The sequence below is a fragment of the Staurois parvus genome, unplaced genomic scaffold (genome assembly GCF_062004578.1).
Source record: "Staurois parvus isolate SC_StPar_1 unplaced genomic scaffold, SC_StPar_1.0 ptg001760l, whole genome shotgun sequence".
Lineage (NCBI taxonomy): Eukaryota > Metazoa > Chordata > Amphibia > Anura > Ranidae > Staurois > Staurois parvus.
In genome coordinates, this window is record NW_028319556.1 from 40,470 (window position 1) to 299,175 (window position 258,706).

General features: G+C 45.6%; 1 protein-coding gene across 1 annotated transcript; it reads left to right on the plus strand.

The window, feature by feature from the left end:
• The first annotated feature begins 73,623 nt into the window (after positions 1 to 73,623).
• On the plus strand, positions 73,624 to 236,603 carry LOC149434376 (alpha-2-macroglobulin-like protein 1). The gene is made up of 34 exons (XM_089663749.1): positions 73,624 to 73,736; positions 79,690 to 79,879; positions 84,433 to 84,592; positions 87,559 to 87,611; positions 94,898 to 94,918; positions 98,120 to 98,276; positions 100,597 to 100,681; positions 105,902 to 105,995; positions 118,605 to 118,739; positions 121,361 to 121,469; positions 127,074 to 127,183; positions 131,758 to 131,922; positions 137,210 to 137,416; positions 142,141 to 142,204; positions 155,304 to 155,449; positions 158,504 to 158,653; positions 159,717 to 159,842; positions 166,920 to 167,004; positions 171,919 to 172,006; positions 180,998 to 181,223; positions 186,113 to 186,239; positions 188,761 to 188,882; positions 191,567 to 191,618; positions 194,481 to 194,570; positions 199,195 to 199,371; positions 202,283 to 202,364; positions 205,873 to 206,029; positions 209,053 to 209,127; positions 218,035 to 218,197; positions 222,748 to 222,950; positions 226,181 to 226,396; positions 230,248 to 230,357; positions 234,110 to 234,200; positions 236,475 to 236,603. Exons 1-34 carry the CDS (start codon positions 73,624 to 73,626, stop codon positions 236,601 to 236,603), a joined length of 4,278 nt encoding a protein of 1,425 aa, XP_089519875.1.
• Positions 236,604 to 258,706: the final 22,103 nt, after the last annotated feature.

Below are 258,706 nucleotides of genomic sequence, written 5' to 3' on the forward strand. Positions count from 1 at the left end.
AAAGCTGTTATAACTGTAAAAGGATGCTGTACTAAGTACTAAGATTGAATGTCACTTGGGGGTTGAATAAAACTGATAATGCTGTGAGCACAGAAAAGACATTTGTGGTTATTTCATTATAACTGTTATGTTATATTTGTCTGACCTACAAGTGCCTCTTTAATGTAAATGTAAGCAAGATGACTGAATGATCAAAAGCAATGTCAAACTGGCCAAAACACTCAATTTCAGTGGGGGTTGAATAATTTTGGTCACAACTGTATATCCATAAGCCGCAGTGCCCATGCCAAGGGTCCTCTGTATATACTGCAGTCCTAACTCTACATTTCCAGAGCATCCATAGTAGGAGCACATATAGGAATGGATAGATTAAGGGCAGGTATGCCTGGAGGGAGCCCCAGAGCCTAAAGGCAAAGGGGCGCATGTGACACACAGCAAGAGTATAATAGCAACATCCCTGCACCCAGTTCATGCACCATTGTAATTCCATACTTGGACCTTGCTGGACTGGGCGCTGTTAGGCTAGCATGGAAGTGACCTTCAGCCAGAGATTGTGTACTGGTAAAAGGTAGCCATGAAGCACTGTCCAGGGCCATGGCATTGCCTCACTGCTTGCTCTCTTTTTTGAAGTCTCCATAGGCTGATCAGGCTGCCACACTTTTTGCACCATTGTGTGGAGTGAAGTGTTCGTACTCCTTGCTCTCTTTCCTACCGTTCTTCATAGAGGAAGTATTATCCCACTGCTTTGTGAGGTACCACGTGGAACCTAAATCTCTGCTTACATGGGTGAAAACAGCCCATACTCTCCAAACGTTTCTGAGGGGGGGAGGGAGTTGTTCTGCACCCTCAGAGCTCCCACACCTGCACTCTGGAATCCAAAGATCATAGCAAAACAAAAATGGCAACCGCCCCAAATAAATAACTAGCTTGGAAGGGCTTTCCACTGAACAAGCAAAACAATATTTTTCCCAGCACACCTACCAGCTAGCCCGCAGACAAAGTTACACTGTCCAACAATTTGTTTAAAAAAAAAAAAATGTTTTTAGTTGCACAGCATTTGCAAATATACAGATCTCAGCATAAATGAGTACACCCTTTTTTGAAAAGTAAGATTTTAATCAATATCTCAATGGACACAAGGACAATTTCCAAAATTTGGACAAAACTGAGTTTTATAGAACATTTGTTTAGAAAGTAAGGTTAATAATATAACTTACCGTATTTTTTGCTCCATAAGATGCACTTTTTTCCCCCAAAAAAAGGGGGGAAAATGTCAGTGTGTCTTATGGAGCGAATGTAAAGTGGCCGGTCCGGTATTTCTGCCGCCACCATGTCAGAATATCGGGCCAGCCGCTCAGCTCTTCTCTCCTGCAGGACCTTACCTGTTCCTCGCTCCAGAGCTGCAGTCTTCCCGCAGCGGCTTCTGTGACAGCCGGGTGCCCACTGTGCATGCGCGAGAAGCGCTGCGCTTTGTGAATGGTCCGGTGTCTTCTGGGACACATGACAGGTCCCAGAAGGCTCCCGGCCATTCACAAAGCGCAGCACTCCTCGCGCATGCACAGTGGGCACCCGGCTGTCACAGAAGCCACCGCAGGAAGAAGACGGAAGGACAACTCCTGTCAAATTCAGGTACCCGTTCCCTCTCCCTCCCCAAAGGTCTGCATTCTCTGGTCATTCCCTGCACTATGTCTGCAGTCTCTGGTCATCTGTACTATGTCCGCAGTCTCTGGTCATCCCCTGTACTATGTTCGCAGTCTCTGGTCATCTCCTGTACTGTCCGCAGTCTCTGGTCATCTCCTGTACTGTCTGCAGTCTCTGGTCATCTCCTGTACTGTGTCCACAGTCTCTGGTCATCCCCTGTACTGTCCGCAGTCTCTGGTCATCTCCTGTACTATGTCCGCAGTCTCTGGTCATCCCCTGTACCGTGTCCGCAGTCTCTGGTCATCCCCTGTACTGTGTCCGCAGTCTCTGGTCATCTCCTGTACTGTCTGCAGTCTCTGGTCATCTCCTGTACTATGTCCGCAGTCTCTGGTCATCCCCTGTACTGTCCGCAGTCTCTGGTCATCTCCTGTACTATGTCCGCAGTCTCTGGTCATCCCCTGTACTGTCCGCAGTCTCTGGTCATCTCCTGTACTATGTCCGCAGTCTCTGGTCATCCCCTGTACTGTCCGCAGTCTCTGGTCATCTCCTGTACTATGTCCGCAGTCTCTGGTCATCCCCTGTACTGTCCGCAGTCTCTGGTCATCTCCTGTACTATGTCCGCAGTCTCTGGTCATCCCCTGTACTGTCCGCAGTCTCTGGTCATCTCCTGTACTATGTCCGCAGTCTCTGGTCATCCCCTGTACCGTGTCCGCAGTCTCTGGTCATCCCCTGTACTGTGTCCGCAGTCTCTGGTCATCTCCTGTACTGTCTGCAGTCTCTGGTCATCTCCTGTACTATGTCCGCAGTCTCTGGTCATCCCCTGTACTGTCCGCAGTCTCTGGTCATCCCCTGTACTGTCCGCAGTCTCTGGTCATCTCCTGTACTATGTCCGCAGTCTCTGGTCATCCCCTGTACTGTCCGCAGTCTCTGGTCATCTCCTGTACTATGTCCGCAGTCTCTGGTCATCCCCTGTACTGTCCGCAGTCTCTGGTCATCTCCTGTACTATGTCCGCAGTCTCTGGTCATCCCCTGTACTGTCCTCAGTCTCTGGTCATCTCCTGTACTATGTCCGCAGTCTCTGGTCATCCCCTGTACCGTGTCCGCAGTCTCTGGTCATCCCCTGTACTGTGTCCGCAGTCTCTGGTCATCTCCTGTACTATGTCCGCAGTCTCTGGTCATCTCCTGTACTATGTCCGCAGTCTCTGGTCATCCCCTGTACTGTGTCTGCAATCTATTGGTTCAGAATATTTTTTTTCTTGTTTTTCTCCTCTAAAACCTAGGCGCGTCTTATGGTCAGGTGCGTCTTATGGAGCGAAAAATAATAGTAGATTACAAAATCTTCAGTTTTCTCAAATTAGTTGATGCAAAAATGAATCCACCCCACAACAAAAACTCGTACATCTAGTATTGTGTATGACCTCCATGATTTGTAAGGACAGCACCAAGTCTCCAAGGCATGGAATGAACAAGCTGGTGACATATTGCAACATCGATCTTTTTCCATTCCACAGGAACGACCTCTTTTAGAGCCTGGGTGCTGGATGAAGAGTGATGCTCAGCTTGTCTCTTCAGAATTCCCCATAGATGTTGGATTGGGTTCAGATCAGGAGACATACTTTGCCACTTTCACCCTGTTCTTCAGAAATGCAATAGTGGCCTTAGATGTGTGTTTTGGATCATTGTCATGTTAGAAAAGTGCACGACGGCCGAGAGCACGGAGTGATGGAAGCATCTTCCCTATCAATATAGAGCAGCAAATCTGTGAATTCATGATACCATCAATGAAATGCAGCTCCCCAATACCAGCAGCACTCATGAAGGACACTGCCACCACCATGTTTCACAGTAGGCACCATGCATTTTCTTTGTACTCCTCACCTTTGCGTCACCATACAGTTTTGAAACCACCAGTTCCAAAAACATTTATCTTGGTCTCATCACTCCAGAGTACAGAGTCCGAGTACTCTTCTTTTTCAGCATGGGCCCTGGCAAATTCTAGGCAGGCTGTTTTGTGCACGAGCTTTAGAAGAGGCTTCCTTCATGGACGACACCCATGCATGCCATTCCTCTGCAGTGTACGCCGTATTGCGTCACGGGAACCAATCACCCCAGTTTAGCTTTCTACTTCTTTAGCTAACTGCAGTGAACTTGCATGGCGATTTTCTTCAACCCTTCTCATCAGAAGACGCTCCTGTTGAGATGTTACTTCCGTGGACGGCCTGGACGTGTCTGTGAGATGTTTGCAGTTCCATCTTTGTAAAAATTTTGTATCACTTTTGCTACAATATTCTGACTGATAAGTAAAGCTTTGCTGTTCTTGTAGCCTTCACCTTTCTTGTGTAAATAAATGATTATCTTTCTCAGACCTTGTGACATTTCTCTTCCATGTGGTGCCATTGCTGACAGCATGAAATAGGAGGGGTTTTGTTAAGTAACGCCCTTTTATAATCACCTGTGTGCTGGACATCTGTTTAATGAATAATTAGACTCACCTGGAGTTGAATTCTTGTTAATTAGGATTTTGTTGTCTAAAAATGAGCTTTGCCCCTAAGACTTTCATTGGGGTGTATTCATTTTTGCAACATGGTCTTGAATTAATTTGTTAGGAAAAATACTTTTTTCTGCGTGCAAATGATCAAATCTTGTTTGCAATCAATGGCCGGCATTTGCGGGAGGATTTTGTAGTATAGTGTCCCATAGAAAATGTTGATTCTGAAAGGAAAGGAAAGGTTTTCTGGGGTGTACTCATGTATGCTGAGCGTATGGAAGCCACACGGCCTCGTCAAGGCTCCTCTGTATAGTGTGGTCCTAACACCAATTATTCAGAGCCCCCATGTTGGAGCATACAGTATACAGCAATGGATAAATAAAGCAAGAGCAAAATTGTGGGTGCTGCTCAGGCTCTGACGGAACCTAATCTGTGAACTTATCCCAGCTCCAAACATCAATGTGTGGGGAAGAAAATGTCCTGTAAGCAGCACATCTTTGCCTCAGTCCGGCTCCAATCAGGACATGCCCCCCCCCCCCCAATGCGTTTCATTCTCCCAGAGCTTAGTCGTGGGGATCTAAGCTCCGGCGGTAATATGACTAAGCCCTGAGGTTGGAGTGAAATGCATTGGAAGACGTGGCCTGGTTGGAGCCCGGGCTGAGGCTGTTACACTCTTGCACTGGGCTTGCAACAATGTGCGGCTTCCAGGACATCTTCTTTTCAACACAATGGATAAATAAAGGTCAGGTATGCCTCAAGGCAGCCCATGCCTCCTTAAAGGTGCAGGGAGGCACCAAAAACCCAGCAAAGCACAATGGCAGCTGAAGGTGTCCAATGTGTCCTTGTGTCTATTGCAACAAGCTTAAATTCCGCCCCTATTTATAACGAGCTGTTAGAGTAAGGTGCACCTGGAAAGGCTTTGTGCAAATTGGCATAGGGATCCATTGGATGACTTCAGCTGCCCTTGTGCTTTGCTGGCATCTTGTGTGTGCCCCTGCACTTTCCCCTGCAGAGTTCACCTCTGATTTGCCTAAGACCAAAGCCACCGCAATCTATCTCTGTATAGACTGGAGGCACTGCCATCTCCTGCCATCGCCTTTGGAATGACCAGAGGCTGTTTTGGGCCTTGTTGATGCGTTACGCATTACCCTGCATTTGGAGGATCAGTCTGCTGTCTCCAGCTTTGGGTTATTCACCTATAGCTGCGAAGACCTTTCCTTTCCATTACACCCGCTTTTCGAGGTCTTCCTCTATGCAAATTGGATGCACCCTGAAGATTCCTGGGCCCCACCTGAGAGTGTGCTGCTTGTAAAATGGTGGTCTCTACCCACTGTATATCTTCCAGTGACCAGTCCTTACAGGGAATCCACTAGACACGTAGAAGATGTGCATACCTTTAGGGCTATGTGATGGTCAGACTCGAGGGAACCTAGAAAGTGACCAACAATTTAAAACCTTTTGCCAATCCCAGTTTGATCCACCATGCTCTACACTCCGACCTGTGTTGGTAGTGAACTTTACCTTCCAAACGGTGACAGAATAGGTAGATGCCTTCTTAATTGAGCAGGTAGAGCAAATGTCTGGAGCCTCGTGTTTTAGTTGTTACGGCTTATTAGACCTCGTGCACATGGGCAGTTTGAGGCATCTTACGTAAATTGTGGACGTTTCCGTGTCGTGGAGCTACAACTGCAGTACACCGTCACCGGAAGAAATGAATGGCTATACACTGGCTGTGCTCAGGTGTATGCCATGCTTGGTTAAACTCCCACACGGGTGTAAATCCTAAAAAGTGGCTTTTGTGAGTTCTGGAATATATGTCCATGCACAAGTTTACACAAGCATGGTGTATACACGTGTACAGCCATTCAATATTAAGGGCTGCTGTATGCTGCAGCTGTCCCTCCCGGATGTGGGATAGCCAAAAAGTGTCTGATGCCCATGGCCTTCGATGGAAATCTTTTTGGAACCAAACGTGGTACCACCAGCAAGGATTTCATGGGAAACCGCAGCGTATTCCTACCTAAACGTCCAAGGAGAGGTCAGATGAATCCTGTACTTCTTCAGCTATTTCTGCAGTAGGTTCCCTCAAAGCCTGACCATCAGATAGCCCACAGGGCTAAAAATTCAGAAACCAAAGTCCATTGGAAAAAAACCTGCATGAAGTTGCATGCCCCTTTCTGGCTATCCCACATCCGGGACACTTTTTGGCTATCCCACATCCGGGAGGGGATAGCTGGAGGGCTGTTTGAGCATTCTTGTGGGTCCATGGGTGGTTTGCTCTTCAGGTATTAAACTGCAGAAAGTTTCCCTTTAAGTTCACAGCCCAACACCTGTCCCTTGAAGCTCATCTTGGCTGCACCCTCTTTTCTTCACTGTGTAGATTAATGCACCTTTCCTGGCCCCCATGGGTTTTCTAAAAGTGGAAAAGGACCATGCCTGTGCAATGGTATGACCGCTTGTGGTCTCCATGAGGAGCTTATGTGACAGGCAGGAGTGGACTGACCATTTGGAAACTCGGGCATTGCCCGAGGGCCCGGGGTCAGTAGGGGGCCCCATGAGATGCCCCTGGTACCTTTTTCATAGGCTTTTTTGAGTTTGGTCAAGGACACAGGGGCCCCATGATCCCCTATTGCCCGGGGGCCCCATGAGTTGTCAGTCCGCCCCTGGTGACAGGATGACAATGGAGGAGCACAATTGGGAGATAGAGCGTTGGTACCCTGTAACAGGAAGTGCCTGAACCAAAATCCTAATGGCAGGATCACCAGAGATTATTTTAATGAAATCTGCAGATTTACAAAAAAAATTTAAAAAACAACTTTTGAAAAGTATTACCATGCTAAATCTTCCATAGGATTTCACTGATTGGGTTTAGAAGTCCTGTACACTTGCCAGGCACTGTGTCCGCAGAATTCCAGCCAAAACAAGAACAAGAATCCCCACCCCAAAAAAAAAACAGCTTTTGCTGCAATATTCAACTTCCTCTGAGCCCAGCCTGTGACTGAACAGTGAAAGGAGAAGCAGCACAGTGATGAGCTCATCTCTCTGTCACTCTGCTCTTTTTTTTATATTTTGTAATTTACCTCCAAAACAAACACTGACTGTACATTGCTGATATTTATGTTCTTATGAAGAAGGGCGCTGACATTCCCCTTGAAATGCATGAGCTTGATCTGTGTATATGTGACTCTCAATAAATGACAACTTCCTGTCAAGTGTAATATCATCACTTTGGACATCGAGTGCTCCTTTCTCCTCATCTACATACCCCTTCACCTATCGGCATGCTTCTTGTCAGCTCACGAACTGATTGGCATCTTGTGCTGCTTCTTCCTCTCACACTCCAGCCCTGCTGTACATAGATCAGGTCTGATTTAGAGGTACCTTCACTACTACTTGATTTTAACTGCTTCCCATCCACCCTAAAGCAGAAGTTCTGCTACAGGGTGGCACATGTGTGCAAAATCACATATATATACGTGATTTAGCATTTCCGGGTAGGGGCATGCGCATGGGCGGCCACAGCTGTCAATCACTAGGTCCTGACTTGTAATTACTCGCCTGTGCCCGGTGATTGCTGAGCATCTCCAACGGGGGGAGAACAAAACAGTTCTCTCCCGTCAGCTCCTGCACACTGCTTTGCATGGCTCTGCAGAGCACAGCCATGCAAATCAGTTTGCTTTCAGTGAAGCACAAACAGCCCAGTATGCAAAACAGCACACAGTTAACCCTTTGATCGCCCCAGATGTTAACCCTTTCCTGCCCAGCACCATTAGTACAGTGTCAGTGCTTTTTATTAGCACCGATCACTGTATTGGTGTCACCTGAGATGTCAGTGACACCAAGTCAGTTCCCCCCCAGTGTCAGAATGCCCGCCGCAGTCCTGCTACAAGTCACTGATCACTGTATTGGTGTCACCTGAGATGTCAGTGACACCAAGTCAGTTCCCCCCAGTGTCAGAATGCCCGCCACAGTCCTGCAGTTCCACTATAAGTCGCTGATCCCTGCCATTACTAGTAAAAAAAATTAAAAAATCCCAGTATATATACCACCATTTGCAAGCGCTATAGTAAATTTCACGTAAACCAGCTAATTTATACATATTGGGATTTTGTTTAGCAAAGACACTAAATTAAAGCAGAGCTCCACCCAAAAGGGGAAGTTCCGCTTTAAGCCTTTGTCCCCGGCTCCCCATTAAGGATTGGCACCTTGGGGGAGGGGTTACCTGAATTTGACAGGTACCCAATCCCACTTCCACTGCGATTGCCCAGGCAATCGGAAATGGAAGGTGTCCTCCCTCCCCGTAGTCTTGTGGGAAACGTGACAGGTTCCAGAAGACTACGGAGCCATTCACAAAGAGCAGCGCTTCTGACGCATGCGCAGTGGGCACCCATCTGTGAAGCCGCAAGCTGTCACAGCCGGGTGCCCACACTGAAGATGCCGGTGGTGGCCTATAGCCGTTTGGCGGCTGCAAAAATGCATTACCTTTCCGGGGTGTACGCCATTTGGCGTCCTCCCGCACATGCGCGGTTGCAGAGCCGCGCAGCGGTGCGATCTGTCACCGGCCGTACACCTCGGACACGGCCGATGACAGATCTGAGTATCGGCCCCGTTGCCGGTACCATGTGACCTGCTGTGACCAATCACAGCAGGTCACATGACAGTTGTATACAATGGATCGCTTCATTCATGCAATCCATTGTATACTACTGCCTAGCTGTGAATGGTCACAGCGATCACATGCACATGTCATGTGATTAGCTGTGGCCAAATCACAGCTAAGCACAAAAAAAAAAAAAAAACCCTGAATGAATCGATGTCATTCAGGTAAATGCTTGCTTATAGCAAAGTAATTCTTTGCTATGAGCAAATTGTGTAAAAAAAAAAAAAAATACTGATCACTTCCCCAAAGTAGTACAATGTCACTATGGTAACATTGTACTACTTTGGTCATAGTAAAATATGAAAAAAAATAAAAATAAATGTAATAAAAAATAATAAAAAAATAAAAAGAAATAAAAATATATATATATATTTTTTTTTTTTCATACTGTCACCAGTCAGTGTCGCTGATCACCGCCATGCCAGTTATATGATGACGCTGTACTGCACTGGTGACAGTATGTAATTAATTTTTTAATTTTCCGAAAAATTATGACAAAAAATACAACTTCAAAAAACTTGCCATGCCTCTTATGAAGTACGTCGGACTGTCTACTTTGCAAAAAGGGGTCATTTGGGGGATATCTGTACTGTTCTGACATTCTTGGACCTCCAGAAATTAGATTGGCCGTCAGTACTTCAGGATTGATCAATATTCAGATCTATCCCATAGTTTGTGAACTCTATAACTTTCCTACAAACTAAATAATACATCCTAATTTGGGTTATTTTCACCAAAGACATGTAGCAGAATACATCTCGGCCTAAATTTATGAAGAACAATTATTTATTTGTAAACTTTTATAACAGAAACAAAGAAAAACCTGTTTTTTTTTCAAACTTTTTGGTCTTTTTTTGTAATTTAGCAAAAAATAAAAACCCCAGCGATGATTAAATACCACCAAAAGAAAGCTCTAGTTGTGTGAAGAAAAAGATAACATTTTAGTTTGGGTACAATGTTGTATGACCGCGCAATTGTCATTCAAAGTGTGAGAGCGCTGAAACCTGAAAACTGGCCTGGGCAGGAAGGGGGTAAAATCACACGGTATTGAATTGGTTAACCTCCCTGGCGGTATGATTATTTCAGATTTTTGGTGCTGAAAGCGGTACCATTATTTTGCATGGAAATATGTAGTTTTTTTATTGTAGGCTGTAATTTTTAGGAATAACTCACTGAAATCTGTCTGAACAAGAGTCTAGTAAACATCCCGGGTAGGATAAAATTTGAAACACGAAATCATAAATTATAATTTAATAAATAATCATAAAAAATAATAATATAATAATAATACATTTAATTCAATAATATAATCAAACCAAAAACACTGAAATGTGAAATATAGCGCCAAGTTCGCACATCGCTGAGCAAAGTCGCAAAATCGTTTTCAGTGTCTGATGAGGAATTTCCCCCACGAATCATTATCAGTCAATTCTGCAAGTGGTTCTGATTTACTATCGCTGTTCTCTAGCCGGTCTAAAACCGCTTTTGACCTAAAGGGACATTTTTTGGACGCCATGGACGTTTCTAAGTTTCCCGGCAGAAAGACAGACAAAATGTAGGCAGGGCGCCGGACAAAGCACTAGGGACAATATGTATGTGAAATGGGTTGAAACACCAATGTTTTACTGTGAAAAATGTGTTTTGAAAAAAATGAAATTTTTTTAAATTTTCAAATTTCCCGCCGCCGCCGCCCGTACGTCCCGACGTCACGGGGACCGGAACACAGAAGCCGGATGCCGGCATCGGCCGGAGGAGATGGCCGGGGACGCTTCAGGGGACACATCGTGGGAGCGAAGGACAAGGTAAGTGCTGCAGGGACTCCCTATGCAGCGCCGCATGGTAAGCCCGAGTGTAGCTCGGGGGGGTTACCGCTTTTGGTACTAAAACTCTACCCCGAGCTACACTCGGGAATACCGCCAGGGAGGTTAATAGCAAAAAGTCAAAAATATTTTTTTTTTCTCAAACTTGTTGGTCTTTTTTTGTTTATAGCACAAAAAGTAAAAAACGCACAGGCGATCAATTACCACCTAAAGAAAGCTCTATTTGTGAGAAATAAAGGACGTAAATTTCATTAGAGTGCAGCGTTGCATGATTACGCAATTGTCAGTTAAAGTAACGCAGCGCCGTAACGCAAAAAAATGGCCCGGCCAGGAAGGGGGGTAAATCCTCTGGAGGGCGAGGGGTTAATCTGCACATGCGATGATGTATTAGTGAATACAGAGCTGCATCAAGTTGGGTATTTATATCTGCCTGGAGTTCACATTTAATTGCTGGAGGAAAAAAAAAACCCCGTGTCTCCTTGGCCGCTGAAGATCTTCTCCGACTGGCTGGAATTTGCCACATTGGACGTTCGTGGTGTCTGTGTGGTAAAGGGCTTTACGTCCCGCTGACAGAGGAACTGGGGAATGAGTTACAGAAGCATTTTTGTGAAGGTCATGGGATCTCTTCTGAAAATATGATTAGAAGTGCAGTAAAAACACAGCAGGAGGATGCAGAGAGGAGACCCGGGGGCGCAGAGAGACACAGCAATGGGGGGGGGGGGGGAATCACAGGAGAGGGGGGGGGGAATGGTAGAAGAGAACGGCGTATGGCAAAGAGACTGGCCTATTCATTGTGAGAACGCGCCAAAGGAAAACGCAGACATCTGTACAGGAAGCCAAATATTGTCCTGAGAGGTCCAGAACAGGCGCTGAATATCCAGAACGACTTCGCTGCCGCCGGCCAATGAGAAGGATGGAGCCGATTCCACCAATAACATTTTAATATCGCGTGAAACCCACCTTTCTATAGTCACCAATGCCGGAGTTCTCTTGGATTCCTTTCCATTTGGAAATTCGGAGGGCCCGGGGTCAGTAGGGGGCCCCATGAGATGCCCCTGGTACGTTTTCATAGGCTTTTTTGCGTTTGGGCAAGGACACAGGGGCCCCATGATCCCCTGTTGGCTGGGGGCCCCATGAGTTGTCAGTCTTCCCATGATCCCTACATAACTACAATACCTATATAATATTTATAATTAATAATTCTACATTTTTTAACCCCTCGCCCTCCTGATGATTTACCCCCCCCCTTCCTGACCAGACCATTTTATGCGTTACTTTGACAATTGCGCGGTCATGCAGAAATACGGCTACAGGGTGGCACGGGTGCGCAAAATCAAATATCTATCTCAGGGGCGAACTGACAACTCATGGGGCCCCCGGGCAATAGGGGATCATGGGGCCCCTGTGTCCTTGCCCACACTCAAAAAAGACTGAAAAAGGTAGCGGGGGCATCTCATGGGGCCCCCTACTGACCCCGGGCCCTCGGGCAGTGCCCAAGTTTCCCAATGGTCAGTCCGCCCCTGATCTATCTATCCATTCAGTCCTATCTGACCCTCCAAGGTAGGAACACTGGAGGAAGAAGGGATCTCCCTTCGAAACGCATCGGTTTCACTCTCGGGGGAATTCGCTCGTGTCTCACACTCCAGTGTTCCTTTCTTGGATTTTTTATGTCTCATATACTGCCACGTTTGTGACTATACTTCTTATTTCAATAAATTTACACCTTTTTACTGAGGTAATGCGCAAGGCTGGTGCGCTTTTTGTTTTTGTTCTCTATCTTCTATGCAGAGCCATACAAAGCAGTGTGCAGGAGCTGACAGGGGAGAGTTCTGTGTTGTTTATACACAGGTCTCTCTTCCATTGGAGATACTCGGGGTGGGGGTGGGGGGGGGATGGTGAGGAATCACAGGCTGGGACCCGGTGAATGACTGCCGAGGCCGTACCCGGAAATGCGAAATCACATATATATATACATAATTTTGCGCACCTGTGCCGCCTTGTAGCAGTGTTTCTGCTATAGGGGGGAGCAGGGGCGGACTGACAACTCATTGGGCCCCCGGGCAATAGGGGATCATGGGGCCCCTGTGTCCTTGCCCAAACACAAAAAAGCCTATGAAAAAGATACCAGGGGCATCTCATGGGGCCCCCTACAGACCCCGGGCCCTCGGGTAGTGCCCGAGTTTCCAAATGGTCAGTCCGCCCCTGGGGGGGAGGGGAAGTGATCAAACAAGACCAGTTATCAGGATTAGGCAGAAATCAAAAACCCGGGAAGCGGAGTAAGTCTCTCTCCCATACCGGGATGTTTCCGGTACGTCAAAGCAAAAGTGAGCATGTGCAGCTGCTTAGGACGTAAGTTCTCACGCACACGGGACATTCTTACAGCGGCTGTTCTTGGCTTTTGACATTTTTTTCTACACCCAGTAACCCCCCCCAACATGTTCTCCCATGTGTCCATGCACAACGCTTTTTGGCTGAAAAAAAAACGAGGACTAGTGGGTTTCTAGAGGAGTGTTGTAGCTGTAAAAACGCTTTAATGCTGAAAAACGCGTCAAAACGCGGTAGAACACTGCAAACTGGCATTTTTGGAAGTTTTTTTTAACCCCCCCAAATGTTTTTTGTTATTAAAAACAACGCTAAAAAACGCAAACGCGGGTGTTTTTGTTGTGTTATTGTTTGGGGGGGTGTTTTTTTGGGTGATTTTGTTGTTTTTTTTTGGGGGGGGTGTTTGGTTTTTTTGGGGTGTTTTTGTTGTTTGGTTTTTTTTGCGGGGGTTGTGTTTTTTATGGGTGTTTTTATTGTGTTTGCTATTTTTTTGGGGGGGGGTTGTTTTTTTATGGGTGTTTTTGTTGTGTTTTTTTTTTGGGGGGGGTGTGTTTGGGTTTTTTTTGGTGTTTTTGTTGTGGTTTTTTTGCGGGGGGTGTATTTGGTTTTTTTGGGGTTTTTTTGTTGTGGTTTTTTTGGGAGGGGTGTTTTTTTTGTATGGGTGTTTTTGTTGTGTTTTTTTTTGGGGGGTGGTGTTTGTTTTTTTTTTTGGGTGTTTTGTGTTTTTTTTTGGGGGGGGTGTTTGTTTTTTATGGGTGTTTTTGATGTGTGTTTTTTAGGGGGCTGTGTTTGGTATTTTTTGGGTGTTTTTGTTGTGGTTTTTTTTGTGTTTTTGGGGGGGGGGTGTTTGTTTTGTATGGGTGTTTTTGTTGTTTTTTTTTTTTGGGGGGGGGGGTTGGTTTTTTTTGGGTGTTTTTGTTGTGTTTTTTTTTTGTTTTTTTTGGGGGGGGTGTTTGTTTTTTATGGGTGTTTTTATTGTGTTTGCTATTTTTTTGGGGGGGGGTTGTTTTTTTATGGGTGTTTTTGTTGTGTTTTTTTTTTGGGGGGGGTGTGTTTGGGTTTTTTTTGGTGTTTTTGTTGTGGTTTTTTTGCGGGGGGTGTATTTGGTTTTTTTGGGGTTTTTTTGTTGTGGTTTTTTTGGGAGGGGTGTTTTTTTTGTATGGGTGTTTTTGTTGTGTTTTTTTTTGGGGGGTGGTGTTTGTTTTTTTTTTTGGGTGTTTTGTGTTTTTTTTTGGGGGGGGTGTTTGTTTTTTATGGGTGTTTTTGATGTGTGTTTTTTAGGGGGCTGTGTTTGGTATTTTTTGGGTGTTTTTGTTGTGGTTTTTTTTGTGTTTTTGGGGGGGGGGTGTTTGTTTTGTATGGGTGTTTTTGTTGTTTTTTTTTTTTGGGGGGGGGGGTTGGTTTTTTTTGGGTGTTTTTGTTGTGTTTTTTTTTTGTTTTTTTTGGGGGGGGTGTTTGTTTTGTATGGGTGTTTTTGTTGTGTTTTTTTTTTTTGGGGGGGGGGGTTTGGTTTTTTTTGGGTGTTTTTGTTGTGTTTTTTTTTTGTTTGTTTGGGTTTTTTTTGGGGGGGGTGTTTGTTTTGTATGGGTGTTTTGGTTGTGTTTTTTTTTTTTGTCTGAGTATAGATCTATGCTTTTCCCAAGCATGTTTGAAGCTACATGCTCTCTCCCAGCTACTGAGTGTGCATCAATGTACCGTACAGCAGAGAGCCCTTGTTCTTCAGGTTCCTATCATTAGATAAAGGCATGTCAGCCATTCAGGGTGACCCCGGGGTGGCTGGAACGGGTCACATTGGATGTTAGTGGTGTCTATGTGATAAAGGGACTTTGCATCGTGCAGAGAGAGGAACTGGGGAATGGGTTACAGAAGCATTTCTCTGCATGCAGGGAAGTCACGGCATCCATGATACCACGATGAAACCTGACCAGACGTGGTTTATAATAATGTTATCAGGAGCAGACTGACAACTCATGGGGCCCCCGGGCAATAGGGGATCATGGGGCCCCTGTGTCCTCTCCCAAATCCAAAAAAGCCTATGAAAAAGCCAGTGAAAGGTACCAGGGGCATCTCATGGGGCCCCCTACTGAGCCAGGGCCCTCGGGCAGTGCCCAAGTGCTCAAATGGTCATTCCGCCCCTGAATGTTATGCTCCCTCAGGAGCTGGGAGACAGCAAGGGGTCAGGCAGCAGACAGGATAGCAAATGTCAGGCCTTAGAACATCCTACTATATATATTTAGACTATGGATATACAGTATATACACTCACCGGCCTCTTTATTAGTGTAGCACTACCCTGGTGAGGGCCGTGTGTTGTGGGTGTCCCTAAGCCCCCCCTTGAGGTGCAATAGACACCAGAGCAGGGGGTTTACATGAAGAAGCATATACAGTCAGGTCCATAAATATTGGGACATCGACACAATTCTAACATTTTTGGCTCTATACACCACCACAATGGATTTGAAATGAAACAAACAAGATGTGCTTTAACTGCAGACTGTCAGCTTTAATTTGAGGGTATTTACATCCAAATCAGGTGAACGGTGTAGGAATTACAACAGTTTGCATATGTGCCTCCCACTTGTTAAGGGACCAAAAGTAATGGGACAGAATAATAATCATAAATCAAACTTTCACTTTTTAATTCTTGGTTGCAAATCCTTTGCAGTCAATTACAGCCTGAAGTGTGGAACGCATAGACATCACCAGACGCTGGGTTTCATCCCTGGTGATGCTCTGCCAGGCCTCTACTGCAACTGTCTTCAGTTCCTGCTTGTTCTTGGGGCATTTTCCCTTCAGTTTTGTCTTCAGCAAGTGAAATGCTCAATCGGATTCAGGTCAGGTGACTGACTTGGCCATTGCAGAACATTCCACTTCTTTCCCTTAAAAAACTCTTTGGTTGCTTTTGCAGTCTGCTTTGGGTCATTGTCCATCTGCACTGTGAAGCGTCCAATGAGTTGTGAAGCATTTGGCTGAATATGAGCAGATAATATTACCCGAAACACTTCACAATTCATCCTGCTGCTTCTGTCAGCAGTCACATCATCAATAAATACAAGAGAACCAGCTCCATTGGCAGCCATACATGCCCACGCCATGACACTACCACCACCATGCTTCACTGATGAGGTGGTATGCTTAGGATCATGAGCAGTTCCTTTCCTTCTCCATACTCTTCTCTTCCCATCACTCTGGTACAAGTTGATGTCGGTCTCATCTCTCCATAGGATGTTGTTCCAGAACTGTGAAGGATTTTTTAGATGTCGTTTGGCAAACTCTAATCTGGCCTTCCTGTTTTTGAGGCTCACCAATGGTTTCCATCTTGTGGTGAACCCTCTGTATTCACTCTGGTGAAGTCTTCTCTTGATTGTTGACTTTGACACACATACACCTACCTCCTGGAGAGTGTTCTTGATCTGGCCAACTGTTGTGAAGGGTGTTTTCTTCACCAGGGAAAGAATTCTTCGCTCATCCACCACAGTTGTTTTCCGTGGTCTTCCGGGTCTTTTGGTGTTGCTGAGCTCACCGGTGCGTTCCTTCTTTTTAAAAATGTTCAAAACAGTTCTTTTGGCCACGCCTAATGTTTTTGCTATCTCTCTGATGGGTTTGTTTTGTTTTTTCAGCCTAATGATGGCTTCACTGATAGTGACAGCTCTTTGGATCTCATCTTGAGAGTTGACAGCAACAGATTCCAAATGCAAATAGCACACTTGAAATGAACTCTGGACCTTTTATCTGCTCATTGTAATTGGGATAATGGGGGAATAACACACACCTGGCCATGGAACAGCTGAGAAGCCAATTGTCCCATTACTTTTGGTCCCTTAACAAGTGGGAGGCACATATGCAAACTGTTGTAATTCCTACACTGTTCACCTGATTTGGATGTAAATACCCTCAAATTAAAGCTGACAGTCTGCAGTTAAAGCACATCTTGTTCTTTTCATTTCAAATCCATTGTGTTGGTGTATAGAGCCAAAAATGTTAGAATTGTGTCGATGTCCCAATATTTATGGACCTGACTGTAGATAACATATAAAGCCATATATAACTCCGCCCCCAAATTACATCACCGATCTTGTCTCCAAATATCACCCAAACCGTCCTCTCCGCTCCTCGCTCGACCTCCTACTCTCTAGCTCCCTTGTCTCCTCCTCCCAGGCTCATTTCCAGGACTTCTCCAGAGCTTCCCCCATTCTCTGGAACTCTCTACCCCAATTTATCAGACTATCACCTACTCTGCCCACATTTAGGCGATCTCTGAAAACCTCTCTCTTCAGGGAAGCCTATCCTGCCCTCAGCTAATAATGGAATCTTCTATTCCTTCTACCAGTCCATCCCCCACAGTTATTACCTTTTGTACCACCAGCCCCTCCCTCCTAGATTGTAAGCTCCCAGGATCAGGGCCCTCCTAACCCTCTTGTATTGAACTGTATTGTTGCTGTATTGTCTCCCTTTATAATGTAAAGCGCTGAGCAAACTGTTGGTGCCATATAAAACCTGTATAATAATAATAATAATGAAGCAAAGCTTTGCAACTGTGGCAAAGTTTACCCGATGTAGCAATCAACGGGCTTGCGTCTGCCTTTGTGTTCGTTCAGACGTGCGGCAGTCCCTGCCACGCCTCTGAAAAGTGATTTAGACATGCTCTCCCTGTCCTCTGAAGCCCGATCCATGTTCAGAACGCACTTCAGAGGCTACCGACAGGCGATGAGGAAGCGATGCAACTGCTCACTGCCTGTTTTAACCCAATGCGCTGAAATCACATGCACTGCGCACAGTTGTGGGGTGTTTGCGCCTCTTCCCCATTCGCTTGAATGTGTAGCAATTTGTGGTGTGTTTGTCAAAAAGGTTGCGGCACATGTTTTGCAAAAATGAGGTTAACCGCATCCTGACTGCCTTATAGCAGAAGTACTGCTACAGGACATCAGGGGTGCGCAAAATCACATATAGATACGTGATTTTGTATTTCCGGGTAGGGGGCATGCACTCGTGTACATATACGTGGCCGCGGCTGTCAATCAGACGGTGATTCCCCGCTGGCACCCTATGATTACTGAGCATCTCCGACGGGGAGGAGGGTTGCTTTGTTTACTAACAGTCCTCCCTGTTGGCTCGGGCACACTGCTCTGGATGGCTGTGCACAGAACAGCCATCCCGAGCAGTGTGCTTACAGTGAAGCACACAGACACCACCCCCTAGTAAAACACAACCAGCACACAGGCCCATAAAGGCTGTAAAAGCAATCATTTCTCCTTCTCTCTGGCTGCATTCTTGCAGCCATTGAGAAGTACTGTGTGAGCTGTGATTGGTCACAGCTTGTCACACGGTACAAGACTGTTGTGAATGGCCCTGTACCATGTGACCTCTGTGATCATTCACAGATTTCACACGTAGTAAGCAATGATGCCAGGAAGTGACATTTTGCTTTCTACTATTCATGTGATCACTGATTGGCCAATCCGGGATCACATGATCGGGACCTCACACAGAGGTCCCGTACAGCGATCGGTGCGCGCATCGGCAGTGAATGCGGGGGCCATTTATAAACAGCCACTTCGGCACTGCTCCAGTACGGCCGTTTATGTACATGGGGAAGTGGTTAATGGCATTAACACTCCGTAAACGCCTGGCAAACGCCTGCCAGGCGTTTGAGGAGCGTCACCATAGACTTGAATGGGAGGCTTCAACTCCTCCTGACATGAGGCGTCAATTTTGCCGCAATGCTAACGCTTCAGTGTGAACAGCACTGTGGTGCTGCCATGTGCAGAATTTTCACAGGCATTTGAGGAGCGTTAAAAACGCTTCCCAAACGCCTGTTCATTGCCTGCCTACAAAGCTAGTGTGAACGTAGTCTAAGAGTGCATCTTCGGGCCAGGGGCGGACTGACAACTCCTGGGGCTCCCCAGTAATAGGGGATCATGGGGCCCCTGTGTCCTTGCCCATACTCAAAAAAGCCTATGAAAAAGGTACCAGGGGCATCTCATGGGGCCCCCTACTGACCCTGGGCCCTCAGGCAGTGCCTGAGTTTCCAAATGGTCAGTCTGCCCCTGCTTTGGGCTATACATATAGGACAGCCCATTCACTTCAACGGGCACCCTACATGTGGCAAATGCGCCAAAGTACCTCACGTCCCTTTTTTTGCGATGCGATTTGGTGCGTCTGTCCTGTTTTGAAATGCCCAGAAATCTGCTTGTTGAATTTCAGGTGCCATGAACCATCAATGGTACCGTCGTCGTGACACGCCTTTTCTGGGCGTTTCGTGAATGGACGCGAAATCGCATGCTTTTGCGTGCGTTTGCGAAATGATGAAATACAGCTCAAAGGAGATTCTACAATCAGATTTTAACGTGCGTGGTCCAAGGGTGGACTGACAACTCATGGGGCCCCCTGGCAATAAGGAATCACGGGGCCCCGTGTCCTTGCCAGGGGCGGACTTACAACTCATGGGGCCCCCGGGCAATAGGGGATCATAGGGCCCCATGTCCTTGCCAGGGGCGGACTGACAACTCATGGGGCCCCCGGGCAATAACGAATCATGGGGCCCCGTGTCCTTGCCAGGGGCGGACTGACAACTCATGGGGCCCCGGGCGATAACGAATCATGGGGCCCCGTGTCCTTGCCAGGGGCGGACTGACAACTCTTGGGGTCCCGGGCAATAGGGGATCATAGGGCCCCTGTGTACTTGCCCAAACTCAAAAAAGCCTATGATAAAGGTACCAGGGGCATCTCATGGGGCCCCCTACTGACCCTGGGCCCTCGGGCAGTGCCCGAGTTTCCAAATGGTCAGTCCGCCCCTGGTCCTTGTCCACACTCAAAGCACACCCAAAAAATCCTAAAAAGGTACCAGGGGCATTACATGGGGCCCCCTACTGACCCCGGGCCCTCGGGCAGTGCCCGAGTTTCCAAATGGTCAGTCCGCCCCTGGTCCTTGTCCACACTCAAAGCACACCCAAAAAATCCTAAAAAAGGTACCAGGGGCATTACATGGGGCCCCCTACTGACCCCGGGCCCTCAGGCAGTGCCCGAGTGCTTGAATGGTCAGTCCGCCCCTGGCGTGGTCCAATCCCATGAGCGAGTTAACCCCTACCTTGCTGCATACTTACAGCCTCCTATCCCAGGGCCGGAATGAACTGATTCAGGATTCTCCGACCTCCCGGGGCTCATCCGACCCAACTGTCCTCCTGAGTTCCCAGCTCCGCCCCCCTGCTGCAGCCACCAGCTCCGTTGCCTTTGTCATTGGCCTATAAAACACGCGGCGCTCTCGTCTGCCCTAAAGCTAACCTCAGATTCTTTATCTAGACACACATAGGAAGTGATTTGCAGCTGCCGGCCGGTTATCTCAGCGCAGTAATCTCCTCTGATCTAATCGGATCACAGCAAATCTGCTTCCAGCCAGACGCCTCCTTCCCCGACACCAAACATGAAGGATCAGGCGCAGCGCGACCGGCCAGCTTCCCTTTCTGTGAAGTCACTCGCAGCTTTCCGCCCGTCACCGGAGAAGCGTCCTCAGGCGTTACATTCTTCACGCGGCTACACCAGACCTTCCAAGAAAGAGAAAAAAAACGAATTTCTACATAATAATATTACCGGGGGAGCAATGTATTTACATGCGCCTAATGCAGGCCATACATGGCTCGAATGTCCGAACAAATTTTTCCGAAATTTTGTGCATTTTGTAACCCGATGGTGCCAGCGCTGATTTAGAAATTCGACCAACCAAGCCTTCGATTTCCCCTTTGTGTTGTTACCGAAAAGAATTTTTGTGGCCAAGAATTTTCTTTTCTTTTCAGGTCGCAGCTCACGCTCGTTTCTTTTTTGTCTGTATTTCTCGCACGATTTTCCCATCATTGATTCAAACTGGGCAGCACTTCTTCCTGGCAGCACTTCTTCCTGGCAGTACTCGGGTCATCGGTTTGATTCCCAGCCACGGCACCACCTGCCTGGAGTTTGCATGTTCTCCCTGTGTCTGCATGGGCAGGGGCGGAGTGACCATTTGGAGACTCGGGCACTGCCCGAGGGCCCAGGGTCAGTAAGGGGCCCCATGAGATGCCCCTAATACCTTTTTCTTAGGCTTTTTTTGAGTTTGGGCAAGGACATAGGGGCCCCTTGATCCCCTATTGCCCGGGGGCCCCATGAGTTGTCAGTCCGCCCCGTGCATGTGTTTCCCCTGGGCATTGGTGTCTTGATCATTGATTCAAATTGGGCAGCACAGTGGCTAAATGGTTAGCATTTTCACCTGGCAGTACTCGGGTCGTTGATTCAAATCCCAACCACAGCACCACCTGCCTGGAGTTTGCATGTTCTCCCTGTGTCTGCGTGGGTTTCCTCTGGGCAGTGGCATCCTGAGGCAGGTGTGTGGGGTGTGCTCCGCACCGTGTGACACCTACCGCACGGGGTGACCCTGGACCCACTCCACGAAAAGGTAAGTTGTAAAGCAAGCTGACGATCCCCGCAGGATGGATCGGATCTGCGGATTGGGGAGGATAATGGATCAGACTCCGATCCTTTATGCTCAATCTGCAGATCCGAACCATCCTGTGGGGATCATCAGCATGCAACCTATACGGGGTGACACCGGACCCGCTCCACGAAAAGGTAAGTTGTAAAGAAAGCCAACGATCCCCGCAGGATGGACCGGATCTGCGGATTGGGGAGGATAATGGATCGGAGTCCAATCCATTATGCTCAATCTGCAGATCCGATCCATCCTGCGGGGATCGTCGGAGGGGGTGTCACCAAGTGTTATCGCACCGGGTGACACCAACCCTAGGGACGCCCCTGCCTCCAGGTACTCTGGTTTCCTCCCACACTCCAAAGACATCCTGGTAGATTAATTGGCTCCTGTCTAAATTGTCCCTAGTATGTGTATGTATGAATGTGAGTTAGGGACCTTAGATTGTACGCTCCTCGGGGGCGGGGACTGATGTGAATGTACAATATATATATAAAGTGCGGCGTAAATTGACGGCGCTATATAATTACCTGAAATAAATAAATTCATTCATTTTACAAAAAAATTCTATTATAGTGCCTCTAATATACTGATCCCTATTATACTCTGTACACTGCCCTACATACTACTGACCCCTGTACACTGCTCTACATACAACTGACCCCTGTACACTGCTCTACATACTACTGACCCCTGTACACTGCCCTACATACTACTGACCCCTGTACACTGCCCTACATACTACTGACCCCTGTACACTGCCCTACATACTACTGACCCCTGTACACTGCTCTACATACAACTGACCCCTGTACACTACCCTACATACTACTGACCCCTGTACACTGCTCTACATCCTACTGACCTCTGTACACTGCCCTACATACTACTGACCCCTGTACACTGCCCTACATACTACTGACCCCTGTACACTGCCCTACATACTACTGACCTCTGTACACTGCCCTACATACTACTGACCCCTGTACACTGCCCTACATACTACTGACCTCTGTACACTGCCCTACATACTACTGACCCCTGTACACTGCTCTACATACTACTGACCTCTGTACACTGCTCTACATACTACTGACCCCTGTACACTGCTCTACATACTACTGACCCCTGTACACTGCCCTACATACTACTGACCTCTGTACACTGCTCTACATACTACTGACCCCTGTACACTGCTCTACATACTACTGACCTCTGTACACTGCTCTACATACTACTGACCCCTGTACACTGCTCTACATACTACTGATCTCTGTACACTGCCCTACATACTACTGACCTCTGTACACTGCCCTACATACTACTGACCTCTGTACACTGCCCTACATACTACTCACCCCTGTACACTGCCCTACATACTACTGACCCCTGTACACTGCCCTACATACTACTGACCCCTGTACACTGCTCTACATACAACTGACCCCTGTACACTGCCCTACATACTACTGACCCCTGTACACTGCCCTACATACTACTGACCCCTGTACACTGCTCTACATACAACTGACCCCTGTACACTACCCTACATACTACTGACCCCTGTACACTGCTCTACATCCTACTGACCTCTGTACACTGCCCTACATACTACTGACCCCTGTACACTGCCCTACATACTACTGACCTCTGTACACTGCTCTACATCCTACTGACCCCTGTACACTGCTCTACATCCTACTGACCCCTGTACACTGCCCTACATACTACTGACCCCTGTACACTGCTCTACATCCTACTGACCCCTGTACACTGCTCTACATGCTACTGACCCCTGTACACTGCTCTACATGCTACTGACCTCTGTACACTGCTCTACATACTACTGACCCCTGTACACTGCCCTACATACTACTGACCTCTGTACACTGTCCTACATACTACTGACCCCTGTACACTGCCCTACATACTACTGACCTCTGTACACTGTCCTACATACTACTGACCCCTGTACACTGCCCTACATACTACTGACCCCTGTACACTGCCCTACATACTACTGACCTCTGTACACTGCCCTACATACTACTGACCCCTGTACACTGCCCTACATACTACTGACCTCTGTACACTGCCCTACATACTACTGACCCCTGTACACTGCTCTACATACTACTGACCTCTGTACACTGCTCTACATACTACTGACCCCTGTACACTGCTCTACATACTACTGACCCCTGTACACTGCCCTACATACTACTGACCTCTGTACACTGCTCTACATACTACTGACCCCTGTACACTGCTCTACATACTACTGACCTCTGTACACTGCTCTACATACTACTGACCCCTGTACACTGCTCTACATACTACTGACCTCTGTACACTGCCCTACATACTACTGACCTCTGTACACTGCCCTACATACTACTGACCTCTGTACACTGCCCTACATACTACTCACCCCTGTACACTGCCCTACATACTACTGACCCCTGTACACTGCCCTACATACTACTGACCCCTGTACACTGCTCTACATACTACTGACCCCCGTACACTGCCCTACATACTGCTGACCCCCGTACACTGCCCTACATACTACTGACCCCCGTACACTGCCCTACATACTACTGACCCCTGTACACTGCTCTACATACTACTCACCCCTGTACACTGCTCTACATACTACTCACCCCTGTACACTGCCCTACATACTACTGACCCCTGTACACTGCCCTACATACTACTGACCCCTGTACACTGCTCTACATACTACTGACCTCTGTACACTGCCCTACATACTACTGACCCCTGTACACTGCTCTACATACTACTGACCCCTGTACACTGCCCTACATACTACTGACCCCTGTACACTGCCCTACATACTACTGACCCCTGTACACTGCTCTACATGCTACTGACCTCTGTACACTGCCCTACATACTACTGACCCCTGTACACTGCCCTACATACTACTTACCCCTGTACACTGCCCTACATACTACTGACCCCTGTACACTGCCCTACATACTACTGACCCCTGTACACTGCTCTACATACTACTGACCCCTGTACAATGCTCTACATACTAGTGACCCCTGTACACTGCTCTACATACTACTGAGCCCTGTACACTGCCCTACATACTACTGACCCCTGTACACTGCCCTACATACTACTGACCTCTGTACACTGCTCTACATACTACTGACCTCTGTACACTGCTCTACATACTACTCACCCCTGTACACTGCTCTACATACTACTGACCTCTGTACACTGCCCTACATACTACTGACCTCTGTACACTGCCCTACATACTACTGATCCCTGTACACTGCTCTACATACTACTGACCCCTGTACACTGCCCTACATACTACTGACCCCTGTACACTGCCCTACATACTACTGACCCCTGTACACTGCCCTACATACTACTGACCCCTGTACACTGCCCTACATACTACTGACCCCCGTACACTGCCCTACATACTACTGACCCCCGTACACTGCTCTACATACTACTCACCCCCGTACACTGCTCTACATACTACTCACCTCTGTACACTGCTCTACATACTACTCACCCCTGTACACTGCCCTACATACTACTGACCCCTGTACACTGCCCTACATACTACTGACCCCTGTACACTGCTCTACATACTACTGACCTCTGTACACTGCCCTACATACTACTGACCTCTGTACACTGCCCTACATACTACTGATCCCTGTACACTGCCCTACATACTACTGACCCCTGTACACTGCCCTACATACTACTGACCCCCGTACACTGCCCTACATCCTACTGACCCCTGTACACTGCCCTACATACTACTGACCCCTGTACACTGCCCTACATACTACTGATCCCCGTACACTGCCCTACATACTACTGACTCCTGTACACTGCCCTACATACTACTGACCCCTGTACACTGCCCTACATACTACTGACCCCCGTACACTGCCCTACATATTACTGACTCCTGTACACTGCCCTACATACTACTGACTCCTGTACACTGCCCTACATACTACTGACCCCTGTACACTGCCCTACATACTACTGACCCCCGTACACTGCCCTACATACTACTGACTCCTGTACACTGCCCTACATACTACTGACTCCTGTACACTGCCCTACATACTACTGACCCCCGTACACTGCCCTACATACTACTGACCCCTGTACACTGCCCTACATACTACTGACCCCTGTACACTGCCCTACATACTACTGACCCCTGTACACTGCCCTACATACTACTGACCCCCGTACACTGCCCTACATACTACTGACCCCTGTGCTCTGAACAGGCGAGGGGTTTTCAGTATGTTAGTGCAGAGCAGTGCATTTCTCTATAGTTGGACCCCAGCACACACTACTATGCAGTAGGGGGTTGTCTGCTCCGTGTTATACACAGGGTCATGTTAGATTTGGGGAGTGGTGGGGTTCATTGGCAGACAATTCAATGTCATTGGCTGACCTAACACAATGCATGTTGAACCATGAGCTGCAACGCAGTGCGCAAATGTCAGTGCGTCCCGCGTCCTCATAGGAAGGTATCGGCGTCCGCTCAGCATGGGTTCCACATCAGCAGAGAGCGGTCTGTGGGGACGGACGTTGTCAGGGGATTGGCCTTGCCTTATGTTGCCGGTGTGTTCATTGGATGATGCCGGAGCTCTGAGGACAGGGAGGAGCCAGGCAGAGACGGTACAACCCCACCTCACCCAGAGGAGCTCCTCCTGGGAGTCCTCCAGAGGGGGGGAGGGACTCTGACATGAGGTTAAAGGGAACCTCCAGATAGAAAGATGGGACCTGCCATGGCTGAGAAAATCTTCATATGGCTAAGCCAGGGACAGTAACAGAGTCTCTAGATAGGGGGTCTCCTAAATACATCAGAGTCCTTATCAGTGCCCCCTCATCAGAGTTCCCCTTTACATCGGATACCTTATCAGAGCCCCCCCCCCTTCAAAGTTCCCCCTTACAGTAGGGTCCCCATCAGAGTCGCTCTGCCATCAGAGTCCCCCTTACATCAAGTCCCCATGAGAGATCCCTCTTGCATTAACATCCCCATCAAAGCCCCTCCTTATATCAGGATCCTCCTCAGAGTGCCCCCTTACATCAGAGACCTTATCAGAGCCCCCCCTCCAAAGTCCCCCCTTACAGTCGGGTCCACATCAGAGTCATTCTGCCATCAGGGTCCCCCTTACATCAAGTGCCCATGAGAGATCCCTCTTGCATTAATGTCCCCATCAAAGCCCCTCCTTACATCAGGATCCTCATCAGAGTTCCCCCTTACATCAGAGACCTTATCAGAGCCCCCCTTCAAAGTCCCCCCTTACAGTCGGGTCCCTATCAGAGTCATTCTGCCATCAGGGTCCCCCTTACATCAAGTCCCCATAACAGATTCCTCTTGCATTAACGTCCCCATCAAAGCCCCTCCTTACATCAGGATCCTCCTCAGAGTTCCCCCTTACATCAGAGACTTTATCAGAGCCCCACCCCCTTTCAAAGTCCCCCCTTACAGTAGGGTCCCCATCAGAGTCGCTCTGCCATCAGGGTCCCCCTTACATCAAGTTCCCATAAGAGATCCCTCTTGCATTAATGTCCCCATCAAAGCCCCTCCTTACATCAGGATCCTCATCAGAGTTCCCCCTTACATCAGAGACCTTATCAAAGCCCCCCCTTCAAAGTCCCCCCTTACAGTCGGGTCCCCATCAGAGTCGTTCTGCCATCAGGGTCCCCCTTACATCAAGTCCCCATGAGAGATCCCTCTTGCATTAATGTCCCCATCAAAGCCCCTCCTTACATCAGGATTCTCATCAGAGTTCCCCTTTACATTTAGTCCCCATCTGGGTTCCCCACTTGCATTAGGTCATCTGCATCCGCTTCACATCAGGGTCCCTATCAAAATCCCCTCTTAAATCAAAGTCCACTCTTACATCAGGGTCCCTCTTACACCAGGGTCCCCACTGAAGTCCCCCTAACACAAGAGTCTCCATTAAACTCATCGGAGCCCCTGCCTTACATCAGACGCCCCAAAGAATCCTCTTTACATCAGGTTCCCCATCAGAGTTTTACGGTCCCTATCAGACTCCCCATTGTAGCCTCCCCTTACATCAAAGTCCACTTTTACATCAGAATACTCTTTAAATCAGGTCCCCCATCAGAGTCATCCCCTGGGACCACCAATGTAAGAGGCATGGTGGAACATGATGGCACTGGAGAGACATAATAGGGACATGGGGGGGGCTATTGGTAGCATTGGGGTGACAGGATGGCTCTGGGGGGACATATGGAGGCATTTGGGAGGTACTTACTAATGCTATAATGATGAGCAGCACTGTAATAGGGATCAGTATAATGGAGGCGCTGTAATAGGGATCAGTATAATAGAGGCACTATAATAGGGATCAGTATAATGGAGGCACTATAATAGGGATCAGTATAACGGTGGCACTATAATAGGGATCAGTATAATGGAGGCACTGTAATAGGGATCAGTATAACGCAGGCAATATAATAGGGATCAGTATAATAGAGGCACTATAATAGGGATCAGTATAATAGAGGCGCTATAATAGGGATCAGTATAATAGAGGCACTATAATAGGGATCAGTATAATAGAGGCGCTATAATAGGGATCAGTATAATAGAGCCGCTATAATAGGGATCAGTATAATGGAAGAGCTATAATAGGGATCAGTATAATGGAGGCACTATAATAGGGATCAGTATAATAGAGGCACTATAATAGGGATCAGTATAATGGAGGCACTATAATAGGGATCAGTATAATAGAGGCGCTATAATAGGGATCGGTATAATGGAAGAGCTATAATAGGGATCAGTATAATGAAGGCGCTATAATAGGGATCAGTATAATGAAGGTGCTATAATAGGGATCAGTATAATAGAGGAGCTATAATAGGGATCAGTATAATAGAGGCACTATAATAGGGATCAGTATAAAAGAGGCACTATAATAGGGATCAGTATAATAGAGGTGCTATAATAGGGATCAGTATAATGAAGGTGCTATAATAGGGATCAGTATAATGGAGGCGCTATAATAGGGATCAGTATAATAGAGGCACTATAATAGGGATCAGTATAATAGAGGCACTATAATAGGGATTAGTATAATGGAGGCACTATAATAGGGATCAGTATAATAGAGGCACTATAATAGGGATTAGTATAATGGAGGCACTATAATAGGGATCAGTATAATGGAGGCACTATAATAGGGATCAGTATAACGGTGGCACTATAATAGGGATCAGTATAATGGAGGCACTATAATAGGGATCAGTATAATGGAGGCACTATAATAGGGATCGGTATAATGGAGGCACTATAATAGGGATCAGTATATTAGAGGCACTATAATAGGGATCAGTATAATAGAGGCGCTAGAATAGAAATTTTCTGTAAAATGAATGAATTTATTTATTTCAGGTACTTATATATCTCCATCATTGTACTCCGCACTTTACATATATATTGTACATTCACATCAGTCCCCGCCCCCGAGGGGCGTACAATCTAAGGTCCCTAACTCACATTCATACATACACATACTAGGGACAATTTAGACAGGAGCCAATTAACATACCAGCATGTCTTTGGAGGGTGGGAGGAAACTGGAGTACCCGGAGGAAACCCACACAGGCACAGGGAGAACATGCAAACTCCAGGCAGGTGGTGCCATGGTTGAGATTTGAACCAATGACCCGAGTCCTCCTGAACTGTGTATGGACAGCGAGCTGCAATGTGTTGGCTTTGTCAGGCACACAAGTCATCTTCGGATACAAATGGAGAAGCAGAAAAAGGGCGCACCGACCTAGTGCATGATCGTTTAGAATAATTTATTGAAGAAACAAAATAGGTCTCATACTCACAATGGACATAATAACACAGGCATGTCAAACTGAACAAGATGTATGATCCAAACAACATCTGAGTCCATACGATGGAACCCTGGATGACCAACTGGCTAATGTGGTTCGAGGACACAACCTCTTCCTCATCACATGATGCGGTTTCCTGTTCAGTATTTTCACACTCTGCAGCCGTCTTTAATTAAAGGCCCCCCCCCCACAGCGGACACCAATGAACCCTGAACCCGTCACAGGTGTCATAGCAACAGGAAGTGAGGGAAAAAAATCTCCCCAGTGGGGGTCACAGACAGGATTATAACTGGAGAATATCTTCATTCTGCCTCCTGAACGCCTGCTTTCATTTTTTCTTTCTGAATGGAACTAACTCGCCGCACCCAGGAGCTTACGTGATTGGCTTGCAGTTGCGGCACGGCCCCATTGACTTGCATGGTGGAGTGTGACACCTGTCAACCTCACGAGCTGCAGTAAAGTTGGCATGGTCGCATTGCAAAGCATCATCCCATCCAGATATATGTTAGGATTGTTGCTGGGCGATTTTGAGCACTAAAACCATGGCTCATCCACCTGTTATTAACACCCCCCCCTTTAGGACTTTAGGAGGGCCAGAGTGGCCAGTGGGAGTAGAAATTGTCCCAGAGAAAATGGGAGTAGTCAGTGGAAGGAGGAATGGTGTCCAGTCATTGGTGTCAGTGGGAGGAATAGTGCCCCATCATTGGTGTCAGTGGGAGGAATAGTGCCCCATCATTGGTGTCAGTGGGGGGAGGAATAGTGCCCCATCATTGGCATTAGTGTGAGCAATAGTGCCCCATCATTGGTGTCAGTGGGAGGAATAGTGCCCCATCATTGGTGTCAGTGGGAGGAATAGTGCCCCATCATTGGTGTCAGTGGGAGGAATAGTGTCCCATCATTGGTGTCACTGGGAGGAATAGTGCCCCATCATTGGTGTCAGTGGGAGGAATAGTGCCCCATCATTGGTGTCAGTGGGAGGAATAGTGCCCCATCATTGGCATTAGTGTGAGCAATAGTGCCCCATCATTGGTGTCAGTGGGAGGAATAGTGCCCCATCATTGGTATTAATGGGAGGAATAGTGCCCCATCATTGGTGTCAGTGGGAGGAATAGTGCCCCATCATTGGTATCAGTGGGAGGAATAGTGCCCCATCATTGGTGTCAGTGGGAGGAATAGTGCCCCATCATTGGTATTAGGGGGAGGAATAGTGCCCCATCATTGGTGTCAGTGGGAGGAATAGTGCCCCATCATTGGTGTCAGTGGGAGGAATAGTGCCCCATCATTGGTATCAGTGGGAGGAATAGTGCCCCATCATTGGTATCAGTGGGAGGAATAGTGCCCCATCATTGGTATTAATGGGAGGAATAGTGCCCCATCATTGGTATCAGTGGGGGGAGGAATAGTGCCCCATCATTGGTGTCAGTGGGAGGAATAGTGCCCCATCATTGGTGTCAGTGGGGGGAGGAATAGTGCCCCATTATTGGTGTCACTGGGGGAAATAGTGCCCCATCATTGGTGTCAGTGGGAGGAATAGTGCCCCATCATTGGTATCAGTGGGAGGAATAGTGCCCCATCATTGGTGTCAGTGGGGGAAGGAATAGTGCCCCATCATTGGTGTCACTGGGAGGAATAGTGCCCCATCATTGGTGTGGTGTCAGTGGGAGAAATAGTGCCCCATCATTGGTGTCACTGGGAGAATAGTGCCCCATCATTGGTGTGGTGTCAGTGGGAGAAATAGTGCCCCATCATTGGTATCAGTGGGAGGAATAGTGCCCCATCATTGGTGTCAGTGGGAGGAATAGTGCCCCATCATTGGTGTCAGTGGGGGGAGGAATAGTGCCCCATCATTGGCATTAGTGTGAGCAATAGTGCCCCATCATTGGTGTCAGTGGGAGGAATAGTGCCCCATCATTGGTATCAGTGGGAGGAATAGTGCCCCATCATTGGTGTCAGTGGGAGGAATAGTGCCCCATCATTGGTGTCAGTGGGAGGAATAGTGTCCCATCATTGGTGTCACTGGGAGGAATAGTGCCCCATCATTGGTGTCAGTGGGAGGAATAGTGCCCCATCATTGGTGTCAGTGGGAGGAATAGTGCCCCATCATTGGCATTAGTGTGAGCAATAGTGCCCCATCATTGGTGTCAGTGGGAGGAATAGTGCCCCATCATTGGTGTCAGTGGGAGGAATAGTGTCCCATCATTGGTGTCACTGGGAGGAATAGTGCCCCATCATTGGTGTCAGTGGGAGGAATAGTGCCCCATCATTGGTGTCAGTGGGAGGAATAGTGCCCCATCATTGGCATTAGTGGGAGGAATAGTGCCCCATCATTGGTATTAATGGGAGGAATAGTGCCCCATCATTGGTGTCAGTGGGAGGAATAGTGCCCCATCATTGGTATCAGAGGGAGGAATAGTGCCCCATCATTGGTATCAGTGGGAGGAATAGTGCTCCATCATTGGTGTCAGTGGGAGGAATAGTGTCCCATCATTGGTATCAGAGGGAGGAATAGTGCCCCATCATTGGTGTCAGTGGGAGGAATAGTGCCCCATCATTGGTATCAGAGGGAGGAATAGTGCCCCATCATTGGTGTCAGTGGGAGGAATAGTGCCCCATCATTGGTGTCAGTGGGAGGAATAGTGCCCCATCATTGGTATTAGTGGGAGGAATAGTGCCCCATCATTGGTATCAGTGGGAGGAATAGTGCCCCATCATTGGTATTAGGGGGAGGAATAGTGCCCCATCATTGGTGTCAGTGGGAGGAATAGTGCCCCATCATTGGTATTAGGGGGAGGAATAGTGCCCCATCATTGGTGTCAGTGGGAGGAATAGTGCCCCATCATTGGTATTAGGGGGAGGAATAGTGCCCCATCATTGGTATCAGTGGGGGGAGGAATAGTGCCCCATCATTGGTGTCAGTGGGAGGAATAGTGCCCCATCATTGGTATCAGTAGGAGGAATAGTGCCCCATCATTGGTGTCAGTGGGGGGAGGAATAGTGCCCCATTATTGGTGTCACTGGGGGAAATAGTGCCCCATCATTGGTGTCAGTGGGAGGAATAGTGCCCCATCATTGGTATCAGTGGGAGGAATAGTGCCCCATCATTGGTGTCAGTGGGGGAAGGAATAGTGCCCCATCATTGGTGTCACTGGGAGGAATAGTGCCCCATCATTGGTGTGGTGTCAGTGGGAGAAATAGTGCCCCATCATTGGTGTCACTGGGAGGAATAGTGCCCCATCATTGGTGTGGTGTCAGTGGGAGAAATAGTGCCCCATCATTGGTATCAGTGGGAGGAATAGTGCCCCGTCATTGGTGTCAGTGGGAGGAATAGTGCCCCATCATTGGTGTCAGTGGGGGGAGGAATAGTGCCCCATCATTGGCATTAGTGTGAGCAATAGTGCCCCATCATTGGTGTCAGTGGGAGGAATAGTGCCCCATCATTGGTATCAGTGGGAGGAATAGTGCCCCATCATTGGTGTCAGTGGGAGGAATAGTTCCCCATCATTGGTGTCAGTGGGAGGAATAGTGTCCCATCATTGGTGTCACTGGGAGGAATAGTGCCCCATCATTGGTGTCAGTGGGAGGAATAGTGCCCCATCATTGGTATTAATGGGAGGAATAGTGCCCCATCATTGGTGTCAGTGGGAGGAATAGTGCCCCATCATTGGTATCAGAGGGAGGAATAGTGCCCCATCATTGGTATCAGTGGGAGGAATAGTGCTCCATCATTGGTGTCAGTGGGAGGAATAGTGTCCCATCATTGGTATTAATGGGAGGAATAGTGCCCCATCATTGGTGTCAGTGGGAGGAATAGTGCCCCATCATTGGTGTCAGTGGGAGGAATAGTGCCCCATCATTGGTGTCAGTGGGAGGAATAGTGCCCCATCATTGGTATAAGTGGGAGGAATAGTGCCCCATCATTGGTATTAGTGGGAGGAATAGCGCCCCATCATTGGTGTCAGTGGGAGGAATAGTGCCCCATCATTGGTGTCAGTGGGAGGAATAGTGCCCCATCATTGGTGTCCGTGGGAGGAATAGTGCCCCATCATTGGTATTAGTGGGAGGAATAGCGCCCCATCATTGGTGTCAGTGGGAGGAATAGTGCCCCATCATTGGTGTCCGTGGGAGGAATAGTGCCCCATCATTGGTATTAGTGGGAGGAATAGTGCCCCATCATTGGTGTCAGTGGGAGGAATAGTGCCCCATCATTGGTGTCAGTGGGAGGAATAGTGTCCCATCATTGGTGTCAGTGGGAGGAATAGTGCCCCATCATTGGTATTAGTGGGAGGAATAGTGCCCCATCATTGGTGTCAGTGGGAGGAATAGTGTCCCATCATTGGTATCAGTGGGAGGAATAGTGCCCCATCATTGGTGTCAGTGGGAGGAATAGTGCCCCATCATTGGTGTCAGTGGGAGGAATAGTGCCCCATCATTGGTATTAATGGGAGGAATAGTGCCCCATCATTGGTGTCAGTGGGAGGAATAGTGCCCCATCATTGGTATCAGTGGGAGGAATAGTGCCCCATCATTGGTGTCAGTGGGAGGAATAGTGTCCCATCATTGGTATTAGGGGGAGGAATAGTGCCCCATCATTGGTGTCAGTGGGAGGAATAGTGCCCCATCATTGGTGTCAGTGGGAGGAATAGTGCCCCATCATTGGTATCAGTGGGAGGAATAGTGCCCCATCATTGGTATTAATGGGAGGAATAGTGCCCCATCATTGGTATCAGTGGGGGGAGGAATAGTGCCCCATCATTGGTGTCAGTGGGAGGAATAGTGCCCCATCATTGGTGTCAGTGGGGGGAGGAATAGTGCCCCATTATTGGTGTCACTGGGGGAAATAGTGCCCCATCATTGGTGTCAGTGGGAGGAATAGTGCCCCATCATTGGTATCAGTGGGAGGAATAGTGCCCCATCATTGGTGTCAGTGGGGGAAGGAATAGTGCCCCATCATTGGTGTCACTGGGAGGAATAGTGCCCCATCATTGGTGTGGTGTCAGTGGGAGAAATAGTGCCCCATCATTGGTGTCACTGGGAGAATAGTGCCCCATCATTGGTGTGGTGTCAGTGGGAGAAATAGTGCCCCATCATTGGTATCAGTGGGAGGAATAGTGCCCCATCATTGGTGTCAGTGGGAGGAATAGTGCCCCATCATTGGTGTCAGTGGGGGGAGGAATAGTGCCCCATCATTGGCATTAGTGTGAGCAATAGTGCCCCATCATTGGTGTCAGTGGGAGGAATAGTGCCCCATCATTGGTATCAGTGGGAGGAATAGTGCCCCATCATTGGTGTCAGTGGGAGGAATAGTGCCCCATCATTGGTGTCAGTGGGAGGAATAGTGTCCCATCATTGGTGTCACTGGGAGGAATAGTGCCCCATCATTGGTGTCAGTGGGAGGAATAGTGCCCCATCATTGGTGTCAGTGGGAGGAATAGTGCCCCATCATTGGCATTAGTGTGAGCAATAGTGCCCCATCATTGGTGTCAGTGGGAGGAATAGTGCCCCATCATTGGTATTAATGGGAGGAATAGTGCCCCATCATTGGTGTCAGTGGGAGGAATAGTGCCCCATCATTGGTATCAGAGGGAGGAATAGTGCCCCATCATTGGTATTAATGGGAGGAATAGTGCCCCATCATTGGTATCAGAGGGAGGAATAGTGCTCCATCATTGGTGTCAGTGGGAGGAATAGTGCCCCATCATTGGTATCAGTGGGAGGAATAGTGCCCCATCATTGGTATTAGGGGGAGGAATAGTGCCCCATCATTGGTGTCAGTGGGAGGAATAGTGCCCCATCATTGGTATTAGGGGGAGGAATAGTGCCCCATCATTGGTGTCAGTGGGAGGAATAGTGCCCCATCATTGGTATTAGGGGGAGGAATAGTGCCCCATCATTGGTATCAGTGGGGGGAGGAATAGTGCCCCATCATTGGTGTCAGTGGGAGGAATAGTGCCCCATCATTGGTATCAGTAGGAGGAATAGTGCCCCATCATTGGTGTCAGTGGGGGGAGGAATAGTGCCCCATTATTGGTGTCACTGGGGGAAATAGTGCCCCATCATTGGTGTCAGTGGGAGGAATAGTGCCCCATCATTGGTATCAGTGGGAGGAATAGTGCCCCATCATTGGTGTCAGTGGGGGAAGGAATAGTGCCCCATCATTGGTGTCACTGGGAGGAATAGTGCCCCATCATTGGTGTGGTGTCAGTGGGAGAAATAGTGCCCCATCATTGGTGTCACTGGGAGGAATAGTGCCCCATCATTGGTGTGGTGTCAGTGGGAGAAATAGTGCCCCATCATTGGTATCAGTGGGAGGAATAGTGCCCCATCATTGGTGTCAGTGGGAGGAATAGTGCCCCATCATTGGTGTCAGTGGGGGGAGGAATAGTGCCCCATCATTGGCATTAGTGTGAGCAATAGTGCCCCATCATTGGTGTCAGTGGGAGGAATAGTGCCCCATCATTGGTATCAGTGGGAGGAATAGTGCCCCATCATTGGTGTCAGTGGGAGGAATAGTTCCCCATCATTGGTGTCAGTGGGAGGAATAGTGTCCCATCATTGGTGTCACTGGGAGGAATAGTGCCCCATCATTGGTGTCAGTGGGAGGAATAGTGCCCCATCATTGGTATTAATGGGAGGAATAGTGCCCCATCATTGGTGTCAGTGGGAGGAATAGTGCCCCATCATTGGTATCAGAGGGAGGAATAGTGCCCCATCATTGGTATCAGTGGGAGGAATAGTGCTCCATCATTGGTGTCAGTGGGAGGAATAGTGTCCCATCATTGGTATTAATGGGAGGAATAGTGCCCCATCATTGGTGTCAGTGGGAGGAATAGTGCCCCATCATTGGTGTCAGTGGGAGGAATAGTGCCCCATCATTGGTGTCAGTGGGAGGAATAGTGCCCCATCATTGGTATAAGTGGGAGGAATAGTGCCCCATCATTGGTATTAGTGGGAGGAATAGCGCCCCATCATTGGTGTCCGTGGGAGGAATAGTGCCCCATCATTGGTATTAGTGGGAGGAATAGTGCCCCATCATTGGTGTCAGTGGGAGGAATAGTGCCCCATCATTGGTGTCAGTGGGAGGAATAGTGTCCCATCATTGGTGTCAGTGGGAGGAATAGTGCCCCATCATTGGTATTAGTGGGAGGAATAGTGCCCCATCATTGGTGTCAGTGGGAGGAATAGTGTCCCATCATTGGTATCAGTGGGAGGAATAGTGCCCCATCATTGGTGTCAGTGGGAGGAATAGTGCCCCATCATTGGTGTCAGTGGGAGGAATAGTGTCCCATCATTGGTATCATTGGGAGGAATAGCGCCCCATCATTGGTGTCAGTGGGAGGAATAGTGTCCCATCATTGGTGTCAGTGGGAGGAATAGTGCCCCATCATTGGTATCAGTGGGAGGAATAGTGTCCCATCATTGGTATTAGTGGGAGCAATAGCGCCCCATCATTGGTGTCAGTGGGAGGAATAGTGCCCCATCATTGGTGTCAGTGGGAGGAATAGTGCCCCATCATTGGTATCAGTGGGAGGAATAGCGTCCCATCATTGGTGTCAGTGGGAGGAATAGTGCCCCATCATTGGTGTCAGTGGGAGGAATAGTGCCCCATCATTGGTGTCAGTGGGAGGAATAGTGCCCATCATTGGTGTCAGTGGGAGGAATAGTGCCCCATCATTGGTATCAGTGGGAGGAATAGTGCCCCATCTATGGTGTCAGTGGGAGGAATAGTGTCCCATCATTGGTGTTAGTGGGAGGAATAGTGTCCCATCATTGGTGTTAGTGGGAGGAATAGTGCCCCATCATTGGTGTCAGTGGGAGGAATAGTGCCTGGATGCCATGATGGACGTTCAAGTTCCTCCACACCAAAATCACCAAACCTATACTTTATGGGGCTGGCTTTGTGAACAAAGGAAAGGTCAAGCTGGAACAGAACAGGGCCTTCACCAAACTGTTACCACAAGGTTGGAAGAACATATTTATCTACAATAAATTGTCAAATGATGTGGTCACCTGACTATCACACCTTGTCCAATATCCCATTCCAAAGCCACAGACATTAATATGAAGTGTATGCTTTCCCTCACTCCTTGCCCTCTTTCAGGGGTGGACTGACCATTTGGAAACTCGGTCACTGCCCGAGGGCCCGGGGTCAGTAGGGGGCCCCATGAGATGCCCCTGGTACCTTTTTCTTAGGCTTTTTTGAGTTTGGGCAAGGACACAAGGGCCCCATGATCCCCTATTGCGTGGGGGCCCCATGAATTGTCAGTCCGCCCCTGCCCTCTTTTTATCTATAACAGCCCCCTCTCTTCTAGGAAGGCTTTCCACAAGAGTGTGTTTGTGGGAATGTGTATCCATTCAGCAAAAAGAACACTTTTGAGATCAGGTAGCAATGTTCACCCCAAAGGTGTTCAGTAGGTTTGAGGTCAAGGCTCCATGAAGGACGCTCAAGTTCCTCCACACCAAAATCACCAAACCTATACTTTATGGGGCTGGCTTTGTGAACAAAGGAAAGGTCAAGCTGGAACAGAACAGGGCCTTCACCAAACTGTTACCACAAGGTTGGAAGAACATATTTATCTACACTAAATTGTCAAATGATGTGGTCACCTGACTGTCACACCTTGTCCAATATCCCATTCCAAGGCCATAGACATTAATATGAAGTGTATGCTTTCCCTCACTCCTTGCCTTCTTCGTATCTATAACAGCCCCCTCTCTTCTAGGAAGGCTTCCCACAAGAGTGTGTTTGTGGACCCATTCAGCCAAAAGAACACCTTTGAGGTCAGGTACTGATGTTGTATCAGAAGATCTGGCTCAGAATGAGCACTGCAATTCATCCCAAAGGTGTTCAGTAAGGTTGGGGTCAGGACTCTATGTAGGCCACTTGTGTTCCTCCCCACCAACCAAACTCATCAAACCATGTCTTTATGAACCTGGTTTTGCACACAGGGGTGCAGTCATGCTGGAACAGAAAAGGACCTTCACCAAACTGTCCCCACAAGGTTGGAAGAACGCAAATATTTACACTAAATTGTCATTTATGGTCACCTGGCCATCACACCTTGCTCAATATCCCATTCCAAAGCCATGGGGGTCCCACAAGATCTTGGAGTGTGTTTGTGGCAATGTTTACCCATTCAGCCAAAAGAAGACTTGTGAGGTCAGGTTAGTAATGTTGGAGCAGAAGACCTGGCTTACGATTGGCATTGAAATTCATCCCAAAGGTGTTCAGTAGGGTTGAGGTCAGGGCTTCATGAAGGACGCTCAAGTTCCTCCTCACCAAACCATGTCTTTATGGAGCTGTTTTTGGGATCAGGGACACAGTCCCGTTGGAACAGTAAAAGATCTTCACCAAACTGTCCCCACAAGGCTGGAAATTGCCAAAAATGTCTTTGTATGCTGCAGTATTCACAGTACCCTTCACTGGAAACACCTGAACTCATCATTTTCAAGGTTTTCTGTATACAGTTTGTTTTTGCATTTAGGAACACATCCAGGACTTTTAATGAAGAGAACCTGTTCCAGTGGAGGACTGTTTCACATTTTATAGCTCTTACTGTAAGGAATCCTTTTCTATATGTGGAGGGAGGTGAAACTTCTTTTCTTACAGGTGCAAGGAGTACCGACTCGCTAGCTGATGTGGACATTGATGTACAAATTGATTACTGAACAGATGTGGAGTCAAGGAAGGTGGTTGGGTCCAGAACCTTGCATGCTGGAAGATGGTTGGGTCCAGAACCTTGCATGCTGGAAGGTGGTTGGGTCCAGAACCTTGCATGCTGGAAGATGATTGGGTCCAGAACCTTGCATGCTGGAAGGTGGTTGGGTCAAGAACCTTGCATGCTGGAAGTTCGTTGGGTCCAGAACCTTGCATGCTGGAAGGTGGTTGGGTCCAGAACCTTGCATGCTGGAAGGTGGTCGGGTCAAAAACTTTGCACGCTGGAAGGTGGTCGGGTCCAGAACCTTGCACGCTGGAAGGTGGTCGGGTCCGGAACCTTGCACGCTGGAAGGTGGTCGGGTCCGGAACCTTGCACGCTGGAAGGTGGTCGGGTCCGGAACCTTGCACGCTGGAAGGTGGTCAGGTCCGGAACCTTGCACGCTGGAAGGTGGTCGGGTCCGGAACCTTGCACGCTGGAAGGTGGTCGGGTCCGGAACCTTGCACGCTGGAAGGTGGTCGGGTCCGGAACCTTTCACGCTGGAAGGTGGTCGGCTCCGGAACATTGCACGCTGGAAGGTGGTCGGGCCCAGAACCTTGCACGCTGGAAGGTGGTCGGGTCCGGAACCTTGCACGCTGGAAGGTGGTCGGGTCCAGAACCTTGCACGCTGGAAGGTGGTCGGGTCCGGAACCTTGCACGCTGGAAGGTGGTCGGCTCCAGAACATTGCACGCTGGAAGGTGGTCGGGTCCGGAACCTTGCACGCTGGAAGGTGGTCGGCTCCAGAACATTGCACGCTGGAAGGTGGTCGGCTCCAGAACCTTGCACGCTGGAAGGTGGTCGGGTCCGGAACCTTGCACGCTGGAAGGTGGTCGGCTCCAGAACATTGCACGCTGGAAGGTGGTCGGGTCCAGAACCTTGCACGCTGGAAGGTGGTCGGGTCCAGAACCTTGCACGCTGGAAGGTGGTCGGGTCCAGAACCTTGCACGCTGGAAGGTGGACGGGCCCAGAACCTTGCACGCTGGAAGGTGGTCGGGTCCAGAACATTGCACGCTGGAAGGTGGTCGGGTCCGGAACCTGGCACGCTGGAAGGTGGTCGGGTCCGGAACCTGGCATGCTGGAGGTGGTTGGGTCTGGAACCTTGCACGCTGGAAGGTGGTCGGGTCCAGAACCTGGCATGCTGGAAGGTGGTCGGGTCCAGAACCTTGCATGCTGCTCCTTGTCCTATTAAACCAGCTTGTGGGAACTAGCTGCTATCTAATAATTACCGCCCCCCACGCAATGTGTACTCTGTGGAAGGACAGACCTTGTTTGTTCCTCAGTCCTCAATGCTGCAGACAGTCCTCTTCCTGTGATATCCCACCACATAGCTGAGCTATCTCATCGTCTGCAGATTACAGTTCCAGCGGAATGTCCCGCATTCTTCACTGAGCCCCTCCAAGGCTGAAGATGTGTGTGTTCTGATCCGGAACATTGCCGGGTATTAAAGAGTACCTGTCACTAGTCAACAGTCCCTGTTAGGGAATACTAGTCCGTTTCTTTGTTATGGTGCCTCGCATACACTCAGTGTTGATGTTTAACCTGCTTATATATTTGCCTTCCCTGGTTCCTCCCCTCACTCTCATCACCATCATAATGATTTTTTTAAAAAAAATAAAACCTTTTAATTATACACCTTATTTTAAACCCAAAGATGTCATCATTGGGTCTCTGTGCTTCTCTATGCAGTGCAGGCAGATTATGGCTGGTGAGAGGGTTTGGCAGTGTGCTGTACATAACTTCCTTCAAGTCCAAAGATGTCATCACTTGGTCTGTGTGTTTCTCTATGCAGTGCAGGCAGATCATCGCTGGTGAAAGGGGCCGGCAGTATGCTGTAGATAACTTCCTTTAAACCTAATGATGTCATCACTGGGTCTGTGTGCTTCTCAATGCAGTGCGGGCAGATGATGTCTGGTGGGAGGGGCCGGCAGTATGCTGTAGATAACCTCCTTTAAACCTTATGATGTCATCACTTGGTCTGTGTGCTTCTCTATGCAGTGCAGGAAGATTATGGCTGGTGAAAGGGGCCAGCAGTGTGCTGTAGATAACTTCCTTTAAACCTAATGATGTCATCACTGGGTCTGTGTGCTTCTCAATGCAGTGCAGGCAGATGATGGCTGGTGGGAGGGGCTGGCGGTGTGCTGTAGATAACTTCCTTTAAACCTTATGATGTCATCACTGGGTCTGTGTGCTTCTCAATGCAGTGCAGGCAGATGATGGCTGGTGGGAGGGGCTGGCGGTGTGCTGTAGATAACTTCCTTTAAACCTTATGATGTCGTCACTGGGTCTCTCTGCTTTTCTACGCAGTGCAGGCAGATGATGGCTGGTGGGAGGGGTCGGCAGTGTGCTGTACATAACTTCCTTTCAGTCCAAAGATGTCATCACTGGGTCTGTGTGCTTCTCTATGCAATGCAGGCAGATGGCTGGGGGGAGGGGCCAGCAATGTGCTGTACATAACTTTCTTTAAGTCCAAAGATGTCATCACTGGGTCTTTGTGCTTCTCTATGCAATGCAGGCAGATCATGGCTGGTGGGAGGGGCAGGCAGGGTGCTGTACATAGCTTTCTGAAAACATCACAGCCCCCTGCCTCAATACTGCTCTCAAGAGCCCTCAGTCCTGATACAGCAGTGGACAGACACTTGGGAGGAGTTATGCAAATATCTAAATGCCTTGGTGGGCGGGTGTGGGTGAGTGGGCGTTCCTATGCAGAGTCCATACAATGCGGGCCGATGCGGTATCCAGCAATGTGGAGGAGATACGGGGTTTCCCAGTCGCAGTGCGGCTCCTGCAGCTGATAGGCTACACTAGTCTAACTGCTGTGACATTGACTGATGCTCTGGGGCGGGGTTTGAACCCCCCTGACTCCCCCCTTCCTTATCTACGCCCCTGCAGAGCCTCCATCATTGAAAGAACTGAAGTCCAATGAATGAAAGGGGCAGACTAGGGACAGTCAGGCTGGGGAGAAAACTGCTAGATGATGCTGGATGTCTTCCAGACAGGAGATGAGGCGGAGCTCTATCTGACTACTGCAGCTTCTGATGCACATTGTGAGAAGCTCACAGTGTGCAGTGATATCAAAGGAAGCCGTGCAGTCCAGGGGAGGAGCCGCTACAACTGTGTGAGACTAGAGGGGAGGAGTTAAAGGACATGTACAGCCAAATGTTTTATTTTAGCATTGGATAGAGTATAAAAGGGTGGAAATATCTGGGGTGTGATGGTGATCCGGGAGATTTCCCTTCACTTCCTGTCCCAGAGACACAACAGGAAGTGAGAGGAAATCTCTCCTCTGCTGGGACTTGTAGTTCTGCATTGGCAGTGTGCATCAGGACTGCTGGGAGTTATAGTTCCATGTGTGCTGCTTTCTGGACTGCTGGGCCTTGTAGTTCTAAACTGGCTACATGCTGCTATTTGAACACTGGGACTGCTGGGTTTCGTAGTTCTACATTCACTGTGTGCTGCCATCCGGATTCTGGCGTTGCTGGGACTTGTAGTTTCCTATTGGCCGTGTGGTGCCATCCGGACTCTGGCGTTGCTGGGACTTGTAGTTTCCTATTGGCCGTGTGCTTTCATCTGGACTCTGGCGTTGCTGGGACTTGTAGTTTCCTATTGGCCGTGTGCTTTCATCTGGACTCTGGCGTTGCTGGGACTTGTAGTTTCCTATTGGCCGTGTGCTTTCATCTGGACTCTAGGATTGCTGAGACTTGTAGTTCCATATTTGCTGTGTGCTGCTAGTTGGACACTGGGACTGCTGGGATTTGTAGTTCCATATTAGCTTTGAACAGTAGGACTGCCAGAATTAGTAGTTCCAGATTAGCTCTGTGCCTTGGGACTGCTGGGACTTGTAGTTCCATATTGGCTGTGAACTGTAGGACCGCTGGGACTTGTAGTTCCATAATGGCTGCAAACTGTGGGATTGCTGGGACTTGTAGTTCCATATTGCCTGCGAACTGTGGGATTGCTGGGACTTGTAGTTCTGTATTGGCTGTGAACTGTGGGATTGCTGGGACTTGTAGTTCTGTATTGGCTGTGAACTGTGGGAATGCTGGGACTTGTAGTTCCATATAATGGATGCCATGTCCGGTGTGCTCAGTCTCTGTGCTCTCAGTTCATCACAATGGCAGATAATATACCCAATGTGGCCCCACACCCCGGGGCCCTCGTCCTTTCACTCTACATCCCGGGGGCCCCCATTTAGGTCTCTGAGGTCGTTCTAGATACCAAACCTGTTCTCCTGGATTGGATCCCTCCTCTGATGACTCGAGATCACCGCCCCGACCTCGGAGCAGGGGCCGACTGACAACTCATGGGGCCCCCGGGCAATAGGGGATCATGGGGCCCCTGTGTCCTTGCCCAAACTCAGAAAAGCCTATGAAAAAGGTACCAGGGGCATCTCATGGGGCCCCCTACTGACCCCGGGCCCTCGGGCAGTGCCCGAGTTTCCAAATAGTCAATCTGCCCCTGCCTCGGAGCAAGAAAAACCTGAACGGGTCACCAGCTCTTCCCAGATCTGTACACTGTCCCCCCCCCCCAGGGGCCACCACAGCTGCTTCTAAACCAGGACTTTAAAAAACCCGATCCCCCAATCCCGGCTTCTACAGTGTGAGACGACTGTCAGCTCTCCAGTGGAAGCGATTCGGTTCGCTGTAAAGACACCCGGTCACTTCCATATCCCCCCCAATGTCAGGCCTGGGAAGGACATGGCGGGGGTTGAGCAGAGGGAGATCAATGAACATCTATTCGATGATCTCCCCTCCAATGAATGAACCTGGAAGCCACCAGCAGGGCTGCTGTTAGAAACCACGGGGCCCCATACAGCCAACCTGACAGGGCCCTTCCAAAAAGAAACAGTTTACTAGGCTTTGGTTTATGAATGAACACAGTGAGAGATCGGTACTGATCACACTTTGTGTTCATTCGAGAAAGGAAGGGCCTGGTAAATGCGACATATTTACGGGACCCTTCCCCCACTCTCCATCCTCAGGGGTCCTAATCTGGGGTATATATAGCACAAGCTCTCTTTTGGGAGTTAAGTTGGTTTCTTTATTTATTTCAGGTACTTATATAGCGCCGTCAGTTTACTCCGCGCTTTACATATATATTGTACATTCACATCAGTCCCCGCCCCCGAGGGGCGTACAATCTAAGGTCCCTAACTCACATTCATACATACACATACTAGGGACAATTTAGACAGGAGACAATTCACCTACCAGCATGTCTTTGGAGTGTGGGAGGAAACCGGAGTACCCGGAGGAAACCCACGCAGGCACAGGGAGAACATGCAAACTCCAGGCAGGTGGTGCCATGGTTGGGATTCAAATCAATTATATATACATAAGGTATTATGTAATATATATTATATTATTGATTATATAAATTACGTTATAATACAATTGTTATAAAATATTATTATAATGTGATGTTAATGAGGATAATATTTTTATATACTATTTTATTTTACTATATATTATATGTCATGTAAAATACATTCTAAAACAATTATTGTATGATTATTACTATTATTAAGATTATTATAGTAAATTATTAAATATAAATTAGAATAATATAATATAGTAATACAATTGTGATCTTTAACATACATAATATACTATATATTCTTATAATGATATTAGCAATGCACCGATACCAGGATCAATGTCTATGCCGGTGCCAATACTGAGCATCTTTCTCGCCTTGACTATTGTAACTCCCTCCTCATTGGCCGTCCTCATCGCAGGCTATCCCCTCTTCAGTCTTTCATGAATGCTGCTGCCAGACTCATCCACCTTACTAACCGTTCCGTATCTGCCACCCCTCTCTGCCAATCCCTCCACTGACCTCCACTCAGTGTCCTCCACCCCTCTCTGCCAATCCCTCCACTGGCCTCCACTCAGTGTCCTCCACCCCTCTCTGCCAATCCCTCCACTGGCCTCCACTCAGTGTCCTCCACCTCTCTGCCAATCCCTCCACTGGCCTCCACTCAGTGTCCTCCGCCGCTCTCTGCCAATCCCTCCACTGACCTCCACTCAGTGTCCTCCATCCCTCTCTGCCAATCCCTCCACTGACCTCCACTCAGTGTCCTCCACCCCTCTCTGCCAATCCCTCCACTGACCTCCACTCAGTGTCCTCCACCCCTCTCTGCCAATCCCTTCACTGACCTCCACTCAGTGTCCTCCACCCCTCTCTGCCAATCCCTCCACTGACCTCCACTGACCTCCATTCAGTGTCCTCCACCCCTCTCTGCCAATCCCTCCACTGACCTCCACTCAGTGTCCTCCACCCCTCTCTGCCAATCCCTTCACTGACCTCCACTCAGTGTCCTCCACCCCTCTCTGACAATCCCTCCACTGACCTCCACTCAGTGTCCTCCACCCTTCTCTGCCAATCCCTCCACTGGCCTCCACTCAGTGTCCTCCACCCCTCTCTGCCAATCCCTCCACTGGCCTCCACTCAGTGTCCTCCACCTCTCTGCCAATCCCTCCACTGGCCTCCACTCAGTGTCCTCCGCCGCTCTCTGCCAATCCCTCCACTGGCCTCCACTCAGTGTCCTCCACCCCTCTCTGCCAATCCCTCCAGTGGCCTCCAGTCAGTGTCCTCCACCCCTCTCTGCCAATCCCTCCACTGGCCTCCACTCAGTGTCCTCCACCTCTCTGCCAATCCCTCCACTGGCCTCCACTCAGTGTCCTCCGCCGCTCTCTGCCAATCCCTCCACTGGCCTCCACTCAGTGTCCTCCACCCCTCTCTGCCAATCCCTCCAGTGGCCTCCAGTCAGTGTCCTCCACCCCTCTCTGCTAATCCCTCCACTGGCCTCCACTCAGTGTCCTCCACCCCTCTCTGCCAATCCCTCCACTGGCCTCCACTCAGTGTCCTCCACCAATCCCTCCACTGGCCTCCACTCAGTGCCCTCCATCCCTCTCTGCCAATCCCTCCACTGGCCTCCACTCAGTGCCCTCCATCCCTCTCTGCCAATCCCTCCACTGGCCTCCACTCAGTGTCCTCCACCCCTCTCTGCCAATCCCTCCACTGGCTTCCCATTGCCCAACGGATAAAATTCAAAACATTAACAATAACATATAAAGCCATTTATAACTCCGCCCCAAATTACATCACCGATCTTGTCTCTAAATATCACCCAAACCGTACTCTCCGCTCCTCGCAAGACCTCCTACTCTCTATCTCCCTCATCTTCTCCTCCCATGCTCGTCTCCAGGACGTCTCCAGAGCTTCCCCCATCCTCTGGAACTCTCTACCCCAATCTATCAGACTATCGCCTACTCTGCCCACATTTAGGCGATCTCTGAAAACCTATCTCTTCAGGGAAGCCTATCCTGCCCTCAGCTAATACTGGAATCTTCTACTCCTCCTACCAGTCCATCCCCCACAGTTACTACCTTTTGTACCACTAGCCCCTCCCTCCTAGATTGTAAGCTCCCAGGATCAGGGCCCTCCTATCCCTCTTGTATTGAACTGTATTGTTGCTGTATTGTCTCCCGTTATATTGTAAAGCGCTGAGCAAACTGTTGGCGCCATAAATCCTGTATAATAATAATAATAATGAAGCAAAGCCTTGCAACTGTGGCAAAGTTTACCCGATGTAGCAATCAACGGGCTTGCATCTGTCTTTGTGTTCGTTCAGACGTGCAGCAGACCCTGCCACCCCTCTGAAAAGTGATTTAGACATGCTCTCCCTGTCCTCTGAAGCCCGATCCACGTTCAGAACGCACTTCAGAGGCTACCGACAGGCGATGAGGAAGCGATGCAACTGCTCACTGCCTGTTTTAACCCAATGTGCTGAAATCACATGCACTGCGCACAGTTGTGGGGTGTTTGCGCCTCTTCCCCATTCGCTTGAATGTGTAGCAATTTGTCGAAAAAGGTTGCGGCACATGTTTTGCAAAAATGAGGTTAACCGCATCCTGACTGCCTTATAGAAGAAGTACTGCTACAGGGCGTCAGGGGTGCGCAAAATCACGTATAGATACGTGATTTTGTATTTCCGGGTAGGGGGCGTGCACGCGCGTACATATACGTGGCCGCGGCTGTCAATCAGTGTGATTCCCCGCTGGCACCCTATGATTACTGAGCATCTCCGACGGGGAGGAGGGTTGCTTTGTTTACTAACAGTCCTCCCTGTCGGCTCGGGCACACTGCTCTGGATGGCTGCGCACAGAACAGCCATCCCGAGCAGTGTGCTTACAGTGAAGCACACAGACACCGCCCCCTAGTAAAACACAACCAGCACACAGTTAACCCTTTGATTGCCCCACATGTTAACCCCTTCCTGCCCAGTGCCATTAGTACAGTGTCAGTGCTTTTTTTTTTTAGCACTGATCACTGTATTGGTGTCACTGGGGATGTCAGTGGCAGTTAGTCAGTCCCCCCCCCCCCCCAGTGTCAGAATGCCCGCCGCAGTCCCGCTAAAAGTCATTGATCGCCACCATTATTAATAAAAAAAAAAATTTCAGTATCTATGCCGCCATTTGTAGACGCACTTTTAGGCGATCTCTGAAAACCTATCTCTTCAGGGAAGCTTATCCTGCCCTCAGCTAATACTGGAATCTTCCACTCTTCCAACCAGTCCATCCCCCACAGTTTCTACCTTTTGTACCACTAGCCCCTCCCTCCTAGATTGTAAGCTCCCAGGATCAGGACCCTCCTATCCCTCTTGTATTGAACTGTATTGATGCTGTATTGTCTCCTATTATATTGTAAAGCGCTGAGCAAACTGTTGGTGCAATAAATCCTGTATAATAATATAAATCCTGTATAATAATAATAATAATAATAATAATAAATCCTGTATAATAATAATATAAATCCTGTATAATATAAATCCTGTATAATAATATAAATCCTGTATAATAATATAAATTCCGTATAATATAAATCCTGTATAATATTTTTTATTAGTACTGGTACTCCAGAAAATACTCCTGATACCTTAACCAATACTTTTTGGTGTGATTTGCGTTAATAGGCACAAATTGCACCGCAAAGATTAGCATGTGATTTGAACAGGAATGCGATTACGGTCCAAATCACATGCGGTTCCCCCCTCACTCCTGTGTGATCCCCCCCCATAGCCTGCGTTCACATAGGAAACCTCCTGCAGGCACCCCATGCAGAGCCGCAGTGGCAGGAGCGATGCATCAACGACAGTTCTGGGTCAGAGGACTTTTGATTGGACGGTATTCTAACAAGTAAAACAATACAATCCCGGTGATATTGTGCCAATATATGACATGTAATAAACATGCGTGGCTACAAATCCCCCCCCCCCCCCATTGATCACACTACAGACGATCAATTAAAAAAAATGGCCTGTCGCCTCTTCTTGATTTAAAGTGTTCTTCCAGAAATCTGATATTTCGGATTATAGCGAACGACTGCCGGAGGAAAGGAAATTTGTCAGAAATATACAGAAAGCCTGTGTGAGAGACCTCAGACAGAAGCTGCCGCTCAGGAATTCTACAATCTGCTGGGACTGTGCTGTAGATTTGGCAGTTGTGCATTTTTTGCATCCGGCAGTCATCTGTGCACACCGCCCTGTGTGAAGCACACATAGAGGATTGTCTGTGGGGGGTGGGGGTGGGGGTGGATGTTTGTCCAATGTGCACACTCATAGTACAATGTGCCCAAATACCTCCCTAACCAGATGCAGACAAAAGAATGGAGCTGACTCGGCGCCACCTACTGGACATGAGTGGTCCTGCCGCCTATGCTGTGCAGCAAATTTTCCTACAGGAATTTCAGACTTCTACCTCCCCCTCAAAAATGCCACCTCACCCCTGACAGCTGAAAACGGCCATTTCCACTTCCATCCTAACAGCTGACAACACGTTCACATTTAAAGCGAACATTTCGATAGCTTTAAACAAATTCCTGATGTAACAATATAAATCGACAGTAGGATTATTCTGGAACACTCCACCCTTTTATCATTGTAAAGCCATCATGGATCTTCAGTCTATCTAGGCTGAGATGATGTCATCGGTCTGCTGCAGGCAAGAGGAAGCATTTCCTCAGTCTCCCCTCTTCCAGACTGCAACATTGTAAATTTGTTGCACAGTGGGAGAGGCTGCAGCAGGGGCTGATCTGTGTCAGACGTTTGTGAACACAGCCAAGAGCTGCACAGGCACCAGGACCTTGTCTGCGTCATCTCTTAGCTGCCATCTCAGTCCGGGAAGTAGATCCACGTAAAACACATGAGGTTCGGATTCCCCGCTACCACAAGTTCAAGGTGATTCCTAAGGGTGTGAGATTTGAAATTTGGCCCTTACCTATACAATCCGATTGTACGATCTCATTTACACCTGCTGCTATTTTTTTAATTATTTTTATTGGGAGCTTACTTGTCTTTCATTTATTTGATGTATTATTTATTTGGTTAATTTATTATTTACCTATTTTATTATTTACATGTTTTATTCATTATTTATTTGATTTATTTTTTTATTTTAATGTATGTATTATCTATTTTAAAGTCGCTTACGAATGACGGGCCATTGGTCTACTTCATCCTCAGCAGGCGTGTTCCGGCATCCTTAGAAGTCTACTTCATCCTCTGCAGGCGTGTTCCGGCATCCTTAGAAGTCTACTTCATCCTCTGCAGGTGTGTTCCAGCATCCCTAGAAGTGTACTTCATCCTCTGCAGGTGTGTTCCAGCATCCCTAGAAGTGTACTTCATCCTCTGCAGGTGTGTTCCAGCATCCCTAGAAGTGTACTTCATCCTCTGCAGGCGTGTTCCAGCATCCTTAGAAGTCTACTTCATCCTCTGCAGGTGTGTTCCAGCATCCCTAGAAGTCTACTTCATCCTCTGCAGGCGTGTTCCAGCATCCTTAGAAGTCTACTTCATCCTCTGCAGGCGTGTTCCAGCATCCTTAGAAGTCTACTTCATCCTCAGCAGGCGTGTTCCAGCATCCCCAGAAGTCTACTTCATCCTCAGCAGGCGTGTTCCAGCATCCTTAGAAGTCTACTTCATCCTCAGCAGGCGTGTTCCAGCATCCCTAGAAGTCTACTTCATCCTCAGCAGGCGTGTTCCAGCATCCTTAGAAGTCTACTTCATCCTCAGCAGGCGTGTTCCAGCATCCTTAGAAGTCTACTTCAGCCTAGGCGGGAGTGTTCCGGCATCCTTAGAAGTCTACTTCATCTTCAGCGGGCGTGTTCCAGCATCCCTAGCAGTCTACTTCATCCTCAGCAGGCGTGTTCCGGGCATCCTTAGAAGTCTACTTCATCCTCAGCAGGTGTGTTCCAGCATCCTTAGAAGTCTACTTCATCCTCAGCAGGCGTGTTCCGGCATCCCTAGAAGTCTACTTCATCCTCAGCAGGCGTGTTCCAGCATCCTTAGAAGTCTACTTCATCCTCAGCAGGCGTGTTCCAGCATCCTTAGAAGTCTACTTCAGCCTAGGCGGGAGTGTTCCGGCATCCTTAGAAGTCTACTTCATCTTCAGCGGGCGTGTTCCAGCATCCCTAGCAGTCTACTTCATCCTCAGCAGGCGTGTTCCGGGCATCCTTAGAAGTCTACTTCATCCTCAGCAGGTGTGTTCCAGCATCCCTAGAAGTCTACTTCATCCTCAGCAGGCGTGTTCCAGCATCCCTAGAAGTCTACTTCATCCTCAGCAGGCGTGTTCCAGCATCCCTAGAAGTCTATTTCATCCTCAGCAGATGTGTTCCAGCATCCCTAGAAGTCTATTTCATCCTCAGCAGATGTGTTCCAGCATCCCTAGAAGTCTACTTCCTCCTCAGTGGGCAAGTTCCAGCATCCCTAGAAGTCTACTTCCTCCTCAGTGGGCGTGTCCCAGCATCCCTAGAAGTCTACTTCATCCTCAGTGGGCGTGTCCCAGCATCCACAGCAGGCACAGTATGTTCCTTTATCCCCAGTGGGTGTGTTCCAGCATCCTCAGCTGGCGGTTTCCTTTATCTATGGATGTACACCAGGATCCCCAGAAGATGTGTTTTTCAGCATTTTTAGGAGGTGTTTTGCCTTTTCCCTAGAAGTCGAGTTCTAGTATTTTTTACAGGTGTGTTCCAGCATTCTCATCGGATGTGTTCCATTATCTACAGCAGGCGTGTTCCTGCATCACCAAGTGCATTTCTGTATCATCAGCAGGTGTGTCCCAGCATCCCCAGCAGGTGTGTCCCAGCATCCCCAGCAGGTGTGTCCCAGCATCCCCAGCAGGTATGTTCTAATATCCTTAGAAGTTTACTTCATCCTAAGCAGGTGTGTTCCAACATCTCCAGTGGGTGTGTCCCTGCATTCTCAGCAAGTGTGTTCCTGCATCACCAGTGTTCCTGCATCACCAGCAGGTGTGTTACACATCCCTAGCAGGTTACTTCATCCTCAGCAGGTGTATTCCAGCATTTTCAGAAGGTGTGTTCCAGCAGCCACAGCAGGTGTGTTTCTCTATCCCCCACCGGTGTGTTCCAGTACTTCATCAGGTATGTCTCTGCTTCACCAGTCAGGATATTTCAGCATTCACAGCAGATGTGTTCCAGCATCACCAGCATATCCCCAGAAGATGTGTTCCAGCAAGATGTGTTTCAGCATTTCCAGCGGATCCCCAGAATATGTGTTTCAGCATTTTCAGCAGGTGTATTCCAGCATCTACAGCAGGTGTGTTTCAGCATCACCAACAAGGGTATTTCTGCATCCCCAGCAGGTGTGTTTCATAATTCCTAGGAGGCGTGTTCCAGCTTGGCTAGTAGGTGTGTTCTATCATCAATAATAGGTTACTTCATCCTCAGCAGGTGTGTTCAAGCATTCCCATTGGAACTGTTCCAGCATCTACAGCAGCTGTGTTCCAGCATCACCAGCAAATGTATTTCTGCATCCCACGCAGGTGTGTTCAAGCATCCTCAGCAGGTGTGTTCCAGCTTCCCCAGCAGGTGTGTTCCAGCTTCCCCAGCAGGTGTGTTGCAGCTTCCCCAGCAGGTGTCTTCCAGCTTCCCCAGCAGGTGTCTTCCAGCTTCCCCAGCAGGTGTGTTGCAGCTTCCCCAGCAGGTGTCTTCCAGCTTCCCCAGCAGGTGTCTTCCAGCTTCCCCAGGAGGTGTGTTCTTCCATTCCTAAAAAGCCACTTAATCCCCAGCAGGTGTATTCCAGCATCTTCAGCTGGTGTGTTCCAGCATTCTCGGCAAGCGTGTTTTTGCTGTAGCACTACCCCCTTAGAATTCGCTAGAGATTTGGGTCCCCTATAGTTCTGCACAGCCAGGAACCACGCATTTCCTTCCAGACTTGTGCTCCAGAGACAGTAAACAGTCATTGAACTTGTTTTTGGGGGTGGGATTTTATTAGAGGATTTGAACTTGGATGCGGATGAGGGATACATAGGGTGCTCGAGGAACTGTTTAACTGAGGAAAACTTCCTGAAGCTATTTACAAGTGCTCAGAAGGGTTCTCTTCTCTTCTTGGAGCCTCGCCTTGTGTAGGAGTCCCTGGACAAGGGGATCTAGAGTCTAATACTTTAAAAGCACAGTCTAGCTGGGGCTAGTGAGGTTTCCCACCCAAATGCCATCTCCCCTACTCCAGTCCATAGGGTGCAGAGGTACAAGCTGCAGGTTGGTAGCCGCCTTCAGGCCTTCTGCTGGGCTGGCTCCTTCCCTAGCTCCTCAGGTGGTCCTCTCTCAGGGGGCCGGTGAGGTCCAGCTTTCCTCCTGTCTCGATCTTTCCTGGAGGACAGGCACCTTCCCTGAGCCTCCTCCCAGGCTCCACACTCCAGCTTCTGCTCTCACATCTTCCACCCGAACTCTCCTGCTGCTGAGCAGGCTCGGTCACACTTAAAGGCTGCCCTGGCCCCATGCCAAGCCTCCTGCTTGGTTATTGGCCAAAGTGTGCAGGCTAGCTCCTCCTCACCCCCCACCCACTGCTTCTAGAATCTTCTCCAAGATTCTAGAGCAGCAGGAGGTATCAAGGAACTGACCTGCAGAGCATCTCAGCCCTGACCAGAATTTGACCCTGATAACTATGTCCCCAAGCTGATACTCAGCCTCTATATAAAAATTAGTAACTAGCTCCCCTTGGCTATCTAGAGGTGCGCTACACTGCATAACCAGCTGGTGTAATTCAGCATTACCAGCAGGAAAGTTTCTTCATCTCCAGAAGGTGTGTTTCAGTATATCCAGTAACATGCAGTTTCTTCAGCAGTTACTTCCTCAGCTGGTGTGTTCCAGCATCTCCAGTAGGTGTGTTCCAACATTATCAGCTGGTGTGTTCCAGCATTTTCAGAAAGTGTATTCCTGCACCACCAGCTAGTGTGATTCAGCATTCATAGCAGGAGTGTTCCAGCATCTCCAATAGGTGTGTTCAAGCATCATCAGTAGGTGTGTTCCGGAATTATCAGTAGGTGTGTTCCAGCATCTCCAGTAGGTGTGTTACAGCATCTCCAGTAGGTGTGATTCAGCATTCATAGCAGGAGTGTTCCTTAATCCCCAGCAGGTGTGTTTTAATATGCAGTTACTTCCTCAGCAGGTGTGTTCCAGCATCTCCAATAGGTGTGTTCCAGCATCTTCGGTAGGTATGCTCCAGCATCTCCGGTAGGTGTGTTCCAGCATCTCAGGTAGGTGTATTCCAGCATCTCCAATAGGTGTATTCCAGCATCTCCAGTAGGTAACATCTCCAGTAGGTGTGTTACAGCATCTGCAGTAGGTGTATTCTAGCATTCTCAGAAAGTGTGTTCCTGCACCACCAGCTTGTGTGATTCAGCATTCATAGCAGGAGTGTTCCTTAATCCCCACAGGTGTGTTCTAATATGCAGTTACTTCCTCAGCAGGTGTGTTCCAGCATCTCCAATAGGTGTGTTAAAGCATCTCCAGTAGGTGTGTTCCAGCATCTCCAGTAGGTGTGTTCCAGCATCTCCAATAGGTGTGTTCCAGCATCTCCAGTAGGTGTGTTCCAGCATCTCCAGTAGGTAACATCTCCAGTAGGTGTGTTCCAACATCTGCAGTAGGTGTATTCTAGCATTCTCAGAAAGTGTGTTCCTGCACCACCAGCATTCACAGCAGGTGTGTTCCTTCATCCCCAGCAGGTGTGTTCCAGCATCCTTAGTGGGTGTGTTCCTTCATCCCCAGCAGGTGTGTTCCAGCATCTTCAGTAGGTGTGTGCCAGCATCTTCAGTAGGTGTGTGCCAGCATCTCCAGTAGGTGTGCTCCAGCATCTTCAGTAGGTGTGTGCCAGCATCTTCAGTAGGTGTATGCCAGCATCTTCAGTAGGTGTGTTCCAGCATCTTCAGTAGGTGTGTTCCAGCATCTTCAGTAGGTGTGTTCCACCATCTGCAGTAGGTGTGTTCCAGCATTCTCAGAAAGTGTGTTCCTGCACCACCAGCTTGTGTGATTCAGCATTCACAGCAGGAGTGTTCCTTAATCCCCAGCAGGTGTGTTCTAATATGCAGTTACTTCCTCAGCAGGTGTGTTCCAGCATCTCCAATAGGTGTGTTCCAGCATCTCCAATAGGTGTGTTCCAGCATCTTCGGTAGGTGTGCTCCAGCATCTTCGGTAGGTGTGTTCCAGCATCTTTGGTAGGTGTGCTCCAGCATCTTCAGTAGGTGTGTTCCAGCATCTCCGGTAGGTGTGTTCCAGCATCTCCGGTAGGTGTGTTCCAGCATTCTCAGAAAGTGTGTTCCTGCACCACCAGCTGGTGTAATTCAGCATTCAAAGCAGGAGTGTTCCTTCATCCCCAGCAGGCGTATTTCAGCATTTTTAGCAAGTGCGTTTTCAGCATCCCCAGCAGGTGTTGTCACATCCCCAGCGGTTGTGTTCCAGGATCTCCAGATTAAAGACAAAAGGGAGGGGTGGGGGTGTTTGGGAGGGAGAGGCTGATATGCAACATTATCTGGATGGAAAACCAAACTAAACCAGTGAGCTGAGCTCCATGTATGCATCTCAGTGTTTAATTCTGAACCTTGACTGGTTTAATTCAGAGTAATTTCTGACGGGGGGAACCTCTAGTATCATGAACGATCCAATCCATGTCAATGTTTCCACATCCTTTACAACACAGAGTTACATGTAAATATTGGAAAGAAATCGAGTTTTCCTCTCCCGTCCTGACAGCGCAGAGCCCAGTGACGCCAGAAGCCTCTGCAGAAGATGATACGGCTAATGTGCACAGGTCGATCTTCACATTTTAAAAGGTTCCTGTTTTATCGAGGAGACTAATGCAATCCTTTTATCATTGCTATTTTCAGCCGGAGATTTCAGGAAATGCGGCTATAAAGAATCTGCTCTGAATGAGGCAAAGCCACTCAATTCCCTCCATGAAGAAGGAGGCATTTAAAGGCCAACTCTATCCAATCTAATATTCCAGATGGGATCGGTAGGGTAAACTTACTGCAAATTTTTTTTTCCAAATGTTAAATGTATTGCAAAACAAATGATGGTGTCACCCTCCCGTAATGGATTATTGAAAAGGCAAAATGAGTAAATAATTGAGCGGAAAAAAGCCAGGTGACTTCATTATGGCCTTGTGGGCAGGGGCGGACTGATCATTCAAGCACTTGGGCACTGCCCGAGGGCCCATGATCAGTAGGGGGCCCCATGAGATGCCCCTGGTACCTTTTTATAGGCTTTTTTGGGTGTGCTTTGAGTGTGGGCAAGGGCACAGGGGCCCCATGATCCCCTATTGCCCGGGGGCCCCATGAATTGTCAGTCCGCCCCTGCTTGTGGGAGTGGCAGAGACCCAACTAACACAGTCATCACAAATAATCCCTGTAATCTGTGATCGTCAGCTCCATCTAGTGGCCATAATGCAATATTTTGCTGAAATACTGCAATCAGGAAAATACCACATTATGGCCACTAGATGGAGCTGACAATCAAGGGAAATACACATATAGACACATTACATGAATTATTTGTGATGGCAGCGAGAATGCTAAGGGATTCACCCAGCACATTTTTAAAAAATAAACCCCCAAATGATATCTCCTCCTACTTCCAGTGTGACAACAGCAAGAGGGCAGAAGCGCCTACCTTGTAAGTTTGTCAAAAGCTGGTGACGTAAACCCCTCCCACTTCCTGTTTGATAATAGTCACAGGCACCTCCTGTGTTTAATAGGCACTGGTGATGTATGCACTGGGCTCACAGGTGCACCCTGGGAAGGCTATTTCATCAGAGCCTTGTAGTCTGATCCCACGCATGCGCTGTTGTTCAATATCAAGCCTGCTTTAGATCTCGTGTGGCGCATGCGCAAGATAAAGTATGACGCATGCGCAGGTACATGATCTGGAATGGCTTTTTATTGTTTAGTAACCAACCACCCCAGATCTTGTATGACACATCTGCCAGATCTGGCTTGATGTCTGAACGGGAAAGAAAAAGCTTGGCACTGCTGATGTTATTTTTTTAAAAAAGCAAAAACATTCCCTAAAAATATTTATTTACCATGGGCAGTTAATAACTGAAGGAAAGGTGGTGGAGGTGGTGATGGTGGTGGTGGTGGGGGGGGGGGTCCCACTTTAATCTCATAGGACCTATCTCACTAAAAGTTCTGACAGCAACTAAAAGACCTCTGTGTCCCCATTGGGGAGATTTTCCTTCACTTCCTGTCCCATAGTCAGAAGAGGAAGTGAGAGGAAATCCCTAGTTGTCATTGGGGTCACCAGAACTAGTGTCCCCATTGAAAGATTTATGTTCCTGTGACAACCAGGGGCGGACTGACCATTTGGAAACTCGGGCACTGCCCGAGGGCCCGGGGTCAGTAGGGGGCCCCATGAGATGCCCCTGGTACCTTTTTCATAGGCTTTTTTGAGTTTGGGCAAGGACACAGGGGCCCCATGATCCCCTATTGCCCGGGGGCCCCATGAGTTGTCAGTCTGCCCCTGGTGAGAACCCAACATTTTGGATTATATCTCACATTCACTCTCAGTGATAACAGCAAAGAGAACAAATAAGACAGGATGAATATTCCTAACAGGGAAACAGACAGCAATAAAAACCTGACAGGGGGTCTAATCCATCTCCAATCTATCTAAAAAAAAAAAAAAAGAAATCCTTTCGTTATTCTTTAATAATGCAACCATTTTTTGCACAAAATGATGCTCATCCTAAATGCATCTTTCAGCATTTTGAAGCCGGAAACATAAATGTGCATGGAAAGAAGCCTATCCAAGAACACATTGGTGTGAACAGGGCTGAGCTGAGTGGAGTTTGCTGACAATGGCTCACTGACCGGGTGAATATTCGCAAAGTATAGGCCCCATCTGTAGTCACTCATCAGAGCGCCCCCCCTCCAATCATCCCATTAGAGCTGCAGGAAGGCAACTTGCCAGAAGCAAAAATGGAATTAAATGTCATTTGACTCCTACTGCATGAGTCTGGTGCTGCTGCTCCCCCTGCTGGGCTCTTCATCTTTTGCTTTAGTTCGGTGGAACATGAACAAAAATCAACTAATCAATATTGAAAAAATCTATCTATCTATCTATCTATCTATCTATCTATCTATCTATCTATCTATCTATCTATTATCTATCTATCTATCTATCTATCTATCTATCTGTTTATCATCTATCTATCTATCTATCTATCTATCTATCTATCTATCATCTATCTATCTATCTATCTATCTATCTATCTATCTATCTATCTATCTATCTGTTTATCATCTCTCTATCTATCTATCTATCTATCTATTATCTATCTATCTATCTATCTATTTATCATCTATCTATCTATTATCTATCTATCTATCTATCTATCTATCTATCTATCTATCCATCCAATTTTATCTATCCAATAATTTTTTACATCTTTCTATAAATTCTATTCTATTGGATTTGATTCTTTTGTTTGATCTATCAAACAATGTTTATAATCTATTCAATAATCTATCTAATTATTCAGTTTTATCTATCCAATAACCCTTTTATTCTGTCTGTCTATCTATCTACACTATATTGTCAAAAGTATTGGCCCCGCCCTCCAAATCATGTGATTCAGGTGCTCCAATCCCCTCCATTGACACAGGTGTATACAATCCAGCCCCTAGGCATGCAGACTGCTTCTACAAACATTGGTGAAAGAATGGGTCGCTCTCAGGAGCTCAGTGACTCCAAGCTTGGTCCTGTGATAGGTGGTCACCTGTGCAATAAGTCCATCCGTGACATTTCCTGGCTACTAAATATTCCACGCTCAACTGTTAGTGGGATTATAACAAAGTGGAAGCAACTGGGAACAACAGCCACCAAGTGGTAGGCCACGTCACATGACAGGGCGGGGTCAGCGCATGCTGAAGCGCACAGTGCGCAGACGTCACCAACTGTCTGCAGTGTCAATAGCTAAAGACCTCCAAACTTGGTGTGGCCTTCAGATGAGCCCAACAACAGTGTGTAGAGAGCTTCATTGAATGGGTTTCCATGGCCGAGCAGCTGCATCCAAGCCTTACATCACCAAGTGCAATGCAAAGCATCAGATGCCGTGGCGTAAAGCCAGAAGATGTCAGTAGCTGGGCAAGGAGTTTGGGGACTCCATATCGCTAGAGCTGACGTGAGTATAGTTCTGCTTTAGTGCTAAGAACCACTTTAAGTACATTTATGAATATATAAAAACGTTGTATTTTTGTACATTTACTTTGTTTATTACAATTTATTTATTAACTTTATTAGTTACACCTGTTCAATTCCTTGATAACATTGATTATCAGCCAATCACATGGCAGCAACTCAATGCATTTAGGCATCTAGATGTGGTGAAGACGACTTGCTGAAGTACAAACCGAGCATCAGAATGGGGAAGAAAGGGGATTTAAGTGACTTTGAACATAGCATGGTTGTTGGTGCCAGACGGGCTGCTCTGAGTATTTCAAAAATTACTGATCTACTGGGATTTTCACACACAACCATCTCTAGGGTTTACAGAGAATGGTCCGAAAAAGAGAAAATATCCAGTGAGCGGAAGGTGTGTGGGGGAAAATGCCTTGCTGAAGTCAGAGGAGAATGGGCAGACTGGTTACTGTGACATTCAGATGGCAGGGTCAGAATTTGGTGCAAACAACATGAAAGCATGGATCCATCCTGCCTTGTATCAACGGTTCAGGCTGCTGGTGGTGTCATGGTGTGGGGGAGATTTTCCTGACACTAGCAAGGTGTACCTAATAAAGTTGCTGGTGAGTGTATATATGTGTGTGTGTATATATATACAGTCAGGTCCATAAATATTGGGACATCGACACAATTCTAACATTTATGGCTCTATACACCACCACAATGGATTTGAAATGAAACAAACAAGATGTGCTTTAACTGCAGACTGTCAGCTTTAAGTTGAGGGTATTTACATCCAAATCAGGTGAACGGTGTAGGAATTACAACAGTTTGCATATGTGCCTCCCACTTATTAAGGGACCAAAAGTAATGGGACAATTGGCTTCTCAGCCGTTTCATGGCCAGGTGTGTGTTATTTCCTCATTATCCCAATTACAATGAGCAGATTAAAGGTCCAGAGTTCATTTCAAGTGTCCTATTTGCATTTGGAATCTGTTGCTGTCAACTCTCAAGATGAGATCCAAAGAGCTGTCACTATCAGTGAAGCAAGCCATCATTAGGCTGAAAAAACAAAACAAACCCATCAGAGAGATAGCAAAAACATTAGGCGTGGCCAAAACAACTGTTTGGAACATTCTTAAAAAGAAGGAACGCACCGGTGAGCTCAGCAACACCAAAAGACCCGGAAGACCACAGAAAAACAACTGTGGTGGATGACCGTAGAATTCTTTCCCTGGTGAAGAAAACACCCTTCACAACAGTTGGCCAGATCAAGAACACTCTCCAGGAGGTAGGTGTATGTGTGTCAAAGTCAACAATCAAGAGAAGACTTCACCAGAGTGAATACAGAGGGTTCACCACAAGATGGAAACCATTGGTGAGCCTCAAAAACAGGAAGGCCAGATTAGAGTTTGCCAAACGACATGTAAAAAAGCCTTCACAGTTCTGGAACAACATCCTATGGACAGATGAGACCGAGATCAACTTGTACCAGAGTGATGGGAAGAGAAGAGTATGGAGAAGGAAAGGAACTGCTCATGATCCTAAGCATACCACCTCATCAGTGAAGCATGGTGGTGGTAGTGTCATGGCGTGGGCATGTATGGCTGCCAATGGAACTGCTTCTCTTGTATTTATTGATGATGTGACTGCTGACAACAGCAGCCGGATGAATTGTGAAGTGTTTCGGGCAATATTATCTGCTCATATTCAGCCAAATGCTTCACAACTCATTGGACGCTTCACAGTGCAGATGGACAATGACCCAAAGCAGACTGCAAAAGCAAACAAAGAGGTTTTTAAGGGAAAAAAGTGGAATGTTCTGCAATGGCCAAGTCCATCACCTGACCTGAATCCGATGGAGCATGCATCTCACTTTCTGAAGACAAAACTGAAGGGAAAATGCCCCAAGAACAAGCAGGAACTGAAGACAGTTGCAGTGGAGGCCTGGCAGAGCATCACCAGGGATGACACCCAGCGTCTGGTGATGTCTATGCGTTCCACACTTCAGGCTGTAATTGACTGCAAAGGATTTGTAACCAAGTATTAAAAAGTGAAAGTTTGATTTATGATTATTATTCTGTCCCATTACTTTTGGCTCCTTAATAAGTGGGAGGCACATATGCAAACTGTTGTAATTCCTACACCGTTCACCTGATTTGGATGTAAATACCCTCAAATTAAAGCTGCCAGTCTGCAGTTAAAGCACATCTTGTTTGTTTCATTTCAAATCCATTGTGGTGGTGTATAGAGCCAAAAATGTTAGAATTGTGTCGATGTCCCAATATTTATGGACCTGACTGTATATATATATATATATATATATATATATATATATATTTATACATATATATATATATATATACAGTTAGGTCCATATACAGTCATGGCCGAAATTGTTGGCACCCTTGATATTTCTCCAGGAAATCATGTATTTCTCACGAAACGTATTGCATTAACACATGTTTTGCTATACACATGTTTATTCCCTTTGTGTGTATTGGGACAAAACAAAAAAAGGGAGGAAAGAAAGCAAATTCGACATAATGTCACACAAACCTCCAAAAATGGGCTGGACAAAAGTATTGGCACCCTTTCACAACTGCGGATAAATAAGAATGTTACAAGCATGTGATGCTCCTGTAAACTCACCTGGGGCAAGTAACAGGTGTGGGCAATATAGAAATCACACCTGAAAGCAGATAAAAAGGAGAGACGTTCACTTAACCTTTGCATTGTGTGTCTGTCTGTGCCACACTAAGCATGGACAACAGAAAGAGGAGACGAGAACTGTCTGAGGACCTGAGAACCAAAATTGTGGCAAAATATCAACAATCTCAAGGTTACAAGTCCATCTCCAGAGAACTAGATTTGCCTTTGTCCACAGTGCGCAACATTATCAAGAAGTTTGCAACCCATGGCACTGTAGCTAATCTCCCTGGTCGTGGACGGATGAGGAAAATTGATGAAAGATTGCAACGCAGAATAGTCCGGATGGTGGATAAGCAGCCCCAAACATGTTCCAAAGACATTCAAGCTGTCCTGCAGGCTCAGGGAGCATCAGTGTCAGCGCGAACTATCCGTCGACATTTAAATGAAATGAAACGCTATGGCAGGAGACCCAGGAGGACCCCACTGCTGACACAGAGACATAAAAAAGCAAGACTACAGTTTGCCAAAATGTACTTGAGTAAGCCAAAAGCCTTCTGGGAAAACGTCTTGTGGACAGATGAGACCAAGATAGAGCTTTTCGGTAAAGCACATCATTCTACTGTTTACCGAAAACGGAATGAGGCCTACAAAGAACAAAACACAGTACCTACGGTAAAATATGGTGGAGGTTCAATGATGTTTTGGGGTTGTTTTGCTGCCTCTGGCACTGGGTGCCTTGACTGTGTGCAAGGCATCATGAAATCTGAGGATTACCAAAGGATTTTGGGTCGCACTGTAGGGCCCAGTGTCAGAAAGCTGGGTTTGCGTCCAAGATCCTGGGTCTTCCAGCAGGACAATGACCCCAAACATACGTCAAAAAGCACTCAGAAATGGATGGCAAAGAAGCGCTGGAGAGTTCTGAAGTGGCCAGCAATGAGCCCAGATCTAAATCCCATTGAACACCTGTGGAGAGATCTTAAAATTGCTGTTGGGAAAAGGTGTCCTTCCAATAAGAGAGACCTGGAGCTGTTTGCAAAGGAAGAGTGGTCCAAAATTCCGGGTGAGAGGTGTCAGAAGCTTATTGATGGTTATAGGAAGCGACTGATTTCAGTTATGTTTTCCAAAGGGTGTGCAACCAAATATTAAGTTAAGGGTGCCAATACTTTTGTCCAGCCCATTTTTGGGGTTTTGTGTGACATTATGTCATATTTGCTTTTCTGCCTCTGTTTTATATTTGTTCCAATACATACAAAGGGAATAAACATGTGTATAGCAAAACATGTGTTAATGCAATACCTTTTTTGTGTGAAATACTTGATTTTCAGGAAAAATATCAAGGGTGCCAACAATTTCGGCCATGACTGTATATTTGGACACAGGCACAATTATCATACGTTTGGCTCTGTATGCCACCAGAATAAATTCAAACGAAGCAATCCAAATGAATTTGAAGTGCAGACATTCAGCTTTAATTCAAGGGGTTGAACATAAATATCAAGTACAAATTTTAGGAGCTGCAACCATTTTTATGCACAGTCCCTCCATCTTCAGGGGCTCAAATGTAATTGGACAAATGAATATAATCACAAATAAAATGTTCATTTTTAATATTTTGTTGAGAATCCTTTACTGGCAATGACTGCCTGAAGTCTGAAACCCATGGACATGACCAAAGACTGGGTTTCCTCCTTCCTGATGCTTTGCCTGAAGTCTGGAACCCATGGACATGACCAAAGGTTGGGTTTCCTCCTTTCTGATGCTTTTGCCTGAAGTGTGGAACCCATGGACATGACCAAAGACTGGGTTTCCTCCTTCCCAGGGGCGGACTGACCATTTGGAAACTCGGGCACTTCCCGAGGGCCCGGGGTCAGTAGGGGGCTCCATGAGATGCCCCTGGTACCTTTTTCATAGGCTTTTTTGAGTTTGAGCAAGAACACTGGGGCCCCATGATCCCCTATTGCCCTGGGCCCCATGAGTTGTCAATCCGCACCTGCTCCTTCCTGATGCTTTGCCTGAAGTCTGGAACCCATGGACATGACCAAAGGCTGGGTTTCCTCCTTTCTGATGCTTTGCCTGAAGTCTGGAACTCATGGACATGACCAAAGACTGGGTTTCCTCCTTCCTGATGCTTTGCCAGGCTCTAACTGCAGCTGTCTTCAGTTGTTCTTTGTTTGTGGGTCTTTCTGCCTTTAGTTTTGCCTTCAGCAAGTGAAATGTCCAATTGGGTTGAGATCAGGTGACTGACTCGGCCATTGCAGAATATTCCACTTCTTTTCCTTCAAAAGCTCCTGGGTTGCTTTTGCAGTGTGTTTTGGATCATTGTCCATCTGTACTGCGAAGCGCCGGCCAATCAACGTTGCTGCATTTGGCTGATTCTGGGCTGACAGTATATCTGTAAACACGACAGAATTCATCCGGCTGCTTCTGTCTTCTGTCACATCATCAATAAACACCAATGACCCAATGCCACTGGAAGCCATGCATGCCCATGCCATCACACTGCCTCCACCATGTTTTACAGATGATGTTGTGTGCTTTGGATCATGAGCTGTTTCAAGCCTTCTCCACACTTTTTTCTTCCCATCATTCTGGTACAGATTAATCTTCGTTTCATCCGCCAAAGAATGCTTTTCCAGAACTTGTCTGGCTTTTTTAGATGTTTTTTGGCTAATCTAATCTGGCTTCTCTACTCTTCAGGCTTATGAATGGTTTGCACCTTGTGGTGAACCCTCTGTATTTGCTCTCGTGAAGTCTTCTCTTGATTGTAGACTTTGACAATGATACGCCCACCTCTTGGAGAGTGTCCTTCACTTGTCTGGATGTTGTGAATGGGTTATTCTTTAAAAGGGGCGGACTGTCCATTTGGAAACTCGGGTCAGTAGGGGGCCCCATGAGATGCCTCTGGTACCTTTTTCATAGGCTTTTTTGAGTTTGGGCAAGGACACAGGGGCCCCATGATTCCCTATTGCCCGGGGGCCCCATGAGTTGTCAGTCCGCCTCTGTTCTTTACCATAGAGAGGATCCTGCGATCGTCCACCACTGTTGTCTTCCATGGACGTCCATGCCTTTTTATGTTGCTGAGCTCACCAGTGCGTTCTTCTTTCCTCAGAATGTACCAAACTGCTGATCTGGCCACTCCTAATGCTCCTGCTATCTCTCTGATGGATTTGTTTTGTTTTTGAAGCCTTACAATGTCCTGTTGCATGGACCGCTCCTTTGAATGCATGATATAAGTTCACAGCAATAGATTCCAAATACAAATCCCACACTTAGAACCAACTCCAGACCTTTTACCTGCTTAATTGGTGAAGAAATAACGAAGAAGTAGCCCACACCTGGCCATGAAACAGCTTTTGATTCTATTGTCCAATTACTACTTGTGGTCCCTTGAAAAAGGGGGGTGGCTACTCTTAAGAGCTGTAATTCCTAAACCCTTCCTCCAATTTGGATGTACATACCCTCAAATTATACCTGAGAGTGCGCACTTTCAGCACATATCCATTATATAACTATAGCTGGAATATGTTTTGGTAAATACCTGAAAAAAACTAAAATTGTGCCTGTGTCCAAATATATATTATATATTCACATCAGTCCCTAACCCTCAAGGGGTGTACAATCTAAGGTCCCTAACTCACATTCATACATACACATACTAGGGACAATTTATACAGGATCCAATAAACCTTCCAGCATGTCTTTGGTGTGTGGAAGGAAACCGGAGCACCAGGAGGGAACCCACGCAGGCACAGGGAGAACATGCAAACTCCAGGCAGGTGGTGCCGGTTGGGATTTGAACCAATGACCCGAGTACTGCCAGGTGGAAGTGCTAACCATTTAGTTGTATAATGTGTACCTGTATGTTGTATCCTTGCACAATACAGAAGGCCTGCAGGGTTCCCGTTGAAGGGGTTTGGTCACAGGACTGCGGTTATGTACAGGTAAGCTCCATCTTTTCCTCGGTCTGAAGTGCCGTCCCCTATGAAGGATACACTATAGAAGGGTGAGGAATGACCGTGTGTTCTATTGAGAGCAGATGGATTTCATAACGTTTCCTGCAGAGGACAAATATTTACCAACACATTAAATACTAAATAAATAAAGTCAGCATCCAGTCTCAACTGCAAGTGGCGGACCGAGGAGGATCCCATTCAGCAGAGCATTTACAAAGCAGATTTCTGCAGCTTCTCGAAGTCCTCAAAGTATATGTCAGCTCACTGGACAATAATCTCAGCACCAGGTTATACCCCCTACACGACCAGGCCATTTTTTGCTCTTTAGCACTGCGCTACTTTAACTGGCGATTGCGGTCATGTGACGCTGTACCCAAACAAAATTTGCTTCAATTGTTTCTCACAAATAGAACTTTCTTTTGGTGGTATTTGACCACTACTGGTTTTTTTAGCTTTTTGCTTAACAAATGGAAAAAGATCGAACACTTAAAAAAATATATATTTTTTTTACTTTCTGCTATAAAACATATGCAATAAAAAAAATCAAACATAAATTTAGGCCAAAATGTATTCTGTGACATGTCTTTGTTTAAACAAAAAAATCCCAATAAGTGTATATTGATACACTTTGTGTAGGCAAAGTCAGCCTTGTGGGGGAGGAGAGTGTTACCCCTGGTTCACACCAATGCGTTTTTTAGTGCTTTTTGCAGAAACGCACTACAGTCCATTTAACATGGTTTCCCTGTGGGACATGTTCACATCTATGCAGGGGCGGACTGACAACTCATGGGGCCCCGGGGCAATAGGGGATCATGGGGCCCCTGTGTCCTTGCCCAAACTCAAAAAAGTCTATGAAAAAGGTACCAGGGGCATCTCATGGGGCCCCCTACTGACCCCGGGCCCTCGGGCAGTGCCCGAGTTTCCAAATGGTCAGTTTGCCCCTGTATCTATGCTTTTTTGAGCTGCTGTGTTTTTAGTAAGGGTCAGGGACTTTTTTAAATGCAAAAAAAATAAACCAGCGTTTTTGCTACAATAGAGTTTAATGGAGAAGCTACAGAAATGTATGTAGTGTGTTTTTGCTGCATTTTTTTTTCTGCCCAGCTACAAAAAAAGTCCACTTTACAAAAAAAAAGCAAAAAGCGCAGAAACGCAATGTATTTTTTTTAGTGTGTTTTTGCTGCATTTTTTTTTCTGCCCAGCAACAAAAAAAGTCCACTTTACAAAAAAAAAAGCGAAAAGCGCAGAAACGCACTTGTAAAAATGCAAAGCACAATGCAAAAAAACATAATAAAACGGATCAAAATCCAAAAGCATAGGTGTGAAGAAAGCTTTATATGTATATTGATAGGTTTGTGTGAAATCTATAAAACGATGGTATATGTACTGGGATTTTTTTTATACTACTAATGGCGGTGATCAGTGACTTTTAGTGGGACTGTGCTAGTACGGATGGCAATCTGACACTAACTGACACTGGGGAGAACTGAATAACTGATATCACCAGTGAAACTAATACAGTGATAATACACTGTCACTGTACTAATGACACTGGCTAGGAAGGGGTTAACATCTCAGGTAATTAAGGGGTAAATGTGTGCCTAATTAATGTGTAATGTGTGTATTATTCCACATGGGAGAAAAATATATTTGAAATGTATTTGAAAAATATTCTTCCCAAATATATTGCCATATATTTGAAATACTACAATTTTGGCCATAATCAATATATTTCAATATATATATATATATATATATATATATATATATATATATACTGCATGTTGAAATGTATTTTTATTACAAAATATATGAAAAATATTTTTAAAAATACATTTCAAATATACTGTATGTCTGTAAAAGTACAAATCTACATTTTTGGAATGAATTTACAAATATATGTAAAAATATATGTTAAAATTACTTTTTTATATGTTAAAAAAATCTGTAGAATATATTTAAAAAAATATATTTTTTAAAAATATATTCTTCAGAGCTTGTTCTGCTGAAAAGCAACATCACATCTAAGGATTGTTGAGCTGCAATATAATAAACGTTTGCTTTTGGGTTTAATACTGCTTTAAATACACAGCTCAAAAAAATGAAAGGAACACCTAATGATGAATTCAATGAAACTCCTGGGATATTGATCTGGTCAGGTAAGTAGCAGTGGGGGTTGTTAATCAGCTTCAGTTACTTTGGAGTTAATGAAATTAACAATAGGCGCACTAGATGGGCAACAATGACATGACCCCCAAAACAGGAATGGTTTTACAGGTGGAGGTCACTGACATTTTTTTCCCTACTCATCTTTTCTGACTGTTTTTCACTAGTTTTGCATTTGGCTAGGGTCAGTGTCATTACTGGTAGCATGAGGAGATACCTGGACCCTACAAAGGTTGCAGAGGCAGACCAACTCCTCCAGGATGGCACATCAATACGTGTCATTGCCAGAAGGTTTGCTGTGTCTCCCAGCACAGTCTCAAGAGCATGGAGGAGATTCCAGAAGACAGGCAGTTCCTCTAGGAGAGCTGGACAGGGCCATAGAAGGTCTTTAACCCATCAGCAGGACCGGTATCTGCTCCTTTGTGCAAGGAGGAACAGGATGAGCCCTGCCAGAGCCCTACAAAATGACCTCCAGCAGGCCACTGGTGTGAATGTCTCTGACCAATCAGAAACAGACTTCATGAGGGTAGCCTGAGGGCCCGACGTCCTCTAGTGGGCCCTGTGCCCAGCACCATAGAGCTGGATTGGCATTTGCCATTGAACACCAGAATTGGCAGGTCCACCACTGGTGCCCTGTGCTTTTCACAGATGAGAACAGGTTCACCCTGAGCACATGTGACAGACGTGAAAGGGTCTGGAGAAGCCGTGGAGAATGTTATCCTGCCTGTAACATGGTTCAGCATGACCTTTTTGGTGGTGGGTCAGTGATGATCTGGGGAGGAATATCCATGGAGGGACGCACAGACCTCTACAGGCTAGACAATGGCACCCTGACTGCCATTAGGTATCAGGATTATATCCTTGGACCCATTGTCAGACCCTACGCTGGTGTAGTGGGTCCTGGGTTCCTCCTGGTGCACGATAATGCCCGGCCTCATGTGGCGAGAGTATGCAGGCAGTTCCTGGAGGATGAAGGAATTGATACCATTGAATGGCCCCCACGCTCACCTGACCTAAATCCAATAGAACACCTCTGGGATATCATGTTTCGGTCCATCCGACGCCGCCAGGTTGCACCTCAGACTGTCCAGGAGCTCAGTGACGCCCTGGTCCAGATCTGAGAGGAAATCCCCCAGGACACCATCCGTGGTTTCATTAGGAGCCTCCCCCGACGTTGTCAGGCATGCATACAAGCACATGGGGGCCATACAAACTACTGAGGACCATTCTGAGTTGCTGCAATGAAATTTCAGCACAATGGACTCGCCTGCTGCATCATTTTTTCACTTTGATTTTCGGGGTCTCTTTGAATTCAGTCCTCTGTAGGTCGATCATTTTCATTTCCATTGAACGATAGGGCGTCCTTACATTCCTAACATGTTACCCCGTCCATGTCAGTATAGAGATCTAGCAGGAGATTCTTCCCCATTGAGATCTGATGGGTTTTCAAAGTGTTCTTTTCATTTTTTTGGGCCGTGTATTTTGCTTCCTCAGACTTTCATCTGCTGTGTGTGGATTCCCCCATACCTATGTGGGGTGCTTACTGTCCTGTTACCCGGTCCCTATGGTGCTGGCAATACTTAGCTGTGCTATTTGCTCAGTTGATTTGATGCAGGCTGCAGGCGCTCAGTGTGACCCGGGGACACCATGACATTGAGTAATAATGGGAGCCATTGTTTAACAATTTAACTAGTCCTTGTAATAAATTAGATAATAATGACGGTATTAATGTCAATGACACGTCCAGCTTCTGCAGAAAAGATTGAAGGAAATGTTCTAACTGGAACTTCTCTTTAGGTGTAAATCCAAATTCCATTACATTTAGTTTGCTAAAGCATTGCATATCATTGACAACTGCCTTTTTTTCCTTTAGAAAATACTGTTTTCCATTTGTATCACTTTTTTTTTTTTTTTTTTTTAATAATCATTGCTGCTGATCTCCTGCAGCCTCTTTGCAGCTACTTTATGTTTAAATGCTCTACAGCTAGGGTTTTCAAACTTTCTAAGAAAAGGGTCAGAATAGTGCCCCATCATTGGTACCAGTGGGAGGAATAGTGCCCCATCATTGGTATCAGTGGGAGGAATAGTGCCCCATCATTGGTACCAGTGGGAGGAATAGTGCCCCATCATTGGTACCAGTGGGAGGAATAGTGCCCCATCATTGGTACCAGTGGGAGGAATAGTGCCCCATCATTGGTGTCAGTGGGAGGAATAGTGCCCCTTCATTGGTATCAGTGGGAGGAATAGTGCCCCATCATTGGTATTAGTGGGGGGAATAGTGCCCCATCATTGGTATCAGTGGGAGGAATAGTGCCTCATCATTGGTATCAGTGGGAGGAATAGTGCCCTATCATTGGTGTCAGTGGGAGGAATAGTGCCCCATCATTGGTGTCAGTGGGAGGAATAGTGCCCCATCATTGGTGTCAGTGGGAGGAATAGTGCCCCATCATTGGTATCAGTGGGAGGAATAGTGCCCCATCATTGGTGTCAGTGGGAGGAATAGTGCCCCATCATTGGTGTCAGTGGGAGGAATAGTGTCCCATCATTGGTATCAGTGGGAGGAATAGTGCCCCATCATTGGTATCAGTGGGAGAAATAGTGTCCCATCATTGGTATCAATGGGAGGAATAGTGTCCCATCATTGGTATCAGTGGGAGGAATAGTGTCCCATCATTGGTGTCAGTGGGGGGAATATTGCCCCATCATTGGTATCAGTGAGAGGAATTATTATTATTATTATACAGGATTTATATAGCGCCAACAGTTTGCGCAGAATTGTGCCCCATCATAGGTGTCAGTGGGAAGAATGGTTCCTCATAAAGGCAAGCAAAGGGGTGCATCTGGCCCACAGGCCGCAGTTTGAAGACCGCTGCTCTACACCAATGTCTGCCTGGCATTTTTCAGCGCAGATTTCCTGATGGTGACAACATTGGACTATGACTGCGTAAAGTTTGTTGAAACAGCCACTTACATTCTCCCTTGACAGCTCAAGTAACAGTGTAGCGCTAATAATACTAACAATTACGTGTTAAAATGCACAAACTCTATATACATCCCCTACATATATATATCCAAGGTGATAAATCAATACATAAATAATAAAATAGTTGTGTTATACGTGAATTCCCTCACGGGGAATATTTAGCGAAAAAAGTGACAAACACACTCCTATTTGCACATTGTGAAAAAATATGTATACTGGTGCACAAAATTAGTGAACAAATAATCAATTCAAAAACTCCAAAATGATATAATAATAGTAATACGATAATTTGTGGTGATCCTCACACTTCACTCTTCATGCAAGAATATATAATGTGCCGTATACCTGGTACACACGTGCCAATCCTTTACCAGCCAAAATACCCCCTCACCTCCTTCATTAGACCCCACAGGGTCAACACGCTTTGAGGATCAAGTGATCCTATCAGAATGGGTCCCTCTCAGGCCTTCCCCTCATGTCTCCAGCCTCCAACAGACTAACAGCCAGCTCCTCACAGGATCATGATAAGACACAAACAGAGACCCTCCATAGTGCAACCGGTTTTTATCGCATCAAATTTAAAACGACAATCAGTATTACACTCACATTTGCCCACGAGTTTTCCAGCTTTTTACCACATGCTATGGGTGTACTGCATGGGTGTACTCAACAGGGTGATCCAATATGGCCCCCACGCCGGAAATGACGTCACCGGAAGCTCCTCCCCACTTACCGATGCGTTGCGCCATGCCCACCTCACCCTGTTGAGTGTTGACCCTGTGGGGTCTAATGAAGGAGGTGAGGGGGTATTTTGGCTGGTAAAGGATTGGCACGTGTGTACCAGGTATACGGCACATTATATATTCTTGCATGAAGAGTGAAGTGTGAGGATCACCACAAATTATCGTATTACTATTATTATATCATTTTGGACTTTTTGAATTGATTATTTGTTCACTAATTTTGTGCACCAGTATACATATTGTTTCACAATGTGCAAATAGGAGTGTGTTTGTCACTTTTTTCACTAAATATTCCCCGTGAGGGAATTCACGTATAACACAACTATTTTATTATTTATGTATTGATTTATCACCTTGGATATATATATGTAGGGGATGTATATAGAGTTTGTGCATTTTAACACGTAATTGTTAGTATTATTAGCGCTACGCTATTTATTTTGAATTGATCATCCACTTACTTGGTGTCGGCAGCTTTTGAAGGATAGGATTCCATTTAAGCGCAGGAGGTTGTTTTTGGAATTTCAGGTAACAGGGTGACAACGCAGGAGAGCAACTGAGGGGCAAGGAAAGAGCGTTGTCACCTTTATAACAGGAAATTCCTAAACAAGACCTTTTATAGAAGGATCACCAGGCATGGTTTCAAATGAAAGCTGCAGGTTTAAAAATATTTAAAATGACTTTTGATTTTAGAGTAACACAGCAAAGCTTATATAAGATTTTCGTTATGAGATTAAATCTACATTAGGGTTGCCACCTCATCCCTTTAAATCTGAACGCATATTAATTGCACAGGTTCTGGGGCTGATTAATTGCAGATACGGTACCACCTTACTCAGCCCCAGAACCTGTGTAATGAATATGTGTTCGGATTTAAAGGGATGAGGTGGCAACCCTAATCTACATCATCTAAATAATTCTACCCTTTTCCTGCTGGCCCTTTAAGAACTTTCATGGGAGAGGCGGTCACAGTGATCACATGATCAGGAGCCCATCCTACCAGTTCCAAACCATTGCTGAATGACTGGGAGCTGTCAGTGACAGCAAGAGCACAGTTCTAGGGGCGCACGACTGTGCGTGCTCCTGGCACAAAACAGTGCAGGAAGGGGTTAACGTAGATGTAAATCCAGTCACTACAATAGATCATCTTTAACATATTAATGCGATTTCAAAATTATTTTCAATAGTTTGAAATCTGCAGCTTTTGATTAAAATATTACCTGGAGATCCTGCCATTAGGATCCTTGTTGAGGCCCTTCCTGTTATAAGGTGACAACGTCCTGTCCCTATCTTTCAAACATGCTCCTGTGTTGTCACCTGGACAATGGAAACTACAAATTGCTCTTTCAACAAACATTAAGCAGGCACAGCCCTAACAAAAAATGCCACGCAGCTATCACTTGTACTTGTAAGTGGCTACAAAGAGGCTACAGGAGATCAGCAGCATTACAATATAACAAAGGGCAGCACAGTGGCTAAATGGTTAGCACTTCCCCCTGGCAGCACTAGGGTCGTTGGTTCGAATCACAACCACGGCACCAACTGCCTGGAGTATGGGTGGGTTTCCTCCGGGTACTCCAGTTTCCTCCAAAGACATGCTGGTAGTTAATTGGATCCTGTCTAAATTGTCCCTAGTATGTGTATATATAAATATGAGTAGAGACTTCAGATTGTACGCCCCTTGAGGGTTAGGGACTGATGTGAATATATAATATATATACATTTAGGTCCATACTGTATATATTTGGACACAGGCACAATTTGTGTTTTTTCAGGTATTGACCAAAACATATTCAAGCTATAGTTATATAATGGATATGGGCTGAAAGTGCGCACTCTCAGGTTAAATTTGAGGGTATGTACATCCAAATTGGAGGAAGGGTTTAGGAATTACAGCTTTTAAGAGTAGCCATCCCCCCTTTTTCAAGGGACCAAAAGTAGTAATTGGACAATTGAATCACCTGCCTGGAGTTTGCATGTTCTCCCTGTGCCTGTGTGGGTTTCCTCCGGGTGCTCCAGTTTCCTACAACACACTCCAAAGACTTGCTGGTAGGTTAATTAGCTCCTGTCTAAATTGTCCCTAGTATGTGTATGAATGTGAGTTAGGGACCTTAGATTGTACGCCCCTTGAGGGTTAGGGACCTTAGATTGAACACCCCTTGAGGGTGAGGGACCTTAGATTGTACGTCCCTTGAGGGTTAGGGACCTTAGATTGAACACCCCTTGAGGGTTAGGGACCTTAGATTGTACGCCCCTTGAGGGTTAGGGACTGATGTTAATGTACAATATATATGTAAAGCGCTGCGTACATTGAAAGCTCTATATAAGTACCTGAAATAATAACAACAGATAGAAAAAACGGTGAAACTGTATTTTTTTCAAGTAAAAAAGTGCCATTTGATTATGACACACGGTGCTTTAGCCAAATAAATCTTTCATTTAGGGTATAAATCATGCAGTCAGTGGTGTGTTTTGATCACCTGCCCAACAGATGACAGCCAATTGTTCTTCCGGTAACAATAGAAGCGAAGTGTGCAAAATATTATTGGTTCCCAAATTATAATGGAACGGACGGATGGTGAGGAGAGCAGGGGGAGGACATAAATTGGACCGCGGGCAGAGTGGCGTCAGAAAATCCGGCCAGGAACATCGATGGAAGGAGAGAGAAGGACTCGGTGGAGAATGACGGGAAAGTCAATGAAGGTGATGGTGGAGCACTACCTACCCGCTTGGTACCCTTTGTGCCTGTTCTACCTGTCTATATTCCCTGGAGTGTCATCCACAAAACCAACAATGTAAGTGAATACCGACCTGATTCCTCTTCTAGTGTGAGTATTTCATATTAAAAGTTGACATGTTATAAGACTTCTAGCAGAGTTCTAAACAAGCTGTAATCTATTTTAATAATTATTGAGGGTTCTAAACACATCCTGGCCTTGTGTTTTTATTAACTGCCAAAACAAAAGATTTATTCATAATCCATAAATCCTGATAATCTACAATGACATTAATAACAAGTGATTTCCCAATTGTATTAGAAAAGAACTTGCAGGACCCGGGACTGAACCTGCAACCTCTGCTGTGTCTTGTCTTGCTGAGGCACCTGGGATGCTGGACAATTCTTTGAAAAATCTTTCTTTGAAACTTGTTTCTCCTGAACCTTGAACTCTTTGCTCCTCCCACAAACTTCCGATTTTAGCCATGGTTTTGCACTTCATTTTTGCCAGATTATTGTGCTCTCTCCCCAGCCAATATCTAGCTCTTGTCACTCCCGCTGCTGTCCATGTCTTCACTACCACTCGTTATGACCTTTGGCTTGTTCCTCAACTACGCTTCTGCTGGATCCCAACCTGCAACCACCTATTACTGACCTTTGGCTTGTTTATTGACAATGCTTCTGCTTGATCCCTACCTTCTTTATCTGCTACTGGACCCTGGCTTGCTCACCTCCTGGTGGGGCAATCCTGAGAAACACGACCTGGTACTAACATGCAGCAAAACCCATCTCCACCATCAGGAGCTCTGGTCAATACGGGTTAGTACTTAGACCCCGCACCTCAGGTGAGCACGTGTCATCTGCCAGGGTGACCTGCTTCTGTACATATCCAGCTGGTCGGTTGGAACCTCTCTACTGCTATAGCTACTGATCTCCAAGCCTAATCCTGGACCGTGACAATAACAATAAACATTTTGTCACTGAAGCTGAGTCTCTAAGAGTTCCGATAAAAAAAATCCTTCCCTCTTTTAAGAAACCAACCATAGCAATCTCTGTACAATCCAGTCTAGGTGTGGCAGTGAGTGTCACAGACCTTTGTTATAGCACAGAATTACTACAGGAGATGCCATGAAAAGTGCGTGTTTTGTCCAGGGGTGCACCATAAGTCTATACTTACCCGATCCTTTGATCCCCTGGAAAACAACGCTCCCCCACAACCAGTGATGGACTGTTCCAGTTGACCTCACGTCTAGAGTGAGTTTATGGGCGTGATGACGTCAGGAACAGTCCATTCACAAGACCACTAGTGTGCAGGGGGGGGGAAGTAGCGGCAGGGACTGGTTTTCACTCGGAGGATTGGCAGATTGGGTAAGTAAATCTCCACTCTCTTCACCCCTAGACAAAAATGAACAGTTGACCCATGAAGTGCAGGCACAGCTCCACTATATAGGAAATACATTTCCTGGAATTCTTCTTTAAGGTATACAGTGGCAGCCACTGTATAAAGGACAGTGACAGAGTTAACGGATCCCAGCATCGATCACTCGCAGTCTCCTTTTTTTATTATTATTATACAGGATTTATGGAGCCAACAGTTTGCTCAGCACTTTACAATATAACGGGAGACAATGCAGCAACAATACAGTCCAATACAAGAGGGTTAGGAGGGCCTGATTCTTGGAGCTTACAATCTAAGAGATTGTTGTCTGTGAGCTGAAAAATCTCTGTGAAGTGCGAGGCTTGGATTGCAATCAGCATCTTCTGGTGGTAATGGTGGGATCTGAGACTGCTGCCGTCACATTCACCACAACAGGAGATGAAGGGAAATCTTCCAGTGGGGTCTTTAGAGAAGTTTCCTCTCACTTCTGGTTGTACGTCTGAGACAGGAAGTGGAGGAAAACCTGTATTAGAGCGGAGAGAGAACAAAGCTCAGGTTCTCAAAAGATTGGAGAACTTAACCTTTGATTTTTCATGTTGGACCTCTGCAGAGAGACCACTGCTTCCATACATGGAGCAAGGGTCCTTCTCTGCAGCTTGCACCTTCTAGTGGCAGCGGTGGGATCTGAGACTGCTGCTGTCACACTCACCACAACAGGAGATGAAGGGAAATCTTCCAGTGGGGCCTTTAGAGAAGTTTCCTCTCACTTCTGGTTGTACATCTGAGACAGGAAGTGGAGGAAAACCTGTATTAGAGCGGAAAGAGAACAAAGCTCAGGTTCTCAAAAGATTGGAGAACTTAACCTTTGATTTTTCATGTTGGACCTCTGCAGAGAGACCACTGCTTCCATACATGGAGCAAGGGTCCTTTTCTGCAGCTTGCGCCTTCTGGTGGCAGTGGTGGGATCTGAGACTGCTGCCGTCACACTCACCACAACAGGAGATGAAGGGAAATCTTTCAGTGGGGTCTTTAGAGAAGTTTCCTCTCACTTCTGGTTGTACGTCTGAGACAGGAATTGAAGGAAAGCCTCTCTATTAGAGCGGAGAGAGAACAAAGCTCAGGCTCTCAACAGACTGAGGAACTTAAGCTTTGATTTTTCATGTTGAACCTCTGCAGAGAGACCACTGCTTCCATACATGGAGCAAGGGTCCTTCTCTGCAGCTTGCTGTAAGGGGAGAGACTCCTCTGATGTGGCTGCATTCTAAGGATTAGTGTGCATGGCGTGCTGGCGCCGCTCCAAGCTGGAGCATAGAAATGTCACCTCACCGGCATTGAGGAGTTTGCATTCTAAGGAGAGCTACTTGGAGGACTTTTCAAACCTTTTTATTTTTGGTTGCAACTAAAATATATTTAACTTTTTTTAAAGTTCAGTTGGACTATAAGGAATTGTTTTTTATGTATCACAAGCCAAATTTGCTTTGATGTTCTTTTCATATTAGCCTATTTACAAAAATGTAAGATGAATGATCTGGAATCCTGCCTAAGCCCAGCTGTGAGGAGCGATCTTCAAGGTGGAGGAACACGGACATTGATGAAATGGCTCAGCATACAGTTATAATTATGAGGAACGAAATGTTTACAAACATTGCACAACCCGCGGTGAACGTACAGATAACACTTGTATAAACTGCTGTGCTTCGTTTATGTTGTCAGTAGATAACCGTTTCAACATGACCCCCAATTGATAACGTTCAACAACAATTTCTTTTTCTTCAGGTCTAGTTCTTGTAATAACTTGGTAGTGAACGAAACTGGGGCGAACGGATCCTTCAGCTAACATTCCTGCTCTAATGTGATGTTTCTGAAATACAGTCCAAATAAAACCAACTAGGTGCTTTCTCCCAGGAGAAAAACCCAGTGCTCCACCACCTTCAAAACCAAAGGCTTGTAGGCAGGTGTAGTTCAGCCTCCCTGCACAGGTGGCGCTGTTATGGCATATGCCATGCAGAGAGGATAAGAGGAACACTTGTTCCTCTGAGGCCTCCGTAGGCGTCATCAGGGAAGCAGCCACCCAATTGGACTCTACTGAGCTGACCTCTGTGGCCATCTTTAGTGAGGGCAATGCTAATAAAATAGCATTGTCCCACTGCAGTTGGTGTGCATTTGCTAAGTGGCTAGGTCAGGGACAGGAACCCGCAGGTGGGGGACAGTGTATCTAGCATAGGGAAAGGTTTCTGAAATACAGTCCAAATAAAACCAACTATATGCTTTCTCCCAGGAGAAAAACCCAGTGCTCCACCACCTTCAAAACCAAAGGCTTGTCGGCAGGTGTAGTTCAGTCTCCCTGCACAGGTGGCGCTGTTATGGCATATGCCATGCAGACAGGATAAGAGGAACACTTGTTCCTCCGAGGCCTCCGTAGACGTCATCAGGGAAGCAGCCACCCAATTGGACTGTGCTGAGCTGACCTCTGTGGCCATCTTTAGTGAGGGCAATGCTAAAAAAATAGCACTGTCCCACTGTAGTTGGTGTGCATTTGCAAAGTGGCTAGGTCAGGGACAGGAACCCGCTGGTGGGGGACATTGTATCTAGCATCGGGAAAGGTTTCGGTGGAGGAGGGACAGAGTAGGGTCCTCATGTCTGAGCTGCCAACTAAAAGCTCCTTATGCCTCTGGGGTGCCCTTGTCGCCTCACCACCTATTAGCTACCTCCATATGAGCTACCTCCATATGCGCATCGGCGTGCACGTCCTCACGCATTGGCGCCAAGCTGCCTATTTAAAGGAGACTCTACTGTGCACTCATTGCTGGATTTTCTTCAGCTTCCTGTGATCCGTGTTTGTACCGGCTGATCTTCTGATGCTGACCCGGCATGTTCTTGACCTTGCTCTGTGGATTCTGACCTCGGCTTGCCTTAGACCAGTGGTTCTTAACCTTGTTGGAGGTACTGACCCCCACCAGTTTCATATGCGCATTCACCGAACCCTTCTTAATTGGAAAAATAAAATGTGATTTTTCAAATTCAAAACATAGGTATATATTTAGGTATATATTTATACATAGGTGCACAAAATGAACAAAACCATTAAGAACAAAGAACAAAACCATTAAAACATGATTTTCACACAAAAACAAAAACATAATAATGAATATTTACTGCACGAATCATATGAGTCGGGTGTGGGTCTTCACCTCTGCCGAACCCGCGAGACTGACTCACTGAACCCCTGGGGTTCGATCGAACCCAGGTTAAGAACCACTGCCTTAGACTATTCTTTGCCAAATTGCATGGTGCAGACTTTGGCTTGCTATTGGACTTCGCTCTGCCTGCGTCTCTAGTACCGACCCCAGCCTGCCTCCTGACCACGCCGTTGTCTCACAGTGCATGACCCTGGCTCACCTTGACTACGTCCCTGACCGTGGCAGTCACCTGCTATCAAGCTACCGGCACCCGTGCTTCTTTGAGCCTTGTACCTCTGTCACCACATTCAGGGGGTGCTCGGACCAGAGCCACAAGGGAAGCCCTCTCGTCAACTCGGCCTCCCACCAAGGTACGTGACAACAAGGATGGTATATGTATACTTGCATTGCTCCAAGCTGGGCCAATGTAACTATGCAAAACAAACCATATCTGGTATTCATTTTTAAAGAGTAACTCCCTGTTTGTTGAGAAGAAAAAAACATTTCCTTCTGGGTGATCTATGTACATTGCAGGGTCTTTTTCGTTATTACCTGGTGTTCTATGGAAAACTGGAATGTGCATCCCTTTGGAAGCATTTAACCTTTGTGGAGGGTCTCACCAAAACTGAAATTCCTATTGCAGGGGATGCCTAAAATCTGACTTATATCTTAGTGCAGACTTCTGGGAACATTAGTGAGCCAATCACACAAGAGGGAAATTACTTTTCTGGAGATGTTCCATGTTCTATGGAAAGCTACAGTGTCTGCATCCCTTTGGAAGCATTTAACCTTTGTGGAGGGTCTCACCAAAACTGAGATTCCTATTGCAGGGGATGCCTAAAATCTGACATGTATCTTAGTGCAGACTTCTGGGAACATTAGTGAGCCAATCACACAAGAAGGAAATGACATTTCTGGAGATGTTCGGTGTTCTATGGAAAGCTGCAGTGTCTGCATCCCTTTGGATGCATTTAACCTTTGTGGAGGGTCTCACCAAAACTGAAATTCCTATTGCAGGGGATGCCTAAAATCTGACTTATATCTTAGTGCAGACTTCTGGGAACATTAGTGAGCCAATCACACGAGGGAAATGACATTTCTGGAGATGTGCGGCACAGCTCCAGGTTGCCATATTGCATTGAATTTTACAGAAAAGTACTGCAGCTTGAAAAGGAAAGGTAACGTTTAATAGCATGAAATTACAATATGACTTGTAAAGTATATCATATCATTTTTTTTCTTGAAAGTAGAGTTCAGTATACCATACTTTATAAACTTCCCTGTCCCTGTGCACCTTGCTTTTGCAATTCACTAAAGTGTGATGTATATGGGGGGATATACATAGCTGAGAGTATGATTCAGCCCGGAGTTCTGCTTTAAAATCAGAGTTGAAAATTGATAAGGAAACCACTGACTTCGGAATATTTGATCGATTTACATTTTTTCCTCTTTTTTTGTACATTCCTGTCTTTCAGTAACCACATGGTCCTTGTCCCGGCCCAGTTGCACTACCCTTCCAATGAAACGGTTTGCCTTGTGCTGGATGGTGCTGTCGGCAATCCCACGTACACTATAACTGTGACCTTGGTGTCTTCCAGAGGATCCCTTGACTTGTATCCTAAGTTCGGGTGTTCAAAGCTGCCCATTGCTTGCTGCACATTCATGGTGAGGGCGTTGTTTCAACGTGGACCAACTAAGATGATGGAATACATTTTGTAACTTTTTACCTTTAAAGCAGGGGTTTGCGAACTATGGCCCCTGGGCCACATCTGGCCCCCAGCTAGGGTCAGTGGCATATCCTCAAAGTATACTGATTGAGCAATAAAGTGGTTGTAAAGGTTCAAGGTTTTTTTTACCTTCATGTATTCTATGCAGGAAGGTAAAAAACCTTCTCTGTGCAGCCCCCCCTAATACTCACCTAAGCCCCCCTCTCAATCCAGCGATGTGCACTGGAATCTCGGCTGGCCCAAGACTCCCTCTCCTCATTGGCTGAGACAGCAGCAGGAGTCATTGGCTCCCCCTGCTGTCAATCACAGCCAATGAGAAGAAATAGGGGGTAGGGCAGAGCTACGACTCCATGTGTGAATGGACACATAGAGAAGCGGCTGGGGAGTGCACGTTTGGGTGCCCCCACAGCAGGCTTCTTGCTGTGGGGGCACCCAACAGGAGGGAGGGACCAGGAGCTGGCGGGGGACCCAAGAAGAGGAGGATCCAGGCTACTCTGTGCAAAACCCCATGTACACAGCAGGTAAGTATGACATGTTTGGGGTTTTTTTTGTTTGTTTGTTTTTAATTCAAGCCTTTAGAATTACTTTAAGATCAGCAGAGGCTCTCTATGGTCTCCATTTCTGATGGGGACCCTGATGTAAGGGGATTCTGATGGGGACCTTGAGGTAAGGGGGGATTCTGATGGAAAGCCTGATGTAATGGGGGCTCTGAAGAGGACCCTTATGTAAGGGGGGACTCTAATGCGGACCCTGATGTAAGAGGTGACTGATGGGAACTCTGATGTAAAAGGTGACTCTGATGGGGACCCCAATTTAAGGGGGGGATTCTGGTGAGAAGCCTGATGTAAGGGGTGACTCTGAAGGGGACCCTGATTTAGGGGTGACTCTGATGGGAAGCTTGATTTAAGGGGTGACTCTGATGAGGATCCTGATGTAAGGGGTGACTTTGAAGGGGATCCTGATGTAAGGGGTGACTCTGATGGGGATCCTTATGTAAGGGGGGACTCTAATGGGGACCCTGATGTAAGGGGGACTCTGATGGGGGCCTTTATGTAAGGGGTGACTCTGATGGAGACCCTTATGTAAGGGATGACTCTGATGGGGACCCTGATGTAAGGGGTGACTCTGATGGGTACCCTTATGTAAGGGATGACTCTGATGGGGACCCTGATTTAAAGAGGATTCTGATGAGAAGCCTAATGTAGAGGGTGACTTTGAAGGGGACCCTGATGTAAGGGGGGGGGCTCTGATGGGGACCCTGATATATTGGGGACTCTGATGGGGGCCTTGATGTAAGGGGTGACTCTGATGGAGACCCTTATGTAAGGGATGACTCTGATGGGGACCCTGATGTATTTTGTATGGATTTTGTTGGCCTGCAAATATTTGTAAAGCATGCAATGTGGCCCTCATACTGAATAGATCGGAGACCTCTGCTTTAAAGGATACTATTAATAAAGCATATGAAATAAAGAGATCAGTGCTGTCACAAGGGAACCAATTCAACATCCTCTGAACATAGGAGCCTCTTGCAGGTCCTAGACCTGGCCTGATCTCAATGTAAGCAATAAAATCCGAAAACCACCCTTCTATGTCAGACCAAAGTATATTGTCCAATCAGATGCACAGTGCACAGATCTATCAAGATAAAGAGCCCCTTCTCACACATAAAAACTGTAAAAATGTAAAAAATTTTGCATAGCTGTTTGCATGTACATTTTTTTCTCTGCTAACTGGGCAAGATCGAAGGTTCTCAGGCTAAATTCTCTGCAGACTGAATATTATTCATTTAAAAAAAACAATGTGAATGGGGAAACTATTGGATTATGGCCATTACAGTTGCAAGAAAAAGTATGTGAACCCCTTGGGATTACGTGGAGTTTTGCATGAATTGGGCATAAAATGTGCTCTGAACGTCATCTAAGTCACAACAATAGAAGAACACAGTCTGCTGAACATAATACTACACAAACATTAGATGTTGCCATGGTTTAATTGCACATAACATGTAAACATTCACAGTGCAGGGAGGAAAAAGTATGTGAGGCCCTAGCTTAATGACTTCTCCTAGAGCTAATTGGAGCCAGGAGTAAGCAACCTTGACTCCAATCAGTGTGATGATATTGGATGTGTTGCTGACAGCTGTCCTGCCCTTAAAAAACACACACCTGTTTTGGGTTTACTGGTTTCAAGAAGCACTGTCTGATGTGAACCATGCCTCGCAGAAAAGAGCTCTCAGAAGACCTACGATCAAGAATTGTTGACTTGCATGAAACTGGAAAGGGTTACAAAAGTATCTCCAAAAGCCTTGATGTTCATGTGTCCACGGTAAGACAGACTGTCTACAAATGGAGAAAGTTTAGCACTGTTGCTACTCTCCCTAGGCGTGGTCATCCTGTGAAAATGACTGCAAGAGCACAGCGCAGAATGCTGCATGAGGTAAAGAAGAATCCCAGAGTGTCAGCTAAAGACCTACAGAAATCTCTGGCACATGCTAACATTTTTGTTGACACATCTACAATAAGGAAAACATTAAACAAGAATGGAGTACATGGGAGGACACCACGGAGGAAGCCATTGCTGTCCAAAAAGAATATTGCAGCACGTTTGAAGTTTGCAAAAGAGCACCCGGATGTTCCACAGCACTACTGGCAGAATATACTGTGGACAGATGAAACCAAGATTGAGTTGTTTGGGAAGAACACACAACATTATGTGTGGAGAAAAAAAGCCACAGCACACCAACATCAAAACCTCATCCCCACTGTGAAACATGGCGGAGGGAGCATCATGGTTTGGGGCTGCTTTGTTGCCTCAGGGCCTGGACGGATTGTTGTCATTGATGGGAAAATGAATTCCAGAGTTTATCCAGACATTTTGCAGGAAAACGTACGACCATCTGTCCGCCAACTGAAGCTCCGCAGAGGATGGGTGATGCAACAGGACAATGACCCAAAGCATACAAGTAATTCAACAAAACAATGGCTGCAATAGCACAGAATACGTCTTCTGGAGTGGCCCAGTCAGAGTCCTGACCTCAACCCCATTGAAATGCTGTGGCATGACCTTAAGAGAGCGATTCACACCAGACATCCCAAGAATATTGCTACACTGAAACAGTTTTGTGAAGAGGAGTGGTCCAAAATGACTCCAGATCGTTGTGCAGGTCTGATCTGCAACTACAGGAAATGTTTGGTTGAGGTTATTGCTGCCAAAGGAGGGTCAACCAGTTATTAAGTCCAAAGGTTCATATACTTTTTCCTCCCTGCACTGTGAATGTTTACATGTTATGTGCAATCAAACCATGGCAGCATCTAATGTTTGTGTAGTATTATGTTCAGCAGACTGTGTTCTTCTATTGTTGTGACTTAGATGACGTTCAGAGCACATTTTATGCCCAATTCATGCAAAACTCCATGTAATCCCAAGGGGTTCACATACTTTTTCTTGCAAATGTAGATGGAGCATATTGGATTATGGCAATTAGATGGAGCTGAGGAGCATTTGCCCCTTGGACCAGTAGTAGTAAGACACGTTGGACTGGTGATCCTGAATAAAGATGCTATGCTATTCACACACTGAACTTGGTCACGGGCGGACTGACCATTCGAGCTCTCGGGCACTGCCCGAGGGCCCGTGGTCAGTAGGGGGCCCCATGAAATGCCCCTGGTACCTTTTTTATAGGCTTTTTTGGGTGTGCTTTGAGTGTGGGCAAGGACACGGGGCCCATGATCCCCTATTGCCCCGGGGCCCCATGAGTTGTCAGTCCGCCCCTGCGTGGTCAGCTACCTGCTCCCTGTTCAGACCTGTGCTTACGGCAAAGGGGACATTTTTCGCTTTTTTGTGGCTCTCAGATGTCATCTGACCAAATGCCACAAAAGAACCTAAACTTGGATAGGAGCAGGGTGACTGTGGGGTACACCAGCACAGGGGCAGACTGACCATTTGGAAATTCGGGCACTGCCCGTGGGCCCCATGGGTCAGTAGGGGGCCACATGAGATGCCCCTGGTACTTTTTTCATAGGCTTTTTTGAGTTTGGGCAAGGACACAGGGGCCCCATGATCCCCTATTGCCGGGGGTCCCATGAGTTGTCAGTCCGCCCCTGCACCAGCACCTCTTAGTAGCAATTTGGGGACACTAAATTGTATTCTTTAAGGATCTAAGCAGAGTCCTCTCACCAGAAATTGATGGACTGAGTTCTTCCGGACACCAAACACAATGTCCCCTTTGAACACAGATGACTCTATAGCACCAGAGGGATTCGTTGAAATTCATTACTTTTGTGATTCGAAAATTCAGATACATCAAAATCTCCAAATAACAAAAATTGTGCCGAATTTTGATTTGTAACAAAGCAAATGTCTAGTCTTGCATATCTCTAAATGGGTCTAGTGTACATGTAACAAATTTTACAACATACAGTATATGCAACGCATTTGATGGGCAGTGATTAGAACTTTTTTTAAGGTCTTTCTTTCCACCCTACCCAGGTTCCACCTCCCAGCCAAGACAACCCCGAAGTGGCAACAATCAAAGTCGAGGCGAGGGGAGACATCTCTTTTACAGAAACTAAACAAGTCCTCATCCAGGGGATAGCAAATGGAGTCGTGGTCCAGACAGACAAACCTCAATACAAGCCTAGAGACATGGGTGAGGCTTGGAATGGGACTGTGGGAAGTGGACAAGATAGAAAGTGTCGGAGAGCTTAGTTTTTTCCCAGATGGCTTCGTTGTCTTCGTTTTCAAAAAAGCCAAATTAAATAGCTTTAGGGTTGCAAGGATGCAAAGGGTTTTTTATTTTATTGTTTTATTTTTGTCTTTTGGTTAAAATTGAAAGTGTCTCCTGTGTTCCATTTTAGATAAGGACAGCAGAGGACACATCTGAGTATAATGGTTGTATATAACCACTACTCTCAGATGAGTCCTCTGCTGTCCTTATCTATTGCTTTCAAAAATCTTCAGTCTCTTTAGAGTTGTTGCACTTAAGTATCTTGGAATTCTTCAAGAGTCCCGCCCGGATCACACGCACTACTTTCCCACAGGGTATAGATCATATACACTTCCATAATTCCCAATCACATGTGTTTTCATTCAACTACACTAAGTGGCTAAATGTTTGTGGACAGTTGACCATCAATCCTATTTGTTCCATCATGACTGCCCATCTTCACAAAGCCAGCTCTATAAAGACATGGTTTGATGAGTTTGATGTGGAGGAACCAGGGGCGGACTGACAACTCATGGGGTCCCCGGGCAATAGGGGATCATGAGGCCCCTGTGTCCTCGCCCACACTCAAAAAAGCCTATGAAAAAGCCAATGAAAGGTACCAGGGGCATCTCATGGGGCCCCCTACTGACCCCAGGCCCTCGGGCAGTGCCAAGTGCTTGAATGGTCAGTCCGCCCCTGGGAGGAACTCAAATGGCTTTCACAGAGCTCTGACTTCAACCCAATGGTACACCTTTGGGATGAACTGAAAGGCCATTTATAAGCCAGGTATTCTCATACATTATGATAATGTACACAAAGCCAGCTCCATAAAGATATGGTTTGATCAGTTTGGTGTGAAAAAACTCAAGTGGCCTTCACAGAGATCTGCACCTCACGCAGGCTGAACATGATAATGTACAGAAAGCCAGCTCCAAAAAGACATGGTTTGATGAGTTTGATGTGGAGGAGCTCAAGTGGCCTGCACAGAGCCCTGACTTCAACCCTATAGAACATCTTTGGGATGAACTGAAAGGCCAATTATAGACCAGGTCTTCCCATCCAACATGATAATATACATAAAGCCAGCTCCTAAAGATGGTTTGAGTAGATTGGTGTGGAAAAACTCTGGTGGCCTTCACAAAGAACCTCACTCACAGTGAACACGACTATGTACACAAAGCCAGTTCAATAAAGACATGGTTTAATGAGTATGGTGTGAGGGAACTGGAGTGGCCTTCAGAGAGCCCTTGTAGGCAGGTGCCTACAAATGGGAGTTGTTAGTTAGTAGTTCTGGGCTGCCTAGGCAGGTATGGGGTTAATGCTGTATCAAGTGTTTTCCTGGGTTTTTGCTCTGGGTCCATCCCTCCACCCCATGGTACACATAAAAGGGGGAAGGCCAGGCTGGGGAATGCTTTGGAAAGGAGTGAGGTTCCACCAAAAAAGAATGTTATACACATGGAGTCAAAGAGGGAGGCCACTACAAATGTTTAACTTGGCAGGAAGGATAGAGGAGAGTAGCTGCCACAGGTAACCATGAACTGGTGGGAATGTGTAAAGCAGCTGGTAAGCAGCAGTACCTGGTGTAGGTGGCAGGTCCTCCGATAGTGAGAAGGTCAGTGTTCTGACTCCCTCCCTAGTGGTTATTTAACCTGAGCAGTAACCGGGACCAAACCCATGGTACGGAGACCCCAGCAAACTTACCATATGGTATGGGAGAGAGAAGGAGTTAATAATGTGACATATGAGGTCCATGCGGTACGGCGGTACCCCATTGTGTCACTGGGAGTGATGTGACAGAGATACGTTGGACTGGTGGAGAGGGCATAGACTTGGTGGTGTCCCTCCTAAATACAACATTCACGGAGTAAAGGTGAGTAATGACACCAGATGGCACGGTTCACGGAGAGAGACTCTGTAGGTCAAACAGCTGCAGTGTACGGCTTATCTCTAATCCAAGGTTCTGCCTTAATGTTGACTCTCACATGAACGTCTCGGGCATTAATAAGCACGTACATGAGAAAAGGTACCCCCACGTGTAGGGCGAGTTGGCCCCATCCACACCCTGACCTCAACCCTACTGAACATGACAATGCACATGAAGCCAGCTCCACAAAGACATGGTTCAACCAATTTGGTGTGGAAAAACCTGAGTGGTCTGCACAGAGCCCTAACTTCAACCCTACTGAACACTTTAGGGATGATTTGAAATGCTGATTGTGACCTCACAACTGTTTTTTTGGGGGACAGAATGGTTGTAGATTCCTATAGACACCCTCCAAGAACCTTCTTGTGGGAAGCCTTTCTAGATAAATTGAAGCTTGAGGTGGGAGTTATAGACCATATAGAACCCATAGTTTTGGAATAGGGTGTCCAAGAAACTAAAACTTAGTTTTTAGATATGGGAAGAGCCATTACTTCTGTCACGTTTTTGAATTTCTATAACCCCATTAGACAGATTCCACCTCATATAACCCCATCAGACAGATTCCACCTCACCTTCAGTCCTTGGTTATTCTGGCGACCTTTGACTCAACAAGTGCGTGAAAATCCAACTTTTTGTGTTGTAACCAGAACAGTTATGGAGACACTTGTTCCAATGAAAACTTGTTTATCAGGGGATTGCCTTCATTTTCGAGAGATTTCCTTTCACGTCATTGTTCCCTGGACAGGAAGTAAAGGGAAATCTCTCCAGTGTCCTCTCTGGGATATTCTCATTCACTTCCTGTCCCAGGTGGCATAAAAAAGCTGTTTTGGCTTTAGCTATACATAAATGCTGATGAGTTTTCGATTGCTTTGGGTCCATGAACATCACTTCTTTTTACCCTTTATTACCAAGATAAGTCATAAAATATTAGAACAAATATACTGTACACAGGCATGCAGTCTTATCTTTTTGTCTTTCTTTGCAGTTGGCATTCGCATTGTGACCTTAAATGAGAACTTTCTGTGCGGGAAGAAATTGGTAATACATTAACACTGAAAGGCACACTGTAATCAGAACTTAAATTTAAAGTGTTACTAAACCCACAACAGCACAATCAGTCTGTAGATGCAGCAAAACATGCTTGTTATACTCACTGTGGAACCTAAGGGGTTAATCCTCTGCACTGTGTAAAAAAAGGCTGTTTGATCCTGTCTTCTCTGCTCCTCCCCTTCTTCTACTGTCCCCAATCCATCTGCTGATAGTAAAGAGCTCTAGGAGTCGCTCTGCACATGCTCAGTTTGGTGTGTATTGCTAGAGAGTTTTTTTTTTTTGGGGGGGGGGGGAGAGTGAGAGAGTGAATGTGGTCAGCATAGGGGCAATCAGCACTGTCCAGACAGAGGGTCAGGGGTCATGCAGCCTCATAGGAGAGTCAGAAGAGAATGAAAACTCCACCTACAAACTTTAACCAGTGCTCGGCCGGACACTGATAAAGGTCAGATGACTGCTATATACTGCTAGTTAGAAAAAGGTATTTAGCAGTTTATATTTACTAAAATAATTACTAAAATAATTGCATTTCCATGTTGTGTGTACTGTGGGAGACCAGATATAGTGAATGCAGGGTCCGGGGAGACCAGATATAGTGAATGCATGGTCCGGGGAGATCAGATATAGTGAATGCAGGGTCCAGGGAGAGTACATATAGTGAATGCAGGGTCCGGGGAGACCCGCTATAGTGAATGCAGGGTCCGGGGAGATCAGATATAGTGAATGCATGGTCCGGGGAGAGTACATATAGTGAATGCAGGGTCATGGAAGACCAGATATAGTGAATGCAGGGTCATGGGAGACCAGATATGATGAATTCAGGGTCTGGGGAGACCAGATATAGTGAATGCAGGGTCCTGTGACACAGGATATAGTGAATGCAGGGTCCGGGGAGACCAGATATAGTGAATGCAGGGTCATGGGAGACCAGATATGGTGAATTCAGGGTCCGGGGAGACCAGATATAGTGAATGCAGGGTCTGGGGAGACCGGATATAGTGAATGCAGGGTCCGGGGAGACTGGATATAGTGAATGCAGGGTCCGGGGAGACCGGATATAGTGAATGCAGGGTCCGGGGAGACCGGATATAGTGAATGCAGGGTCCGGGGAGAGCAGATATAGTGAATGTGGGGTCATGGGAGACCAGATATGATGAATTCTGGGTCTAGGGAGACCAGATATAGTGAATGCAGGGTCCTGGGACACAGGATATAGTGAATACAGGGTCTGGGGAGACCAGATATAGTGAATGCAGGGTCAGGGGAGACCAGATATAGTGAATGCAGGGTCTGGGGAGACCAGATATAGTGAATGCAGGGTCCGGGGAGACCGGATATAGTGAATGCAGGGTCCAGGGAGACCGGATATAGTGAATGCAGGGTCCGGGGAGACCGGATATAGTGAATGCAGGGTCATCAGATATAGTGAATGCAGGGTCATGGGAGACCAGATATGATGAATTCAGGGTCTGGGGAGACCAGATATAGTGAATGCAGGGTCCTGTGACATAGGATATAGTGAATGCAGGGTCCGGGGAGACCAGATATAGTGAATGCAGGGTCATGGGAGGCCAGATATGGTGAATTCAGGGTCCGGGGAGACCGGATATAGTGAATGCAGGGTCCGGGGAGACCGGATATAGTGAATGCAGGGTCCGGAGAGACCGGATATAGTGAATGCAGGGTCCGGGAAGACCGGATATAGTGAATGCAGGGTCCGGGGAGACCGGATATAGTGAATGCGGGGTCCTGGGAGACCAGATATAGTGAATGCAGGGTCATGGGAGACCAGATATGATGAATTCTGGGTCTAGGGAGACCAGATATAGTGAATGCAGGGTCCTGGGACACAGGATATAGTGAATGCAGGGTCTGGGGAGACCAGATATAGTGAATGCAGGGTCCGGGGAGAGTGCATATAGTGAATGCAGGGTCATGGAAGACCAGATATAGTGAATGCAGGGTCATGGGAGACCAGATATGATGAATTCAGGGTCTGGGGAGACCAGATATAGTGAATGCAGGGTCCGGGGAGACCAGATATAGTGAATGCAGGGTCATGGGAGGCCAGATATGGTGAATTCAGGGTCCGGGGAGACCAGATATAGTGAATGCAGGGTCCGGGGAGACCGGATATAGTGAATGCAGGATCCGGGGAGACCAGATATAGTGAATGCAGGGTCCGGGGAGACTGGATATAGTGAATGCAGGGTCCGGGAAGACTGGATATAGTGAACACAGGGTCCGGGGAGACCGGATATAGTGAATGCGGGGTCCTGGGAGACCAGATATAGTGAATGCAGGGTCATGGGAGACCAGATATGATGAATGCAGGGTCCTGGGACACAGGATATAGTGAATGCAGGGTCCGGGGAGACCGGATATAGTGAATGCAGGGTCCATGGAGACCAGATATAGTGAATGCAGGGTCCGGGGAGACCGGATATAGTGTATGCAGGGTCCGGGGAGACCGGATATAGTGAATGCAGGGTCCAGGGAGACCAGATATAGTGAATGCAGGGTCCGGGGAGACCAGATATAGTGAATGCAGGGTCCGGGGAGAACGGATATAGTGAATGCAGGGTCCGGGGAGAGCGGATATAATGAATGCAGGGTCCGGGGAGAGCGGATATAGTGAATGCGGGGTCTGGGGAGAGCGGATATAGTGAATGCAGGGTCCGGGGAGAGCGGATATAATGAATGCAGGGTCCGGGGAGAGCGGATATAATGAATGCAGGGTCCAGGGAGAGCGGATATAGTGAATGCAGGGTCCGGGGAGAGCGGATATAGTGAATGTGGGGTCTGGGGAGAGCGGATATAGTGAATGCAGGGTCCTGGGTTTAGGATCACTTTAAGCCCTGAAATTCACAGAGTGAGCATAACCTAGTTACTCAGTACTTTAGCTCCTTATCTAGACTTTGCTTTAGGGTACCAGCCCATTCCACTTCTTATTTTGATAGCCCAACTTCAGTCAAAAGGCATTCTTTTTGCTTGAATATAGCAGGGAAGGGCTAGAACCTATGCTAGATTGTCCTCACTGGGGCAACTATCCCTCACTTCCTGTTGGAACAGGGGACACAGACAATGGGGACACATACAAAGAACAAAAACACATTTAGAAGAGAAGAAGTGTTCGAACAGGGATTAGCAACCTTTTCCACACTAAGGGACCTGTTAAAAAGTCATTCATTGCAGGAACATCACAGGAGTGATGAAGAGATTAATGCCTGTATCGCCAGCTCCATCTAGTGTCCAAAATGCAGTAGAGTCTTTTATTGAGGTATTTCAGAAAACTATTTCACATTGTGGCCACTAGATGGAGCCTATTAAACAGGCATTATTCTCTTAGAAAAAATACGGGACATATCGTTCAGCTTTCATCAATGCCTCTGACACTCATGCAATGAATGTTTTATAAATAGCCCCCTAAGTGTCATGGTCACGAGTATTAGAAAATGGGTAACAGCATGTTGTAGTTTTAGTTTTTTCTTCAATTTTTGCACTCATAGTTGTCATGCTATGGTAAGTTAAATTCATTCATTATTTTATATTAACAAATCCGTTCAACTTGCCATTATCAGTACAATTATAAGTGCAAAAATTGATTAACCGGTACACACACAAAATGTGTTCAGACGTAGTGCATGCACTTTAGACCTCTGATGTGCCCCGATGCATGCACTTCAAACCTCCAATACACAAACCTCAGACTTCAGATCAACTCCAGTTCATAACTACAGACTTCAGATCAACTCCAATGTATAACTACAGACTTCAGATCATCCCCAATGCTTAACTACAGACTTCAGATCAACTCCAATTCATAACTACAGACTTCAGATCAACTCCAATTCACAACTACAGACTTCAGATCAACATCTATTCATAATTACAGACTTCAGATCATCCCCAATTCATAATTACAGACTTCAGATCAACTCCAATTCATAACTACAGACTTCAGATCAACTCCAATTCATAACTACAGACTTCAGATCAACTCCAATTCATAACTACAGACTTCAGATCAACTCCAATTCACAACTACAGACTTCAGATCAACATCTATTCATAATTACAGACTTCAGATCATCCCCAATTCATAACTACAGACTTCAGATCAACTCCAATTCATAACTACAGACTTCAGATCAACTCCAATTCATAACTACAGACTTCAGATCAACTCCAATTCATAACTACAGACTTCAGATCAACTCCAATTCATAACTACAGACTTCAGATCAACTGCAATTCATAACTACAGACTTCAGATCATCCCCAATGCACAGCTACAGGCTTCAGATCAACTCCAATGCATAACTACAGACTTCAGATCATCCCCAATGCATAACTACAGACTTCAGATCATCCCAAATACACAACTACAGACTTCAGATCATCCCCAATGCACAACTACAGACTTCAAATCAACTACAATTCATAACTACAGACTTCATATCAACTACAATTCATAACTACAGACTTCAGATCATCCCCAATGTATAACTACAGACTTCAGATCAACCCCAATGCTTAACTACAGACTTCAGATCATCCCCAATGCACAACTACAGACTTCAGATCAACTCCAATTCATAACTACAGACTTCTGATCAACCCCAATGCTTAACTACAGACTTCAGATCATCACCAATTCATAACTACAGACTTCAGATCAACTCCAATGTATAACTACAGACTTCAGATCAACTCCAATTCATAACTACAGACTTCAGATCATCCCCAATGTATAACTACAGACTTCAGATCATCCCCAATGCACAACTACAGACTTCAGATCATCACCAGTTCACAACTACAGACTTCAGATCATCACCAATGCACAACTACAGACTTCAAATCAACTACAATTCATAACTACAGACTTCATATCAACTACAATTCATAACTACAGACTTCAGATCAACTACAATTCATAACTACAGACTTCAGATCAACTCCAGTTCATAACTACAGACTTCAGATCATCCCTAATACATAACTACAGACTTCAGATCAACTCCAATTCATAACTACAGACTTCAGATCAACTCCAATTCATAACTACAGACTTCAGATCATCCCCAATGTATAAGTACAGACTTCAGATCATCCCCAATTTATAAGTACAGACTTCAGATCAACTCCAATTCACAACTACAGACTTCAGATCAACTCCAATTCATAACTACAGACTTCAGATCAACTCCAATTCACAACTACAGACTTCAGATCAACTCCAATTCACAACTACAGACTTCATATCAACTACAATTCATAACTACAGACTTCAGATCAACTCCAATTCATAACTACAGACTTCAGATCAACTCCAATTCATAACTACAGACTTCAGATCAACTCCAATTCATAACTACAGACTTCAGATCATCCCCAACTTATAAGTACAGACTTCAGATCAACTCCAATTCATGCGCATACAAGCGAATGCAAATGCCTGCATAGGTCCCACACATGGAAACAACTATTGCACCACACATATGAAGTATCGCCGTACACATCGGAGTGAGAGAAATCATTTTAGGACCAGAATTCATGGTTAACTCCAATCTGATAGCTCCTATAAGTTTTAAAGTATCCATAGTATTTCACCGTTTTAGGGGCGCATGCAATTTTGAGTCTTGTCATTTTTATATCTATATCTTTTATATTTTTGCATAAATTGGGTATTACGGTATATTGTGTATGTGTGTACTAAAATTAATTTTAGTGTTTTTTTTTTTTTCCCCTGAAAATTTGTGTTTGATAAACAGTTACAATATTAACAAACTGCAGCTGCCACCATTTTATTCTGCACGGCCTCTGCTTCCAGAACACATATAATGTTGGGGGGTTCTAAGTCATTTTCTAACAAAAAAAATGCTGATTTTAACGTGTGTAAAACTTACAAAACTTTCCTGGACGTGAAGTAAATTTGTGTTAAATGCACTGGGTCGAGGTACTATGTTCCCTAGGAAGGAAAGCATGTACATCCTAATTAGAGATGAGGAAATTGGCCTAAACCTTGATTCATTCCAGACAAGGCCGATTTATGGACACCTGGGCAATGGACAATCCTCAATCCAAGGAAAAGGCCGGAACAGCAATGAAGTCATCATAAATGGTTATCTTTTATCAAATGTAAGATACAACTAAATAAAAATCCAACGCGTTTCGGCCCTTCAGGAACATTCATCGGCAGAAACACGTTGGATAAGGTTTTGGCTGTATCTCACGATGTTTAATAAAAGATAACTGTTTTTTATTTATTTCAGGTACTTATAAAGTGCCGTCAATTTACGCAGCACTTTACATATATATTGTACATTCACATCAGTCCCTAACCCTCAAGGGGCATACAATCTAAGGTCCCTAACTCACATTCATACATACACATACTAGGGACAATTTAGGCAGGAGCCAGCCAATTAACAACCAGCATGTCTTTGGAGTTTAGGAGGAAACTGGAGAAATCCCACACAGGCACAGGGAGAACATGCAAACTCCAGGCAGGTGGTGCTATGGCTGGGATTCGAACCAACGGCCCCAGTACTGCCAGGCGGAAGTGCTAACCATTTAGCCACATTATTCATATTTTTTTTATACAGGATTTATACAGCGCCAACAGTTTGCACAATGGCGCTGACTTCACTGTTGTGATGACTTTTTCTGTGGACTGGACATTGCAGCAGGTTTTCAGAGACCTTCTAGCCTGAACACCAGGTTTTCTGAGCTATCAGTTTGGAGCTGCAGTTGTAGCTCTGTCTCACCTGTTCCAATGGACAAACCTGCCTGTTCCAAACCTGAGAACAGATATGATGCCCGAGAACAGATCTGATGCCTGAGAACAGATCTGATGCCCGAGAACAGATCTGATGCCCGAGAACAGATGTGATGCCCGAGAACAGATCTGATGCCCGAGAACAGATGTGATGCCCGAGAACAGATATGATGCCTGAGAATAGATTTTATGTGATTTGGAAATTTGTTCCTTCAAAAACCTTCTTCATTGACTTATGGAACAAATGTTCTCCTCCACCCCCTGGAGCGTGGGCACACTGGTCTCTTTGATAGAGAAAACAAATGAGCCAATAGGAAATCTCCATGTGAGAGACCTACACATTTTTTGTTCTCCTAGATATAATTGTGATTCATTATATACAGGAGACTGCACAGCGGTGTTCCCGCACTGTACTCTGCGTTCTATACATAAGAGATGAGATATGTAATTACACCATTTGTTTCCTCTAATTGAATGTTCTCTTTCCTTGCAGTATTCCGTAGTGGAACTGATGGTGAGTGCTGGCAGTCGGGCTCTGGTAACGTTTGAGCGGTGAACTAACAGAGACGTTAGACACGATGGAATTAGATCAGAATTTTATATTTAAAGTAGATGTTTCTGTATCACTCCAAGTTGGCATGTCACCATTTACACCCCCCCCCCCCCCAGATTCCAAAAATATTGGAAGAATCTACATAAAAACAGAATGCTATGATTTGCAAATCTCATTAACCCATATTTTATTCACAATAGAAAATAGAAAACACATCAAATGTTTAAAGTGAGAAAATTTACCATTTTAAGAAGAAAATAAGGTACATTTTAAATTGATGGCAGCAACATGTCTCAAAAAAGTTGGGACGGCAAAGTACAACCCCAATTCCAAAATATTGGGGCAGGGCAAAGTACAACCCCAATTCCAAAATATTGGGGCAGGGCAAAGTACAACCCCAATTCCAAAATATTGGGGCAGGGCAAAGTACAACCCCAATTCCAAAAAGTTGGGACAGGGCAAAGTACAACCCCAATTCCAAAAGTTGGGACAAGGCAAAGTACAATCCCAATTCCAAAAGTTGGGACAGGGCAAACTACAACCCCAATTCCAAAAAGTTGGGACAGGGCAAAGTACAACCCCAATTCCAAAAAGTTGGGACAGAGAAAAGTACAATCCCAATTCCAAAAGTTGGGACAGGGCAAAGTACAACCCCAATTCCAAAAAGTTGGGACAGGGCAAAGTACAACCCCAATTCCAAAATATTGGGGCAGGGCAAAGTACAACCCCAATTCCAAAAAGTTGGGACAGGGCAAAGTACAACCCCAATTCCAAAAAGTTGGGACAGGCCAAAGTCCAACCCCAATTCTAAAAAGTTGGGACAGGGCAAAGTACAACCCCAATTCTAAAAAGTTGGGACAGGGCAAAGTACAAGCCCGATTCCAAAAAGTTGGGACAGGGCAAAGTACAACCCCGATTCCAAAAAGTTGGGACAGGGCAAAGTACAACCCGATTCAAAAAGTTGGGACAGGGCAAAGTACAACCCCGATTCCAAAAAGTTGGGACAGGGCAAAGAACAACCCCAATTCCAAAAAGTTGGGACAGGGCAAAGTACAACCCCAATTCCAAAAAGTTGGGACAGGGCAAAGTACAGCCCCAATTCCAAAAAGTTGGGACAGGGCAAAGTACAGCCCCAATTCCAAAAAGTTGGGACAGGGCAAAGTACAACCCAAAATTCCAAAAAGTTGGGACAGGCCAAAGTACAACCCCAATTCCAAAAGGTTGGGACAGGGCCATGTTTAGCACAGTGTAGCATCCCCTCTTCTTTTATCAACACTGGAAATGTCTGGGAACTGAAGAGACTAGCTGCTGAGTTTTGGGAGAGGAATGTTGCCTATTTTTTTCCTGATATAGGATTCTAACTGCTCAACAATCCTGAGTCTTCTTTGTTGTATTTTTCATTTGAAGATGCACCAAAATTGGTCTGGACAGGCCAGGTAGGCCCCTGGAATCTTCTTTTATGAAACCATGCTGTTGTCATAGATGCAGTTTTTGGTTTAGCATTGACCTGCTGAAATATGCAAGGCTTTCCCTGAAAAAAGCATGGTCTGGATGGGAGCATATGCTGCTCTAAAAACTGGATATAGCTTTCAGCATTGATCATGCCGTTCTAGATGTGCCAACTGCCTATTCATGCACACTAATGCACCCCCCATACAATACGAGTGCTGAAAACATGCTGGAAGGTTCCTCTTCTATTTAGTCCAGTGGACACTGCACCCTTGGTTGCCAAAAAGAATACCAGAACAGTTTTCCACTTTGCAACAGACCATTTTAAAAGAATTTTGACTCGGAGAAGATGGCGGCGTTTGTGAATCATGTTCAGATATGGCTTTTTCTTTGCACGTGAGAGCTTTACCTTTTTGGATGGTATGGAAAACTGTGTTCACAGGCAGTGATTGGTTGTGACTTTGCCTAGGCTGAGATGATGTCGTATGTCTACTGCATTCAGAAGAAAGCCTTTCCTTGGTAGAGATGGGCTCAGGTGTCCTCCAGACGCATCTCTGGGCAAATTTGAACTTGCACTCTTTTACAGGCCCCTATCACAGTTGTGAATGGTTTGATTTGCAACCACTACTGGAGCCTCAGCAAATATCTGTGTGTAGGCAGGTGCAGATATTCTTCCCATCTGTTGATGGCCCTGTGTGACAGGGGAAGAGGAGAGGGATAAAGGAAGTGTCCCCTTGTAGACTTTGTTAGTCCTCTCTGGGAAGGCATGTATTTGTTTGGATATTCAATTCCTGGGAGATTTCTGAAGCCATCTTGACTAGGGAACCTTTTAATAGGGAAACTCACATCATTTGGGTGTGTATTTGAGCGAGTGGCAGATTATGGAAAGGTATATAGGGTAGGGAAAGGTTCCTGGTGAGTAGAAACAGCATGAGGGACAATGTCTGGTGCTGTAGAACTTTCCAAGGATCCCCTTCAGTAGGATATTTCAGACTGGTTCCAGCAGAAGCCATCTTCAGGTAACCTTACAGTGTAATACAATATTGTGTGCTGAGCTGAACTGTCCAATTCTACAGTGTAAAGACTGTCAATGCAGTGTGACTTTTTCAACTTCACAGTTACTAAAAGTTGCTTTGGGAATCTCAGATGTGGCCCGTTACTTGCCTTTATCTGGCCCTTGAGACATGGTTTCCTGCTACTGACATCAACAATGGGGCATAATTCCTGCCACTGACATCATCCATAGGACACTATTATTCCTATTGACACCAACAATGGGACATAATTCCTTTCACTGACACCAACAATCAGGCAATTTTCCTCCTACTGACACCAATGAGGAGGCACTATTTCTCCAAATTACACCAATGATGGGGAACTATTCCTCCCCCTAATACAAAAGATGGGACATTGTTCACTCCCACTGGGCACAGTCTGGCCACCTAAAGTCTAAAGGACAGTAAACTGATCATTTTGTTTAGAAAGTGTGGAGACCCCTGATCTAGACTATAGAGTGAGGATTTAGAGATTATGTGGAGAATGATTGGAGATGAAGAGGCCATTGGCCATGGAGATCTTTCTATATTTTCAGTTATAGTTACCTGTTAATGACACTTAAAGTTAATTTTGTCACTTTGTTCCACAAAAGTTCTACTTGTCAAGCACGGCGATGTCATTGGCTGTTCTTTGGTTTTCTTACCTTTTATTGTTCAGGATCCCAAAAATAACCGAATCGCTCAGTGGTTCCAAGTCCAAACCAAAAATTGCATCGCAGACCTGAGCTTCAACCTAACATCTGACCCCATTCTGGGAAGCTACACCATCAGTGTGGAGAATTCCCCAAAATGGACCTTCACTGTTGAAGAGAAGGGTAAGTGTCTGTGCTTCAAACTGCCTGCATGCAAATTCATTACTTCTGTGTAGTTAGTGACTATGCAGGAACTCAAAGTACATTCCAATCAAAAGTGAAATGTGAAGCTCTGAGGAACATAGACTCTCCAATGAGTGAATACAAGAGGTATAGAGGATATAGGTGGCATAGCTTTTTCATTGACTAAATACGAGACATAGTCTTTCCATTAGGTGAACATAGGGGCATAGCCTTTCCATTGAGTGGATATGGGTGGCATATCCTTTCCATTGAGTGGACATGGGTGGCATATCCTTTCCATTGAGTGGACATGGGTGGTATAGCCTTTCCATTTAGTAAATACAGGGGCATAATCTTTCCATTGATCAGATATGTAGGTATAGCCTTTCTGTTAGGTGGATATAGTAAGTATAGCCTTTCCATTGAGTGGAAATAGATGGCATAGTCCTTCCCTTGAGAAAATACGGGGGCATAGTTTTTGCAATGAGGCGGATAAAGGGGCATAGCCCTTCCATTGAGTGTATATGGGTAGTGTAGACTTTCTGTTGCGTAAACATGGGGCCATAGCCTTTCCGTTGAGTGGATACGTGAGTATAGCCTTTCTAATAAGTGCATACAGGGGGCAAATCCTTTCCATTGAGTGGATATTGGTGGCACAGCCTTTCTGTTGAGTAAATACTGTGGCATAGCCTTTCCATTGATTGGATATGTGGGTATAGCCTTTATAATAGGTGCATAAAGGGGGCAAAGCCTTTACATTGAGTGGATATTGGTGACACAGCCTTTCTACTGAGTAAATACTGTGGCATAGCCTTTCCATTGAGTGGATACGTGGGTATAGCCTTTCTAATAGGTGCACACAGGAGGTAAAGTCTTTCCATTGAGTGTATATGGGTGGTGTAGCCTTCCTGTTGCGTAAACATGGGGCCATAGCCTTTCCATTGAGTGGATACGTGGGTATAGCCTTTCTAATAGGTGCATAGTATAGCTTTTCCATTGAGTGGATATGGATGGCATAGCCTTTCCATTGAATAATTACTGAGGTACAGCCTTTCCGTTGAGTGGATCAGTGGCTATAGCCTCACTAATAGGTGCATAGCATATCTTTTCCATTGAGTGGATATGGGTGGTATAGTCTTTCCGATGAGTAAATACTGGGGCATAGCCGTTCTGTTCTGCATGGCTTTTCCATTGAGTGGATATGGGGGGACATAGCATGTCTCTTGAGTAGACACGGAGGGGTAACAACCTTTCCACTGAGTGATTTTAGACATATGGACGCCTTGCCTATTCAAAGAATAGTATAATTGTCTCCCATTAGCCGCCCCCCCCCCCCACACTGTACTGACCGATTTACATCCCTTCGCCTGCCACCCCACTGCTGTAGAGGTCTACCCTATGTAAGCGCTGGTGTTGGAGTTTGCCTGGCTTCCTTTTCTATTTTACCATGCAAATACATGTGGTGAGGTGACTGGAGCTGTGATATGCAGTGAGGTTTCCACCTGGGTGCAAATCCAATTGATGGAAGCCAGGAGGTATTGCATTTCTTGAGGCCCCAAAATGCCCTCCAAATTTTTTAGTTCCAGGCTAGGTTCACCCTGTGGTGCTGTAGTAATGCAGACATAGGGGGTCATGGGGCCCCTGTGTCCTTGCCCGTTTATTTGACTGGAGTGACTACTGCAGAAAAGTTCACCAGTGTACTCACAACAGGATTGCTGGGGCAGGATCAGGGGCGGACTGACAACTCATGGGGCAATAGGGGATCATGGGGCCCCTGTGTCCTTGCCCAAACTCAAAAAAGCCTATGAAAAAGGTACCAGGGGCATCTCATGGGGCCCCCTACTGACCCCGGGCCCTCGGGCAGTGCCCAAGTTTCCAAATGGTCCATCCGCCCCTGGGCAGGAAGAAGGAAGAGGATTGGTGGCAGAGAAGGAAGGGGTGGCTCTTCAACAGCAGTACTGTTGGCCATTAGCCAAGAACCGCTCAGATAACTGCCCGATCTTAGAGATTTAAAGGGCACACTCGCTGTTCACACATCACAAATCATCCCTGTAATGTGTCTAATATATATATTTTCTATGAGTGTCAGCTCCATCTAGTGGAAAAATGAAGTATTTCCTGGAAATACCTCAATCAGGATTATTGGACATTATGGCCACTAGATGGAGCCGAAGATCATAGGAAATACACATATTAGAAACATTACTGGTCAAGGAGTGCAGGTTCTAGCCTTTAAAACGTTTACCAAGTTGAACCCCAGTAGCTGAATAGGCAATTTCTGAGTACTGCCTTGCCTCTAATAACTTTGTCTTTCTTTCAGTTCTTCCCCGTTTTGATGTTACGATAGAAGCTCCTTCCAAAATATATATTTCAGATTCAAATTTTCCAGTTAAAGTGTGCGCCAGGTGAGTCTAACCGATGAGAGCAGTAAAATGAAAATCGCTCATCAATCACTTACAGAAAAGATGCAGATTTTCAGGTATTTTACTGCTATAGGGTGAATAGCCTTTGCTGTGGATAGACCTGAATAGTAAAAGATCACTTTATACACACAGTATGTCCTCCCACTCTAGCTGCTCATGCACACCCTTGGGGCCATGCAGTGGCATGATCTGTGATCAGGGGCGGACTGACCATTTGTAAACTCGGCCAGTGCCCGAGGGCCCGGGGTCAGTAAGGGGCCCCATGAGATGCCCCTGGTACCTTTTCTTAGGCTTTTTTGGATGTGGTTTGAGTGTGGGCGAGGACAAAGGGGCCCCATGATCAGTGGCGGACTGACAACTCATGGGGCCCCCGGACAATAGGGGATCATGGGGCCCCTGTGTCCTTGCCCAAACTCAAAAAAGCCTATGAAAAAGGTACCAGGGGCATCTCATGGGGCCCCCTACTGACCCCGGGCCCTCGGGCAGTGCCCGAGTTTCCAAATGGTCAGTCCGCCCCTGCCCATGATCCCCCTATTGCCCGGGGGCCCCATGAGTTGTCAGTCCTCCCCTGTCTGTGATCTGGCTGCAGCTATGGGAACATGTTACATGTTCCACCCTAAAATCGGGTGGAACATGTAACATGTTCCCAAAGGTGAACTTATCCTTTCATCCCAAAAAGAATTTTGCTTCAGTTCTTTTAGTGTATTGAAATCTGCTAACGCCCCCCCCCCCCCAGACTGACAATGCTACTGTCTGCTGTGCCTCCTGTGCTCATTCAAGCAGAGTGGAGGCACACTAATACAGGAGGCGTGTTGCTGGCCAGATCACCAGGTGAAAACAGAGTGAAAACAAAAGAGAAAACTAATGCAGCCACCACATCTAATGATTGGTAAGCTTCAACGTAATCCATTGTTTGGTTTTGGGTTTAATACCGCTTTAATGGAAAGAAATACATTTATTATACATTCCCTTCAAAACAGAGAACTAGTCAGTTATAATGTCATTTCTGCCATCATCCGTGGCAGGCAGATACCAAAATGTTTGTGCAACAAACTGTCACTTATCTCCTCCGATAATAGATTACCTTTGAGATACCGTGTAGAAAGCAGTTGTTATCTGGCCGGGCAGGTGGCTCTGGTGGAGTCTTGGTAATGGCGGTTTTTTAATGTGACTTAAATTACAACACAAGTGTGTTCCAACACGCATCGTACTGCACAGACCACAATCTAACATTATATATTGGCACATTGATCACAAGGCCATTCCAGCGAATAAATTCTATATAATAAAATAAAACAATATAAATAAAATATAAATATATACAAATCCTAAAAGAAAATTTAATAAAAGATATAAAAAAATAATAATAAAATATATACAAATCATGTATAATAATAAATGAAAACTATACATAGAAATAAAATTAAACCATAAGTTAAAATAATATAAAAAAAAATATGAATATAAACTATCAATATAAATAAAATAAGACTAACATTACATAATATAAATAAAATACTGTATTATTATAAAATCTAAATATACATAAAATAAAATCTAAATCTAAATGAAACACTAAAATAATATAATAATAATAATAATAATAAAATATTAATATAAAAATATAAATAAAATAATATAATAATAACAATACAATATTAATATAAAACCTAAATATAAATAAAATATTAATATAAAATTTAAATATAAATAAAATAAATGTACAACGCTAACAGCTTCCTAAATGGGTGTAAAGAGCAATATTTAACATATTTACAAATATATACAAACATATATACAAACAAAAAAATGTAAATGTCTTAAAGCGGAGTTCCACTTACACTGTAAAAAACAATGAAAGTCAGCAGCTACAAAAACTGTAACTGCTGACTTTTAAAAAACAGCCACTTACCTGTCCCAAGATCCAGCGGTGTCCTCCCGCGCAGCACATTTCACCGGCCGTCCTGTGTTCCAGGTGCCGGCATCTTCAGTGTGGGCACCCGGCTGTGACAGCTTGCGGCTACACAGCAGGGTGCCCACTGCGCATGCGCGAGTAGCGCTGCACTTCCTGAATGGCCCCGTAGTCTTCTGGGACCTGTCACGTGTCCCATAAGACTTCGGGGAGGGAGGGGGGGAGGACAACTTCTGCTTTAGATCGCCTAGGCGATCGCAGCAAAAGTGGGAGCGGGTACCTGTCAATTTCGGGTACCCGCTCCCCAAAGGTGCCAATCCTTAATGGGGAGCAGGGGACCAATCTTTAAAGCGGAACTTCCCCTTTTGGGTGGAGCTCCGCTTTAATCATTTGAGCAGCCATCATGATAATCACAGTAATTTTCCTAACACTTTTATTGACGATGATTTTCAGCTCCATCTAGTGGCCATAATGCAGTATATACCAGGTTAATCAGGAAATTACTGTATTATCTCCAATTGATGGCGCTGACAAGTAAACAAACGTGTTAGGCAAATTACACTGTTAAACAGGTAAAAAGTTTTGGGCATAAAATTAGCTAATCTTACATAATTTTGGGGTGCTGAAAACGAAAATGACCCTAAAAAATGTTGATTGGCTCTAGTTTCCATGATATATTCACCCATCTAATGACGTACGCCATTCAAAATTATGATGCAACTTCAGCTGCATATTGCGCAATTGATACTGGTGACCAATAGAAAATTGCATGTATACTGAGATGATGCAATATTAGCCTTTAATTGCATCACTTCACTGCATAAAAGCTGCAGTATCTGTAGCTGATTGTAGTTCGACAGCGTCTTTACATTTCGTTTTATGCTTATATAGGCTACTCAGTAATGCCTCGAACTTGTGTGAATAAAGCAGATAATTTCTGCTATATCTGCGGTGAAATAACTTTTATCTCACAAAAAAGGAGGATAACAGGAATGATTAAGAAAGCCTACAACTTGTATTTTGGCTGCAAGATAGGAGACCAGGACAAGAGCTGGGCACCACATATATGCTGCAATTCTTGTGGGTCGGCACTGGAGCAATGGTTGAATGGAAAAAAGGCATCTATGCCTTTCGCTGTGCCAATGATTTGGAGAGAGCCAACAGATCATGTTAGTAATTGTTACTTTTGTATGGTGCCTCCAATTGTAAAAGGGCTAAATAAGAAGAAAAAGTTATCTGTGCACTATCCAAATATTCCATCGGCAATACGTCCAGTTCCTCATGGAGAGGGGCTACCAATTCCTAAAGCACCAGAATCCTTCGTGGTTGAGTCAAGTGAGGAAGAACCTGAAGCGTGTAGTCACGTGCAGTTGTAAGAGATAGCCCTTTCCTCGAATACAAGGGAAAAGCCAAGAGAAGCAAAACCGACACAAACTGAAGACAAAACTAGTGAGAATCCTAAGTATTAAAATGATTCAACTTAGCTTATGGCTATAATTTTTCTTGGTAATCCTATGCAATATATTATGCCATTTAGGCTTTGTTATGTAGTCAATATCACTTGCTTTATATTTGTGGAAAGACATCTATCTATATAATTATTGTGCATTATGTAGTCATTACGCCTATAGTAGAAAACTTTCCGTTTACAGAAAAACTAGAGCCAATTGACAAATTTCATTGTTATATTTTAACTCAGAATGTGAAATTCATTAAGAAATGGATCCTTTTGTTTCCAAAACTGGCAAAAAATAAAAATTTGTTGAACAGTGTTATTATTATTATTATTATACAGGATTTATATAGTGCCAACAGTTTGCTCAGCGCTTTACAATATAAATTACAGTGATTATTCATGAAATAGACAAATGCTTGAGACCTTCACAGCGCTTTTGTTTTAAGAAGACCCCTTAATGTCAGTTGAAAGCATTGTACGCTTTCATATGCTGCTTTAGCTAGGTATTAGTGTAGTTCTGTTCCCTGTGTGGACTGTTTGCCTTACCTTGTAATGGTAGGCTCACATGTTGTGGCTGCAGTTTGTTGTGCCATGGCTGATGGATTCCCCTATGTCCATGTATTCATTCACCTAGCTTGGATTCCCCTATGTCCATGTATTCATTCACCTAGCTTGGATTCCCCTATGTCCATGTATTCATTCACCTAGCTTGGATTCCCCTATGTCCATGTATTCAATCACCTAGCTTGGATTCCCCTATGTCCATGTATTCATTCACCTAGCTTGGATTCCCCTATGTCCATGTATTCATTCACCTAGCTTGGATTCCCCTATGTCCATGTATTCAATCACCTAGCTTGGATTCCCCTATGTCCATGTATTCAATCACCTAGCTTGGATTCCCCTATGTCCATGTATTCATTCACCTAGCTTGGATTCCCCTATGTCCATGTATTCATTCACCTAGCTTGGATTCCCCTATGTCCATGTATTCAATCACCTAGCTTGGATTCCCCTATGTCCATGTATTCATTCACCTAGCTTGGATTCCCCTATGTCCATGTATTCATTCACCTAGCTTGGATTCCCCTATGTCTATGTATTCATTCACCTAGCTTGGATTCCCCTATGTCCATGTATTCATTCACCTAGCTTGTCTCAATTTGCTAAAGGGACAGGACAACTTCTCGTTCTGGGTCACACAGCATCTAGTCAGTCCAGGGTGTGCGGTTTTCTGGATACATGTAGGCTGATGCCGCTCCTTATTGTTTATTTGCCTGGTCTGGTCAGGAGTAGTGGCGATCCTTTCCTCTTTACATTTACTAGCATCTAGTCAGTGCCTAGTCACTACTCTGTGTTGCATCTCAAATGTGTGAGTGATAATGCGATGAAAACACATCTCTTCCCTTCATTGCTTGTGTCTGTGTCAGATCTAATTACTGTTTATCTCTCACCTGCCCCAGCACTGGACTAGGAGACCCAGGGATTGTGGGATATGTAGTTTCGACACAGGAAGTGTCAGTTTTCACACTACAGACAGGGGTCATTTATTTACCTGTGCAGTGCCAAGCTGCATTCTTCACGTTTGAACACAAACTGAAATTTACAACATCGGAATGTGAAGATTTACTCTACTATAGACTGTGTGTACAGGGCAACAAATGACACCATGAAACTACACAATCAATGCACATCGTATGCAGGTGAAAAACACACCAATTAGATAAAACAAACAAATTACAAACTGATGCTGATTTTAACGCAGCAAACCTGAACCTGAAATGGCTGTATTTTTGGGGTAAAATAAATGTTTTCTATCCTTTATTATTTACAGATATACTTATGGGAAAGGTGTCATTGGACATGTTGCCGTACAGTTTTGTAGGTTGACAGACGTCAGAAACCCGTGTCACTCAGTGAGTGGAGAGGTAAGCTTGCTATTAAAAGGGCTTTCCCTTTTATGTTACGTTACACACACTATATTGCCTAAAGTATTGGTGTAACATACATGTAAGATTTGAATGGCTGAGATGTGACCTGTAGAAAATATGGCACTGTAGATTTAGTTTCATTCCTTGTCATTTAAGAAATATTCAGTCATAGGTATTCAGAGACATGTGGTCACCCATTAGCATCTGAAAAGACAGAGCAGCTTCTAGGCTGGAAATGACACCTGGGTGCCAATACGATTTGTCTATATATCTATATAATCAGACTTTGCCACCTTCCTGAAGTTTAACCATTTCTATACCGGGCAATTTTACACCTTCCTGCCCAGGCCAGTTTTCAGGTTTCAGCGCTCTCACACTTTGAATGACAATTGCGCTGTCATACAACATTGTACCCAAACTAAAATTTTATCATTTTCTTCACACAACTAGAGCTTTCTTTTGGTGGTATTTAATCACCGCCGGGGTTTTTATTTTTTACTTTTTGAACAGTACAGATATCCCCCAAATGTCAGGACAGTACAGATTTCCCCCAAATGTCAGAACAGTACAGATATCCCCCAAATGTCAGAACAGTACAGATATCCCCCAAATGTCAGAACAGTACAGATATCCCCCAAATGTCAGGACAGTACAGATATCCCCCAAATGTCAGAACAGTACAGATATCCCCCAAATGTCAGGACAGTACAGATATCCCCCAAATGTCAGAACAGTACAGATATCCCCCAAATGTCAGGACAGTACAGATATCCCCCAAATGTCAGAACAGTACAGATATCCCCCAAATGTCAGAACAGTACAGATATCCCCCAAATGTCAGGACAGTACAGATATCCCCCAAATGTCAGAACAGTACAGATATCCCCCAAATGTCAGGACAGTACAGATATCCCCCAAATGTCAGAACAGTACAGATATCCCCCAAATGTCAGGACAGTACAGATATCCCCCAAATGTCAGAACAGTACAGATATCCCCCAAATGTCAGGACAGTACAGATATCCCCCAAATGTCAGAACAGTACAGATATCCCCCAAATGTCAGGACAGTACAGATATCCCCCAAATGTCAGGACAGGACAGATATCTCCCAAATGTCAGAACAGTACAGATATCCCCCAAATGTCAGAACAGTACAGATATCCCCCAAATGTCAGGACAGTACAGATTGTAAGCTCGAAAGAGCAGGGCCCTCAATCCCCTCATGTTTTGCATTGTATTGGTATTGTTCTGTCACATGTTCTGTCCCCCTTTGTAATGTACAGCGCTGAGCGAACTATTGGCGCTTTATAAATACTGTATAATAATAATAATAATAATATCCCCCAAATGTCAGAACAGTACAGATATCCCCCAAATGTCAGGACAGTACAGATATCCCCCAAATGTCAGAACAGTACAGATATCCCCCAAATGTCAGAACAGTACAGATATCCCCCAAATGTCAGGACAGGACAGATATCCCGCAAATGTCAGGTCAGTACAGATATCCCCCAAATGTCAGGACAGTACAGATATCCCCCAAATGTCAGGACAGTACAGATATCCCCCAAATGTCAGGACAGTACAGATATCCCCCAAATGTCAGAACAGTACAGATATCCCCCAAATGTCAGAACAGTACAGATATCCCCCAAATGATCCCTTTTTGCAAAGTAGACAGTCCGACGTACTTCATAAGAGGCATGGCGAGTTTTTTGAAGTTGTATTTTTTTGTAATAATTTTTCGGAAAATGAAAAAACGAAAAAAATTAGTTTCACTATTTTTTTTTTTACATATTGTCACCAGTGCAGTACAGCGTCATCATATAACTGGCATGGCGGTGATCAGGGACACTGACTGGTGACAGTATGGAAAAAAAAAATATATATATTTTTTTTTTAATTTTTTTTTTTAATTTTTTTTAAGATTTTTTTTTCATATTTCACTATGACCAAAGTAGTACAATGTTACCATAGTAACATTGTACTACTTTGGGGAAGTGATCAGTATTTTTTTTTTTTTTACACAATTTGCTTATAGCAAAGAATCACTTTGCTATAAGCAAGCATTTACCTGAATGACATCGATTCATTCCGTTTTTTTTTTTTTTTTGTGCTTAGCTGTGATTTGACCACAGCTAATCACATGACATGTGCATGTGATTAGCTGTGACCATTCACAGCTAGACACTAGTATACAATGAATGGCATGAATGAAGCCATCCATTGTATACAACTGTCATGTGACTTGCTGTGATTGGTCACAGCAGGTCACATGGTAGCGGCAATGGGGGCCGATACTCAGATCTGTCATCGGCCATGTCCAAGGTACACGGCCGGTGACAGATCGCGCCGCTGCACGGCTCTGCAGGAGCGCGATCTGCGCATGTGCGGGAGGATGCCATATGATGTCCACCCGGAACGCTGATGACATTTGCCGACCGCCATTCAGCCATAGGGCGGGCGGCAAATGGTTAAAAGAGGAACGCCAGACGTTTTGGCTTCATGACACCAGGGGGGCTCCGATGTGTCTGGAAGCTTTAAAGTATATCAGCGGATCAAAGGAATAGATTTCATCTCTCATAAAAGCTAAAATATTAGTTGCAAAGAGATGAAAATACTTCCTTCTGATTGGGCACTCTGTAGACTACATCTGCATGTAAAACCGTATTTGTGGCCTATGTAGATTGCCAGACAAATGCAAGAAATGGTTATGTGGCGCCAGATTGCGACAGATGAACAGTGATTGGTACTGTCGCGATCGGACTGATGCGCTGGTGTCGGAACATCAATCCCTGACTTGGTGATTCAAACCGTTCCTGGTCCAATCGACTTTGGGCATTTCAGCACCAAGAATGTCCTGTGGGCTGGTACAGGAACACCCCCCAGAGTTGATTGGCCAAGGACTAATGTCCAGCCTACGTCCTTATTCCCATAAATTGAGGACTTGAGATATGGACGGTGTGATTCGTATGGAGCCCGTTATATTTGACTGACAGATTGCGGACTTTCTATGACTTGCTCCAGTCGCAGGATAAATCTTGGTAAAAGTTTTATTTCTGTTTTATTTCCCTTTTATTTTATAGTCAATAGCTCATATCTCCGGAGAGATTGTATTATATTGCAGTGTCTTTATATGCTCGGTCAAGTTCATTGCCAATCTGTATGCAATTGCTCTGCGTGTTGGCAGATTGCGTGCAGATTGCAAGGGTGACAGGTCTGCCAGACGGAGATCTGTGTGTGTGTGTGGTGTCCCAGCAGACCGTTCTGCTGATAAACTGTTGGGTGGTGTCAAGCTACCATTTGTGGTGTGTCTGGTGTGGGGGTGTGTGGACAGTGGAAGAGTGATTAACACCGGGGTTCTGGCTTGGAGGATGGCTGGAGGAACCCTAGAAGGGTGTGTGATTGTTAGGCTGCTCCTCAACTCTAATTAGTGCACCAGATTGTATGTAAGATTTGTGTCTGCCCGTGTGTGGTTGGTCGGCTGGATTGGAGTGGAGTCTCCTTCCAGTGGTGGCCAAGAGGTAGTGCGGACTGCGAAAGTATATCACGGCTGGTATTATATACTTATATATATTTAGATTAAGTCCCCCTTATTCCCTCTTACCCCAAGTCACGGCCGCACGTGCGTGCCTCGGTTAACTAGTCGCTCTGGGCGTGTGCGTGTGAGGTGGACCGTGACAATTGGCCACCTGCTTTTCCACGCACATGAACTTTAATGGCCTTCCAGTCTAAGTCCGTAGGGTTCAATATTGAGTTGGCCCCGCCCTTTGCAGCTACAACAGCTTCAGCTCTTCTTGGAAGGCCGTCCACAAGGTTTAGGAGGGTGTCTATGGGAAGGTTGGACCATTCTTCCAGAAGCACATTTGTCAGGCACTGATGTCGGGGGAGGAGGCCTGGCTCACAGTCTCCGCTCCAATTCATCCCAAAGGTGTTCTATGGGGTTGAGGTCAGGACTCTGTGCAGGCCAGTCAAGTTCCTCCACCCCAAACTGGCTCCTCCAGGTCTTTATGGACCTTGCTTTGTGCACTGGTGCGCAGTGATGTTGGAACAGGAAGGGGCCATCCCCAAACTCTTCCCACAATGTTGGGAGCATGAGATTGTCCAAAATGTCTTGGTATGCTGACACCTTAAGAGTTCCCTTCACTGGAACTAGGGGGCCAAGCCCAACCCCTGAAAAACAACCCCACACCATAATCCCCCCTCCACCAAACTTTATACTTAGCATAATGCAGTCAGGCAAGTACCGTTTTCCTGGCAACCGCCAAACCCAGACACATCCTCGGATTGCCAGACGGAGAAGCATGATTGGTCACTCCAGAGAACATGTCTCCACTGCTCTAGAGTCCAGTGGCAGCGTGCTTTACACCACTGCATCCGACACTTTGCATTGCACTTGGTGATGGAAGGCTTGGATGCAGCTGCTCGGCCATGGAAACCCATTCCATGAAGCTCTCTACGCACTGTTGTTGGGCTCATCTGAAGGCCACACCAAGTTTGGAGGTCTTTAGCTATTGACTCTGCAGACAGTTGGTGACTTCTGCGCACTGTGCGCTTCAGCATGCGCTGACCCCGCTCTGTCATGTGACGTGGCCTACCACTTGGTGGCTGAGTGGCTGTTGTTCCCAGTTGCTTCCACTTTGTTATAATCCCACTAACAGTTGAGCGTGGAATATTTAGTAGCCAGGAAATGTCCCAGATGGACTTATTGCACAGATGGCCACCTATCACAGGACCACGCTTGGAGTCACTGAGCTCCTGAGAGCAACCCATTCTTTCACCAATGTTTGTAGAAGCAGTCTGCATGCCTAGGGTCTTGATTGTATACACCTGTGGCCATGAAGGTGATTGGAACACTTGAATCACATGATTTGGAGGGTGGGCCTAATACTTTTGGCAATATAGTGTATTTATGTAGAAATGCTAAAAAAAAATTTTTAATAAAAAATATAAGTACCAGGCCATGTAGAATAATGATAACAGCTACTATTTGTTGTAAATGAACACCCTCTTTGTTTTTTGGGTTTTTGCTTTGGTCAAGCATGACTAGTGTAGCTTCTCTCTGGGACTTCAGCTGAAGAAGAACCATACTGATCACGATGGAATCTCTCACACACTAGCAAAAAATATGTATCCGGTCAAAACCACTTTCCTAGAATAGCCTCTTACGACCCACAGTCTGTAGATTAACATTCTCCTGCACCATGCTGCATGCCAAGGAAATGCTGATTCATGTTATCCCTTTAACAGCTAGCAGTGGACCAGTAAGTTTGTTAGCTGTCAAATTCCCTGACAGCTCCAGTCCCTGCTAGGAACCAATCAAATTGGTTTTCACTCATATAATCACAAAGTTAGCAATGATATAGTTTTCACATATACTGGAAGCTTAATTCAGAAAATAAAAATGGTTTTGGATTGCAGCCTGTAGGTGGCAGTGTGCTTCTTGTTTAGTACTGTAATTGTCTGATACCATTATAGTATTTAAAAATCAAAACATACAGTATACTGTATATCAAAAAGTATGTTTTACATGTTTCTCCACTATAATAAAATCAGAGCAAGGATTTTATTAAAACAGTTTGTAGGGTAGGCGGGTGACACTCCTCCATGTTCCCCTCTTCATTGGCTGCCAAGGGTGGGAAACATAAGAGGCCTACCCCTGGGTGAGTTTTTGTGGGCTATGCTGGGCACCTAGGATTGGTCACTTGCTTTTTACATGGGGTATCTTTACTTGTGCCATGCTCATCAATGCCCCGGGACGAGACAGGGGGTCGCTTTCAGGGATAACTCAACCTAAAAGTGGAGTTCCAGCTGAAAAAAAAAAGTCAGCAGCTACAAAAACTGACTTTTAAAACTGACTTTTTGCTGACTTTTAAAATACAGCCACTTACCTGTCCCTCGGTCCAGCGGTGTCCTCACCACGGCTTGTTTCACCGGCTGTCTTCTCTCCCTGCTGCCGGCATCTTCAGTGTGGGCACCCGGCTATGACAGCTTGTGGCTTCACAGCCGGGTGCCCACTGTGCATGCGTGAGAAGAGCTGCGCTTTGTGAATGGTCCCTTAGTCCTTTAGGACCTGTCACGTGTCCCAGAAGACTACAGGGAGGGGGGAGGACAACTTCCAATTCCGATCACCTAGGCCAGTGGTGGGCAACCCTTTTTTTTCAACTGAGCCAAATCTCGCCAAAACCACGATTGAAATTTATTTTGAGAGCCACATTTTTAAAACTGAAAATACATCCCCCATATAGTAATTCATCCCCCATAGTAATTCATCCCCCATATAGTAATTCATCCCCCATATAGTAATTCATCCCCCATAGTAATTCATCCCCCATAGTAATTCATCCCCCATAGTAATTCATCCCCCATATAGTAATTCATCCCCCATAGTAATTCATCCCCCATATAGTAATTCATCCCCCATAGTAATTCATCCCCCATATAGTAATTCATCCCCCATAGTAATTCATCCCCCATAGTAATTCATCCCCCATATAGTAATTCATCCCCCATAGTAATTCATCCCCCATAGTAATGCATCCTCCCTATAGTAATTCATCCCCCCTATAGTAATTCATTCCCCCTATAGTAATTCATCCCCCATAGTAATTCATCCCCCATAGTAATGCATCCTCCCTATAGTAATTCATCCCCCATATAGTAATTCATCCCCCATAGTAATGCATCCTCCCTATAGTAATTCATCCCCCCTATAGTAATTCATTCCCCATATTGTGTAAATTCACTTACCTTTGCTCCGCGCGTTCCTCTCGTCGTGTTCCCGCGCCGTTCCGGTCTTCAGGGCGGACTGTGAGAGGAGAGGAGTTCGTCACGCTGCCCCGCCTACATCCTGACAGCCAATGTTTGCCACGCTCCGCAGGCCGGATTAAAAGGTCCGCCGGGCCGTAGTTTGCCCATTGCTGGGCTAGCTGCAGAGTCCTGACTTTTGGGGCGGCCGCCCGAGAGGAGGGAGGGGAGCGGGCGCCCGGCACACAGAAGAGCCGCATTAAATTGTGTAAAGAGCCGCATGTGGCTCGCGAGCCGCGGCTTGCCAACCACTGACCTAGGCGATCGCAGCGGAAGTGGGAGCGGGTACCTGTCAAATTTGGGTTCCCACTCCCCAGAGGTGCCAATCCTTAATGGGGAGCGGGGGACAAAGACTGAAAGCGGAACTTCCCCTTTTGGGTGGAACTCCGCATTAAGGCAGACCCCCAACTGGCTGTACATCGTGTACACTTGAACAGATAAACCAAACTTCAGATAATTCTCTCTAGCCCCTTATCAATTAGTTAATGCAGCAGTGAAGATAGCCTTATAGCTCACTGTTCTCATCCGAGATGGCCACCGCGACACTTCCAGTAATGACTGACGCGTTTCGTCATCACAACTTTTTCAAAGGATCATCCTTTGAAAAAGTCGTGATGACGAAACGCGTCAGCAAGTATGTCAGACGTTACCGGAAGTGTCGCGGTTTTATACCAATTATAAGGAGCTTCTGCACAATGATCTTTCACTTTTATTTTGGGTATTTACATCGCTGATTTCAGAGTTTGGTACTAAAAGCCTTGACCAGGAGACTAAAGATGGCTTGTAAGTCCCACTAAAACCAATACATACCACCCATCCTTAACCTAAGTAACCACACTGACAACAACTGGAGTTAATGGCCCAAAACCGGCCTTTTATTACAACCATCAATAAATTACATTTTTTAAATAACAGAAACACAGTATAAACATACGTTCTTTGAAGGTCCCAATAGGCATCAAGAAAAATGAATACCTGCGTCCTGCTTAACTAGGCCTCCAGCCGCAACATCACCGACTCGGAGACACCACCGCAGATACCCCCACCAGAACAACTGGAAGCCGTACCTCAGACGGGTTCCTACAAAGTGCCTTTTCTTGTGCCCACGTTAACCATTAGCCGCCCGGCCTATAGCCGTTTGGCGGCCGCAAAAATGCTCTAGCTTTCCGGGGTGTACGCCATATGGCGTCCTCCCGCACATGCGCAGTTTGCGCGGTTGCAGAGCCGCGCAGCACCGCGATCTGTCACCGGCCGTGTACCTCGGACACGGCCGATGACAGATCTGAGTACCGGCCCAATCACAGCAGGTCACATGACAGTTGTATACAATGGATGGCTTCATTCATGCCATCCATTGTATACTAGTGTCTAGCTGTGAATGGTCACAGCAGGTCACATGCACATGTCATGTGATTAGCTGTGGCCAAATCACAGCTAAGCACAAAAAAAAAAACCAAAAACCTGAATGAATCGATGTCATTCAGGTAAATGCTTGCGTATAGCAAAGTAATTCTTTGCTATAAGCAAATTGTATAAAAAACAAAACAAAAAAAAACAAACTGATCACAAAGTAGTACAGTGTTACTATGGTAATATTGTACTACTTTGGTCATAGTGAAATATGAAAAAAAAATCTTAAAAAAATAAAAAAATAAAAAATTTAAAATAATAAAAAAAAATAAATATATATATATATATTTTTTTTTTTTTTCATACTGTCACCAGTCAGTGTCCCTGATCACCACCATGCCAGTTATATGATGACGCTGTACTGCACTGGTGACAGTATGTAAAAAAAAAAATAGTTAAAATAAGCTTTTTAATTTTTTCATTTTCCAAAAAATTATGACAAAAAAAATACAACTTCAAAAAACTCGCCATTCCTCTTATGAAGTACGTCCGACTGTCTACTCTGCAAAAAGGGGTCATTTGGGGGATATCTGTACTGTTCTGACATTTGGGGGATATCTGTACCGTCCTGACATTTGGGGGATATCTGTACTGTCCTGACATTTGGGGGATATCTGTACTGTTCTGACATTTGGGGGATATCTGTCCTGTCCTGACATTTGGGGGATATCTGTCCTGTCCTGACATTTGGGGGATATCTGTACCGTCCTGACATTTGGGGGATATCTGTCCTGTCCTGACATTTGGGGGATATCTGTCCTGTCCTGACATTTGGGGGATATCTGTACTGTCCTGACATTCTTGGACCTCAAGAAATTAAATTGGCTGTCAGTACTTCAGGATTGATAAATATTCAGATCTATACCATAGTTTGTGAACTCTATAACTTTCCTAGAAACTAAAAAATACATCCTAATTTGGGTTATTTTCACCAAAGACATGTAGCAGAATACATCTCGGCCTAAATTTATGAAGAACAATTATTTATTTGTAAACTTTTATAACAGAAACAAAGAAAAACGTGTTTTTTTTCAAAATTTTTGTTTTTTTTTGTGTTAATTTAGCAAAAAATAAAAACCCCGGCAGTGATTAAATACCACCAAAAGAAAGCTCTAGTTGTGTGAAGAAAATGATAAAATTTTAGTTTGGGTACAATGTTGTATGACCGCGCAATTGTCATTCAAAGTGTGAGAGCGCTGAAACCTGAAAACTGGCCTGGGCAGGAAGGGGTAAAATTGCCCGGTATTGAAATGGTTAACCAACGAGGACCTTGCACCCCACCGGACGTCCCCCAGCACCAATATGGCACAACCACCACCAAGACAAACCATCAAACCACGGGCGGGAGGGAAGTTTGCCTTGTGAAAACTCTCTTCAGACTGAAAACCCCCTGCAGCACCCTGTAAGACCACCCCTCGTAGCTCCCCCCACTTTTTCCTTAACTATTTTGACTCCCCCTTATCCTAATGGAACTCTGCCTCTCCCAACCCCCTTTAACCCGTCATGCTGGCCCTTCGTTCAGGTCTTCTTTCTTCTTACTCCGGGCCTTCCTGGAGCAGCAACCCGGTCTGAGTTAAAGCTTGCACCACCTGTCAATCTATTAAGGTGGATGGGTTGACAGGTGTTACACTTATTACATCACATTTTTTTTCTGGTCACTTACTGATGTTTGGTGTGGCACGGATTGACATTATATGAAGGATAACTGACTCTACAGTGTCAGAAGGATCCTGAAGCTCGAGAGTTTGTATCAAAGCCTGCACTACCTGTCTATTTGGTAAAGTATATTGATTGGCAGGTGTCACATGATTTCATTGCACTGTATGATCACTCGTTGTGTGGCGTGGCACTTACAGCATATGGAGAAATGTTGATTACACAAGCGAGTTCCTACTCAGTTTGGATAAGGGCAGGAACCCCAATCACTGGATGTACATGTGATCACTGAGACACTGGTTTTGGGAACACTTACAGTGGGGCAAAAAAGTATTTAGTCAGCCACCAATTGTGCAAGTTCTCCCACTTAAAAAGATGAGAGAGGCCTGTAATTGGCATCATAGGTAGACCTCAACTATGAGAGACAAACTGAGAAAAAAAAATCCAGGATCTGAGTCCCTGGCGGCGTAGTGTGTTACTGATGGTAGCCTTTGTTACGTTGGTCCCAGCTCCCTGCAAGTCATTCACTAGGTCCCCCCGTGTAGTCCTGGGATTTTTGCTCACCGTTCTTGTGATCATTTTGACCCCACGGGGTGAGATCTTGCGTGGAGCCCCAGATCGAGGGAGATTATCAGTGGTCTTGTATGTCTTCCATTTTCTAATTATTGCTCCCACAGTTGATTTGTTCACACCAAGCTGCTTGCCTATTGCAGATTCAGTCTTCCCAGCCTGGTGCAGGTCTACAATTTTGTTTCTGGTGTCCTTCGACGGCTCTTTGGTCTTCACCATAGTGGAGCTTGGAGTGTGACTGTTTGAGGTTGTGGATAGGTGTCTTTTATACTGATAACAAGTTCAAACAGGTGCCATTGATACAGGTAATGAGTGCAGGACAGAGGAGCCTCTTAAAGAAGAAGGTACAGGTCTGTGAGAGCCAGAAATCGTGCTTGTTTGTAGGTGACCAAATACTTATTTTCCACCATAATTTGCAAATAAATTCTTTCCAGATCAGCCAATGTGATTGTCTGGATTTTTTTCTCATTTTGTCTCTCATAGTTGAGGTCTACCTATGATGCCAATTACAGGCCTCTCTCATCTTTTTAAGTGGGAGAACTTGCACAATTGGTGGCTGACTAAATACTTTTTTGCCCCACTGTAGATGTACACGCACTGTTACCATTTTATTTTGAGGTACTAAGGGTAGAACAAGACGCATTGCTTTGAGGAGCATTGGAAATTAATGGATCACTAAGAACTGGTGGATGTAAAGAAGACTCCATCAGGGTATATGGAGAACTTTAGAAGGACTTTATAATTCCATTTTTAGTTGGACATTGGTTATTTTGTTATATTTAGAGTGACCGACATTGCCTTTACTTATATCTGTTTAGGAGCATGCATGTACAGGTGCCTCCTTAGCACCTGGTTTGCTGCAGGAGGCGCCTGGAGGAGGGGAGGAGTGGACAGCGCTGATGGGGGACCACAAAAGACGAGAGGGATGGATCCTCTATTGGATGTCTCTCAGGGCTCTTCCCATCTCTTTTATGCACATCTTCGATGTTTGAAGGGTGATCTTCAGCTTTTACGTTTAGTTGATCTGTGGTGCTTGGTGAAACCCCAGTGTCGTGATTGTTTTTTTTCGCCTGTCCATCATACTTATTCACGCCTGGACTACCTTCTGATCTCTCATCTGGCAGTTTCCTCTGTGGTCTCCACACAGATTGTTGTTATTTCTTTCTCTGACCACGCCTTGGTCCAGCTTACCCTCAGGCTGGATTCGTCGACCCGTGAATGAGACCCTTCTTCAATGTTCAGATACTAATGCCGCCCTGCAATCCGCCCTTGTGGAGTACTTTGCAATCAATAACAACTCATTAGATAACCCTCTTATGGTGTGGGAAACCCACAAACTGGTGGTTTGGGGCCTTTTGATCCGTGTTGGTGTGCATCTTAAGCAGGAGCGTTCTCGCCAGATTGACAGCCTTCTGCAGGATTTGAGCAGGCTTGAGCGCTCTCATAAAGAGTCATTAGCGCGGGCCACTTATCTTGAACTCTCTAGAGTTCGTGAGGACTTGTGGTCTCTTCTCTACCACAAGACAAAGCAAAAACTAGCATGGGCTCGTCGATCTATGTATGAATTCTCCAATAAGCCAGGCACTTTGCTGGCAAGGGCTCTTAAGTGCCCTCGGACCCGAACTTATATTCCGCACATCCAAACCTCCTCGGGACAGAAATTGACCACATCCGCTGATATGGCTGCTGAATGCTATAGATTCTATCATGATTTATATAACTTAGGAATCTCCTCTGCAGACACCCCCCCCCCTCGCAGGGGTTGCACTTGCACCTTTCTTACATTTCGGCCTTGGGCATGACATCCCTTGCCAGGAGGTTTGTGAAGAGCTGGAGGCACCAATCACGATGGAAGAACTTGGAATGGCATTGGCTCAGTCGAAGCCCAAAAAAGGCTCCTGGCCCTGATGGCTTTACCCTGACCTATTATAAGACTTTTTTTGATGTTCTTTCCCCCTACTTGGTCAACTCTATTTTTCAGGGGCAACATATGCCTTTTGATGCCCTTAGGGCGTACATTTATTTGATACCTAAAGAGGGTAAAGACTCCTCCAGGTGCAGGAATTATAAGCAGATTGCTCTATTGAACTCGGACCTGAAATTGTTTGCCAGGATTTTGGCTAATAGATTGCTCCCTCATTTATCTTCTCTTGTCCATCAGGATCAGGTGGGGTTTGTTCCTCTTTGGGAACCAAGAGACAACATGACTAGAGTTCTTAACCTTATTCATGCAGCTAAGATCTCTCATCGTCCCCTTCTCTTGCTGTCTATGGACGCAGAGAAGGCCTTTGACAGGGTCAATTGGACTTCTTTTGACATTACGAATGACACCTGCCAGGGCTGCCCGCTCTCCCCACTGATCTTTGTGCTTTCGTTGGAACCTTTCCTTTGCACGATCAGCCGAGACTCCAGCATCCCTGGCTTTGTCAAGCCTTCAGGGGCCCAAGTGGCTGCTTTCGCAGATGATTTAATCTTCTTTTTAACTGATCCACTTACTTCTTTACCGTCCCTTCTGAATGCTTTTCGTGTGTTCGGCTCCTTGTCCTTTTTCCAGATTAACTTCTTCAAATCTGCAACCCTTAATGTCTTGGTGCCGGATAATGTGGTGCGCCATCTTCGCCCTCTGTTCCCCTTTTGATGGGCTTCTGGCTCCATCTGCTATTTGAGGGTTCACATTACACCTGACCTGACTGCTCTCTATTTGGCTAATTTTGAATTGCTCTTGCAGCGTACAAGATCGGACCTGTTGAGTTTGCATTCTCTTGCCCTCACGTGGTTTGAGCGCTGTAATGCACTCAAAATGACTCTGCTTCCCCGGATCCTCTACCTTCTCCAGGCTCTTCCATTTGTCTGCCTCCCCTATTTTTCAAGAGAATGCATGCTCTCTTCAGAGACTTTGTTTGGTCTCATTGGAAACCCCGTCTCCAGCTTCGGCTCTTACATCTGCCCAAACGTCGGGGGAGGGGGGGGGTTTGGGTCTTCCGGACGTTTGAGCTTATTACAGAGCAGTTCACCTGACGAGACTGGTGGACTGGCATTGCCATGCTGAGACAAAACTTTGGGTGGCTATGAAGCTGGAGGATTCTTGGGGTACTGCCAAAAGCTGGTCATAGATCCTGTTGAAACGTCCTGGGGCTCTGACGGACCACCCTACCCTTTTAGCACTTTGCTGGTGTCTCGAGAGACTTTTCGTAATACCTTCCTCTCTCAGTTGTCCTCCCCTATGCTCCCCATTTTGGGGAACCCTGAATTTCCACTGGGTCTGGAGGACCCCCAGTTTCAACGCTTGGCGGTCTCAGGGCACTTACATCTTTTTGATTTCCTGGATATGGGCAGCAGTCTCACTTACTCTGCTCTGTCGACGGCCGTGGATCCTCTGCTGGCCTTTTGGAACAGTCTGCAACTTCGTCATTTTCTTCAGCAATGCTCCTGATCCCCGGGAACAGCCGCCGTCTCACAGCATTGGAGAATATCTGCCAAAAAAGGGAACCCATTTGGCATTGTCTTTCAACTCTTTTATCTGCCCTGATCAGTCTGCAGGATGACTTTATACCTACTTTTCTTACCCATTGGGAGGGCGATTTGGGCCTCCGCCTTACGGACACACAGAGAGAGAAGATTCTCCACTTTGCACAGAAGTTGTCTATTGCCTCCAGGGTCCAGGAAACTGGTTATAATATCCTGACCAGTTGGTATAGAGCCCCTACGACCCTACACCGCATTTTCCTGCAGGTTTTGGACCTGTGTTGGAGATGCGACACTGACCAGGGTACGATACTGCATATTTTCTGGGCCTGCCCTAAAATCAAACCCTTTTGGCAAATGGTGGCTGGCACCATTAAGGATCTGACGAGTGTTGATGTGGCTTGTGACATATTAAAAAATATAAGCCCTCTCTGACGATTCAATTGCTAAACGCGGCCAAGGCTTGTATTCCGTTGTGCTGGAGATCTGTACACCCACCTATGAGGTCCCTTTAATTTTCTAAAGTTAATGAGATGCGAAATATGGAGGACCTCACAGCTTCTCTGTATGACCGAGGGCAAGTTTTTCGAGACACTTGGAGACCACGGCAATATTTTGTCTATACTGATTCTTCTCTTCAGGCGCCCTCTGAACAGGTTTGAAGGGGCTTGGATGTCTGGCTTGTCTTGGTTTGTTTGCTGTTTGGGTCCCCAGGATGGGAGGATTGATTCGCTCTCCTCTGTTACCTTTTCTGTCTTATTTTTCTTGGTCCTTTCTTGTCCGGTCCTTTCTTGTTCATGCTTCTCTTCCTTATCCCCTTTCTTTCTGGTTTTCTTCCCCAATTTCATCCGCCATTTTTTCTCTTACCTCATTCCTCTTCCCTTTGTGCCCTGTTCTTCCCCCTTTTTCGTGATTCCCTGGTGTAACCATAGGTTTTTTTTTTTAATGTTGATTTCCCAATCGTTGGGGAATTCTTTATTGAAATAGTTTTCTCAGTTGGTTGCCTGAGATCCCTGGTGGGTTCTCTATTCCCCATGTCTGAGATCTTTGGATGGCCGGTTGTCCGTGCGGCCCGTGTTGTTGGTTACCTGTATTTGGAACATTGCTATATCAGCTGGTCGGGGCCACACTGTACCACACAGATTTTATTTTGTTATTACCTATCTCGGTTTCTACCATATTGATGTTTGTTTACCTGATTATTGGTTATGTTTGACCCGTATACTGCCATTTGCTATGTAGCTTTTGTGTACTTCATATTTGTAAGTTTTTTGGCTACTCTGCAAAAAATGTATAAAGAAAGGAATTACTAAAAAAAAAAGACGACGAAAGGAACCACCCTGATATAGCAGGTAAGTATTAAAAGCAAAAAAGTAATAAGCCTTTGGTATCCCTTTACATGGCCAAGTTCAATTTTATTTATTTTTTGCTGTTTTCTTCTGTTCTATCCAGACAGACATCACCGGCTGCTTCAGCACCACGGTTGACACCACCCTAATCCCTAATTACGTAGGTGGTTACGCAGTTTCAATGGACGTGTCCTTTGAAGAGCAAAACACAGGTAGGAAGACGTAACAGCGCCATGTGAGGCGTGGGATTGGGGGTATAAAGTTGATTGTTTTCATTTGTATAAAGCACAGAACTCCAGGAGAGTGATCTGTATCAATTATTAGAAATCTCAGGGTAAAAAAAAAAGATTAATAATTAAAGAAACCTGTACGGCACATGTCTGCAGGACATGCACATTTCTCCATGTTTTATTCCTGTAAATCCAGTAAATCCTGCTTGGGCTGACAACACAAAGCCACTACTGTCCTAAAATCTTCACCAGTGTTGTCAGCTCTGCCTGCTGGGCTACAGAACCACCCATCCCCCACACTTCTCTTTGTCCCTCTACCTTTTGGAAGGAAAGTTTTTTTCTTGATGGAACAAATTTTGAACAGTTTATGTGGTCTATTTTTTTTTTTGGAGAAAGTCCATTCCTTCCAAAATCAAATGTTCAAAGCCGAAAAGCACTTTGGAAGAACGTTGGTCAAGTCATCGAACGTACTGAGATTTTTCTTACGAACGTTCGCTGGAAAAAATCAGTTAGTGTATGGCCAGCTTCAACTCTACATGGTTTCTTTTACCTAAAATGCATTCTCTGCATTAAAGTGAAAGAAAAAAAAAAATCTCACCTACCTTCCCACTCACCCACCTCCACTCCTAAACACTTACCTGCTTCCTGTCACCTCTCCAGCGCTCTCTCAGCTGCAGCAGCAGTCCCCTCATTGGTCTCACAAGAGACACTGGCCATTGGCTCCTGCTGCTGTCAGTTAAATCCTGTGAGGAGAGAGAAGGAGGCGTGGCTTACTGGCGCTGAGCGTGTCTATGGATGCACACAGTCCAACTGCAGTACATCCACATTTCTTCATGTTTTATCGCTTTAAATCCACTATGACAACTATCCACTATGGGGCCCCTACTCTCCTAAAATCTTGACCGGTGTTGTCAGCCCTCTCATATGGAAGAAAAATATATTTTAAAAATATTCTTCCCAAATATATTGCCATATATTTGAAATGCTACAATTTTGGCCATATTCAATATATTTCAAAATATATTTCAATATACTGTATTTGCCGGCGTAAAAGACGACTTTTTACCCCTTGAAAATCTTCTCAAAAGTCGGGGGTCGTCTTATACGCCGGTATACGGCATACTGACACTTTTTACGGGGGTGGCGCGGGGGCGGCGCGGTGCCGCCGCCGCCCCCCCCCTTCCAACAGAAGGGACACTAAGTACAGGGGTGGGCAGGGGCTGTTTCTTACCTGGCTCCGGTCCCACGGCGATCCGGTCCAGGAAGCGCGGCTGCTCCTTCAGTTCGGCCACTGGATGTTCGTGCAGCTGCTCGGCTGCGCTTCCTCACCGGTGATTGGCCGCCAGAACTGTAGCTCAGGAAAGGCACACAGGCGGCCAATCACCGGCGAGGGGGCGGAGCCGAGCGGCCCCGCGAAAATCGAGTCCAGGACCAGCAGGTAAGTGTTCAGTGTAGAGGTGCTGCTGCAACCACATATGCTGGCTGCAGCAGCACCATACGAGAACAGGGTCAGCAAGTGTCAGTGGGAGGAATAGTGCCCCATCATTGGTGTCACTGATACCAATGATGGAGCACTATTCCTCCCACTGATACCAATGATGGAGCACTATTCCTCCCACTGATACCAATGATGGGGCATTATTCCTCCCACTGACACCAATGACGGGGCACTATTCCTCCAACTGATACCAATGATGGGGCACTATTCCTCCCACTGATACCAATGATGGGGCACTATTCCTCCCACTGATACCAATGATGGAGCACTATTCCTCCCCCCCACTGATACCAATGATGGGGCACTATTCCTCCACTGATACCAATGATGGGGCACTATTCCTCCCACTGACACCAACGATGGGGCACTATTCCTCCCCCCCACTGACACCAACGATGGGGCACTATTCCCCCCCCCCCACTGACACCAATGATGGGGCACTATTCCACCCCCACTGACACCAATGATGGGGCACTATTCCACCCCCCACTGACACCAATGATGGGGCACTATTTCACCCCCCACTGACACCAATGATGGGACACCATTCCTCCCACTGACACCAATGTTGGGACACTATTCCTCCCACTGACACCAATGATGGGGCACTATTCCCCCCACTGATACTAATGATGGGGCACTATTCCTGCCACTGATACCAATGATGGGGCACTATTCCTGCCACTGATACCAATGATGGGGCACTATTCCCCCCACTGATACCAATGATGGGGCACTATTCCTGCCACTAATGCCAATGATGGGGCACTATTCCTCTCACTGGTGTGCATTGGAAGAGGGGTAGTCTTATACGGCGAGTATAGCCCAAACACTACATTTTAGCAGGAAAAGTAGGGGGTCGTCTTATACGCCGGCAAATACGGTATATATATATATACAGTTGCAAGAAAAAATATGTGAACCCCTTGGGATTACGTGGAGTTTTGCATGAATTGGGCATAAAATGTGCTCTGAACGTCATCTAAGTCACAACAATAGAAGAACACAATCTGCTGAACATAATACTACACAAACATTAGATGTTGCCATGGTTTAATTGCACATAACATGTAAACATTCACAGTGCAGGGAGGAAAAAGTATGTGAACCTTTGGACTTAATAACTGGTTGACCCTCCTTTGGCAGCAATAACCTCAACCAAACATTTCCTGTAGTTGCAGATCAGACCTGCACAACAATCTGGAGTCATTTTGGACCACTCCTCTTCACAAAACTGCTTCAGTGTAGCAATATTTTTGGGATGTCTGGTGTGAATCGCTCTCTTAAGGTCATGCCACAGCATTTCAATCGGGTTGAGGTCAGGACTCTGACTGGGCCACTCCAGAAGGCGTATTCTGTGCTGTTGCAGCCATTGTTTTGTTGAATTACTTGTATGCTTTGGGTCATTGTCCTGTTGCATCACCCATCCTCTGCGGAGCTTCAGTTGGCGCACAGATGGTCGTACGTTTTCCTGCAAAATGTCTTGATAAACTCTGGAATTCATTTTCCCATCAATGACAACAATCCGTCCAGGCCCTGAGGCAGCAAAGCAGCCCCAAACCATGATGCTCCCTCCGCCATGTTTTACAGTGGGGATGAGGTTTTGATGTTGGTGTGCTGTGCCTTTTTTTCTCCATACATAGTGTTGTGTGTTCTTCCCAAACAGCTCAAGCTTGGTTTCATCTGTCCACAGTATATTTTGCCAGTAGTGCTGTTGAACATCCAGGTGCTCTTTTGCAAACTTCAAATGTGCTGAAATATTCTTTTTGGACAACAATGGCTTCCTCCGTGATGTCCTCCCATGTACTCCATTCTTGTTTAATGTTTTCCTTATTGTAGATGTGTCAACAAAAATGTTAGCATGTGCCAGAGATTTCTGTAGGTCTTTAGCTGACACTCTGGGATTCTTCTTTACCTCATGCAGCATTCTGCGCTGTGCTCTTGCAGTCATTTTTACAGGACGACCACGCCTAGGGAGAGTAGCAACAGTGCTAAACTTTCTCCATTTGTAGACAGTCTGTCTTACCGTGGACACATGAACATCAAGGCTTTTGGAGATACTTTTGTAACCCTTTCCAGCTTCATGCAAGTCAACAATTCTTGATCGTAGGTCTTCTGAGAGCTCTTTTCTGCGAGGCATGGTTCACATCAGACAGTGCTTCTTGAAACCAGTAAACCCAAAACAGGTGTGTGTTTTTTAAGGACAGGACAGCTGTCAGCAACACATCCAATATCATCACACTGATTGGAGTCAAGGTTGGCTCACTCCTGGCTCCAATTAGCTCTGGGAGAAGTCATTAAGCTAGGGCCTCACATACTTTTTCCTCCCTGCACTGTGAATGTTTACATGTTATGTGCAATTAAACCATGGCAACATCTAATGTTTGTGTAGTATTATGTTCAGCAGACTGTGTTCTTCTATTGTTGTGACTTAGATGACGTTCAGAGCACATTTTATGCCCAATTCATGCAAAACTCCACGTAATCCCAAGGGGTTCACATACTTTTTCTTGCAACTGTATATATATATATATATATATATATTTTTTTTTTTTTTATTATTATTCAGGATTTATATAGCTCCAATAGTTTGCTCAGCGCTTTACACTAAAACGGGAGACAATACAGCAATAATACAGTTCAATACAAGAGGGATAGGAGGGCCCTGCTCCTTGGAATATATGTATATATATATATATATATATATACACACTGCATGATGAAATGTGTTTTTTCTATATTACAAAATATATGAAAAATATTTTGAAAAATATATTTTTAAAATATATTCTTTAGATTTTTTTTTTAACTTAAAAAAAAGTAATTTTTAACATGTATTTTTACATGTATTTGTAAATGCATTCCAAAAATGCAGATTTGTATTTTTAAAGACATACAGTATCTTTGAAATGCATTTTTAAAGATATATGTTTCATATATTTTGCAATAAAAACACATTTCAACATGCAGTGTGTGTATGTGTGTATATATATATATTTATATATATATTTATTTAAATATATTTTGAAATATATTGAATATGGCCAAAATTGTAGCATTTCAAATATGTCAATATATTTGGGAAGAATATTTTTAAAATATATTTAAAATATATTTTTCTTCCATGTGGGCTACCTGCTAGACTTTGTCCCTCTCCAATTGCATACACTGCTGGCTTTCCTAGCAAAAACACTGCTGTTGCCTTGACCCCCCAGAGCCTGTGTACACACCTTGTTTAGGAAAGGGCTCTCGGGAGATGTAGTTCTGGGGGGCGTGCCTATATCAATAGAAACTGAACTTCCAGAAGCTACCACTGCCAAAATTTTGGGAAGGATGGTGATGACCACACAGGAAATAATAAAAGCTGTTTCTTAGCACATGAACTAAGAGGCATGCTGTAGATGGAAAGAGGGACATTTGGGTAATAAATACATTATGTGAAATGTAAATCTGACCCCCAGCCTCCTCTCAGTTGTACCGGCACCTTTACTGCACTGAAATGGCTTATTCTGCACACTGTGAGCTTCTCACAATGTGCATTAGGAACTGCAGCAAGTTAGACAGAGCCCGGCAACCTCTAGCTTTTTCCTCCCCATCCTGACTGTCCCTGGATTGTCACTTTCATTCATTAAATGTTCTTTCTTTCAATCATGGGGGTTCAGCATCACATGTGGGCGTCACAAAGGCCATGTTCACACTGGCATTAGAAACAGGCATTTGGGAGGAGGTTTTGCCGCTCACTGAACTCCTAGCAAAGCACCCTGCAATGGATATTATGGACAGCGGGCAGAGTTGCTTACATTTGAAAAGATGTAGCGTTTGCATTGCTTTCCAGCTAAAATGAAGCATTCCAAATCTGGGAGATGTTGAAGCTTGTCAACGTCTTCCATTCAAGTCTATGGGCTCTCTACATCTGGTCGGCCCTTTATCACCAGCCTCCCAGCAATGATCTTCCATTCATGTTGGAAAAGCAATATACTAATATTCAGCAGATCATATCAATATGTTTCGTGGTGGTTTTGTATATGTAAAGATCCAACAGTCACACGTGTTTCCTGAATATGTTCTGGATTTTCCTTGTGTTCTAGGTGACAAGGGTTCTGCCCATAAGGAGGTCCTTATTGCCTTGTTTTCAGAGACGATCACATTCAAAGACATCGGCACATATTATAGAAAAGGATATCCCTTCTTGGTGAAGGTGAGACGGACATTTACTGCCTACACATGGATGTGTTAGCTTGTATTTGGTTTACAGTAGAGCAGGTCATGTGACGTGTTTATTATCTGGTAGAACAGGTCATGTGATGTGTTTATTATCTGGTAGAACAGGCCATGTGATGTGTTTCCTGGGGGGTAGCACAGGCCATGTGACATGTTTATTATCTGGTAGAACAGGTCATGTGATGTGTTTATTATCTGGTAGAACAGGTCATGTGATGTGTTTCCTGGTGGTAGCACAGGTCATGTGATGTGTTTATTATCTGGTAGAACAGGCCATATGACTTGTTTCCTGGGGGGTAGCACAGGCCATGTGACATGTTTATTACCTGGTAGAACAGGCCATGTGACGTGTTTATTATCTGGTAGAACAGGTCATGTGATGTGTTTCCTGGGGGTAGCACAGGCCATGTGACGTGTTTATTATCTGGTAGAACAGGTCATGTGATGTGTTTCCTGGGGGTAGCACAGGCCATGTGACGTGTTTATTATCTGGTAGAACAGGTCATGTGATGTGTTTATTATCTGGTAGAACAGGTCATGTGATGTGTTTCCTGGGGGTAGCACAGGCCATGTGACGTGTTTATTATCTGGTAGAACAGGTCATGTGATGTGTTTCCTGGGGGTAGCACAGGCCATGTGACGTGTTTATTATCTGGTAGAACAGGTCATGTGATGTGTTTATTATCTGGTAGAACAGGTCATGTGATGTGTTTCCTGGGGGTAGCACAGGCCATGTGACGTGTTTATTATCTGGTAGAACAGGTCATGTGATGTGTTTATTATCTGGTAGAACAGGTCATGTGATGTGTTTCCTGGGGGTAGCACAGGTCATGTGATGTGTTTATTATCTGGTAGCACAGGTCATGTGACGTGTTTATTATCTGGTAGAACAGGTCATGTGATGTGTTTCCTGGGGGTAGCACAGGCCATGTGACGTGTTTATTATCTGGTAGAACAGGTCATGTGATGTGTTTATTATCTGGTAGAACAGGTCATGTGATGTGTTTCCTGGGGGTAGCACAGGTCATGTGATGTGTTTATTATCTGGTAGAACAGGTCATGTGATGTGTTTCCTGGGCGTAGCACAGGTCATGTGATGTGTTTATTACCTGGTAGAACAGGTCATGTGATGTGTTTACTGGGGGTAGAACAGGCCGTGTGACGTGTTTCCTGGGTGGTAGCACAGGCCATGTGACATGTTTATTACCTGGTAGAACAGGCCATGTGACATGTTTATTATCTAGTAGAACAGGTCATGTGATGTGTTTCCTGGGGGTAGCACAGGCCATGTGACGTGTTTATTATCTGGTAGAACAGGTCATGTGACGTGTTTATTATCTGGTAGAACAAGTCATGTGATGTGTTTCCTGGGGGTAGCACAGGTCATGTGATATGTTTATTATCTGGTAGAACAGGCCATGTGATGTGTTTCCTGGGGGTAGAACAGGTCATGTGATGTGTTTCCTGGGGGGTAGCACAGGTCATGTGACATGTTTATTATTTGGTAGAACAGGTCATGTGATGTGTTTATTATCTGGTAGAACAGGTCATGTGATGTGTTTTCTGGGGGTAGCACAGGTCATGTGATGTGTTTATTATCTGGTAGAACAGGCCATGTGATGTGTTTCCTGGGGGTAGCACAGGTCATGTGACGTGTGTATTATCTGGTAGAACAGGCCATGTGACGTGTTTCCTGGGGGGTAGCACAGGCCATGTGACATGTTTATTACCTGGTAGAACAGGTCATGTGATATGTTTCCTGGGGGTAGCACAGGCCATGTTGATAAAAAATCCTCCTGCGGTAAAGGAAGCAACCTAAAAGATCAGCAGCTGTCACTCAAACTGATACCTTAACAGTTATAAACAATACAAACAACTATAGTGCAGCGCTCTACTAACCTACAACCCCCCAACAAATGTAAATCCAAAATATGATATAAAACGTGCCACAAAAAAATAATAAATGTTTCACGTGACCTAGTAGTCTCCTTGGTGCTCAATATACAGTGAATTATACAACAACTTAAATCATGTGACAACTATATGATAAATATAAGAACCCCTAAATAGGGGTATAAAGTGATAAAGTGAAACAAACGTGATCAAAACACAACATAAATAAAAATGTCCATAAACTTGTGCTTCAAAACCATGCAGCATAATGTGGTTATGCCATTTGAGGATTTCAGCACACTCAAAATCCTCAAATGGCTAGATTGCCTCCGTCACCGCGCTCCGGAAACTGCGTCACGGCATACCTGCGCGTTACGTCACCTCGGGTACCCCGAGGAAGTCCCGAGGTTGGTGACGTAACGCGTAGGTAAGCTGTGACGCAGCTTCATGGGGCCCCTGTGTCCTTGCCCAAACTCAAAAAAGCCTATGAAAAAGGTACCAGGGGCATCTTATGGGGCCCCCTACTGACCCCGGGCCCTCGGGCAGTGCCCGAGTTTCCAAATGGTCAGTCCGCCCCTGCTGCATGGTTTTGAAGCACAAGTTTATGGACATAAAAAAACATATATTTTTTTGTGGCACGTTTTATATCACATTTTGGATTTACATTTGTTGGGGGGTTGTATGTTAGTAGAGCGCTGCACTATAGTTGTTTGTATAGCACAGGCCATGTGATGTGTTTATTATCTGGCAGAACTGGATGGACGTTTGTCTTTTTTCAGCCAGACTAACCATGTAACTATGTAAGGTCATGTGATGTGTTTATTATCTGGCAGAACAGGTCATGTGATGTGTTTCCCGGGGGTAGCACAGGTCATGGGATACCATTCCCAGGGGTAGCGAAGGTCATTTGATGTGTTTCCTTGATGTAACACAGGTCATGTGATGCGTTTCCTTGGCATAACACAGGTCATGTGATGCGTTTCCTTGGCATAACGCAGGTCATATGATGCATTTCCTTGGCGTACCACAGGACATGTGATCCTTTTCCTTGGCGTAGCACAGGACATGTGATCTGTTTCCTTGGCGTAGTACGGGACATGTGATCCGTTTCCTTGGCGTAGCACAGGACATGTGATCCATTTCCTTGGCGTAGCACAGGTCGTGTGATGTGTTTCCTTGGCGTAGCACAGGACGTGTGATGTGTTTCCTTGGCGTAGCACAGGACGTGTGATGTGTTTCCTTGGCATAGCACAGGTCACGTGATGTGTTTCCTTGGCATAGCACAGGTCACGTGATGTGTTTCCTTGGCATAGCACAGGTCACGTGATGTGTTTCCTTGGCATAGCACAGGTCACGTGATGTGTTTCCTTGGCATAGCACAGGTCACGTTATGTGTTTCCTTGGCGTAGCACAGGACGTGTGATGTGTTTCCTTGGCATAGCACACGTCATATGATCAATTTCCTTGGTGTAGCACAGGACATGTGATCCGTTTCCTTGGCATAGCACAGGTCATTTGATGTGTTCCCTTGGCATAACACAGGTCATGTGATGCGTTTCCTTGGCGTAGCACAGGCCATGGTGTGTTTCCCATCTGGTAGAGTAGGTCAGGTTCTTATATGGTTGACCAGGTCATGTGATGGATTTTCTATCTGGTAGAACAGGACATGTGTTGTGTTTCATATCTGGTCATATGATGTGTTTCCTATCTGGTACAGCAGGTCACATGATATATCATATTTGGTAGAGCAGGTCATGGAATGGATTTTCTTTCTGGTAGAGCAGGTTATGTGGTGAGTTTGTTATCTGGTGGAGCAGGTCATGTAGCACGTGTCCTATGTTGTGGCAGAGGTAATGTCATGATTGTAAAATAATATGTTCTATGTGTGCTATCTGGTAGGGGAGAGCATGTAATATATATCCCTTCTAGTGGAGCAAGTCACACAATGAGTTTCCTATCTGGTAATAAAGGTCATGCAATGCGTGTTATATCTAGTAGAGCAGGTCATGTGATGTGTGTTCTATCTGGTAGAGCAGGTCATGTGATGTGTGTTAGATCTGGTAGAGCAAGTCATGTGATGTGTGTTAGATCTGGTAGATCGGGTCATGTGATGTGTGTTAGATCTGGTAGAGCAGGTCATATGATGGGTGTTCTATCTGGTAGGGTGGGTCATGTGCTGTGTGTTAGATCTGGTAGAGCAGGTCATGTGATGGGTGTTCTATCTGGTAGAGCGGGTCATGTGATGGGTGTTAGATCTGGTAGAGCGGGTCATGTGATGTGTGTTAGATCTGGTAGAGCTGGTCATGTGATGGCTGTTAGATCTGGTAGAGCAGGTCATGTGATGTGTGTTAGATCTGGTAGAGCAGGTCATGTGATGGCTGTTAGATCTGGTAGAGCGGGTCATGTGATGGGTGTTATATCTGGTAGAGCGGGTCATGTGATGGGTGGTATATCTGGTAGAGCGGGTCATGTGATGGGTGTTATATCTGGTAGAGCGGGTCATGTGATGGGTGGTATATCTGGTAGAGCAGGTCATGTGATGGGTGTTATAGCTGCTGGAGCGGGTCATGTGATGTGCGTTAGATCTGGTAGAGCGGGTCATGTGATGTGTTAGATCTGGTAGAGCAAGTCATGTGACCAATATCATGTCTGCCATAGCTCGCAGTCACGAACCGGAACGGCTTGCCAGTGCCAGCTAGAATAATCGAACTGGGAATCATAAATGGAGATGGCACGACTTTTATAAATGGAACCACAGACGACAAAGGAGAAGTGACATTCAGTCTGCATACATCAACATGGATCAACAAGGTCTCTATACGGGTACGTTGCCATACATGTAATCTTGCCAATTCATTTATTTATGTATTTTTATCTATAAATGAAATGTGATCATCATCATTATTTTATCCTCCTTGTACCTCCAACATTTCTCACTGTTGGGCTCCAGGCAGATATAAAAGACACACATCAGAGCAGCTCTGAAATCATCAGTACATGCTTTAAAGTATTTTACATACAAGCAGCATAAGTTCCTGGATTGGACCTGATATCGGCAATCCCAGCACAGCACAGAGGGAGGGAGAAGCAGCACAAGGAGCCAAGCAGTTGTGTTGCAGTGCAAGGGGTATGCTGACGAGAGGAGAGAGCAGAGTGACAGAGAGATGACAGGGTTGGGGGTGGACAAGACCTTTAAGTGTCTCTTACACAGAGCTGATTCTCAGAACTGTTGGGAATACAACAGCATGTACTATATAGTATTTGTGTGTTAATATCACTTGACCAGTAGATGGCACTGTACACTAAGGTTATTAGTTGTGCATATGTGTAAAACTTGTTGGTTCTCTTTCTTCCTCTCTCTCTCAAAGCAAGATGTCTGCTATGTCTGCTATCACTGTCTGCTGAAATGTGCTTTGTATGTTTGCAACTTAAGCCACACAAGTAAAGTCCTAGTTCTGCTTCATCACTACCAGTGTCTTCTATAACACATAACCAACAAGAACTAGATGCAAATCCTTCATAAGTTTATATATAAGCTTCCTTGAATGTATTTCAATCACTCACCTGCCGGGCACTTATACCCCCGTCCTGCCCAGACCAATTTCCAGCTTTCAGGGCTGTCGCACTTTGAATGACAATTGCCCGGTCATGCAACACTGTACCCATATGAATGTTTTATCATTTTTTTGAGACAGATAGAGCTTTCTTATTTACTCACCACTGGGATTTTTATTATTTGCTAAATAAACTAAAAAAACATTTTGAAAAAAAAAAAGTTTCTTAGTTTCTGTTATAAAGTTTTGTAAATAAGTAATTTATTTATTTATTATTATTTATTTATTTATCGAGTTTATATAGCGCCAAAGGGTTTGCTCAGCGCTGTACAATAGAGGGGGGACAATACATAAAACAGTACAGTAACATCAAACAGCACACAAGGGGTAAGAGGGCCCTACTCTTTCGAGCTTACAATCTAGGAGGGAGGGGGTAGAGGTACAGGAGGAAACGCCTGAAGGTGAGGAGGGAAGGTGACAGTCTGATGGATTGGGGTAGTGAGTTCCAGAGGATGGGGGAGGACCTGGAGAAGTCTTGCAGTCGTGCGTGGGAGGAGGAGACCAGGGAGCAAGATAGAAGGAGGTCCTGTGAAGAGCGAAGGGTACGGGTAGGGTGGTACTTGGAAATCAGGTCGGTGAGGTAGTTAGGGGCAGTGTTGTGAATGGCTTTATAGGTCAGAATGAGCAGTTTGAATTTAATGCGTTGGGCAATGGGGAGCCAGTGGAGGGAGAGGCAGAGGGGGGTGGCAGAGGTGGAGCGGCTGGTGAGGTGGATGAGTCTGGCAGCTGAGTTCAGGATGGTCTGAAGCGGGGAGAGTTTGCACTGGGGTAGGCCGATGAGGAGGGAGTTGCAGTAGTCAAGGCGTGAGATAATCAGGGAGTGAACGAGTAGTTTAGTGGTGTCTGGGGTAAGGAAGGAGCGTATTTTGGCGATGTTGCGAAGGTGGAGCCTGCATGTATTTGTGAGTGATTTGACATGAGGTTGGAAGGAAAGGTTTGAGTCCAGAATGACGCCAAGGACCTTGGCTTGCTGGGCGGGATTGATGGTGGTGTTGTTGGTAGTGATGGAAAGGATGGGGGGGGGGGGCACGGGAAGGGGAAAAGACGAGAAGCTCGGTTTTGGAGAGGTTGAGTTTGAGGAAATGGAGCGACATCCAGTCAGAGATGTCGTTTAGGAGGTGAGTGATGCGGGCGGAGAATGTGGGGGTGAGGTGAGGGGTGGATAGGTAGATTTGAGTATCATCAGCATAGAGGTGGTAGTTGAAGCCGTGGGAGTGTATGAGTTTGCCAAGGGAGGAGGTGTAGATGGAGAAGAGAAGGGGTCCAAGGACAGAGCCCTGGGGGACCCCAACAGAGAGGGGGAGGGAAGAGGAGGTGGCGCCGTTGTAGGAAATGCTGAAGGAGCGTTGGGATAGATAGGACGAGAACCAAGAGAGAGCGGTGTCTCTGATGCCAAGGGAGAGTAGTTTATTAAGGAGGAGGGGGTGGTCGACTGTGTCAAAAGCCGCAGAGAGGTCTAGGAGGAGGAGGACAGAGTAGTCGCCTTTGGCTTTGGCGGTTAGTAGATCGTTGGTGATTTTGAGGAGGGCAGTTTCGGTGGAGTGTAGGGGACGGAAGCCGGACTTTAGTGGGTCAAGGAGGTTGTTGTCAGTTAGGTGGGCGCTTAGGCGATCGTAGACCAAGCGCTCAAGGAGCTTGGACATGAGTGGCAGCAGGGAAATTGGTCTGAGGTTGTTGAGGTCAGTGGGGTCCAGGGAGGGCTTTTTGAGTATGGGGGTGATGTGCGCATGTTTTAGGGGGGAGGGGAAGACGCCAGTAGCGAGGGAGAGATTGAAGATGTGGGTAAGGGAGCGGATGAGGGAAGAGGGGGGTGACCGGAGGAGTTGAGAGGGGATAGGGTCCAGGGGGCAGGTAGTGAGGCGGGCTTCTGAGAAGACTCTGGTGACTTCCTCAGTGGTAGTAGGGCTGAAGGAGTGCAGTGATGGGGGGGTTACGGTAGGCAGGGCCTTGGGTGTGGTGGGGGGCAGTGCCGTTGCAAGGTCAGAGGAGGGGAGAGATGAGAGGGTGATGGAAGGGGAGAGGCTAGATGGGGAGGTAGACTGCAAGTTGACTATGTCCTTGCGGATTACGTCAATCTTGCTATGGAGATGAGTGGCAATCTCGTGGGCGGTGTGAGGTACTGAGTGGAGGAGGGGGGGGAGAGAGCAGGGAGTTGAAGGTGGAGAAGAGTCGGCGAGGGCAGTTTGAGAGGGTGTTGATCAGGTCAACGAAGTAGGCCTGCTTGGCGGCGTGGAGGGAGGAGGTGTAGGTGAGGAAGGCAGATTTGTAGAGGGAGAATGCATGAGGGGACCTGGTTTTGCGCCATAGTCTCTCCAGCGCACGACTGCGACGTTTGAGGCATTTAGTGTGGTCGTTCTGCCATGGTTGGAGCGGTCTGGGTTTGATGTTGCAAGTAATTTTTCTCCTTCACTGATGGGCACTGATGAGGAGTCACTGATGGGCACTGATGAGGAGTCACTGATGGGCACTGATGAGGAGTCACTGATGGGCACAGATAGGCTGCACTGATGGGCACTGATGAGGGCTGCACTGGTGGGCACTGATGAGGGCTGCACTGGTGGGCACTGATGAGGGGTTCATTGATGGGTACTAATGAGGCTGCACTGATGAGGGGTTCACATATGGGTACTGATGAGGCTGCACTGATGGGCACTGATGAGGGGTTCATATATGGGCACTGATAGGCTGCACTGATGGGCACTAATGAAGAGTTCACTGCTGGGCTGCACTGATGGGCACTGATAGGCTGCACTGATGGGCACTGATAGGCTGCACTGATAGGCTGCACTGATGAGGAGTCACTGATGGGCACTGATGAGGAGTCACTGATGGGCACTGATAAGGGGTTCACTGATGGGCACTGATAGGATGCACTGATGAGGCTGCAGTGATAGGCAGCACTGATGAGCACTGTTAGGCAGCACTGATTGGGTGCTGTTAGGTGGCACTTATGGGCATTGATAGGTGGCACTGATGGACACTGTTAGGTGGCACTGATGGACAGCACTGATGGGCACTGATTCAACTGATGGGCACTGATGATCCTTAGTCATGTGATCAGCTGTGTCCAAAAGACACAATGATCACAGATGGCACACATTGAGTACCCCAGAGGGCACACAGGGGGCGTGTGGTTGTGGGAGGACGTCCATGGACACCCTCCCAGAACTAGCCGACCGCACTGCAGCTGTCTTTTGGCTATGGCGCGGTCAGGAACAAGTTAATGCTGTATAATATACGAAGACCACATATATCCTGTAATAGGGCAGCATATAGTTTAGTGAGCTCAGTCGGGTTAGTGGTCTCTCCTTCACTAAAATCTATAAGGCCTCATGCACCCAGGATGTCAGAAAGGCCGCGTTTACAGGTGTTTGATGTTTTTATGCCTCAAAATGCCCCTCTATGTTAGCCTATGGGGGTTTATATACTAAAACTGTAGAGTGCAAAATCTGGTGCAGCTCTGCAGAGTAACCAATCAGCTTCCAGGTTTTATTTCCAAAGCTTAATTGTACAAGCTGAAGTTAGAAGCCGATTGGCTCCCATGCACAGCTGCACCAGATTTTGCACTCTCCAGTTTTAGTAAATCAGACTGTCAGGGTAAGGAAGCTTCGCGTCGGCGCACATCTATGCGCCAACGCTGGGTCCAGTCAGCCGTGCTGGTGTGCATATGCACACGGTTGCGCATGCGTGTACGCCGGCGTGCACAGGCGGGCTATTTAAACCCCTGCCGCACTTAGAATGGTGCCTTCTGGTCTTCTACGTTCTGTGCCTGTATCCTGACTCCTGTTATCTAACTGATTTGACTACAATTGAACGCCGCCTGCACCGACCCGGCTCATCCCTTGACTTTCCACTTGCCTGCTCCTCTGTACCTGATCTGCCCGACTGATCCTGACCCGGCTTGTCTGACGCTGCTACCTCTCCTGCCTGTGACTATCTCTGGCTGCCAGCTGCCAGGGTCGTCCATACCTCCGCCAGGGGCAGACTGACAACTCATGGGGTCCCCGGGCAATAGGGGATCATGGGGCCCCTGTGTCCTTGCCCAAACTCCAAAAAGCCTATGAAAAAGGTACCAGGGGCATCTCATGGGGCCCCCTACTGACCCTGGGCCCTAGGGCAGTGCCCGAGTTTCCAAATGGCCCCTGCTTGCGCATTAAGAAGACAAGCATGTGGGCAGAAAAAAATGCCAAATATACATAAATGCTCATTAACACTTGACGCGCTTTGGCACATTTGTGCGTTAATGCATTCTAATGGCCAGAATAAATGACAATTGCGGCCAGTAGAGTGTATTAACATCGAATGCACAACATGGCTTTAGGTGCTTTTTTTTAAAGCTGAGTTTTGGACCCCCTTGCTTCAGGGGAGGAAAAAAAAAAAGAAAAAAAAAAACGTCCTGTGTGGATGAGGCCTACCTATGAATGTCCATTAGGCTCGTGGATGGAGCAATTGAGATTTTATTCCTTATACTGACTTAATACAATTTTTATTTTCAGCCATTTTTAGGAGATCAGAAAAGAAGGATTGTGGACAATGCCTATCGAGACGTTTTACCATTTTACAGCACAGCGAAGTCCTTCTTACAGCTGCATTCAATCAAAAAAGTCATCCAATGTGGCTACACGGAAGTGGTCTATGTTCAGTACGTCATAAACCCCCAGGACCTGGAGGAGGACGCCAGAAGTGTGAACTTCTATTATATAGTAAGACTTCCTACTCACGACTCTCCCTTCTGCCGCTTCCTGCCACAAGCCTCCATGGGTGCAAGAATCTGAATGTTCACAAATTAGAACTGAATGGGCCTAACGACTCATGGGACTCAAACCCTCCATGTGTTTTACCATTAATCCCTCGCCCTCCAAAGGATTCCCCCCCTCCTGACCAGGCCACTTTCTGCGTTACGGCACTGCGTTACCTTAACTGACAATTGCGCGGTCATGCGACGCTGCACCCAAATGAAATTTATGTCCTTTTTTCCCACAAATAGAGCTTTCTTTTGGTGGTATTTGATGTGTGTTTTTTTAATTTTTTGCGCTATAAAAAAAAAATATTTTGAAAAAAAAAACAATATTTTTGACTTTTTGCTATAAAACATGTCCAGTAAAAAAATTTTAATTTCGTCATAAATTTAGGCCGAAATGTATTCTGCTCCATGTCTTTGATAAATAAAAATCCCAATACGTGTAAATTAATTGGTTTACGTGAAAGTTATAGCGTTTAACGGAATTTCTTTTTTTTTTATTAGTAATGGTGGCAAGTTTTAGTGGGACTGCGGGATTGTAGTGGACATTCTGACACTGGGGGGGGTGGACTAACTTGGTGTCACTGACACCCCAGTGACACCAATACAGTGATCAGTGGTAAAAAAAAAAAAAAAAGCACTGACACCACTAATGGAACTGGGCAGGAAGGGGTTAATGTGAGGGGCAATCAAAGGGTTAACTGTGCGCTGGGACTGTTTTACTAGGGGGTGTTCTTCACTTTTTTTTTTACTAGTAATGGTAGATCAGCGACTTATAGCGGGACTGCGGCGGGCATTCTGACACTGGGGGGGAATTGACAGCTGAATGAAAACAAAAAATGCCAGCCGTTAGAAATGCTGAAAAAAACAGTGTGCCCCCCATCCATACCTGATATGGATTTTAAGTAAAACCCCACAACGAACTAAAAAAAAAAAAAAAAGGCCCTTATGTCTGGTATGGATTTTGGAGGAACCCCACACCAAAAAAAAATGGCGTGCGGGTCCCCTCACAATCCTAGGGGATTTTGGGTCTGTTATGGATCTGAGGGGGGACTCCTTGCCATTTTTAAAAATAATTTGGCGTGGGGTTCCCTTTAATATCCATACAGGCCCCTAGGGGTTGGGGGGGTACCCCCTCGCTGCATCTGAAAAAATACTGCATGTGATATCGCCAGAAAAACCCTGGTGATAAATATTGCATTTTTTTTTACTTTCTGTTCTGTTTGTGAATTGGACTCAACCGCTTAGCCCATGTTTTATTTTATTTTTTTGTGGTATTTACGACACATTTTTAATTTTTGCGTCAAATACTGCAGAATCGTTATTTTTTTGTGAATTGGACATTTTGTTACTGCATGCGATAATTTATGCAAATGAGTCACGTGACAGTGTTATCGCATGCGGTAACCTTTAGTGAATTGACCCCCCCATGTTATCAAAACACAGCGGACCTTTTGTTATTTATACGATGAAAAAAGTTAAGTAAATAAAAAAAGTTGTAAAAAATTTAAATTCCACCCAAGCACTTAAAATCACCCCTAATAAAATTTTGAGACACCCCTACATACACACAAACGTAAATGCACATTATGAGGACGCCTATGCACAAAACATTGATTGCGCTACACGTTACATATTACTGTGCACGCCGGACTGAGGGCAACAATTCTAAGCTCATTATTCTTGGTTCACTCTACACAGATGACCTGTAGGGGCTTTTAAATTGTTGTCTATGAAAAATATAGGGTACTAAAGTTTGTCGCCATTCCACGGGCACACGTAATTTTAAGGTTTGATGTGTTGGGTATCTATTTACTTGGCGCTCCCTCATCTTTTGTATTTTTCCAAAAAGTTGGGAAATGTATTGTTCTGCTTCTGCAATCACTACACTGAAAATGTGATTTCTATAACCCAGTGGTTCTCAACCTGTGGGTCGCGACCCCTTTGGGGGTCGAATGACCCTTTCACAGGGGTCGCCTAAGCCCATAGGACAGTGATGGCGAACCTTTTTGAGCCCGAGTGCCCAAACTGCAACACAAAACCAACTTTTTTATTTCAAAGTGTCAACACTGGAATTAATCACTTGCCTACCGGGCACTTCTACCCCCTTCCTGCCCAGGACAATTTTCAGCTTTCAGTGCTGTTGCACTTAACAAAGAAAATTGTGCGGTCATGCAACACTGTAACCATATGCAATTTTTATCATTTTTTCACACAAATAGAGCTTTTTTTGGTGGTATTTAATCACCACTGGGTGTTTTATTTTTTGCACTATAAATGAAAAAAGAGCAAAAAATTAAAAACATAAAAGATTTCCTTTGCTTCTATTCTAAAATTTTGCAAACAGGTAATATTTCTTCTTTGATGTGCATTGGTGAGGCTGCACTGATAGGCAGCACTGATGGGCATTGATGAGGCGGCACAGATAGGTAGCACTGATGAGGCGGCACTGGTGAGCATTGATGAGGAGGCTCTGATGATGCACTGATATGCAGGAAATGATGGGCACTGATAAGCGGCACTGACAGCACCAACTGGAGGCACTGACAGACGGCACTGACCGGCGGCACTGCTGGGCATCATTGATGGGTGGCACTGATGGGCAGCACTGATGGGTGGCACTGATGGGCAGCACTAATGAGGTGTCACAGATAGGTGGCACTGATAGGCGACACTTGTAATGGGTACTGATAGACAGCACTGATAGGTGGCACTGACTGACATCACTGCTGGGCACTGACTGGCACAACCGCTGGGCACTGACTGGTGGCACTGACTGGCAGCACTGCTGGGCTGCACTGATGGGCACTGGTGGGCGGCACTGGTGGGCACAGGTGGGCGGCACAGGTGGGCACTGGTGGGTGCACTGTTGGGCACAGGTGGGTGCATTGCTGGGCACAGGTGGGCGCACTGCTGGGCATAGGTGGGCGCATTGCTGGGCACAGGTGGGCGCACTGCTGGGCACAGGTGGGCGCACTGCTGGGCACAGGTGGGCGCATTGCTGGGCACAAGTGGGCGGAACTTGTGTGTGGCACAGGTGGGCACCGATCATCAGGGCACTGATGATCAGTGACCCTGATGATCGGTGCCGATCCCTGTTCTGACAACTGCCGGTTTTCGGCAGTACTTTCCTCACGATCTGACAGCGTGAGGAAAGTGCAGCCGAGAACCGGCATTTACATTTCCCGGTGATCAGCGTGTCATTGGACATGGCTGATCACGTGGTAAAAGGCCGCTGTGATTGGCCTTTTACCATGTCACGTGATCAGCTGTGTCCGCAGGACACAGCGATCACGGAGATCGCCCGGTGCGCGCCCCCGGAGGTGCGCAGGAGAGCGCGTTCTCTTCCTCTTCCTCCTGGCGTGCCCACTGAGATGGCTCTGCGTGCCAGCTCTGGCACGCGTGCCATAGGTTTGCCATCACTGCCATAGGAAAACACATATTTCCAAAGGTCTTAGGAACTGAGACACCACTCCTCTATCCGTCTCCAGGCGGGTCCGCCCACATGCAGCTACGCCCGCTATTGAGTACCCGGCGTGATAACATCATTGCGCCAACCCCATCACATACACCCCGTACAAATACAGGTGTATGTGACAGGGTTGGCGCCATAATGTAATTATGTGGACCAGTCACAGATGTGAAGAGCAGCTACTGTGTAGAGAGCAGCTACTGTGTTGAAAGCAGCTACTGTGTTGAAAGCAGCTACTGTGTAGAAAGCAGCTACTGTGTAGAAAGCAGCTACTGTGTTGAAAGCAGCAGTATTGGAGGTAAAACGACACTTCATGAATTCTAATTACTGGGTAAATGTAAATCATCAAATACTGCAAAAAATATTTGTGATTAGTCACTGTGCTTTATGTTCAATTTATAACAATGAAAATACATCCTGCATATCAGATATTTACATTATGATTCATAGTAGTAGCAAAATTACAGTTATGAAGTAGCAACAAAAATTATTTATGGTTGGGGGTCACCACAACACGAGGAACTGTATTAAAGGGTCGCGGCGTTAGGAAGGTTGAGAACCACTGCTATAACCGATCCACTTGTGGTGAGATAGCTTAACTTACAGTCTCAGCAGCTTGGTAGGCGGTGACTCGATCCAAATGACATTTTGTAGATCATAGAAAGCTTTCATCCAAAACTTGTGCCGATCATAACACATGAACATCAGATAAATCAAAAAACCATAGTGTGCCTAGCTCCAGCAGAATACAGGACAGGTGGTGAATGGAGGCTAAAGCGTGAAGAAGGGCGGAACTCACAACACAGAGCATCCCCTATCTATGGAGTGAGGAAGGGACAAAATGAATGAAGGCAAATAAACAGACAATGCATGTGTAACATGATACGTATTGTGTTTGTGTGCGCTAAAATGAACTTTATTTTTCACTGACATTTTGCATTTTCCTAAACCGTTTTAAATATAATATAATAAATATTGTGTGACATAAAAATGTTAAACTACTACCATTTTATTCTCCAGGGAGTCTGCCTTCAGAAAATATATAATGCTTGGGGGGTTTTATGTAATCTTCAGGCCAAAAATGATTTTTTTTAAACGTGCGCAGAATGCAAAATGGGTCTGGCAGCAAAGGGGTTAAAGATTGCGGTGCGTGATTTTAATTAATGGATTTTTCTTTTAATTTTTTATTATTATTTATTTTATTTTTTTTTTAGGTCGTTGGCAAAGGTGGGATTATGGATTACGGAACTGAAATAATGAAAGTGAAAAGCAACTCCTGTAAGTACAATCGCTGGTTCCAATACGGCCAAAACTTGCGTCAACCATGTAGGGCTTTCATGGCCTCACTGTTGTGTCCAGTGGTAGAACCTCGCGCACCATTGGCCATGGGCTCCTTTTTAGTTTATGGGCCCCTCCAGTAAAAATGAACCCTCCTGCTTTCCCATTCTTGGCTCAGTGATAGGGTCACTTTAGCCCAACCCCTTAACCCACTTGTATTCACTTTCACTTGGCTCCCTTACCTATTCATTCCTCCATCGAAGCCTCCACCAAGCAGGACATCTGAGTATTGGAAAGCCAGTGACCTCCTCCCATGATGCATTGCTTATACCCAGTAACCAATCACTCACAACGCCGTCACATAAAGGGGGTGGAGTCATTGCTCCCTGTAAGCTTTGACAGCAGCCGACACCTGGGGGACTTTTTCTGAAAAATTCACTGGTTGAATGCCACAAGAATTTGCCCAACCATACTGAACTTTTTTTTTTTTTATCCGATTTTTTTTTTTTTATCCACTCAGGAAAATACTGCATTATGGCCAGCAGATGGAGCTGATGGATAGAAAATGATCATATTAGGCAAAGTATGGCCAAAATTTGTTGTGGTTGGATGAATGCTTGTAACATTCATCCAGAATTTTTTTTTTCATAAATGGACCCCCCTGTTGTTTTGAAGATCTAAAGCAGGAGTGTCAAACTCCATTTCATCGCGGGCCGTATCGGCATTATGGTTGCCCTCAAAGGGCCGGTTGTATCTGTAAGACTAGACTGTCCAGAGCACCCCCCCCCCCATTACATCAGATGTCATGAATCCCACACCCTTCCTAACATCACCGTGCTCCCCCTTTGGGGGCAGAGCTGGAAAGCAGAAAGTACAGGGTCTGGAGGAGGACCAGAGGAGGAGTGGAGTCAGTTACCAGAGTCTGCTGAATGCTGAGACCAGGGGAGGCAGAGATGAGGGGTGCTGCAGCTGCACTGAGAGGTGCAGGATTTGGCAGAGGAGTTCTATTCTTCTCTCTGCTGCCAAGGTGGAGACAAGGGGGTACCTGCAGGAGAGGTGCAAGGGCCACATGAAATGGCGTGGAGGGCCAGATTCGACCCGGTTGCCTTGTGTTTGACATCTGTGGTCTAAAGACTTGCAAAGCTAAAATTGATAAATGTGAAGAATAGTGAAGTGCAGATTATTTTTTAGCATTCCCACTGGCTCCCCTGGAGTGTAAAGCCCCAAGCAGCTGCCTGGTTTTCCTTTTATATTCTTGCTGGTGGACCAATAAGAGGGGATTTTCTAAAGGCAAACAGACTGTGAACTTTGCAACAGCAGTTGCTCCAGAGCTTAGTAAATGAGGGGAAGCTCTGCTGACTTCCATCATCCAATCATGCACAATTAATTTTTTGTTATATTCCTCGCTTGTGATTGGGTATTTTTTGCAATGTGAAGCCTTCCCTCATTTACTAAGCTCTGGAGCAACTGCACTAGCAAAGTGCGCAGTTCTCGTTTTAAAGAGATTTTAACCACCTCTTGCTCGCCATATAAGGTAATGACGGGCGCAAGGCGGTTCTCTCGTTCTGGGAGGACGTCATATGACGACCTCCCACTCTAACCGCGTGTGTGCGGCTCCGTGAGCGCGCAGCGTGGCAATCGGCGGTGCGCTGTGTCCCTCGGACATAGCGGATCACCGCTCAATGGAAAGAGCCAAAGTCATCGGCTTAGTCATGTGATCAGCTGTGTCCAATCACAACTGATCGCATGTAAATAGGGAAATGCCAGGTATCGGCATTTCTCTCCTCATGAGCTGTCACGCTGACAGAGGAGAGGAGAGCCGGTAATCGTCATTCCTCAGAGGGGACATCTACACTGATCATCAGAGCATTGGTGATCAGTGTGCCCTGATGATCAGTGTAGCCCCAGCAGTGCCACCTGTCAGTGTCCATCAGTGCCAAATCAGTGCCACATATCAGTGCCTACCAGTGAACATCAATGCCACATATCAGTTCCCATCTGAGCTGCCTTTCAGTGTTATCTATCAGTGCCAGTCATTGCCGACTATCAGTGCCAAACAGTGCTGCCTATCAGTGCTGCCTAACAGTGCCAGTCAGTGCCACCTAACAGTGCCAGTCAGTGCCACCTAACAGTGCCAGTCAGTGCTGCCTATCAGTGCCATATATGAGTGCTGCCTTTCAGTGCCCATCAGTGATGCCTGTCAATGTCCATCAGTGCCACCTACCAGTGCCTCCTCATCAGTGCCCATCAGTGTCACCTATCAGTGCCCATCAGTGTCACCTATCAGTGCCCATCACTGCAGCCTCATTAGCGCACATCAGTGAAGGAGAAAAATCACTTATTTACAAAATTGTATAACAAAAACTAAGAAAAAAACTTCATTTTTTCAAAGTTTTCAGTGGTTTTTGGTTTGTTTAGCAAAAAATAAAAATCCCAGAGGTGATTAAATACCACCAAAAGAAAGCTCTATCTGTCACAAAAAAATGATAAACATTTCCTATGGGTACAGTGTTGTATGACCGCACAATTGTCATTCTAAGTGTGACAGCGCTGAAAGCTGGAAATTGGTCTGGGTAGGAAGGGGGTATAAGTGCCCTGTAGGCGAGGGGTTAAACCCAAAACAGAAAACTATCATATATTGCAGCTTACCAACCATTAGATGTGGTGGCTGCATTAGTTTTCTTTTTTTTAGGCTTTGTTTCCTGTTTTCACCTGGTGATCTGGCCAGTAACACACCTCCTGAATGAGTCCTCATGCACATGGGGCGTTTTTACAGCGGCTGTTTTTGGCGTTTTAACTTTTTTTCTACAGCCAGTAAACCCCCCAGTATGTTATCCTATGTGTCCATACACACATACACTGGAATCAACGTTTTTTGGCTGGAAAAAAAACCCAGGACTAGAGGGTTTCTAGGAGGAGTTTTTTTTAGCTGTAAAAACTCTCTAACGCTGAAAAATGCCACAAATCAGCATATCTGGACTTTTTTTGACCAAAAAATACCTCTAAAAAATGCAAACGTGGCAAAACGCTAATGCAAAAATGCTAAAAAAAGCTGAAAGACTCACATTTTTAATGTGACTATAAACGCAACTGTACTGGGAACCGAGGTTTCCGTGCGGGCTGCACTTTCAGAAGAAGTGCAGGGACTTCTTCCCTGCGTGTCACGGGGCACGGGAGTCCATTCAAATGAATGGGCTCTCGTGTCCGTGCAAAACGTGGCCTGCATGGCCGCATATATGTGAACTGGGGGTTAAATAGAAAATGAATGCAGCCATCACACCAAAGAATTGGTGTGGGAGGAAACTCACACAGGCACAGGGACTACAGGCAGGTGGTGCCATGGTTGGGATTCAAACCTACAGCCCCTAGTATTGCCAGGCAGAAGGGCTAATCATTTAGCCACTGTGCTACCATTTGGAGGAGGGTTTTTTTTTCTGTTGAAAAACATCAGACTTACTGGCTGGATTGCCAGGTGAAGATAATAGAAATAAAATCTAAAAAAGAAAATGAATGCAGCCATCACACCTAAGAATTGGTCAGTTGCAATATAATAAATGTTTGCTTTTGGGTTTATTGCTGCTGTAGGCATCCCAGTAGATACAGTATTAGGAGCAACTGCAGTATGCTAAATTGCCACTAGATGTCAGTGTTGCCCAGATTGAAAGGCCGAATGTGATTTTTTTAAATGAAATTTGTGTACGAAATTGATATTTTCCCCACACTAATAGAGCTCTCTTTGGGTAGTATGTGACCACTAATGTGTTTTTTTTTTTTCTTGAAATATAAACAAAAAACTACAATTTTGAAACAAAAACAATATTTTTTTTTTTTCTGTTATAAAACTTATCCAATAACAATATTATAAAAACAAAATAAACTATTTAAAAGCAATTAAAATTTGTTCATACGATTTGGCCAAAATGTATTCTGCTACATGTCAAAAAACAAAAAATCAAATACGTGTCTATTGATTGGTTTGCATGAAATGTATAACGTCTACAAACTAATGGGATATACTGGAATTTTTAAATACTTATTACATTTTTTTATACTACTAATGCCGGTGATTGGGGCCATATCATGGGACTGTGATAGTGCGGCGGGCAATCTGACAATCTGCACTACTGATACCATCTTCTGCACTACTGACACTGTCCTCCTGACACCCATCCTCTGCCCTACTGACACTGTCCTCCTGACACCCATCCTCTGCCCTACTGACACCCATCCTCTGCCCTACTGACACTGTCCTCCTGACACCCATCCTCTGCCCTACTGACACTGTCCTACTGACACCCATCCTCTGCCCTACTGGCACTATCCACTGTCCTCCTCACACCCATCCTCTGCCCTACTGACACTGTCCTACTGACACCATCCTCTGCCCTACTGACACTATCCACTGTCCTCCTGACATCATACATTGCCCTACTGACACCATCCTTTGCCCTACTGACAATGTCCACTGTCCTCCTGACACCATCTTCTGCCCTACTGAAGTTGTCTACTGTCCTGAAACCATCCTCTGCCCTACTGACACCGTCCACTGTCCTCCTGACACCATCCACTGTCCTCCTGACACCGTCCACTGCCCTACTGACACCGTCCACTGCCCTGCTGACACCATCCTCTAATCTAATGACACCATCCTCTTCCCTACTGACACTGTGCACTGTCCTCCTGACACCATCCTTTGCCCTACTGACACTGTCCACCTGACACCATCCTCTGCCCTACTGACACTGTCCTCCTGACACCCATCCTCTGCCCTACTGACACTGTCCTCCTGACACCCATCCTCTGCCCTACTGACACTGTCCTACTGACACCCATCCTCTGCCCTACTGACACTGTCCTCCTGACACCCATCCTCTGCCCTACTGACACTGTCCTACTGACACCCATCCTCTGCCCTACTGGCACTATCCACTGTCCTCCTCACACCCATCCTCTGCCCTACTGACACTGTCCTACTGACACCATCCTCTGCCCTACTGACACTATCCACTGTCCTCCTGACATCATACATTGCCCTACTGACACCATCCTTTGCCCTACTGACAATGTCCACTGTCCTCCTGACACCATCTTCTGCCCTACTGAAGTTGTCTACTGTCCTGAAACCATCCTCTGCCCTACTGACACCGTCCACTGTCCTCCTGACACCATCCACTGTCCTCCTGACACCGTCCACTGCCCTACTGACACCGTCCACTGCCCTGCTGACACCATCCTCTAATCTAATGACACCATCCTCTTCCCTACTGACACTGTGCACTGTCCTCCTGACACCATCCTTTGCCCTACTGACACTGTCCACTGTCCTCCTGACACCATCCTTTGCCCTACTGACACTGTCCACCTGACACCATCCTCTGCCCTACTGACACCGTGCTCTGCCCTCCTGACACCATCCACTGTCCTCCTGACACCATCCACTGCCTTACTGACACCATTCACTGCCCTACTGACACCAACCTCTGCACTACTGACACCAACGTCTGCACTACTGACACTGTCCACTTTTAATGTAGGCTTTGTTCATATTTTTACAGTGACATTGGTTGTAATAAAGCATAGTAAAGCAAGTACAAGAATTATTTTGTTTTTTTTACCCATGTCCCTTTAACCCCTCCCATTGTTAATGCAATTTGGCCACACCCACTGTTTGCTAGGTGCACCGCATTGCTACTTTCCTGGGGGCGCCCAAAAGTGTCCTAGGTCTTCTACATTCTTACTGTGTATACTACAAAAAGAAATTGCTGTGCGCCGCTAAAGTGTTGGGGTGTGGCTTGAAGAAAAGGTGGCAACCCAACTTCCAGGATGGATCAGAGCAATGATCTTTCCTAGCGGTGACCAGTCAGGATTGCTCTGATTCTGATTGGTCAGGGAGGGCACAGTTGATGAGGTATGGCACTTGCATTAAGCCCTGCAGCACAAGCAACACTTCTCATTAAATCATTAAATGTGAGCACCATCCCAAAAATACCTAAACGTAGGTTATAACTTCAGCTTCCACATATTGGGTTTCCCATGACTTTCTGTGACAGTGATTGGAGGAGGCATAATTAGTGGGAACTAACTGGCTCTCAGATTTAAAGTGGTTGTAAACCCTCACATATACCAGCGAACTGACTGTAGAGATGAAACGAATCGCACTACATAAGTTGTACATGTTTATCTATAGCATATTTTCTCTACATCTGTTCAAAGTCCAGAATTTATACAGCTTGTCTGAGCTTTTAGAAAGCAGGGGGTGGGGAGCTGAAGTTACACACTGCAGAGCTCAGTGAGGAGAGCTCACAAGGCTGATTACAGGGAAGGGACACCCCCCCCCCCCCTTCACACAGCTCACAGGAGCAGAGCTGAGGCTGTCAGTCACAGGCTGTGTGCTGAGGTCCCTACCCTGTCACCATTTTTTTTCTTGCTGTCAGGAAGACTTGTCAGAAGTGACTCATGCTGACAGCAGAGGCACAAAGCAGCAGACATAAATGACACTTAGTGCTCTGGATTGAGACAAAGGATTTGCTTTGTTTATATTTCATATCTGAGGTTTAGGGCTCATGTACACTGCAGCTGATAAACTCACGTTTAGGAGTTGTTCAGCGTATTTTTCAGCAGCCCCTGAACCCTCCCTAATGTTTTCCTATGTGTCCATGTACACATCTTTGTTTGCACTCGTTTACAGGCACTTGAGTTTACAGTCGTTTTTTTGAACGCAACAAACCTGCATTCAGACGTCAATTTTATCAGCCTTTCAAACGCAAAATGCTTGTAAACACAGAAAATTGCGTTTATAAGAATTTTAAATTTTTTTCTTAACTCTCCCAGTTCCCAATGCTGTCCAGAGCCTTTTTTCATCATGAAAAATGCATGCAAAGCGTTTTCAAGGTGCTCAGATGGACAAAACACTGAACACAGGATGTTCCTACCAAGCTTGTCACACATTGTAATGACCAATTCACACCTCAGACCTCTCCCACCCTTGGAAACAAAAGATATGTTAATGACCATTCACACCTCAGACCTCTCCCACCCATGGAAACAAAAGATATGTTAATGACCATTCACACCTCAGACCTCTCCCACCCTTGGAAACAAAAGATATGTTAATGACCATTCACACATCAGACCTCTCCCACCCTTGGAAACAAAAGATATGTTAATGACCATTCACACATCAGACCTCTCCCACCCTTGGAAACAAAAGATATGTTAATGACCATTCACACCTCAGACCTCTCCCACCCTTGGAAACAAAAGATATGTTAATGACCATTCACATCTTAAATTCCTCATGAAGACCCCCTGCCAGGTGACCTTAATGACTCCCTCCACCAGACACCTTTCCCACCCTTGGAAACAAAAGATATGTTAATGAGCAACTCACACCTAATGTCAACACATACTGCTGTCTCTGCTTCTACTCTCTGTATTTCTCTGAAACAGTCTGAAATAGTTAATAAATTACCACTTTTCAGTGCATTCTGGGCATTTGGGAGGTTCTCCTGTGCTTAAAACGCTTCTAAACGCAAAAGCGCATAAACGCGGTATGCAAACGCAGCTAAACAGACATTTTAACCTACATTTTCCAGCAGTCAGTTTCCATCGCTCAGAAGTGTCCCGTGTACATGGAGCCTAAACCTGATTCTTAGGCTTCAGGCACACAGGACATCACAAATGCTGCTTTTACAGATGTTTGATGTTTTTTTTTCTGCTTCTAAATGCCCCTCTATGTTTGCCTATCTGTCCATGCACACATCGGCGTTTACAGGTGTTTGGAGGCAGAAAAAGAAATGCATGAGCGGCATGTTCAGAAGAGGAGCGTTTGGGCGAAAAAAGCGGCCAATGCGGATTAATGCACATTAACACGAGTGCGTTAAGGCCCATTCACACGCTTGTGTGTTAATGCATTTTAATAGTTGGAACAAATGAATATTCTGGCCAATCTGATGCATTAACGCCAAACGTGCAAACGCGCATAAATGCGTACGCAAAACACGGCTTTAGACACATTTTTTCAGATTCATTTTCCTCCTCTGGAGCAAAGGTGTCTAGGGGAGGAAAAAAAATATCCTTTGTGCATGAGGTCTTATGTAACTCGTAAATTAACCCCTTGGCACCCGCGCCTCCCGGCCCTTAAAGGGTTTCAGAAGCCGGGAGGCGGGGAGGGGTTTTATGGTCATGTGACCGCCGTCACGACAGTCACATGATCGGGAAAGGTCCCAATCAAAAGAGCAGACCGGGACCTTTCCGTGAGTACTGGACATGTGTGCTGGGAGCGTGCAGGGCGCACTCTCTGCACATATATTTTTCTTAATTGCACACAAATGTGCGGCCGCTCGGCGTCTAAGCCCAGACGCCGGGAGGCCGCACATTTGTGTGCGGCCGGTGTGAAGAGGTTAAAAGAGTTTCCTATAATTCCCCTCTATAAATGAAAAAAAAAATGTTATACATGCAATGTTAAAGCGGTATTATACCCAAAACCAAAAATGTTACATATCGTAGCTTACCAATCAGAAGATGTGGTGGCTGCATTAGTTTTCTTTTTTAGGCTTTTTTACCCCTATGCTTTCACCTGGTGATCTGGCCAGTAACACACCTCCTGTATTAGAGTGCCCCCTTCCTCCCACTCTGGATGAAGGAGCACAGGAGGCACAGCAGCATTACCAGTCTGGGGGGAGGGGAGAGTTAGATGTACTAGCAGATTTACCCCCAGTTCACATCTGTGCGGGTGGTGCCGCTCCGGATCCGAATGAAAATCCATACAGCCGCACCACCCACACAGAGAATTGCGGACCCGCGGGCGGGTACCATTAGTTCTAATGGCACGCCACCCGCACTGGGAAACGCAACCGTACTGGGAACCGAGGTTCCCATGTGCGCTGCGCTTTCCAAAGTAGTGCAGAGACTTCTTCCCTGCGTGTCACAGGCACGGGAGTCTATTCAAATGAATGGGCTCTCGTACCCGTGCAAAACGTGGCCCGCACTGCCACATAGATGTGAATCACGGGTTAAATAGAAAATGAATGCAGCCATCACACTAAAAAATTGGTGTGGGAGGAAACTCACACAGGCACAGGGAGAACATGCAGACCGAGGTTCCTGTGCGGGCTGCGATTTCCAAAGTAGTGCAGGGGCTTCTTTCCCTGTGTGTCACGGGCACAGGAGTCCATTCAAATGAATGGGCTCTCGTACCCGTGCAAAACGCGGCCCGCGCGGCCGCATATATGTGAACCGGGGGTTAAACACATTAACAAATTGAAGTCAAACTCCAGCCTACACTTTATAATCGGTTACAGCAAACAGTTTTTTATTTTCCTTTTGGGAAAAAAGTATTACATGAATGAATAAGCACCCCTGATAGTAGTAAATGGTTTGTCTCATTCCTCTAAACTGATACATCTAGAATGGAGCTTGTTCTTTTGAGAAATAACTGGCTGGATCACCAGGTGAAAATAGGAGAAAGAAAACTGAATGCAGCCACCAAATCTAAGAATTGGTAACCTGCAATATAATAAATGTTTGCTTTAGGGTTTAATACTGCTTTAATCCAATTATTTGACTGCTGTAGTTTTAGTAACCTCACTTTTTTGGTACTTGTCTGTTAATTCACCAGATTTATTTATATATATACAGTGGGGATCGAAAGTTTGGGCACCCCAGCTAAAAATTTGTATTAATGTGCATAAAGAAGCCAAGGAAAGATGGAAAAATCTCCAAAAGGCATCAAATTACAGATTAGACATTCTTATAATATGTCAACAAAAGTTAGATTTTATTTCCATCATTTACACTTTCAAAATAACAGAAAACAAAAAAATGGCGTCTGCAAAAGTTTGGGCACCCTGCAGAGTTAATCTCTTGTACTGCCCCCTTTGGCAAGTATCACAGCTTGTAAACGCTTTTTGTAGCCAGCCAAGAGTCTTTCAATTCTTGTTTGAGGTATCTTTGCCTATTCTTCCTTACAAAAGTCTTCCAGTTCTTTGAGATTTCTGGGCTGTCTGTCACGCACTGCTCTTTTAAGGTCTATCCATATATTTTCAATGATGTTGAGGTCAGGAGATTGTGAAGGCCATGGCAAAACCTTCAGTTTACACCTCTTGATGTAATCCCCCGTGGATTTCGAGGTGTGTTTAGGATCATTATCCATTTGTAGAAGCCATCCTCTCTTTAACTTCAGCTTTTTCACAGATGGCATCAAGTTACCATCCAAAATTTGCTGAAATTTTATTGAATCCATTTTTCCTTCTACTCGTGAGATGTTCCCTGTGCCACTGGCTGCAACACAACCCCAAAGCATGATTGATCCAACCCCATGCTTAACAGTTGGACAGAGGTTCTTTTCATTAAATTCTGTGCCCCTTCTTCTCCAAACGTACCTTTGCTCATTCCGGCCAAAAAGTTCCATTTTAACCTCATCGGTCCACAGAACTTGTTTTCAAAATGCATCAGGCTTGTCTATATGTTCATTTGCAAAGTTCAAACGATTATTTTTGTGGTGAGGACGTAGAAGAGGTTTTCTTCTGATGCCTCTTCCATGAAGACCATTTTTGTACAAGTATCTCTTTATAGTGGAATAGTGTACCACAACTCCAGTGTCTGCCAGATCTTTCTAGAGGGATCGTGGGTTTTGAATTGTTTTTCTCACAATCCTGCGAGCTGTTCTGTCTGATATTTTTCTTGGTCTTCCAGATCTTGCTGTAACTTCCACTGTTCCTGATGACTGCCATTTCTTAATTACATTCCGAACAGAGGATATTGACATCTGAAAACGCTTTGCTACCTTCTTATAGCCTTCTCCAGCTTTGTGAGCGTCAACTATTTTCAGTTTCAGTTTTCTGGACAACTGCTTAGAAGAACCCATGGTGCTGATTGTTGGGGCAATGTCAGATGAGTCTGGGCATTTAAAACCTTTGAGATTGACATCACCTGGTCTTCCCAGACGATGATTGAGAACAATCCATGACACTGGCAGGTCTCAGCTTGGCAAAGGGGGCAGTGCATGCTATAAATTCTGCAGGGTGCCCAAACTTTTGCAGACGCCATTTTTTTGTTTTCTGTTACTTTGAAAGTGTAAATGATGGAAATAAAATCTAACTTTTGTTGACATATTATAAGAATGTCTAATCTGTAATTTGATGCCTTTTGGAGATTTTTCCATCTTTCCTTGGCTTCTTTATGCACATTAATACAAATTTTTAGCTGGGGTGCCCAAACTTTCGATCCCCACTGTATATATATATATATATATATATATATATATATATATATATATATATATATATAAATAAATATTTTTTTATGTTTTATTTAAATATATCATATATATATATATATATATATATATATATATATATACATACAGTGGGGCAAAAAAGTATTTAGTCAGCCACCAATTGTGCAAGTTCTCCCACTTACAAAGATGAGAGAGGCCTGTAATTGGCATCATAGGTAGACCTCAACTATGAGAGACAAAATGAGAAAACAAATCCAGACAATCACATTGGCTGATTTGGAAAGAATTTATTTGCAAATTATGGTGGAAAATAAGTATTTGGTCACCTACAAACAAGCAAGATTTCTGGCTCTCACAGACCTGTACATTCTTCTTTAAGAGGCTCCTCTGTCCTGCACTCATTACCTGTATCAATGGCACCTGCTTGAACTTGTTATCAGTATAAAAGACACCTGTCCACAACCTCAAACAGTCACACTCCAAACTCCACTATGGTGAAGACCAAAGAGCTGTCGAAGGACACCAGAAACAAAATTGTAGACCTGCACCAGGCTGGGAAGACTGAATCTGCAATAGGCAAGCAGCTTGGTGTGAACAAATCAACCGTGGGAGCAATAATTAGAAAATGGAAGACATACAAGACCACTGATAATCTCCCTCGATCTGGGGCTCCACGCAAGATCTCACCCCGTGGGGTCAAAATGATCACAAGAACGGTGAGCAAAAATCCCAGGACCACACAGGGGGGACCTAGTGAATGACCTGCAGAGAGCTGGGACCAACGTAACAAAGGCTACCATCAGTAACACGCTACGCCGCCAGGGACTCAGATCCTGCAGTGCCAGACGTGTCCCCCTGCTTAAGCCAGTACATGTCTGGGCCCGTCTGAAGTTTGCTAGATTGCATTTGGATGATCCAGAAGAGGATTGGGAGAATGTCATATGGTCAGATGAAACCAAAATAAAACTGTTTGGTAGAAACACAACTCGTCGTGTTTGGAGGAGAGAGAATGCTGAGTTGCATCCAAAGAACACCATACCTACTGTGAAGCATGGGGGTGGCAACATCATGCTTTGGGGCTGTTTCTCCACAAAGGGACCAGGACGACTGATCCATGTACAGGACAGAATGAATGGGGCCATGTATCGTGAGATTTTGAGTGCAAACCTCCTTCCATCAGCAAGGGCATTGAAGATGAAATGTGGCTGGGTCTTCCAACATGACAATGATCCCAAACATACCGCCCAGGCAACGAAGGAGTGGCTTCGTAAGAAGCATTTCAAGGTCCTGGAGTGGCCTAGCCAGTCTCCAGATCTCAACCCCATAGAAAACCTTTGGAGGGAGTTGAAAGTCCGTGTTGCCCAGCGACAGCCCCAAAACATCACTGCTCTAGAGGAGATCTGCATGGAGGATGGGCCAACATACCAGCAACAGTGTGTGCCAACCTTGTGAAGACTTACAGGAAACGTCTGACCTCTGTCATTGCCAACAAAGGATATATAACAAAGTATTGAGATGAACTTTTCATATTCACCAAATACTTATTTTCCACCATAATTTGCAAATAAATTCTTTCCGAATCAGCCAATGTGATTGTCTGGATTTGTTTTCTCATTTTGTCTCTCATAGTTGAGGTCTACCTATGATGCCAATTACAGGCCTCTCTCATCTTTGTAAGTGGGAGAACTTGCACAATTGGTGGCTGACTAAATACTTTTTTGCCCCACTGTATATATATATATATATATATATATATATATATATAAATATAAATAAATCCGGTGAATTAACAGACAAGTACCAATTTTTTTCTTGAGTAGAAATCAAAGTCATTCTTCGGATCTTTTCGTTTTCTTATAGATTTGAACGGCACTTTGAAAGTCCCGATTACATTCACGCACAAGTTTGGGCTGGCTCCCAAAATGATCGGCTTCCTTTTACTGAAGAATCAAATGGTGGTTGCAGATAGAATCTTTTTCGAACTGGAAATGTGTTTTCCCAACTCGGTAAGGCATGATTCTTATGTGTATTGATCTAAAGGAACAACCCCATCGACCAATGGGATTTCCATTTACTCTAGAGCATTCCAGGACAGTGTACAAGGTGTGGGTTCAATTATCCAAGGGTGGGGAGCTTCAGCAATGAAATATCTGCTGGTGAACGTCAGGGAGCATCAACTTCAAGCAGAACTAATACCTCCACAGGTCCCAGGACCTCTTGCTATAATCTGCAAATTTGCACAGCGTCCGTGTACGTTATGGCACACTTACCGCTACTGCACCCTCCTCCATCGGTGTGATGTCTGTCCTCTTCATTCTGTCCATGGTGGCTGACATCTTCTCCTGGCATCTTCCAGGTCCACCATTGGCCAGCCACTGATGATGCAACTCCTTTGTATGTACACTAGCTATACATCATCATGGCACCTTGGTTCCATAAGTTCCCGACCTCACAATATACTGTATAGCAACAGTATAATGTTTTTCTTTTTAGAAAAGTTCCACCTTTTATCATGAAGACCCAACCCCTAAAGAGGACCCCCAGTCCCCTTTATCTTTGGCCCCATAACCCCAGCACTGCCATCATTGCTGGTCTGGCACTTGCATAGATTTGCCAAAGAGCTCAGCCTTGCCTTCAGGTCCCAGCAGAGCACTGTGGCATATCTGTCCAAATGCCCATGCTCAGGCACTGTGAATTTTGGGACCTCCGTACCTCCATACTGCAAATGCTTGTATGGTATGGTGCACTTACCCTCTACTGCACCATCCTCCATCGGTGTGATGTCCCTGCTCTTTCATCTGTCCATGGTGGGTGACATCTTCTCCTGGTCTTGTTCTGGCATCTTCCAGGCCCACTATTGGCCAGCCACTGATGATGCAGCTCCTTTGTATGTACACTAGCTATACATCATCAAGGCACTTTGCTTCCATAAGTTCCTGACCTCAAAATTTACAGTATACCAACAGTATAATGTTTTTCAGGAAAGTTCCACCTTTTATCAAGAAGAGCTAACCCATAAAGAGGACCCTCAGTCCCCTTTTTCTTTGGCCCCATTACCGCAGCACTGCTACCATTGATGGTATTTCATTTGCATAGATGTGCCAAAGAGCTCAGCCTGGCCTTCAAGTCCCAACAAAGCACTGTGGCATATCTTTTCAAATGCCCTTGCTCAGGCACTGTGAGTTTTGGGACCTCCATACTGACACCGTCTTTGCAAACTATTGTATGGTATGGTAAAATAACTCTCTGCTGCAACATCCTCTATAGGTGTGATGTCCCTGCTCTTTCATCTGTCCATGGTGGCTGACATCTTCTCCTGGTCTTGATCTGGCAGCTCACAGGTCCACCACTGGCCAGCTACTGATGATGCAACCCCTTTGCATGCACACAAGATTTACATCATCATGGCACCTTGGCTCAATGTGCCCTCTGGCACATCTGTGCACATGCGTGGGGGTTTCCACCCCTGCTCAGACAAGGAGAGCTTCTGAACTTCCATACCCACACTGTCTTCGTGCATTCACAGGAAATCTACATGCATACAGATGTGTCGCAGGGTTCTGCTGGGACCTGAAGCTCTGCAGCACATCTGTGCAGAATCCGAGGTTTGGGGGGACAAACTTCATTCTCACCTAGCACACAAATCCTTAGGAGGAAAAAAATCAAATAGTATTAACCAAATGTGAGGGGTGGGGGAGACGGTAGAGGAAAATATATATATATTTTTTTTGTAAAGGTCTTCTGCCAGGCCCTGTTCACATTACGGAATTTGGAATCGCAGACAGAATTGGCCAAGTTTCCAACTTTCATCAAAACATGTAACGCACATTTTGGTCTGTCAAGGTCCTACCTTTACCCAGAGATTGTGCGGCTTCATGTACTGGCGTCCATCTTGGGTTTCTGCAGAGCATGGTGGGAGTCTTTTATGCCTTCAGGTCTCTGAGGTCCATCCCCCAGAGGGGTGTGGCTGAGTACATATAAGCCTGTGATCCGCACATGCTCTTTGCACTTGTGTCTTGTGTCGCTACAGCTCTGTGTATACTCTCGTGACTCTTCTGGTATCTGACTCGGCTTGTGACTAGACCATTCTCTGTGGTTTCTTTTGATCTGACCTTCCATTGCTGAACCCGGCCCGTGACCTGTGATTCTTGTCTACTACTCTGTACCATTTTGTCCCGTTGTTGTCGACCCGGCCTGCCTGACTACGCTATTGTCATTCCTACCAGCTCATGCCATTGGCGGCGGCCATTACCGCAGCCAGGGTGTGTCGGGGGCCGCGACCTGGTTCCTGGCTGTGACAAGTCCATCCCCACCATCAGGGGCCCTGGTGAAGGGCAGCCTGGGACTTAGACTCTGCGCCCTGAGGGACTTCGGTCTGTTGGTGGGTGGTTGTCGTCAGTCAGTGCGTTACCCTGCCACTAGGCCTACCTATCCGCTCTACAGCCCTGCCCTGACATGGTGCCATTATTCCTAATGACACACCAAATGCAGTGCCAATCTGCCACAATTGTTATGTGACAGAATTGCATGGCAGGCTTGGCAAAGCATGCATTTAAAATCATGCTAGGCTTGTCATCTAAAGAAGAGCAGCAGCATCTTTTTTAGTATTCCTTACCCATTCCCACAAGGAGTAAATCCACTGCCAGTCATGTTGTCCAGTAATGTTGAACCATCATCAATCATGAGGACCCACCAAAGGAAAAAGCTTCCCCACCAATCTACCACCACTAAAAGAAAGAGTGTTATATACACAACAGTCCCTGGGGTTCCTGATTGACATCATTGACCAGATATGGTCATGACCATATTTGGTCAAGGATGGGGCCTCATAACCATGGCTGGCTTTGTTTTTACAATATAGCAACTGATGATTAGGGTGGACAACCTGGCCAAATCTGGCCAGTATGCCGTCGGTTTCTTGAACCACGAACTGGCTGGGTATGGGTTGAACTCTTGTTGGACTCGGTCCAGAATCTCATTCCTAGTTAGTATCACTTAATTATGAAACAGCTTGTTTCTGTTTTTATTCATAGAATTGACAATATTTTGCTCCCCTGCAGGCAACGTTAAAGTTTTCAAACTCAGAGTCCCTCCCAAAACTCAAAGTCAACCTCCACATTGCATCCTCTGCCGGGTCTTTGTGTGCAATACGTGCCGTAGACAAAAGCGTCCAGATCGGTTTTGAAGATCGTGAATTAACCAAAAACATGGTAAGGAAAAATATGAATTTGGGGTTTAGAAAAGGACTTATACAGCTTGGCACTGGTTGCAATGATGTACATTTGTGTATGAATGACAGCCTCCTTTCAAGTTAATATAGGTCCAGTTTGTATGTGAAGGTTCTCATTTATCTAGGTCATGGTAGACTTAGTAGTAATTAGTCACATTCAACTGGTCTTGTTGGAAATATTTTGTAGCTCAGTGTTTCTCGACTAGGGTGCCAATGGAACGCAATTTTCTCTGGATCAGTCACATGGTGTGGGCTGGCCACTAGCACCATAACAACTAATTAAGATGTAGGGCCAGGATGGATGGTGTCCAGCCTACCATGACAATGCATGGCGCTGATCCAGGGCAGGTGGTATGCAGGGCAGCCCCAGCGTTCAGAAGGCAGTGTGCAGCTCTGTCCAGAACTGCTATGTCACTTCCCACTGCCATGTTGATGGAGAAAGGTAGGGCTCTGATGGGATAGAGGGACTGTAATGGACCCTGATGTATAGGGGGTACTCTAATGTATAGGGGGGACTCTGATGCATAGGGTATTCTTTGATGGAAAGGGTGGGGCTTCTGATTTGATTAGAGGATTGTATGATGGGGGGAGACTGCTGATGTTATGGGGGTACACAATCTTACGTGATGGGGGGACTCTGACTTGATGGGGGGTACTTTGATGTGATGGAGGGACCTCTGATGTGAAGGACTTCTGATATGAAGTTGATTTCATGAAGGTGGTTGTGTGCATCACTCAAGGCTCAGGTCTCCCTTTGATGGTACAGTAAGTAACAATTACGTCAGGGATTTTACATACGTACTTTGAAAAGGTGCTGTGATGGAAAAAAGGTTGAGAAACACTGTAATAGTTATTGTCAAGTAACTTCTTTGGTTCAAATATGGTCAGAAGTGTACGCCAACATTTATATTCACACCCGAAGATACCTTAATCCAATCACCATGGAATGTGTAGATGTCAATTGTTCAAGAATGGGACTGGAGAGGGACTCTGATCTAGTTACATATTTCCTACATTTTATAACCCAATCAAATTCCTTTCAGGTCTTCAGCTTGTTCCCGTACTCAGTCAGGGGAGGATATCCTGTCAGTGTGAATGAAGACCCGTTCTTTCATTGTTGGTGGCATCGATCAGCTTTCGACACTCTGGATATATTCAGCTTATTTAAGGTGTGCTGATAAGAATTGAAATACTCAGAGATTTTCAGGAAATCAGAAGATAAAAATCACTGATTGTCAATATGTGTATGGTTTGAAAATAATTGTTTCGTACCTTAAAGCTGAACTTCGGGCCTAACATATAAAGGGGATCATCAGTCCCCATAATGATGGCTCCATCCACTATCTTTGAAGATTTGGCTTGCGCGTATGGGGTTTAGGGCTCTGCAAGGCTTTTGGGACCTGGCAGAAATAGCTGTTCTGAGTTTCCCAGCAGGAGCAATTTGGATCGTGCTTTGCTGGGGTTTTTTTTTGCCTTTCTCTGGATCAACGGTGACTGTAGGATTATAACTTTTTTTTTTTTTTATGGTTGAACTGGATGGACTTTTGTCTTTTTTCAGCCAGACTAACTATGTAACATGTGCAGACAACCTGTTATCCGTGACCTCCATAACTGCGGCGTCTTTCCCCATGCGCAGGGGAAACCCCTGCATGTATGCGGATGTGCCAAAGGTTTTTTCTGAGTAACAAAAGCTGGACAGAGCTTTTCACGTTTGCACACTGGTGAAATCTGTAGGCACACACGTGCTATGAGGCACCAGGAGTGCAAAGTCATTCTCACCTATGCAAGAAAGGAGAAAGCGCATACATATATATATATATATATATATATATATATATATATACTGTGTGAGTGTATATGTATGTATGTGTGTATATATACAGTGGGGCAAAAAAGTATTTAGTCAGCCACCAATTGTCCAAGTTCTCCCACTTAAAAAGATGAGAGAGGCCTGTAATTGGCATCATAGGGAGACCTCAACTATGAGAGACAAAATAAGAAAAAAAATCCAGACAATCACATTGGCTGATCTGGAAAGAATTTATTTGCAAATTATGGTGGAAAATAAGTATTTGGTCAATATGAAAAGTTCATCTCAATACTTTGTTATATATCCTTTGTTGGCAATGACAGAGGTCAGACGTTTCCTGGAAGTCTTCACAAGGTTATTATTATTATTATTATTATACAGTATTTATATAGCGCCAAAGGATTTGCTCAGCGCTGTACATTAGCGAGGGGGACAGAACATGAGACAATACAGTACAATACAATACACAAGGGGTTCGAGGGCCCTGCTCTTTCGAGCTTACAATCTAGGAGTTGGCACACACTGTTGCTGGTATGTTGGCCCATTCCTCCATGCAGATCTCCTCTAGAGCAGTGATGTTTTGGGGCTGTCGCTGGGCAACACGGACTTTCAACTCCCTCCAAAGGTTTTCTATGGGGTTGAGATCTAGGCCACTCCAGGACCTTGAAATGCTTCTTACGAAGCCACTCCTTCGTTGCCCAGGCGGTATGTTTGGGATCATTGTCATGTTGGAAGACCCAGCCACATTTCATCTTCAATGCCCTTGCTGATGGAAGGAGGTTTGCACTCAAAATCTCACGATACATCGCCCCATTCATTCTGTCCTGTACATGGATCAGTCGTCCTGGTCCCTTTGCGGAGAAACAGCCCCAAAGCATGATGTTGCCACCCCCATGCTTCACAGTAGGTATGGTGTTCTTTAGATGCAACTCAGCATTCTCTCTCCTCCAAACACGACGCGTTGTGTTTCTACCAAACAGTTCTATTTTGGTTTCATCTGACCATATGACATTCTCCCAATCCTCTTCTGGATCATCCAAATGCTCTCTAGCAAACTTCAGACGGGCCCGGACATGTTCTGGCTTAAGCAGGGGGACACGGCTGGCACTGCAGGATCTGAGTCCCTGGCGGCGTAGTGTGTTACTGATGGTAGCCTTTGTTACGTTGGTCCCAGCTCTCTGCAGGTCATTCACTAGGTGCCCCTGTGTGGTCCTGGGATTTTTGCTCACCGTTCTTGTGATCATTTTGACCCCATGGGGTGAGATCTTGCGTGGAGCCCCAGATCGAGGGAGATTATCAGTGGTCTTTTATGTCTTCCATTTTCTAATTATTGCCCCCACAGTTGATTTGTTCACACCAAGCTGCTTGCCTATTGCAGATTCAGTCTTCCCAGCCTAGTGCAGGTCTACAATTTTGTTTCTGGTGTCCTTCGACAGCTCTTTGGTCTTCACCATAGTGGAGTTTGGAGTGTGACTGTTTAAGGTTGTGGACAGGTGTCTTTTATACTGATAACAAGTTCAAACAGGTGCCATTGATACAGGTAATGAGTGCAGGACAGAGGAGCCTCTTAAAGAAGAAGGTACAGGTCTGTGAGAGCCAGAAATCATGTTTGTTTGTAGGTGACCAAATACTTATTTTCCACCATAATTTGCAAATAAATTCTTTCCAAATCAGCCAATTTGATTGTCAGGATTTGTTTTCTCATTTTGTCTCTCATAGTTGAGGTCTACCTATGATGCCAATTACAGGCCTCTCTCATCTTTGTAAGTGGGAGAACTTGTACAATTGGTGGCTGACTAAATACTTTTTTGCCCCACTGTGTGTATATATATATATATATATATATAAATTATAAATGTGAGAGAGGGAGGTGAAAATAACTTATTTTGCCCGCTTTAACGTCAACCTACCCTAAACCTCAACCTAAACCCTATAAGTGTATCTAAACGCACAGACATACATTTTATATATTGCAGCTTGCCAGGCCTTAAATGTGGTGGACACATTTGTTTTAATTTTTTAAACTGAAAACATCAGAAAATCCCTGTTGATCCTCATATATAATGTGTTAAACTATATAAAATAATATACACCAGTGCCGCGCTTCCCTTAAAAAATGTGTAGTTCAAAAAATTATATGAACAATCCAGAAAATTTCACAATTGTGCAGCCCAATAAAAAGTCCTATTATATATCTTCTGTGCTTCACAATGGTATTATAAACTGCCTTTTACTTCTTCATTCTTAATCATCACCATTTATGTGCCAAAAGTACTGTTATTAGTGAAACCCACCACCAGATGTGCCCTCACCTGGGGTATATGGCCAAGCCGTTAAGTGAGGTCATATAACACTTGCATCCTCTCACAGGACCAATATAATGATCTCTCAGCATGTCAGAAGGTTCCACTTCTCAAATGGTTATACATTTGATGTTTTTACAGTTGCTGTTTTTGGCTTTTGACATTTTTTTCTACAGCTAGTAAACCCCCCCAGCATGTTATCCTATGTGTTCATGCACACATAGACTGGAATTAACGTGTTTTGGCCAGAAAAAAAAACGTAGGACTAGTGGGTTTCTAGAGGAGTTTTCTAGCTGTAAAAACGCTCCAGTGCTGAAAAACGAAGCAAACCGCCACAAACCGGTGTTTTTGGACTATTTGTGAGCAAAACAAAATTGTGGGGGTGGGGGGTAAAAAAAACGCTAAAAAAAATGCAAATGTTGAAAAATGTGGAAAAACGCAGCTAAACGCTAATTCAAAAACCCTAAAAAAAGCTCACAATTTTAACATGACTTTACATTGCTAACGTTACCAGTGTTATCAACGTCCTCTGTTCATGAGGATTAGTACTTTCTTCATCCCACACTTCATTCCTCCTCAGTCATAAAGAAAGAGAAATCGCCATACATAGCATTTTATCTGTATAAAAGCTTTATTTAAATGCGCAGGTGGTCAGGAGCTATAGCTGGCTTCTGTATTCTTCACCTCTAAGCAGCCCTTTTCCCATAAGGCAAGCAGGCCTACCTATGCTCGGTTGCCCCCAAGACAATGCTATAATATCTGGCTACCATGCTCGGGCAGGCGTGAACTGAGCACAGCAAACAGGTACTTGCGGTTGGCAGTGGTTCAATGACATGTCCAGGTACAAAGCAGGCAAGATTCAGAATAGCGAGGATTAATTCTGTAGTCAAAAGGCAGGCAGAGTTCAGAGAGTAGTCGATATCTGGCCTGAGGTCTTCAATGAGGGAAGCCAAACTAGGAGAGCAGGGTAGACAAACAGGGAGCTTGGACACGTTACAAATGTAATATCTCAAGCATGAGACTGCAGGCTTGGCTGGCCAAAATCAGGGTTGGTCTCCACCCAGAGACTGGCCACATCAATCACCTTGCAGTTGAATAGACAGAGAGAGAGAATGTATCACAGCCAAAATCAGGAAGATGGAATGAGACCAGCAGGAGCGCTACATATTCCTGACACCCTGCTATGGCTAGGCTGGGGGACCTCTGTTCTTCCTTCCATGAGCATTGCATTCACAGAAAGTCTCTTAAGGATCCAGGACACAGGCAATTGGAGTACAGAAGTTGACAGACCTTGCACATGGCTTCACTGAGATCAGGAAACAGTGAGTACCAGCCTTCTGGATCTAAAGATCCTTAGCTTTACTGGGAGGTCAGCAGTTGCTGATTTGTACACTTAGAGCTATATTCCTGTTGAGGAGTCCCTGCTTTGTATTGTTCATATATATACTTCAAAGGGGGGGGGGGCTTCACCCTGAAGTCTTAGTGCAGAGTCATTTTCAAGGTTACAGATACTGGACTATGGCTCACCCTAACAAAATAAAAACCACAAAAAAGACATTCACAGTCTGTTCTCTGGCTTGAGTAGTTGGGAAATACCATGTGTCTGGCTGCTATGTGCCTATCAGGGAATAGAACCTTGACCAAACAGCCAGACCAGTCCCTGGTTTGCGTTACAGACAGAAAGCATGTTCTCTTAATTGTAGAGGCAGAGAATTCATAGACCCTGGGGTATAGATGGGTACCTTCAGGTTATTGACCAGCTGTTGAGTACATACTCCCTGAGCATCCCTCCGATACTCCGACCTCCGATGGTCTCATAACAGATGACTGGCGGATGGTGGTCGCAAGCAACAGGGAAAAGGCAACCGTATTAAATACATTCTTCTCCTCAGGTTACTTGAAGGAAAAGGAGAGTTATAATAAACAAGACAGTAATGTAACAGTACACAATAACAATACATTGAATGTGGCTGACAGAAACCTATATTCAAAAAAGGCAAACAGAACAATCAGCCTAACATCAATAGTATGTAAGTATTGCCATACTGCCTCCATTTTGTGTGATTTCTATATCGACAGTACCACCTAGTGGCCACAATGTGTTTTTTTTCCAGAAATACCTCAATAGGGAACAAAAAGGTATTGCGATTACTAGGTGGCACTGATAATATAAGAATCACACATAATAGAGGAAGTATGACACTTTTCTCCCTGCCATATCTGCATAAAGAATGCATTATGCATAGGCCCCTAAAAGTTATACTTCTGCATCATTTTTTTAAAATTTTTTTAATGATAATCTTTATTCGAGGCATAACATATAGTGATTACATAGGATTCAAAATACAAAGGTATACTAGGATTCACATTGTACATTGGGCAGGATATACAAAACACATTGAGTCAGCACCTTCTTCCCACAATCAGAAAGAGGACAGCAATTCTATTCCGACCTCTGCCTAGTCAGTGGGAAGAAAATCTCAGGGAAATGACCCACATAAAAGTTACAGTACAACTGACAAAAAGAGGGGTAGAGGAAAGGAGGGGGGGGGGGGGGCAAAGGAAGGGATAAAAAGAAGGGGAAAGACAATAAAAGAAAGAGGGGAGTGAAGGAGAGGAGGGGGTACATGACAAGGGGTGGGGGAAAAAATATGAAGAAGGGACAAGAAAGCATGAGGATGAGTCCCCTGTAAACCAGCAGTGGAGGCCACTCTGCATCAGTAGGCGGCAGAGAATACTCTATGGAGAGCAGGAGACCTGTAACCTTTTATAGAGATAGCTGTCTCACCTTCATATTTAATAATGAATGTTATACAGGTCCATGAGACATATGTAGATCCCAGAGCTCAAGTGGTTAAAGTGACCCTACCAAGGGCGGACTGGCCATTTGGGCACTTGGGCACTGCCCGAGGGCCCAGGGTCAGCAGGGGGCCCCATGAGATGCCCCTGGTACCTTTCATAGGTTTTTTTTGGGTGTGTTTTGATTGTGGGTGAGGACACATGGGCCCCTTGATTTCCTATTGCCCGGGGGCCCCATGAGTTGTCAGTCTGCCCCTGAACCCTACCCTTGAGTCCGACCCTAAATGTAACCCCTTAAATCTAATGCTGGACCCAAGCATCATCCAATGTACTTGTAAAATATTAGGAATATCTTGCGAGCCAGAAAGTGAACAAACACTCCTAATTACTACACTCTAATGCTGGATCGCAAACCTCTAGCACATAACTACCAATGTGATAAACCGCAAAAAATAAATATATAGTGTTGCGCTCCCAAACCTCAAATCAATATATTGTTATTTAAATTAGATCTCTATAAATCAGAATGATGTGTGTGAATAAACATAAATACTAATATTCTAATACTTTAAATTGATACAAATAAATAATGTGCATGAAAAGTGAACAATAACAATAAATCACTAAAAAATATAAAAAATAAAATATAAAAATAAAAATAAAGATAATGTCCCAAAAAGTGACTTTGTGCCGGAAAATCTTCAATCTACAATAATTATAAATCGGTGACTGCTTGTGAATCCTCCCTCCAGTGAAGATGTGCGCTCACCTCATAAGAAGCCTGCAATTAGGCTATATAAGCTTGCGGTTCACCTCCTTTGGAACCTACTTGTTTAGAACTCCTGCTTTAAGATATCCATGGTATGCGACATATGCTATAGGATGAATCTCCTCTCCAGAGGGTGCAACTCCTCTATACTTTCATCTCCATGCGATTCTCCACATACAAAAAAAAATCTCGACATGGTGCTTTATCTTTTATAAAAGTATGCCTTTTATTTGCTGATGATATGGCACTCACATATAAAGTGTGCGGATAGTGGTAGCACAAATGCAATCCTAAACCGCCGCTGATTATCGGAGCTGTGTACTCGTGGTCCGGCAAACAAACTGACTCCCTCCGAGTGACGTTACAGTCCCACCCCCACATCCAATGTACTATCACAATCTCACAAACACTGGTGCCGAGCCAAAAATGTATGCGTATTAATTACAACACACAAAAAAATCTTCTCCAAATACTTTTGATTTTCACTTTTTATTTGTGGACTTTTTCATTTATCTTGTTCATTTTGTAGGTCCTTCTCACATGCTTGTCTTTGTATCCTCTACAGGATGTTGGTTTGAAGGTCCTGACAAATATGCAAATCAAGAAGCTTCTGAACTATAAGTGTCCTCCAGGAGAAATTTTAGCTTTTGGTAAAAGACTGTTTTTTGTTTTTTTTCAGGTGTGTCGTAAAGCTTGATATGTTGTGTTTAGGATTGTTTTAAAAGACAACGTTTTGCAGCAGTGCCAAGTGTAGGTCGGTTGTACCCAAAAGAGATAGGCAACACAGACTATGAAGATATACATACAGCTGCTGCAACAACACCTATAGTGCCTTTTCAGTGATGGTAGGTTAGAGACTTTGTAATGCAACCATCAGTCCAGTTTGCTATTCCCAGGCTTTCAGGTCACAGTAGGAAAAGAATTGCCACATACACAGGAGGGACCCATAAGCTTACACACCTAGTCTGCAGAGGGGGTTGACCAAACATTCAGGCCCATGTATGTGGTTCTGGGCGCGAGGTTCCAGGTTACCAGGTGCGTGGCACTACAGGATGACCCCTCTTAGTACTACCAAGCAGGCTGACCTTCCTGTTAAGCCACCACCCATTTTTCAACCAGAACTAGCCTCAAATCTCTGCTGCTCAGGTATAGGCTTACCATCTGTTTCCATAAAAATAAGAAGAGATGTGTTGATTTCAACTCGAGTGTTTTCTTTACTCAAAGCCCAACTCTGGAATAATATTAACCCCCTTCCTACCCTTCCCTCCCACTCCCCTCTCACTGATCGTTGGGATGAAAAAAACCTTTCAAAATATTTACATGATCATCCGGCGCCTGGACCGTCTTCCCTCTGTTTACCTCTTACTGGGGTTCTTCTTTCGGGTGTCCACTGATTGCATGATGTAGACAATTCCCATTAGTTGTCCACTGAAGGAGTCCTCTCATGATCCAGAAGACCAATGCTGTCAAAATGATGGGAGTCAAGGGGTTAATCTGAGGCACTGGATTTAGAAAATGACTGGAGCAATGGTCACAAATGAGGGGACATAGATGAGTATAATTTGCTTTACCAGGTAAGAAAATCTAAACACCTGGTGGTGGGGGTAGAGGGATAGGTTTTTGCCCAAATGGTTGGGCTTTAACAGAAAGGTATACGAAATAGTTCAATATTCACCTTTAGCTTTTTCAAACTTTTCTTCATCTTTTGTGGCTGCTCCAGTCCAGACCCATTACCTCCATTCATTGCCCATTACAAAGGGTTGTTTAATCCAAGTCTTACCTCTCTAGGTGGTGTCTAGCTATCTTGGAGGGAGAACAGGTTCTAGCTGATCCCAGAAGGGAAACCACACTGAGTCTTTCACATCGCTGCAAGCTATGCCCAGATTCTCTACTCATCTCCCTCCAGCTCTCTTATCCCTTCCTTTTTACACCACGCTGATTCCACCCAAAAATGCATCAACTTTGGTTTCCATTATTTTTAACCAGTTTGAAAACCCAGTGAGCAGCTGAATTATATTTTGTTGAGCTGTAAGTAAAGTTAAAGTCTACAGATGTTTCTACATACTTAATTTTGTAAAGTGCTGCACAAACTGTTGGCGCTATATAAATCCCGTATAATAATACTAATGATGATGATGGCGATGATGTCATTATCATCTCAGCACCACTCACTGCATTATTCAGGACCGTCAGCCATTGGAAAAACCAAAAAGGACAGAATATATTAGAAAAAGCTAAGTAAAAAAAGCATAATGCACTGCTAGGGTGGGGCTCAAGATAGGAAGACAGTTCTCTGGGGTTGGAAAAGCATAGAGTATTCATCTGGGCATTAAAATAAATTTTGCTATACCGGGTCTCTTTGCTCATCAGCAGAAGCTGGCGTCCTATTTGTTTTTGTCGGCCACCAGAACAATTGCTCAGGCCTGGAAGAGTCCGTTTGTCCCTTTTCAGGGGGTGCGGGATCGTATGACCAATATGATGCTTAATGAGCAGATGTCGAGCATATGCAACGACTCCCAATGTAAATTCTCGAAAATATGGGAACCATGGTTGCAATATGCCTTTCCCACGCTTCCTTTGGCTAGTATGGGGATGTAATGGCGTTAGGCACTGGCGTTTGATGGTGGCGCTCTTGGATCTCTGCCCCCTCTTCTCTTTTTTTTTTTTCTCTCCTCTTATCTCTCTTCTCTTTCTTTCTCTCCATTTCTGTTAGTTTTTTTGGGTGATAGTTGACAGCTGCCTTTAATTGCAGTTAGAATTTCATTACCGTCATTGTAACCTATGTGCCATTGATAGCCCCTGTGTGGGCGTACCTTCTGCCTTGTTGAAGTTAGAGCACTGTTTTTCTTTTATTATTATGTTTTTTATCTTATCGGTGCAATTGATAGCCCCTGTGGGGGCACTATTGAAATACAAAATGAATTTTGCTGTTAGAGATATGGGTACTGTTTGAGCTGTACTAATGGGCCAGTCAAACTAGAGTCAAGACAGAATAATGGGAACTGCCATTGCTGAATTTTTCCAAGGTGCAATTTCCTGAACTGTTATAATTTTCCTTTCTTCCTTGGGAGCCATACCCTGTACACTATGGAGATGTCCTGCAATATTGCTTTGGGCACCATATCCTGCTTGAGAGCTTAATATAGATCCAGGGTAGTGGTCCATCTCTCTGGAACCCAGACCCTGAAGACCCCCTTGGGGGGTATGCCCACCGTGACAAGTGAAGCCTGGAGCCTGAGTGACATGGACAGGTAAGACAGGGTCACCCTGTAGTTGGACTGATACTGTAGTCTTACACTTATTATGTGTCTGCTGTATAGTATTTGGTTTGTACATTAAAACTAGCAGGAAATTGTGAATGTGTTTGAAAATTGTTCATACAGTTTTGAACTTTTCAACTTTCTAAAAACTGACGGCCTCTTTCCCCTGTAAAAACCTTTATTAAAGGTGTTTCTCAGATCACCACCCTTACAACACCTTGTGCTTCATTCGCCACCCTATACAGACCACCCTTTAAACCCATCAGGGAATTCTTTTTGGGCGACCTCTCCTGCAAAGTGGCCTTTTTGATGGCTATCATGTCTGTCAGATGTGTCTCTGAACTAGCAGCTCATTCTTGTAAGGAGCCATTCCTGCTTCTTCACAAGGATAAAGTAATCTACCTTTCTACCTCAGATGGTATCAACCTTCCACCTCAATTAGGACATTGTCCTTCCCTTTTTGTGCCCTGCACCTAATCCGTCCAAAGAGATTGCTCTTCATTGTCTGGATGTTGTCAGAGCTATGGAAGCTGGAAGACAAATGGTCCCTACACTTCAATGACAATTGTAAGCTGTTTTGATATACTACTCCTATTGTGCTTGTTTACTTGCATTGGCATTGACTTTATATGATATTGGAATTGTTATTATCCATATGTACCTTCTTGTACATATATGCAGCTATATCTCCAGTTGTCCCTGATGAAGACCTGTTTGTAGTTGAAACGCGTTGGATAAGATCACTGGGGAAAGTTACGTTGCACTGTAATTTTGAAAAACACTTTTTTGTTTTCAAAATGTTTGGACTTTTTCATTTCGATAGCATAAAATAAAAATCCCAGTGGTGAATAAATACCACCAAAATAAAGTTTTATCTGTCTAAAGAAAATGCTAAAAAATGATTATGGGTACAGTGTTGCATGACCGCGCAATTGTCATTCAAAGTGTGATAGCACTGAAAGCTGAAAATTGGCCTGGACAGGAAGGGGGTGAAAGTGTCCGGACTGGAAGGGGGTGAAAGTATCTGCACTTGAAGTGGTTAAGATAAAAGGAATTTTGATGTACCTATAAATTTACAAATTTACTGACCAACATATCAGCCTGGATGTCAAACCACCTCCTCAAACCAAATCTATCCAAAACCGAGGTAATAACATTTCCTTCCCTACATGCCCCTTTCTCCATCAAGATTTCTCTGTCAAGATTGATGCACAACCATCAATCTGTCCCCCATGCCAGGGCGCTAGGTGCAATCCTTGACTCTGAACTCTCCTTTTGGCCAATCTTTCCCACCTCAACTTCCACAACATCTCCAAAAAACTCCCCTTCCTAACCAATGACACCACAATGCTTCTTATTCACCTCCTACCTCGACTACTGCAACTCCTTCCTCATTGGATTACCTTTACATAGGCTATCCTCCCTGCATTCTGTCATGAATGCTGCTGCCAGACTTGTCCACCTTACCAAGAGTTGAGTGTCTGCTACCCCTCTCTGCCATCCCCTCCACTGGATTCTGCTCACCCAACAAATTAAATTCAAGATACTTACAAAGCCATCCACAACTCAGCCCCAACTTTACCACTAACCTAGTCTTAAAATGCCAAATCGTTCTCTTCATTCCTCCTAAGACCTCCTGCTCTCTAGCTCCTTTGTCAGCTCCTTCCATGCTCATCTCCAGGACTTTTCCCAAGCCTCTCCCATCCTATGGAATTCCCTACCTCAATCTCTCTATCTCCTACTCTGTCCATGTTTAGGCGATCCCTGAAAACCCTTCTCTTCAGAGAAGCCTATCCTGCTTCCATCGAACAACTGTATTTCCGCTTTTGTTATCAGCTCATCCCCCATAGTTGTTACCTTTTGTATCACCTGACCCTCCCTTTTAGATTGTAAGCTCTAATGAGCAGGGCCCTCTGATTCCACCTGTATTGCAACTGTACCTCATCTGGTAAAGTGTTGGCGCTATATAAATCCTGTAGTATAATAATAATAAATTCCACATCTTGGAGTACAGTAGAGACCACAAGCCACACTCATGTTCATGTGTTACTCTACATTGCTTGCTGAAAAACTGAGGACTCATGGAGTGGGGTAGGGGGTAATAGAGTTATGCTCAGGGGGGCATGTCTACTAAAACTTTACCAGTGTCCGATCACCTGCAGGTAGTAGCCTGTAACCCAGGGTCTATGAATACTCAGCCCATGTCCTGTCCTGTACTCCAAGATGTGGATTTTACAGGTAAGGCAGTTTCTTTGTATTTCCAGCCTTGCAAGTCCATTTTACAATATTGTTCTTGTCTCCCAGACAAAGCAGCTGAACGTGAAAGGGAGCTTCAGCTTGAGATTCGCAAGTATTTCCCTGAAACGTGGCTGTGGAGCCTGGTGGAGATCGGGTGAGTGGGTGGGCACAGATTTTGTAAGTTACACAATCTCACGAGCAGATTCGCATGAGATGACCCATTAACAGACACAAACACTGGATTTTCACTGGCAACATTCCTCCACCTAAATATTCAAAATCAAAACTTTTCTTTATAGTTTTGGATAGAGTGGGGAGGGATTAAATCCCCAGTCAGGTTTTCACTGCATTGTAACAAATCCATTGACCCTTTCCCTCTGTTGGGAGTGTATGGCTAGCATTGACCCTATCAACAACCAGTGGAAGAGAGAGCCAGCACTCAACCAGACGTCTTCAGGATTTTAGTGAGGTCAATGTACACATATGCAGAGAAAACTGTACGGGCTCATTTACACTGGCACACATCACAGTGCCTTCCACTTCAGCATGCTTTTTGATGTGTTTTTTATGCTTCTGTGATGCTTTAATGAAGCTTGGCAAATCCCCTGTGTGTGTTGATTTTCTGTTGTTTTGTAGAGCCACAGTAAAACCCCAGATCAGTAGTATCCCCACTCAGCAGATCACAGCTTATTAGTACCCTTGTTCAGGAGATCCCCAGCTCATTACTACCCCTATGGAGCAGATCCCCATCTCATTAGTACCCCTGTTCAGTGGATCCCCAGCTCATTACTACCCCTGTGAAGGAAATCCCCATCTCATTAGTACCCCCACTCAGCAGATCCCCATCTCATTAGATCCCCTGTTTAGTAGATACCCATCTCATTACTACCCCTGTGCAGCAGATCCCCATCTCATTAGTACCCCCACTCAGCAGATCCCCATCTCATTAGTATCCCTGTTCAGTAGATCCCCAGCTCATTACTACCCCTGTGCAGCAGATCCCCATCTCATTAGTATCCCTGTCCAGTAGATCCCCAGTTCATTACTACCCCTGTGCAGCAGATCCCCATCTCATTAGTACCCCCACTCAGCAGATCCCCATCTTATTAGTACCCCTGTTCAGTAGATCACCAGCTCATTAGTATCCCTGTCCAGTAGATCCCCAGTTCATTAGTATCCCTGTTCAGCAGATCCCCAGTTCATTACTACCCCTGTGCAGCAGATCCCCATCTCATTAGTACCCCCACTCAGCAGATCCCCATCTTATTTGTACCCCTGTTCAGTAGATCACCAGCTCATTACTACCCCTGTGCAGCAGATCCCCATCTTATTAGTACCCCTGTTCAGCAGATCCCCAGCTCATTAGTATCCCTGTTCAGCAGATCCCCAATCTCATTACTACCCCTGTTCAGCAGATCCCCAGCTCATTAGTATCCCTGTTCAGCAGATCCCCAATCTCATTACTACCCCTGTTCAGCAGATCCCCAGCTCATTAGTATCCCTGTTCAGCAGATTCCCATCTCATTACTACCCCTGTTCAGCAGATCCCCAGCTCATTAGTATCCCTGTTTAGCAGATCCCCAGCTCATTAGTATCCCTGTTTAGCAGATCCCCAGCTCATTAGTACTTCTGTTAATCAGATGCCTGGTTCATTATTACCCTCCTTTAGCAGATCCCCAGCTTATTAGTACCCTTGTCCAGCAGCTCCCCTTCTCAGTAATATTCCCAGCTCTGCTGATGCCCCACTCAGTAGTACCCGCACCTTTGCTGATACCCTGCTAATTAGTAACCCCCAGTTCTGCTGATGCCCCACTCAGTAGTACCCCCACCTTTGCTGATACCCTGCTCATTAGTAACCTCCAGTTCTGCTGATGCCCCACTCAGTAGTACCCCCACCTTTGCTGATACGCTGCTCATTAGTAACCCCCAGCTCTGCTGATGCCCCACTCAGTTGTACCCCCACCTTTGCTGATACGCTGCTCATTAGTAACCCCCAGCTCTGCTGATTCCCCGCTCAGTAGTAACCCCCAGCTCTGCTGATTCCTCGCTCAGTAGTAACCCCCAGCTCTGCTGATTCCCCGCTCAGTAGTAACTTCCAGCTCTGCTAATCCCCCACTCAGTAGTAACCCCCAGATCTGCTGATTCTGGTTTGCTCTCTTTGGTCCCCGCTCACCTCTCACTATATTGCTCCCATCCTGCGCACCACATGTAACATCTGCTAGTTTCTGCTGCTCCAGTCCCCCAGCTCTGCTGATCCTCTGCCGTTCAGTCCTTTCTATCAGGTCCCTGCTCACCTTTCCATGTTGCACACCACGTGTTTCGTCTGCTAGTTGCTCCGCTTTGGTCCCCGCTCACCTCCATGCTGCTCCACTCTGCACGCCAGATGTGATGTCTGCACCAGACACTTCTAGAATATATACACGTGAACCGGAAGCGACTTCTTATGACATCTTTTCAGTTCACTTGTTGATTCCCAGTTCATCCTGGGATATCTCATACCTGCAATACCTCCAAAACAAAGCAAAGCTACTGTCAGCTACTAAAAACCTCTAAAAGCTGCAGGTGCTGTTAGATAGTGTTGTCATAAACTTCTATGGAGGCTTTGGAGACGCTTTGAAGCATGAAGAATGCCACATGGGGTATACTTTTTGAAGCAAAGCAAGTGCAATGTGTGAACCAGGGACGGACTGACAACTCATGGGGCCCCTGGGCAATAGGGGATCATGGGGCCCGTGTCCTTGCCCACACTCAAACCACACCCAAAAAAGCCTATGAAAGGTACCAGGGGTATCTCATGGGGCCCCCTACTGACCCGGGCCCTCGGGCATTGCCTGAGTGCCTAAATGGTCAGTCCGCCCCAGGTGTGAACAGGACTGTAAGGTGACCATTTCATTTAATGGCCGGGGCTTTGATTGGTATTTAGAGTGCTTTAAAAAGCGTGTCCAATGACACATTTTGAAGCAAGTATAAACGAGCCCTTACACACCAACCTTTCTCAAGGTGGCAGACAGCCGTGGCCCTGAAATGTCGATGTGTTATGGTTTACTTTGCATATTTATACATTGCTCTTGCAAAATGACCTAATTAAAATCCTGAGGATGTCTGATCGAGTGCCGGCTCTGTCTTCTATCAGGTTTTTATTGCTGCCTATGTCGCAATTAGGCAGATTCACCCTTTTTATTACCCTTGGTAACCATTGTCATTGGGATTGAGTGATGAGGAAATCTTGGAACACCGGATCTGGTGAAAAACCTGGCATATATCTCACTTAGGAGAGATTTTTCTCTCACCTTCTTGCCGTGTCGACAGAACAAAAATTGGAGAGAAATCTATTAAATTGGGCAGAGATGGCAAAAACAACCTTGATGGGGGGTTTTGGCCCTTTCCTATTCTTTCCCACAGAATAAAAAAAAAGGTTTTGGATTTAGGTACACTTTAAACCCCGTAATTTTTTTTCTTTTTTTTTGCTGTCTGAGAAGGGGGTTTTCCTCACTTTGGAGAGATTTCTTCTCTCTTCCTGTTTTGCAGGGGCAGACTGACCACTCGGGCACTCGGGAACTGCCCAAGGGCTCGGGGTCTGTAGGGGGCCCTATGAGAAGCCGTTGGTACCTTTCATAGGCTTTTTTGGGTGTGGTTTGAGTGTGGGCTAGGACACAGGGGCCCCATGATCCCATATTGCCCGGGGGCCCCATGGGTTGTCAGTCCGCCCCTGCTACTGTGTCTATGAGTAAGGAAGTCTAATCTCAAATTGAAAGGAAAGCCTCTCTTGTCAATGTCAGTTGCCAATGGAACCATTGGAAGATTCCCCTGGTTGGCTGTTCACGAAGACTGTAACATTTTGTATTGCTCATCGCTCTGTACTGAATGGTCAACAAGACAAATAGAAAGGATCAATCTCATAGACTGCGATGAAAACCTCACAGGAGAGAAAACGGTTCCCTGCTCTATCTAAAACCAAAAGAAAAAAAGGTTTTGGTTGTACTTACTTTAGAACTCCAGAAGAACTCCAGCTTATTTTCTTTTCTATGGTACCCCCATATTAAAAAAAATACCCAGGTTTCTTTTTGGTCCCTCGCACACAAGTCCCTGACTCGTTGATCCAGCCCCAGAGGTCCTCTTCAGCCCTCATGCACACTTGATGTTAGCTGTGTAAAGTCACGTTAAAAACGTGAGTATTTCAGCTTTTTTTAGCGTTTTTACATTAGCGTTTAGTGGCGGAACCGGACCCCGACTGCACTTGGGTACTTCCGTTAGACTCCCGCTTCCCTGTCCGAACACAGATCCACGGACACCACTCTTGAACGAAAACCAGGAAATAAACTGCTTTATTTTAACACAGACACAAGATATATACATTCAAGGGTACAATTCCCCCCTCCCTGCATAAGGACACATAGGGCGGGGAAAACCAAATCTAGCAACAAGAAACACATCAGCAGACACCCCACTAAGCCAATACACAAACACATACATCCCATAATAGTTTGCTCCCAAGCAAGACACACAAGAACAATGGGATACAACTACATGGTATTAACCAATGAACAACCCCCACCCCACCTGTACATGTCTACACAATATCAGGACATTTCACCCTGCACCCCTAACAGGCACAGGGTGACTTACACATAAGAGGGATATGGGGAGCTGAGACAGGGGTCTCCCCACCCCTCCAAAGTGAGCTGGGTTCCACCCAAAGTCACTTCCGTCACAAACATCTAGAAACCCACTAGTTTTGGGGTTTTTTTCCAGCCAAAAAACATTGATTACAGTCTGTGTGTATGGACACATAGGATAACATGGTGGGGGGTTTACGAGCTGTAAACAAAAATGTCAAAAGCCAAAAACAGCCGCTGTAAAACTGCAAAGCGTGCATGAGGGCTAAGAGTGAAGGTGCATGCACAGCTCGTCTGTGAAACTGCAAGGTAATTCCAGATTTTCTTTACCTTACCCATGCAATCTGGTTCAGGCAAACCTGCTTTTGGGGTGTTGTTGACTTTTAAATGACACCCGCAGTAGATCGTTTGCTATGCGTTGCGGGAAAATGCACAGGAATTGCTGCATTTCCTGCATCACATCATTGTGAACCAGGACTAAAGCAGTATTAAACCCAAAATCAAAAATGTAATTTATTGTGCTGGCTGCATCAGTGTTCTTTTTTTAATGTTCCCCCCTCTATTTTCACCTGGTGATCTGGCCAGTAACACACCTCCGCTATTAGAGCACCCCCACTTTGGATGGAGGCGCACAGGGGGCACAGCAGCATTACCAGTCTGGGGGGAGAGGAGTGTTAGCTTTATTAGCAGATTTAGATACACTAACAAATGGAAGCCAACCTGCAGCTAATACTTTATAAGCAGTTACAGCAAACAGTTTTTGTTTCCTTTTGGGATAAAAGTTAGGGACCTTAGATTGTACACCCCTTGAGGGTTAGGGACCTTAGATTGTACACCCCTTGAGGGTTAGGGACCTTAGATTGTACACCCCTTGAGGGTTAGGGACTGATGTGAATGTACAATATATATGTAAAGTGCTGCGTACATTGACAGCGCTACATACAGTTAAGTCTATATATATTTGGACACAGGCACTGACCAAAACATATTCAAGCTATAGTTCTATAATGGATATGGGCTGAAAGTGCACACTCTCAGGTGTAATTTGAGGGTATGTACATCCAAATTGGAGGAAGGGTTTAGGAATTACAGCTCTTAAGAGTAGCCATCCCCCCTTTTTCAAGGGACCAAAAGTAATTGGACAATTGAGTCAAAAGCTGTGGCCGGGTGTGGGCTACTCCTTCGTTATTTCTTCATCAATTAAGCAGGTAAAATGTCTGGAGTTGATTCTAAGGCTGGCCATACATTATACAATTTTCTTGAGAATTTTGCTTTAGATTTACCAAAAACCATATAATATGAGGTCAAACCTAAACAACACTTTCAGTTGTATCCAGTTAGGTGGGGCCCTTGCGCTAAGAAGATAAATCTAAAGGAAATTGAACAGAAAATTGTACAATGTCTGGCCAGCCTAAGTGTGGTATTTGCATTTGGAATCTATTGCTGTGAACCTACATCATGCGTTCAAAGGAGCGGTCCATGCAAGTGAAACAGGCCATTGTAAGGCTTCAAAAACTAAACAAATTCATCAGAGAAATAGCAGCAACATTAGGAGTGACCAAATCAACAGTTTGGTACATTCTGAGGAAAGAAAAACGCACTGGTGAGCTCAGCAACATAAAAAGGCATGGACGTCCATGGAAGACAACAGTGGTGGACAGACCCGGACTGACCATAGGACACACCGGGCATTAGAAGAGCGGCCTGTTGATGACCGGCCACACAGCAGGAGGTAAGCGGTGAACGCGGCCTGGGCAAAGCTAACACAGACCTCGGCTGCTGCTCACCTTCCGCTGTGTGACTATGCCCAAAGCAGGGCTGACAGGAGGAGCATCAGCTGAAGAGCAAGAAGTCCCGCCAACATGCTGACACCTCCTCGGTTGGCCGCTGTACACAGCCGCACTGAAGGGACAACGGTGGCCTCTCCTTCACTGACTGGCACACTGTGACAGGTCTGTAGTGGCGCTGGATGGGCTGTCTCTTTGCTGGACGAGCTGTCTCTGCTGGTTGAACTGTCTCTTTGCTGGTTGAACTGTCTCTTTGCTGGTTGAGCTGTCTCTTTGCTGGACGGGCTGTCTCTTTGCTGGATGGGCTGTCTCTTTGCTGGACGGGCTGCCTCTTTGCTGGATGGGCTGTCTCTTTGCTGTTGAGCTGTTTCTTTGCTGCTGAGCTGTTTCTTTGCTGTTGAGCTGTTTCTTTGCTGGATGGGCTGTCTCTGTGCTGGACAGGCTGTCTCTGTGTTGGATGGGGCTGTCTCTTTGCTGTATGGGGCTGTCTCTTTGCTGGATGGGGATGTCTCTTTGCTGGACTGGGCTGTCTCTTTGCTCAGTTGGGTCCAGCAAAGAGACATCCCAATCCAGCAAACACATCACAGTCCAAGAAGGGACATCCCCATCCAGCAAAGAGACATTCCTGTCCAGCAAAGAGACATCCCATCTCTTTGTAGATTGGGATGTCTCTTTGCTGGATGGGGATGTCTCTTTGCTGGATGGGGATGTCTCTTTGCTGGATTGGGCCATCTCTTTGAATATATAGGGAGCACTGTGATTAGATTTCTAGGGGCACTATCATATAAATGGGACTGCGCTGTAAAGTGGCACTGTAATCAATACAGTGCCCCTTTACAGTGCAGTCCCCTTTATATTAGAGTGCGTAGGATCGACTCTGTAAATATTGCGTCACCAACTGCTCTGCAAATGCCCTTGCACCCTCCCTGTTCAGTCTAAAATGCCCAGGCCTATTTTTTGTCCTAGTCTGGGCCTAGTGGTGGATGATCACAGGGTCCTCTCTATGGTAAAAACAAACCCATTCACAACATCCAGACAAGTGAAGGACACTCTCCAGGAGGTGGGCGTATCATTGTCAAAGTCTACAATCAAGAGAAGACTTCACGGGAGCAAATACAGAGGGTTCACCACAGGGTGCAAACCATTCATAAGCCTGAAGAATAGAAAATCCAGATTAGACTTTGCCAAAAAACATCTAAAAAAGCCAGACCAGTTCTGGAAAAGCATTCTTTGGACGGATGAAACTAAGATTAACCTGTGCCAGAATGATGGGAAGAAAAAAGTGTGGAGAAGGCTTGGAACAGCTCATGATCCAAAGCACACAACGTCATCTGTAAAACATGGTGGAGGCAGTGTGATGGCATGGGCATGCATGGCTTCCAGTGGCACTGGGTCATTGGTGTTTATTGATGATGTCACAGAAGACAGAAGCAGCCGGATGAATTCTGCAGTGTTTACAGATATACTGTCAGCCCAGATTCAGCCAAATGCAGCAAAGTTGATTGGACAATGATCAGATAGACAATGATCCAAAACACATCGCAAAAGCAACCCAGGAGCTTTTGAAGGAAAAGAAGTGGAATATTCTGCAATGGCCGAGTCAATCACCTGATCTCAACCCAATTGAGCATTTCACTTGCTGAAGGCAAAACTAAAGGCAGAAAGATCCACAAACAAAGAACAACTGAAGACAGCTGCAGTTAGAGCCTGGCAAAGCAGCAGAAAGGAGGAAACCCAGTCTTTGGTCATGTCCATGGGTTCCAGACTTCAGGCAAAGCATCAGAAAGGAGGAAACCCAGTCTTTGGTCATGTCCATGGGTTCCAGACTTCAGGCAAAGCATCAGAAAGGAGGAAACCCAGTCTTTGGTCATGTCCATGGGTTCCAGACTTCAGGCAAAGCATCAGAAAGGAGGAAACCCAGTCTTTGGTCATGTCCATGGGTTTCAGACTTCAGGCAAAGCATCAGGAAGGAGGAGACCCAGTCTTTGGTCATGTCCATGGGTTCCAGACTTCAGGCAGTCATTGCCAGTAAAGGATTCTCCACAAAATATTACAAATGAACATTTTATTTATGATTATATTCATTTGTCCAATTACATTTGAGCCCCTGAAGATGGAGGGACTGTGTATAAAAATGGTTGCAGTTCCTAAAATTTGTACTTAGTATTTATGTTCAACCCCTTGAATTAAAGCTGAAAGTCTGCACTTCAAATTCATTTGGATTGTTTCATTTTAATTTATTCTGGTGACATACAGAGCCAAAAGTATGATAATTGTGCCTGTGTCTAAATATACATGGACCTAACTGTAAGTACCTGTAATAATAAAGGTTCCACATACATAAATAAAAGCTGCTCATTGTAAGCACCCGTCAGTGGTAAATAGTTTGTCTTATCCCTGTAAAGCAATACATTTGCAGGAGAGCTTGTCTGATGAATAAAATAACTGGCTGGATCACCAGGTCAAAATAGAAGAAAGAAAGCCTAAAAAAGAAAACTAATGCAGCCACTACATCTATGAATTGGTAAGCTGCAATGTTTGCTATGGCTTTTGGGTTTAATACCGCTTTAAATAGGATGAAGTGGGGGAGTTTGGGAACCCAAATACCAGTAACCTTAAAAATAAGATTCAGCACTTTATTGCAAAATTGTCTGATTTTGGGGCATTCTCACCATATGTGGCGGACTCAATATTTTCACCTCATCCACACTCATCCCGTGTTATTCTTTTTGTCTTTCATAGTCAAGTTGGCTACGCAAGCATCTGGGTGGTTGTTCCCGACACCATCACCACATTTAACGCCAAGACCTTCTGCATGGGGAACAGCGGTTTTGGCCTCTCACCACAAGTATCCCTGACCGTCTTCAAGCCGTTCTTCGTGGACCTCACCTTACCCTATTCCATCATCCGGGGGGAGATGGTCACACTGAAAGCCTTGGTCTTCAATTATGTTAAACAGTGTTTAAAGGTAATGATACGAAAATTAAAGCTGAGCTTCAACCTTCTTCAGTCTTGCTTATTCCGATTCCAGAGAACACTAGGAGCTTCTCACAATGTATATTAGAAAACACAGCCTGTTTTATTTCTTGGCTGGATGTTGTCCTGGATTCAGGTACTCCCTTGCCCAGCGGATCCAGCCTTGTCCTGGATTCAGGTACTCCCTTGCCCAGCGGATCCAGCCCTGTCCTGGATTCAGATACTCCCCTGCCCATCGGATCCAGCCTTGTCCTGGATTCAGATACTCCCCTGCCCATCGGATCCAGCCTTGTCCTGGATTCAGATACTCCCCTGCCCAGTGGATCCAGCCTTGTCCTGGATTCAGATATGCCCCTGCCCAGCAGATCCAGCCTTGTCCTGGATTAAGGTGCCTCCCTGCCCAGCAGATCCAGCCTTGTCAATGATTCAGATACTGCCCTGCCCAGCAGATCCAGTGTTGTCCTGGATTCAGATACTCCCCTGTTCAGCAGATCCAGCATTGCCCTGGATTCAGATACTCCCATGTTCAGTGGATCCAGCGTTGTCCTGGATTCAGATACTTCCTTACCCAGTGGATCCAGCCTTGTCCTGGATTCAGATACTCCTCTGCCCAGTAGATCCAGCGTAATCCTGGATTCAGATACTCCTCTGCCCAGCGGATCCAGCATTGTCCTGCATTCAGATAATTCCCTACCCAGTGAAACCAGTGTTGTCCTGCTGCAAACCACTTCTCAGGTGCAGCACCTTGGGTCTCTTGCCACCATCTTAGTCCTCCCCAATCATTGGATGCTGGCTGCCTTATCCGGATTTGGGCAGCCAGCCTCCGAGGACCACTAGTTAGACCATCAACTTCTGTTATTCCCATCTCATGCAGCCTCCTGGGATATGTGATGAGGATTCCCAGGAGGCTGAGGCAGCAAGGGCGGGAATAGCTGTGAGTAGGCAGGGTGAGGCCTAAATTAAATAAATAAAGAGCCAAGAGAAAAGTGGCAATTCATACTGGGAAGGGTAGAAGCCACGTAAAGAGCCTTAAAGCAGAACTTTACTAATCTTCAGTCCAGCGGTGCAGTTTCCAAGAGCTCCCTGCCCGCAGCTGTAATTTTTGCCTGGATCGGCTTCCTGGTACCGATCTTCGTCCTTTTCGATTGTACCAACTAAGATGACATCACTCCCACACTTGCATGGAAGTTCATACATTTTGGCCTGGCGCAGCTCAGTGTACAGGGCATACAATAAGTAATGGAATTGTAATGCAGGAGAGACAGAGTGGGGGTTATTTACTAAAAGTGGAGAGTGAAAAATCTGGTGCAGCTGTACATAGAAGCAGGGGCGGACTGACAACTCATGGGGCCCCCGGGCAATAGGGGATCATGGGGCCCCTGTGTCCTTGCCCAAACTCAAAAAAAGCCTATGAAAAAGGTACCAGGGGCATCTCATGGGGCCCCCTACTGACCCCGGGCCCTCGGACAGTGCCCGAGTTTCCAAATGGTCAGTCCGCCCCAGCATAGAAGCCAATCAGCTTCCAGGTTTTATTTCCAAAGCTAAAGTGAACAAGCTGAAAGTAAAAACCGATTAGCTACCATGTACAGCTACAGAGCTGTGGATAAAGGGGTACCACCAGTCCTGTACGGGACCCAGGCCAGAAAGGGGGCCCAGGCAGCTGGGTAAATTGGATGTGAGCAGGGAGGGTGATTGGCATGGCAGGTGGGGAGGGAAGTTACTGGAACCAATCCCTACATCCCATGCCCCCACCCCCACAGTGCTGCCGGCTTCCCTCCTCTCCTTTCCACTGGCAGCTGCTAGAACACAATGGTATTCTTCCAGATGGAGAATGGGAGGAAGTCACATTTACCAGCCCCTTCCTCTCCTGATCACTCGCTGTGTTCATTCATAACTGAAGCATAGTAAACTGTGTTTTATTGGGGGGGCCTGTCAGGTTGGCTGTATGGGGCCCCGTGGTTTCTAACAGCAGCCTTGTACAGCTGCACCAGATTCTGAGTGCACCGGTTTTAGTAAATCTCTCCCAGTATTTCTCTTCGGCATTAAAATTCTGCTTATTTGCCTTTTTTTTTCTTTTTTTTTTAAGTGGATCTTTGGCCTCCAAAACATCCGTCCACTGCACACCTCCTTCAGTCCTCTACAGGATTAATGGGCTTTTTTTATTCCATTATTTACTTTTAAGAAAATCTCTGGCCCTGCCCCTCTTTGCACATCATTCGCCTAGGTCAGGGGTAGGCAACCTGCGGCTCTCTAGCTGTTGTGGAACTACATTTCCCATGAGGCATTGCAAAGATTACAAAACTGACCTGCGGCTCTCAGGTTGCCTACCCCTTGGCCTAGGTGAATGATGTGTGCTGTCCTCCCTTTGCCTTCTGGGATATGCATGTCACATATCCCAGAAGACATAGCTTGTGATTGAGGAAAGGAAGAGGTCCCCGGTGAACCTGGTGCAGCTGACAGCCTATTGATGACATCACAGAAAAACATGTTGACGTGGGACCGAGCGCTGCCAGAAGGGAAGAAGATCTCAACTGGCCAATGCAGGATCTGCTGAGAGGGTGAGTATCTGAAATATGCTTCATTCACCACTAAGCAGCGTTTTTGTTTTTTTTTAAATATGGTGGGAGGGTGAAAATCTACCTAAAATGATCTGAAGGGTGAAGGTTCGCTTTAAAGTGTTACTAAACCCCCAGCAGTACAATCAGTCTGTATATGAAATAAAGCATTCTTGTTATACTCAGAGGTCAGGGGTTCTGCATCCTCCTAGAGCTGAATGAAAACTCCTATTAGCTTTAACTTAAATGTGCTTTGCTGGACACTGATAGAAGTCCCAAGACTGCTATATACTGCTGATGGGAAAAGGTTTTTAGCAGTTTATATTTACTAAAATAATTGCATTAGTATGTTGTGTGTATTGTGGGAGACCGGATATAGTGAATGCAGGGTCCTGGGAGACCAGATATAGTGAATGCAGGGTCCTGGGAGACCAGATATAGTGAATGCAGGGTCCTGGGAGACCAGATATAGTGAATGCAGGGTCCGGGGAGACCAGATATAGTGAATGCAGGGTCTGGGGAGAGCGGATATAGTGAATGCAGGGTCCGAGGAGAACATATATAGTGAATGCAGGGTCCAGGGAGATCAGCCATAGTGAATGCAGGGTCCAGGGAGACCAGCCATAGTGAATGCCGGGTCCAGGGAGACCAGATATAGTGAATGCCGGGTCCAGGGAGACCAGATATAGTGAATGCCGGGTCGAGCAGATATAGTGAATGTCGGGTCGAGCAGATATAGTGAATGCAGAGTCCGGGAAGACCGGATATAGTGAATGCGGGGTCCGGGAAGAGCGGATATAGTGAATGCAGGGTCCGGGGAGAGCGGATATAGTGAATGCGGGGTCCGGGGAGCGCGGATATAGTGAATGCAGGGTCTGGGGAGAGCAGATATAGTGAATGCAGGGTCTGGGGAGACCAGATATAGTGAATGCAGGGTCCGGGGAGAGCGGATATGGTGAATGCAGGGCCTGGGGAGACTAGATATAGTGAATACAGGGTCCGGGGAGAACATATATAGTGAATGCAGGGTCCAGGGAGATCAGACTTAGTGAATGTTGGGTCCGGGGAGACCAGATATAGTGAATGCCGGGTCCGGGGAGACCAGATATAGTGAATGCAGGGTCCGGGGAGACCAGATATAGTGAATGCCGGGTTGAGCAGATATAGTGAATGCCGGGTCCAGGGAGACCGGATATAGTGAATGCAGGGTCCGGGAAGACTGGATATAGTGAATGCAGGGTCCGGGGAGACCGGATATAGGGAATGCAGGGTCTGGGGAAACCGGATATAATGAATGCAGGGTCCGGGGAGACTGGATATAGTGAATGCAGGGTCCGGGGAAACCGGATATAGAGAATGCAGGGTCGGGGGAGACCGGATATAGAGAATGCAGGGTCCAGGGAGACTGGATATAGTGAATGCAGGGTCCGGGGAGACTGGATATAGGGAATGCAGGGTCCGGGGAGAGCGGATATAGTGAATGCGGGGTCCGGGGAGACTGGATATAGGGAATGCAGGGTCCGGGGAGAGCGGATATAGTGAATGCAGGGTCCGGGGAGAGCGGATATAGTGGCAGGGGCCTGGGTTTAGTAACACTTTCAAGTGGAGTTCCAGCCATTTTAGTGTTTATTAAATGTCAGCAGCTCCAAACACTGTATCTGCTGACTTTTAATAAACACACACTTACCTGTCCTGGGGTCCAGCGATGTGCTCACCTGCACCGTCTCTTCTCCTCTTCTTTCCTCCACGGCACCGGCATCTCTACTGTGGGCACCAGGCTGTGATAGCTTGCGCGAGTCACGCTGCACTTCCTAATTGGTGAAAAGTGAAAGTTCCCAGGAGACTGCGGGAGGGAGCCGAACTTCCAGCTCACTTTGCCGCGGCGAACTGAGCTGGAAGTGGGAGTGGGTACCTGTCAAAACCAGGTACCCCCCCCCCTCCCCCTCAAAAGGCACCAAATATGGCAGTGGAGGGGGGAGGAGGCAAATAAGCGGAGCTTTTCAGTGGAACTCCACTTTAATTTCCAAGCTCTCCCCTACAGTACTTCTTTTTGGCCAGTAGATGTCCTCAGCGTCCTAGGTTGAATGACACTCAGCCTGGAGGACTCAGGAAATACTGTGAGTGTTGGGCGACTGCGGGAAGACCGAAAAGGACCCAGATCATCACATGGCCGGTCAGTAGACTTTAAAAGAAGGTAAATTTAAAAAAAAATGCATAGACCATTGGGAGGGACCTCAGTGTTGGCGGGGGGGGGGGGGGCTTTGGAAAGGACAACATGGAGTCAAGATTTGGGTTTTAACGGTCTAATTCTGATTTTGTCTCCCAGGTCAAGGTAACGCTGGTCACTTATTCGAATTTCACCATCCAAGCCTGCACAGGCTGTGTGTATACCAAATGCATGTGCGCGGATGAATCCAACACCTTCCACTGGAATATCACTGCTCAAGTAATAGGTAATGATCAATAAGCCGGACTAATCAGCCTGAAGGTATACATTCCTGACAAAAGCAAAGACCCCAACAGAGGAAAAACTAATAGGGCTTTTCAAGGCACCATACCATATAAAAGTATAGAAATGCACAACATGGAACACTAGATAAAATGGAACATGTTTTATTATATTGTTCTACAAAAACCACACAAGTGCTAAGAAAGACAACATCCAAAATAGGCGCATACATAATAAATCAACAAAAACAAAATATATATCTATAAATGGCAACAGCGGGGAAAGGCTCTGGCCTGGGTTGCAAAAACATCACAGGCAAGAGTCCAGAAACCTCACCAATAACACTAGAGAAACAGATTGTCATTGAACAAGTAAAATACAAAAATGTTTTTCCATAAGATTGAATACGGAACTGTAAAGAATCAATCGAGAAATCCAATGGCAACAGCGGGCAAAAGACTCCGGCCTGGGATGCAAGAGCGTCACGGGCATGAGTCCTGGAGCCTCACCGATACCACTAGGGAGACTGATCGTCATTCAACAGGTGAAATACCAAAATGTTTTTCCATAGGATTGAATTAGAAAACTGGATAAATACTCAAGAGATCCGACATGTTTCGTGGGATAGGACCCACTTCTTCGGGGAATTTAGGAAAAACAAAACTGTGCCTACAATGGAATCAAAAATTACAAAACCAATTAACCACTTGAGCTCCTGAGGATTTACCCCCCTTAATGACCACGCCTCTTTTTGCTACTCAGCGCTGCAGTAATTCAACTGATAATTGCGCAGTCATGCAATGCTGCACCCAAACGAAATTTACGTCCTTTTTTTCACACAAACAGAGCTTTCTTTCGGTGGTATTTGATCACCTGTGCGCTTTTTATTTTTCACGCTATAAACAAAAAAAGGCCAAAACTTTTGAAGAAAAACAATATTTTTTACTTTCAGCTATAAAAAAATATATAGTAAACTCAAAGTTGGTTATAAATTTAGGCCAAAATGTATTCTGCTCCATGTTTTTGGTAAAAAAAATCCCAATAAGTGTATATTGATTGCTTTGTGTGGAAGTTATAGCGTCTACAAACTATGATATAGATACTGCAATTTACGCCATTTTTCTGCTATACAGCGCTGCGCTAGTTTAACGGACAATTGCGCGGTCATGCAATACGGTACATAAGTGAAATTTACATCATTTTTTCCCCCACAAATTGAGCTTTCTTTCGGTGGTATTTGATCGCCTGTGCGGTTTTTATTTTTTGCGCTTTAAAAATAGAGGCTGACAATTTTGAGGAAAAAAAACAATATTTTGGACTTTTTGCTATAAAACATGTCCAGTAAAAAAAAAAATTTAAAATCTAATTTAGTCATAAATTTCTGCCAAAATGCATTCTGTGACATGTGTTTGCTACAAAAAACCCAATACGTGTAAATTAATTGGTTTACGTGAAAGTTATAGCGTTTACAAATGGTGGGAAAGATACTGGGATTTTTAGGGTTTTTTTATACTAATAATGGCAGCGATCAGGGACTTATGGCAGGACTGCGGCGGGCATTCTGACACTGGGGGGGAACTGACTTGGGGTCACTGACATCCCCAGTGACACCAATACAGTGATCAGTGCAAAAAAAAAAAAAACACTGACACTGTACTAATGGCACTGGGGAGGAAGGGGTTAAGTTTATTATTCAGGGAAAGGGCTAACTGTGTGAGGGGAGTGTTTTACTAGGGGGCGGGGGGGTGTACTGCAGGGAACACCGATCGGGAGAGAGAAACTCTTCTGTCCCGATCAGCTTGTCCTGGAGCTGTCAGGGAACTGACAGAAAGCACAGCTACTGCAGCTGCGCTCTCTGTCAGCGATTGCTGCTGATCGCCGGGACATAGTGGGTAACGACCAGCAGTGACCCGGCGACTGACATCCGCGGCTGTGATCGGCGGGACAGGTAGGGAGGCGGCGCGCCTCACGCGCGCCCCCTACCTGTTTACAAAACATATGTTTTAAAACGTGCTTTTGCTTAGCCGTGCCGCCCTGCCGCTGTATTTCTACAGTGATGGGCGGCATGTGGTTAACAATGAAAATACAGATGAAAAATAATAATAAACTCAATGAAAATGTACAGTAAAGGCAGAAATTACCAAACGATGATGGTGCTCTGTTCCATAGTAACACCTGATGTAGATGAAGATCAAAATTGGTAGAGAATGCTTAATTCAGCGGACACCTGGCAAGTCACAGGACACAGCAACACTTTTTCTGACATGTATTTTTGAAGATATTTAAAATATAACAAACCCTTTTTTTCCAGGCCACCTGCTAGCACTGTGGGAACCCGACACATTTTTACAGCTCTTACAGCAAAGAACCCTACAGCAAAGAAACTTGACAGTTAAAAAAAATATAGTTAATAGTTATACATGCAGGTTAAAACAGAAAATCAAACATTTTAAGGAAACTTCTATTATACATTGTAAACTACAAACTTATAAACTGCTTGGCCTGTGTGTTGTCTGTTTGTCCAGGTTTTTTGCCGATCACCGTGAAAGCTGAAGCCATCAGAAGCCCTGAACCCTGCAGGGGCCATCCAGTATATGTGCCCCCTAATGGAAATGTGGACACAGTGCAGAAACAACTGCTTGTCAAGGCAAGTCTCTACTTTGTGTGTATGTTGAGGACCCTTTCACATACGATTCTCCCTCTTTTCAGATTTCGTTGACATTTTTTTTTTAACCTATTTGACCTTTTCCAATATACATTCTTTGTTTATAAAGTTTGGAGGCCCTCATTTATGGCAAAGGACCAGTTGACTGTCCTTCCAAAAATAGGAGGGGGGGGGGGTGGCGGAGTGGCTGGTAGGAATAGAAAATGCCCCAGCATCAGTGAGAATAAAAAAATGACATATTTTCCCTAATCAGTAGAAGGAGGAATAGTGCCCCATCATTGGTATTAGTGGGAGGAATAGTGCCCCATCATTGGTGTCAGTGGGAGGAATAGTGCCCCATCATTGGTATTAGTGGGAGGAATAGTGCCCCATCATTGGTATTAGTGGGAGGAATAGTGCCCCATCATTGGTATCAGTGGGAGGAATAGTGCCCCATCATTGGTATCAGTGGGAGGAATAGTGCCCCATCATTGGTATCAGTGGGAGGAATAGTGCCCCATCATTGGTGTCAGTGGGAGGAATAGTGCCCCATCATTGGTATCAGTGGGAGGAATAGTGCCCCGTCATTGGTGTCAGTGGGAGGAATAGTGCCCCATCATTGGTATTAGTGGGGGGAATAGTGCCCCGTCATTGGTATCAGTGGGAGGAATAGTGCTCCATCATTGGTGTCAGTGGGAGGAATAGTGCCCCATCATTGGTATCAGTGGGAGGAATAGTGCCCCATCATTGGTATCAGTGGGGGGAATAGTGCCCCATCATTGGTATCAGTGGGAGGAATAGTGCCCCATCATTGGTGTCAGTGGGAGGAATAGTGCCCCATCATTGGTATCAGTGGGAGGAATAGTGCCCCATCATTGGTGTCAGTGGGAGGAATAGTGCCCCATCATTGGTGTCAGTGGGAGGAATAGTGCCCCATCATTGTTATCAGTGGGAGGAATAGTGCCCCATCATTGGTGTCAGTGGGAGGAATAGTGCCCCATCATTGGTATCAGTGGGAGGAATAGTGCCCCATCATTGGTATCAGTGGGAGGAATAGTGCCCCATCATTGGTGTCAGTGGGAGGAATAGTGCCCCATCATTGGTGTCAGTGGGAGGAATAGTGCCCCATCATTGGTATCAGTGGGAGGAATAATGCCCCATCATTGGTATCAGTGGGAGGAATAGTGCCTCATCATTGGTATCAGTGGGAGGAATAGTGCCCCATCATTGGTATTAGTGGGAGGAATAGTGTCCCATCATTGGTGTCAGTGGGAGTAATAGTGCCCCATCATTGGTATCAGTGGGAGGAATAGTGCCCCATCATTGGTGTCAGTGGGAGTAATAGCGCCCCATCATTGGTATCAGTGGGAAGAATAGTGCCCCATCATTGGTGTCAGTGGGAGGAATAGTGCCCCACCATTTGTGTCAGTGGGAGGAATAGTGCCCCATCATTGGTATCAGTGGGAGGAATAGTGCCCCATCATTGGTATTAGTGGGAGGAATAGTGCCCCATCATTGGTATTAGTGGGAGGAATAGTGCCCCATCATTGGTGTCAGTGGGAGGAATAGTGCCCCATCATTGGTATTAGTGGGAGGAATAGTGCCCCATCATTGGTATCAGTGGAAGGAATAGTGCCCCATCATTGGTATCAGTGGGAGGAATAGTGCCCCATCATTGGTGTCAGTGGGAGGAATAGTGCCCCATCATTGGTGTCAGTGGGAGGAATAGTGTTTTGCTAAAAACACAATAAAACGCTATGTAAAAACGCAACAAAAGCTGAAAAACTCACGTTTTTTACATGACTTTACACAGCTAACGCTGCCAGTGTCCCGTCCCGTGTGCATGAGGACTAAAACATATATTTCAAATGAAACGTAGCTACATCCAGACTCAGACACAGCAGGTAAACGTGCGCTGTGTTGTCACATGCGCATAGCGTCAGCGGCGGTCAGCTTGTCATTAGTTTAGCAGCTGCCATTCGGCCTATAGAATCACATGACCGCATGAAAAAATCCGCCACTGGAATCCACAGAACGCAGATAGCCGGCCTTGTGAAGGAGCCCTAAGGGATGTATGTAGTAAAATGTTTGCAGAGCTATTCGTCCAGCAAAACTGTTGGTGCAAGTAGAGGAAAATCATATGTTCTCCTTCTATTTCCTCTACAGGTCAAATGTTATTTATTCATAAAAATGAGGTTGGTTTGGGAAAATACTGATTTATGGCCATTAGATGGGGCTGAGCATCATAGGAAATAACTGTCATCCTCAGTTCCATCTAGTGGTTATTTTTCTGAACCACGATAGATAACATTCGATCTGTAGAGGAAATAGCAGGAGAATGTTCGATTCTGCTCCATTCACACCAGCATTTTTCTGTGGATGCAACCCTTTTGTGGCACTTTGGTTGTGTGAGGGATGCACAGACCCCATGTATCATGTACGTTTACCAGCACTGTTCACTACAGTCATGTATACAGGCTCAGAACATCTGGGTTGTAGTTGTTTTGTTGTCCTCTTCCTTGGCAATCCTTGATGTGGGACTTCGGGGCACCAGTGTTTTTAGCAAGACTTTCTGAGGTGACCCCATATTATGTGCCCATAAAACTGTATGGAAACTGCGATCACCCCGCCTGTGTACCTTAATCTTGCATCTCTCTTACACCCATCTTCTACAAATTTCTTTGCAGGCTGAAGGCATCACAAAGGAAATTCCCCAGAACATGTTCCTCTGTTTGAAAGGTAAAAAAAACTAAAAACAAGGTTATGGGTATCGGTCAAATTAGCAGTTTCATGGAAAAAGTATATCAGTAGAATCGTCAGAGCTGTAAAGAGCAGGACGAGAGGAGGCAGGACGAGAGGAGGCAGGACGAGAGGAGGCAGGAGGGAGAGGAGGCACTCTTCTGACTTGTACAGCTGAGTGTATAATCTGAACTTCATGTACCTCTGCAACCAGGGGCGTACCTACAGGGGTTGCAACTGCAACCTGGCCCCATGCAGCAGGGGGCCCGTGCGGCCCCCACTGTACACCTGAATAGGAGGAGTGGCGGGGGCTGCTGCATATAGAAGAAATGATCTCTCAATTTTCCTATACCCCTCCCACGACCCCTACAAACCCCTGGAGTCTGACATCATGTAAGAAGTTCCTGCATCTCTTGGGTTCACAGATGACAGCCTCATCCTTATATGATATATTTATAAACAATATAGGATCAGAGATTATAAATCCCATTTCAGTCTTTGCAGATGACACCAAGCTGTGCCGGGGAATAACGTCCTTACAGGATGTCTCCAACTTAATTGACTGTAATTGGGCAACTATGTGGCAAATGAGGTTTAACGTTGATAAATGTAAGGTTCTGCACTTGGGGGCTAAGAATATGCATGCATCATACATACTAGGGGGGGTACAACTGGGGGAATCAATGGTGAAGGATCTGGGGGTTCTGGTAGATCACAAGCTTAATAATGACATGCGGCTTTGAAAGCGAGCAAAATCCTCTCTTGTATTAGGAGAGGTATAGACTCCAGAGAGGGAGATATAATTTCCCCGGTACAAATCATTAGTAAGACCTCATCTGGAATATGCAGTTCAGTTTTGGGCTCCAATTCACAAAAAGAACATTGGGGAACTGGAGAAAGTACAGAGAAGGGCAACCAAACTGATAAGATGCATGGAGGAGCTCAGCTATGAGGAGAGATTAGAGGAACTGAATTTATTCTCTCTTGAGAAGAGGAGATGAAGGGGGGATATGATCTCCATGTATAATACATAAGGGGGGATATGATCACCATGTATAATACATAAGGGGGGATATGATCTCCATGTATAATACATAAGGGGGGGATATGATCTCCATGTATAATACATAAGGGGGGGATATGATCTCCATGTATAATACATAAGGGGGGATATGATCTCCATGTATAATACATAAGGGGGGATATGATCTCCATGTATAATACATAAGGGGGATATGATCTCCATGTATAATACATAAGGGGGATATGATCTCCATGTATAATACATAAGGGGGGATATGATCTCCATGTATAATACATAAGGGGGGATATGATCTCCATTTATAATACATAAGGGGGGATATGATCTCCATGTATAATACATAAGGGGGGGATATGATCACCATGTATAATACATAAGGGGGGATATGATCACCATGTATAATACATAAGGGGGGATATGATCTCCATGTATAATACATAAGGGGGGGATATGATCTCCATGTATAATACATAAGGGGGGATATGATCATCATGTATAATACATAAGGGGGGATATGATCTCCATGTATAATACATAAGGGGGGATATGATCTCCATGTATAATACATAAGGGGGGATATGATCATCATGTATAATACATAAGGGGGATATGATCACCATGTATAATACATAAGGGGGGATATGATCTCCATGTATAATACATAAGGGGGATATGATCTCCATATATAATACATAAGGGGGGATATGATCTCCATGTATAAATATATCAGTGGTTCATATAGTGAACTCGGTGTGGAGTTATTACCCCTGAGGTCATCACAGAGGACAAGGGGGCACTCTTTACATCTGGAGGAAAAGATATTTAATCTCCAAACACGGAAAGGTTTCTTCACAGTAAGAGCTGTGAAAATGTGGAATAGACTCCCTCAAGAGTTGGTTCTGGCCAGCTCAGTGGATTGCTGTAGGAAAGTCCTGGATTCTTTCTTGGATACACAGAATATAACTGGATATAACATGTATAGGTAAAGTTGATCCAGGGAATATCCGATTGCCTCTCGGGGGATCAGGAAGGAATTTTGTTCCCCTGCAGGAGCAAATTGGATCGTGCTTTGCTGGTTTTTTTGCCTTCCTCTGGATCAACTGTGGGTGTAGGATTATAACTTTTTTTTTTTTTTATGGTTGAACAGGATGGACTTTTGTCTTTTTTCAGCCAAACTAACTATGTAACTACAGTATGTAACTTTCATGTACACCAATTAATTTACACGTATTGGGATTTTTTTTTAGCAAAGACATGGAGCAGAATACATTTTGGCCTAAATTTATGACGAAATTTGATTATTTAAATGTTTTTACTAGATATGTTTTATAGCAAAAAGTAAAAAATATTGTTTTGTTCCTTTTTTAAACTGTCAGGTCTATAGCTAAAAATAAAAACCGCAGAGGCAATCAAAAACCACCGAAAAAAAGCTCTAAAAAGAGAACATAAATTTCATTTGGGTTCAGCGTCGCATGACCGTGCACTTGTCAGTTAAAGTAATGCAGCGCCGTATCGCAAAAAATGGCCTGGTCAGGAAAGGGTGGTAAATCCTCTGGAGGGCAAGCCGGCTGCAGATTTAAGCGCTTTGAAAGTAACTTTTGTCATTACATTAGCAGCTTAAAGCTTCGATGAGATTTTGATGAACGCTTTCATATCTATTTTTAAGTAAGATCGATTATTATTGTATTGTGAAGGGACGCCAGACGTTTGAGCCACCAAAACAACGCCACTTATATCATTTGTGAGCACAGAACTGACTTCAGCACGACTGACATCCAATATATATATATATATATAATTATTTGTTTCTTTATTTCTAGATTCCAATAAAATTATAGAGAGAAATTTCTCGCTGGAGCTGCCAAGAAACTTTGTGAAGGGTTCTGAGAGCGCATACATTTCCGTCATTGGTGGGTCTATCAAAGAAAACTGTCATTCCTGACCTCCTTCTGAAAATGCTGGGTGCCAGGCTACCTTTGGGCTTCAATACCTCTAGAACCACAGACCCGGTGACGTCAATCAAGAGTTGGGATGAGCTGAACTGACCTGGGTTTGGTTCAAGCGGGGTTAGGTGACCTTCAAAGAAGTTCAGATACTGTATTATGGCCACTAGATGCTGATGATGAGGAAATAAACATGTTGGACACATTATGGGGAACGGAAACATTACGGGGAATATTCATGAAGAACACCCACCCCCGCTAAGCAGCTCTATATCGCCCCCTCACTTCTCCCCTCTCCCCACTACGGCACCCACCACCTCCTCCTGCTACTCCACTTCCCCGCTGACCCACTTGCCACCACTTTCAGACCCAAGCGCTCCTACACCTCCTGTTCCCACGCCACCTTCCTCACCCTCCTCCTTCTCATATCAGCTGGGGACATCTCCCCAAACCCTGGCCCCTCACCACCTCACACCCCCCCTAGAGCCCCCCCTGCTCACGCCAGCCGACGCGACCCCCTCAACCTCATACATGTACCCCTCCTCCCCATATCTATCCCCCCTCTCTCGGTTGCACTCCTGAATGCTCGTTCGGTTTGCAATAAGCTTACCGCCATCCATGACCTCTTCATCTCTCGCTCCCTCAACCTCCTAGCAATCACCGAAACTTGGGTACAGGCCACCGACTCCACCTCCCCTGCGGCACTCACTCATGGAGGTCTCATCTGGACCCATTCACCAAGACTGAGCGATCGCAGAGGTGGTGGTGTCGGCTTGCTCCTGTCACCGCTTAGCACCTTCCAGGTCCTCCCTAACCCACCCTCTCTTTCCTTCCCCTCCTTTGAGGCGCACTGCATCCGACTCTTCTCACCCACCCCCCTAAGGATTGCAGTGATCTACAGGCCTCCCGGACCCATAGCCCGCTTCCTGGATGACTTCGCCGCCTGGCTTCCCTTCTTCCTCTCCTCTGAGCTCCCCACCATCATCCTCGGGGACTTCAATATCCCCATCAACGACAACAACCCGGCTACTTCCCAATTCCTCCACCTAACCTCCTCTTTCGCGCTCACACAGCACACTCAATCCTCCACCCACCTCGGAGGGAACACCCTGGACCTCGTCTTTTCCCACCTCTGTACCCTCAACCAGTTCGCGAACACCCCCTTCCCTCTCTCCGACCACCACCTCATCACCTTCTCCATCTCCCCTTCCCCCAACTCCCCCCCTCAAAAACGCCAAACCATCACCAGCCGCAACCTCCGCAACCTGAACCCGGCCCCCCTCCACTCTGCCGCCGACTGCCTACACGACAGCATCCTCTCACTGTCATGTCCTGACATAGCCACCACCTTGTACAATGACTCACTGTCAGCTGCCCTAGACTCTCTGGCACCCCTTACCACACGCATCATCAAACCCAGACCGCTTCAACCCTGGCAGACCGACAGCACTAAACGCCTCAAACGTCGCAGTCGCGCACTGGAGAGACTGTGGCGCAAAACCAGGTCCCCTCATACTTTCTCCCTCTACAAATCTGCATTTCTTATCTACACCTCCTCCCTCCACGCCGCCAAGCAGGCCTACTTTGTTAACCTAATAAACACCCTCTCCTCCTGCCCCCGCCGACTCTTCTCCACCTTCAACTCCCTGCTCTCCCCCCCCCCCTCCTCCACTCAGTACCTCTCTCACCGCCCACGAAATTGCCACCCATTTCCACAACAAGATTGACGCTATCCGTAAGGACATCGTCAACTTGCAATCTACCTCCCCACCTAGCCTCCTCGCCCCCGTCACCCCTTCATCTCCCCCCTCCTCTGCCCTCACAACCGCACTGCCCCCCTCCTCTCCCAATGCCCCGCCCACCATAACCCCCCCCGCACTGCACTCCCTCAGCCCTGTCACTACTGAGGAAGTCGCCAAAGTCCTCTCAAAAGCCCGCCTCACTACCTGCCCCCTGGACCCTATCCCCTCTCAACTCCTCCGGTCACCCCCCTCTTCCCTCATCCGCTCCCTCACCCACATCTTCAATCTCTCCCTCTCTACTGGCGTATTCCCCTCCCCCCTAAAGCACGCGCATATCACCCCCATCCTCAAAAAGCCCTCCCTGGATCCCGCGGACCCCAACAACCTCAGACCCATCTCCCTGCTGCCACTCACCTCCAAGCTCCTTGAACGCTTAGTCTACGATCGCCTAAGCTCCCACCTTACTGACAATAACCTCCTTGACCCTCTACAGTCCGGCTTCCGTCCCCTACACTCCACTGAAACCGCCCTCCTCAAAATCACTAACGACCTACTCAACGCCAAAGCCAAGGGCGACTACTCTGTCCTCCTTCTCCTGGACCTCTCTGCGGCCTTCGACACAGTTGACCACCCCCTCCTTCTTAATAAACTACTCTCCCTTGGCATCGGAGATGCTGCTCTCTCTTGGTTCTCATCCTACCTATCCCGACGCTCCTTCAGTGTCACCTACAATGGTGCCACCTCCCCCTCCCTCCCCCTCTCTGTTGGGGTCCCCCAAGGCTCTGTCCTTGGACCCCTTCTCTTCTCCATCTACACCTCCTCCCTGGGCAAACTCATACAATCTCACGGCTTCAACTATCACCTCTATGCTGACGACACCCAAATCTACCTCTCCACCCCTCACCTCACCCCCACTATCTCCGCCCGCATCACTCACCTCCTAAATGACATCTCAGACTGGATGTCGCTACATTTCCTCAAGATTAACCTCTCCAAAACCGAGCTTCTCGTCTTTCCCCCTGCCCACACCCCCCCCCCCCATCCTATCCATCATCACCAACAACTCCACTATCACTTCCGCCCCGCAAGCCAAAGTCCTTGGCGTCATTCTTGACGCGAACCTCTCCCTCCAACCGCATGTCAAATCACTCACAAACACATGCAGGCTCCATCTTCGCAACATTGCCAAGATCCGCTCCTTCCTCACCCCAGACACCACCAAACTTCTAGTACACTCCCTCATCATCTCACGCCTTGACTACTGCAACTCCCTCCTCACTGGCCTACCCAAGTGCAGGCTCTCCCCGCTCCAGACCATCCTGAACTCAGCTGCCAGACTCATCCACCTTACCACCCGCTCCACCTCTGCCACCCCCCTCTGCCTCTCCCTCCACTGGCTCCCGATTGCCCAACGCATCAAATTTAAACTCCTTACCCTGACCTACAAAGCCGTTCACAACACTGCCCCTGACTACCTCACCAACCTGATCACCAGGTACCACCCTACCCGTACCCTTCGCTCCTCACAGGACCTCCTTCTATCCTGCTCCCTGGTCTCCTCCTCCCATGCACGACTGCAGGACTTCTCCAGGTCCTCCCCCATCCTCTGGAACGCACTGCCCCAATCCATCAGACTGTCGCCTTCTCTATTCACATTCAGGCGCTCCCTCAAAACCCATCTCTTCAGGGAAGCCTACCCCACCCTCACATAACGGCCATCCTCCCTCATTCCTCCTACCACTTCATCCCCCCCAGCCACTTCCTACTGTACCTTTACCCCCTCCCTCCTAGATTGTAAGCTCGTAAGAGTAGGGCCCTCTTACCCCTCGTACGCTGTCTGTCTTTGTTGTACTGTGCCATGTATTGTCCCCCCCTATTGTACAGCGCTGAGCAAACCCTTTGGCGCTATATAAACTCGTAGTAATAATAATAATAATAATAATAATAACAATGTGAATGCTGTGACTTTTTTTTTTTAATAGACCCCTTAAAGCGGAGCTCCACCCAAAAGGGGAAGTTCTGCTTTAAGCCTTTGTCCCCCACTCCCCATTAAGGATTGGCACCTTTGGGGAGTGTGTACCTGAATTTGACATGTACCCACTCCCACTGCGATTGCCTAGGCCAGGGGTAGGCAACCTGCGGCTCTCTAGCTGTTGTGGAACTACATTTCCCATGAGGCATTGCAAAGATTACAAAACTGACAGTTACAGCTATGACTTGCAGAGGTATGATGGAGCTTGTAGTCCTGCAACAGCTGGAGAGCCGCAGGTTGCCTATCCCTGGCCTAGGCAATCAGAAGCAGAAGTTGTCCTCCCCCCTTCTCCCTCCCCGTAGGCTTCTGTGACACGTGACAGGTCCCAGAAGACTACGGGGCCATTCACAAAGTGCAGCGTTTCTCGCGCATGCGCAGTGGGCACTGGCTGTGAAGTCGCAAGCTGTCACAGCCGGGTGCCAACACTGAAGATGCCGGCGTCAGGGAAGGAAGATGGCAGGTGAAACCAGCCATGGTGAGGACACCTCTGGACCGAGGGACAGGTAAGTGGCTGTGTTTTAAAAGTCAGCAGCTACAGTTTTTGTAGCTGCTGACTTTTACTTTTTTCTTTTTAGGTGGAACTCCGCTTTAACTACATGGAGCTAAATGGAGAGAAATACTGATGTGCACAATGCAGTGTTCTGCAGACCAATCAGGTCACAGTTTACAGAAGTCAGATCAGTTGAGATCATCTCTATTTGGTCCTATTGGGTTGCTAAACTTTACGTATTATTATTACGCTTTTGTAGCACTTTATTGTATATGCCTGCCAAAGAACAATGAAGATAAAAGTGTCCATTATGCACATTTTTCCCAGGTGACATTCTGGGCACAGCGCTGCAGAACCTCAATAGTCTGATCGTAATGCCGTACGGCTGTGGAGAGCAGAACATGCTGACGATGGCGCCGATCGTATATGTGCTGGAATATCTTTCAGCCACAGAGCAGCTGAGTTCTTCACTGAAGGAAAAGGCCCTGACCTACCTACAGAGCGGTAAGATAGGAAAATGACAAGGGAGGGCTCCGGGAGGAAAACAGGTTTAACCGCCATATGCAGTGCAGGCCGACTGTGCCAATTGGTTAAAAAAAAAATGTCTTTATAGCAGGGGCGGACTGACAACTCATGGGGCCCCTGGGCAATAGGGGATCATGGGGCCCCTGTGTCCTTGCCCAAACTCAAAAAAGCCTATGAAAAAGGTACCAGGGGCATCTGATGGGGCCCCCTACTGACCCCGGGCCCTCGGGCAGTGCCAGTGTTTCCAAATGGTCAGTCCGCCAGTGCTTTATAGATAAACAGAATATAATTAGCTGTTATTATTTATAAGTTAGAACACTGCCGAATGGGGATCCAGGGAATATCTGTTTTACCTTGTGGCAGGGGTCTCCAAATTCTTCAGTATGAGGGATACATTTTATATTTTACAAACATTCGCAGACCATCAGAGTGCCCCTTTAAATCAGAATCCCCATTTACATCAAAATCCCCTTGAACAGGGGACTGGGAGTTTGGAAACCACACATACAATGTCCAAAGAGCACTCCAGACCAATGACCTGAGAGTCCAAAAACTTTTAGTATTGGTGTTTGTTTAGCAGGACAATAGAACTCAGCCAAACCACCTTCAGGGGCATAGAGGTATCCAGCTTATTCACGATTTTGCTCAAAAGCACGCTCAGGAAGACATTTGTTCAGTAGGACAATACAAAACCGCCTACATGTTTCAGGAGCTCAGAAAATCCCTCTTCTTCAGGGCTCAGATATTACAAGAATGCTTGCTGCTGCTCGGGATTTTATCAATTTATTTCATTTTTTCAAAGAAATTAATTGTGGTGAGTTTACCATTTTGAGTCTTTCCAGGCTTCTGAGCCCTAAAACACATTGACTGTATTGTATTATCTTGCTGATCTACAGTACAGCCAATGCTAAAAAAAATGGCAGTTTTCTTGGACTTTGTATGAATTTCCTAAATTACATTTTCAATGGAAAAAATGCATAAGGTGTACAACGTTCTCCACCGCAAGAACCATTTTTGGGTCCCCCATTCAATGCCTTTCCTAGGCACAAACACTGCATAGTGTTATTAGCTGAAGCTGAAGGATAGCCTTTGGCATTCTTTGAACCCTTTCACAGTCCATACTATGAAACTGGGGTCAGAAAGAGAATGTCCTATGTTTTCCTGACATCAAGAAGACATCTGAAAGGCCTTCTGCATAGCTAGTGCTAATAAGGCAGGGCATAATGGATGTTCTCTGTGCTTGACACCAATTGAATATTACAGACCAGTAAAAGTGTTTGAGAATTATAAAGCATACCCCTAGTACTCACCTGTCCTAGATATAATCAATGCTTAGGTCTATCTGACAACAAGGGAGGTTGTAACACTTTCCCCAATCACATTTATGTATATTCAAATAGTGTCTTGCTTCCAAGTCAATCTTTGAACCCTCACCTTTTTCCGCAGCGACTCCCTCCTTCAAATGTAATGTTATGAGCCTATTAACCCCCAGCTTGCAACAGAAGGCTCTAAATATACACATTAGGTTTTAAAACTGGAGGGAAAAATCATCTACACAGTCAGATGAGCCATTGTTTTTCTAGGCCTAGATAGGGATGAAAGGTATGATCATAGGAGGACAAGGTTAAGTGTCAGGGAACCTGTCCTGGTGTGGTGCCCCCTGAAGGTGATGTGGGCTCACCTAAGGTGCAGACTCCCTCCTTCAAATGTGATGTTATGAGCCTATTAACCCCCAGCTTGCAACAGAAGGCTCTAAATATACACATTAGGTTTTAAAACTGGAGGGAAAAATCATCTACACAGTCAGATGAGCCATTGTTTTTCTAGGCCTAGATAGGGATGAAAGGTATGATCATAGGAGGACAACGTTAAGTGTCAGGGAACCTGTCCTGGTGTGGTGCCCCCTGAAGGTGATGTGGGCTCACCTAAGGTGCAGAGTCTGAGTGGCAGTTGGTCTTTATCAGAGCTCCTCATGGTGGAGATGGGCCAAGAACCCTAGTGGTCTTGGTTTATTTTACTGCAAACTGGCACCAAGTCATGGCCCTAAAGATCGTCCCACCAAGAGGGGACTGGAATGGAAAGGCTATGGTGTAGATTGTTCACAGGTCTGCAGACAAGAGAGTGGTCAAGCAGAATTTTAAGCAACAATAGGCAGGCAGGCAAGCAGGCAGGCAAAAGAGTAGTCAGAACCAGGCTGGAGTCTTGGGTAGCAAGTAAGAGAGTAGTCATGTCAATTCAACAACAAACAGGAAAATGGCAGGTAAGTATTATACTGCTCCAGCTCTTACGTAGCTGGTGATAGGACCTAGCACCAGTTGCTTCAAAGGCTGATGCTGATGCCCTTCTGATTAGTGTTGTTTCTGACAACTCTGGAAGTCTAAGAGGTAGTGAAGGTCCTAGGAATCCTGGAAGGTCTAGTAGGGATCCTGTGAGCACTGGAGGTCCTAAGAATCCTGGAAGGCCTAGCAGGGATCCTGCAAGTAGTGGAGGTCCTAGGAATCCTAGAAGGTCTTGCAGGGATCCTGTGAGCACTGGAGGTCCTAAGAATCCTGGAAGGCCTAGCAGGGATCCTGCAAGTAGTGGAGGTCCTAGGAATCCTAGAAGGTCTTGCAGGGATCCTGTGAGCATTGGAGGTCCTAGGAATCCTGGAAATCCTGAAAGGCCTAGCAGGGATCCTACAAGTTGTGGAGGTCCTAGGAATCCTGGAAAGACTAGCAGGGATCCTGCAAGTACTGGAGGTCCTAGGAATTCTGGAAATCCTGTGAGTACTAGAACATATCCAGGCAGTTTGCTCTACATGGCATCACAGTATGATGTGTAAATTGTTTCCTTTGGCAGTTCTACATTACAGTGTTTTTTATTTAACATGACGTGTCTTCTTTATCACCAGGATATCAGAGACAGCTCAACTATAAACACAATGACGGATCATACAGCGCCTTTGGAGAACAAGATCGTGAAGGCAGCACATGGTGAGGTTAATACTTATTCTAGATCCACTCTCTATATCGATATTATTATTTAGGATTTACATAGCAACAATTTGCACAGTGCTTTACAAAATGAAGAGAGACCGTACACAAACAATACAACTCAATACAAGAGGGATCAGTTGGCTCTGCTTGTTAGAGCTTACAATCTAAAACGAAGGGTCATGTGATACAAAATGTAATAACTTTTAGGGATGAGGTTATGGACAAAGTAAAAGTACAGTTTATTAATCATAGAACTAAAGAGATGCCTTTTCAGGGATCGCCGAAAGGTGGACAGAGTAGTAGAGAGTTGAATAGATTGCAGTAAGGAGTTCCAGAGAATGGGAGAAGCTCTGGGGAGGTCCTGGAGGTAAGCATGGGAGGAGGTGATGACAAGGGGAGGGTAGAGAGAAGGAGGTCCCGGGGAGGAATGCAGAGGATGGTTTGTGTAATATTTTGATACAAGGTTAGTGATGTAACTTGGAGCAGAGTTGTGGATGGCTTTGTATGTTGTTAGTATCTTGAATTCTATTTGTTGGGTGAGTGGAAACCAATGTAGGAATTGACATGGAGGAGTAGCGAACACTTAACAGTTGGTAAGGTGAATAAGCCTGGCACCAGCATTCCTAATAGAATGAAGAGAGGATAGCTTGTGTAGGCATACGCCTATGAAAGGGAGTTGCAGTAGTTGAGGTGAGAGACAACAAGAAAGTGAATGAGTAGCTTGGTAGTTTCATTGGTTGAGAAGCAGCACATTTTAGAGATGTTACGAAGGTTAACTATACAAGATTCGGACAGTGATTGGACGAAGATTATTCTTTGCATACCTATTGTTGCTGAAAACTGACATAAAGCAACCAGGTACATACAATCCAATGACAGCGCCAATAAAATGTCCAAGAATACAAGATTTTTAATGGTAACATTGTTTAAACCACGGCACATTCTCCCTGAGCCTGAGTGAGTTTCCTTCCACACTCCAAAGACATGCTGGTAGGTTAATTGGCCCTAGCATGTATATGTATGACTGTGAGCTAGGGACCTAAGATTGTCCTTGAAGGCAGGGACTGATGTGAATGTAGAGATGATTCAGCCCTGTGGTTTGAAATGGCCTGACCTGTATTCAGCTTGTACTGTACATACTATGTATTTATTACAGGTACTTGTATAGCACCGTCAATTTACGCAGGGCTTTACAGATGTTGTAGATTTACATCAGTCCCTAACCCTCAAGGGGTGTACAATCTAATGTCCCTAACCCTCAAGGGGTGTACAATCTAAGGTCCCTCACCCTCAAGGGGCGTACAATCTAAGGTCCCTCACCCTCAAGGGGCGTACTATCTAAGGTCCCTAACCCTCAAGGGGCGTACAATCTAAGGTCCCTAACCCTCAAGGGGCGTACAATCTAAGGTCCCTAACCCTCAAGGGGCGTACAATCTAAGGTCCCTAACCCTCAAGGGGCATACAATCTAAGGTCCCTAACCCTCAAGGGGCATACAATCTAAGGTCCCTAACCCTCAAGGGGCGTACAATCTAAGGTCCCTAACTCACATTCATACATACGCATACTAGGGACAATTTAGACAGGAGCCAATTCACCTACCAGCATGTCCTTCCAGTGTGGAAGGAAACCCATTGCTCCCAACTGTCCCTGATTTGGAACAAAGTCCCTCTGTCCCTCTTTCCTCCTCATATGTCCCTCATTTTGGTCTGATCTATAGGTCTTATCTTTCAAAAAGTGTTTCCCACTGCTAAAACTTTCATCCAATTTCTAAACTGCTGCTGTTTTTTTTTTTTTTTCAAAAGACAGTATAAAGGAATAAGTGAATGGATGGATGCTGCTCAACCGACCACAGGAGTCCAATGTTAAGGAATTTTAAGGAATGGCCCCAGCCACCGTTCTGGACACACCCACTGATGCGTTTCGCCCCACCCACTGGGGGCTTGGTCCCAGAGACGCGTCAAAGGGTGAGGCCAGAACGGCAGCTGAGGCCATTCCTTAATATTGGACTCCTGGGGTCAGATGAGCATCGTACATCCCTTCACTTGTATTACCTGGCACTGGAATCACTCAGACTCATGCTCCCCTCTTCTCACTTGCCAGTGGGGTGCTCTGTTTCCTTCCATCCACAGCTTGGAGTGGTGCCATAAGGTATACTTTCCACTAGGTATAAAGGAATAGTAGTGGTTAAAAAAAGTACTCGTGGCTTTAACTAATCATTTTTTTTGTATATTTCTCCTTCACCACTTGCTAACTGCGCTATAGTTGAATGACGGCTACAGCGCGGTTGTCCAGTTCTGGGAGGGCGTCATATGATATCCTCCCAGAACGCACCCTCCATGGATCACTGTAATCGCTGTGTCCTACAGACACAGCTGATCACATGATGAGGTAAAAGGCCAATCACAGCGGCCTATTACCATGTGACCAGCTGTGTCCAATGACATAGCAGATCACGGAGTAAATACAGTTGCCGGTTATCGGCTGCACTTTCCTCATGCTGTCACAGTGTGAGGAAAGTACTGCCGCTAATCGGCAAATATGACAGGGCAGATCACACTGATTATCAGTGCCCTGAAGTGCCTCCCATCAGTGCCCAGCAATGCCACCCACCAGTGCCCTCCATTAGTGCTGTACATTCAGTTGAGCCCATCAGTGTCACTAATCCGTGACCATCATTGCTGCATGTCAGTGCAGCATCATCAGTGCCTCCTCATCATTGTCTATCAGTGCCTCCCATCAGTGCCCAGCAGTGCCACCCACCAGTGCCCAGCAGTGCCCTCCATTAGTGCTGTACATTCAGTTGAGCCCATCAGTGCCGCTAATCAGTGACCATCATTGCTGCATGTCAGTGCAGCATCATCAGTGCCTCCTCATCATTGTCTATCAGTGCCGCCTATCAGTGCCCATCAGTGCTGCCTATTAGTGCCCATCAGTGCAGCCTCATCAACGCACATCAGTGAAGGAGAAAAATTACCTGTTTGCAAAAGTTTATAATGGAAACAAAGAAAACTTTTTTTTTTCCCCACATTTTTTGCTCTTTTTTTGTTTATAGTGCAAAATATAAAACCCCCAGCGGCGAATAAATACCACCAAAAGAAAGCTCTATTTGTGTGAAAAAAATGATAAACATTTCATATTGGTGCAGTGTTGCATGACTGCACAATTGTCATTCAAAGTCCGACAGCGCTGAAAGCTGAAAATTGGCCTGGGCACAAAGGGGTTAAAAGTGCCCGGTAGGCAAGTGGTTAAAGGGGCATGTCAGGAACGTGTCCTATGCCTACATACTTTTGCTAATAGGTGCCCCTCGTTCCAATCCCAAAACACTGGGAGGTATGGAAACCCACGCAGGCACAGGGAGAACATGCAAACTCCAGGCAGGTGTTGCCTTGGTTGGGATTCAAACCAACAACCCTAGTACTGCCAGGTGGAAGTCCTAACCACTTAGTCACTGTGCTGCCTACATAATAAGCTCCTATTTGACCTTCAAAACTTTTGTTTCTTCAGGCTTACCGCTTTCGTGATTAAATGCTTCTATCAGGCCAAAAAGTACATATTCATCGATGACCAGATTCTCGGTCAGGCTGCTTCATGGCTGAATAGTCATCAGAGGCCGGATGGATGTTTTAACAACAGGGGTATGCTGTTCCACACTACCATGAAGGTAAATCAGGAAAACTCATTGGGGTTGATCTACTAAACCTGGAGATTGCAAAATCTGGTGCAGAAACCAATCAGCTTCCAGTTTTTGTTTTCTTTTTGTCAAAGCTTAATTGAACAAGCTGAAGTTAGAAGCTGATTGGCTCCCATGTACAGCTGCGCCAGATTCTGAGTGCTGCAGTTTTCGTAAATCAACATTGACTGTGGTTGGCAGAGTTTAGACTTTTTTTCTAACTAGTAAATGAATGGGATTTTATTTTATTTTCTGTACTGTATTCTGTGAATTACCCTGCCCATGTGTGCTATGTTTTTCAAATGATTGATCTGATTGAGTGCCATGTTTATGTGCTTGTTGGATGTGATATAGATATATGCTGGAGCAGCCTTTCTCAACCAGGGTGCCCAGATACCCTGGGATGCCTTGAGGTTCCTTCAAGGGTGCCTTGGCAAAATGTCCAAAAATTGCCCAAAATGTGTGTACAAGCCATCGGGTGGAACAAGCCGGCCTTTTAGTTATACAAAGCCACAGGTTTTCATTGTGCACCATTACGACTTCTAGCCGCCGGCATCCTGACAACCAATGACATCATCAGTTGATAAGGAGGATGTCAGCTGCCTGCACAGCATCCTAGTTTGACCCTCCCCCACCCCTCTCCATCAGTGCTGGGGTCACATTAGCTCAGTGATGGAGAAAAACTGAGGGAGTCCGGTGCAGTGGTCCAGGGGTTTGAAAACCACCTTGTTCTTCTTCTTTATTCCCTACGAACACTGGGATGGATCAGAGTGGTTCTGATTGGTCAGCACATGAACTGATCTGATCCATCCCAGCTCCTCCATCCCTCCTCTTACCTCCCTACACTACCTTTTAAGTAGCTGCCAGAGGGAGAATGAAGGAAAGTTCTATGGAGTATCACATGAGTGCTGGGGCTGCTAACATCATATCCAACATGTCGGTGCCCAGCAACAGTCTCAGAGCTATTGGATGTCTACACAAGGGAGGCTTTTACAGGTACTGTATGTAAAATGCATACAAAAACACAGTGGTTGGATGAATGTCAAAGACATTCATGAATGCTGCACACATTTAGGCTGTGTATTTCTCTAACATAGTTTTCCTTATGAAATGTACCTGGCTTTGGGTATTACTCTGGGCAATGCAGATGGCTCTGTGTACAAGATCTGCCACCAGCCCAGGCTGTATATAGCAGGCTTGGAACCACATCCATCTCTGCAAATGGAATTAGATAAAGCCTTATGCATTCCGTGTAGCACCAGATTCTGCTCTACTCTATTGGTGGCACCAGATTCTGCTCTACTCTATTGGTGGCACCAGATTCTGCTCTACTCTATTGGTGGCACCAGATTCTGCTCTACTCTATTGGTGGCACCAGATAAGGCTCGGAATCAGGGCCAGATTTAGCCTACCTGATACGGGGGGTGCACGGGGGCATAACATTATATGACAATATCACATTTTACTTTTTACTTAACATGCTTCTACCACGTCACAACCCAGAATTAATGTCTGATAGGTGGCGCAGAAGCGGTGCAGGAGTGAACAGGGAATGCCGGTTTGTATTAGGCTGTCATTAGGTCAGGATGATTAAACAGAACCTGTGCACCCCTTATATCAAGTGTCTTTATCAGAGTCCCCCGCTTGTATCAGGTGTCCTCACCAGAGTCCCTTTTTACAACAAGAGAACTTAATAGAGTCCCCTTTTACATCAGCCTTCCAGCAGAGTGCCCTCTTATATCAAGGTCCCCAGCAGAGTGCCCTCTTATATCAAGGTCCCCATCAGAGTTCCCTCTTACATTAGGTCCCCAACAGAGTGCCCCCTTAGATCAGGGGTCTTCATCAGAGTACCCTCTTAGATCAGGAGTTTCCATCAGAGTTCCCTCTTACACCAGGGTAACCAACAGAGTGCCCCCTTACATCAGGGTTCCCATCAGAGTGGCTCCTTACATCAGGTGTCCCCATTATAATGCAACCATAACTGTCCCTATCAGAGTGCCCCCTTATATCAACTGTTGCCATCTGAGTGCCCTCATCAGAGGCCTCCATTACATCAACTGTCCCCATCTGAGTGCCACTATCAGAGTGCTCTCTTACATCAACTGTCTCCATCAGAGTGCCCTCATCAGAGGCCTCCATTACATCAACTGTCTCCATCTGAGTGCCCTCATCAGAGGCCTCCATTACATCAACTGTCCCCATCTGAGTGCCACTATCAGAGTGCTCTCTTACATCAACTGTCTCCATCAGAGTGCCCTCATCAGAGGCCTCCATTACATCAACTGTCTCCATCTGAGTGCCCTCATCAGAGGCCTCCATTACATCAACTGTCTCCATCTGAGTGCCCTCATCAGAGGCCTCCATTACATCAACTGTCCCCATCTGAGTGCCACTATCAGAGTGCTCTCTTACATCAACTGTCTCCATTAGAGTGCCCTCTTACATCAGTTGTGCTTCTGAGTTCTCTCTTACATCAATTGCCCCCCTCAGAGTGCTCCCTTACATGACTTGCTCCCATCAGAGTGCCCTTTACATCAAATGTCCCCATCAGTTTGGCTCATGGATTAAAAGATGTATTCTCAGAGACTTGAGGAGGGGGGGGGTGTGAAACTAGAATCATGTAGGGGGGACAGGGGGCGGCATAGCCCTCCACAGCAAACCCTTAGATCTGGGCCTGCTCTGAGTAACTAACATAGTTACATAGTTAATCCGGTTTAAAAAAAACACAAGTCCATGAAGTTCAACCAATAGAAAAAATATTAAATATAAAACCTCCATATACAGAATCCTATAACCACTGTTGATCCAATGGAAGACAACTAACCCACCATGGTGCCTGGTCCAATCTGCTCCAGTGGGGGAAAAAATACAATAATTCCTGATTCCCCAGAAGGCAATTGGATTTTCTCTGGATCCACAATCCCTATTGTTATCTATTAATGTTAACATCAGATATATTTTGTACATTTAGCATTGCATCTGTATATTTAACTCCAGCAATGCTGTGTTCTCAGGGTGGAGTAAATGATGACCTGTCACTCTGTGCTTTCATCACGTCTGCTCTACTAGAACGTGGAGAACCCAGAAATGTAAGTATCTAGGAACATACGCTAGAAAAGATGTGAAAGATAATGTCTTTGATTTAATCTTTTCAAAAACTGACCAAGAGGAACCTTTCCTCGCTTAAGCGCTGTCCATTTTCATTTGAAAGAGTTGGTATCAGTTGCTTGATGAGATCTACGGCACACTTGGTACATGACTTCATTCTAGTTTTTGGGGCAAATGCATAAAGTGAACCTGTGCTGTACTCATACAGTACAAAGCAACATTCTCAATTACCTGCCACCCTGCACTGCTTCATATACACTATATACCCAAAAGGTTGTGGACACGTTACCTTCACACCTACAGTTGTGTTCAAAATAATAGCAGTCAGACATCACTAACCGGATCAATCACTGTTTTTGGTAGAAATGATATTTCTACATGGCAAATAATTTCCTAGCAGGTGTAGTAGAGTAATAGAAATCCAACAGACCCAACAGTCATGACATGCATGCTGCTGATTCTGTGTCATTGAATCACTCATTGAAAGGGGCGTGTTCAAAATAATAGCAGTGTGGAGTTCTATTAGTGAGGTCATTCATTCTTTGAAAAACAGGCGGCAATTATTGCCCTTATTTAAGGAAGGAAGGCAGCAAATGTTGTACATGCTGGTTACAGTACATTTCTCTGAAATTCTGAGGAAAATGGGTCGTTCCAGACATTGTTCAGAAGAACAGAGTACCTTGGTTAAAAAGTTGATTGTTGAGGGGAAAACATATAAAGAAGTGCAGAAAATGATCGGCTGCTCAGCTAAAATGATCGCAAATGCTTTAAAATGGCAACCAAAGCCTGAAAGACGTGGAAGAAAGCGAAAAACTACCATTGGAATGGATAGAAGAACAGCCAAAATGGCGCGGACTCAGCCAACAATCAGCTCCAGGAAGATGAAAGAAGGTGTAAAGTTCCCTGTGAGGACTGTTACAATTAGAAGAAACCTATGTGAAGCCAAGCTATCTGCAAGAAGTCCCCACAAAGTCCCACTGTTGGAAAAAAAGACGTGCTGAAGAGGTTACAATTTGCCAAAGAGCACATTGACTGGCCTAAAGAGAAATGACGCAACATTTTGTGGACTGATGAAAGTAAGATTGTTCTTTTTGGGTCTAGTGGGCGGAGATAGTTTGTCAGACGACCCCCAAACACTGAATTCAAGCCACAGTACACTGTGAAGACAGTGAAGCATGGTGGTGCAAGCAGCATGATATGGGGATGTTTCTAATACTACGGTGTTGGGCCTATTTATCGCATACCAGGGATCATGGATCAGTTTGAATACATCAGAATACTTGAAGAGGTCATGCTGCCTTATGCTGAAGAGGAAATGCCCTTGAAATGGGTGTTCCAACAAGACAACGACCCCAACCACACCAGTAAACATGCAACATCTTGGTTCCAGACCAACAAGATTGACGTTATCGAGTGGCCAGCCCAACCCCCGGATCTTAATCCAATAGAAGACTTGTGGGGTGACATCAAAAATGCAGTTTCTGAGGCAAAACCAAGAAATAGAGAAGAACTGTGGAATGTCATCCAATCATCCTGGGCTGGAATACCTGATCAAAGGGGCCAGAAGTTGGGTGACTCCATGCAACACAGATGTACAGCAGTTCTCAGAAACAGTGTGACTACAACCAAATATTCATGAAGTAATTCAAAGGAAAGCAAAATCTTCAAACATTTCTCAGTTTATATAGTGAATGTTTGAGTTTGTAAAGAAGAATACAAACACTGCGATTTATTTGAACCGTCTAATATTCACTTTTCTTCAATTTTTTTAGAGGAACAACACAAATTTGATATATTTTTCTTCATGTTTTGATTTGGAATAGAATGTGTCGTGTTCCCAATGCATTTGTGTGGATGGAAATAAAAGCTATTAGAAGGATTTTGAGCTTTATTCGCTTTTTTCAACACACTATTATTTTGAACACAACTGTATATGAGCTTGCTGGACATCCCATTCCAAAACCATGGCTTTTAATATGGAGTCCCCTTCCCTACTTTGTGGGTATAGCAGCCTCCACTCTTCTGAGCAGGCTTTGTGAGAGCACTTGGCTCACATTTGGACTTCCAGCTCCTCCCAAAAGTGTTCAGTAGGGTTGAGGTCAGGGCTCTGTGCAGGCTATTCAAGTCCCTCTCAGGGGCGGACTGACAACTCATGAGGCCCCCGGGCAATAGGGGATCATAGGGCCCCTGTGTCCTTGCCCAAACTCACAAAAGCCCATAAAAAAGGTACCAGGGGCATCTCATGGGGCCCCCTACTGACCCCGATCCCTCGGACAGTGCCCGAGTTTCCAGATGGTCAGTCCGCCCCTGGTCCCTCCACACCATGTTAGTCAGACCATGTCTATCTAACTGACTTTGTGTACAGGGGCACAGTCATACTGGAGCAGAAAATGACCTTCCCTAAATTATTGCCACAAGGCTGGAAGTACACAATTGTCTACAATGTCTTTGCATGCTGTAGTATTAACCATACCCTTCACTGGAGATACCTGAATGAAATCCTTCAAAAGTGGGAACCGCATTATTTTGGCCCTATAGTGTACTAGTCTTCCATTTTTGCCTGCCAAAGTTAGAAGAACATACCCCATGTAAGCTCTGAGATGATCTTCACGGAGCTTATAAAGATCTGCCTCTTCCCCATCCCATTCAGATTGCCCCTAGATTGTGGTTTTTTTTTTTTTACCTTTTTCAGATGTTTTCAGACTGATCATGTGAAATAAAGGATCACCTATGCCTCTTCTTTAGTAATAGGCAGTCAAAAAGCATTGCAGATGTGATGGCATCAGCACCATTCTCAGCATCATTAAACTATGATGGCAGGTCACCGTGATAAGGACTCCCAGGTAATGGGTCCATGACACTCTGCACTTAAAGTAAGTGGGTTGAATGAAGCTGGGTGCTACTCAGCTCAGAGGAGGACCAGCCCTGGATCACAAAGGGATTACTCAGCATTACTGATCTGCATCCTTGTTTTCGGGACAGTGAGGCCAGTGGGGAGTACAGACAGATTTTGGGCAGCTTCCATAGCTTAGGTTTATTAAAGTTGAGCCATGGGAATTAGACAAAATCTACCCTTGCATTTCCTGCTCCTCGCATTGCAGGGGTTAGAATACTTGTTCTAGGGGTGCAGCAATAAGGTGTAATACTTGCCTTAAGGTTATGTGAACCAGGGGCGGACTGACCATTTGGAAACTCAGGCACTGCCCGAGGGCCCAGGGTCAGTAGGGGGCCCCATGAGATGCCCCTGGTACCTTTCATAGGCTTTTTTGGGTGTGGTTTGAGTGTGGGCGAGGACACAGGGGCCCCGTGATCCCCTATTGCCCGGGGACCCCATGAGTTGTCAGTCCGCCCCTGGGGGGAACCCCAACCTTGTAAAACAATCCATTCAGTTTAACCATTTCAATACCGGGCAATTTTACACCTTCCTGCCCAGGCCAGTTTTCACGTTTCAGCACTCTCACATTTTGAATGACAATTGCGCGGTCATACAACATTGTACCCAAACTAAAATTTTATCTTTCTTTTGGTGGTATTTAATCATCGCCGGGGTTTTTATTTTTTGCTAAATTAACAAAAAAAGACCAAAAATTTTGAAAAAAACCCACAGTTTTTCTTTGTTTCTGTTATAAAAGTTTACAAATAAATAATTGTTCTTCATAAATTTAGGCCGAGATGTATTCTGCTACATGTCTTTGGTGAAAATAACCCAAATTAGGATGTATTATTTAGTTTGTAGGAAACTTATAGAGTTCACAAACTATGGTATAGATCTGAATATTGATCAATCCTGAAGTACTGACGGCCAATCTAATTTCTTGAGGTCCAAGAATGTCAGAACAGTACAGATATCCCCCAAATGTCAGAACAGTAAAGATATCCCCCAAATGACAAGACAGATATCCCCCAAATGTCAGGACAGTACAGATATCCCCCAAATGTCAGAACAGTACAGATATCCCCCAAATGACAAGACAGATATCCCCCAAATGTCAGGACAGTACAGATATGCCCCAAATGTCAGAACAGTACAGATATCCCCCAAATGTCAGGACAGTACAGATATCCCCCAAATGACAAGACAGATATCCCCCAAATGTCAGGACAGTACAGATATCCCCCAAATGTCAGAACAGTACAGATATCCCCCAAATGACAAGACAGATATCCCCCAAATGTCAGGACAGTACAGATATCCCCCAAATGTCAGAACAGTACAGATATCCCCCAAATGTCAGAACAGTACAAATATCCCCCAAATGTCAGGACAGTACAGATATCCCCCAAATGTCAGAACAGTACAGATATCCCCCAAATGTCAGAACAGTACAGATATCCCCAAATGTCAGAACAGTACAGATATCCCCAAATGTCAGGACAGTACAGATATCCCCCAAATGACCCCTTTTTGCAGAGTAGACAGTCCGACGTACTTCATAAGAGGCATGGCGAGTTTTTTGAAGTTGTATTTTTTTGGTCATAATTTTTCGGAAAATGAAAAAATTAAAAAAATTATTTTCACTATTTTTTTTTTACATACTGTCACCAGTGCAGTACAGCGTCATCATATAACTGGCATGGCGGTGATCAGGGACACTGGTGACAGTATGAAAAAAAAAAATATATATATTTTTTTAATTTTTTTATTATTTTTAATTTTTTATTACATTTTTTTATTTTTTTTAAGATTTTTTTTTCATATTTTACTATGACCAAAGTAGTACAATGTTACCATAGTGATCAGTATTTTTTTTTTTTTTTTTCTTACACAATTTGCTTATAGCAAAGAATTACTTTGCTATAAGTAAGCATTTACCTGAATGACATCGATTCATTCAGGGTTTTTTTTTTTTTGTGCTTAGCTGTGATTTGGCCACAGCTAATCACATGACATGTGCATGTGACCTGCTGTGATCATTCACAGCTAGACACTAGTATACAATGGATGGCATGAATGAAGCCATCCATTGTATACAACTGTCATGTGACCTGCTGTGATTGGTCACAGCAGGTCACATGGTACCAGCAAGGGGGGCCGGTACTCAGATCTGTCATCGGCTGTGTCCGAGGTACACGGCCGGTGACAGATCGCGCGGCTCTGCAACCGTGCGAACTGCGCATGTGCGGGAGAACGCCAAACGGCTATTGGCCGGGCGGCTAATGGTTAAAATAGAAATGCAAGACAAAACATTTGTGTATCCTATCTATCCACAGGATATATACTGTATTTATGTATATATATTTTTTTATTTCAGGTACTTATATATCACCATCAATGTACGCAGCACTTTTACATATATATATTGTACATTCACATCAGTCCCTAACCCTCAAGGGGTGTACAATCTAAGGTCCCTAACTCACATCCATACATACACATACTAGGGCCAGTTAACCTACCATTTGTATACTCACAAACCAACGAAGATAAAAGCTCTGGGATTGGGCCGCTGGGAGTGGGTGGGAGGGCCTTTTCACCCTCCTTTTGACATCTCATTGGTATATAGGCTTGGGGCCAGTAGGTATATTTTAGCTCTGAGGAAGGGGGTTTATCTCCCGAAACGTGTTAGCTTATCCTTATTAAGGACACAGCATTTGTGTGACTGTTTTTGTGGACCACATACACTGCTTTTATCTTCGCTGGTTTGTGAGTATACATCCATTTGTCTATTCAATAAACACGTGGCATACCACGGTAATGCACGATGAGAGGGGGCCCTTGTCTGCTCTTTTTCACCAGTGTTCAGATTTCCCGATCTTTGAAGGGCAGCACCGCTTCGGCTGGCATTCTGAATTTCTTTTAGTCTGCATGAGGATTGGAGCGCTGGTTTCGTTTGTTTGCCAGTTAACCTACCAGCATGTCTTTGGAGTGTGGGAGGAAACCTAGAGGAAGCCCACAAAGGGAGAACATGCAAACTCCAGGCAGGTGGTGCCATGGTTTGGATTCAACCCTAGTACTGCCAGGGGGAAGTGTAACCATTTAGCCACTGTGCTGCCCCACACACTTACCAACCACTTTATTAGGTACACCTTGCTAGTACCGGGTTGGACCCCCTTTTGCCTTCAGAACTGCCTTAATTTTTCATGCCATAAATTCAACAAGGTGGAAACATTCCTCAGAGATTTTGGCCCATATTGACATGAGATACTGTTGCCTTTCTATCACCTGGAACCAGTCTGCCCATTCTCCTCTGACATCAACAAGGCATTTTCATCCACACAACTGCTGCTCACTGGACATTTTCTCTTTTTCGTACCATTCTCTGTAAACCCTACAGATGGTTGTGCCTCAAAATCCCAGTAGATCAGCAGTTTTTTAAATACTCAGACCAGCCCACCTGCCACCAACAACCATGCCATGTTCAAAGTCACCCTTTCTTCCCCATTCTGATGCTCAGTTTGAACTTCAGCAAGTTGTCTTCACCACATCTAGATGCCTAAATGCATTGAATTGCTGCCATGTGATTGGTTGATTAGCAATTTTTGTTACCAAGCAATTGAACAGGTGGACCTAATAAAGTGGCCGGTGAGTGTACATATACAGTTCTGTGCAAAGGTTTTAGGCAGGGGTGAAGAAATTGTAAATACTTTTTTATGTGATCATAGGACCTCTGTTCGTAGCTGTATAAGGGGCGTGGAGGGATAGGGTGGTGACTGCAAGGGGGCGTATCAGCAGGAGGTAGAGAAACAGCAGCACACTGATCTTCCTAGTGAAGAGCTGTGCAGAATGCGTGTCAGCAGAAGTCTGACGATTGGAGTATAGGCAGGCTGTGGTATTTCACACAAAGGAAGCAGTGCAAAGAGAAAAGGATACACTTTGTCAGGGCTTCGGGTATAACCAGAGGTGTGTGGACTGACACAGGGAAACGCAGGCTTCAGATATAGTATAAACAATATAATTTATTTAAGACTAAACAATACATAAACGCAGTGCAAGACTAAACATAAACACAGTGCAAACAAACCAAACCAAAACCCCCAACAGATAACAAAAGAACAATACTAAGCGTAGTCGGGCAGGCCGGGTCGGTAGCAAATGGGCAGGCAAGGTACAAAGGAGCAGGCAGAGCGTAGTCAAACGGGCCGGGTCAGGAACAATCAGGCAGACAAGGTACAAAGGAGCAGACTGGAGAGTGGTCAGGAATAGCAGAGGTCAGGACAGGCGGAGTTCAATCAGAGTCAGGGATCAAGCAGGATTAGACAGGAAGCAGACAGGATGCAGGTACAGGGGCTCTTGGGAAAACATACAGCAAGGCCCTGATCACAGGCCTGGCCATTCCTTATATGCACCTTCTGCAATCAGCCTCAGGTGTTTTGGCTGACTGCAGGAGTGAGCCTCTGGTTGCTGAGAGCACCCGCTGGCCAGTCCTGGTACTGCAACCCACAAGGCAGGTGAGTCCCACCACTAATGGCGAGTCCATTCCTGACACACTTTAAGTACTTGGTACAGATACATATCAGGTATATAAAATGTTGGGTTAGTACTCGTGGCTCGGGCAGCTTTTCTCCATCCATGCAACCAGTCCGCAGCTACCGCTTCACTAGCATGCCCTCAGTGGTAGTTACATGCTTGCCTTGTCTCTGATAATAGTCCTGCACTGTATGTGATGACTGCAAGGGACAGTGTACAGCTTGGAGCTTCGGGTACAAGAGAATAGCGCCGGAGCCTGGTGCATTGAGGAATGGGATACCTAATACACCTTATCCCTGCACCCCTAGGATAAACAACTACTCACCTTGCAGTGCAGGGGGGCCCCACTGCAAGGGTAGATTTTGTCTAATTCCTCGAGTTCAGCTTCAAGGTCAACAATAGCAGCTTCGTGTTCAGGAAAAGTTCACTTTCATTTACAGCATTCTCAGGATCCAGCTAGATGCTCATTTCCTTTTACACAGAATGAAGCCTGTACGTGTGGCGTACAATAAATAGGTGCAGACCTTTTTTTAGGTATACGAAAAAAAAGATGTTTAAAGTAGAACTTTGTTTTTTTTCTTTGCATTTGATTCATCTTTTTAGAATTTGGAAAAGGTGGTGCAGGGTTAGAATCCTTGTTGGGGTTTCGTTACTGCATGTCCCCATCACTTCCTGTCTGATGACCACAAAAGAAGTGCGAGAAGTTCTCCTTGCACAGCAATAGAAACCAGAGAGAGATTCTAACCCAGCCTCTCTATACCAGTGTTCCTCTTGAGTTTTCTAGAGATTCCTAGAATAGTGAGCAATGGGTAATTGACCACCAATGCAAGATGATATTTTCCACTAACCACCAATGTAAGGGGTCACTTCTAACAACAACAGAAAGAGGGCGCCTGACCTACCGCATTACCAAAATAACAATTTATTACAAAATATATAAAAGTATTCTACTCACAAACGCATTACATGGATTAGCATATAAAAAGATGCAGACGAGACCGCCTCCAGGTCCAGGGTACTCAGCCAGTGGTGTGGGAAGCTCTCATAGTGTCCTATGACTTATGCGTTTCGAAGGTCGAGCCCTCTTCTTCGGAGCCAAACGGGTCACTTCTACAATGGCCTATAATTTAAGAGAATGCCGCATTTTTTTTTTTATTTCAAGATTACTACCGAAAATATTTTGTTGTATAGAGCAGTGGGGTGGTAAAAAATGATCTCCCCCAAGTGTCAAATACACTAGGGAGGCCATATTCTTTAATCTTTTATTTAAAACCTTTTACAACTTGCTGATCATGCTATTGGACAATGAGCTGGAGGATTCATCATTTTTTGCAGGGGTTCTTCAAGACTTAAAACTTATTTGAACGGTTATTCAGAGGTAACCCTTCCCAGCTTTATACTGTATAAAATTGATTTGGAGTTCCTTGAAGAAAATGCTTTAACTGATAACTAGATATTGATTCCTATGTTTGATAAGCAGTACGCCGTGTTGGGCCCCGCACTCTCCTGCCTCAAAAACAACGTCAACAGCACTTCCAACACGTACACGCTGGCTCTAATGGCCTACACGTTCACCCTGGCCAATTACACGGGAACACGACAGACACTTCTGAACAGGCTGCTCCTGCTTGGTCAGTCTACAGGTAATGTGCTACGTGGGGTAAGATAACATCTCGTATATGTTTTGTCATTTGTCACTCCAGGATTGTATGGCACTCGGGGCAGTTCCAAGCTTCAATATGTACAAATGTTAAGAGTATTCAGAAGCCTCTTTATAGCTCAGCAAACATGAAACTGTCTCTCCTTTCTCTTGTCTGGTGGTCAGCAGACCCCATGCCACCTCAATTGAGTAGGAAGGTCCCATTCTTTAACTGTACTCAGGACAATGGCCTGGGGTTGGTCATTCCTTATACACAAATCCTATATAATGCCTTGAAAAAGTATTCATACCCCTTGAAATTTTCCACATTTTGTCATGGTACAACCAAAAACATAAATGTATTTTATTGGGATTTTATGCGATACACCAGCGGTCTCCAAACTTTCTAAACAAAAAGCCAGTTCACTGTCCTTCAAACTTCAGAAGGGCCGGACTGTGACCAGCGGGAGCAGAACATGGTATTAGGGGGGAATAGTTTCCCATTATTGGTATTGGTGGGAGGAATAGTACCCCATCATTGGTATCAGTAGGAGGAATAGTGGCCCATCATTGGTGTCAGTAGGAGGAATAGTGGCCCATCATTGGTGTCAGTAGGAGGAATAGTGGCCCATCATTGGTATCCGTGGAAGGAATAGTGTCCCATCATTGGTGTCAGTGGGAGGAATAGTACCCCATCATTGGTATCAGTGGGAGGAATAGTACCCCATCATTGGTGTCACTAGGAGGAATAGTGGCCCATCATTGGTATCAGTGGGAGGAATAGTGCCCCATCATTGGAATCAGTGGGAGGAATAGTGCCCCATCATTGGTGTCAGTGGGAGGAATAGTACCCCATCATTGGTATCAGTGGGAGGAATAGTGGCCCATCATTGGTGTCAGTGGGAGGAATAGTGGCCCATCATTGGTATCAGTGGGAGGAATAGTGGCCCATCATTGGTGTTAGTGGGAGGAATAGTGCCCCATTATTGGTGTTAGTGGGAGGAATAGTGCCCTCTTGTCGGTGTCAGGAACTATGCCCCACTGTTACTGACATGAGGGGAATAAGGGCCCAAGGGCCAGATAAAAGTAGGCAAAGGGCCACATCCAGCCTCAGGGCTGTAGACCACTGTGATCGACCAACACAAAGTGGCACATAATTGTGAAATGGAAGGAAAATGATAAATGGTTTTCAACATTTTTTACAAATAAATATCTGAAAAGTGTGGTGTGCATTTGTATTCAGCCCTCTTTACTCGGATACCCCTAACTAAAAATCTAGTGGAACCAACTGCCTTCAGAAGACACTTAATTAATGGAGTCCACCTGTGTAAATACAGCTGTTCTGTGAAGCCCTCAGAGGTTTCTTAGAGAACATTAGTGAACAAACTCCATCATGAAGGTCAAGGAACACACCAGACAGGTCAGGGATAAAGTTGTGGAGACATTTAAAGCAGGGTTAGGTTATTAAAAAAATATCCCAAGCTTTGAACATCTCACGGAGCACCGTTCAATCCATCATCTGAAAATGGGAAGAGTATGGCACAACTGCAAACCTATCAAGACATAGCCGTCCACCTAAACTGACAGGCCGGGCAAGGAAAGCATTAATCAGAGAAGAAGCCAAGAGGCCCATGGGAACTCTGGAGGAGCTGCAGAGATCCACAGCTCAGGTGAGAGAATCTGTCCACAGGATAACCATTAGTCGTGCACTCCACAAATCTGGCCTTTATGGAGGAGTGGCAGGAAGAAAGCCATTGTTGGAAGAAAGCCATAAGAAGTCCCGTTTGCAGTTTGTGTAAAGCCATGTGGGGGACACAGCAAACGTGTGTGAAATAAATGTATGATTCAGGTAGCTGAGATGTGATGTGGTCTGTAGAAATATGTAATTGTAGATCTCGTCTCATGTTATTACAGATATTTTTATTATTATTATACAGGATTTATATAGTGCCCACAGTTTGCGCAGCGCTTTACAATATAATCAGATAAGTGTTCTTTCAGATGTTAATTAGTGAACATATGTCTCTGACTGAATACAGGACAGAGCAGCTTCTAGGATGGAGGTGACATCTGGATGCCAATAAAATGTTGTCAGCTATGTAGCCAGAGTTTGCCACCTTCTTGAAATCTAAAAGAAGAGCTCTAGTCATTTCGGGTGCAAAATGAAGCAACAGACCAGGAGTGGCTCCGATCTGTCTGCCAGATTTAAATTATATCCACAGAGGAATATATTTCATCTCTCATAAAAGCTAAAATATTAGTTCCAGAGAGATGAAAATACTTCCTTCTGATTGGACACACTGTAGGCTCCATCTATATGTAAAACTGTATTTGTAACCTATGTAGAATCCCAGAGAAACGCAGTTATCTGGCGCCTGATTGCGACAGCTGAATAATGGTTGGTACTGTTGTGATCGGAGTGATGCGCTGGTGTTGGAAATTCTATCCCTGACTTGGTGATTCAAACTGTTCCTGGTCCAATCGACTTTGGGCACTTCAGAACCCAGAACGTCCTGTGGGCTGGTACAGAAACACCCCTCAGGGTTGATTGGCCAAGGGCTAAAGTCCAGCCCACATCCATATTTCAATAAATTGAGGACCCTGAGATATGGACGGTGTGATTCGTACGGAGCCATTTTTATTTGACTGGCGAATCGCAGACTCTGACTTGCTCCAGTCGCAGGATAACTCTTGGTAAAATTTTTATTTCTGTTTTTATTCCATTTTATTTTATAGTGAATAGCCAATTGTGTGTCTTTTTGTATTTTCTGTAACTGTTTTTTCTTTGTACGTATTTTATGCACTGCGCACTTTAGGGATATTAAATCATAAAATTAATAACTGACTTCTGGGTACTTAAGCTCGGGTTCATATATCCGATAAGATTAGAATGTATTGTATTTTAGTGCCTTTATATGCTCGGTCAAGTTCATTGCCAATCTGTATGCAATTGCACTGCATGTTGGCAGACTGCATGCGGATTGTAAAGTAGCAGATCTGCCAGATGGAGATCTGTGTGTGTGTGTGGTGGCCTAGCAGACCAGTCTGCTGACAAACTGTTGGGTGGTGGCAAGCTACCGTTTGTTGTGTGTCTGGTGTGGGGGTGTGTGGACAGTGGAAGGGTGATTAACACCGGAGTTCTAGCTTGTAGGATAGCTGGAGGAATCCTAAACGGGTGTGCGAATTGCTAGACTGCTCCCCAACCCTTAAAGTGCACCAGATTGTATATAAGATTCGTATCTGCCTGTGTGTAGTCAGCCAGCTGGATTGGAGTGGAGTCTCCCTCTAGTGCTGACCAGAGGCAGTGCGGGCTGTGAAAGTGTATCATGGCCAGTCTTATATGTTCAAAGTAAGTCCCCCTCATTCCCTCTTTATCTCAAGTCACGGCCGGACGTGCACGCCTCGGTTAGCTAGTCACTGTGGGCGTGTGCGTGAGGTTCAGATCTGTGACAATGTGGAAGAAGGTGCTCTGGTCATACGAGACCAAAATTGAACTTTTTGTCCTAAAAGCAAAATGCTATGTGTGGGGGAAAAACTAACATTGCACATCACCCTGAACACACCATCCTCACTGTGAAACATGGTGGTGGCAGCATCATGTTGTGGGGATGCGTTTCTTCAGCAGGGACAGGGAAGCTGGTTAGAGTTGATGGGAAGATGGATGGAGCCAAATACTGGGAAATCTTAGAAGAAAATCTGTTAAGAGTCTGCAAAAGATTTGAGCCTCGGGCAGAGGTTCACCTTCCAGCAGGATAACGACCCGAAACATCCAGCCAGAGTTACAATGGAATGGTTTAGATCAAAGCATCTACATGTGTTAGAATGGCCCAGTCACAGTCCAGACCTAAATCCAATGGAAAACCTGTGGCAAGACTTGAAAATTGCTGTTCCCAGACACTCTCTGATAGAGCTTGAGCACTTCTGCAAAGAAGAATGGGCAGAAATGTCCCACTCTAGATGGGCAAAGCTGGTAGAGACGTCCCCAAAAATACTTGCAGCTGGAATTGCAGAGAAAGATGGTTCTACGAAGTATTGACTCCGGGGGGCTGAATACAAATGCACGCCGCACTTTTCACATATTTGTAAAAAATTTTGAAAACCATTTATCGTTGTCCTTCTACTTCACAATTATGTGCCACTTTGTGTTGGTCTATCACATAAAAACCCAATAAAATACATTGACTTTTTTAATTGTAACATGACAAAATGTGGAAAATTTTAAGGGGTATGAATAGTTTTTTAAGGCACTGTATACTACAGTTGTAGCTTGGAACATTCAGTCTCACATCAGAGCTGCCATTAGGCATGTGTCTAAACCTGGTCGGCCATGCCACGAAAAGCGGGCAGGGACTCCATGGTGAAAAAGTATTTTTGTTATATTTTCTTTATCTGTCATTACTTTTAGCAATTGTTATACTTAGAAGTATTTGTGTGATCTCTATTTGCACATATCGAATGCAACCCCAAAAACGTAAACTATCACGTGACTGTGACACAACACCCTTGCCGCTGTTTTTTTTTGCCTGTCACTTACTCAAGCCTTCTGTTCTCCAGGAATTGACTTGTATTGGCCATACAACTTAAACTCTCCAGGGAATTCTGACCTATTATCAGCCAGTGTAGAAATGACAGCTTATGTCTTGCTGGCATTGGTCTGTGGTCCTACGATAAGTATGGACGAGCTAACGACTTCTTCCCGCATTGTCAGCTGGCTGTCCAGACAGCAAAATCCTTATGGAGGATTTGCATCCACACAGGTGAGGAGACTGTTGATCTGTAGAAATGTTCTCAATTTAATTTAATTGCTTATCTTTACCCTTTTCATAATTCTCCACTTTGCTCTTTTTGTCCTGTACACTGTCTCTGTCACTGTCTTTCTGTAATTTGACCATTGTTCGTGTACACATAGGACCCCAAGAGGGACAAAAATGTTGGGAATGCAACAGCATGTACTATAACAGCAATGGGCAAACTACGGCCCGGCGGACCTTTTAATCCGGCCCGCGGAGCGTGATACTGTCAGGATGGCTGTCAGGATGTGTGTAGGCGGGGCAGCGTGACGAACGTGAGGGGAGCTAGGCTCCTCTCACAGTCCGCCCTGAAGACCGGAACGGCGCGGGAACACGGCGAGAGGAACGCGCGGAGCAAAGGTAAGTGAATTGACACAGGGGGGACTTGGGGACTTAATATGGGGGATGAATTAATATGGGGAATGAATTACTATAGGGGGGATGAATTACTATATGGGGGATGAATTACTATGGGGGATGAATTACTATGGGGGATGAATTACTATATGGGGATGAATTACTATATGGGGGATGAATTACTATATGGGGGATGAATTACTATGGGGGATGAATTACTATATGGGGGATGAATTACTATGGGGGATGAATTACTATGGGGGATGAATTACTATATGGGGGATGAATTACTATATATGGGGGATGAATTACTATGGGGGATTAATTACTATGGGGGATGAATTACTATGGGGGATGAATTACTATATGGGGGATGAATTACTATATGGGGGATGAATTACTATGGGGGATGAATTACTATGGGGGATGAATTACTATATGGGGGATGAATTACTATGGGGGATGAATTACTATGGGGGATGAATTACTATACTTACTATGGGGGAATATTACTATACTTACTATGGTTGACACATACCCATCATTCATCTACTCTTGGTCCGGCCCCCGGGTCCAATATATGAACCCATTGCGGCCCTCAAGTCAAAAAGTTTGCCCACCCCTGTACTATAATGTACTATATATAGTATTGTATGTTAATATCACTTGGCCAGTAGATGGCACTGTACACTAAGGTTTCTAGTTGTGCATATGTGTAAAACTTGTTGGTTCTCTCTCTTCCTCTTCCTCTCTTCAAAGCAAGATGTCTGCTATCACAGTCTGCTGAAATGTGCTCTGTATGTTTGCAACTTAAGCCACACAAGTAAAGTCATAGTTCTGCCTCATCACTACCAGTGTCTTCTCTAACACATGACCAACAAAAAATAGCTACTAAAGATTGTAGTACATTGGCCTTACTTTCACTGTTATGCATGGATTAGCTCAAAACTTGCATTGATATTCAAAGTCAAATATGCAGTACCACTGTATTCAACCCAGCAGACTGAGGTCCAGGATGCTCTGCACTTACAGTATGTTCTCAGTCTTCTGGGTTAAAGGTAATAGAAGACTTTTACTTTCAGATGTCTTCTCTGGCTCGTTCTCTGATATGCAAATACTAATAGTTCCTAGCAATTTCGATAGATAATGTGCCCCCTAAACCTCACTTTATTGGCTTATCACTATGATGTCGGACTTTTTTTTAACTGGCCAATAGTAAGGTGTAGGAGGCGATAGGGAGCTTTCCACATTTAGGAAAATATTATTATTTGCTTGTATGCCTAGGGTTTGAGGCTTGTGGGCTACTGGAGGTGACATCTGTATGGGTATATGTTTTACTTTTGGGAACAGTTTTGGAAGAGAATTGTACTAGTTGTAATAGATTTGAGAAGTTACCGTATTTTCCGGCGTATAAGAAGACTTTTTGACCCTTGAAAATCTTTTCAAAAGTCAAGGTTGTCTTATACGCCGGTATACGTCAGGGCTGCACTTTTTAGGGGGGCGGTGCCGCCGCCGTCCCCCCCTTCCGACGGAAGGGACACTAAGTACAGGGGTGGGCAGAGAGCTGCTGTCTCTTACCTGGCTCCCACGACGATCCAGTCCAGGAAGCGCTGCTTCTTCAGTCACTCCGGCCACTCCCTCACTCCTGCCGAACGGCTCTGCCTCCTTACTGGTGATTGACCGCCAGAACTGTAGCTCAGGAAAGACACACACATACGGCCAATCACGGGCGAGGAGGTGGAGCCGAGCGGACCCGCGAAAATCGAGTGAGGGAGAAGCCGGTAAGTGTGCAGTGCAGAGGTGCTGCTGCAACCACATATGCTGGCTGCAGCAGCACCATACTGCAACAGGGGTCAGCAAGTGTCATTGGTGTCAGTGGGAGGAATAGTGCCTCATCATTGGTGTCACTGATACTAATGATGGGGCATTATTCCTCCCACTGACACCAATGATGGGACACTATTCCTCCCCCTGATACCAATGATGGGACAGTATTCCTCCCACTGATGCCAATGATGGGACACTATTCCTCCCACTGATACCAATGATGGGACACTATTCCTCTCACTGACGCCAATGATGGGGCACTATTCCTCCCACTAACACCAATGATGGGGCACTATTCCTCCCACTGACACCAATGATGGGGCACTATTCCCCCACTGACACCAATGATGGGACACTATTCCTCCCACTGATACCAATGATGGGGCACTATTCCTCACACTGATACCAATGATGGGACACTATTCCCCCACTGATACCAATGATGGGACACTATTCCTCCCATTGATACCAATGATGGGGCACTATTCCTCCCACTGACATCAATGATGGGGCACTATTCCTCCCACTGATACCAATGATGGGACACTATTCCTCCCACTAATACCAATGATGGGGCACTATTCCTCCCACTAATACCAATGATGGGACACTATTCCTCCCACTGACACCAATGATGGGGCACTATTCCTCACACACTGAAACTAATGATGGGGCACCATCATTGGTGTCAATGGGAGGAATAGTGTCCCATCATTGGTGTCAGTGGGAGGAATAGTGCCCCATCATTGGTGTCAGAGCGAGGAATCGTGCCCCATCATTGGAATACCATACCATATTGAAATCAAATCTGATGTTTTTTAATTTTTATTTGGTGTGCGTTGGAAGAGGGGTAGTCTTATACGGCGAGTATAGCCCAAACACTATATTTTAACAGGAAAAGTAGGGGGTCGTCTTATACACCGGAAAAAACGGTAACTCCACACTTTAATTTACTACAAAGCTTAACAAGCTCCATTGTGGTCGGTCTGACCTTTGCTATTCTCTTCTCACAGGATACAGTTGTGGCCATCCAAGCTCTTGCTAAATACACCAAAATCACATTCAACCCCAGCTCAAACCTGCTGGTGACAGTCTTTAGAAATAATGTCTCTCTGAAGCAGTTCAAGGTGGACAAGACCAACCGTCTACTCTTCCAAAAACAACCTCTGCCTCATATTCCTGGGAATTACAATCTAACTGTTAAAGGAAATGGATGCGTTTTCATTCAGGTGTCTCTCAACTTTCTATGCTTTACGCTGAGATAATATTCACAAACAAATGTTCAGCATGCGGTTCCTGTTCCATCACAGATAGCCTTGGTTCAAAGACCACATGTACAAGTGCCTACGGTAACTGAATGACAACAGTCTCTGCAGTGCTGTCCATTAAAGTAACTGCTGCTATATGGTGTTACAGGAACCACAAGAACATATTCAACACTAATTGACAGGCACCAGGATGCTGTTAATCTCCCTTAAGGATTACCCTGTGTGGCTTGCCATCATTGTGACTGGTGGATTTCCTTCAATCAGGAGACAATGGGGTTTATTTACTAAACCTGGAGAGTGCAAAGTCAGGCTCACTTTTGCATAGAAACCAATCAGCTTCTAACCTCAGCTTGTTCAATGAAGCTTTGGCAATGAAACCTGGAAGCTGATTGGTTTCTATGCAGAAGTGAGCCTGACTTTGCACTCTCCAGGTTTAGTAAATATACCCCAATATGTCAGTGAGCATGTCATGGTATGCTGTAGTATCTTGGAGACCTAGAGGATGGAAGGTCCTATCCCGGGTCTCTCACATGTAGCTAGTGGATGATGGATATTCTTTCTTCAATAAAACGGCGCTTAACCTCCCTGGCGGTATGATTATTTCAGATTTGTGGTGCTGAAAGCGGTACATTATTTTGCATGGAAATATGTAGTTTTTTTTATTGTAGGCTGTAATTTTTAGGAATAACTCACTGAAATCTGTCCGAACAAGAGTCTAGTAAACATCCCGGGTATGATAAAATTTGAAACACGAAATCATAAATTATAATTTAATAAATAATCATAAAAAATAATAATATAATAATAATACATTTAATTCAATAATATAATCAAACCAAAAACACTGAAATGTGAAATAGAGCGCCAAGTTCGCACATCGCTGAGCAAAGTCGCAAAATCGTTTTCAGTGTCTGATGACGAATTTCCCCCACGAATCATTATCACTCAATTCTGCAAGTGGTTCTGATTTACTATCGCTGTTCTCTAGCCGGTCTAAAACCGCTTTTGACCTAAAGGGACGCTTTTTGGACGCCATGGACGTTTCTCAGTTTCCAGGCAGAAAGAACAGTTAAAAATGCAGGCAGGACGCCGGACAAAGCACTCGGGACAAAATGTATGTGAAATGGGTTGAAACAGCAATGTTTTACTATGTAAAATTTGTTTGGAAAAAAATGAAATTTTTTAAAATTTTCAAATTTCCCGCCGCCGGCGACGGCACCCGTACGTCCCGACGTCACAGGGACCGGAACACAGAAGCCGGATGCTGGCATTGGCCGGGGACGCTGCAGGGGACACCTCGCAGGAGCGCAGGACAAGGCAAGCTCTGCAGGGACTCCCTATGCAGCGCCGCATGGTAAGCCCGAGTGTAGCTCGGGGTTACCGCTTTTGGTACTGTCATTTTACCCCGAGCTACACTCGGGAATACCGCCAGGGGGGTTAAGTATACATCATAATAAACCTATATGTACTGTGGGAACTAGCATCACGGGTAGAGCTTTTGAAGCACACAGACACTCTTTTTTCTTCTTTTTAAGGGCCGTTTTTGCCCAATTTTATTTAAAAGAAAGCTCCACACAATACAGGTTTCCCACGCAGGGGTATCCACCATCAATAAAAACAAAACAAAGATTCAGCCTCCTGGCTCTTTCAGGTATACAGCCCCTTGCTGCTATGGCTCCCACCTCTCCTAGGTGGAGCCCTCCTGACTCCTGGTTGGCAACGACCTCCTGTCTGCCGGGGTGGAGCCCAGAACCCTAGTCAGGTTATTAGTTAAAGCCCTGCACACACCTGTACAATTAGTGTGCTGGGGGTAAAGAAAACATGGACCCGGGATTGGAGATTTCATCCCTCCCAGGTCACTTTGAAATCTCCAGGCTCCAGATCCCAAAACGGACTTTACGAACAAATGAGGAAACTGAAAAGCCAGTTTCCTCTGCATTAAGTGAACCCTCCGGAGCCCCTCAACCTGTTTAGTTGAGAATCCTGGGATAGAACCTTGATTCTCACAGTGACAGTGCCCAGAACTGCCACAGTACCCCTTAGATATATTTATGCACTTATGAAATTTGTACTAACATAAAAAATTCCATCAAAGGCACTTCAAAGTGCAATACACAATTAAGTGTCCACAATAGGTATAAAGTGCCATTAAGTTCAATTAAAGTGTCCACAGTGACTTTAGTAACCCCCCTGGCGGTATTCCCGAGTGTAGCTCGGGGTAAAGTTTCAGTACCACAAGCGGTAACCCCAAACTACACTCGGGCTTACCATGCGGCGTTGCTCCGGGATCTGTTCTTCACTTACCTTGTCCTGCGCTCCCGCGATGTCCCTCCTGCAGTGTCCCCTGTAATGTCCTCCGGCTGATGCTGTCATCTGGGTTCCGTCCCCTGCGATGTCGGGACCTCTGGGGACGGAATGGTGGGAAATCTGAAAATAACAAAAAGTGACATTCACTAAAATCACATAGTAGAACATTCCTGTATCAACCCATTTCACATACATTTTGTCCCGAGTGCTTTGTCCGGCGCCCTGCCTGCATTTTGACTGTTCTTTCTGCCTGGAAACTGAGAAACGTCCATGGCGTCCAAAAAGCGTCCCTTTAGGTCAAAAGCGGGTTTAGACCGGCTAGAGAACAGCGATAGTAAATCAGAACCACTTGCAGAATTGAGTGATAATGATTCGTGGGGGAAATTCCTCATCAGACACTGAAAATGATTTTGCGACTTTGCTCAGCGATGTGCGAACTTGGCGCTCTATTTCACATTTCAGTGTTTTTGGTTTGATTATAATATTGAATTAAATGTATTATTATTATATTATTATTTTTTATGATTATTTATTAAATTATAATTTATGATTTCGTGTTTCAAATTTGATCATACCCGGGATGTTTACTAGACCCTTGTTCTGACAGATTTCAGTGAGGTATTCCTAAGAATTACAGGCCTACAATAAAAAAACGACATATTTCCATGCAAAAAAATTTACCGCTTTGAGCACAGAAATACTGACATAATCAGACTGCTAGGGAGGCTACAGCATCGCCTACAAGAAATTTAGAGTACCAAAATTTGTTGTCGTTTTGCGGGTGTTCACAACTTGGCATGTTGGGTATCTGTTTACTCGACGCAACCTCAACTTTTATAGTTTACAAAAAAGTCCGGTAATATATTGCGTTTGTGTGCCCTAGAATTAGTGTACTTTTAACTGTAAATTCATGCTTAGTAAACCTTTGCACTATTGTGTGACATAAAAATCTGGGGCTACCACTATTTTATTCTCCAGGGTCTCTGGCACACGTCTATATAAACGTTCTGCAAGCAAACATGCAGAAAAAAAAGGCTCTGGCATACGAAAGGGTTCAATAGCCTGGTTTTGGGGCAAAGGTAAACTCTATAGTTGACAAAACTGAGCGTTCACAGTTGTTCTTTAGGCACTGGTCACACCGCATGCGATCTGTGTGCGATTTCAGGTGTGATTTCTAAAGACTTTATTGCGACTTGTGAAGATTTTCAACTATTTCTTGCAATTTGCAGAGCGATTTCTATTATATTCTATATATGTGAAATCGCAACAAAGCTGCATAAACAGTAATGGAAGAACTACTTTAGAAATCGCGTGGCAGCAAATCATTCACATTCATTAGCTCTGATTTCAATTCCCAAATCGCACCGGTATGACTGGGCACTAAAGCTGCTCAAAGCTGAGTTGTGATTTAGTGGTTACAGGTGTCACCACATCGTTGCTCCTTTTTCTGGTGGTATTAAACCTGGTTGACAAATCTTCTAATTCCATCTGTTTATTCCTAATAGATTGTCCTAAAGTACAATGAACTTCCTGTGGTGGTAAAGTCAACATTTAGCATCCGTGCAGAGATCAGTGACTGTGCAGATGGAAAGTTGAACCTTCGTGTAACCGTCAGGTACTGTTCTTCGGTAGGGACACATTACAAGGCTATCAGACTTAAAGCGGAGCTCCAACCAAAAGGGAAAGTTCCGCTTTAAAGACTGGTCCCCTGCTCCCCATTAAAGATTGGCACCTTTGGGGGGCAGGTACCCGAAATTGACAGGTACCCGCTCCCGCTGTGATTGCCTAGGCCACGGGTGTCCTTCCAGCTGTTGCCAAACTACAAGTCCCATGAGGCATTGCAAGATTGACAGTTACAAGCATGACTCCCATAGGTAGAGGCATGATGGGACTTGTAGTTTCGCAACAGCTGGAGGGCCGCCAGTTTGACACCCCTGGCCTAGGCGATCGGAAGTGGAAGTAGTCCTCCTACCCTTCCTTCCCGTAGACTAATGGAACACGTGACAGGACCCAGAAGACTACGGGGCCATTCAAGAAGCGAATCGTTACTCGCACATGCGCAGTGGGCACCAGGCTGTGAATCCGCAAGTTGTCACAGCCGGGTGCCCACACTGAAGATGCTGGCGCCTGGAATACCAGACAGATGGTGATATGGGCTGCGGGGAGGACACCGCGGGATCATGGGACAGGTGAGTGGCTGTTTTTTAAAAGTCAGCAGCTACAGTTTTTGTAGCTGCTTTTATTTTTTGACAGGGGAGTGGAACTCCGCTTTAAAAAAGAAGTATGGGGTTTGTTTTTTTTCCTCAAATTATACCTACCCAGGTGGATTCTGCATCTGTCCCCCACCGGCTCTATGGGTGAGAACTCAGCGATCACATGACAGCTGATCGCTGAGTTCTCACAGCCGCTCTGAGCAGAGAGCGGTGACTGTCAGTCACCGCTCTCTGCTCTGCCCTCCCCCCAGCTCTCACTGGAGCACTGGGCTGTGGAGGGGGAGGGAGCGGCTGGCTCCAGCTCTCACTGAGCCAGGAGCTGCTCCAGACTCTGGGGAGTGGGGTCTTCCCCAGCCTGGACCAGCTAAGTGATGTCAGCCAACTGCCGGCTTCAGCCTGCTAAAAAGTAGTATGGGTTTTTTTGGAGGGTTTTTCCTCAAATTATACCTACCCAGGTGGATGCTGCATCTGTCCTCCGCTGGCTCTAAGGGTGAGAACTCAGTGATCACATGACAGCTGATCTCTGAGTTCTCACAGCCGCTCTTTGCAGAGAGCGGTGACTGTGAGTCACCGCTCTCTGCTCTGCCCTCCCCCCAGCTCTCACTGGAGCACTGGGCTGTGGAGGGGGAGGGAGCGGCTGGCTCCAGCTCTCACTGAGCAAGGAGCTGCTCCAGACTCTGGGGAATGGGGTGTTCCCCAGCCTGGACCGGCTGAGTGATGTCAGCCAACTGCCGGCTTCAGCCTGCTATCAGCTGAAAACGGGTCACGGGAGTGCAGAACAAACCGCACTCCTGGGATCCACAGAAGTACAGGCGAAAGAGCTTCGGCTATACTTCTCCTTTAAGCTGGCTACACAGGAGTAGAATGTGCTTTGAAATGGTTAGTTTTAGGAACGTTTGTTCAATCTTCTAATGGTTAGTGGGGTCAAATCGACATTCATTGTTCACAGTAGTGATGAGAAAATCTTAAAGCGTATTTCCTCCCTTGCGATTTCTTCCATCTATGGGAGGAAAATAAATGTCCTGTGTACATGGGACCTAACTGAATGTAGCCTCAGCTCAGTATACAATGCCGTGTTTCGGCAGAGGGATGAGGACAGGGGCGGACTGACCATTCGAGCACTCGGGCACTGCCAGAGGGCCCGGGGTCAGTAGGGGGCCCCATGAAATGCCCCTGGTACCTTTTTTGAAGGCTTTTTTGGGTGTGCTTTGAGTGTGGGTAAGGACACAGGGACCCCATGATCCCCAATTGCCCGGGGGCCCCATGAGTTGTCAGTTCGCCCCTGGATGAGGATTTTAAAACCCCTGAAATATATTGGCTTTAACCCCTAGACGCCGAGCGCACACAAATATGCGGCCTCTCGGCATCTGGGCCTTGATGCCGAGCGGCCACATATTTGCTTACCAGTTGGAAATACATATGTGTTGAGAGCGTGCTCCCAGCACATGTCTGTGACTCACGGAAAGGTCCCCATCTCCCCTTGCGATCAGGACCTTCTCCGATCATGTGACAGCGACTCACGGTGATCACAGGCCCCTAAAACCCCACCCTGCCTCCTGGCTTCTGAAACCTCTTAAAGGGCCGGGAAGTGCCGGCGCAAAAGGGTTAAGCAGAATCTGAACTTTCGATTGGTTCAAATTTATTTTGGATTTAAACTGGCGTTCTTGTTCCTGCCTGTTTATATATCTGGCATTGCACTACCACACTGATGAAATGAATAATTTGACATTTCATACCTGCCCCATATAATGAGAGAAAGGGGGGGATTTACTAAAACTGGAGAACTCAGAATTATTATTAATATTATTATACATGATTTATATAGCGCCAACGGTTTGCTCAGCACTTTACAAAATGAAGGCAGACATGACAGTTACAATACACTTTGGTACAAGAGGAATCAGAGGGCCCTGCTCCGCAGAGCTGTAAGCTAGGAGATCTGGTGCAGATATGCATGGGAGCCAATCAGCTTCTAACTTCAGCTTGTTCAGTTAACCCCTTGCCCTCCAGAAGATTTACCCCCCTTCCTGACCAGGCCATTTTTTGCGATACAGCGCTGTGTTACTTTAACTGACAACTGCGCGGTCATGCAATGCTGCGTCCAAATTAAATTTACGTCCTTTTTTCCCCCACAAATAGAGCTTTCTTTCAGTGGTATTTGATCACCTCTGCGGTTTTTCATTTTTTGCACTATAAACAAAAAAGGCCGACAATTTTGAGGAAAAAAAAACAATATTTTTGACTTTTTGCTATAAAACATATCCAGTAAAAAAATTTTAAAAATCAAATATCGTCATAAAATTCGGCCAAAATGTATTCTGCTCCATATCTTTGATAAAAACCCAATACGTGTAAATTAATTGGTTTACGTGACAGTTATAGCGTCTACAAATGGCGGTATAGATACTGGAAGTTTTATTTTTAAGACTAGTAATGGGGGCGATCAGCGACTTATAGCGGGACTGCGGTGGGCATTCTGACACTGGGGGGGTTAATTGACTTGGTGTCACTGACATCCCCAGTGACACCAATACAGTGATCAGTTCTAATAAAAAGCACTGACACTGTACTAACGGCACTGGGCTGGAAGGGGTTAACATCTGGGGGGATCAAAGCGTTAACTGTGTGCTGTGTAAGCACACTGCTTTGTATGGCTCTGCTACGCAGAGCCATACAAAGCAGTGTGCAGGAGCTGACGGGAGAGATCTGTATTGTTTACATACAAGCCTCTCCCCTGTCAGTGATACTTGGCAATCGCCAGGTGCTGGCGGGGAATCACTGTCCGGGACCCAGTGATCTACAGCTGAGGCCACCCCCCACCCGGAAATGCAATATCACGTGTATATATACGTGATTTTGCGCAGACCTGCCGCCCTGTAGCAGTATTTCTGCTATAGAGCGGCGGGCAAGCGGTTAAGCTTTGACAGTGAAACCTGGAAGCTGATTGGTTTCTATGCAGAGCTGCAACAGACTTTGCACTCTCCCGTTTTAGTAAATCAACCCCATTATCTGTTTGAAACTGAGCTTAGAAAAAAAAAATTCGATTGTTTTATTATCCGCCATATATAACAATGTCTGGCTTGAATATATTTTACTGGAAATAATTGATGGATAGACTGCTGGAAACTGATGGTCTACCGGGTGTTTCTTGCAGGTACAATGGGCCTCGGAAGACCACCAATATGGTCATTATTGAAGCCGAAATGCTGTCGGGTTTCAGTACGAATGAATTGACGGTGCAGAAGGTAAAGTATGAGAAAATATTAACCGTATAACAAACACCAATAGATTGGTTTACGTCATTGGAGGCTCCTCGAGAAACGTTTCAACCCAAAGCCCCATTGAAATTTTACAAAAAGACCCAAGATTATCAGAAGTGACGGGCTGAACCCCCCCCCGGTTGGTTCGCTGTTGAACATCTGAACCTACAGAATGTTCGACTGCGAAACTTCAAACACGAACAATTCACTGAGCGGTATCTTACGTCACCCGAGTATGTGGGAAGATCCGCTCAGTTACTAAAATCCGGCATGGGTTCTACTATGAAGTCACGCGGTATTTTAGTAGTGAAACATTCATTCATGTCTCAGCTGTCAGAGGGGTTCCCCGCTGACAGCTGAAAGCAAAAAGCATTGCCCGACAATTAAAACATTTTTTTTAAATGGCGTGGGGACCCCCTCCCATCCATACCAAGCATTTCGGGTCTGGTATGGATTTTAAAGGCAACCCCACACCAAAATGTAAAAAAAAAAAGGCGCAGGGTCCCTCTCAAAATCCATACCAGACCCTTATCCGAGCATGCAAGTCAGAAAAGGGGGAAGACGAGCGAGCACCCCCCCCATCCTGAACCATACCAGGCCACATGCCCTCAACATGGGGGGGTGCTTTGGGGTAGGGGGGGCTTGTCCCCATGTTGATGGGGACAAGGACCTCTTCCCCACAGTGATGGCCTGTAGTTGTGGGGGTCTGTGGGTAGGGGGCTTATCGGAATCTGGAGGCCCCCTTTAACAAGGGTCCACCAGATCTCGCCCCCCCCCCCATGTGAATGAGTATACCCCTACTCATTACAAAAGTAATGGTTGAACTGGATGGAGTTTTGTCTTTTTTCAGCCAAACTAAGGATGTAACTATAACACTGAGTCCTCTGGGCTCGGGCTTGGGCACCTGATATCCTTGTTTATCTCATATTTTAATTTCTCCCCCCATTTTTTATTTTTTCTCCCTTTGGGCCCCACCGCAGGACTGATTGGTAAAACATGATCTGTTCCTGTTTATATTTTTCCTCTTTTGTATGTTCAGTAAGTAATGTAGTTCACACATTGTTACTCCACCCAACTGTATCTATTTTTACGACGCAGATGCTTGGACTTTTTCCTGTTAGCCATGTTGGGTTGTTTCTCTGACTTGTTTACTACGCTATTGGTGTATGATGTTATAACACCTCTAACTTTCAAACCATTGACTTTATCTTTCTGTTACTATTACTATAGGCCAGTGGTCGGCAAGCCACGGCTCGCGAGCCACATGCGGCTCTTTACAAACTTAAATGCGGCTCTTCTGTGTGCCGGGCGCCCGCTCCCCTCCCTCCTCTCGGGCGCCCGATCCCCTCCCTCCTCTCGGGCGGCCGCCCCCTCCCCTCCCTCCTCTCGGGCGCCCGCTCCCCTCCCTCCTCTCGGGCGGCCGCCCCAAAAGTCAGGACTCTGCAGCTGTCAGGATGTAGGCGGGGCAGCCAGGATGTAGGCGGGGTAGCGTGACGAACTCCTCTCCTCTCACAGTCCGTCCTGAAGACCAGAACGGCGCGGGAACACAGCGAGAGGAACGCGCGGAGCAAAGGTAAGTGAATTGACACAATATGGGGAATGAATTACTATAGGGGGGATGAATTACTACAGGGGGGATGAATTACTATATGGGGGATGAATTACTATATGGGGGATGAATTACTATATGGGGGATGAATTACTATGGGGGATGAATTACTATATGGGGGATGAATTACTATATGGGGGATGAATTACTATATGGGGGATGAATTACTATATATGGGGGATGAATTACTATATGGGGGATGAATTACTATATGGGGGATGAATTACTATGGGGGATGAATTACTATATGGGGGATGAATTACTATATGGGGGATGAATTACTATGGGGGATGAATTACTATATGGGGGATGAATTACTATGGGGGATGAATTACTATATGGGGGATGAATTACTATGGGGGATGAATTACTATGGGGGATGAATTACTATATGGGGGATGAATTACTATATGGGGGATGAATTACTATGGGGGATGAATTACTATATGGGGGATGTATTTTCAGTTTTAAAAATGTGGCTCTCAAAATAAATTTCAATCGTGGTTTTGGCGAGATTTGGCTCAGTTGAAAAAAAAGGTTGCCCACCACTGCTATAGGCAATTGTTTATGATACTTATGACCTTAGCACATTGGATGCTATGCACATTGCCTGAACTTTAATGATTATTTTTGTTTCTGTTTTTCTATAGCTTTTGAGTTATCCTTTTGTTAAAAGAGTGGAGACCAGTGAGAACTCCATCTTCATTTATCTGGATGAGGTTGGTATATTCTCATGCTTCGTTCCTAAATATATTAATAGTTTTATCGTCGGGAGCTGAACACCAACAAGCCAAGTCAGTAAGGAAGTACATGGACCGGCAAGGCTATCCAAACTGCAGTAACCAATAGTAACCAAATGACAGCCTACTTCATTCAGTGAAGAGGTTTTTTCTGATTGGTTGTCGTGTGTTGCTTCAGTTATCCTTTCGCCACTGTTGTTTGGTGCTTATGCAACAAGGAAGCACAGAGTTTGCTACCGAACACATTTCCCGGCAATCAGCATGTCGGGGCAGTGGGGGTGTTTGGAAACACTGGAGTTCCCCATTTAGTTGATCTTTTTAATGGTTTATAGCAAAGGTCTCCAAACTATCCAGTATGGGGGCCACATTGTGGATTTTACAAACACTCTCAGACCAAAAAAAAATCAGTCCTTCCTTACATCCAGGGGTGCCTATCAGAGTCCCCCCTTACATCCTGGATTGCCCATCCAACTCTCCTCTTAACAACCAGGAGTACCCATAAGTGCTTTTCCCCCCCACATTCAGGAGTGCCCATCAGAGTCCTTCCTTAGATCCAGGTGTGACCATCCAAGTCCCCGCTTACATCCAGGAGTGTTCGTCAGATTTCCTTCTTACATCCTAGAGTGTCCATCAGAGTTCCCCGTACATCCAGGAGTGCTCATCAGTTCCCCCCCACATCCAGGAGTGTTCATCAGAGTTCCCCGTACATCCAGGAGTGCTCATCAGTTCCCCCCTACATCCAGGAGTGTTCATCAGAGTTCCCCGTACATCCAGGAGTGCTCATCAGTTCCCCCCTACATCCAGGAGTGTTCATCAGAGTTCCCCGTACATCCAGGAGGGCTCATCAGTTCCCCCCCACATCCAGGAGTGCTCATCAGTTCCCCCCCACATCCAGGAGTGTTCATCAGAGTTCCCCGTACATCCAGGAGTGCTCATCAGTTCCCCCCTACATCCAGGAGTGCTCATCAGAGTTCCCCATACATCCAGGAGTGCTCATCAGTTCCCCCCCACATCCAGGAGTGCTCATCAGTTCCCCCCCACATCCAGGAGTGTTCATCAGAGTTCCCCGTACATCCAGGAGTGCTCATCAGTTCCCCCCTACATCCAGGAGTGTTCATCAGAGTTCCCCATACATCCAGGAGTGCTCATCAGTTCCCCCCTACATCCAGGAGTGTTCATCAGAGTTCCCCATACATCCAGGAGTGCTCATCAGTTCCCCCCTACATCCAGGAGTGTTCATCAGAGTTCCCCGTACATCCAGGAGTGCTCATCAGTTCCCCCCTACATCCAGGAGTGTTCATCAGAGTTCCCCGTACATCCAGGAGTGCTCATCAGTTCCCCCCTACATCCAGGAGTGTTCATCAGAGTTCCCCATACATCCAGGAGTGCTCATCAGTTCCCCCCTACATCCAGGAGTGTTCATCAGAGTTCCCCGTACATCCAGGAGTGCTCATCAGTTCCCCCCCACATCCAGGAGTGCTCATCAGTTCCCCCCCACATCCAGGAGTGTTCATCAGAGTTCCCCGTACATCCAGGAGTGCTCATCAGTTCCCCCCTACATCCAGGAGTGTTCATCAGAGTTCCCCATACATCCAGGAGTGCTCATCAGTTCCCCCCTACATCCAGGAGTGTTCATCAGAGTTCCCCATACATCCAGGAGTGCTCATCAGTTCCCCCCCACATCCAGGAGTGTTCATCAGAGTTCCCCGTACATCCAGGAGTGCTCATCAGTTTCCCTCTACATCCAGGAGTGTTCATCAGATTCCCCCTACATCCAGGAGTGCTCATCAGTTTCCCTCTACATCCAGGAGTGTTCATCAGATTCCCACTACATCCAGGAGTGCTCATCAGTTTCCCCCTACATTCAGGAGTACCCATCAGAGTTCCCCTTTATATTCTGGAGTACCAATCATAGTCCCCTTATACATCAAAGAATGTCCATCAGAGTTCCCAGTACACCACGGAGTGTTCATCAAAGGTTCCCCTTACATCCAGGAGAGCCCATCAGAGTCCCCCCTTAAATTCTAGAATGCCCATCAGAGTGCCCCCTTACATCTAGGAGTCCTCTTAGATCCAGGAGTATCCGTCAGAGTCTCCCCCTAAATCTAAAAGTGCCCATTAAAGTCACCCTTACACTTACATCCCAGAGTTTCCCCCTACATTCAGAAGTGCCCATCACAGTCCCCCCCTTTACATCCTTTACATCCAAGAGTGCCCATTGGAGTTTTGCCTTACTTCCAGGAGTGCCCATAGAAGCCACTAATCCTGTCCTGTCCTCCAGAGAGGTGTGAGAGCCTTAAATGCCCCATCATGGGTTCACTACTGAACTTCCAGCACCAGAGATTTTCACAAAAATGGTTGACAAGTGGAGAAGATTACGGAGAACTGGGATTACATCCCCCTGTACACCCAGGAGTGTCAAAGTTTCCCCTTACATCCATAAATGCCCACCAGAGTACCCTTACATCTAGAAGGACCAATCGGAGTCCTCCCTTGCATCCCAGAGTGCACATCAGAGTCCCCCCTTGCATCCTAGAGTGCACATCACAGGTCCCCCTTACATCCCAGAGTGCCTATCAAAGTCCCCCCTTACATCTAGAAGTACCCATCAGAGTCCCCCCCGCAACCCATAGTGCACATCACAGGCCCCCCTTACATCCCAGAGCACCCATCCGTGGCCCCCCTTACATCCCAGAGACCCATCAGAGTCCTTCCTTACATTTAGAAGTATCCAACAGAGTCCCCCCTTACATCTAGAAGTACCCATCAAAGTTCAGAGTCCCCCCTTACATTATTATTATACAGTATTTATATAACGCCAAAGGGTTTGCTCAGCGCTGTACAATAGCAAGGGGGACAGAACATGAGACAAGACAGAAACAATACAATACACGAGGGGTTCGAGGCGATCGGGAGCCAGTGAAGGGATTGGCAGAGGGGGGAGGCAGATGTGGAGCGGTTGGTGAGGTGGATGAGTCTGGCCGCTGAGTTCAGGATAGACTGGAGTGGGGATAGCATTCGTTTGGGTAGGCCAGTGAGAAGGGAGTTGCAATAGTCCAGGCGTGAGGTGATGAGGGAGTGTACGAGTTGTTTGGTGGTGTCTGGGGTGAGGAATGTACGTATCTTGGAGATGTTGCGGAGGTGGAGCCTGCATGATCTTGATAGCAATTGGACGTGAGGTAGGAAGGAGAGGTGTGAGTCCAGGGTGACACCCAGGACTTTGGCGTGTGGGGTGGGAGAGATGGTGGGGTTGTTAGTAGTGATGGAGAGGATGGGGGGGCACGGGGAAGACTAGGAGCTCGGTTTTGGACAGGTTTAGTTTGAGGAAATGGAGCGACATCCAGTCTGATATGTCATTCAGGTGGTGGGCGATGTGGGCGGAGAGTGAGGGGGTGAGGTGGGGGGTGGAGAGGTAAATTTGTGTGTCGTCGGCAAAGAGGTGGTAATTGAAGCAGTGGGAGTGTATTAGTTTACCAAGGGAGGAGGTGTAGATGGAGAAGAGGAGGGGCTCGAGGACAGAGCCTTGGGGACTCCGACAGAGAGGGGGAGGTGGCAGTGTTATCGGTGACGCTGAAGGAGCGTTGGGATAGGTAGGAGGAGAACCAGGAGAGAGCAGTGTCCCTGATGCCAAGGGAGTTCAGTTTGGCAAGGAGGAGAGGGTGGTCGACAGTGTCGAAGGCCGCGGAGAGGTCAAGGAGCAGGAGGATAGAATAGTGGCCATTAGCTTTGGTGGTTAGCAGGTCGTTGGTGATTTTAAGTAGGGCGGTTTCAGTGGAGTGTAGGGGACAGAAGCCAGACTGTAGGGGGTCAAGGAGGTTGTTATCAGTGAGGTGGGAGCTTAGGTGATTGTAGGCCAGGCGCTCAAGGAACTTGGAAGTGAATGGCAGCAGGGAGATGGGTCTAAGGTTGTTAAGGTCAGTGGCGTCAAGGGAGGGTTTTTTGAGTATGGGGGTGATGTGCGCGTGCTTTAGAGGGGAGGGGAAAGTGCCAGTGGAGAGGGAGAGGTAAAGATCAGAGTGGCCCGCAGGCCATGGTTTGGAGACCCCTGTGGGAAAAGTCTACAGGTCTTTAACCACTTGTCTACCTGGGTATTTTTTAAAAATGTACTCACACGTTAAAATCTGTATTCTTTGCTGGAAATGATCTGAAACCCAAAAACATTTCTATATTTTCCCAAAGCAGAGGCAGTTGCACTTTTTTTATGTCTTATGTATGATATTTGTACAACTGTTTATCAACTGTATATTTTCAGGAAAAAATACGCTAAAATGATTTTTAGTGTTCATATACACAATATAATATACAGTATGTTGGTAAAATATAAAAGATGGGGTTGCATCAAGTAAATAGATACCAAACATGTCAAACCTGTGAAACTGCAAAAAAAACCTATAGTACCCCAAATTCTCCATAGGTGACACTTTCAAACCCTTTACAGGTTATTAGTTTAGAGGCTCTAGAATGGAGACTCAAGAATTACTGTTCTCACACAGGTTCGTGGTGATACCTCGCATATGTGGTGCAATTTATGCATGCGTACAAATGTGCACCATACACTGTGCGTTTGCATTGGGGTGCATACGGTGGTGGGAGGGTGGGTGTTAATTTTCTTTTCCTTATTTTTATTTATCCTTTTTCTTTCCATTTATAGCTTTTGCTAACACAATGGATCTAACAAGCCCCCTATGTGATAGAATTGGGCAGGAGACATTTTCCTTATGGAGACATTGGAGGTTCATTAGACCTCCAATGTCTCCCTGCCCTGCACTGCAGCTAATCAATCACAGATCATGCTTGACTAGCTGTATACTCCACTACATTAGCAAAGAAATGTCAGCTGTGAACTCAGAAGTGACTTAAAGCGGAGTTCCACTCAAAAGTGGAAGCTCTGCTTATCTGCCTCCCTCCCCCCTCCGCTGCCACAATTGGCACCTTTTGAGGGGAAACGGGTACCTGGTTTTGACAGGTACCTGCTCCCACTTCTGGCCGGAAATTTGGCCCTCCTTCCTTCCGCCTTCAGCCCTCTGGGATATTTCACAGGTACAAGAGGACTGTGGCCCCATCAAAAACCGCAGCGCAAATTTGCCTATGCGCAGGAAGAAACCGACTGTGAAGCTGCAAGGCTTCACAGCCGGTTTCCCTTAGTTAAGATGGCGGCGCCAGCACCCAACAGCCGACTGAAGAATCAGCTCGGGGTGAGGACACCGCTGGATCCCTAGACAGGTAAGGGCCTTAATGTTAAAAGTCAGCAGCTACAGTATTTGTAGCTGCTAACTTTTCATTTTTGGGAGGGGGGGGGGGGGGTCAGAATATCCGGTCTCCCCAGACCCTGCATTCACTATATCTGCTCTCCCCGGACCCTGCATTCACTATATCCAGTCTCCCCGGACCCTGCATTCACTATATCCACTCTCCCTAGACCCTGCATTCACTATATCCGCTCTCCCCGGACCCTGCATTCACTATATCCGCTCTCCCCGGACCCTGCATTCACTATATCCGGTCTCCCCGGACCCTGCATTCACTATATCTGCTCTCCCCAGACCCTGCATTCCCTATATCTGCTCTCCCCAGACCCTGCGTTCACTATATCTGCTCTCCCCGGACCCTGCGTTCCCTATATCTGCTCTCCCCAGACCCTGCGTTCACTATATCTGCTCTCCCCAGACCCTGAATTCACTATATCTGGTCTCCCCGGACCCTGCATTCCCTATATCCGCTCTCCCCGGACCCTGCATTCACTATATCTGGTCTTCCCGGGCCCTGCATTCACTATATCTGGTCTTCCCGGACCCCGCATTCACTATATCTGGTCTTCCCGGGCCCTGCATTCACTATATCTGGTCTTCCCGGACCCTGCATTCACTATATCCGCTCTCCCCGGACCCTGCATTCACTATATCCGGTCTCCCCGGACCCTGCATTCACTATATCTGGTCTTCCCGGACCCTGCATTCACTATATCCGCTCTCCCCGGACCCTGCATTCACTATATCTGGTCTTCCCTGGACCCTGCATTCACTATATCCGCTCTCCCCGGACCCTGCATTCCCTATATCTGCTCTCCCCGGACCCTGCATTCCCTATATCCGCTCTCCCCGGACCCTGCATTCCCTATATCCGCTCTCCCCGGACCCTGCATTCACTATATCTGGTCTTCCCGGACCCTGCATTCACTATATCTGGTCTCCCACAGTAAACACAACATGAAAGTGCAGTTATTTTAGTAAATAAAAATTGCTAAATACCTTTTCTAATCAGCAGTATATACTGTAGCAGTCTTGTGACTTCAGCAGAGCACTGGTTAAAGCTAGTAGGAGGAGTTTTCTTTCTGCTCTAGGAGGATGTGAAATCCCTGACCCTCTATCTGGACAGCCCTGATTGGCCCTGTGCTGATCACATGCACTCTCCCAAGAAAAAAAAAAAACTTCTCTAGCAATACACACCAAACTGAGCATGTTCTCTCCCCTTTCCGAGTCACTCCTGGTCTCTGCTCCCTAACCACCCCGAACACCATGCCTTGGTTCCACCCCTTATCCACCTCCACGTGCTGTCCTTGATTCCATGCCTATCCACCTCTGAGAACTGCCCATTGGTTCCACCCCCAACCCACCACCAAATTGAGCATGTGCACTTGACTCCAGATTCAGTCTGTATCAGGTGGGCATTTCAACAAGAGGAGGAGCAGAGAAGACAGGATCAAACAGCCTTTTTACACAATGCAGAGGATTAACCCCTTAGGTTCCACAGTGAGTATAACAAGCATGCTTTACTGCATCTACAGACTGATTGTACTGTTGTGGGTTTAGTAAGACTTTAAGGCCATTTACCAATGTCCTGGGCCCCCCTGGAGAAATGGGAGAGCCTGGGAACCACCGGGAAACGGAGGCCTATAAAACATCGGCACCGAGATCACATCTGCAGTGGAACTTGCTTCAACCCCTTGCTTTTCACCATGTGGTAAATAACTGTCCTTTGGTAGACAAGGGGCTAAAGTGCAAAAGTTGATTGAAATTCTTGAATCCCTCTGACTTTCTTCTTTCTTTTTTTTTCCAGCTGAATCACTCAGAACAACAATACGATATCATCATTGTGCAAGATATGGTGGTGTTTGGCCTCAAACCGGTCAATGTAAAAATATATGACTATTATCAGAATGGTAAGAGGTAGACCAGCATGAAGACTCATAGAGCTGCCTGGGGCACCTAAGCTTGGCCATACACTAGTAGACCTTCCAACGAACCTTTATACAGATATCTGGAAGAACATTTCTCACTACATTTGATGACTGGACAAGTGTCACTCCAGAGTACTTTAACCTCTTGGTGGCGGCCGCACTCATATATGCGACTGTTCGTGAGCCTCGACACCAAGCGGCTGCATCTAAGCGGCCCTGTTAAAACAACTTGCCGTGCTGAGAGCGTGCTCTCTGCTCATTCCCAACGCGGTAGCCGGCAGATCGATAAACTCCTGATGCATACGTGCGATCAAGAGCTTTACAGTCATGTGACCACTGTGACAGCCAATCAGAGCAGTCAAATGACCCAAATATATATAAAAAAAATCACCAGCGCCAAAACCGTGAAATTATATACTAAATAAATAAATAAATGCTGCTGCTCATTAGTGTGAACACCAAAAAATAATATAACACATCAAAACAACGCAAATATACAGTTGTGTTCAAAATAATAGCAGTCAGACATCACTAACTGGATCAATCACTGTTTTTGGCAGAAATGATATTTCTACATGGCAGATAATTTACTAGCAGGTGTGGTAGAGTAATAGAAATCCAACAGACCCAACAGTCATGACATGCATGCTGCTGATTCTGTGTCATTGAATCACTCATTGAAAGGGGCGTGTTCAAAATAATAGCAGTGTGGAGTTCTATTAGTGAGGTCATTCATTCTTTGAAAAACAGGTGGCAATTATTGCCCTTATTTAAGGAAGGAAGGCAGCAAATGTTGTACATGCTGGTTACAGTGCATTTCTCTCTGAAATTCTGAGGAAAATGGGTCGTTCCAGACATTGTTCAGAAGAACAGCGTACCTTGATTAAAAAGTTGATTGGAGAGGGGAAAACATATAAAGTGCAGAAAATGATAGGCTGCTCAGCTAAAATGATCGCAAATGCTTTAAAATGGCAACCAAAACCTGAAAGACGTGGAAGAAAGCGAAAAACTACCATTGGAATGGATAGAAGAATAGCCAAAATGGCGCGGACTCAGCCAACAATCAGCTCCAGGAAGATGAAAGAAGGTGTGACGTTCCCTGTGAGGACTGTTACAATTAGAAGACGCCGATGTGAAGCCAAGCTATCTGCAAGAAGTCCCCGCAAAGTCCCACTGTTGGGAAAAAGACATGCTGAAGAGGTTACAATCTGCCAAAGAGCACATTGACCGGCCTAAAGAGAAATGGCGCAACATTTTGTGGACTGATGAACGTAAGATTGTTCTTTTTGGGTCTAGTGGGCGGAGACAGTTTGTCAGACGACCCCCAAACACTGAATTCAAGCCACAGTACACTGTGAAGACAGTGAAGCATGGTGGTGCAAGCATCATGATATGGGGATGTTTCTCATACTACGGTGTTGGGCCTATTTATCGCATACCAGGGATCATGGATCAGTTTGAATACATCAGAATACTTGAAGAGGTCATGCTGCCTTATGCTGAAGAGGAAATGCCCTTGAAATGGGTGTTCCAACAAGACAACGACCCCAAACACACCAGTAAACGTGCAACATCTTGGTTCCAGACCAACAAGATTGACGTTATGGAGTGGCCAGCCCAATCCCCGGATCTTAATCCAATAGAAAACCTGTGGGGTGACATCAAAAATGCAGTTTCTGAGGCAAAACCAAGAAATAGAGAAGAACTGTGGAATGTGGTCCAATCATCCTGGGCTGGAATACCTGATCACAGGGACCAGAAGTTGGGGGACTCCATGCAACACAGATGTACAGCAGTTCTCAGAAACAGTGCGACTACAACCAAATATTCATGAAGTCATTCAAAGGAAAGCAAAATCTTCAAACATTTCTCAGTTTATATAGTGAATGTTTGAGTTTGTAAAGAAGAATACAAACACTGCGATTTTTTTGAACCGTCTAATATTCACTTTTCTTCAATTTTTTTTTAGAGGAACAACACAAATTTGATGTATTTTTCTTCGTGTTTTGATTTGGAATAGAATGTGTCGTGTTCCCAATGCATTTGTGTGGATGGAAATAAAAGCTATTAGAAGGATTTTCAGCTTTATTCACTTTTTTCAACACACTGCTATTATTTTGAAAACAACTGTATATATAAATATACACTCCAGTGAAAAAGTAAATAAATAATTCATAAAAATATATATAAAAAATGAAAATTAATAAGTCCCACTCCAAATCAATAAAGTGAAAAATAAAAATAAAACATTCATAAAAGTTATTTTTCCAAAAAAAACTTTTGACCCGTGTTTCCACCGAAATGGTGCTAAAATACCACACCGCACTCACCAGATATTGGTGCAAAACACACCTTTTAGGGGTTTTTTTTGGGATCCTAGTCCCAGTCAATAAGCCTCCAAACACCAGATATTATCGGATCTCCGTTCAACGTACCACGTCACTTCTGGGAGTGGAACGCACACCGGCGGGTGGCGTTACCGGGGGCCATCTTGCTTGTGGGTGATTCTTGTGCTGTCATCTTGGAAATTGATTCTGCCCGAGTATTGCAGAATTACACTATATATTTGTTTTTTTTTCCCTGCATTATTCAAAACCTTTTCTTCCTGTCTGGAGTAAGGGAGATCCAATAATATCTGGTGTTTGGAGGCTTATTGATTGGGTCTAGGATCCCAAAAAAACCCTAAAAGGCGTTTTTTTCACCAATATCTAGTGAGTGCGGTGTGGTATTTGAGCACTATTTCGGTGGAAACGGGTCAAAAGTTTTTTTTGAAAAATGACTTTTATGAATGTTTTTTTTTTACTTTTATTTTTCACTTTATTGATTTGGAGTGGGACTGAATAATTTTCATTTTTTATTTAATTTTTAGTAGCCTCCCTGGCGGTATTCCCGAGTGTAGCTCGGGGTAAAGTTTCAGCACCGCAAGCGGTAACCCCCCACTGAGCTACACTCGGGCTTACCATGCAGCGTTGTTCCGGGATCCCTCGATCACTTACATTGTCCTGCGCTCCAGCGATGTCCCTCCTGCAGTGTCCCCTGTAATGTTCTCTGGCGGATGCCGGCATCTGTCTTCTGGGGTCCGTTTCCTGCGACGTCGGGACGTACGGGGGACGGAACGGCGAGAAATTTGAAAATGACAAAAAGTGACATTCACTAAATACACTAAAATCACATAGTATAACATTCCTGTATCAAACCATTTCACATACATTTTGTCCCGAGTGCTTTGTCCGGCACCCTGCCTGCATTTTGAATGTTCTTTCTGCCTGGAAACTTAGAAAAGTCCATGGCGTCCAAAAAGCGTCCCTTTCGGTCAAAAGCGGTTTTAGACCGGCTAGAGAACAGCGATAGTAAATCAGAACCACTTGCAGAATTGAGTGATAATGATTCGTGGGGGAAATTCCTCATCAGACACTGAAAACAATTTTGCGACTTTGCTCAGCGATGTGTGAATTTGCCTATTTCAAATTTCAGTGTTTTTGGTTTGATTATATTATTGAATTAAATTTATTATTATTATTTTTTATGATTATTTATTAAATTATAATTTATGATTTAGTGTTTCAAATTTGATTTTACCCGGGATGTTTACTAGACTCTTGTTCAGACAGATTTCAGTGAGTTATTCCTAAAAATTACAGGCCTACAATAAAAAACGACATATTTCCATGCAAAAAAATGTACCGCTTTCAGCACAAAAAATCAGAAAGAATCATACCGCCGAGGAGGTTAAACCCCTGAATCCCATACTAGCATGGCGCATGCTTGCAACCCTGTTCATTTTAATGGTTGTATTTGGCAGGCTCTGCACCCACCGAAAGCAACAGGGGGTCGCAGCATGCGTAGACCCCCGGCCGTTGCCTCTGCAGGGGTGTAGCGGTTAGGGGGTAGTAGAAGCGCAGCCTAACCACGGGGTTCAACACCAGTGTGAATGAGCTCTTAGTGTGTGAAGAGCGTGGGTGGTATTTTGTCCACATGAAATAATTTTTTTTTCCACTTTACACAGAGGATAGTGCCACCACTACCTACGGCCCATGTCCTACTGATGGGAGCAAAGTTCCGCCCAAAGAGAACTCATGAATCATTTAAGAGGAGAAGATGATGGATATCAACGGATCACAACAAAAAACAGTAGAAAACGTTTTCAGTGCAGATGTGTGCACAGACATGCCTGGCTATCCTTGGTTCAAGTTCTTATTCAGAAACCCCAATAATGTGGAAGCACTCATCCTTCAGATTATGTATCCACAGGGAAAATTGATATTTGCGTAGCTTCTTATTAGATATTCATGGGAAGATTTGATTTCTACATCAAATACACAAATTATAACGCGCTACAATGTTAATGTTAGCACATTACTAGAGTATAATATCGAAATAAAATTGTAATTTTGCCTACAAAACAGTTGTACCATTTTTCTTGAATTAAAAATTTGTGTCAATTATCACTTAGCCCAAGGGCTTTTGTCTCAGGGAATAAGTGCATGTTCTCCCCCCTTTCCGAGTCACTCCTGGTCTCTGCCCTCTAACCACCCCCGAATACCATGCCTTGGTTCCACCCCCTATCCACCTCTGAGCATTGTCCTTGGTTTCATGCCTACCCACCTCTGAGCACTGCCCATTGGTTCCACCCCCAACCCACCTCCGAGCACTATCCCTTGGTTCTACCCCTTACCAACCTCTGAGCACGGTCCCTTGGTTTGACCCCCTACCCACCTCAAAGCGCTATCCCTTGGTTCTACCCCTTACCAACCTATGAGCACTCTCCTTTGGTTCCACCCCCTACCCACCTCAAAGCACTGTTCCTTTGTTCCGCCTCCTGAGCGCTGTCCCTAGGCTCCACCCCCTACCCACCTCAAAGCACTGTCCCTTGGTTCTACCCCTTACCAACCTCTGAGCACTATGCCTTGATTTCACCCCCAACCCACCTCCGAGCACTATCCCTTGGTTCTACCCCTTACCAACCTCTGAGCACTATGCCTTGATTTCACCCCCAACCCACCTCCGAGCACTATCCCTTGGTTCTACCCCTTACCAACCTCTGAGTGCGGTCCCTTGATTCCACCCCCTACCCACCTCTGAACGCTGTCCCTAGGTTCCACCCTCTTACCCACCTCTGAGCACTGCCCCTTGGTTCTACCCCTTACCAACCTCTGAACGCTGTCCCTTGGTTCCACCCCCTACCCACCTCAGAGCACTATCCCTTGGTTCCACACCCTACCCACGTGACAGGCTAAATTCATGGGAGATTTTATTTCCTTTCCATCTTCATAATTAAAATCGAAAAAAAAAAAAAATAACAACCCTTTCATTGCCAGAGCTGTTTTTGCGGTTTTTTTTTTTTTCGCACATATGTTTAAAAAATCAGTTTAGGCCTGAAGATTACATAAACCTTAAAACATTATTTTTTCAAGGCAAACAACCTAGAGAATAAAATGGCAGCACTGTAGTTCCAATGTTTATGTTACGATATTAATGCAAAGGTGTGGAAAAAGCAAAATTTCAGTAAACAATTCACTAAAGTTAAAGTGTTACTAAACCCCGGACTCTGCATTCTCTATATCCAGTCTCCGAGGACTCTGCATTCTCTATATCTGGTCTCCCCGGACCCTGCATTCACTATATCTGCTCTCTCCGGACCCTGCATTCACTATATCTGCTCTCTCCGGACCCTGCATTCACTATATCTGGTCTCCCCGGACCCTGCATTCACTATATCTGCTCTCCCCGGACCCTGCATTCACTATATCTGCTCTCCCTGGACCCCGCATTCACAATATCTGGTCTCCCCGGACCCTGCATTCACTATATCTGGTCTCCCCGGACCCCACATTCACTATATCTGGTCTCCACAGACCCTGCATTCACTATATCTGCTCTCCCCGGACCCTGCATTCACTATATCTGGTCTCCACAGACCCTGCATTCACTATATCTGGTCTCCCCGGACCCCACATTCACTATATCTGGTCTCCCCGGACCCCACATTCACTATATCTGGTCTCCCCGGACCCCGCATTCACTATATCTGGTCTCCCCGGACCCCGCATTCTCTATATCTGGTCTCCCCCGACCCCGCATTCTCTATATCTGGTCTCCCCCGACCCTGAATTCAATATATCCGGTCTCCCCGGACCCTGCATTCGCTATATCCGCTCTCCCCGGACCCTGCATTCGCTATATCCGCTCTCCCCGCATTCGCTATATCCGCTCTCCCCGGACCCTGCATTCACTATATCCGCTCTCCCCGGACCCCGCATTCACTATATCCGCTCTCCCCGGGACCCCGCATTCACTATATCCGCTCTCCCCGGACCCCGCATTCACTATATCCGCTCTCCCCGGACCCTGCATTCACTATATCTGGTCTCCCCGGACCCTGCATTCACTATATCTGGTCTCCCCGGGACCCCGCATTCACTATATCCGGTCTCCCCGGACCCTGCATTCACTATATCCGCTCTCCCTGGACCCTGCATTCACTATATCCGCTCTCCCCGGACCCTGCATTCACTATATCCGGTCTCCCCCGACCCTGCATTCACTATATCCGGTCTCCCCGGACCCTGCATTCACTATATCTGGTCTCCCCGGACCCTGCATTCACTATATCCGCTCTCCCTGGACCCTGCATTTACTATATCCGGTCTCCCCCGACCCTGCATTCACTATATCTGGTCTCCCCGGAAGCTGCATTTACTATATCTGGTCTCCCCGGACGCTGCATTCACTATTTCTGGTCTCCCACAGTACACAGAACATGGAAATGCAATTATTTTAGTAAATATACACTGATAAATACATTTTCTCATCAGCAGTTAGAGCAGAAGACAGGATCAAACAGCCTTTTTACACGATACAGAGGATTAACCTCTTAGGTTCCACAGTGAGTATAACAAGCATGCTTTACTGTAAAGTGTATTGTAATCAACATTTACATGCGTAGGTGCCCCCGAAATGTGCGTTTACGTTTGGGGTGGAAGGGGTTTTATATGCTTGCGTGTAACCTTAATTTTATATAATTTTTTTAACCTATCTTTATTTTTTCATCACATAGGGGACAAAAAGTCCCCTATGTGATGATATTTTGGTGACGGGTTCTCTTTAATGAGACATCCAGGGTCTAAAAGACCCCATATGTTTCCACTGTGCAATACAGAATGTCCCCTATGTGATGATTTTTTTGGTGACAAGTTCTCTTTAATGAGACATCTGGAGTCGAATGCGGCCCTTTGCTTGCTTTTATCTGGCCCTTGGAGCACTACTTTATTCAATGACAGCAATGAAGGGGCACAGTTCCTCCCAATGACACCAACAATGGGACACAATTCCTTCCAGTGACACCAATGATAGGGCACAGTTCCTCCCAATGACAGAAACATTGGGGCCCAATAACACCAGTGATGGGGCACAATTCTTTCCAATGACACTAGTGATAGGTCAGGACAGGAGCTGAGGAACGGACAGGCAGGCCTAACAATGTAACGCACTGGCTGACGACAACCACTACCCACAGACCGAAGTCCCTCAGGGCGCGGAGTCTAAGTCCCAGGCTGCCCTTCACCAGGGCCCCTGATGGTGGGGATGGACTTGACGCAGCCAGGAACCAGGTCGCGGCCCCCGAGACACCTCAGCTGCGGTAATGGCCGCCACCAATGGCGTGTAGCTGGTGGAAGAGACAAAAGAGTAGTCAGACAAGCCGGGGTCAACAACAACAGGACAGGACAGTACAGGACAGCAGACGAGAATCACAGGTCACGAGCCGGGTTCAGCAACAGAGGGTCAGATCAAAGGAGAATACAAAGAATAGTCAAGACAAGCCAAATCAGATACCAGGAGAGTCACGAGAGTCAGAACAGAGTAACAGCAACACCAAGACACAAGACACAAGTGCAAAGAGCATGTGCGGGCCACAGGCTTATATGTCATCAGCCACACCCCTCTGGAGGATGGACCACAGAAACCTGAAGGCATAAAAGGGCTCCCATCATGCACAGCAGAATCCAAGATGGACACCAGCACATGAAGTAACATAACCACAGGGAAAAGGTAGGACCTTGACATGATAGGGCACAATTTCTCCCAAACACATCAACAATGGAGTCAATGACACCAATGTTGGGGCACAATTCCTACCAATGTTGAGGCACAATTCCTCTCAATGACACCAACGATGGGGCATTGCTTACTCCAACTGATGCTGGGACATTTTCTACTCCCAATGGCTACAGTCTGGCCCCCCTAAAGTCTGAAGGACAGTAAACTGGCCCTTTGTTTAGAAAGTATGGAGACCCCCGCTCTAAAGCATAGCACCAGCAGATCTCCCCCTGACCTGTCAGTATGTCTGTGTGCTCGTAAATCCAGCAGATACTACTGACAGGAAGGCTCAATGAACTACCCTGGCACTGTGGAGCGCTGCGGAGTGCCATGGTAGTTCACAGAAAACTACAAGCTGACAGCCACAAAGGCTGCTGGGACTTGTAGTTTTCCTTTTCACAGAATGCTGTGAATGAACGATATGGCCGAGTGGGCGGAGCCTCGCACAGCCAAGTTTTTTAAAAATTGCGACAGCTAGCGACGGGAGAGAAGGTCCGCCACTAGTTGTCACAGAGGGCATCGGGGGGGGGGGGGGTGCAGAGGCCGGTCAGATCATAGCATGATACATGTTACACCCTGAATATGGGTACAACATAGCATATTATGAAAGGTGAACTTATCCTTTAAGCTTTCAGCTCATGCAAGCCTTCATTTCTTAGGTCTTGTTCATGTTACTTTCTTAACCCCTTCATGCCGGATCATCCCGGTGTGAAGAGCAATTCCTGCGCCGAGAGATGGGCGGGACGGGGCGTGGCTTAGTGTCATGTGGCCACCGTGATGTCACGTCACGGCCGGTGACATGATTGGGAAAGGTCCCGATCGAAAGAGCAGACCGGGACCTTTCCGTGAGTACCTCACGTGTGCTGGGAGCTCTCAGCACATATGTTTTTTGTTACATGAACGCAAATGTGCGGCCACTTGGCGTCTAGGACCAGATGCCGGGAGGCTGCACATTTGCGTGCGGCCGGCGTGAAGGGGTTTAGCATATGCTCATGTGGGGGCTGTGTTTGCCCTCACCGGGATGCACATGTGTTCCATGCATCCCCATGCAGGCAGTCCCATTTATGTCAATCTGGATGGAACAGCTGCACGGACACAGCCGCTGCTCCTAATTTGACATCTGTGTGGATGTGCGTCCGTGCAGCTGCTGCATCCCAAATGACATGAATGGGACGCCTGCACAGGGATGCATGGAACAACTGTGTATCCGCATACGATTAAACATAGCTCTTGCATCGGACTATGATCGGGAGGCTCGTGGAGATCATTGAAGTAGCGGTGTCTACTTCAGTGATTTCCATCTTCCAGGGGCACTGGCCAGGTATGGTGTATGCCATTGTTACACTGGTCCAAGCTGGACCAATCTAAACAGAATGGGGAAGAGAAAAGAATCCCTCAATAGGACTTTTTAGGTACCATAGTACATGTCATGTTTCACATGACGGTCATGTTGACTGTCATATGCCTTTAAGAGTTTTCTATATTTTGTTTCAGCTCCTCCCTTTCCTTTGGTTTAGTTAATGCTGTATAGATAGCCCACCCCGGGGCGGACTGACAACTCATGGGGCCCCCCCGGGCAGTAGGGGATTATGGGGCTCCTGTGTCCTTGCCCACACCCAAAAAAGCCTATGAAAAAGCCAATGAAAGGTACCAGGGGCATCTCATGGGGCCCCTACTGACCCCGGGCCCTCAGGCAGTGCCCGAGTTTCCAAATAGTCAGTCTGCCCCTGGTCAGAGCTTTTTATTAGCACTGATCATTGTGTTGGTGTCACTGGGGATGTCAGTGGCAGTTAGTCATTTCCCCCCCAGTGTCAGAATGCCCACCGTAATCCTGTTGATTGCCGCCATTACTAGTATAAAAAAAAAGTAAAGTAAAAATTTCAGCATCTATACCGCCATTTGTAGAGTCTATAACTTTCACATAAACCAATTAATTCACACTTATTGGGATTTTTTTTTGCAAAGACATGGAGCAGAACACATTGGGGTCTAAATTTAAGCTGAAATTTGATTTTTTTTTTAATTTTTTGATTGGATATGTTTTTTAGGAAATGTCAAATATGTTGTTTCTTTCAAAATGTTTGTTTTTTTTTATAGCGCAAAAAATAAAAACCGCAGAGGCGATCAAATACCACTGAACGAAATCACACAGAAAATGTGTGGTAAAAAAAGGACATAAATTTCATTTGGGTACAGCGTTGCATGACCGCGCAATTATCAGTTAAAGTAACGCAGCGCTGTATTGCAAAAAATGGCCTGGGAGGGGAGGGGAGGAAATCCTCTGTAGGGCGAGGGGTTAATCTGCTTTTTATCTAGTGTGGTAAGATTTGCTATAAATAGAGGATTTATTTTGGGAAATTCTATGGATTCTTTTGATTGTTATTTTTATTTATGTAGAATGTTATGTATTATCAGGGCTTTTTTTTCAGTGGGAACATAGGGGAACGCAGTTCCAGCACCCTCACCACTGAATGTAATGGCGAGGGGTGCTGGGATGTGCTGGAGGGTTTGTTGATGCTGGGGGATCTATTGGTGCTGGGAGAAGCTTTCGTTGCTAGTGGGGGAACTATTGTTGCTGGGGGGGTCTTATGTTGCTGGAGGGGTAAGTTGTTGCTGAGAAGCATCTACTGTTGAGGGAGGGGTCTATTGTTACTGGCTGAAGAAGGGTCTACTGATTTTGTCATCTGGGAGATCTATTGGGGCCCCATGAGATGCCCCTGATAACTTTTTCATAGGTTTTTTTGAGTTTGGGCAAGGACACAGGGGCCCACATGATCCCCTATTGCCCGGGGGCCCCATGACTTTTCAGTCCACCCCTGGCACTGACACTGTACTAATGACACAGAGCAGGAAGGGGGTTAACATCTGGGGCGATCAAAGGGTTAACTGTGTGCTGTGCATGTTTTACAACATGTGCTGTGTGTGTTTTACTAGAGAAACATGCTGCTGTGTATTTCTCTGCTGTGCAGAGAAATACAAAGCAGCATGTTCTTGTTGGCAGGAGAGAGACCTGTGTTGTTTACTCACAGGTCTCTCCCCTATCACTGTTTCTCAGCGATTGACTGGTGCTGCCGGGGAATCTCCGGCCAGGACCCAGTGATTGACATCTGTAGCCGCCAATGGAAATCACGTATATTTACGTGATTTGGTGTGGCCCTGACCCCTGTAGCAGTACTTCTGCTATAGGGTGGCGGGGAAGTGGTTAAGCATTGTCCAGCAATGGGCCAATCCAACTACATACATACCACACTGATGCCTGGATTTAAACTTTAATGATTTTAATAGACACATATCTGCATTACGTTGTTTTTTTTTTTTAAATTACATCAGCTAAGAGTTCACCTTTAAGAGATGAAAGTGAGTGGATCATCCTTGATCTAAGGTCCCTATATTATACCCAACCAGAAAATCGTCTCCCGTGGGACTTTAATCCAGCCATGACACCATAAATACGTCATAAACATGTTTTTATTGATACAAACTTGCTTATCAAAGAAACAATAAAACCAATTGATGTATCTCTGGCATAAATATTTACAGTCTGTACCTTCAGACAATATTACGTAACGGATAACAGATGGGCTACTGGGCCCTATTCTACAATAAATGATTGAGGGGATTTTTATCCCCTAATCAAAAATAACCCCAATCATTTATTGTAGAATAGGGCCCGGTGGCCCATCTGTTATCTGTTGCCCAATATTGTCTGAAGATACAGACTCTCAATATTTATGCCAGAGATACATTCGTTGGTTTTATTCTTTTATAAGCAATTGTGTATCAATAAAAACATGTTTTGTACGCATATTTATGGTGTCATGGATGCATTAAAGTCCCTCGGGAGACAATTTTCTAGTTGGGTCATCTTTAAGACTGAAAAGCCAAATTAATATTTCTTTCACGCAACCAGACAAATAATTCCACCACAGAGACACGATGGCAGATTAGATCCCATATGATTCATTAATGGTTCAGTCATAAACAGCACATTTCCTAGAGGAGAAATTACAGTTCTGGCTACAAGGTTTCAATACACAGACTGACTTGTCCCAATGTACTCTGAGATCACCTACCCTGGAGAATGGACTAGTTATGAATGGGCTTTAATTACAAATTGGCAGAGAATGACATCAGAAAATGTTGACTTGTTTTTTTTTATCTTAAAACTTAATAGAAACTATGTAAGGAAAGGATAGATAGATAGATAGATACATAGATAGATACATAAATAGATACATAGAGAGATAGATACAGTTGCAAGAAAAAGTATGTGAACCCCTTGGGATTACGTGGAGTTTTGCATGAATTGGGCATAAAATGTGCTCTGAACGTCATCTAAGTCACAACAATAGAAGAACACAGTCTGCTGAACATAATACTACACAAACATTAGATGTTGCCATGGTTTAATTGCACATAACATGTAAACATTCACAGTGCAGGGAGGAGAAAGTATGTGAACCTTTGGACTTAATAACTGGTTGACCCTCCTTTGGCAGCAATAACCTCAACCAAACATTTCCTGTAGTTGCAGATCAGACCTGCAGAACGATCTGGAGTAATTTTGGACCACTCCTCTTCACAACACTGTTTCAGTGTAGCAATATTCTTGGGATGTCTGGTGTGAATCGCTCTCTTAAGGTCATGCCACAGCATTTCAATCGGGTTGAGGTCAGGACTCTGACTGGGCCACACCAGAAGGCGTATTCTGTGCTGTTGCAGCCATTGTTTTGTTGAATTACTTGTATGCTTTGGGTCATTGTCCTGTTGCATCACCCATCCTCTGTGGAGCTTCAGTTGGCGGACAGATGGTCGTACGTTTTCCTGCAAAATGTCTCAATAAACTCTGGAATTCATTTTCCCATCAATGACAACAATCTGTCCAGGCCCTGAGGCAGCAAAGCAGCCCCAAACCATGATGCTCCCTCCGCCATGTTTCACAGTGGGGATGAGGTTTTGATGTTGGTGTGCTGTGCCTTTTTTTTCTCCACACATAGTGTTGTGTGTTCTTCCCAAACATCTCAATCTTGGTTTCATCTGTCCACAGTATATTTTGCCAGTAGTGCTGTGGAACATCCAGGTGCTCTTTTGCAAACTTCAAACGTGCTGCAATCTTCTTTTTGGACAGCAATGGCTTCCTCCGTGGTGTCCTCCCATGTACTCCATTCTTGTTTAATGTTTTCCTTATTGTAGATGTGTCAACAAAAATGTTAGCATGTGCCAGAGATTTCTGTAGGTCTTTAGCTGACACTCTGGGATTCTTCTTTACCTCATGCAGCATTCTGCGCTGTGCTCTTGCAGTCATTTTTACAGGACGACCACGCCTAGGGAGAGTAGCAACAGTGCTAAACTTTCTCCATTTGTAGACAGTCTGTCTTACCGTGAACACATGAACATCAAGGCTTTTGGAGATACTTTTTTAACCCTTTCCAGCTTCATGCAAGTCAACAATTCTTGATCGTAGGTCTTCTGAGAGCTCTTTTCTGCGAGGCATGGTTCACATCAGACAGTGCTTCTTGAAACCAGTAAACCCAAAACAGGTGTGTGTTTTTTAAGGGCAGGACAACTGTCAGCAACACATCCAATATCTCACTGATTGGAGTCAAGGTTGGCTCACTCCTGGCTCCAATTAGCTCTGGGAGAAGTCATTAAGCTAGCGCCTCACATACTTTTTCCTCCCTGCACTGTGAATGTTTACATGTTATGTGCAATTAAACCATGGCAACATCTAATGTTTGTGTAGTATTATGTTCAGCAGACTGTGTTCTTCTATTGTTGTGACTTAGATGACGTTCAGAGCACATTTTATACCCAATTCATGCAAAACTCCACGTAATCCCAAGGGGTTCACATACTTTTTCTTGCAACTGTATATTAATATGAGATAGATAGATATCGATAATTAATAGGTAGGCTAGGTAAATTTAGTCCTTAGCTCTCCTGTAATCAGTGGAGCTGCCTGTGATTACTTTGGTCTGCTCTGAGTTTCACAGGCTGTGAGTTGACTGCTTCCTCCTACCTTCTGGATGGTTCTGGAAGATAGTGGGTTGGGAGAGACAAAGTCATAGTATGACTATTTAGGTGGTCCCAGCCAATTCTGGGGAGAGGGCACAGAAGGTGGCTGGGTGGGAGCATAAATACCTTGAAGCCTGGAGCAGAGCGGTTCTTGTCTAGGAGGAGGAGATCCTAGCCTGAAGGCCTGCTGCCCAGTCCAGCTGTTTTTCTACTGCTCATAGAGGTCCCAACTATGCTAGCTGGGGCGCCTATTCTACCGAACTTTGCTGGAGCTAACTGAGGGACCAGCCTTGAGTCAGCCTGTGCTTAAAAGTGGTCATTGTTCATGGAGACTGTCTGCTTGGCTGCTAGAGCACCTACTGGGGAAGGAAGCAAAACAGTGGGCCCTTTAGGGTGTTAGCACTAAGGTAGATAGATAGATAGATAGATAGATAGATAGATAGATAGATAGATAGATAATAGAATAATAGATAGCCGAGGAATTGTGGGGACACACAATAATAAAAGAGTTTGTAAAAGTATGGACTCTATTAAAGGACCCTGACATTCATTTAAAAAAATAGCCAAAGAAGCACACCTATAAAAGAAAACTGTGATTACTCCTCCATTCTGCCATTCCTTTCATGAGAAATCTTCATGAAATCAGCAAGGAAACCGACACTTCCAGGAGTTTAGATTTCCTGGGATCCCCACTGTGCTCAATGGTTCCACCTGCTGACCTCCATACATTACTGTACAGCACACAGTTATAATGTGGAGGTCAATAGGAGAAACCATTGAACACAGTGGGGGAACCAAGAGATCAACATTTCCTGGAATTATAGGTTTCTCTGGAGACTTTACATGAGGAATT

Coding starts and splice junctions, on each gene's coding strand:
- LOC149434376 (XM_089663749.1), top strand. CDS start 73,624: ATGACGGGAAAGTCAATGAAGGTGATGGTGGAGCACTACCTACCCGCT. Junction 159,843..166,919: donor ATATATTCAGCTTATTTAAG/GTGTGCTGATAA, acceptor TATCCTCTACAG/GATGTTGGTTTGAAGGTCCT. Junction 167,005..171,918: donor AGGAGAAATTTTAGCTTTTG/GTAAAAGACTGT, acceptor CTTGTCTCCCAG/ACAAAGCAGCTGAACGTGAA.